The sequence below is a fragment of the Hippopotamus amphibius genome, chromosome 1 (genome assembly GCF_030028045.1).
Source record: "Hippopotamus amphibius kiboko isolate mHipAmp2 chromosome 1, mHipAmp2.hap2, whole genome shotgun sequence".
NCBI lineage: Eukaryota > Metazoa > Chordata > Mammalia > Artiodactyla > Hippopotamidae > Hippopotamus > Hippopotamus amphibius.
In genome coordinates this window covers 11,246,590-11,496,881 of record NC_080186.1, presented here as the reverse complement: position 1 = coordinate 11,496,881, position 250,292 = coordinate 11,246,590, and the positions used below count along the sequence as shown (strand labels likewise).

The following is a 250,292-nucleotide window of genomic DNA, read 5'->3' as shown; positions in this document are numbered from 1 at the left end:
GGATCCATAATAAGCCCAAACTGGAAACAAGCTAAACGTCCTTCGATAGGGGGCTGGTTAATAGACTACCACGCGGCAATCAAAAGGAACAAATTATTAATATATGCAACAATTTGGATGGAGCTGAGGGAATCATGCTGGGTAGAAAGAGCCAATCTCAAAAGGTTACACACTGTGTGATTTCATTGATATAATATTCTTGAAAATAACCAGATTATAGAGATGGAGATCATTGGAAAGGGTTGGGGATGCGGGTGGGGATGAGGGCATGGTTGTGGCTACAATGGAGCAGCATAAAGGAGCCTGCAGTGATGAAACAGTTCTGGATCTTGATTGATCACATGTGATCATACTGATTTACATGTGTGCTAAAACTGCATAGAACTACACACACACACACACACATTTAACACATGAAATCTGAATAAGCTCTGTGGATTGGGCTATTGTACTATAGTTATGCATTGGGGAAGGCTGGGTGAAGGACCCACAAGATCTTCCTGTAGGTTAAAAAAAAAGTTCCTATATATACACTAATATGTATAAAATAGATAACTCATAAGAACTTGCTGTGTAAGAAGAATTCCTGTGTATCTAATTATTTCAAAATAAAGATTTTTAACCCAAATAATATATAAATAAAATAAATGAATACATAGAGACATAAGGAAGAAAAGAATTCTCAAAAAAAAAAAAAAAAACCCACACCCAGTATAGAAATAGTTAAATTTCCCAAATCACCAGAGGAGGTGAGACTCAGACCACAAACTCAAGCTGGCAGGAAGTGTAACTATTTTCCATGACTCAGCCTAATTTATCTTACAAGCCCCTATTCTACCAGGCGGCAGAAATTCTCCCCTCCCCCTTTTGCTGGGGTTGCATCTACGTTCTGAGGGCCTGATGTAGTGCCTCCCCACTCCCCCCACCCTAGGAGCATAGCTGGAGCCAATGCCACCCGCCCGGACTGGCTGCTGGCTGTTGGACCCTGCAAATCCACCCCGAGCCATCTCTCACCCCAACACCCACGCCACGCTGGGCTGGGGGAAAAGCAGCCAGAATGACAAGTCCCTACCTGGCATCCTCTGATTCATATGTAGTCCACAGGTAGGTTTGATCTGGCCCATTTAATATTTTTTAAAAATTAATTGCCTTGTATCCATATGAGATGACGGATGCTTTCTAAACTCCTTGTGGCCATCCGTGCATGATGCATGTAAGTCAAGTCATTATGCCGTACCCCTGAAACGCATACAGCTCTGTATGTCAATTGTATCTCAATAAAACTGGAAGAAAAAAGAAATAAATAGCACATTGTCAAAATTTTATTACAAAAAAAAATCAGTTGCCAATATTTGAAATGGGAATTTTCACATAAGGATCTAGCTCTCCGGAGCAGAGGGCTCTGGGCACACATCCCAGTGGAGCAGCGGTCGGCTGGACCTGTGCAGTGGCTGCCCCTTCAGACCAGGCACGCCCTTTTGTGATTCACCACAGTCCCCACCATTCCTTATGATGCGCCCAGCCTGGACTCACTCATTTATAAGACCTGCCTGGCCCATGTAAACACTTGAGTTGGCAACCCTCACTCTTCCCTACCTCTGCCACTTTTGAGGACCCCGGGATGATTTTTCTCCCGCTCATTGATGGTGCAGAGAAACATTATGGAGCTGTCTCAGATCCACCCGCCCAGATTTACTATTCCATCGAGGGTCCTGCTGCCCTCCCCGGCTCCACACGGAAAGGACACAATGGGACACAGCCCAGCGTCCTCGTTCTCAGTTTCCCTTGCTTCCTTTCAGACCTGCTCTCCTCCTGCTGCTCTGGGAAGCTTTATTTTGTCTTAAGAGGCAGGAAGCCTTGCTAGTACAGCATCTGGGTTGTCCCCTCAAGAACATCCCCCCTCCCATCTGGTCTATTGTCTGGACACACCAGTCCTTTCTGTTTCCCTGACTTCCTAGGCTTTCAAAATTCAAAAGCCAGGACTGTTTGTCTCTCTTTTTTCGCCGTGTCATCCCTTCCAGCAGACATATGATAAGAGCTGCCTGAATTTTAGGGGCGGAGAGGATCTTGACACAATAAGAAAAACCGGGACTGAAGAACACCGTCCGTTCAAATGTCACCCTTTCTCATCTTTGAACATGCCAGGTGCTGTAAACACACTTTACACACATTATCTCATTTCGACCTCAGATTGGAACTGGAGTGTTTGTCCAAAGTCAACAGCTAGTCGGGGGCCGAGCTGGGACTTGAACCCGGAGTCTGCCCTCTTAGACTCTCGGTTCCCTCGAAAGTAAGGTTTTATTTCAACGCCACCTTCCCCGCTCCCCGCACTCCCAGGTCCCTGCCAGTCTGCGCAGGGCCGGGGCCAGTCACAAGCGTCACCTGGGTGACACTGAAAGGCCATTGGTCGAACTTTTCCTAAGGCCCGCCTATGCTCTAGACGATTGGCAGGATGGCTGTGACTGACAGGAGGCCGTTACTGACACACTGAAATATATTGACCCTCCTCACCCTACTTTAACCGCAGCAAGAGAGTCCAGACAGCGGGGGCAGGTCGACTCCCTGGAGAAAAGCAGGGATAAAAATGGAAGGATGAAACAAGAGGCCGAGTCTGAGAGTTGGCAAATCCAGTTACAGGGAAGAGTAAATGCTGGCTGAGGTCAATTTGTAAATCAGCAGCTTGACAAGCGGGACAAAGCCATTTCTTGGAAAATCCAATTATAATGCAGAGCCTGGAGGGCACCCTGGGTTTCTGCTCAGCTCTCTGCAGAGCCGAGCCCGAGGTCCCTTGGCTATCTCCTGTCAACAGGCCCTGAGCAATCCAAGAGCTTGCTAGGCACTGGGGCTCGGGGCGGAGATGTTTTCTCTAAGCACCTGAGCGGGAAGGCATTCCTTCCTCACCTCTGGTGGGCAGGAGCAGCTGATAAGCCATCTGTCCTGCCAGCCCTCTGTCCACCCGGGGCTCTGCTCTGAGGCTTTCTGCAGCCAGTGGGCTCCTTGGATTTTCCCAAGGGTTCCATGCTGCTTGGACGGCATGTGGACCTGGTTTGGACAGCACCATCCGGCTAACTGGCCCTCTGGCCAGAAAGGGAGAAAGTGGTTTTCTCTACATAATTCAATGTAATTCAAAGTTTAAAATTTTGTATTGATTGGGATTGTGATCTTTTCGTGTTAGAAATGTAACCATTTCTTTGATCTTATATTGCCTTTTAGCTAACCCCGGGCAGCATTCACAGGGCCGGCAGTTATATTTAGACTTGTGCCTGTGTGAGGTCGACTAGTTTGGTGCTGGGCGTGTAGCCCTGCAGCTGAGCGGCCTGAGTTCAAGTCCTGACTCTGGGTGTACAGCCCCTTGGGTGAGTCACTTGACTTTGTGGAGCCTCAGCTTCCTCATCTGTAAAATGAGGTCAGGATTAGTCCTGACAAGTGGATGTCTATGAAATGAAGCAGCAAGCAATGAAAAGTTGCTCTGTACAAGGAGGTTCTTATTGTTATTGGAAACTCCCAATGTGAATGAAACCATTCTGGGTCAGGAAGGGGGTGGACGGATGGGGTCTCTGCCCTGAAGCAGGAGTCACTGGTCTCAGCAGACCTATGATTGGAGTGCCAAAGACCTAGTCCTGGTAGTTGAATTTGACTCTCCAGCATCTTGGTTGGCACTGGAGAACCAAACCAACTGTGGATGCTCTGGGAATTCACCCAGAGAGCCACAAAGGCCAGGAGGAAGGTGCCAGGCTGGCATTGCCTCTCCATCTTGTCCAGGATCATGGAACACTGTGTGTGGGGGTGGGGAGGGGACCAGCAAAAGATGGAGGAAGGGGAACCCCTCCGAGGCTTTGGCCCTCAGGAAGGGGAGTGAGAGACAGGAAGGGGTAGGAGTGTGGTGGGTGAGTGACACAGCCTAGAGCCAGAAGCAGCTGTGCCCTTTGTCCTCTTGGCTTCTGAGGGCCTGGCTGCTCAGAAGGAGGAAGCAGTGGCCAGATATGCTGAGTTCTGAGTTAGTGACCCTGTGGGCTGCCAGGGGAGGTGGGAACTGCCACCCAATCCCGTGGAAATCCCCTACAGATGGGTGGCTGAGGATCTCCTTGTGTTGAAAACTTTGTTTCGGGCCTTTAACTGTTTTTTTTTTTTTAAATATTTATTTATTTATTTGGCTGCACCAGGTCTTAGTTGCAGCATGTGGGATCTTTAGTTGTGGCATGTGGTTTTTTTTTTTTTAGTTGTGGTATGTGGACTCTTAGTTGCACCATGCAGGATCGAGTTCTCTGACCAGGGATCAAATCCGGGCCCGCTGCTTGGCAGTGTGGAGTCTTAGCCGCTGGACCACCAGGGAAGTCCCCTTTTACTTATTTTTATTTCTTCTTTTTTATTGAAGCATAATTTATATTCATGGAGGTACAAAGGTGTTAAGAGGAAAACTCAACGAGATTTTACCTATGTGCATATCCATGTAGCCACAACCCAGATCAAAACCAGGAGCATCCCCAGAACCCAAGAAGGCTGCCTCATACCTTTTCTGAGTCCAAACTCCCCCAAGTAACCTTGATTCTAACCTTCATCTCTGTAAATAAATTTTGCCTGTTTTTGAACTTCAAACAAACAGAATTATACAGTATGTACTCTTTTGCGCCTGACTTCTTTCATTCAATATTGTGTCTAGGAAATCCAGGCAAGGTTTTTGTATGGCCGTACTTTGTTCTTCTTTGTTGCTGTGTTGTATTCCATTGTCTGAATGTACTGCAATTTATGTTTGCATTCTTCTGCCAATAAGACTTCAGGTTGTTTCTAATTTGGGGCTATTAAGAGTAAAGCAACTATGATCAGGTTTGCACCTGGTTTTTGCTGCACAGATGCTCTCAATTCTGTCAGGCGTACACCCTGCAGTGGTTCCAGGCCTTTTAGATATTCCATCTGAAAATGCTCCAAAATAAGGGAAAAGGGCACTAGTGTGTTTCTCTCCCTTCCCCCTTGCCCCCCAACATAGCTGCCCTGGGGTTGCAGGTGTGAGGGTCTGAGAAGCAGAAAGGAGAGAGAGAGCACCACACTGCAGCAGTGTAAGAAGATGTAAAAAGAAGTTGGCTACTTGCCAACAGCATTTCCCCTTTCAAAAATGTCATCTGATCTTTTGCTGGCGATATGTGCATAAGAGATTTTCTGAACCTTGGGAGAAAGTTCCCCTCCTTCCCCTCCTGATGGTGCCTGTTGAAATGTTGACTGCCCGGTAGACCTCGGAGATTATCCCATTTTACAGATAGGGAAACTGATGCCCGGAGAAGTGACTTGATGAAAGCCTCACAGCTGGTAAATGACAGGGCTTGGAACAGGAGTCTGGCCTCTAGGGGCCTCATCTGTAAACTGAGAGGAAGGGATTATATTCAGTCATTTTCCCCAGTGCTATTGAGCTAAACTGGAGCTCTTATCCCCCAAATTTAGAGTCTTCTAGTAGCCATCCTTCCATGATTATTGGATGTCAGATTCTAGATTTACTCTATTCATTATTCAGTAAACTTTACTGATCACCTACTATGTGCCAGGTACTGTTTTAGTCTCTGGGCATAGAGTAGGGGATAAAACAGACTAGCATTCCTGCCCTCATAAAACTTGCATTCTGTCAGGAGAGAAGACCAATAAAGAAGGAAACTGAAGTGCGTTGGATAAAGATAAAAGAGTAAAGCAAAGTAGGAAGGAGGATGGAAAATGTTGGAGGCTTGGGGGATGGAGAGAGTTGAAATTTCGAATAGAGTGATCCAGTGACATTCAGAAACCCTGAAGGAGGTGAGAGGTGCTGTGGAGTGGGGTGGGGGTTGTAGGATGGGGAGAGTGTTCTGGGCAGGAGGCATAGCACGTGCAAAGGCCCTGAGGCAGGAGTCTGCTGGGGTATCTGGGGAACATGGAGAAGGACCATTTGGCTGGAGTGAATCGAGCAAGTGGGAGGGTGGTGGGAGATGGGGTCAGAAAGGTGAGGGGCAGAGCGGATCCTCAGGACCACATGGGTTACCAGAAGGACTCTGGCTTTTACTCAGTGTGAGATGTGGAGCCTTCAGAGAGCTTCTTTCAGAGGAGTGATGGGACCGGACATTGTTTCTAGGGGGAGCTGGCTGCTGCATGGAGAACAGGTGGGAACAAGGACAGAAGCAGGAAGACCACTTAAGAGGCTGTGAGGATAAGCCAGTGACAGATGATAGGGCTTGGCTGGGCGGGGACAGAGGAGGGAGGTGCGTCCTGGTAATGTGCTGAGGCGGCACCACCAGGACTTCCTGGCAGGTTAACATTGGTCCTGATAGGAGACTCCTACACCTTAAATGCAAAGCAGATGCACTTCTCAAAGGAGACCACCGGGTTTCAGGTACAAGGGTCTTTCTCATTCTCCTAGATCCCTCCTTCAGGTTCCCTTCCCCAGAGTCAGCAGGGAAAGGTCTCATTGTGTCTCCCTCTAACGTGGGACTAAGCCCTCCAGCCAAGTAAATGTGAGAGTGTGTGTGTGTGTGTGTGTGTGTGTGTGTGTGTGTGTGTGTGTGGGCGGGGTGGTTTGGGGCAGGGAAGTCACTTTGATTCTTCCTCTCTGGTCCCTTTATCTGCTCCCCCACTTTCTCCTTTCTCATTTTGACAAAGCTCTTACTGCTCACCAGGCCTACAAGTGACTGCCCAACGGTACTTCCTGTGAGGCTGCTCTCCAGCCCCGCTGACCTTCCTCCTTTGGCTCCTGCCAGCCTGTCCCACCTCTGGACTTTGCATGTGCTGCTTGGCTCTACTCGTTGACTAGTGGCTCTTCCTTATTCTTCAGAACTCAGCTCAAACGTCACCTCCTCAGGGAGGCCTTCCCTGATACCCTTACTGGAAATCAGTCACCCCAGGTGCAGTTGCTGCTTTCTCCGTAACACTTACCACAATTTGTAATGATTTATTCATTTGTTTACTTACTGTTTCTTCTCTCACACCATAAGGCATGAGAAGGACAGGGAAAGCGTTGGTCTTGTTGACTGTTAATTCTCCAAGTACCAAGCTCAGGACCTACAGGGGCAGGTTAGTGGGGACCTGGGGCAGAGCCTCTGAGATGGCCTGGGCGACCCCTCTTCCTGGGATCCACACCCTTGGGCCATTTCCTCTACACAGAATAGGGCTGACCTTATGTGAGGTGATGCTAGAGGTGACAGCATGTGCCTTCTGTGCCATGTGCGTGTATACGTGTTTATATATAAAGGCTTTTAAAGGATATTTTTCTCCCTCCCTCCCCTTATCTATACAGAATGAGTCAAAAATCACCTGCACTCTGGTTATCTTAAAACTTCTGTTGCCTCATTGTCTTATCAGCACTTTCCATTCAAGGCTAAAGTCTCCCCAGTCACTGCTGTGCAGGTGTGAACATGTAACATCCATTCATTTGTAACTGCAGTGCAAGCAAAAATGGATGCCCCACTTGTGATTTGCACAAAAGAAGAGCAGTGTGCAGAGATTCATTTTTTGTGATCTGAGGGTGTGCACGTCCGCACACTTCTGCCCACACTGTCGACACTCTGCAAAAACTTCATTTTGAGGTGTTAAAGCATCTCCCCTATAGTCCTGATCTTGCTCCATCGGACCTTCACCTGTTTGGGCCCCTGAAAGCAGCCCTAAGAGGACAAAGATGCACTTCTGGTGGAGAAGTGAAGACAGTGGTGCATTCGTGGCTTGCAGCTCAGCCTAAAAAATTTTTTAATGAGGGAATACGAAAGCTTGTTGATAGATGGACAAAGTGTATTGAAAAGCAAGGCAACTGTCGAAAAATAGTATATTTGTGTTTTCTAAAAGTCAATTAAAATAAATTTTACAGCCAGGGTGAGGATAATTTTTGACTCACCCTTGTATATACGCGCACACACACACACACCAGCTTCTCTGAACCCCAACTGGTACACAGGCCATCAAGCATATGAGCCCTGGAGGCAAACTACCTCGGTTCAAATCCCAGGCCTACTGTTTACCTACTGTGGGACTGTGGACAATTTCTTAGTCTTTTTGCCTTTATTGACTCATTATAAAATGAGAATTATGCCTACTCCCATTGAGTTTTGTGTATTAAATGAATTAATAAGTTAAAAGGCAGCTAGAACAGTGCCTGGCACATGGGAAATGCTGTGTGAGTATTAGCTACAGCTTTGGGTAATTAGCTCATAATAGATGCTCAATAAATATTCTCGGAACTCATGGCTATTTAGTGAATGAGAGGGGCCACCAGTTCTTCTGTGCCACGCTCCTTCCCAGGGTTGTTTCAGAGTTCCAAGTCTTTATATGCAGGTGGTCTTTTAAAGGATGTTTCTTCCCTGTCTTCCTTCCTCCCTCCCTCCTTTCCTTCCTTTCTTTTTCTTTCATATACTAAAAGATTATTCATTGTTTATCCAAAATTCAAATTTAACTGGGCATTAAATTTTCCTCTATTTTATCTGGCAACTCTAAACCTGCCACATCTTCTTGCAGGCTTAGTGAGGTCACCTCTGTGTGTCAACTTGGCCAGTTTCCGCCCCCAGTTTTTCAATCAAACACTAATCTAGGCGTTGCTGCAAGTGTATTTATAGATGTTATCAAAGTTCATAATGTTTGACTTTAAGTAAAGGAGTTCATCCTAGATAGCCTGGGTGGCCCTGATCCAATCAGTTGAAAGGCTTTATGAGCAGAGCTGAGGCTTCTCTGATGGAGATAAAATCCTAGCTGTGGAACCTGTGGACAGCAGCATTCCCCACCCCTCCACCCCACCCTCCCTGATGTCTGCCCTACAGATTTCAGACTTGCCCCACCAGCTCCCACAATTGCATCAGCCAATTCCTTGCAATAAATCACCTAATGCATATCTGCTGCCGGTTCTGTTTCTCTGCTTGGGCCCTGATGGAAGCACTCCGCTGCTTCTCCACCAGGCAGGGGCTTGGTCACTTGTACAGCTGGGTTACTTTAGATTTCAGCTGTAACGTCATTTAGTTCTAGGGTTAGGTTGATGGAACCCGGAGGGGAGCAAGGGGTTTCCACTCAGAGGAGAGACCAGGTAGAATGCTGTGTGTTGAAATATCTGAGGACTGGTGTCGTGGATGTTTGTTGTTTTCTGGCTGCCCAACATCCATTTCCCCTTTATCTGCCCCTCTGATGTCTTTTGGGGGGAATTACCTCATCTCCTCTGTATACAGTCAGGCAGAGAAGAAGGTAATCAAGAGCTCCACCCTCTCTAACCTTGGAGTGGGCACATGACACAGCTCCAGCCAATCAGATGCTCCCTCCCTGGATCTGTATTCCAAGCAGGTCCATCCATTCAATGATCCCCTGAGAGCTCCTTCCCTTTCACAAAAGCCAGGCACAGCTGGTTTCTTTTTGTTTCTTCCCTCCCTCCCTCCTTCCTTCCTTCCTTCCTCTCTCTTCCTTTCTTCATTTTTCTCTTTCTTTCTTTCTTTCTTTCTTTCTTTCTTTCTTTCTTTCTTTCTTTCTTTCTTTCTTTCTTTCTCTCTCTTTCTTTCCTTCCTTCTTTCTTTCTCCCTCCCTTCCTTCCTTCCTTCTTTCTTTCTCTCTTTGCTCCTCTTTCCTTCCTTCTTTCTTTCCTTCCTTCTTTCTTTCTCCCTTCCTTCCTTCCTTTCTTTCTTTCCTTCCTTCCTTCCCTCCTTCCCTCTTCCTTCCTTCCTGTCTTTCTTTCTTTCTTTCTTTCTTTCTTTCTTTCTTTCTTTCTTTCTTTCTTTCTTTCTTTCTTTCTTTCTTTCTCTCTCTCTCTCTCTCTCTTTCTTTCTTTCTTTCTTTCTTTCTTTCATTTTCTTTCTTTCTTTCTTTTTCTTTCTTTCTTTCTTTTTCTCTGCTCCTTTCTTTCCTTCCTTCTTTCTTTCTCCCTTCCTTCCTTCCTTCTTCCCTTCCTTCCTTCCTTATTCCCACGGCTGCTTTCTGCAGTTGATTCTCTTCTTTATTGTTGTCCCTTCCACTGGAATGTAAGCTCCAGGAGACCAGGGACTGTCTGGCTCAGTGCAGTATCCTCAGTGCCTAGAACAATGTCTAGCACATAGCAAGTGCTCAATTAAATGTTTGTTGAATGACTATACAATAGTCAGGCCTGAAGGGACGCAGACTCTGGAATAGCGGCTGGTGGATTCAGTCTCCACGAGGTAAGTTTTGGGGTTTCCTCTCCTGTAATATGGGCATAATGGCAATACCTACCTCCAAGGTTACCATAAGGATTAAATGAGTCAACGTCATTCGAGTACTTAGAATAAGACCTGGTATATAGGGAGCACTGTAAAATTAGTGCTAATTGGGAAAACAGACAATCAACCTTTGTTCTGAGCAGAGGCATCAACTACCATCGTTATTTAGAGTTCACAGCATACCGGCTACTATGCTAAAATCTTTTAAAAATTTTTATTGGAGTATAGATGATTTACAATGTTGTGTTAGTTTTAGGTGTACAGCAAAGTGAACCAGTTATATATATATATCCACTCTTTTTAAGATTCTTTTCCTACATAGGGCATTCCAGAGTATTGAGTGGATTTCCCTATGCTGTACAATAGCTTCGTATTAGTTATCTATTTTATATATAGTGGTGTGTATATGTCAATCCCAATCTCCCAACTTATCCCCCCCCCCCTTACCCTCTGGTAACCATAAGTTGCTTTCTACATCTATAACTCTATATGATATAGCTTATATGTGGGATCTAAATAAAGGGTACAAATGAACTTATCTACAAAACAGAAATAGAGTTACAGATATGCTCAACTCTTTATACACAGGATCTTGTTATTTTTAACAAGATTCCAACCAAAAAATGGATTGCCTTCTAAGGAAGTGAGTTTCCCCTAGCCGGAAGGATGCATTTTTGTGCTATATGTACTGTGCTTTCTTGGAGGTGGCCATCTCAGGCATTGGTGGCCGTTGGCTGGTTGGTGCAGTCTGGCAGGAAGAAAGGTCTGGTAGTGTTTCCCCTCCTACTGGAGTAGGTCAGCCTTGTGGAGGCAGCCCCAGCTGTGCTGGCTGCTGTTGGAGCCCAACTTCCAGTGGTTCCAGCAGTTTCTGGTTCCAGTACAAATCTGGTGACCAACCCTCCCTGATTTGCCTGATACTTTCAGAGTTTTAGCATTAAAAGTCCTGCATCCTGGGAGCCCCCTCAGTGCCGGGCAGATTGGGACAGTTGGTCATCCTAATCCAAGATGACCCAGAGGTGTCCTGACATGTGAGCAGAGCACAGCAATGGAGAGTAATTGTACCCTAGCAGGTAGCAATGGGAAGCTTGTAATCAGGTAGCAATGCTCTAGTCAGTAGTCGGAGGTTCAGAGGCAGAAGCCCCCTTCCAGGCTGGTAGCAAGGGTGGGCATGGTCCAAGGTGAGCTGGGATGTTAGGTAACGTAATAGGATGTCTTTGTCATTTCAAGTCCTAGAAAACCTATCTCAAATTGACTTAAACGGAAAAGGGAGTGTAAAGTGTAGGACTACAGCTAGCTTCAGGTATGGCTAGATCCAGGGCATCAAATGACATCATCCAAATAAGGTCTCTCTCTATCACTTGGCTTTACTTCTTTCTGTGCTGCTTTTATCTCAGGCAGCCTCTCTTTCATCATGGTGGCCCTTGCTGTTCTAGGCTGACATCCTCCCAGGTACAAGGGGGACAAAAGAGAGATTCTCTTGGCCAACAATATCCATATCAATCTTTTTGGCTCTGATTGGGTCACATGCTCATTGCTGAACCAATCACTAGGGGGAGGGGGGCAGGTAGGGGAATGGAACCGTACTCTGATTGGCTTAGCCTAGCTCCCATGTTCCACCCAAACCAAAGGGTCATGGCACCTGGGACATGGGGACGGGTGAGCTGAACTTGTAGCTATGACCAAATACAAATGATGAGTAATAATAACAGCAATAGGGGCAGCCAGCATTTACATAGTGCTCACTCTGGTCTCAGCGGCAAGAAAAAGAGATGATATCTGAGAACTAGGCTACATGTACCCATTAAGGTGTTGGGAAACTCTTACATTGGGTGGGAGGTTGGATTGAAAAATCAGTGGTGTCAACCCTTGCTGTGTGTTAGGATTACCTTTTAAAGAATAACGATGGACCCCACCTCAGACCAATTGAATAAGAATCTCTAGAGGTGGGACCCTAATGTCAGGGTTAAAAATAAGACCTCTCCAGGGGTTTCTACTACACCTAGCCTCCAGGACTAAGAACCGCTTGCCTAGCTCAGTGTGTCTGGGATGCGGCATCTGTAGGTCTCACAACCAGCCAGGTGTTTCCTATGCTTATTATAGCTTGAGGGCCCTGGAATGAGGACCTGCTTTCCACCACAGCTTGGCACCCTGGGATCAACAGATAAGGCTGCTCCTGGCCAGAGGTGAACAGCCTGGGTGCACCTGCTGGCCACCTGAGGGCTGAACAGATGACTATCTCAGGCTCTCTGTCACTATTCTGTAGTGTGAACTTGATCCAAGTCCTCTTTTATGAGTCTGTGAATCTTTAAAATTGTCCTACCCCCTGTAGAAGGACCCCAGTTTAATTACCTGATAGGCTCATTTTCCTGTGAAATTAATGGTGTCTTCCTTGGAAGGTTTTAAATTAGACCTTGCCTCTTGTGTTGACTTGAGAATTAGTTCTCCTCTCCCAGGTGTGCACCTCCTTTAACAGAATGGAGCTTCTTTAACAGAATGGCTACGGGGGGAGAAAAAGTTATCCTGTCCTTATTTACCCAATGACATTACCAGTGACAGTTGTACACTGAATTCTCCTGGTTGTAATATTCAAGAAAGCTTTATGGGAGCCAGTTACATTCCAAAGGTTCCTTGATAGGTGTGTGACTGGGAATCAAAATTAATTTTCTTACAGCCACAGTGTTATGAAAACCAAGGCAGTTTTTCAAGCTAGCCCACAACGATCTATTCAAGTCCTATGAATAACTGTAGAAAGTGCTGGAATGGAACACTAAGAATAACTTTTCACTTAGAAAATTTATCTAATGTTTTAGATAGAAAAAAATAAATACTGATTCCAGAGTTAATAGAATTTGTGTCGTCAGAAAAAAATACTTACATCTGCCTCTTAATCTGTATGTTTTGGGCGTACAGTACATTTATCTTTTTTGTTTTTCCATGTTCTGTCTTCCGAGTCCATTTTCTTTCCTGAACCAGAATAATATTAGTACAGCAGATGGGTGGCGTGTGACAAACACATTTATCAGGTGGCAGGGAGTGGTGGCCGTCCTGATCATGACCACTCCTCATGGCTGACATGCGTTACAGAGCCCGCCGTCCACAGCCCAATGGTTCACCCGAAGCTGAGCCCAAGGTGGCCATCACGCAGGTCATTTCTGCCCATTTCTGGCTGTGCTGAGTAACCCAGCAGCCTCACATGCTGTGTGGCATCAACATTGATTACTGGGCCGCCGCTTCTCCAGGAGAGCCACAAGGATGAGCCTGTGAAGCGTGGAGGATACCAGGGAGGGCCCGGGGCTGCTCTCCGACCCCCACCCCACTGTCTTCCTGGGGAATGCCGTCCAGCCCAGCTTGTTCAGGGCCTGTTCAGCTGAGTGTCCTAATCATAACATCACCATCTTTTCCAGAATCCCTGTTGTCGGGGCTGGAAGGGCTGCATTGTCCATATGCTTTCATTTCCGGATGAGAAGCTGAGACCAGCGAAGGCTGTGGCTTCTATGCCCAGGGTCACGCGGCCGATCAGAGGCAGTGCTGGACTTGAACTCATGTATTCTGACCACCGATGCAGGGCCCTTTCTACTCTGCTCTGACACCTCTCTCCTCTTTCCTGTATATTTCTCAGATTCCTGTTAACAAGAGCAGCTGTTCTGTCATCCAAGCGCACATATGAGGCACAGTGGAGACCCCAGGAGGCCAGGGCACCCCTCTTTTTTGCCCTTTTCTGGGCCTCAGGTGCCCCTTGAGAGCTCCCATTACTCTTCAGAGAATTTATTTGCTTATATGTCTCTTTCTAGTAGAATGTAAGCTCCTTGCAGAGAGGGACTGTGTCGCATTGGTTTCCTGATTGCCCATGACAGGCTTGGGATCGCACCCCGAGAAGGCACTTGATAAGCGTTTGATGAATGAATGCAGGAGTGTCATGGCATGATTTACTTTCATTCCAGATAGACTCCCAAGCTATTCGTCTGCCCTGACCTGCCCCCTCTCAGCCAGAACCACTCCCCACTCTGAGCTCCAGTGTGTGGGTGCATGGTGAACTCTGCTGTGACTATTTTATGCTGGGATTTAAAGCCTCTGCCGCTCACGATGCTTCTTTACAAGAGGCTCATCCAATCCCCAGCAACCCAGGGAGAGAAAGATATAGATATTCCTGCACCCCTTTCCAGACGAGGTGACTGAGATTGGGTTCTTATCTAGGCAAGGTCCATGCAGGAGGTAAGCAGTGGGACCAATCTTGAAGACAGGTCTGGGTGCTGCAACCCGTCCTCTTTCGGCTGCAAGTGAGCCTCCATGGACTGTCGAAAAGAACCACTTGGTCAGGAGTGAGTTGTGGATCGCGTGTTCCTAGCTGTGCTTTCAGGGTTCCTTAGAGCCCTCTGGGGTTCCGTGGAGCACAGTTAGACCACCACTGCTTTGGGGATTTCTTCTTCTTTTTTTTAAGCTCTTTATTGGAATATAATTGCTTTATACTCTTGTACCAGCTTTTGAGGTACACCAGAGTGAATCAGCTGTATTTATACATATATCCCCATGTCCCCTCCCTCCCATGACTCCCTCCCACTCTCCTTGTCCTGGCCCTCTAAGGCATCACCCATCATCAAGTTGATCTCCCTTTGTTATACAGCAGCTTCCCACTAGCTATCTATTTTACAGTTGGTAGTGTATATATGTCTGTGCTACTCTCTCACCTCATCCCAGCTTCCCCTTCGCTTCCCGCCCCTCCAACCCCTTGTCCTCCAGTCCATTCTCTGCATCTGCATCCTTATTCTTGCACTGTCACTGGGTTCATCAGTACCATTTTTTTTTTTTTTTAGATTCCATATATATGAGTTAGCATACAGTATTTGTTTTTCTCTTTCTGGCTTGTTTCACTCTGTATGACAGCTTCTAGGTCTATCCACCTCATTACATATAGTGCCATTTCATTCCTTTTTATGGCTGAGTAATATTCCATTGTATATATATGCCACATTTTCTTTATCCATTCATCTGTTGATGGGCATTTAGGTTGCTTCCATGTCCTGGCTATTGTAAATAGTGCTGCAATGAACATTATGGTACATGTTTCTTTTTGGATTATGGTTTTCTCTGGGTATATGCCCAGGAGTGGGACTACTGGATCATATGGTAGTTCTATTTTTAGTTTTTGAATGAACCTCCAAACTGTTTTCCATAGTGGCTGTACCAACTTACATTCCCACCAACAGTGCAGGAGAGGTGTCTTTTCTCCACACCCTCTCCAACATTTATTGTTTCTAGATGTTTTGATGATGGCCATTCTGACCAGTGTAACGTGATACCTCACTGTGGCTTTGACTTGCATTTCTCTAATGATTAGTGATGTTGAGCATCTTTTCATGTGTTTGTTGGCCATCTGTATGTCTTCTTTGGAGAAATGTCTATTTAGGTCTTCCGCCCATTTGTGGATTGGGTTATTTGCTTTTTCGGTATTGAGCTACATGAGCTGCTTGTATATTTTGGAGATTAATCCTTTGTCCGTTGCTTCGTTGGCAAGTGTTGTCTCCCATTTTGAGAGTTGTCTTCTTGCCTTGTTTATGGTTTCTTTTGCTGTGCAAAAGCTTTTAAGTCTCATTAGGTCCCATTTGTTTATTCTTGATTTTATTTCCATTATTCTAGGAGGTGGGTCAAAAAGGATCTTATTTTGATATGTGTCATAGAGTGTTCTGCCTATGTTTTCCTCTAGGAGTTTTATAGTGTCTGGGCTTACATGTAGGTCTTTAATCCATTTGGAGTTTATTTTTGTGTATGGTGTTAGGAAGTGTTCTAATTTCATTCTTTTACATATTGCTGTCCCATTTTCCCAGCACCACTTATTAAAGAGGCTTTTTTCATTGTATATTCTTCCCTCCTTTGTCAAAAATAAGGTGCCCATATGTGCTTGGGTTTACCTCTGAGTTCTCTATTCTGTTCCATTGATCTTCCTTTCTGTTTTTATGCCAGTACCATACTGTCTTGATCAGTGTGGCCTTGTAGTATAGTTTGAAGTCAGGAAGACTAATTCCACCAACTCCATCTTTCCTTCTCAAGATTGCTTTGGCTATTCTGGGTCTTTTGCATTTCCATACAAATCGTAAGATTTCTTATTCTAGTTCTGTGAAAAATGCTGTTGCTAATTTGATAGGGATTGCGTTGAATCTGTAAATTGCTTTGGGTAGGATAGTCATTTTCACAATGTTGATTATTCCAACCCAAGAACATGGTGTGTCTCTCCATCTGTTTGTATCATCTTTGATTTCTTTCATCAGTGTCTTACAGTTTTCTGCATACAGGTCTTTTGCCTCCTTAGGCAGGTTTATTCCTAGGTATTTTATTCTTTTTGTTGCAATGGTAAATGGGAGAGTTTCCTTAATTTCTCTTTCTGCTTTTTCATTGTTAATGTATAGGAATGCAAGAGATTTCTGTGTATTAATTTTGTATCCTGCTACTTTACTAAATTCATCGATTAGTGCTAGCAGTTTTCTGGTCGAGTCTTTGGGGTTTTCTATGTATAATATCATGTCATCTGCAAAGAGTGACAATTTTACTTCTTCTTTTCCAATTTGGATTCCTTTTATTTCATTTTCTTCTCTGATTGCTGTGGCTAAAACTTCCGAAACTATGTTGAATAATAATGGTGAGAGTGGGCACCCTTGTCTTGCTCCTGTTCTTAGAGGGAATACTTTCAGTTTTTCACCATTTAGAACACTGTTGGCTTTTGGTTTCTCATATATGGCTTTTATTATGTTGAGGTAATTTCCTTCTATGCCCATTTTCTGGAGAGTTTTTATCATAAATAGTTGTTGAATTTTGTCAAAAGCTTCTTCTGCATCTATTGAGATTATCATATGGTTTTTATCCTTCAGTTTGTTGATATGATATGTTACATTGATTGATTTGTGTATATTGAAGAATCCTTGCATTCCAGGAATAAACACCACTTGTTCGTGGTGTATGATCTTTTTAATGTGCTGTTGGATTCTGTTAGCTAGTATTTTGTTGAGGATTTTTGCATCTATATTCATCTGTGATATTGGCCTGTAATTTTCTTTTTCTGTGACATCTTTGCCTGGTTTTGGTATCAGGGTGATGGTGGCCTCATAGAATGAGTTTGGGAGTGTTCCTCCTGCTATATTTTGAAAGAGTTTGAGAAGGATAGGTGTTAGCTCTTCTCTAAATGTTTGATAGAATTCACCTGTGAATCCATCTGGCCCTGGGCTTTTGTTTGTTGGGAGATTTTTAATCACAGTCTCAATTTCTGTACTTATGATTGGTCTGTTCATATTTTCTATTTCTTCCTGGTTCAGTCTTGGAAGAGTGTATTTTTCTAAGAATTTATCCATTTCTTCAGGGATTTCTTCTTTAAGCGATGATTGTAGAGACGTTCTCTCTGCCTGCATTAAGAAGAGTGAGATCCAAGTTGTAGCTCCAGTTCTGGCTTTTTTTTTAAAAAACACCTACTTTTGACCCCTGCAAGCTGTGTGACCTTGGGCAAGCCATGTCTCCTCTCTGGGCTTTGATACCCTCACCTGTAATGTGAGCTCCTCAGACCACATGGCCCCATTGTCCATGAGAAAGGCAGGGGCCCCACTAGCTAGCTTGCACATCCCTGGGCTGGCCCAGTCAACTAACAAAGCACTGATCCCCCAGCCCTCTGCTGCTTGGGCTGGTGAGGAGTCTTCTTGTCTTGGGCAATTCTGGAAGATTGCTGAAGAGCGTCAGTTCTGCACCTACAACAGCTCCCTGACAAGGCTGCTTCTCCAGCTCGGGGGCACAGAAGCTCAGGGAGCAGCTAGAGAGGAGCCAGGTACACAGCTGTGCTGAAGATATGAAAGTGGGCTCAGGGGAAGGGGTGGTGGCAGGGCCACCCCAGGGCCTCCTCCCAGACCCTGCTCCTCCCAGACGTCCCACATCCTGCCTCCTCCCATCACAGCCCTTCCTGAGGAGCCCAGGGAGTGGGATCTTATTATCAACTTGCCCCAGCTCCTCAGCCTCAGCCTGGAGATGACCCCCATCCCCCAGAGGCAGCAATTTCCCTACAGGTTGCAAGGGCTCACTTGGCCAACAGTACAAGGATGAGAAGAAGAATCATAAGAGCTTAATGGATAAACCCTAACAACCACCCCAGGGAGACCCTGTCCAAGTGCCTACGGGTCCCTTCCCATTTCCTCCTCATGACAACCCAGGAAGGGTTACTGCCACCCCATTTTACAGATGACCAGACTGAGGCCCAGAGAGGTTATACATGCCCAAGTTCCCACAGCCAGTAAGCGGCAGCACGGGCATTTGAACCTAGGCAGGCAGGCAGGCAGGCTTAAGGGCAGGGTCTTAGTCGCCACAATCCCACTCTGAGGAGAGGCTCATTCCCCTTGAATCGGACCTATAACCAGACAGGAAGCAGTAATTCAGAGGACGCGGTCCAGTGGCTGCATATGCCCGGCTGGGGCAGGGAAAGCGACCTCCTCTGTGCCTACCTATCCTTGGGACCCCTCATTGCAAACTGGGCTCCCGGTCGCCATTCACAAGTGGTTCATGGGGCAAGAGCTGGGGGCAGAAATCAAGAAAAGAGTGAAAAGCATTTTATCCTTTTTTGAAAGGTTGGAGTTCAGCTCTGCTGGGTTGTGCCTTTGTGACATTTACCACAAATGTCATTTGGATAAGTTGGGAGATTGAGACTGACATATACACACTACTACATATGAGATAGATAACTAATAAGGACCCATTGTACAGTACAGGGAACTCTACTCAGTACTCTGTAATGACCTATACGGGAAAAGAATCTAAAAAAGAGTGGATTTATGTATATGTATAACTGATTCACTTTGCTGTACACCTGAAACTAACACAGCATTGTAAACCAGCTATACTCCAATAAAAATTTAAAATAAATAAATAAATAAACAAATTTGAAAACTTAGGGAAGAAAAAGAAATCTTTGGTGCCTGTTCCCTCTGTGTTGTCAGCTCCATGAGGGCAGCGACCAGGTCACTTTTGTTCACTTGATGAATGGCCAGTGCCCATCACAGTACCTGGCTTGTGGGAGGTGACTGATAAATCTTGGCTAGTCCCTCCAGAGTAGGGAGGATGCCACTTTAACATTAAGCATAGAGCATGCAGCATGGCATGTGGGTTTTCTCAGGCTGGGTCTTGCCCCAGGCTCCCTTGGATGTCCCCATGTTTCAGGCCTGGGGTGTTTGTGTCCTCAGCCTTGTGCCATGAGGGCTGGGTGGCTTCTATCCTGGGCAACAGCTTCACACAGAGACACCTGCTTATTTGTGGCCAGAAACCCCAGGCTCTACCTAATGCCATTTGTCAAACTCTGCCCTGCCAGGAACAAAGTGGGGCCAGGAGAGGGATGGGTACCCTGGGTTGCGAGGGGGGGGGGGGTGGTCGGGCAGGGGGTAGGGCTGGAGCTACATCCCAGCAAGCACAGACTTGCTGTGTAATACTGTGGTTTATCTTAAACAAATTTGTGCAACTTTTACATTCTTCTCAATAAAACTCTCATATTTGAATGCATAAAAATTCAGATGTATTGATGGATGGGTAAAGGCATAAGAGACGGACAGTTATGTGGTAGAGAAAGTATAGTAAAATGTAAATGGTACAATCTGGGTGGTGAATGTACCTATGCTTGGTACAGAATTCTTTCACAATGTCTGTTTTAAAATTTAAAATAATGGTGATCTGAATGGCAATGCGTAACTTTATTTCTATGGTTCAACAGCTTTTCAGGTGCTTCTTCCAAGGATAATACTGGCATATACTTTTGGGATTTTTGGATGAAATGTGTATAAATGATGTGTGATATCTGCATTTTTATACTAATAATTCAGTTGTATTATTCACTGACTTCTAATCAGGGTGAGTTGTAACGTGGCATGTTAATGCTTCAGGTATGACCATTCAGCAGAAGGAAAAAAAACTATGTGTTATAGTACATGTGCGGCTTTGTTACAAATAATTATATAACTTTAAAAGAATCGAGTTGAAAAATTTATTATCACTACATGTAAAAGATGATACATGATTAACAGCATCATATGAAACAGAAACTCCTATATACAATAAAAACATTTGCTTTTTTAAAGAAAATTATTTATTTATTTATTTATTTATTTTTTGGCTGTGTTGAGTCTTCGTTGCTGTGCACAGGCTTTCTCTAGTTGTGGCTTGTGGGCTCTAGAGCACAGGCTCAGTGCTTGTGGGGCATGGGCTTAGTTGCTCCGAGGCATGTGGGATCTTCCCAGACAAGGGATTGAACCCGTGTTCCCAGCATTGGTGGGTGGATTCTTAACCACTGCACTACCATGGAAGTCCCTGCTTTAATATATGCAGTACAACTTAAACTTTTTGTGCCTCAGTTTCTTCACCTATAAAACAGTGATACTAAGAATACTTGCTTGTGAGGCTGTTGTGAGGACTGAATGAATTTTATTATATTTACAGAACTTAGAAAAGCTAATAGCTTACTAAGTTCTTGGCACCTGGTAAGTGCTACATAAGTTGAGCTATTATCATTATCATTATTATTATTAATTTTTGTTACATACCAATTAGATGTCTTTTATCAGTTAGAGGGAGGTGGCCCCTACCCCCGTTTTCATCACACTTTTATGAGTCAACTGCACACTTTGGAAAGGAAGTGCTATGTTTCTGTAAATCATTTTTCCCTTCATGTATTAGTTATCTACTGCTGTGTAACAAATTTCCCCAAAACTTGATGGTTCTGGGAAAAACAACATTCATTCTCTCACAGTTTCTAAGGGGCAGGATCCAGGTGTGGCTTAGCTGGGGGCCCTTGGTTCAAGGTCACTCACAGGCTGCAGTGAAGGTGCCAGCAGGGACTGCACCAGCTCAAGTCTCCATAAGGCAGGAGCTGCCTCCAGGCTCATCACCTGGCAGGATTCAGGTCCTGGTGGGCTGTTGGTCCGAGATGGTCTTAGTGTCTTGCCACATGGGCCTCTCTGTAGCTCAGCTTACCACTTGGCAGGTGGCTTCATTAATGAGAGCAAAGAAGGGCCAGAGAACTACAGAGAGATTTAGAGTGAGTTAGTTCAGTCTTTTAAAACCTAATCCCAGAAGTAACGGTCCAACCTGTTTGATGGATTCTATTCTTAGAAGCAAGTCATGCTCCAGGGGAGGGGGTTTGCCCAGAGCATGAGCACCAGGAGGTGGGGCCGTTGGAGCCAGTTTAGGAGCTGCCTGCTGCACCTGCAGCACCAATTTAAGATCAGGTGCATTAGAACGAACATGGGTTTGGAGTCAGGCAGAAACTGTTTGGTGCCAGTTTTTCCTCTTTACCTGTGACATGAAACTTGCACTTTTCTCAACCTCACTGAGCCTCATCTGTACAATGGAGGCCATTTCACCTGCCCCACTGGGGCGGAGCTGAGGATCAAGTGTGATCCACCTGGACTTTCCTGGTGGCACAGTGGTTAAGAATCCGCTTACCAGTGCAGGGGACATGGATTTGAGCCCTGGTCTGGGAAGCTCCCACATGCCTCAGAGCAACTAAGCCTGTACACCACAATTACTGAGCCCACGTGCCATAACTACTGAAGCCCATATGCCTAGAGAAGCCACCACAATGAGAAGCCCACGAACCACAGCGAAGAGTAGCCCCCACTTGCCACAACTACAGAAAGGCCACACGCAGCAACGAAGACCCAACTCAGCCAATTAAAATAAAAGTGCGATCCACTTGGTATGCTGCCTTACCGCATGTATTAGTTTCCTAGGGCTGCTGTAACAAACTATCTAACTTAGTGGCTTAAACAGCCCAAATGCATTATTTTATAGTTCTCTAGGTCAGAAGTCTGACACAGGCCTCCCTGGGCTAAACATCAAGGTGTTGGCAGGACCATGTTCCTTTCTGGAGGCTCCAGAAGAGAATCTGATTCCTTGCCTTTTCCAGCTTCTAGAGGTGCCTGCATCCCCTGGCTTGTGGCCCCTTCCTCATCTTCAAAGCCAGGAATGGTGGTTGAGCCCTTTTGCACCTCACATCACTCTGACCCTCTTTCTTAGTCATACCTCCCTCCACTCTCCTCTTCTGCCTAGCTCATCCTCTTTTAGGCCCCATGGGATTACAGCAGGCCCACTCAGGCCATCCTAAAATAGGATAATCTATTTTAAGGTCACCTAATTAGCAATCAATCCCATCAGCAACCTTGATTCCCCTTTGCTACATGAGGTGACATAGTCACGTGTTCTGGGGGTTAGGAGGCGGACGCTTGGGGGCCATAAATGCCCCCATAAGTCCTTCCACATTACCTATCTTCATTTTCCCGGAGGGGTCTCCCTCCCCACACCCCACACCCTGTACCCAGCTGCCTGACTGTCTCCTTGGCACGCCCAGGGGCCAGAAGGAAGGCACATTTATTCTGTAGGAACATGAGGAGGAGGCAGGTGCTGGCCAAGGTGAAGTTTATGGACATTCTTCAGCTGCCCTAGCTGTGTGCCTGACTCTCTCAGGGCTGCCCGTGTGGTCCCGTGGAGCTGTATTTATAGCCTTCTCTCCCTGGAAACAGTGGACCTTAAAAGCACCCTGCTGCTCCCCAGCTGCCTTGCCACATGTGTCCTGCCCCTGGAGGCCCCCCACCTGGGAGCCCTCAGGAGAAGGGAAACAGCTGGTGCCTCATGTTGGAGTTGCATCAGCAGAGGAAGGCCTCCTGGTTGGTATCAGCCCTGTATTGCAGCTCACATCCCGCTGCAGGGGGAGGGGTTGGGGGGGTAGGGAGGGGGTGTTGGGGGGCGAGAGGGGCGGGGGGGGGGTGTCTCCTGCGTGGGAGGGAATCTGGGTGGGTCAACAGGTTGCAAATTTGTCCTGATTTGTCCTGAGGCCATTTTCCAAACTTTGCCTGTCCCACTGAAAATGTGTTTCTTGCCTTTGCTGGGGAAACAAGATCCACCCTTTTAGGGCTGCAGGGAGGGGGCAGGGATTCCTGTGAATCTGGCTGGCTGGGCCTGGATTGCTGTGAGGTCTGTGCTGGTTTGCTCTCCTTGGGTTGGGCTGGGCTGGGCTGGGGTGGTGAGGGAGTATCAGCTCACCATCTAGTGGCGAGTTGTGGGACTGCAAGGTGTAATTGCCTAAGAACCGCTTACACTGGAGTTATTACCCCAGGGCAGTGGTCCCAAGCCCTGGCTTTGCTGCAGAATTCACCCAAAGAAGTTTTGAAAAATACATCTGCTCGAGCCCCTCTCCACATCTGCTTCACCATAAAACCTGCAGTTTAGCTTTAGAATGTAGATCCTGGAAATACTAAATTACTAATTTGGCATAAGACTTGGGAATCTGAATTCTTAACACGACTTCTCCAGTGACTCTCAAGGGCAGCCTGACTTGAACACCACTGATTCAGCAGCCCATAAGATAAATGAGCCAACTGTGGGGTGTGGACTTTTTTTTTTTTTTTAATAAAGCTGATGCTCTATTTGGTTGTATTATTAGAAACATAACATCCAGGTTAAGGAAGGATATAATATAGTGGTTAAAAGTATCTGGGTCAGGACAGGGAGAGCAGGAGGGAGTCGCGGGAGGGATGGGATATGGGGATATATGTAAAAATACAGCTGATTCACTTTGGTGTACCTCAAAAGCTGGTACAAGAGTGTAAAACAATTATATTCCAATAAAGAGCTTGAAAAAAAGTAGCTGGGTTCTAGAGTCCTACTTTTGTTACTGCTGTTTGTGTGACCTTGGGCCAATGTCTTGTCTGCTGGCGTTGTTTTGAGGACTTGATACAATAAATAATGTGTAGAGCACTTAGCACAAGGCCTGGCCCTTAGGAAATGGGCCCTGCCCTGTGTTAACAGTCTACTGCTCAGATCTATTGGAAGCTCTGTGTTTGATTTCAGTGATATATTTATGAAGGGGATGTCCAGAAGAGGAGGAGATGGAAGGGAGAGGAGAGGAGACCATAAGGAAGAACCAAGGCGAAGGCTTGAGGGTCTGTAACTGGGAGTCAGAGGTGTTTGGAGAGCAAGGTGTGTGTGCTGCTTAAGAAACACCAGGTAGCCATCACGGAAGCCTTCAGATGCTAAGTGAGAACTCTGTGCCGTAGGACGTGAGTGGTTCCCAGTGCCAGGCCTGTACCCCTTGTGGAGTGTTGCCTGATGGTGGGGGATTCACAGACAAGTGTTTGCTGCAATAGCTATTTACACAGTTATGTGTACACCAGTTACATATAGGTATGTGCACTTTGTACATACATGTACACATGTATGTATGTATGTTGATGTATTAGAAAAAATAAAGTCAACATCCCAGGGCTGTGGTTTCACAGAAGTAGCAGTGTAGGGCCTGAGCCAAATTTAAAATACATATATATAAAGTGCCATGAAAAAAAAAAAAATAAAGTGCCACGGATTGTGTGTTTACACCCCCCAAAATTCATATGTTGAAACCTAATCCCCAATGTCTTGGTATTTGGCAGAGGGGCCTTTGGGAGGTAATTAGGTCACAAAGGTGGAGCCCTCATGAATGGGATTAGTGCCCTTATTATATACGTGATATATATATATATATGCACACACATTTATTTATTATTAATTAATTAATTTCTTTTTTGGCCACGCTGCCCGGCTTGTAGGATCTTAGTCCTCCCACCAGATATTGAACCCGGGCCCTCTGCAGTGAAAGCATGGAGTGCTAACCACTGGACCACCAGGGACTCCCCTAGTGCCCTTATTATAAAAGATTCCCCAGAGAGCTCCCTGGTCCCTTCCGCCCCATGAGGACACAATGAGAAGACAGCTGTTTGCCACCTGGAAGAGGGCTCTCACCAGAGCCTGGCAGTACCGGCACCCTGATCTCACACTTCCAGCCTCCAGACCTGTGAGAAATACGTTTCTGTTTAGAAGCCCCCAGTCTAGGGTGCTAGGTTATAGCAGGCCGAATGGACAAAGATATGAAGTCAATCATGCAGAGCTGATTTGTGGGTGTGGCAGACACAGTCAGGGTGGTCTTGGGGAACCCGGGCTCAGAGGAACTTTCTGCTCGGGTTTGGAGGTGGACCTCAGGGATGCTACGGTTGCTTTCCCGCGAACATAGACTCCACACACCAGAGAGGCTGGCTCTGTGAAACGGGTGCCATCTTTAGCACGTCAGCCTGACGCTGCTGATGACCTCATCACTGGAGTTTTCTGGCTTACGTGGCCACAAAACCACAGCCCTGGGTGGTTCCAGAAATGAAGGCATCCATGAACCTCCCTGGTTGGCCATCTGCCCACCTAACGGGCATCTCCTACAGGCTTCTCCCCTTCCTGCTTCCTCTTTGTTTCCCTCACAGCACGTGCTTTCATGCTCCATTTTTTTTTTGTCCATTTTTTGAGGCCAGAGATGTTGTTGGGTCCACAGCTTTTCCTCCGATGAGGCCATCTGCCTGGAGTGCGAGGCTCTAGGTGTTCTTGGGCTCCGTTTTGCCAGGGTGACGCTGGCTCTGCCCTTTTGGCTCTGCACTGACCTCTGTGGTGAGCTAGAGCCAAGTGGTCCTGGAAAAGAATCTGCTGAACAGAGCGGCATTGAAGCCCACCAGGAAACAAAGTGGGGTGACATTCCTCGGGGTATCCAGACAGCAGGTGGCAGTGAGGAGACACAGGGTGGCATCTTCCCCACGGATGCAGTTTGACCTCTGACTTTGCAATGTCACAAGTTCAAAGGAGGGCATCTCTAGCTAGGAAGACTGGGTCAGTCCAAAAAAAAAAAAAAAAGAATTTGAGATTATTTCATCTTGCCATGTTATTCTCTGTGATGCAGATAGAGTGCTTGAAATGCAGGGGTACGTTGTGTGCATGCACGCATGTGAGGATGTGTGCATATGTACGTGGGATGTAAGGGGTGTGAGAAGGGACAGGAATCCCTTTGGGGTCAAGCCCAGTGGAGGGTGGGTAGCTTAACTGGGACTCTTTCAGGGTCAAGAGACTGAAACCCAATTCCAGTCGACTTAAGCAGGTGGTGGGGAGCCTGTGCGGGAGTGTCATAGGCTGCATTTCTGTCCCCAGATTCATGTGTTGAAATCCTAATCCCTGTGCCTCCAACTGTGATTGTATTTGGAGATGGGGGTCTTTAAAGTGGTGATTAAGTTGACATGAGATCATGAGAGTGGACCCTAATGCAATATGACCAGTGCCCTTATAAGAAGAGATTATGACACAGACACACACAGAGGGAGGACCATGGCGGGGGCACAGGGAGAAGACGGCTGTCTACAAGCCAAAGACGGAGGCCTCGGGGAAACCAACCCTGCCAACGCTTTGGTCTTGGATTTCTAGACTCTAGAACTGGGAGAAATTAAACTTCTGGTTTTTAAAACACCACATTGTTATGGCGGTGACCCTAGCAAACTAATCTAGGGAAGGAATGGGGGAGGTGGGAGGGGTTAGGGTGTTACTTAGCCAACCCCCAGGAAGCAGGGGGGATCTGGCTTTAGGGACAGTTGGATTCAGGGAACATGACATCCTCTCTTCTCCCTCCTCCATCATATATGGGGCTCTGGTTTGGCCTCATCCTCTCGGGCATCTTCTTGAGGGAGGGACACAGCAGCCTGAGACCCTGGGGCACACCTGGTAGCTCAAGAGTCAAAAGGAGAGCAACAGCTAACCTTCCACTCCCGATTGAAACTGTCCAGGGACTTCCCTGGTGGCACAGTGGTTAAGAATCCACCTGCCAATGCAGGGGACACAGGTTTGAGCCCTGGTCTGGAAAGATCCCCCATGTCGCTGAGCAACTACTGAGCCTGCGCTCTAGAGCCCGTGAGCCACAACTACTGAGCCCATGTGCTACAACTACTGAAGCTCGCAAGCCTAGAGCCTGTGCTCCACAACAAGAGAAGCCACCGCACCGAGAAGCCCATGCACCACAACGAAGAGTAGACTCCACTCACAGCAACTAGAGAAAGCCTGTGCACAGCAACAAAGACCCAATGCAGCCAATAAATAAATAAATAAAAAAGAAAGAAAAGAAACCGTCTAGGTAGGGATTCTAATTTCCCTTCTCAGATCTCAATGCCCCCTCCTGGGGCCATTGGTAGTGGTTGGGGGGCTGCAGGGCTGGGATTGTCCCAGCCAGGATCATGTGCTCTCCCTGAAGGTGGGGGTGATGGTGTTGGTGGAGGCCATAGAGCAATAGTGCACCATGCGTGATGAGAGTGGAGCAATCCCCCAAGTCTGGCAGAAGAAGGGAAAGTGTGCTCAGCAGAGGCACTGAGCCCCAGACAGGGAAAAGAAGTGGCCCAGGCCGCACAGCCTGTGTCTGTGGCCGAGGCTGGGGGACAGTTGGCCCCTGCCAGGTCTCCACCTCCCAGCGTGGTTGGAAGAGTAAGGCGGGCTGGAACGTCAGCTGCTGTCAGGCTCCATCACTAATTTGCTTGTTTCCTCTTTTATTTGCTTTTTAATAAAATGGGGAGGATGGAGGTGTGGTGCGAGATTATCTGTTATAAGTACTCACTCAACCATACCATTCTGGCCCCTAAATTATTACCTTATTTGAAGTCAAGAGTTCACGAGCTGACTTTGCCCTTTAAACCTGTAATTTGCAGAGCAATTTTCTGCCAGATGGAGGGAGTAGATCTCGCTTCCAGTAATGCCCCACTTAACAATACGAAGTCTCTTCAGCCCTGGGAACATCTGGCTTCAGGAATTTTTTACTGTAAATAGCCGGGTATGGCCGGCCAGCCTCAGGCCAGTGGATACCAGCCCAGACTCTGCAGAGAGCCAGTCTGCAGCACTAAGAGCCCAGCTCCTATGCCCTAGCTCCACACACAAGGACCCTGGGAATCTATGTAACATCTCTATGCCTCAGTTTCTCCATCTGTCAGATGAGAAAAACAATGCCAGTCCAAAGCAAAACCACATACAGCTGTGATTCTCAACTGCAGATAACGTTGCCTCCCCGGAGGACATTTGGCAATGTCTGGAGAAAGCTGGGGCTGTCATGACTGGAGGGAGGATGCTCTTGGCTTCTGAGTAGAGGCTGGGGATGCTGTTAAACATCCTGCAATGCACAGGACAGCCCTCCAGCCCCCAAAGTACCTCCAGGATGTCAGCAGTGGGGAGGTTAAGAAACCCTGCCATAAAGGGTGGGGCAAGTGTCTGGTCAGTGTTGGCTCATTAGATCTGACCACTGAATTCTTGCTTCTGTTTCTGGTGCTTCTGTAAGCTGTTGGGTGCTTGGACTCAAGTTTCTTTTCCTCTCTGAATATCAGGGGCCTCCTCTTCCCTGGGGTCCTGCTGCCCTACGCCACTGCTAGGGAGAGGAAGCATCTCTCAGGAAAGAAGAACCCCCCACCTCTCCACCCCCTGGACCACATTAAATATCCCGTGCCACATAGAACCCTGAGAGTCACAGGGCACTCGTTCTCTCGCCAGTGCAAGCATGCCGCCCCCACCCCCCACCCCCCAGGACATGAGACTCCCTGATCCCACCCCTGGTGAGCTTGGGACCCTATCCCACTCAGCTAATGAGATTCCATCCAGAGACTTTGCTAGAACTACTGGGTGAGCGCCTCTCTTTTGTGCAGGGGTAGCTAGGCTGGGAGGTTGTGTGTCTTGTGGTAATTTTGGCAACTGTTGGGATCAACCTGTCTGGGAATAAACCTGACATAGAGAGAAGCAAAGCCAAGGGATGAAGAAAGATGAAGATCCTGAAAATATCACTTGACACTCTGGATCCAAGGCTAATTTTCCTGCACTGTTCTTTACAATAAATTCCTTTTTGTTTTTAAACTAGCTTCCGAGTTGGGTCACTGGCTAATACAGAAATCCCACCTGTCCTAGAATTTTTTTCCCCCTGAATTGTATTTTTCTAGGGCCTTGCATTTTTTTTTTTTTTCTGTCTTTGCCAAATCCTAAGCTTCTTGAGGGCAAGGGCTTGTACAGAAACCTAAATTCTCTCTGGGTACTATGTAGCTACAGAACTTTCTGCCATGATGGGAATGCTCCGTGCTCTCTGACCCGGCAGCCACCAGCCACGGCAGCTGTGGAGCGCTAGAAACGTGCTGGTACAACTGAGAAATGGAATTTTAAATTTAATTTTAATCAATTAGTAATTTAAATCTCCACGCGTGGCTTGTGGCTGCCAGATCAAACAGCACAGCTGTATAGCATCTTGCACTGGTGGTGGTACTCCATTGATCTTTATTGATTGATCTGTTCATTTGCTTAATGAACAGGGAGAGGGTGCGGGATGCTGTATTGGTGGATCTAGTATGCGGCCAGTCACGACCCCACGGGTCCCATGAGGATAACTGTCATACAACGTTGAGACGTAGAATGTTTCTGAGGAGGCCCAGATCAGAGTCTCTGGAAGCTCAGGGAGATGCATCGCGGTTCAGAGAGAGGTCAGAGGTGGGACTCAAAGAAGGTTCTCAGGGGGATTAATCAAATATGAGATCAACGAAGCTGCGCACTACTGAGGGCTCTTCTGGGAGGAGGGTACACATCTGCAGGGCACATGGAGGGGTAGGGCTGGGTGCATGGATGCAGGCAGATGGGGCTCAGCTTCTCAGCCTTGAAGGTGTGGGAGAGCCCTTTCCCTTGCCGTGCCTGTATTCTCAGCTGTAAAATGGAGCTCGTAACCGTACGTGCCTCTTGGATAGGATTAAACGAGATGCTTGTGCAAAGCCGTTAACATGCAGCACGTGGATGGAACAAACACACAAAATCTCACCTGCTATTGATGATGGCAACTGGATCCCCACCCCGGGAAGGGGCATGGTGAAGCTCAGGACCCTCCCAGAGACCCAGCCCCTCATCTCCGCCCTGCGCTGGGCTCCACCCCTCCGTCAAGCAGGGCCACCTGGGCTGTGGGAAGCCAACCCCAGAGAGATGCTCTTCTGGGTATAAATGAATCCGCAGGAGCTGGGCGTTTCATTTAGGTCTGATCAAGTTTCACTTGAGGTTTGTTCCTCCCTCTTGGAAACCAGCAGCACATCTTGCAGTGAGCCTAAAAGAGACATCTTGGGTTTCTAAGTGGGGTGATGGAAGAGGCACTTGGCATCCTTGTTGCCCCGAAGTCAGCTGTGCCTGGGATCCCCAGGGCCCAAGGGCCCATTCTTTCATTCTGCACCTGGGGAAGCCATGAATGAGAGCAAAGGGAAAGAGGGACTCATTTTGCAGAAGGTGGGGGCTTGGTGTCCAATTGTGCCGCTAGAGAACACCCCTAATTGCATCAGGGATGACACAGGTTGGCAGGAGCCAGATCAGATGCTCTGGGAGTGGACACAGACCCAGCAGAGGTTTTGCTGCTGCCCGATGCCCCTCCAGCTCCTTAGGAGGCGAGCCTCTCACTCCCTTCACTCCAACCACGTGGGCCTCTTCTCAACGCCGCTTACTGTGCTCCTCCCACAGGACCTTTGCCCATGCTGACCTGCTGTCTAGAATCCTCTTCCGAGACCAAGCAGAGGACCTCCAGACGACAGCCGGAGCCAGTCGGGGTGCCTCTGCGATGACCCTGGCAGATACCTTCCATCTAAGGCTCAGGGTCGGGGGAAAGGGATTTGGCTTATGGATTTTGAAGACTTAAAATGATTAAGAGAGGAAATGATGGGGAGAGGACAGCTTATACTGCCCCAGTTTGTTTGATGTCTGACGTGGGAGCCTGTGCGACAGGTCTCAGGAGGCCAGTTCAGATGGGGCAGGGCAGGGCTGGACACCTACGTGCCCTGCACAGGCTCTGAGTGAGGTCAGCAAGCAACAAGGTGTCGAAGGAGAGGAGTGAGTCCAGCTTCCATTCATCATGGATCCTCTGGAGCTGCTGGCCCTTGCCATATGTTTATTAATTAAAAAAAAATGTCCTGTGGCCGGCTTGGTTTTACTTAATGCCTAATAAAGGGAAAAACTGTTTACACAGCCCCCCCAAAAAAGAATCCTCCTCCCTTTCCTCTTTACCTGCTGAACTCCCCACTTTCCAGGCCTCACCTCCTCCTGAATACATGAAATCCCTATAAGATAAGCTCCCTGATGACTAGCTACCTCTGCTCTCAGGATTGGTCACAGTTACAATTTCATGCTGCCCAGTGGTATCCGATTCACGTCTCTCTTTCCCCGCTGGACGGGAAGCTCTGTGCGGGCAGAGGCTGGGCAGAATTTCATTCACATTGATCCTCAGAATTTAGCTCAGCGTCTGCCTGCCTGGAATGTTCTTCCCCCAGATCTTTGCAGGACTGGCTCCTGCTCAGAATGTATGTCCCAGCTCAAAAATCCTCTAGGACCACGCCCCCCAACCCCCATAATCACACTTACCACTTAGCACATCTGCAATCAGTCCCCCCAATCATGGATGAGTTTCTTGTTTTCCTCTGCTGTGTTATATGAGTCCTCTCCCTGTATCCCCAGCACCAAGAAGAGGCTCTGCACCCCGCCGCAAGATGATTCACTAAACACAGTATGTGTGGTCAGCCTGCTGAAACTGGCCATGCCCACGCCTGTCTCATAGTGTCTTCTAACTTTTCCATATCCTTCCTGTTCCATGCACACTTCCAGAGTATTCACCCCCTGTCTGACCTTGGCAATGAGCTAGGGAGTCAGGCTGGACTCCTGTCCTGGGAGAATCATGTAGTCCAGCTCACTGGTGTGGGGTTCCATCAGGAACGGTCTGGGTGGCACTCTCAGACCAGCCCCTACCTCCTGTGATTTGGGCTTTGCCAGGGGGGCCCAGCTGTCAGCCATGATCTTGATACTCAGCGTGTATCTCTGGACCAGCAGCACAGCCTGGGAGCGTATTAGACATGCTGGATCTCAGGGCCACACCCCAGACCTCCTGAGTCAGCATCCGCATCCCAAAAATACCTGTCCCTCCCAGGTGCATGTTAGAGTCTGAGAAGCACTGGACTAGGTCAACTGTGGTTTCACCACTGCTACGGACTGAATGTCTGCATCCTCCCCAAATTCTTATTTGAAAACCCTAACCCGCAATGTGATGGCATTAGGAGATGGGGCCTTTGGGAGGTGATTAGGTCATGAAGATGGGGCCCTCATGATGGGATTAGTGTCCTTATGAGACAACACATGACACATCGGAGAGCTTGCTTCCTCTCTCTCTCCCTGCACTCTGTGAGGACATGATGAAAAGGCAGCTTTCTGAGGACCAGGAAGAGAGCTCCGACCAAGAACGGAATTGGCTGGCACCTGGATCTTGGACTTCCCTGCCTCAAGAACTGTAAGGAATACATGTCTGTTGTTTACACCCCTAGTCTCTGGTATTGTGTTGTAGCAGCCCAAGCTGACTGAGATGACCGCTGAGGATCTATTCTGACGATCTGGAAATGTGAATCCCCCAGGAGGGACACGGTGAAGCAAATGACACTAAGGGAGTGGTGACGGGTCAGATGTTCCCCTCCTGACAGCAGTGTCCAGGGATGGGAGGTACCAGACTTTTCCAACTCCATTTGAAGTGCTGCCACCTGGTCAGTCCTATGCTGGAAGGAGGGGTGAGGGTGGGAACACCACATCGTAGGGGTGGAAGGTGCTCAGCAGGGAGGAACAAACCTGGGATTTGGAAGCAGATACCTGAGTCGGAGCCCTGCCCGCTAATGTCTTAGCTTTACGGAGCTGGGCAAAACCCTCAGCCTTAACCTCAGATTCTCCATCAATGAAATGGGTTCATAATCCCCCCTCTCAAAGAGGCTGTTGGGAAAACTGAATGAGAACACACAGAGAAAAAGGCCAGCTCATCAATGAAGCTCCATGGGGTAGTATTTATTGTTACAGTGTTAAAATTCACTCTTGGGAAGACATTCCGGGCCATGAACAGCAACTAAAGGTCAGGAACATTATCTTAGGTCATGGACAACTCATTTCCTTTGCAGCCACAAACTTCCCCGGGGTGTCAGGGCTCAGGAAATTCTCCCCATCCGCCAACCACTGGGAATGATGTCAGTGTCCGAAGACGCTATTTCCCACAGGGCTTCTTTTTCTTGTCACTCAACTGCCAGGAGCCCATGGGAACCACAAAGGGCAGAGCGGAAGTGATGGTGCCCAGGAAATATGGGCCGTGATGGGAAGGGGGAGAGCTAGGCTTGGAGCACGGAACACGGAAGTCACATCTTAGCAACCTGTCCTGTTCTGCTGGACCTCAAGATTTGGGGTCCCTGTTCTGAGGCCCCTCCACGCTGGCTGGGCTGTATGGAGACCCCTTCCCCTCGACTTCATCTGATCCAGGTTCTCCTGGGGCTTCTCCCTGCCTCCTGGAGTCTGGACTCTGATGACTGTGATGCGGATACAGACAGATTTCTCGGAGAAAAGCTCTGCTCAGCCAAGGACGAGAGAGCCTTTCAGAGGTGTCTGGGGTCAGAAAGCTGAGTCCACCTGGCAGGTGCCTTCTGATGGCTCTGGCCCCCAGCTTCTGGGAGGAATACGGGGTGTCTCTGCCTACCCTGGTTCTGCCCAACCTCTGGCAACAATTGCCTCTTTTTAAGGGGCCAGCAGCCATGGGTGCAGGTGACAACACCTCTCAGAGAAACACACTCATATGGGTCCCAGGTCCAAATGCCAGGTCACCCTTTAAGGACCAAGATCATGATTCAGGCCATTTGGACAGGATGTGGCAGGTCACTCTTCCGTGGGTGGCCGTTCTGCCGGCTTTTGTTAACCAGCTACCAGAATCTCTCTGCCAAGTCTGCACCCCCTGCTCTTCTTGCCCGCTCCTGAAGCAGAGCTGACATTTAGGATTTTTCCAGCAGACAGAGCTAACCTGATTTAACTCTGTGCGGATGTTCATTTGTCAGCCAACCAATCCTCATGCTGAAAAGCCAGCTCCAAATGCTCGCCTGGCTGCCAGAGATACAGAGCATCAGGGACCCGAGGATGTGCTCTTAGGGCATCGTTTGGACCAAAAGGTACATCCGAGGTTGCCCACATTGCCCTAGGCCCGTCTGCCGAATGCTGTGTTTTGGGCATGCTGTCCTTGCCAGTGGCCCACCCCCCGATTGTCCACTTGCCCATCTTGCCCCCAGTGGGATTGAGTCAGGGAACAATGCATTGGTTTCACATAATCAGACCTGCACTCAGGCACCTGTCTGTCTGCCATTCCTGCTCCCCCTATGGGAGTAACTGCCTTCTGGCTTTGCTACTTCCCGAGAGGCAGATCCTGGGGTACCGGGTCACCCAGCCTGGATGCTGGCTTGGGAGTGACCCGCGGCATCAGGTTAGAGGGAGGTTTTACTCCTCTCTTCAGGCCGTGGACTCTGCGGCCTTAGACCCCACTCTGCAGCCATTCAGCCCGTGTGTGGCTGAATGTCATAAAGTCTGCTGAGGTTTGGAACCACAGCAAAGCCAAGTCAGGTTCCAGAGCTTTACCCCTCAGGCCCTGGAATCAGAAATGTGTCCCTAGAAGGTTAAACATTCGGACCAGAGGGGGCATCCACCTGTCCACAACTAGGCATTTGGTTTCCAGTGGTGAGAAAAGCTGTGCTTGTGTTACGGTTAGTAAACCATGGTCATCAGCCTTAAGGAGGAGGAATTCTCAAGTTCATCGGGCCTTGGTTTGTGCTTTTCCTTAAGGGGAAATAATTTGTCGGTTGAAGAACAGGTGCTTTGACGGTTCTCAGAGGCTGACTCCTGCTTCTAATCCCAGAAATTCAAACCTTTTATAGAGTGTTGGTGCCAAAGGCTTCAATGGAAGTCAAGCATTGTGGTTCCAACAAGTGATTTGCTTTGATAACCGAAGTGTAAATAGAACCCCAATGCTGTCTGTCTTTCCCTAATCATTCCTCAACATCGAGGTCAATGAACTCAAGCCAGCATATGTGAATTAAACTGGTTTTCAAGGGTTCTGCACGTGGCATATTTCTCTTTTTGGGAGGTCCAGTCCTACCGGGGGCTCTAGAGAGTCTGCACATTAAACATTTCTTGCCCTCCTTTCACATGTTGCTCCAACCAAAACAGTTGGAAAGAACCAGTACAATATCAGTTCTGTGTCATAAATGGGAAATTAGACCCACCCTGGACCCTTTAACTTCCCACCTGTCTCCTGAGAGGTTACAAAGTGTTACAGACGTTAGCAAGTGTTAATCCTCACAGCGTCCCTGGGAGGGAACCAGAAGTATTGTGGATGAAGACGCTGAGGCACAGAGAGGTGAGGCCACTGGGAAGAAGCCACACAGCAAAACAGTAGCAGAGTCAAGAAGAGGGCTGGGGGTGCTCTCTACCACTTTAGTGACCTGTGAGATTCAGCTGCATTAGGGCACTGGTGAGCACACCTGTGTCTCAGGTGACAGATGTCACAACAAGTAATTCCCTGCTCCCAGCCCCAAACTCACTGTTACACTTGGTACAGTTGTCATGGACCTAACTCATTCATCCCTGATCCTGTCGACACGACATCCTTCATCCTGATGATGGGATGTCTGCGTTTCCTGGCAATGCTGCTGCTCAGCCCCGTCCCCACAGGGGTCGTCACCCACCTCCACCCAGTGCAGCCCCTCCCAGGAGGAGGGGGCCGGTAGCCCTTCAACACGTCCACCCTGACGTGACACATGGCTTTGAGGATGGGAACGATCTTCTTGGTTTTCATTCTCCCAAGAGAGACTCAGTGACCCAAGTCAGAAGCCAAGTTCTCGGTCATGAGGGGCACGTAGGTATGCTGGAGCCGAGACCGCCATCAGGCTGGCTGGAAGGGTCCTTGTGGTGACTGGCCAGCCTCCAGCTTTGCCAGTTCCTGGTGCTGTCACTGTTGGGCTCTGCAGGTCTGGCTAGAGTCCCGCCTGCTCCTCCTGGGAGGGTGTTTTGGGGAACCCTGTGCCTCTTTCCATCCTGGTGGCTCAGTTCAAGGCTCCTGGGACCACGTGGACTGCTCAGTGGCTGAGTCACTCTGAGATGGAACCTCAATGACCAAGAGGCTGGGCACCCTGACGGGTCCTCTAGGTCAGTCTCCCTCCAGCGAGCACAGAAGTCCATGGCCGGCTTGGGGCAGGTGGGCTGGTGCCCCCTTGGAACTGAAGTCACGGCAGTCTGCTGGGATTTCCCGGGACTAGGGGAGCAGCCTCAGGCTGAGATCATTATGTACAGTGGCGACGGTCCCCGGCTGCACTTCATCCCCAGGTCTCTCCGTGCTGGGTTTGGTGGAGCACTAGCTCCTTACACGTTGGTGACCTCCAGGCCATTGTAGCCTTCCAGGCGGCACTGCTCGGGCCTGCCCTGGGAGTCCTCGTCTCCGCAATCTTCGTTTTGAAGAGAGCCGTAGTCATCGTGGAAATCAGGGTCTTTGCTGCTGAAGCCCCTTCCTATCTTTCCCAGGGGCAGCTGAGAAGAGAGGAATGAGAACAAGGGACAGGAAGAAGAGAACAAAAGAATTGAATGTTCTTGGATCTGGTATTGCTGTGTGACCTTGAGTCACTTACCTAACTACTCTGTGCTCCTCCTATTAGTAATAATTCTCCACTGCTCAGGGAGACTGAGAAGTTTTTGTGAGTTAACTTTAGGACAGAGCTTTGTGTTCCCAACTGGAAGCATCCAGTTGGTTACCGAAGGTGAGGACAAATACAGTCTTTCTGATTATCCACAAAAGTCTCTCACCTTCCTCCTCGGCAGGAGGAGAGGTGAGAATGCGCATGGGCGTGAGGTCTGACTGCATTCCCAGGTCAAGAAGAAGTATTCCAGCATCACCTGATGTGACAGAAAGAGTGTGGGTTTTGGAGACTCACAAACTGGGGTCTGGGTCCCTGCTCTGCCACTTCCCCGCTGTGTGACCTTGGACAAGTCACCTGCCCTCTCTGAACCTCAGTTTTCCCAGCTACAAAAGGGGACTAGGAATTCCTTTCTCCCAGAGTTGTTGCAAAGAGTAGAGATCCCATCTGGGAAGCACCCAACAGGGTGCCGGCAGAGAACAGCTCTTAGCATCAGACAAAGTGGACCCTCAATAAATTTCTCTCTTATTTTGAACAGATCTCTACCAGGGTAGTCATGATGGTGCTTTGTAATTATTTATTTATTCGACTGTGTCTCTTTCCAGACCAGTGTTTCTCGACCATTTTTTCACAATTGTCCCCCTTAAAAAGAAAACATTTTTAGACATTTTTTTCCCTAATCACGCACCCACCATGAAATTTTCATACCCCAGGTAGACTGAGCATCTGTTGACGTGCCACGTATCCATCTGTGCTTTATGCATAAAGGGAGTAAGGTTTTTTGTGTCCTCCCTGCTCCAGAACCAATTTTGACCCCTTTGGGGGTGACAGCACCCCCAGTGCGGATGCACTTTCTAGACTGAGAGCATCTTAAGGGTGAGGGTGTTCATTTGCTCATGCTTAACCCCCACGCTCAGGACGGGCCTGGGATGCACTTAGTACCCGAAACTGTCCGCTGGATGAATGGAAGAATTTGGATTGCCCGCTTCTGCCATCTCTGTCTACACACCTCTGTTTAGGAATCTGTGTTGCTCTGAGTCCCAACTGCGTGTGTTCTCAGGTACTAGAGGCCCATCTGCTGCTCCTGGTCAGGCCACTGGAGTTCCAACTCTAAGTCGGTGGCCCTTAGAGGTTGGGGTGTGTTGGAACCTTCTGGGCAGCCGGGGGGCATGCGGGGTTCCCCTTCGCCCCAGAGGCCCTTACGTTAGGAGGCCCACAACTTCAAGGTACAGTGACCAGGACCCCACAAGGCTGAGTGTGTCTTAACCATCATGCAGGTCCCTTGAGGGTGGCTTCCAGGGCCTCTCTCCCAGCTGCACCTGTGACCGGGCCTATCGCTGCCCTCACCCACCCACAGGGGGAGCTGGGAGAGGGCAACATGGGCCCAGATGACACAAAGACCTTTCCCAGGCTGGGGGACCCTCAGGCGAATACATGGAGAGACCTACCCGGCCAGCCTTGTACTTGACCCCACCGCTGTTCTCCTCCTTCCCGGCCCGGGTGATGCTGGAGGCCCTCCCAGGGGGCGTTCCGAATCGCTCAGCCTCCCGGATGCCTGTGGAGCTGGGGAAACACCCATCGCAAGTCAGCAGGGCTGGGCCGGGGGCGGGGCTGTGGGGTTGTGTGGGGAGGTGGTCAGCTACTGCCACCCAGAGATATAGACACTCACTCACTCACAATGACCACAACTGCGGTTTACTAAGTATCTCCTATGCGCCACCACTGTGCTAAGCGTTTTGCACAGGCTCAATCCTCACATCTCTCACTGTTGATGAGGAAAAGGGGCACAGAGAGATTAAGCAATCTGCCCAGGAGCACGCAGCTGGAAGTGGCAGAGCCAAGATCTGAATCTTGGTCTCGGAGACCCCAAAGTCTCTCTTAAGCCCCTGGTGCCCTGCAAACCCTACCAGGAGAGGGAAGACTTGGTAACAGAAGCCCCACATTTCAGCTCATTAGGTGTGACTTAGAAGCATCAGGAAAGTTTCCCCCATTCAGCATTTGAAATGTGTCCCCCACTGACCTGGTACCCTCATCGCTTCCTTCCTTGTAGAAAAGCATCAAAGGCTTCTGTTAGAACAGGACTTGGGGGACTTCCCTGGTGGCACAGTGGTTAAGAATCCACCTGCCAAGGCAGGGGATGTGGATTCAGTCCTTGGTCCGGGAAGATCCCACATGCCACAGAGCAACTAAGTCCGTGAGTCACAACCACTGAGCCCACGTGCTGCAACTACTGAAGCCCGCACAGAGTCCATGCTCCACAACAAGAGAAGCCACCACAATAAGAACCCCACGCACCACAACAAAGAGTAGCCCTACTTGCTGCAACTAGAGAAAGCCCACGCACAGCAACAAAGATCCAACACAGCCAACAAATAAATAAATAAATAAATAAATAAATTTATTTATTTATTAAAAAAAAAGAACAGGACTTGCTGAATGCAGCCTGCTGACTGATTTTGTAAATAAAGTTTTATTGGAACTCAGTCCATTGGTTGGCACGTTGTCTACAGCAGCTTTCTTGCTATCACGACAGAGTTGTCTACTTGGACACAGACCACGCGGCTCCCGAGCGCTTACATCTTCACTACTTGGCCTTTCATGGAAGAAGTCTGCCAGTCCCTGTTTTAGAATCTCCATGCTAGTGCATGTGGAGTACGGAGTTGGGGCAAGAAACTGGTTCAGAGCCAGGAGTTCTGAACTTAGTCCTCCCACCCGCCTTCCTTCTCATTTAGGTCTTCGGTGAACCAGTGTGCCTCTTGGACTCCTGTCTTTCTTGGCCTGCAGGGTTGGCCCCAGCTGGGGCAGAGCCTTCTGTACCTCCCCCATCAACCTCGCCAATCCCGAGACGCTGATGCTCCGTATCTTTCTTGGAGATCTAGAGGCACTGAAATCCTGACTCTACTCTCTACTGGCTGCATGACTTCGAGCACATCACTTCATTTCTTGAAAGCTGGGTTTCTCTATCTGCCGGATGGGGATTGTATTAGAGCCAACTTTCCAAAGTGATGGCGAGGGTTAGTTAAAAAGTGCTTTGGAGCTTAGCTGGCGTCTAGCAAATGGCTAAGATGATACTAATTCATATTAACAGTTAAAACTTATTACAAAGGAATTGGCTCTGGCTGACGGGTGGTCAGGAGTCGGCTTTGCAGGAGCTGTGAACCTCGGGTTGGGCTACTAAGGAAGTGACGAGAAGAACTGACTCATGAAGAGAAGTGAACCTTCTAACATCTTTTACATTGTCTCAGAGAAGCTCTGCTTCTTCCGGGGCAAATTTTGCTGAGAAAGTTTAAGGGAGGGGAGTGTGATGCAGAGGAGCACACTGGCTGCTGGATGGCAGATGAAGCTGAGTTCTCAGGTCCACGGGATGTCGGGGCATCCCTGCCATAGGGAGGCTCTTCCTCATGGTGGGTCAGGCACTGAGGTCTTCAGTGATGACCATCCTCTCCCCTCCACCTGGGGATGGAATGCCCTGGGTCTAGTGGGGAAGCTGTTCTAACTGCAGAAGCCATGAAAACCTAAACTCACACAGCCAGCTCCGTTTGCTGTCTTGTGGGAAGTGCATTAAATCCCCCCGACTCACAGAACATCAGCTGTCTGATGAGGCTGGGAGAACTCCAGAGCCCCTTCTTTTGTTTTCACTGGAAAAGAGGTAGAAGTCTGGAGGAGATGTGTGTCTCATCCAAGGATACACACAAGACACACAGTGGCAGGGACAGAACTTGAACCTGGGCCTCTAGGAGCAAGATCTAGACCATGCTTTTCCCACATTGGGAGTCAGCATAAGACCGTGGGCTCCACATCAGTGGCCCAGCTTTCCCCCTCCCCCCTCCCCCAGCAGTCGTGTCTTCTGGGCTATGTGCTCTGTGGATTGGGGCGAATATCAATTTTTCTAAGGTCATTGGAAGATTTAAATGAGAGGACACATATAAAGTGCTGAGAAGGGGCTGCATATTATGAGTAATTGCTGTGACCAACACAGGCATTGAAGGGTACAGACCTGGCTTGAGTCCCTGCTCAGCCATCCCCTAGCGGTACCCTTCTGTGAGCTGATTCCCTTGGTGGGCCTCAGTTTCCTCATCTGTACAGTGGAGCCCAGTATGCAGTTCTGGTCTTAACAAACCATCCCCTGGGCAGAAAGTGGCTGCCTCTGTTGCTAGAAAGAGGAGTGTGGCGCAGTCCCTGCCACCACTGTGCCAAAATACCTTCCCTTCTAGCTTTTTCCACTATGGCTAAAATCCTACCCTGTTCCTCCTTCGGATTAAAAGCCATGAAAACACAAATGCTTCAGGGAAAAGGCCAAGCTCAAGGCTTTGGTCTTTGGAGGCTTGAAATGGCTTATTGACTATGTAGTCCTTTCAGCAGACCTTGAGGGAGTGGAATGCTGGAAGGATAAGTTTTAATGAGGGAAATTTCTGGAAGACAGGGCATGCAATTTGCTGAGTCAATGTAGAGGGTGTTCCCGGGCACTAAAAAGCCATCGTGTGCAAGAAGGAGGGTGGCGGGGTACGGATGGGCCTCTGCCAGCCGGGCCTGCCTGGGGCCCGAGTCTCACCCAGGGTTTATGAGGTCCGGGAGGTATAAGATGCTTTGGTGGAGCCGAGTGAAGTGGGGGAGGACAGAACATTAATTGGCTGCCTACTGTGTGCCGGGCATGATGCCAGGTCCTTCCCCCGCGTTAGCGCCTTGAACCGTCCCTGAAGCCCTGGGGAGGAGTAATTGTCCCCATTTCAAGATGAGGAAACCGAGGCTCCAGAAGGCAAATTTCTTGCTAAAACCACAGATGACGGTGGAGGAGCCAGAATTCAGCCCCCAAAGGCCCTGCCGTGGCCCCTCCTTACATAGGACCATGACTCCAGGGACTACACTGCCCCAGGGCCTGGTCTCTGGGCTCACAGTTCATTTGGGTGGGATGGGGCAGGGCCGAATAGTGTAAAACATCACCTTCTCGTGGGTGCCCGAAAATCTCAATATGCCCCCCTCCACTGGCTCAGGTGACCTGCCAGGGGGCCCAGGAATACCCCTCCCTTGCCTGCTCCCTGGATCTCTCAGACCTGGGCAGCCCGCTAGCCACGGAGGTGGAGCTGTGACAAGACCTCTTATTCTGTGTGCTTGAAAGTCAAATCCATCTGAGTTCATAACGGAATTGCCCTTCTTGGCTGAAATACTAATGAGAAAACTGGAGCAAATTGACAGAAAGGGGAGCCCCATGTAACCAACTCAAGAGGAAAGTGCTTCACCGAGATGCTCCAGCGTCCCTGTGAGGTCAGGGGATGCGAACTATCAGTTATTGTGGGGGCATCTCCGTGTCACGCACTGCGTTCACTTTGACGCACCATTTACACTTGGGTATGGAGGCTCAAAATTCCTCTGGGAGAGGCCCGGGAGATGAGACCACTGCTTGACATAGCTCCTTGTTGTTCTGGCCACTCTTTCTGCCCTTCAGGGAAGCAGCAAAGCGTGATGCTTTGAAGCCCAGCTCCGCAGTTTCTCAGCTTATGGCCCTTGGCAAGATATGTAGCCTTGCTGTACCTCGGTTTTTTCATCTATGAAATGGGGCTCACACACCCTACTCCAGAAAGTAGGGACAACATGCTAGGTTCTGAGCCTGGCCTGTGGCAGAGCTCAGCAAATGGTTAGAGTAGCCTGAGAACCCTACCTTATAACTGCATCTGGAGGGGGAAGAAGAAGAGTGAAAGATGCTGGCTGACTCTTCCATCCTTGAAAACAGAAAGGGGCACTCTGGGGCCATGGGTCATGAGGCTGTAGGATGGGGAGGAATATTTACAAGAGAGATGCTACATTTGTTTGATGCTTTAGAGGCCTAAAGGGGACTCTTCTCAGGCCTAACACTCATAAAGTATCTAAATGAACTACAGGCTGAATCTAGCTTGTCCCTGACTCTGTGTTAGTGACAGGATATACTGTCCTTCAGGCAAGTGCTGGAGATGGCCATGCATTTTCATTAAGGCTTTTCTTCTGGCTCCTGTGATGCTCCACTGAATGCCTTTGGAACAGCATGGCTACTCCCTCCATCCTTTTGGTCCACTGGTTTATTTCTCTGGATCTTGAATGCCTGGTCCTACGACAGAGTTGGTGCTAGATCTGGGTTTACTAGGAGAAGCAAGAGGGCAGTGTGTGTCAAAGCAGACATCACAAGACGATGTCCCTTTGATCATATGTTGTCAAGGCAACAGGAGGAGGCTGGAGAAGATGATGTCGTATTGGAACCTATAAACTCTTGGTAAATGTGCCTCTCCTAGAGTCAGGTTGGGTGCTGATAATCCCTGACTCCCTGGTCATGGGCCATTAATCTCCCAAGATGCTCTGAACCAACTACCCCCCCACTGTGACTACAGGCATCACATTTACTGGGTGATGTGGGGTCACAGATGTGATCAGGGGTCACATCTCTTGGGGAGTAGAACCAGGTACTCATCTGCACCCCTCCAAGCTTCCTAGTGTGGTGGAAGGTCATAGGAGCCCTCACTGGTAGATTCCAGCACTGCCACAGACTCCTGTCTAGTCTTGAGCAGGTCACAGCACTTCTCTGAAGCCTGTTTCCTTATCCACAAAAGGTGGCAATGATTCCTTCTCACTCAGCACCCTTCATGGGGAGGAGAAGCAAATGAAACAAAGGATGTGGCAGCACTTTGTTGACGATGACATATGATACCAATGTGAAGAGTTGCTGCTGTACCCATCACCCTGGTCTACTTGGCCTGGGGATTCAATCTGGGATGGAGTCCTGGGTTCGCCTCTGATCTCTATTTCAATGGTTCGATATGTTTTGTCCAACTGGAATCTCTCCATCCAATCTGAGCATTCCGGGAGGATTCACCCCAAAAGACCAGCACCACCTGCCCTGCCCTTTCTCTCTCTGGAAAGTTGAAATCAGCAACAGAGAAGGAAAAGGAGCAAGAAGGCTGTGGACAGGATGAGATGCTTAGACCACGGCAGAGATGTCCTGGGCAAAACCCAAAGATCTTGGTTAATATAAACCCATCACACCTTCCCAAGTGTCTCACCACCTACCTGGGGATCACTCTCTCCCTAGTGTCTGGCTTAGCTGGGGACTCGTACCAACAGGAGTGGGCTTTAAAATTCCTTAGAAACTCATGGAGTTCTGTCTTGCCCCACCTAACTGAAAGTCTGTTCCAGTTAGCAACAGACTTCCAGACCCATGGGAGGGTTTCAGCAAAGGGCCACAAGGTTCCAAAATCCCACACGAAGACCTTGACTCATAAGCCATAATCAACTCGTGGGAAAAAAGCAGCATCAAGGAAAGAGGTCCTAACAGGGAGACAGGCTTGGGCTCTGGTCCTCCTGGCTCCCTGGCTGAGCAGCCTCAGATTCCTCAGAGGTAAAATGAGGAGCCTGGACTGAGTCCATCTCCTTCTTCTTTGTCCTGATATCAGGAGGACTGCTTTCATCTAGTTCTTGAAGAAGTCTCTGACTTCCCAACAACTAAGAAACCCACCCTACTTGTGCCCCCAGAAACTTCCCTAGTGCTCACCTACTAATCCTATACAGTCCTCAACACACCTCCCACCTCATGAGGGGTGGTCAAGGGTCTAATCAGTCACACAAATGTTAATGAATTAGTCACATGGCTAATATTTAGCTAGAGCTGCCCCTCCAGGGCTCCGAATATCTTAAACCTGTTACAGATCACATGGCTCCAGAAGAGAGGTAAAGGAAGGTGGAAAATTCTGAGGAGAAAAGCCTTTTTCCTGCACCTGTTGGTTCATGGCTCATGGAATAGGGTTCTTGTCATAAAAACCACCTTGGCATGCTTAAGATGCTGAACACGTAGAATCCCGGGCTCTACCAGCAGATACTGGTCCTGTAGGTCTGCGTTAGGGGTGGGGGATCTGTACTTTCCAAGAGCACTGATGATTCTGCTGCAGGGTCTAGGAGAATCACTTGGGTATCAGCCTGCCAATGGGGGAGGGCAGTCCAGGGCACCTGGACCTGCGACAGATGCACAATTTTCTCCCACCTGCATAACATGGGGTATGGCTCAACTGCTCCCTGAGGCCTGATGTTGCTTTGCGGGTTGATGCTCAAGCCTGATACAGAGAGCCTCAGGTTCAAATTTGGCATCTGTTAACAAAACGAACTAACTTTTGGCAGGACTTACCAAGAGTTAAAAAGAGTGATGACTCAAAGGACTAAAACCAGGAATGAAAGGGGATAATTTTACATAAATAAGAGGGATTACAAGGAAATGATTATATGATCAATTGTATGCTAAAGAATTAGCTAACCTGGATGAAATAGACAAATTCTTAGAAAGATATGAACTATACACACTACTATATATAAAATAGCTAACCAACAAGGACTTACTGTATACCACAGGGAACTATACTCAGTACTTTGTAATAACCTATAAGGGAAAAGAATCTAAAAAATTATATATATATTATATATATATAAATGAATCACTGTGGTGTATTCATTCACTGAAACTAACATGATATTGTAAATCAACTATACTTCAATTTAAAAAAATTTTTAAAGTAAGATCCTAAAAAAAAAAAAAAAGATATAAACTACTGAAATTGACTCAAGAAGAAATAGAAACTCTAAATAGACCTACAATGAGTAGGGAGATTGGATTAGTAATAATTAAAACAAAAACAACAACAAAAAAAAACAATTACCACTAAGAAAAGCCTAGGACCAGATGGCTTTACTGGTGAATTCTACCAAAATGTTTAAAGAATAATGAACACCAATCCTTCTAAAAACCAGAAGAGGAGGGAAAACTTCCCAACTCATTCTATGAGGCCAATATTACTTTGATACCAAAACCAGACAAAAATATCACAAGAAAACTACAGAACAATATCCCTTGTAAATACGGATGCAAAATTCCTCAACAAAATACTGGCAAACCTAATCCAGCACATATACAAAGATTACACACCACGACCAACTGGGATTTATCTTAGGAATGCAAGGTCGGTTCAACATCTGCAAATCAATCAACACAATATACCATATTAATAGAACAAAGGACAAATCTGGGCTCTGACATTTACTAGCTGTGCGACATCCGGCAAGCACCTTGGCCCCTTCAATTTTCTCCATCTATAAAGGAGGGACAGTAAAACTGATTTCTTAGCATTGTCACAAGGATGGAATTATTGCCCATAGCACGTGCTCAATAAATGGTCATCTAACCCTAACTGCAATCATCTTAAGGAGAGAGTCCACCGGGAGGGGCCTAGTTCAATCTGCTCAGGTGTTTATTCTCTGGTCACTTTTCAGATGAGGAGATGAGGGTAGGTGGGCTGACAGGGGCTGCTCACCTGGATGGTAAGCATCACAGAGATGTCCATCCCTGTCTCCAAACCTTTGTCCTCATAATGAGTCCTGCCTGGAGTGGCCATCTCAGTCTCTTAGGCCAGTGTGAATCTGCCCCAGCTCAACCCCACCCTCACATGGCCTTCCTCATACACGCTGGTCACTCTAACTGCCCAGTTTAACCACATGTTTTATTCAAAACCTGACTCCTCCTCTACCTCTTTCTAATCTATGACGATCAGGCTAAAGCACCTTGCTTCTCTGAGCCTCAGTTTCCTGGTGTGTAAAAGGAGACCGGGGTGTTGCAAAGGACCAGGTGGGACCCAGGAAGGGAGGGGCCAGGATAGGAAGTCAGGACCATCCACTTCCAAAGCCGCGCGCTGCAGCCGGCGGCCCACACTCACTTGGCTGGGTGGAAGATGGCGCTCATCTCCTCCGCCAGGTGCCTCCGGAGGATGTGCTTCCCGCTGGGGATGCCCAGGGCGGTGGCCATGGCCTCAGCATTGAACGTGGGCTCCAGCACCAGCACTGCACCGTGGATGCCACTGTTGGTCAGGTTGTCTGCGTACTCCTGAGGGCAAGGCACGAGGCTGGTGAGCCTTGGGAGGCCACCCTGCTGGCCTGAGGGGGCCCCACCTCCAGTGGGGATATATGCCCCCAACAGCAAGGGCTTGACCCCCTGGGGACCAGTTCATTTAATACTGAGAGAGAACCCCACCCTCACTCTTTCAGGGCCACGAGAGCAGCGACCAGACTATTTTGTCACTGACATACGCCAGACCTAGGCAGGCAGCCCATAAATGCTTGTCGGGGGAGAAAATAGCTGTGGATTCAACCCCACACTGGCTTCAGAGAGTGAGAATGGCTCAGCATCCCCACCCCCCCATAAGATGGGGTGCTGCTTGGGGGGCAGGTTGGGGAGTAGTTCCTTCCTCTTGAGGGACAAGAGGCAGGTTATTCTTGCCAGCCTGGGCAAAACGATGCCCCAGCCCACACAAAAATGGATATTGAATTTGCACACAGACGTGCATTGGGATTTGCTTAAGAGTCACCTCCACCCCTGCCATCACCCCTCACCTTCAGGTCAATATCTCGCACCCACTTGAGCACCCGTTGGTTGGTCCAGACCACGGGGTCTATGTTCTGCGTCTCGCAGCGGGCCCGGCGCTCCTGGAGGGCCTGTGGGGAAGGACAGTGGGTCAGCTGGGGGGGATGCAGGGGCACGCTGGGGTCACACGGGGAGTGAGGGTCCGAGGTGCTGGCAGGGATCTCAGCATGCCGATGCGAGGGGTCCTGGCCAGGCCATCCACAGCTGCTCTAGCCACATCAGTCCTTCCATTCTGGGAAATGGGGAGAAGCCCACTTCTGGGGGTGAAGGAGCCTGGAGTCTGCCTGCGTCTGGAGTGTGGGGCCAGGTGTGGCCCATGGTGACTGCCTAGTTTGTGTATCCCAGACCCCTGCTCACCTGACTTGGAGTAGGGGCTCAATTCGTGTTTGTTGAGCGGTACCCAATAATGATACATTTCTTGGGCCAAGTCTCCCTGGGGTCCACCCAGCCTCTGGGAACAGTGACTGTCCCTCTGATACAAAAGCTCCCCCATGGCAACCAGCAGGGTCAGTCCGGAGTGCCTTCAGAAGCCTCCTTGGGGACAAAGGGGTCCTGGGCATGTGGTGGACAGACCTCCAAGGCTCCCTGGATTCCTCCAGCGTGCCCTGACCAGCCCCTAAGTCCCCGTGCCTGTTTCCAAACTTCACCACGATGATCTTCCCACTTGTCACCTCTTGTACCAGACTGGGGCTCCCTGGGGGCAGGGCCTGTGTCCTCATCGCTTCCTGTGCCCAGGGCTCTACACTGGGTGTTTGCAAAGACCATGAAGCCCCCTCTTCTGTCCCTCTCCTCCTGACCCTGAGCTGCTTGTGCTCTGACAGTGCTCCAAGAAGAGTAAGGCAGGGACTCCCTAGGTGGCGCAGTGGTTAAGAATCTGCCTGCCAATGCAGGGGACACGGGTTTGAGCCCTGCTCCAGGAAGATCCTACATGCCGCGGAGAAACTAAGCCCGTGTGCCACAACTATTGAGCCTGTGCTCTAGAGCCCGTGAGTCACAACTACTGAGCCCACGTGCCGCAACTACTGAGGTCTGCGCGCCTAGAGCCTGTGCTCCGCAACAAGAGAAGCCACCAAAATGAGGAACCCATGCACCACAACAAAGAATAGCCCTCGCTTGCCACAACTAGAGAAAGCTCGTGCACGGCAACAAAGACCCAACACAGCCAATAAATAAATTAATTAATTAAAAAAAGAAGAAGAGTAAGGCATCTGCACTCAGCCCGATGGAACCCAGCAGCCCCAGGCCCTTGCTTTGGGGGAATACTTGGGGAGATGTGCTGGTAGGCCTTGGGGGAGCTGAAGCAGATGCCCTTGGGCTCTCTGGCTTGGCAGTGTTCAGAACAAGGGGCGCTCAGAGTCAAACTCTACACGCCCCGCAGTCCCCTGGTTACCTGTTTGCATCTCCATTCACTCCCTTACCTCAAACACAGCATGTGAACCACACAGGACTCTCAGCCCTTCTGCTGCCACGAATCTGTCCTCTGGGAACTTAGTCTATGCTGTTCCCTCTCTGGGTTGCTTTTCCTTTCATACCTTCTATTGATTGATCCCTGGAATTCCTCCTTCAGGTATCAGTTTAGCTGTCACTATCTCTGGGAAGGCTTCTCTGATCCCTCTGGAAGCTTCTCCTCTGGGGTTTCATAAAACCCTGGGCTTCCGTCATTGAGACAACCTTCCATGATGTTGTGACCACCAGCTTCCCTGTGGTTCCCCCTGATAAGCAGTGAGTTCTCAGAGGATGAGTGTTTCCTGTTTCCCCTGAATTGAGCACAGGGTCTGGCCCATCCCCAGTAAGCAGCTGTTGAAAGGAGGGAGGGAGAGAGGTAGGGATGGATGCATGGATGGATGGACAGGTAGATGGACGGATGCATGGATGGAGGGATGGTTGGAGGGATGGGTGGACAGATGAGCAGATGGCTGGGTGGACAGTGGATGCAGAGGCGAAAGCAGGGCTGTGGAAAGTGCACCCCACAGCTTCATCCTGGGTCTCACCTCCCTGCTGAAGTTCACTTGGTACAGCAGCTCGATCCCCAGCAGGATGCTGACCTGGTGGAACTTCTTTGACACATTCAAGTGCTTCTCCAGGTCCCGCTTCATCAGGGAGTTCAGCATCCGCCCATCGACCAGATGGTTTTGGAAGGCCTGGGAGTACTGGGACAGGCCGATGTCATTCAGCCAGGCCTTGGCCACCCAGTGATGGTCCAGGTCAGCGGCTTTGGACAGGCTGGTGAGGAGAGACACAGCCAGAGAGTGGGGTGGGTGGGGAAAGGTGGCAGAAACAGAGGGACAGGAAGAAATGGGGCAGAGACGAGCAGAGATGAAGAAGGAAAAGCAAAACAACGCGGGGAGGGGAGGACACAGACATAGAAGTGAACAGGGATGGAGTGGAGAGACAGAGAGGGAGAGAGAGGGCAGAGATGGGGAGAGGTGAATGGAGGGGAGAGAGAGAGAAGGAGACAGGGAAAGACATAGGGAGAGAGGGACAGAGACACAGAGAGAGACAGAGAGACAGAAACAAAGGGGGAGACAGAGGCACAGAGGAGAGAGACAGAGAGACATAGAGAGACACAGAGGGACAGAGACAGAGAGAGAGACAGAAACAGAGCGAGCCCCAAAGAACAAAAAACAGATCAACACACAGGCAGAGGGAACATGAAGAGACCACATTCACGCACACCGAGAGTGGAAAGAGACAATGACAGAGACACAGGGACGTATGGATCAGTAAGCAGCGCCTCTGGGGACCCCGGCACTGCACCCCCACCCCACTCCGCCTGCCCCAGGGGTCTCTACAAAGCCTTGGCCTGCCCCGTCTCTCCTTGGACTTTGCCCAGAGTCACCCAGTGTTACTTCTTGGAGTCAGAAATAAATCCCACGTTTTGCTTATTCCAAGTCCTCTCTCCTCACCATCGTATCTTAGGTTTTCTGTATCCCATACAGAATTCAGCCCAGTGCCACGCGCATGCGCACGTAGTAGGTGCACAACGAATACGTCTCTAATGGATAAACGGGTGATGCCCTCAGCTGTAATCCCCCTGCTCGCCACAGGGTGGCAGCCTCGCAGAAGGAATGAGGACAGCACCGCCCACCTGCGGAGGGACAGCGAGAAATGAACCAAGGGGATGCCGGGCAGGGAGCTCTGCATTGCCCAAGTGGGAGCCTCGGGGGACCACTAAGGGATCCTGATGTGAAAGGGAAATGATGGGCTTACAGAGTGATGCCGCCCTCCTCCCCAGGCCTGGGATCAGGGCCGGCAGAAGGAGTGCCCTCACCCACTCTCCAGCTGGGGTGAGGTGGAGGCTGGGAGGAGAGCACCCTACCTGCCAAGCTGGAACCTGGGTGGAATTTTCAGTCTCACTTGACTCAGCTTCCTCCTTTCTACTCTCCACTGCTCACTCTAGGCTCCGTCCCCTGTTCCCCGCCGCTACCTGGCTGGGGACTTCTTCCTCTGGAGCTTCTCCAGTCCCTTCCCCAGGACGGAGCTAGGACCATGGCTTCTGGACTTCCTTCCTTCATTCCAAGAATGTGTATTGAGCAGCTACTCAGCTCCATGCCTGGGTAGATGCTGCCTTACAACTGGGCACAGCTTCCCTCCTCACTGCTTCCCTTCTCCACCCCTACACTCTCCAGTCTCTGGCTGACCTCCATTTCCAGGGCTCTGGATCACATCTGTAAACAGGAACTCCCAAATTCACATCCCTCCTCGCCTCCCCTCTTCTGAGCCCCAGATTCTAACCGGCTGCCCTCTTGACATCTCCTCCTGCTGTCACGGGCACCTCAAATTTAACAGGCTCCAAATGAAATGCCTGTCCTCTCTCCCAGCTCCCCATCCTCACTTGCCCTACCTCTTCCCTCCCCCACCCCATCCATCTATCAACCACTCTGGTCAGTGTGTCCGTCCCCTTGTCTCCTTTCCTGGGGTCAAACCATGGCCACCTCTGGCATAGATTTCTGCAATCCCCTCCTGACTGCCCCCACCCCACCCCTTTGCCCCTTCCAATCCACTTTCCCCGTGGCTGCCAGATGGCCTTTTAAATACATCCATCAGATCATGTCACACCTCTACTTAAAACTCTTAGAGGAATCTTAAATGCATATTCCTAAGTGAAAGAAGCCAACCTGAAAAGGCTACACACTGTATGATTCCAACTATATGACATTTTGGAAAAGGCAAAAGTACAGAGACAGCAGAAAGATCAGTGGTTTCCAGGGTTTGGGGAGAGGGAGGGATGAATAGGTAGAGCGCAGGGGATTTTTAGGGCAGTGAAACTATTCAGTATGGTACTGTAATGACGGATGCACTCCATTATGCTATGTTTGTCCAAATCCACAGAATGTACAGCACCAAGTGTTACCCAAGAGTAAACTATGGGCTTTGGGTAACAGCCATGTGTCAATGTAGGTTCAACTGAAACAATGTTCCATCTGGTGGGGGATGTTGATAATGGGGAAAGCCGTTTATGGGAAATCTCTGTAGCTTCCCCTCAGTTTTGCTGTGAAACTAAAACTGCTCTAAAAAATAAAGAATTTAAAAATGAGGTATGAGGGAATTCTGCTGGTGATCCAGTGGTTGAGAATCCACCTTCCAATGCAGGGGACTTGGGTTTGATTCCTGGTTGGGAAACTAAGATCCCACGTGCCGCAGGGCAACTAAGCCCACGTGCCGCAGGGCAACTAAGCCCACGTGCCACAACCACGGAGCCCATGCACCGCAATGAAAGATCCCGCCTGCTGCAACTAAGACTCAATGCAGCCAAAAATAAATAATAAATAAAATGTATTTTTTTTTAAAATGACAGAGGAAACTGTTTAAAACAAGCAAAACTGCAAGAATTAATCTTTAGAGGAATGGACTACAAGAAATGGAAAAGGAATTTCTTTGAGAGGAAAGAAAATAATAACCACATGGAAATTTGGACTACACAAAAGAATAAAGGAACTCTAAAACCCAACAACAAAAAGCCAAACAACCACTTCAGAAATAGGCAAAGGACTTGAATAGACATTTCTCCAAAAAAGATATAAGGATGGCCAATAGGCCCATGAAAAGATGCTCAGTATCACTAATCATTAGAGAAATGCAAATTAAAACTAAAATACCACTTCATACCCCTTAGGATGGCCACTATCAAAAAACAAACAAAGAACAGAAAACAAGTGCTGGCAAGGATGTTAAGAAACTGGAACCCTTGTGCAATGTTAGTGATGTGGATGCAGAATGGTACAGATGCTGTGGAAAATAGAATGACGGTTCCTCAGAAAATTAAAAATAGAATTACCATATGATTCAGCAATTCCACTTGTGAGTATATACCCCAAAGTACTGAAATCAGAGCCTTGAAGAGATATTTGTACATCCATGTTCATAGCAGATATTCACAAGAGCTAAAACGTAGAAACAACCCAAGTATTCATTGATGGATGAATAGATAAGCAAAATGGGCTACACACATACAGTGGAATATTACTCAACCTTAAAAAGGAAGGAAATTCTCTCATATGCTACGACACGGAGGACTCTTGAGGACTGAGTGAAATAAGGTAGTCACAAAAAGACAAATACTGTGTGATTCCACTTATATGAGGTACTCAGGGCCATCAAATTCATAGCAAAAGTAGAATGGTGGTTGCCCATGTTCTGGGGGGAGAGGAGAACGGAGAGTTAGTGTTGATGGGGACAGAGTTTTACAAGATGAGAAGAGTTATTGGGAGGCATGGTGGTGATGGTTGCACAACAATGTGAATGTACTTAACACCACTGAACCGTACACTGAAAAATGATTAAGATGGTAAATTTTACGTGTATTTTACGACAATAAAATGTTTTAAAAGACGATGATTGGAAATGGTAGATGATCTTGGTAAATATTTTCCTCATTTGCTAATCTCTTAAAATATAATGACCGGTTTAAAAGAAAAATAATAACAATGTATTATGGCACGTGTGTGTGTGTGTGTGTGTGTGTAGGTGAACAACAGCACAAAGGCAGGAGGAAAAAGCATGTTACACTACACACAAAGTTGCATGATATGCTTTGCAGATAGTGTTAGGCTAAGTCTGTATATTGTAAACTGTAGAGCAATAATTTAAAATAAAACAGAGAAGTAGAGCTCAACACTCAATCAAAAAAAAGTCAGTAAATGAGGGAAAAAGAACAGAATAGGTTTAAATAAAATAAAACAAGGAAGCTCTCCCGTGGTGCCCCTTTGCAAGAATAAAATCTGAAGTCCCTGGAGTGACCTCACAGGGTCTGGGCTCCCCCTCCCACCGGGCTCGGGCTGGGGGTACTTCACAGATGCAGAGTTTTTTGCTCCTCAGGTGGTGGGGGTCCCTGCCTCCCCAGCACCTATTTCTTCCCCCGCCTCCCCCTGCCCAGGCTCTCCCCTCCCCTCCCCTCCCAGGTGTCCGCTCCCACCTGGCAGAGGCTGGCTCTGACTGCTGTCTGAACTTGCCCCCTGACCGGCTGCTCTGCCTCTAGGAGTCAGACTTCACAGCACAGATCACACATGGAACTTTACAAATGAATTATCTGAGAACAGGGACCGTGTTCTCTAGGCTCTGAATCAGCCTGGTGCTGAACGCCTAGCAGACACATCATTGGAAGAAGGACTGAGGGGAGGAAGGTGGGCTCCCGGTTTCGCTTCCCTCCTCCTGCCCCTCAGCCACCCAGCACCACTGGGTCTGTCCCCAAGGGCCAGGGCCTCCCGGCCTCCCTGTCTCCAGGGCTGCTCTCCACCCCACCCTCTTCACCTGCTTAACTCCTGCAAGACTCTGCTGAGATACGGCTCTCCCCAGAGACTTCCGGGACCACCATGCTAGGTCAGGACCCCCCTGGAGCTCAGAGCCTCTGGGGAGTCCTTGTGCTGTCACACTGGGTAATTGCTGCTCGTCTGGCCAGCTGCCCACTGGACCATCACAGCCCCCCTGCCCCCGCCAGAGGGCAGGACCGAGTGTGGCGTATCTACGAACACCCAGGCTCCCCACCTGGCTCAGAGCTAATGCCCAACAGCTTCTGGTTTAGAGTCCAGTGCAAGGAAGACAGCAAGGCCGGGAGAGGGGGGCACTGGCTCTGGGCTTCCCGGAGGCTGCCCAGCAGCCAGCTCCGGAGCTGGAATCTTCTGGCCCAGGACAAGCTCCCTTCTAGGATAAGAAGGTGCCTGGGTGACCCTCTCCAGCCCCATCACTTCAGAGGGACCCTTCCCAGGTCCAGCCGTTGTTGCTCTCTTCCCCGAGGAAGGGGCTGAAGCGCAAGGCCTCTGAATCAGGTGTTGTTGAGCCTTTGATGAGACCAGAAGATTTCTTTCCGTCTGAAGGAAGGGTCAGCTCAGCAAAGCAATGGCGCAACCAGAAGTGGGGTGAGGGGTGGGAGGGGGCACCTTGCTTAACCTACTTGAGAGGCCAATTTATAATCAGCAGGATCCATCTGCCTGCTGATAATTAATGCATTCCTGCCCTTCCAAAGGGTTCTCTTTTCATTAAAGCTGTCCCCATGGGGTCTCAGCTTGGCAACACTTTCCCAGCTGTTGGTGTGAACTACTGTAACTGCCAAAGGTGAATAACACCGTATGCGTTTAAAAGTAATTCAAACATTTTATAAAATTTGACACTGCCCCCTCCCCAGAGTGGGACCAGATAAGATCTTGAAATGTCAGTCTGGGTACAGAATTTCGATGTCATCTGGGTCATTATTCAGCACCAAAAACACGAGGCCACTCTGACTCCATCAGCCTTAGATCAAAGACCTCGCACCTCTGTACCCCAGTTTCCTCTTATGTAAAATGGGGCTACTCCTGCTTGCCTCCTGGACTAAAAGAGATAAGAGAAAGTAAAGCTCTTAGCATAAGGTCTGGGATGCACTCAGTGTTCCAGAAATAATAGCAGCAGGAACTACATCGCTGATGTTTTTCACACAATGGCGACTTGGGAGAGTGGAAAGGGAATTGACTTTGAAGTCAGATCTTTCGTAGCGTGACTTTGTGCCCATTATTTCTCTGGCCTCATTTTCTCCATCTTTAAAATGGGGGTAAGAATGTGTATCCTGCCTTGATGTCATGATGGTCAGTATTTTAGTATGATGTTGTCAGTATTTTAGAGATAAGGGGAGCCAGGCCCAGCGTGGGTAATGTCATGCCCAGAGTCACACAGGATGTGTTCTCAAAGATGACCTCACTGGGGTTCTTACCCTAGAGTTCACAACCCCTCAAAGTTCCATGGGTGGGTCAGAGAGTCCCAGAACGCAAAGTTGTGAAGTTTTGTGTATTTCTTCTGGGGCAAGTTTCAGAAGTTTTTAACAGATTCTCAAAGGGGCCATCATCTTGCAACGTTAAAGAGCCACTATCATAATTTAACCCCCTTTACTTCACAGGTGGAGAAACAAAGTCCCACAGAGGGCAAGGTCACAGGGCAAGTTAGAGACAGGCCAGGATTCAGCAGGGAATGGAGCTGTTAAGTGAAAGCTCCTCCCTGCTCTGGGAGGCCCTGGGTGTCTAATGCCCAGGCAGTGGTTTTTGGAAACAGTCCTGCTTGAGGCTCTCATAAATTTTCAAAATCCGTTCACATCTGGCTGCTGAACTGAATCCATCCCTTTCCAGGCCCTGGGAGGTTCTCAGGGGTCAGCTGGATTTGGGGGGACCTCGGGCCGAGGTCCCACATGTTTGAGAGGTAAGACAGGCAGCCCCACGCTGTTCAAGTAACAAGGGCCACGTTGAGAATGGGTGGGGTGGGAGGGGTTTCTAGCTTGGGTGACCAAGGAGGGTGAGCTTTGGGGGATTGGGGGAAGGTACTGAGTGGGGGACAGTGAGTGTGAGGTGCTTGTGGGACCCTCAGCAGGGGAAGGTCAGCTGGGATGCAAGCTCCTGCCCTCCCCTCCCCTGTCCGCATTCCTCCACCCCTCCCCCACCCCAGCCCCACCGTCTAGCGGGGTCCAGACGTGCTGACAAGGCCCAGGGCCTTCTTGCTTTGCTTGCTGTGAGCTGCTGAGTTTCTGATCCCATCTCATCTCTATTTCCTGCCACCTCGGAATCGCTCTCTGGGACACCTAGGAATTTGCTTTGCCTGTTTCTAAACCAGCCTGCCTTCCTACTCCCAGCCCCCTCTTTTATTTAATCCATAAAGCTGCTTCTGCAAATAATGGCACACACCACCAGGTTTGATTAATTAACTGCACAAAAATGATGGGGAAACCAGTGAAGGAGATAATTATGCAAAACAGAAAGTGTCAGATTTACCAGCTAGTTTTCTTCCCCCTCCCACACGCTGAGGACTTGGGGGAGGGGTCCTTCCCTTTTCCCTGGAGCTGCTTGGTCAGTGAGGGGCTCCCCAAGAAGTCCTGCTCACAAAGGCCAGGAGAGAGGCAGGAGGGGCAGGGTGGCCTCCCTACGGACACACCTGATGGGCAGATGGTCAGCCACTCCCCGGTGCGCTTGCTAATAGATGCCCCCTCTCACCTGGTCCCAAATCAGGCCTATTCCTTTTTCTGCACCTGGAGTGGTAAGAGCTGGTTTGGGGTGGGAGTCAGCAGAACAGACATTTTGGCCAGATTCCCGAGAGCCACTCAGGCTGGCCCACCCTCGGCGACAGAGGAGTTCTGGGGGCACGTGAAGCCCCCTGACTCCCGCACCGGGGAGATCCTTGGGCATTTGGGGCCTCACTGAGTTTGTTCTCCACCTTTCTACGGATGAGGCCAGCCCAGAGTGGGGCTGGGCTGTGCCCGGGCCCCCTGCCCAGTGGCATCCTGGGGACCTAGCACTCCTTAAGCCTGGCCCAGACCACAGCGCCCGCTCCCCCACCTGTGTGACCCCGAGGCGAGGTCTCGGGTGGGCTTTTCTCCCCTCTCCCTGGGCCCCAGGCGCAGGCTCACCTCCGGCCCGCCTCCGCATCGCGATAATCCTCGATGGCCAGCCGGAGCTTGCGCCGGTGCAGGGAGCTGCACACGCCCAGGCCCAGCTCCAGGTCCTCGTCACTCAGGCTCAGCAGCACCTGCGCCCGCCCGGGAGCGGAGGTGGGGACTAAGCGCCGGAAGGGAGGCGTGGGGGCGGGGACCCAAGGCACCCCTCCCCGCAGTCGGAGAACAGCACCGGGAACATCTCTGCTGCCTCCTCGCCTCGGGAGGCGGTGGAATCACCAGCCAGGCTGAAAGGCCCGCTAGTCCAGCCCTGCCTCCCTCCAGCCAGGTAAGGGAAGGTTAGTCCCATTTGAAAGATGAGGGAGCTGAGGCTCAGAAGGGCTATGTGCCTTGCTGGAGAGACACAAAGGTTTGCTGGGGTCACTAGAGCCTGGACCCGGTTCAGCCAGCTCCTCTAACCCCGAGGATGGGATGGGGGAGGGGGCATGCCCACGGAGGCCCCGGGGGTGCCTTACCTTCCCGCTCTTGACGTTCTCCGCGCAGGCCTTGACATACATGGGCATGGCCATGACCACTTCCAGCCAGGTCTGGACGGTACCCGCCTTCCAGTGGGACATGGGCGTGGTCCTGACCAGCTCCACCTGCTGCAGCCGGTCCATCTGCTCCTCGCCCTCGGACAGGCTGAGGCTCTGTCGCGTGGGGCTGCACTGGCTGTCTGAGTCTGCAACACACAAGCACACAGGGCCATGCTGGGGAGTGGGGTGAGGGGTCGCAGGAGGCAGGGACTGGACAGAGTCTGCACCTCTGTAAGGCAGGGGGAGGGCCGGGATGTCTTTCCCCTCATGCGTTTCTTCTTTTCAGAATCAAAATGGCTTTTGTTTTGCTGCCTCTCCCCCAGTACAAAAGTGACCTCTGCCCTCTAAAAGGAAAAGAATTTAAAAAATTAAAATCCAGGTAAGAATAAAAATAAGACAGAGTGAGCATCACCCCCAATCCCACACTACCCAGAGACAGCAGCTGCTAGTGTTTAGTTAAATAGTCTTTGGGATACGCAGATGTCCACGCTTACAGACACGCACAGATCCCCGCGTTCACACGAGGCCTCCCCGTTTTGTAATAAGCTGTTCTCATTTGTGCCACAGAGGGCAGCCTTCCATCTCAGCAGAGATCTGTAATATATTTTTTCAATTAATTTTTATTGGAGTATAGTTGCTTTACAATGTTGTGTTAGCTTCTACTGCACAGAAAAATGAATCAGCCATACATATGCATATATCCCCTCCCTTTTGGATTTCCTGCCCATTTAGGACACCACAATGCATTCAGTAGAGTTCCCTGTGCTACACAGTAGGTTCCCATCAGTTGTCTAGACCTCTGGGACAACATTAAATGAACCAACCTGCAAATTATAGGGGTCCCAGAAGAAGAAGAGATGTAATATCTTTTTTTTTTTTTGGCACACGGGCTTAGTTGCTCTGCGGCATGTGGGATCTTCCTGGAGCTGGGATCAAACCTGTGACCTCTGCATTGGCAGGTGGATTCTTAACCACTGCGCCACCTAGGAAGCCCGAGATGTAATATCTTTTGACTGCCCAGGATTCGTAGAATGAATGCTAGAATCTATTTCACCTGCCGCCTGCTGATGGGCCTGGGGTGTCCCTCATTTTTCACTATTGTAAACAACACAGAGACAGTCATCTTTGGGCAACTGGGTGATTTATATTTTTAGGATAAATGAAGCCCCAGCTCTATTCCTTAACACACCGAAGCCTGTTTCTGAAGTGGTCCTCACAGACAAAAACAGCTATCCGCCAGCATTTTCCAATCCCCATTCCTTATTCCATGGTCGGTTACATCAACACCTGATGAATATACCAAGTTCAGGTGTTGAAGAGTCAACTGGGGGCTCCCCTGGTGGTGCAGTGGTTAAGAATCTGCCTGCCAATGCAGGGGACACGGGTTCGATCCCTGGTCTGGGGAGATCCCACATGCTGCAGAGCAACTAAGCCCGTGCACCACAACTATTGAGCCTGTGCTCTAGAGCCCGTGAGCCACAACTATTAAGCCCATGTGCCACAACTACTGAAGCCCTTCTGCCTAGAGCCTGTGCTCTGCAACAAAAGCCATTGCAATGAGAAGCCCATGCACAGCAATGAGGAGTAGCCCCGCTCTCTGCAACTAAAGAAAGCCTGCACACAGCAACAAAGGCCCAACACAGTCAATAAAAAAAAAAAAAAAGTCAACCAAGAAGGGAAAAGAATCTGTCTTTAAAGCTGGATTAAATGAAAACCCAAACGGGTAAACTCAATACCATGAGAAACGACAAGTGTTAAAAAATAAGCCTGATTTGAAATGACCCTATATTATACTGTATATTATAAATCATTATAACAAGGTAAAAAAATGCATATGCATTGAATCAGGCACCTAGTAAAACAATGGGTATGGAAATACAAAAATGTTATAGTTCCTGAGTTTGGAAGTATGAGGTTATTTCCCCCTTACTATACCACTAGGTATCATCAAAGTTCCATAATAAACATGTATACGTTTATAATGAAAAAAATGGAAAAATTAAAAAAATAGGAAGCAGTATAAATGGTTATGGATGAGAGTTTATCTGAATGAGTGATATTCCATTTGTATGTTGGAATATAGGCAATTAATTTAAAAATCTGTCACAGAATATTTTTGACGTGGGAAAATGTTCACAATCTTTTTCCAAGTGAAAAGCACAGTACAAGATAGCAGCTACAATGTAATCCCAACCACATTAAAAAATACATATATATGATAATATACATAATGTATAACATAATTATATATGTAATATACACATACCGTAATATGTTACACTATATTAGAGGGATAATGTTAAAAGTCTTTATCTCTGGAAAGGGGTGATGGGTAATTGCATGAATGTGTGTGTGTTCACTTGCAAGTGTGCCAGAGTGTTTGTGTGTGTGTGTGTGCGCGCGTATTTTTCTGTTTCCCAAGTTTTCTGCATGGACTATATTATTTTTGAAATCGAAAAAAGCCAAAAACACAGCCTAGAAATTTTACTTTTTCAAGTCACAAAGCACCTTCCCCCAGTTCACTTGCCTCCCTCCACTGAAACGCCTTGGATGACTCTTGAAAAACAGCTGCACCAGTGTGGTGACCATACACTCCTCCCTCATCCCAGCTCCACCGAAATCTTTCTTCCCAACACCTGGGGGCCTCTAACTGCCCAACCAAGAGCACTTCGGGACCCACAGTCACCTGGCCTGGAAGATGCCACTCCTGGTCCAGCGGGGCTCGGGGCAGAGCGACCTAACTCTGGGTGGGCAGAGATGATGCCTCCAGCCTCCGTTTCCACCTCTGCAAGGTGTCACGATGCTGCTCCCTGCCGTCTGCCTCCTCCCCTGGGCTGCTCTCCGGACTCAGTGGCAGTGGGGGTGATGAGGCCTGTCTACACTGGATGGGTAGGGGTGAGAGGTCACTGCAACACCATTATATTTCTCTTTACAGATGGACAGAAGGCGACCCTGCACCCCCAGCCCAGAAAACAACAGATGGCACAGACTCTCTGCAGGTCACCAGTCTGAGCACACGTGTTGCCATGGCACCCAGGAATGCGGAAACAGCAGCTGCGGCTGCAGCCCTGCCTGGGGGCTCCAAGTCCCTGCCTGGTAAGAGAGATAGCTGCCTGGCACAGGCCTCAGCCTAGGCATCCCCTCCTGCTGGAGCCATGCTCCCAAGGGCAGGCTTGGCTGGCAGGGAAGCTTTTCTGGTTGGGTCTTACAGATGTTGACCGCTGGCACCCAAACAGAACTGAGAACCTCTGCCTTATTCCTGGAGTGGAGTCCTGTCTCTGTTACATGTTTCAGGGCAGATGAGAGACCATGTGTGGCTGAATCTGGCTACCCCAAATCCCAAGACACAGCCCATGTTGTCCATTTGAACCAGCCCTGTGGGAAGAGACCAGGCTGTGGAGTTGAAAAGACTTTGGCTTTAGGCTAATTCCTTTACCTCTCGAAGCCTCCGTTTTCCCGTCTATAAAGTGGGAATAATAATAACATCTTCCTCCTAGGTTAACATGACTATTACAGATTCTGAATATGAAGCCATAGTAGGCACTCAGTCAAGGGTGACTATTATTGGTAATAAAGGGCCTCTCTCCCAGGGCTTGGGCTATTTTTTTGGCTACAAACAGAATTTTGCAGTAGTTGCCTCAGTCCTCTTGCATCCCTAGGATGAAAGGTGATTTGAGTTCAGCTCAGGTGCTTAGGGAGGGAACCCAGTCCCACTTGCAGTGGGACTGGGCAGAAGTTCATCATCCTGGTTAGACTCCGGCCTGGTCCAGGTGGGAGGGGCGGGGCTGTCTGTGAGGGCAGGGGGGAATTTGTGGATTCTGTGCCAAGGTGGGCAGCTGGGGGTGTGTTTGCAGTGCTCAGCTGTGTGTCCCCAGTAAGGGAGACCAAGGGGCATGAGAAGGGGAAAGACCGGAGAGAGAGAGAATGAAAAAGAGACTCAAAGAGCAAACCTTCAGGAAAGAAATAGTGCCACGGAGACACAGAGACAAGAGAAACAGGAAGAGGAGGAAACTGAGTAGAGAGAGAATGACAGACAAGTGGACAAAGGAAAAAAGCAAACTCCCGACAGGTGTGTGTGTACCCACTCGTGAGTGTGTTTTCCTGAGCTTGCTGTGTCTTCGTGAGTGTGTGCAGGTTATTCTGTAACTAACAGGCCTGGGGGTGGGTAGCTGGCTTTCCAATTCATGTTATTTATAGTACAGGCTCGAGGAATGCCAGAGGCCAAGCTGGGTTCACAGGAGCAAGCCACACATTTTGGTTTCTGAGAAAAGACAGCTATTCACCAGCCCAGCTCTTTCACCCCCACTCCCTGCCCCCTGAGGACTGAAAGGCAAGGAGGAGATGCTGCCGAAGGATGGAGGGTGGGGGGGTGTCTTTGTGGCCGTAAACCATTAATTAAAGGCAATTTCCAAAATGTAAGCATGATGGTGCCAGATTTTATGTCTGGGATTCCATCAATCCTGGCTTTTATTTCCCTTCTGTCTCAGCCCTGAGAGAGGGTATAACTCACATTTATAGCCAGGCGCTTGGCAGAGGCGGTGGAGTTCGAGGGGCTGGCTGAGCCCCTGGCAGAGTCCGAGGAGGTGCCACCAACAGGCAGCCACTCTGGATCCTTCCGGACACTGGGAGGACTGTGGTGGTTCTGGAAGGAGAGGGTCTCATCCTCCTGACCACCCCCGACACACACACGCACCGCAGAACCTCAGCAAGTAGACATCGAAGTCTCCCCCAGACTGGGCCTACAGAGGCAGAGTGTTACCTACCACAGGGGTTGGCAAACGGCAGCCCAAGGGCCCAATCCAGCCCTCTACCTGTTTCCCTAAATAAAATGTAATTGGGACACAGCCACACGCATTTGTTTATACATTGTCTAAGGCTGCATTCCTGTTACAATAGCAGAGCTGAGTAGTTGTGACAGATCAGTCCAGAAAAGCCTAAAATATTTACTATCTGGCCTGTTACAGAAAATCCTTTACAGAAACCCTGAGGTTCTGAGGTTGGCAATGGACTGTGAGAGACCTGGATTTGAAGCTCAGCTCTGCCGCTTACCAGCCGGTGATCCTGGGGAAGCGTTTTAAGTTTTCTCAGCCTCGATTTCCCCATCTGTGAAATGGGGTGATAATACTGCTACTCTCACAAGTCTATGTGGGGACTAAAGGAGATGATGTGGACAAAGTGCTCAGCCTGGTGTCTGGCATACAGTGGGCACTCAGTGACTGTGCGGGGGCCTCTGTCCTCTGCAGGCTCATGTCTCTTGCAGTCTAGACCTGCTCTGTCCAGTGTAGTAGCCACAGGCCACGTGTGGCCATTGCGCACTCGCGGTGTTGGCCAGTCCACATTGAGAAGTGCCAACGGTATAAAAAACACCCTGGATTTTGAAGACTTCATACCAAAAACATGTAAAACGTCTCAATAATTTTTGTATTGATCACATTCAGGTGATAATATCTTGGGCATATTGAGTTAAATAAAATACATGACTAAGACTCATTTCACCTGTTTCATTTTACTTTTTAATGCACCTACCAGAAAATCTAAAACCACATGTGTGGTTCACTTTATATTTTTACTGGGCACAGTTGGAGGGAAGATTTTTGTTCGTTTGTTTTCTCATTCCATTTTACCCCCTCTGTTGGTTTGGCAGTTAAGCACCCTATTTCTCTGTCTGTGGTTCTGTAGTTTTTGAAGTGTGGTCCCTGGGCCAGTAGTGGCAGCAACACCTGGGAACTTTTTAGAAATGAAAATTCTAGGAGCCCACCCCAGATCTCCTGGAACAGAAACTCTGGGGGCAGGGGTCAGCTATCTGTGTTTTAACAGGCTCCCAGGAGATTCTGATGTATGCTGAAGTTCTAGAACCTTCTAATGGGTACTCTTGAAGACTTACTGTGCATATTTAACTTAACAAAACCTAGGGTTGGTCAATAGCTTAATATACCCTCTCCTAAATAGTAAGAATTATTTAAAACACATTAATTCTGATCACTCTTCCTGACTTACACTCTACCATGTCCAGTGTTTTAATTACATCCTTAAAAAACAAACCCATAATTTAGACATTGTCATCATGATTATTTTTATACTGGGAATATTTGCTTAAAATAGTTGGCCTACATGTTTACTAATTTCTTTGTTCATCATTTCTTCTGTGTCTCAGACCTCACTTCTAGGATAACTTTTCTTATTCCTGAAGAACATCATTTAAAAGCTCCTCCATAGAGAGGATTTTTGTGGTAAGCTCTTATGACTTTTGTTTATCTGAAAAAAGTCTATGTTACCCTTGTTTTTAAAGAGTTTTGCTGGGTACACAGTTTTAGGTTGATAGTTTTTTTTCTCTTTGCACTTGGAAGACATTGCTCCACTATTTATGTCTCCTTTTCGCTGAAGAGAAGTCAGCTCTAGTCCGATCGTTCTTTTGTTAGCTACTCTTCAGAGTTTTTCTTTGTCTTTGGTGTTCCGTTTCATTATAATATGGCTAGAGGTGGATTTCTTTTTATTTAACCTGATTGATAGAAATTGTGCTTCCTGCATCTGTGGGTTCATTTTTGGAATATTCTCAACCATTACCTCTTAAAATATTACCTCTTCTCCATTCTCTGTTTGCTCTCCTGCTGGGATTTGGCTTTCTTCTCTATCTTATAACCTAGTGCTGTCCAACAAAACTTTCTGTGATAATGGAAATGTTGTGTACAGGCACACCTTGTTTCACTGCACTTCATTTTATTGTACTTTGCAGATACTGAATTTTTTTGGAGGGGGTTGTGTTGGGTCTTTGTGCTGCATGTGGGCTTTCTCAAGCTGTGGCAAGCGGGGGCTACTCTTTGTTGTGGTGTGTGGGCTTCTCATTGTGGTGGCTTCTCTTATTGCAGAGCAAGGGCTCTAGGGACTTGGACTTCAGTACGTGGGCTCAGTAGTTGCGACACTCAGGCCCTAGAGGGCATGGGCTTCAGTAGTTGCGGTGGCTGGGCTGGGTAGTTGTGGTGCGTGGGCTTAGTTGCTCCGTGACATGTGAGACGTTCCCAGATCAGGGATCAAATCCGTGTCCCCTGCATTGGCAGGCGAATTCTTAACCATTGCACCACTAGGGAAGTCCCCAGATGCTGATTTTTCACAAATTGAAGGTTTGTGGTAACCTTGCATCAAGCAAGTCTGTCAGCACCATTTTTCCTACAGTGTTTGCTCACTTCATGTCTCTGTGTCAGATTTTGGCAGTTCTAGTAATATTCCACATGTTTTCATTATTACAGTTGTTATGGTGATCTGTGATCTTTGTTACTATTGCAAAAAGATTACCACTTGCTGAAGGCTTAGATGATGGTTAACATTTTATAGCTATAAAGTATTTTTAAATCAAGGTAGTACACTGTTTTTTTTAGACTTAATGCTGTTGCACACTCAATAGAGTACAGTACAGTGCAAACATAACTTTTATATGCATTGGGAAACAAAAAAATTCATGTGACATCACTTTACTGCGGTGGTCTGGAACCCAACCCATGATATCTTTGAGGTCTGCCTACAATATACACTGTCCAACATGACAGTTGTTAGCCATTTGTGACTATGAGCACTTAAAATGTGGCTAGTGCAACTGAGGAACTGTGTTATAAATTTAATTTAAATTGATTCAAATATAAGTTTACATGGCCATATGTGGCTAGTGGCTATCGTAGTGGACCAGAAAGCTCTGATTTCTCCTTCATGATTTTCATCAGCTTCTCTCTCTGTATTGCATTCTGAGTAATTTCCTTAGATTTGTTTTCCATTTTTAATATTCTCTCTTCAGCTATTTAGTCTGCCGTTTAACCCATCCTTTTTTTTTTTTAATGTTACCAACTATATATATATATATTTTGTAATTTTTAAAATTTCTGTTTGGTGCTTTTTCAAGTTTGCCTGGTCTTTCCAGATAGTCTCTTGTTTGTTCAGGTCTATGATTTCTTAGATTTCCTTAAATATCCTTAAATATTTAACCTTAAGTTTCCTTAAATATTGCATACATATTACTTTGTAATTGGTATTGATAATCACTGTATCTGAAAGGGTTTGGAGGGTCCAAATTTTCTACTGACTCTCATGCATGCTGAACTCATATTTGATCTTATGGAATCTCTAGGTTCTAAATCTTACAGGAATCTCTAGGTTCTAATAGATGCTTTCCTACAGAAGGGTGGACATTGCTTCTGCTGGGGTGGGGAGGAGATAGGGAGTGGGGATGATACCTGAGAGTGGGGACCACTTCACCCCCTGTCAGAGAGGCCGTGGGAGAATGAGGGAGTCACAGGTGTTGATGCTTCACTTTGCCACACCCAAGGTTTACTCCCCTGTCACTGGTCCTGATGTCAGCATCTGTCCCCAGGACAAACTCCAGTTTTGCATTTGGTTGTCACTCACTGCTCCTTACCTGGTATTAGCTCATAGCCTTTTGTTTTTGGATGGAAGTGCCTTGGGAGTTTCCCTTACTTTTGATGAGGCCAGTGATGTATTGAAAAGTATATTTTGTTTCAGATGTAGTGGTTTTGGAGCGGGAGGTCCTTCATAGTCTGCCTTCCTCCATACTGCCCTGAGTGGACACGCCTCTTGCTATGTGCACTGTCCACCCAGTACTCTTCATGTTCTGCTGGCACTGCCATGCATGGTTCTGTCCACCTGTCCTGCCCAAAGGGAAGCCCTAAGTCAGCGGCCAAATCTATCTATCTCTTTATTACCCAGGCCTGGTTCAGGGTGATACTTAATGTCATTAGTGGTGGTAAAAGCCCAAGTTATGGGAAAAGAATGGACAATACCATTTTGTTTTGTTTTTAAATTGAATCTGCCCAGGGACCTCTTCTGCTCAACACCCTTCACTGGCTCCCTGGATAAAACTCAAGTTCCTTACACGACAAGGCTCTGTGTGGCCCAGCCCTGATGACTTTGCCAGCTTCTCCTCGGTCTCTCACCCCTTCCCTGGGCTTCTTAGGACTGCTCCCCCAGTGCTCCCGCCTCTCCTAACCCCCATCTCCAACAAGCTGTGCCTGCTCCCTTCTCCACCTGAAAGGTGGTCTGCTGCTGTCTTCTCTGCCTGAACTCCTATGAAGACTTCAGGGCTCTGTTTAAGTGTCGCCTCTTCCAGGGACCCCTTCTCTGGTCACCTAGCATAGTCCAGTCACCCCCTACACCCCGTAACACACACCCCTTCCTGGCCCTCAAACCACACTCACTCACACAAGCTCTCATTCCAGGCACCAAGCCTGCACTTATCACAGCGGACGTTAACTAACAGCTGTGCAATTTTTTGATACGTATCTGGCTTCCCAGTAGATGTCAGCTCCAGGAGGGCAGGAGCCGGGCCTAGTCTGCTCCCTGGTTATCCCTGGTACCTAGCAAGGGGCCACACCAGTGGTGTGCTAGTAAATGTTTAACAACCAGCTCTTGTATTTTTTAAAAAGCACTTGAAAAACAAAAAAAAAGCACTTGGTTTATAGCATTTGTTTGCCTATTTCTGTAGTGTAAATATGCCCACTGTGGCCAATTTCAGTTGCCAGTGTGATGCCACTGGACGTGGGGTTGGAAATGAGTTTGTGAGCCTGTATGAGCTCTGGCCCACTGCTGCCTGGAACAGAAGGAGCTCCGTACATCTTGGTTAAAAGAAGGCAGGCAGGACGGGAGGTGAGGAGGTGGGGAGCAGGCCTCCCTCTCCGACTCACCTTCTGCCAGCCCCACCTGCTTTAGGCCACCTCAAGATGCTTGTTGTTCCTCAAATGTACACATGGTCTCAGGGTCTCTCGACCTTGGCACTACCAAATGACATTTGGGACTGGACCATTCTTTGTCACGGGGGCTGTCCTGTCTTTAGCAGCATCCCTGGCCTCCGCCCACTAGAGGCCAGTGAGCACACAGTGTGGCTGCTCCCAGTGCCCCCACCCTTCGGCCCTGGGCCCCTCCGTCCTCAGACCAGCGCTGTTCAGGCAGCCAACTCCGGTCAAAACTCCCTGCCCTTGGATGGTGGCAGGGGAGCCCCTGTCAGCACTTTTCAAGCCAAAAGCTGAATTCTCATTTTTTTAAAACACTGCATTATGATGTGAAAAAGTAACGTTTTATGGCCTGGTAACTGCTGCTGCGTTGGAGGGAGATGCTTTGCTTGAGTCCTCGGTCACAACTCAAGTGAAATACTAGGTGCAAAGACAGGCCCTCTGAGCCTGTGCAATGGAACCACACAGTGCGGTCTAAACAGAATCAAGTCACTAACTGTGCAGCTGTGGGGGCGACAGCAGGACCCTGGGTGGGCCACCACCAACCCGCAACCCCCCAACCCCAGAGCCAAGCGGGCCTTTGGAGGCCCTGAGCTAAAAACTGATGGTACTTCCACCCCACATGTCCCTTCACTAAACCATGAGGTACCCAGCAAAATCCCACAGAGCTCTGCTCTCACCAGTGACGACTACGTAACGCTTAAAACAAAATCCAAACCAAAATTCCATATACTTCCTTTTCCCCTCATTTGTGGCCCTGCTGCCTGGCAAGGGCCTAAACTGTGCTCACTGTGTCTGTCCCCGGCCCGACAGGCCCCCTGCCCCCAGCCTCAGAGGACACCTTCCTCTAGCCACGCTTCCTGCCAGCACCTCCTCCCCGCACCCTGAGAATTTTCTGAGACAGCAGGGAGTTGACTTCATGGAGTTAACCAGCCTCCACCCTGCTCTGTACTCATTTCCCAGGTATATGCTTGGGAAGTATTTCCTAATTTTACAGATATTGGAGGAAGATGCTCAGGAGAGGTCCAGGGAAGGCAAACATACTATGATGCAATGACAACTTCCATATGCTTTAAATAACATGTATCGAAACTTTCCTTTTTCCTCCTTGCTAACTTGTAATGCTGAATAGTGCCCACATTTGGGAGCAAAGTCCTTTTTAGAGTCTAACTTGTAACTGATGTCTCCTCCCTTTTTTGCCTCCACCAGGAAAGTATTCCATCTGGCTGCGGCCCTCTGCGGGTATTCCCACAGCTAATCCTCTTTTGCTACCTGCTTTCCTGGCCAACTTTTCTTTTGGCGGGTGGGCCTGAAAGGTGAATTCTGTGAAAAGTGAAGGGGCTCTTTAAGCAGACAGAGGCCCTGGGCAGGAGGAGGATTGGTCTCCACGTGCCCAGGTAGGGATGGTGCAAGTTTGCATCTGTGCACTTCTTGGATGCAAAGCTGGGGACGATGGATAGCTGTGGGGTCTGAGGACCCCTAATGGACCTGCAGTCCCACCTCTTCTCTTCATCAACCCTCCCAGCTCCCTACAGGCCTCAGGACATCACTGCTCAGCCTGTTTCCACGAGCCATGTGGACTGTGGTCATTGTGTTGGCCGTGAGACCCCGTCCATTTGCTCACTGGGACAGGGGACCACCGATGAGTCAGACCCATGAACCTCTGGCTTGGGCGTGGCATTTGGAGACGACGCCTCTTTGGGTTTATCCTCATTGAATAATGCACCCGTCCAACCTCCCACCACCTCAAAATGCCTCGCAATTGCCTCCTGGAAATTTCCTGCACTGGAGTGAGCGACTTTATTTCTTGCCCCAAGGCTGATAGGAACAGCAAAGATGTTTAAGGGCAGTATTTGTTTAATTTCCTCCAAAATGTAGAGAGCTTTGGTGAGGCTCGTGCTGGGGGCCTTCTTGCAACCTAGATGCTATAGGAAATGTCAGGGAGAAAACCGGTGCTAGTTTGGTGGTGAAGGGAAGAGACGGGACTGCAGGTCCATGGCTGTTTGTCATGCATCCTGAAACACGATTCCTGGTGGTGTCTGTAGCCAGAGCTGGTAGCCACCGTGCTCACTGCGGACTGACACCCCTCCCAAACCCATTGATATGTTTAGCCAGAGCCTCAGCACAAGGCAAACTATCCTAGGAAGTTTTCACCCATTTTGGGAAATCAGCCTCTCCCCGCTTTTAGGTGACCTCCTTTAACTGCGACACCCCTTCTCTGCCTCCCTCCAGGACTAGCTTGTTCTAATGGCTCATGGTTTTATCAGCTTCTGCCTGGAAAGTGGTGTAGCGCAATAGTCTGCTGGACCCCAATTCTTAGCCTTGTTCCTTGTCTCCTTGGGCTATTTATGTTGCCCCCTGGGGCCTCAGTTTCCTCATCTGTAAGGCTGAGACAATAACACCCACTTCATATGATTTTGATGGGGACTATGTTAGAATGATTTGTGCCATCTCACCTCTTACATCTGCATCCTCAGCCTAACTTAGCCCTAGGCCTGACACACAGAAGGTGGTCAGCCAGTGTTTGTTGAATGACTTAATGAGTGTATGTGAAGTGCCTACACACGCCTGGCACAGCAGGCCCTCAGTGAAGGTCAGCAAGTCACATTGTATTTCTCTCTCTCAGCTTCCATCACTGCCCCTGACCTCCCCAGAAGCCAGTCTTTGTCCTCAATCCTCAGCCTAATGCCCTCTCCATATATCTGGGCCTCTGGGTTGCAGCTGTCTCCACATTGATGACCACGTATCCTGCTGGAATTTCTGGGAGAGCACGGAGTCACCCTTTCATCAGGTCCATCAGTGCCTTCACCTGAAAGTGAAGCGCTCCCTCCCCCACACTGTCTCCCTCTCTGAGTCCCTGAGAGCCTGGCCAAGTCCACAAGAAATGGTTTGGTGACCTGGCTGGGCTCTCAGGCCACAGGTGGTCTGACCCTGCATCCTGCCGGCCATATCGGCCTCTGAGGGTTCAAGATTCCTGTGCTGACTCCAGGCTTCCAAGAGCAGCTCCCCCACTACTTCCCAAACACCCCAAGCCCTGGGGACACTGCTCGGGGTCAGAAATGAGTGTGGTCCCCCTGTTGCCTGGCTGTCCAGGGAGGGAAGGACAGGAGGGCCCTCTGGTGAAGGAGGACGTGGGCCAATGAAATGGGCACCTATGGCCAGGCAGGCCCAGGGACTCACTGGTCAAGGGGGAAAGACGAGGACAGTCAGGGCTGCACCAGCCCACAGAGAGTCCAGAAGGGAGGTGGCGGAGCTGGTGGTCTGGGGACATATTGGGGCCATGGAATTTTTTTTCCCCAAAGGATACTAAACTTAAAAAAAAAAAGTAGTTGCTAATATTAAAGGATTAGGGTGTATTACATGACATTTTTGGCTTCTCTTGAAAAACCAGGAGCTTTGGAAGCCCTGGAGTCCAGCAGGGTTGCTTCCTTTAGATGGAGCGTGTGGGACCCCCGTGGCCCTATACCTACTGCGCTGACTCAGTGGGAGTGGGCGGGTGCAAGCCCAGCACAGGGCTGGCTGTGACAGTGCTCACAGAGGTGGGTCCTCATCATCGTCACCCACAACACTCTGCAGTGGGGCCCCTAGAGCTGATCTAAAACAGCAGGTACCAGCAGTCACTCTGCTCGCCCCCCGGAAAGTCTCCCCATCAGGACAGCGCTGCCTGGTGCTTCACGACATGTGGGTGTGAATGCACTGCGTCCTCCCCTGCGAGGTGGACCCGGGTTCCCAGAGGCCCACGTCACCGGTGAGGAAAGTCGAGCTCGGAAACGCCCATCAGGTGTGTGCACAGGGCACAGCCGGGCCCCCCAGAGCCTGTGTTTCATCTCCCCGGCCCCCACCTCCTGCCTCCTGCATCACCCGCAGCACTGGGACAGGCGGCTGCCCCATGCCAGATGCTTCTACCCATTTCTGATTCCATCTTGGCAACAGCCCTGTGAGGTAGGCCGTCTTATTTCCATTTTGCAGAGGGGGAAGCTGAGGTTCAGAGGGACTAAGTGACGGGCTTAGGGTCACACAGCTACGCGCTGACTCCGGGATCAGACCCAAAGATCTGGTTCCAAAGCCTGGGTCTTTCCTCAACACCCCTCCCTGATTGCTTGGTTTTCATCAATTCTGCTGGTTCGGGCTGTCACTAAGGTGAATTTGTGTTTCTTGCACCCGCATGAAGGGGACCTGGGCCTGTGTCACATTCCTGAGCGGCACTCTCTGACCCGCAGTTTGTGGATAGCCCTTGGATTCCCTCCGCCTTGCAGAGAGCTTCCCCCCCCGTCGCCACAGCTCTGGTCCCCGCAGTGACAGCTGACAGGTGCCCTTCTCCCCTCCCTGGCCCGTGTGCCCCTGACCATGGGCTCCATGCCACCTCCAGAGACATCAACCTCCTAACAAGCAAGGAAGCTGGCGCTGGGCAGGCGTGGGGCCAGTTCGGATGTGACTCCCACATGGCTGGCCTGTCGCAGGGAGAGCAATTAGGCAGCTCAGAGCTGGTGGGGGGACAGGGCAGGTGGGCCAGCTGTCCCGGCAGGATGGTGGGCCCATTCCTCTCCCCGGCCCGGGGCCCTGGCAATAGATTCGGCCCGTCTGTCTACACCTGGGAGAGCAGCGAGATGAACACCTGGGACTGGCATTTCTCTGCCAACCTGCAGGGCCACGTCTGCTCTGCAGATGACCCAGCTTCTCTCTGAGTGAAGGAGATGCTCAGACAGAGAGGGGTCCCCACGACCTTGCGCCCAGCTCACTGCACTTCCTAAGGCCCATGGGAATCCCACGGGAGCCATGGGACCTCTCCATGGCTAAATCGTGTCAGAAATGAAGCCGCTTAGAGGTCACCAAAGAATCACTGACTCAACCACTCCAAGCATAGACTCAAGGGAGCCACCCATCCGTATACCCCTCCGGAGCGCTCCATGGAACCAGACTCAGAGGCATGATTCTGTGGTCGCTTAAGTTTGGGAAACACGAGGCCGAAAGCAGCGAGATGCGTTTCGTCACTGCAGAACTTGCTAGAGCCTTGAGAAACGAATGTTCATGTTGGAGATACTATGCATTGTTTCTGAAACTTATTGACCCAGGGATTTTTTTTTTTTTTTCTTTTCCCCAGCGGAACCTTGTGGTCTGTGCCAGCTCGGGGCACTGGCCTCGGAGTCAGCGGCCTCGGGTTCCAGAACCAGCTCGGCCACTGATGCCCTGCCTGGCTGTGAGGTGAGGGGAGGGGGCGAGAGGCCACCAAGAGCCCTCTCGGCTCTAGGACTCCTGCTCCCTCCGGCCCTCTGCCTGGGCTGGCCCTGGCAGCTGGGGAAAGTTGCTGAACTAACCTGGGCCAGGTCTCGGCATCCGGACGAAGGGGCCTGTTCTGCCCGTCTCAGGGGGCTGGTGAGAGGCGGAACCGAGATCACTGTCGCCATTGTCACTGTCATCATCATTGTGGCAACACACTGCTACCTGTGCTGAGCCTCTTATACGTAGGAACTCACTGGCGGCCGCTTTGACAGTATCTTAGTGTCCCTAGTGTACAGGTGAGGAAACAGAGGCACAGCCTGGTTAAGGGACTCGCCTGTGGTTACCAGGTAGCAAGTGTCAAATGTTCACACTGAGGTTTGAACCCAGAGAGTCTGCCCAGGATCTGCATCTTAACCTTGACCCTAGTGTGCCTGTGAAGGGGCTTTGTAAACGGTAAAGGGCTGTGGCCTGGGAGTGGCATTGTTCAACGTAGTCTCACTGTGGTTCATCCAGGGGGTGTGCATGGCCTCCTGGGAGGATCTCTGGCCCTTGACTTGCAGGCTTTCAGAAGCTGGGGAGCCCGTGAGCAGCCCCCACTTCCCTGCTCTGCACCATCTCTCTCTGACGAGGAGGAGGGGTGAGCAGGGAAATCCGGGGGGGGGGGGGGCCCTCGGGGAGTGACTTTTCCACAGGGCTGGGGCAGGCTGAGGTCTGAGGCCATCGTGCCTCCTCTTGTCCTGGAGGCCCACGGAGCGAGCTTAGACGTGACCTAACCCATAGATTTCACACTGCCTTCATGTTGCAGAACATTTGTTCAAATGAAATTGTATGTATAAGATAAATAGACTGGAGCTTTGGGCTGAAGGTCAGTGAGTGTGGTGGGGGAGGTGGCCTAGGACACCAGGGAGTCATAAGACTCCACAGGCCACAGGTGGCTAACTACTGCCCTGGCCTGATTTAGAGGGGACCTGAGGCCCAGAGAGGGAGACTGACTTGCTTATGGTCACAAAGCTAGTCTTTGGCCAAACCAGATAGTGGGAGTCCAGAGCCAGGCTCCGGGCTTCTGACTGTGCTGGGCTAGGGGTGGTGGGGCTTCTGGAGAGGAGAAGCCCAGGCCTCCTCTGGAACCTGAGGGCAGGGTCTGGGCAGAGCCCTGCCTGGCCCCTTGGCAGCAGCCCCACCCCAGACCACTCCCCAGAGCATGGCTTGCGCTGCCTCGCTCCCAATTTAGGGCTCACCATCCCGTATCCATGGGGCACCATTGGCCCCAGGCCAAGGCCAGCAAGTCCCCCCAGGGCTCGGCAGAAGCCTCTGTCAGCCACAGGTCAGGTGAAGTCTGAGACGGTGGATGCCAGGCTCGGGACTTGGAATTCACCTAGATTTGACCTCTGCCCCCAGCACTTCCCGGCTGTGTGCCTCTAGGAAAACCGGGGACCCTCTCTGTGACTGTAACAGGGGCACTGCTGGGGGCTTCTGAGGCTGCCAGGAGCCAGCAGATACACCTGCCAGTCCCCTAGGCTCTCTGTCTTGGGAGCAGCTTGGGGTCTTACCTTGGTGTGCCACCTCCCTCACTGGGGGACCCTGGAGCTGCCCCAGGAAGGTGGCCTCCCCCTACCTTATGACAGCCCCCTGGAGAAGCTTCCTGATGGCAAGTCTGTGCTAAAACCCACCGGCTGGATGCTGCCCTCGGCCATGGCCCTGTGTGAGCTCTGGCAGCTGAGTCCACAGTGGGGAGCTGGTCGCAGATCCCAGGGCCTCACCCCGGACCTTCTAATTCAGGAGGTAGGGATGGAGCCTGGGAATCTGTATCCTGAAAACTCAAGGCTTGACAACTACTGATCTACGTGTGGTTCTCAAACCTCTCATTCTCTTTCTCTCTGCTCACTTTTTTTTCTACCATGAGATCCTTCCAATGGACTTTTGCATGGAGGTCCAGTGTTTAACAGATAAGAGCAGCGCTTCTAGCAGAAGGTGGGGCTGGAGCCCTGCCTGCTCGTTCTTTCACCAGCTGTGGTCACCTCTTGAGGGACCTCTGAGGAACCCCCAAGGATTCCATAGAACACAGTTTGCAAACCCCTGTTTATTCCAACTTATTCCTCTATTGAAGAAACTGAGCCCCAAAGAACTAGCCTGTACAGGACTTGGCTAGTGAGGCTTTTTCAAGTTCTCTGCAGCTTCCTGTTGGTCAGTTTTCCCTGGGGGAGAATTTGGGGGCCAGTGGCTGATCAGAGGCTATGTAGCACAATCACTGAGAACATGGACTTCAGAGCCAGATTGCTAGAGTTGAATTCGGGTTCTGCCTCTTCCTAGCTGTGTGACTTTGGGCAAGAACTTCACCTCTCTGTGCCTTGGTTTGTTCATTTGTAAAATGGGAACAACAACAGTATTTATCTTGGAGGGTTGTTGGAAGGATTATATGATTGAGTATCTGCAAAGAGTTCAAGGCACTCCTCCCTTCCAGACCAGGACGGCCCTGGGCTCTGACACGTCTCCTTATAAATGTGCCACTGGGGTGACCCTTGGGGCTTCTGCCTCAAGAACCCAGCCTTGGGCAGCCTAATTGCTTCCCACGGTCTAAATTTCTCTGCTAGCCACATCAGAGTATGTTTCTATTTGAACTCAAGAAAGAATGTTTTCAGAGCTGGTGGATTCTAGGGGTGAACATGTCAAACCCTCCCTGTTCCAAGGCAGAGAAGCCTGGATTCTCTCACAAAGCAGCACTGGAAGGGATTTTTGGACCCTGAGGGCTGTGCACACAGCTGGAGGGATGTCAGGTTCACGCAGCTCGAGACCCTGATTTCACCCCCAGGGAAAAGCTTTGATCAAGTCACCTTCAGGCTCAAGATGAATGTCAATCCGCTTCCACACTTTCTCTCTGCCTCTGGTTGAACTTAAATCCACTCAAATCCTGGAGAACACAAGCCTTGGGGCCAGTGCTTTCCAGGCTCCAAAACACACTCAGCTGGCATTTCTGAGCCCACAAGGAGCAAAGGGTTGTTACACCCACTTCATAGATGAGAACACTGAGGCTCACAGGTTAAACGACTTGCTTGAAATCAGATGCTGGGCCAGAGCTGGTGGGATTACCCAGGCCTGGCCTGGCCCCACCGGTGGGCTGCAAGGGTCCTCCCAAGGGAACAAGGCAGGCGATTTTAGATTCTCTTATTTTAGTGCAATTAACTGCTACCGGTAACCCATTAAGAGAACAATCAAAGATTTACAAAACCTTAAACTCAGAAATGCAAATGAGCAGTTAGCCAGTGTTTTCCAGGGACTCTGCTTCAGGAGCATGGCTGCTGCACCTGGCCTGACAATGTCACGACTTCCCCTGGGGACGTTCTAGGGAATGGGAATCCTGCCATTTTCAGGAAGGAAAGGTCAAGGTTTTCAATTGCTACTATTTTTGCTTCTTAAAGATCAGTCCTCTTGGGATAATTTTCTTGTGGATTCAGTTTGTTGGGGATGTAGAGTGCAGGGACGCATATTTGCTTATTTTTCAGTAACTGGGCTTTAAGACACTACGCAGTTGTGGTTCAGGTATACGTTCCCCATACCCTAGCTGCCATCAGGATGTATACCCTCCATCTGCCTCTACAGTGACACTTCACTGGTGATGTGCTATGACTTAGATATTTAAACAACTTCTAACATACAGTCAAGGTCAAACCCCTAAGTTATCTTTAAGTTTACAGGGTATTCTTTTTTATATACACTTATGAATCTATCCTTTTATAAGATAAAGTTAATTATATATATTTCCTCTTGATTCTTTATTAGCACCAGGCTTTCCCCCCCTCCACGGGAAAACGGGAAAATGGGTACAGGTGGGAGGTAGGGGAGCATGGCACGTTCTGCCCCACCTGGTGGGGTTTGAATTGAAAAAGCTTAAGAGTTGTTTGTTCAGAGCAGATGGGCTGGGGGTAGGATGTTTGGGAGGAAATGCAGGTTTTTGGTGAGAGGGCCCGTTGACATTTTATTTAATTTTTAATTACAATTTTTTTTCTTTCTTTGGCCACACCAGGTGGCTCGCGGGATCTTAAGTTCCCCGACCAGGGATTGAACCTGGGCCCCTCGCTCTAGCAGTGAAAGCACGGAGCCTAACCACTGGGCCGCCAGGGAATTCTGAGATATTTTAAAACTCATACTGTCACAGGGCTGCTGACTCCACCTGATGCAGTCCCACTACACCTGGATTCCGTGGGCGCCCAGGGTGACTGATGCACACAGCAGCAGCCAATAACCTTGGGCACTGGTGTGGGGTGGCTCCTGGGATCCCTGGGCCATCCTGCGACCAGGAGGGGACCTCCCCCCACAACTCTGGAAGCAGCAGCTCTGGTACAGCGTGGGGTCCCGTAGCAGGGCATGTGGAGGCAGTCCCCTGCCAGAGTTGGAGAGCTAGTGCCAGACCACAGCTCATTCCTGCTCCACCCTTCCCGCCAGCTCCTCTCTAGGAGTGGGTTTTCTGGGCCTGGAGGTAAAAGGCTAACAGAAATAGACTCAGTCACAAAAGCAAGGAAGAGCTAGGATGTGCCAGAGGCTACTGGTGGGTGGGGGTGGGGGTGGGGAGAAGTTCAAATCAGACCCTGCAGAGGTACTGGAGGCGCCCACATGCTGGGTCCCAGCCCCTCACTGCCCACGTGCAGGAGCCGTTCAGGGCACTAAAGACTCACTAGGTTGGAAGTCCAGTTCTACCTTTTCTGGCTCCTTGACCCTGGACAATTTACTTCGCCTCAGTTTTCTCACTGATAATGAAGCCATGGAGGATTAACTGAGTTAATACACGTCAAGCGCGCAGCACGGACCCTGGCCCACGGTAGGTGCCCAACAAATGTTAGATGTTATTGTGGTTATTACTACTATTAGGTTATGCCTGTTGCAGCACGGGTGGGAGAGCACTCAGGAGGGTCACTGAGGACAGCCACGCAAGCTGCACACTGCATAGCTCAGGGCACTGTTCACACAGTGGTAATGCAGTGCACAACCTGTGCAACTGTCCACTGGCCCTGCAGCCAGGCAGCTGTACTCCAATTTCTGACTAATAGTGACACCTGAAGTTGGACCATTTGGGGCAAGGTCTGGAGAAGATTAACAAAGGAGGTAGTGTGGCTTTTGAGTAGAGCTAGGCAGATTTGAATCAGGTGTGGCCTGGCCCTTGAGATGGCCACGGGATTGTAGCACTGATCTACCTAGGATTTGGCTAGGATTTTGGCCAAATCACTCCTCTCTGGGCCAAAGTTTTCCCCATCTGTTCCGTGCAGTGGGCTGGGTTAGTTTGGGGATGGCAAATAGCCTTTCTCCTGCCAACTCTGACTGACTGGTGGTGGCTGTGTGAGGCTTTGTAAAGTGAAAAATTGGAGGCCACTGTGGGCTGGGTAGGAAGGACTCTTTAAGTGATTAGTGATGTCTGCTTGAGGCCAGGGAGAGCGGAGCTGTGGCACGTGTCTGGGCCATTTGCCCTCCTCAGATTAGCCCAGTGGTTCTCAATCCTGGCTGCACGAGAGAAGGTTTAACCACACTCTGATGCAGGATGTAGTACCTGGCACCAGTAATTTTTTTGAAAGCTCTTCAGGTGATTAATGTGTGGCCGGGTTGAGAGCTGCTGGGGTAGATGCCCCTAAGTTCCTTGCAGTACTGCAATCTGTAACTTCTCGGCATTATGGTGCTTTGAGCTTTCTTCTGGCAGAAACTCAAGGGGAGTTAAAAGGCTAGTATTCCACCAGTCTTATTGCTGGGGAGGGTTTGTTGTTAAGCTGGGAGACAGAGGTTGAAGGCACTGGCTGTGATCATGGATTGGGGTATCCAGGTGGCCTCTTCTCAGGCCATACTGTGGAGTTTCACCCGGGGTGGACTGGCTTTGCACCTGGGGGATTTCATGGGGCTCGGAAAAGCCTGGCCCACTCTGGCTTCATTAGGGAAGCTCTGTGGCTCCTTTAATTTCTCTCTTAAGCTCCTTTCAGTCCCCAGGGAAGGTGGGACAATGCAGAGGCCCACTGAGGTCTGCAGGAAGTTACAAGCCCCAAACTCACAGGGCCCTGCTCTGGGTCTTAGGAAGGAGCGCCGGGGGGAGAAGGAAGCAGATGAAAGCTGACTGGGGCCATGGGGCTGGAGAACGCAGGGTCAGGGCGCCAGGCTCGGAGGTGGTGCATTAGGACCACGAGCAGCCCTGGATTCTGACGGCTCCTCCAAATTACAGTCAGGGTGACAAAGTCGAGATGTTTCTGGGAGGCCACCCCGGCCTCAGCCCCTCGATGGGCCCAGAATCCAGCCAGCTTTCCTCGGCCCCTCCCATCACCCCCTTAGGACCCAGCCCTGGAATTCCAAGGAGCAGGTCAGGCCGGGCTTTGCCTCCCACCCGGAGAAGATAGAAGCAATCAAATAACATAGAATTCGATCATATTTTAAAATAAGCTTTATTTAGATTTTTTTTTTTATATTTTATATTTGCATCCATGCCTTCGAGAAACCTTTCCCACGGGAAAGGTTATTTTCATCTAATGTTATCCATAACTCATTCGCTATTTGACGTAGTTCTCTTAAATAAATCATCCTTAGTAACTCTTAGAATTATCTCCTAATTTACAAAAACTGAAATGAAAAGGAACTACTAAATCATTACCAGGAGGGGTTGCAATCTTATTTTCTTGTAAGTAAAGGGCAAACAATAAAAATGAACCAAAATTAAAAAAAAAAATTCATGGGAGAAAAGTATTTCCTAAAATCTCTCTTGCTCCGGCCACTCTCCCTCACCGCCAGGTTCAGTGAAACGGGTCCGCCAAAGGCGGACTGAAAGATCCTTATTAGGTACCCTGCCTACTTTAGGTACCCTTTCCAACCCCTCAACAGGTCAGAAGGAAAGGGAGCAGCCAACTGGGGCTTTTCTGTTTGTTTTAGAGACTTTGGACAAAATATCCTATCCCTTCTGATAAGAGATGCTCCAGCATTTTAAAATCTCCTTGTTTCTTGGTAAGAGCTGAAAATGTTACTGTAGCAGAAAGCGCAACTACTATTGTTTAGAGGGTGTGTGAATTGAGCTGTTAGTAGTTAAGATGGTGCAGAGGGGGGGGATTCACAGGTTAAAAGAAAAGGGAAAGCTAGTTTTAGGCCTCCGGAGGCCCTGGCTTAGAAGCTCACGTGTTCTCCATCACCGAGCGTTACAATGCTCATGGTTCCTTTGCTGGTGAAGCCTCACTGGAGCCAACACTACCCCCCAGATAGGCAGGTGCTCCTGCTAGCCCTTCTCTCCTGGGGTGAGTGGGCTCAGGCTGCTGTGACACGCTGGAGGACAGGGCCCGAGGGATCCTGGGAGACTCTGTGAGGTGTGGTTGGAGGAACCAACCAGAACGAGAAGGGCAGAGGTGCTGGTGCTGGATGCTGTGTCCCCAACAGCCCTCCCCTTGGGATGGGTGGGCAGACACCCCCATGACACCGGCCTGGCCCACGTGCAGAATCAACCGAGGATGAGAGAGACATAGCTGCGAGGAGGAACGCATGCCCCTCCAAGACCCTCGGGGAACCGACTCGGGCCGAGGGTCCCTGTGGTCGTACCCTGTGGTCATGCGGTTGGCTATCTCGCCCCGTACACAGCCTCTCTCAAAAGACAGACCCAAAAGAAGGTGACCACGACAGCAGGCACTCTGCTCACTGAGGTCAGTGCTCTGTATTTCAGATAAATAAATATATATAGAAAGGCCTGGAGAGAGCTACAGGCGGGAATAAAGGCGGAGCGCACTTCCATGCAGGGGCGGAAGACTGGGGGAAGGAGAAGAAGAACAGAAAAAAGCAAGCTTGGAAATCCAATGGTCCCTGGGTTCTGGCCACCCTACACTCTACCTTGCACAGTTTGGCAGCAGCATGATCAAAGAACAGACACGTCAACAGAGAGCCCGCCTCCCGCCCGCCCCCGTGGAAAAATATACATTCCAATATTTATGTAATAATTTAGATAGAATAAGTCTTCTGCATTTGTGCAAATAAGTTAAACGGAACAATTTTCTTTTCCCGGTAAAGAAGGAAACGGCAACGCAATTTAAAAACTGGCAGGCCATTAAAAAAGAGCCCATTTGGCCTCTGACACACCGAGCCAAGACGGGGCCCCTGGGCCGGGCTCGCACGTCTTTGCGGAGAGTGGACCTCACCCTGATGACGATGGCGTTTGGGGGCTAAAGTGACTTGGGCGCGGCCCGAGAACGGGGTCTGGTCCCACACGTTCACACCGGGGGTGGGGGGGCGGGGCGGGACATCAAAAACAGACCACATCCTCGGGGAGACGGGCTCCAGAAGTAGCAGTTCGGACGAGGGACATTTACAAGCACGGAGTGCACAATAGTTTTGTTATTTACAAATACACAGCAGTCCTTCAAGTTTTCAAGTTTCATAAAACGGAGGGGGGGGGGGGAAGGGACCAAAAAAAATTTAAAAAAAAACAAACAAAACCCAACAAACCGAACAAAAAAAAGGAAAAAAAAAAAAAACATTGAAAAAAAACGAAAACAAACCCAGATTAACAACACAACTGTATCGCTCCGAAGACAACAGAGAGTTGACATGTTCACACACGTTTGTAGTATGTACATCAATTACAGAGGTGGCGACGCGGGGGAGGGGCCCACGCGAGGGGGGCTCGGCCGCACCCGCGCCCACGTGTGCGAGAGCTCGCGCGCACGCGCACACGCACCGACACGCACGCCCAGCCGCGCACCCTCCTGCTCGCACGCACGTCCACACGCACAGACACGCCCGCCCGGCAGCAGGCGAAGGGAGGCGGGTATCACCAGTCCGCGTCCTCCTCTATGTAATAATCAGGGGCGGTACCATCAAAGAGGCCGGGGTCAAGGGACTTCCGCTGCTTCCCTCTGGCGAAGACGCGCGAGATGGAGCCGAATCCCATCTTCTCTTTCTTCTTTTTCCGTTTTTGGTCTTCAAGATCCTCTAGTGACTGAGGAGTCGGGCCAAGGGGCAGAGGTAGAGGGGAGAAAAACAAAGGCAAGCTGAGCTGGGGCAGAAGACAGGGAGGGGCGGGGGTGGGGGATGGCCCATGGGGGCGACGGGGTGGGGGGCACCAGTGGGTAAGGATGCCAGGGTCTGCCCCGCACTCGCTAAGCGGACTTGGACCAGTTACAGAACCCTAGGACCCACCCAAGACTGTCATGAGGCTGTCCCTAAAGTGAGGATAAAAACGCTTAGAACCGTGCCTGACACATAATCTGCTGCTGGGGTTTGTACTATTATTGTCATTTAAATTCACTTTGCCTATAGCCTTCCAGTGCTTGTGGAAGGCCTGCAGAAGCCATGTCCACGCACGTTGCCACGGCTGGCCACAGGGCCCACCTGCGGGGGCGTCTGAGCAAGCGTTTCCGTGCACTGAAGAAAAAATCCCCTTGGAAAACGGGGCATAGGAGAGCCCGGAAAACCAGGAAGGAGGAAACCTGAGCTTCATGTCAGCCCAAAGCAAGGACCCGGGATCTTAAGGCTCTGGACAAGAAGCAGGACTGGCGTCGGTAGAGCGCGGAGGCAGGGGTTTGGGTTCTGATCCCGATTATGTCACTACCCGTGGAACCGTGGGGAGCCCGCAGCCTCTCTGAGCCCAGTTTTCTCGGCTGTGTAGTGTTGGGGCGGGTGGGGGTGGGGGGAGATTGTTAGCAATAACGACGAAGACAGTGAGGAGGGGGAGGTCGTCCTGTCGGGGTAACTATGGGACTGGGGTGGTGTCTGCAGGAGAGCTTTGCAAACTGTCAGATGCCTCATGTAAAGATGCAGGGCGGTGTTATGGGTCAAAAAGGTGGAGTTTAGACTAGACTAATGGTTCCCCAAACCACGTCATGATTACCTGATTTCCAGCCTCCCACCCCAACCTGGTGGATGAGAATCTCCAGGGCGAAGGGCCCAGGAATCTGCATTAGACAAATCTTCACTGGTGGACCCTGATGCAGACGAGCAGTCCAGAAGACCAGCGTGTGGGAACCCTGGGACTAGAGATCTCATCTCAGAGACTCCATCTGACCTTCAAATTTATGTTGTTTTCCTCCCTACAGCTCCCTCCTCACTCTGAGGATAGAGCATTGAAAGGCTAAAAATGAATTTTAAAATGTTTCCTGCAGCAAGGGGCCCAAAGAACCCAGGGCCTGGGTCATCGGCCTTTGGCTGCCAGGAGAAGACACTCTCCGGGGCTGCATGCAGGATATGTGATGCAGTTAGTAGCTCCACAGGTCTGGAAGAGGACATGGAAGGGCAGACCTAGGTGCTGAGTCTGGCTTAGGCACCAACCCACGTGTGACTGAGGTAGTGGCTTTACTCCTTTCTGCCCTGGGTGCCCAAGTGTGAACGTGGGGATGTTGAGGGCCCAGGAGAACAAGGGTGAAGTCACCGTCAAGGTGGGGTGGAGGGAGGGCCTGAGTGGCCAGGGAAGGCACACCTACCTGTACAATGGGGTTGTGCAGGTTCTTCTGAACCGGGCCGGGACTGTCGCCCTGTAGCCAAAGGAGAAGAGGAAGATGAAACAGCAGAGACACAATGACACAGGAGAGCACAGGTGGCCTGTGGAGCATGGGGTCTTCTGTGGAAGGAAGCCATCCCTTAGGGACCACCCTTCCTCTGTACTGGGGAATCCACCCTCCACCCCTAAAGTAGACACTTCCAAATGACTCAGTGATGGCACATGGGGTTCATGAAGATGCAGCCCGGACCAGGGGTCCTGGCCAGAGGCCCTAGGGTGCTCTCCTGCCTGCTCTGGCTTCTAGACCCCTAATGCCCTCTGACCAATAAGTCAGTCACTCAAAGTCTAAGTTCCTCTCCCAGTTGGTCCATTGAGTTAGAAATGAAGTTGGTTATACTTGGTGGTTTTCATAAAGTATAATTTTATAGAAAAAAGCACAAAAATAAAGAATTTGGGGACAGGAAGACTTGTGAGACTATGCAGCCTCATCTCCCCTACAAACAACACAATGAATCTCTTATTTTGTGGAGGGGCAGACAGGGCTCATTAGTGTGATTTACAGATATACAGAGAGGTTCCAGACAGTCCAATATTAGAGAGCTAATTAAAACCAGAGCTACAACTCAAATTCAAGACCATCTGGTTCTTCCTGGTCTAGTGCTCCTTCCTGTGAGTGTGCAAAAGCCCTCATCACATCCCAGAATCAGTCAGCCCTGCCTGGAGGTGGGTAACATAGATCATTGGGAATCACAAAAGTCATTACTAGGGAGACCCCTGGTGGTCATTTCTGGAATTGCAGGCAAAGGGCAAGAAACAAAGCGCGTGTCACCTGAGCCAATGTCCATCAATCTTCTCCAGCCTCTCTGTGCTGAGTCCCCGACCTCTGCTCTAAATAAGTGACTAGGGCATGAAAGGATGGGGAGGTCCTTACTCCAGGCCAGGCTGTTCCTGCTGGCTCCAGGCCAAATGCCTGAGAACAGAGGGTTACCTGAGCTATTTTCAGGCTCTTCCTGGCTTACCTGTGTGCACATCTGTTGAGATGGGGGATGAAGGTGGTTGAGGGCGGGCAGAGATGGAACAAATGGTAGTTTAGTCTTTAGTCCCATCTCAAGGTTTGCAAACAGAACCTATTTGGCAGGCAGCTTAGGTAGGTTGGCCCTGTATAAGGTCTTTGCCAAATTTATGGGGAAGAGAATGAGGCCAGAGCCCACTAAAATGCCTACATGTAGACGACTGGCTTATCAAAGCACCCATTGCCTGACAGCAGGGCCCTGTGTAAAAATATGCCAGACCTGCTGCCTGTAGCAGCAGGTATGTGTCAAGGCCAAGTTGGGCAAAAGGTTAGGTCTCAGCCAAATGCAATTCAAGAGGCCTTTAAAGAACCCTTTCTGCAGAATGGACTTTCTAGCAGTATTTCGGCTATCAAAGCCCCTGTGGGCCCCCCCATGGGAAGACAAAATATGGCCCCTGGGAAGGTATTCTCAGATACTATAGGGTATCTGGCCTGCACTAAGAACAAAGGGCACTGCTGGCCATAGGTATAACTCAACAGTGGTCCCTCAGAACAAGAGAGTAACATCAGAGGCCCCTCTACTGGCCCACTTTCCTGGCCTTGGTACTGTCTTTCAGGACAGCGTTTGTCACCAGGGTTCTCTCGTGGAAACAAGAGAAGAACAGATTGCTTCCTTAAAGCCCCAGTGCAAACAGAAGAATCCCAGCCCTGAGTGGGAGTCTGAAGTGATCTCCTCCCCATCCCGATGTGGCTTTGTGAGGCCCCAGCCAGCAGTCTCTGTTGCCCACGTCAACAGGCTGAGGCAACTTATTTCAAGTTTAGTCTTAGCTATTTTTATTAGGTGCTTTTCATTGTTATTGTGGATTTGAAAAAAAAAAATGCATCCATTAAGATTACGAATACAGAAAAGTTACTGATTTTTATCAATTGATATTCTACCGGTACCGTTCTGTACTACTCATCATTAGTCTAATGGCTTTTCAGGTTATTCTCTTGAGGTTTTCCAGGTAGATTACCATCTCACTGGCAAGTAATGGTCATTTTGTCTTTCTTTCCCACTATATCCACCTCATTCCTTTTATATTATCCATCTCGCTGGTTAATAAAACATCAACTGTGTTTTTGAGAAAGCCTTCCTGTGCATTTGAAGACCTAAGTCTACTGTGTCTTCAGGACACTGCAGGGGAGCCCTCTGGATTATCATTCGGGTGATGGAACACACATGAAAAGTGGCCCCCAAGCCGTGACCCCAGTGTTTCACATTAAGAGTCTTGAGTAGCGTCTTCCTGTCCTCAGATGCTTGACCCACCTGCCTTTGTTCACCCCCTCACTCCTGAGGAGCCTGTCTATCCTACCAGCCATCAAAAGTTAGGTGGCTACCTGCACCTCTTGGTAGCTGGGACCCAGTATGAAATCAAAAAGTGTGTGATTAAGTAAGTGAAGCAAACCAACTTAGAACAAATTCACTGGATGCCTCTCCAGAGGGAAAACGTGCAAAAACTCCTAGCGATTAAAAAAAAAGATCCGGCTCATTCCTGGATGAAGAATCAAGAAAGAGCTGGCTCTGTGGGGAAATGGGGGTGGTGGTGGTGGTGAGGTCCTGAGCTCTGGAAGGTACAGTCTGGGAGCAGAAGCCCACGGTCCCAGACACAGCCCACCAGAGGTAAGCCCAGGCTGCTCAGACCCTGTGGCCGACCCAGGCCCGCTTTCCTCAGGATTTTCCTTGCCCTCCCGGACACAAGGAGCCAACAGGCCTCATTTCTTTCTCTCCCCACATCCATCTCTTCTTGCAAAAGGAAAGAACAGAACAGGAAATGCCTTCGCCAGAATGCTCCCTGGGTGGACGAGAGGAAACAGCGGGTAGGTCTTCACCCCTCCACCCCCACCCCTGTGTTTCTGGGCGGGGCCCATGGCCCAGGCCCTGCTGCTGCTGGCCTTACGTTGCAGAGGGAGTGCGTCCGGTGTCGAGGGGAGTTGATGTCGCTTGGCGTGGACGACCGGTCGCCTTCAGCGGCAGATGCGTCGGAGATGACAGAGGGCTGCCGGGAGTGGCAGGGGCTCACCCTGACCGCTGGAAAGCAGGGACAGCTGGTGAGTGAGGGATGGAGAAAATATCCTCGCCCTCACTGCCTTGCTGGTCATTCCATCCAGCGCCCCCATTATACAGGTGGGAATACTGAGAGAAGAGACTTGCCCAGCTCTCTGCCCTTCTACTCTACGGCCCCACGCGTCACCAGATAGCCGCTGCTGGTGAGAATCTGCAGCCTCTGGAGACAATTAGGCCCCCACCAACCAGGGTGAAGGAGAAGGGGCAGGAGTTTCCAGGGACTTTGGTGACTATCCTCATAATGCTCCCACCACCTGGACCTTCCCTAGACCTGGTGCAATCCTAACCGCTGGTCAATACCAGCTTCCCAAGTGAGAAGCTTTGAGGCCACCACCAGCTCCTACTTTATCCCATCCCCTCACCCCACACCCAAGCAGCAGCAGTGCCCCCAAACATAGCCCCAAATCTCGCTGCTTCTCACCAGCCTCACCGCCACAACCAAAGCCCGGGCCATCACTGTCTCTTGTCTAGAAGACCATGGTGGCCTCCCAGAGGGCCTCCCTGCCTCCGCTCCTCACTGCAGTGAGAGCCAGGCATCCAGTCTCTCTTGACCTGGGGGTAGATACATGTGGTCCTCTTCCAAGTCGAGGGGATACAGCCCTGCCCACCCCACCAGCCTCGGCTCACGTCACACTGGCTTTCTGATGGTGCCCAACACATGCCATCTCCCTCCTGCCTCAGCCTTCGCTGGTCCTGCCCTTCAGGCACGTTCTCATCCTTCAGGTCTCAGCCTTGTCCCAAGAGAGACCTCCCCCAGTTAGCGGCTCTCCCCACTGTCTTTTTTTCCCCATCAAAGCACCTGTTTTCCGTTGATTTCTCTCCCTGCACTGACTATAATCTGTAATCATTCTTTGTCAGATTGCTCTGTTTTCTGTCTTCTTACCTACAATGCCGACTTGATGAGGGCGAGCACTCTGGGTGTCTTATCCATGTCCAACCCCAGAGCTCATGGCACTTGGTACGTAGTAGGTGCTCAATCAATAGTAGCTGAATGCCTGAAAGCCCACCCAAGTCCCCCAACAAAGGGCTGTCCTGCCTGCAGGTGCCGGCACTGGATGGAGGAAGCACTTTCTGCTCAACAAGACTGCGGGCCTACTGTGTGCAGGCAGCACGTGAGCAGAGAGGGCTACGTTACAGAGAAAGACAATCCTTGCTGCCAATGGTCATATGGAGGAGTGCGGGGGCTTTGGAGTCGGGGACTTGGGTTCCCAGCTAGGTGACAGCAGGACCTACAGGCTCCAGAAGCCAGCTGCTGGTCTCCAGCCTGCACCTGTCACACAAATGAGGCCGCTCACAGGAGGGACAGAAAATGGAGCCAAGTGGGCTGCAGATGTACAGAAGGGTTTGGGGCTTGTACTCTGGCCAGTGGGTACAGATGTTCACCAGAGCTGGGCCCCCTTTCCCCCAGTGCCTGGAGCAGACACCTGTAACGTGTATTTCTGGCCCTTCCCCACATCCAGTGATCACCTGGGGCTGTCAACTGAGGAGTTCTCCCTGTCTCCCTGAGGAGGGCCAAAGGATGCCCATGTGACCAAGACTGGAGAATCAGTGCATCCACTGCCAGACATAGTGATTGGTCCAGGGGTAGGCACGTGACCCTGGCTGGCCAATCAGAGTCCTTCTTTGGGATTAATATACACACAGAGAAAGATTTCTCTTTCTCAAGACTTTTGAGCTGCAAGGACCCTAAAAGCCTAAAACTGCTGGAGGCTGTTTTCTGCTTTGTGGAAAGAGGTGGCCTAAAGATGAGGCCAGGGACTTCCTGGGTGGTACAGTGGTTGAGACTCTGCCTGCCAATGCAGGGGACACGGGTTAGATCTCTGCTTCGGGAGGATCCTACGTGCTGGGGAGCAACTAAGCCTGTGTGCCACAACTGTTGAGCCTGTGCTCTAGAGCCCGTGAGCCACACCTATTGAGCCTGTGTGCTGTAATTACTGAAGCCCACGCGCCTAGAGCCCGTGCTGCACAAACAAGAGAAGCCCCCGCTTGCCGCAACTAGAGAAAGCCTGTGTGCAGCATCAAAGACCCAACACAGCCAATTAATTAATTAATTAATTTTAAAAAAATGAGGCCAAATGGAGGCAGGCAGAGCTGAGAGATGGGGAGAGTCAGACAGACCCAGGTATTATCTGAACTTTGGGATCCAGCTTTGCCTGAGGGCCATCTCTTAGACTTTTCAGTTACCTGAGCCATGGCCTCTGCCCTACATCCCCCAAAAAGCAGTTAGAGTGTAAATAAAGAGGCCGCCTCCCGCAGTGGGTCAGATGGCCTCCTGAGACGCCCCCCCAGCCGTGGCTGGGCCGCACTCACCTTGCCGGTCCGCAGGGTGGGGGGGGTGTGAGTGGTAGAGTGTCTGCTGGCTCTGCCGGATGGCTGCGGTCAGAGGGAGGTCCGCCTGCACCACCCACTCCTGGTTGCCGTTGAGCACCGTCTCGCCCGGCATGGCGAGTGAATGCCGCTTGGGGACGTCCTTGGTCAGTGTGGCTAGGGACTGCTTGGCCTGGAGAGACAGCCGGGGGACAGGAAGAAGACAGTGTGATCAAGAGGGCCTCTGGGCCTACTGCTTGGGCATCATCCACCATCGTGAGAGAGCCACGAATCCATCTCCAGCTCCGTACTGCGTGCCAAGCAGTATGTCACGTGAGGGTTTGCTTTGGGGTTCGTTACCCCTTAGTTCCTGCCAACACAAAGTGAGACCACAAAGGGGGACCGAGGACACACTTAGCACCCAGTCTTTTGGGTTCTCCAGGAACCAGCTGGGATTTGAACGAGGTGGTAAGAAAATGGTGTTTTGTCTTTCATCACCTTGCCTCCTCCCCAGTTCAACCTGCGGTGGCCCCTTCACAAGCTGCTGTGCAGCCCAGGCTGGGGACAGGGCGGGTCCTCAAGCTGGCTCTCAGGATCACAAGAGAATACGTGGGACACAGGGAAACCCAGGGACAAGCATGGGGCTGAGTTCGGGCAGGTGGGATAGTCAGACAGCTCTTCCTTGGCGTTTCCTTTCTCCGTCCCGTGACTGAGGTCTCTCCCAGCTTTGGGTTATCTCCCCCAGGGTCTGTGGGGTTTTATTAGAAGTGATCTCAAATTATTTGGGGGGGGGGAAGGGTATAAGAAATGTATGAACGCATATTCTTTCTTTCATAGTCAATTTCCACCTTGCCAGGGGAGGGGGGCTCATGCGGAGGGGCCAAGGGCCTTGCACTGAGATTTCCAATGAATCTGGGGGGTCACTGCAGATGGCAGAGTGCTGGCTTTGCTTCTAACATGAACACAGATGCAACGGAAAAACCTCATCTCATCTCTCTCCTAGCTCCAGAATGTTCCATACCTCCCCCAAGGCCCTGGGCTTCTCCATGCAGAGCAGAGTTTCTTGAGAAGGAGATTCTAGCCAAGAAATGAAGTTCTTCACCTAAAGCCTGATTCACCCTCATCACATTGACCAACTGTGTTATTTTAGACAAGTCACTGCCTTCTCTGAGCCTTAGTTTCCCCATCTGTGTAATGAAAAGCCTGGACCAATCTTTAGGGCTCCCTCTAGCTTGGATACCCCAGGAGTCTATGAAATCACTCCCCTTCTACTGCCAGCCCCCAGGAAATATAAGCCCACATGGCAGAAGGAGGCCGAGTTGGAGTCAGCCCTGACCCACAAGCCACCTGGTGTAGAAAACTATCATGTGCTCGGTGCAACAGCCCTGGGTCTCAAGTAGGGAGAGTAGGTTTAGCTGTGTTTGACAGAGGAGAAACCAGAAGCTCAGAGAGGTTATGTGACTTCTCCAAGAGTGCACAGCAGGCACAGTGTCCAAGCTGGGGCCCAAGTCTGGGAGCCTGGGAGCCCCACGTGGTTTCTATGGTGCCCACGCTCCTCTGGGGCAAGGAAAGAACCAGCACAAGCGATGAGGACTCTGAATCCACGAGGCAGAGAATGGGGTGTGGCTGGTCACCACGGGATCCCCGGCAGCTGGCTTGGGGCTGGGCACATCCAGTGAAGCACTCCGTAAAAATCTGCAGAGGAAATGGAAGCAGGCCTCTGCCGTGTCCAGGCAGGTGGCCCAGGGAATCAGCTCTGTTCATTTGCTACAGGAACAGTGCAGCGATCCTCCTGCCGAGGGAAGGAGCCAGGCTGGCTGTGTCTGGGAGCTGCTGTGTGCCTGCAGCAGGTCCAGCATCATGGACTCATTTCCTGACCCACCGCCCCTCACTCGGGACCACATCTGCTCTCCCTTCCAGGTGTCTGTGCATCTGGCCTCCGAGGCCTCCGTCCTGGCACGGCTCCACACGGGCAGCTGCCCCTCTCCCTTGCTTCCTCCTGCCCAATCCATCTTGGCTGCCGGGAAGTTGGACTCCGGTGGGAAAGGAGTGCCCAGTCAGTTTGCCATCATCTAACTAACCCTCAGTTCTGCCCTCTGGCGAATATCCCCGGCCACACGTGTGAAAAGCACAGGCTGCCCCCGAAATGAGCAGCCCCTTGAGGCAGCACAGGAAGGCATGAGGAAGCGGCCTGGGCAGGACCGCTCTCCTGTCCCCACCTGGCTTCCTGCTCCCAGGTGGACCTCACCTCTGTCTGGGCCTGAGCGTGGCACCTTCCAACTTGGCAGGCGGCTTGGCATCATCACCGCCTGACAATGGGGAGGAGCCTACGGTCAGTCCTGCAGGGCAGGGCGGGTGTGCCTGTGAGTTCTGAGCACAGGAACCTCTCACAAACTGTCCACTCATGAGTTTAACCCTCCCAGACAGAGCAAAACAGAGACCTGAACTGCAGACAAGGCACGTAAGGTCTAACTTAAAATACGTGCATGTACACACACTCTCTCTCTCTCTCTGCTGCCCTGAATCATCTTCCTGTGACCACCGACACAGCATTTCTCTACCAGTCTCTTCCACTGCATGCAATTCAATGCTGGGAGCTCCCGCTGCGCTTCCACTCCCCCCGCTGCGCTCGGAGCCTGCAGTGTTGATTTCTCCTGGGACTTGGTGAACTGGCTCACGTACCCTCATATGACAAAAGTCAGACAGAACTGGGTTCAAACTCCACTTCTACTATTTGACTTGCTGTGTGATCTGGAGCAAGTTACTCTACCACTCTGAGCCTCAGGACCCTCACAGTGAGATGGGGAATTGAGAGGGATCACTTTTACATGTACATTGCGGGATGAGGTGGCCCGGCCCGGTGCCTCAGAGCCTGGGCTCTGGCATCTGACAGCGTGGATTTGATCCCTGCCTCTGCCACTTCCTAGCTGGGGGTCCGGAGAGAGGCCCCTCACCTCTCCGTGCCTTCGTGCCCTCGTCTGTCTGATGGGGATAATGTGGTTGCTATGGAGAGCACTTAGCCAACAGTGAAAAAAGCTCAATAAATGTTAGTGACTGTTGTTATGAGACAGTTTCCACTTCACAAGTAGGAGTCAGACGTGGAATAATTCACACGGAGGCCCAGGATACTGTCTGGTCTGTTGTCCTGTCCAACAAGTAGCAGGCTGTTAGGATTATTTATGCCTCCCTGAGATCGGACAATCTGGGAAGTGGAAGGGGAGAGTCGTGCGGGGCCCTGCCCTCCCCCACGCTCAGGTTCCTAGCTGCCCGGAGGCCAGAAAGTCTTTCCAGTCAGAGAGTGGGCCTGGCCCCGAAGGGATGCTGTGAGTGCAGCGAAAGGGAATCCTCTACCGGCTTTTCACGGGATTTGAGCTTGTCTAAGGAACATCTCCCCCACCAAAGGCTGGGAGGATCCCAGGGCAGGAATCTTCCAAGCAGACACGAGACGGGTTGTGTTCCCACAGACTCCAGCTGCTCTCACTGCATTTGCACCAAAGGGGCAACACACCCACTACAAGTTGACTCAACAGCCCTATTCCTGGGCTTACTGGCTAGACCCTGTCCCAGGTCTCAGGCTGCGGTGGTAGCAGGTCCCGTGTGCAGGCGCCAGCATGAGCTGATGAGCCAATACTGACTCCACACCATCTCCAGCAACTGCAGGCCCGGGTGGAGGGAGGCTCTGGGGGAGAAAATACAGGCTTGGGTGGGCCCTGACCTCGCGTGTGTGGCCGGGGGTCTGAGCTCAGGCCAGTGCTTGGAGCTGGCTGTGGGCAAGGGCTGGGCTGCTGGGCCAGGATGGCAGTGGTCCAGGGATGGGAGATGTGCTTGTGTGGCCAGCTGGTTTCCTTAGAGAGAGGGCAGGAGCGGTGTCAACCCGGAGCAGGGCTGTTAAAAAAAAACAAACCTGAGACCACCCCCGTGCCCCTGCTGCTGGATGCTGCCTCTCATTGGCCCCTCACCGTGCCCTTCTCTTGCCTGGGCCTATGGCAGCTGTCATTTTTACAGGCAAGGAAACGGAGGCCCAGGCAGTTCAAGGACACACAATGACCGGCTAGTGGGCGGGACACGAGAATCCACGTCTGCTTGTCCCGTGGTGGCCTGAGGACAGGCTGGTCTCCAGCATCAGTAACAACAGCTAACGTCCACTGAGCGTGGATGGTGAGCCTGCCCCGATTCCCCGTCACCTCACCTCACAATCACCCCAATACATGTGGACACAGGCTCAGAAAGGTTAAGTCATTTGTCAAGATCACACAGCCAGAAAATGTAGGACCCAAAGTGGGGCTGTGTTAGAACTGAACAGCCAGGGCACGGACAGATCCTGAGAGGAGGAAATCCCACACTTGATTCTTGAGAAACATCCTACTTCACAGAGGAGTGGTTCTCAACTGGGATGAATTCTCTCCCCCTGCAGGGAACTCTGGGAAACGTCTGGAGACTGTTTTCCCCACAATTGGGAGGCACTGCAGGCACCCAGTGGGTGAAGGCCAGAGCTGCTGCTGCAGCACACCCCACAGTGCACAGGACAGCCCCACAACACACTTCTCTGGCCCCAAATGTCAACTGTGTTGAGGGTGACAAGCCCTGTTTATGGTGTACATAGTAACATAAGAATTGTCTCCTGTTTTGGAGACGCAGCGTTGATAGAAAACAAGGCCACCAGGAACCAGGCTCCTGGCGGTGGGGGGGTGGGGGGGGGTAGGACTCGTGCTCGGGGGGAGCCTGTGATCTCGTGGCTGGCAGCCCTGTCTCCCACCTGCTCCATGACTGGAGAGGCCAGAGTGGAAGGCCTGAGGGCTGAGTGATGGCTGGTAAGAGGACATGCCTCTTTCAGGCCAGCATCTGGTGTCTTTTCAGATGCCTCCCATGGTGGAGCACGGGGACTGCCCACCTCCCAGCTCTGCCTCTTAACTCTCTGGGCAGCTCTGGGTGAGCCTGCTGCACACTGAGCCTGTTTACACATCTGTAAAATGGGCACAATAAGAATATACAGCTCACTGGAGTGACTGCTAATGGGTGTAGATTTCTTACTAGGGTGATGAAGTTGAGATAGTGGTGATGGTTGCACAACTTTGTGAACATACTAAAAATCACTAGACTGTAAAACTGTACATAAAAGGATGATTTATATGTGAATTATATCTCAATGAAACAATAAAATGAAAACTTTTTACTTAAAAAAAAAAAAAAAAAAAAAAAAAACAACCTACAGGGTGGTCCCCATGGAGCCAGTGTGGCTACAGAGATGAATCTGCTCCATGAGTGGTAACGCCTGGTTCAGCCAGAAGTTGTTCAGGAAATGCCCCTCCCCAAGGGTGGAAGCCTCAGGTGCCCATCACCAAACACCAAGAGTGCTTCTTGGGAAGCCAGTGTCTTTGACCTTTACTTAAATGAAGGGGCCCTCTTCAACTGCATAGGGTGCGTGGAGAAAGCCCGTGGAGGCTGGGCTGGAGAGGGATGATGCCTGAACTGGAAGAGGACCTGCTCACCTCTCACCAGGCAGCTGCCCCATGGCCTCAGTGTTGAGGGCAGGTCACTTAGGAAACTGCCCATCACCACTGCCACAGGCAGAACTCCTAGATCAGGAGGAAGCAGGTGACCCCAGATGGGCCATTTGAATACCCTGTACTGGATCAGACTTTTGAAAATTGAAGTGAAATTCAGAGGACAAAGGGTTTAGGTTCATTCTCTCCAGCATGGGCCACCGAGTGGACCATTCCAGATGGAATGCTGCCTTCTCTGCCCCCTGCAGCTGCCTTGGCTTCAGCCCATTTCCAAGCCTGGCCCTCCACCTTCCCACAGCACCTGTGAGCTCCTGACTTCCTGCCAATGCACCTTCTGTGCTCAAACTAGCCAGAGCTGCTTTCTGTCGCTTGCAACCCAAGGACCTCAGGCACACACGCAGGGAAGGTGCCTTCCCTCTGGTTCATCCCGGCCAGCAGTGCAGCGAGAGGAGCTGGCCAACACTGCCCGGAGCCGGCAGCCCTGGAGGCCTCCCGGCTGTGAAGTTCTGTAGATAGTGGGCAATAGAGGGGACCTCCGGCAAGTGGACACTCCAGCAACACTGGGGCTGTCAAGAGCTGTGCTGATGTTACAGAAAACCCACCACCCTGAGCTGCAAACATACACCTAACTACGCATACTTAGCAGAGAGGTCTGATGTCTGCCAGAGGGAGGAGGCAAGAACCCGTTTCGCCGGCCAGAACCAAAGCAGGTTGAGTCATGCGGGCATGGTGAGAGTAGAAGCAGAGGTGAGCTGGCTCCCAATCCTGAAAGACCCCAGAATCCCCCAGGATGCTTCAGGCTAGTGGTCCATGGCAAGGAGAACCCATCTGTCCATCCACAAGGACACCGGGAAGACTTGGGAGAATAAAGGTCTCACCTCACCCTGCACCCCCTTCCCAGGTCTGCAACTTGAAAGGTTTCTGTCTGGGCTGCACGTGGCAGCAGGGCCGCCAGCACCACCAACCCCACTGGTGGGAAGACCCCAGAGAGCAGACCCCGCAGCTGGAGCTTCCTCCAGCATGGGCAGCTCTCACCACTAGGGGTCAGCATTGGACAAGGACACCCAGGAGGCAGAGGGTGGGATTGGTCCCAGGAGGGCCTCACGGATCCTGCCCTGCCCTGGGTGACCCCTGGTCCGCAGAAAACCTTCCTGTTGTCATGTCATCACTCACCACATATAGGCTGGGCTACGTGCTTCTCTTGCCTTATTTCATTGAAACCCTCACACGTGCCCTATGGGATATGTGCAGTTACCCTATTGACACTCAATGGAACTGAGGCCCAGATGGGGGAAGGGTCCTGCCCAAGATCACACAGCTAGATAGCGATGGGGGCTGGATTCGAACCCAGAACCCATGGCTGTAACCACACTCTTAGCTGAGCTCTCGCTGAGAGCCAGGCGGGGCTCCCCACCCCTCGGGAGTTCCCTGCACACTCTCCAGCCACCACCACATCGAGCCCCTGGTGGTTTCAACGGCCCTTTAAACCACGAGTTCCCTGGAGTTTCTCAACCAGCTGGCGGGAAAGGCAGGGTGGGATAAAGACCCTTACACACACCCCAGGACCAGATAAACGTCACTGAAACTCAGAGAAGTTCGGTGAGCCGCCCAAGGTCACACAGGAGCAGGTAGAACAGAACTCCAGGGCTCTGGATCTCGGTTCTGCTGCCAGGCCAGGCCTGGAAACACCACCTAGACTCTCTGTCTCCACATGCAGGTTACACATCTCTGAGGAAAACACAGTATTTGGAAGTATTTTGAGGGATTGTTTTGGATTAGAAAAAAATAACATTTTTTTCCTTGAGGACCCAAGTAATAAGACAGATGAATATGGGGTAAAAAAAAAAAAAAAGGAAATAAAAGCCACTTGTGATCTTACTACCCAGAGACAAGCATTATTAATTTTTCGGTGTTTTTCCTCCCAAAGATTAGTGGATGATCTCCCAGCATCCTCACATGCTCGGCCCCAGGCAGGTGGGTGAAAGGCTGTGTGGTTGACTGGGAAGGAAGCAGAGGGAGCATCCCAGACCCCGCCCTGGCCCTGTCCCCGCCCCTGCCCCGCCTCCGTCCCCCACCCTGGACTCCCAGGTGAACCCACAGGCCCACTCTGTCTCCCCTCACATCCCTTACTCCCAGCACATGACATCACTTCCGGCTGATGCCCCACCCAGTCTGTGTAGTTGAGGGGGCGGGGTCTCACCATAGCCAGCTCCGCCTCCAGCTCCTTCATCCGGTTGTCCTTGAGGTCCAGCTGGGAGCGCAGCGCCGTGGCGTGGTCCGTGGCCTCCTTGGCTTGGCGCCGCAGCTCCCACTTCTCGCGCTCCAGCAGGTCCTTCTCCTTGGCCAGGGCTTTGACAGCGTCCTCACTTTCCTGCGGGGAGAGGCCTGCATTACGAGGAGGGGCACGGGCGTGGCCTTGGCCTGGAGATGCCCAGAGGGCCTCGATCCCTGGACCAGTGGAAGGGCGGGGAGGCCCCAGGGCACCATGCCTGGCTGGGCACTCTGGCCCTGGAAGAAGAAAGCCCTGGGTTCCAGCCCTGGCTCTGCCACACCCTAGCTGGGAGACAGCAACACTGACAAACTTAGTAGATGCTCAACCATTACTCTCTCAATGGATAAATAAGCAAACAAATGTCCTGGGTAAGTGGTTTTAACTCATCTAGTCTCTGTTTCTCCAGATTTAAAATGGGGACAGGGAGTCAATATTACTTGTTTCAAAGAACTGTTACAAAGACTAAATGACTTAGGTGAGGGAAATAGTTAAATGGAGCCTGATGAAAGTTAGGGTCAGTAGTCGGTTTGGATTTGGGCCTCTGTTCTGTTGTTTGGTAACATGTGTGTCACAGGAAACCAGGGACAGAGGAGGCACCTGCATCCCAGCTGTCTCGGTTGCTACGGGGCCCTGCCACCATCCCACAGGGTCACAATTGATGACGGGACCCCCAGCCAGCTGTGGTATCTGAATGCAGCACAGTCCTCTGCCTGTCCCTTTGGCCCCTGCTTCCGGCTGGTCCTCCTGCATGAGCTGTCTTCTCCGTGATGCTGAGGGGAGGGCCCCGGGCTCCAGCTGTGCTGGTCCAGCAAAGCCAGCAGGCAGGGAACAGCTGGCTAGAGCAGAGGGCCTGACCTCTGCCGGCAAGAGCCAAATTTCAAGACATCGGGTGTCTTTCCCCCAGGGGAAGGGTCCCGGCAGGGGGCCCTGCCCACCTACCCAGCCACGTTTTTCCTCTCCACCAAATCCAGAACCAAACTCAAGGTCTCTGTGCAGCCTGGGACCATGGAGAGAGGTGGCCATCCTGCCTTGTCTAACAACCCTGTCACTGAAGGCCTGACTTCCAGATGGCCAGAGATTAGGAGGCTGAGGGAGACACCTGGTCCTTCCTCTGTGGCTGTCACAGAGCTGTAGCTGTGCCTTAGGTTCTGGGGGCAGGGGAGAGGGGGAGGGGAGAGATGGAGGGAGGGAGGGGGAGAGAGGGAGAGGGAGAGAGTCTGGGTTGAATCCTGGCTTTGCAGGAACAAGCTGCAATGACTATCGTGCCTCAGTTTCCTCATCTGTAACATGGGATCATAACACCCATCCTTGAGGGTGTTATTGCGAGGACTGGATGAGATCCAAGTTCACGGCTCAGCAGGGTGCTGGTCACACAGCAGGGGCTCACTCATTCACTCAGCACGCTGCTTAAATGCCTTCTCCAAGTGGCCTTTCCTGCCTATTTATCCATCTAAGAAGGCAGCTCCAGCTCTTCCCAACTTGTTTCTCATACTGGTACCTGATACTGGTCATTCAACCAGTATTCACAGGTGCCGCCAGCAGGCACAAATCAGACGAACATCCCTGTGCCTGCAGAGCTCACACTGAAAAGCCCTTCTGCACGCTCTAGGTTATCAGCAGGAGGACACTCGGGTACCAGAACAGCAGCCAAGTCACACTGCCGAGTATAAGAATGAGTGTGTAGCAGCTGCTGTGACCAACTCCGAAGGTCGTTATAGGACAGCTCTCCCAGTTGAGGTGAGGGGAGGACACGAGTTTCTGTGCCACAACTCCCCCCTCCCCCCCGGCCCCCGCTTCTCAGTGTAGTCTAGAGGAGGTGGTTTGTGTGTGTGTGGGGGGGGGGGGGTGATTCCTTCTAGGACATGTCTCCTGGGGTTAGGATGCCTGGGCGTGAGTCTCAGCTCTGTCCATTACAAGCTGCGAGACACTGAACAAGTAAGGTAACTTCCTCAAACCTCAAGCACCTCATCTGTGAGACAGTGACACTATCACCTCCCAGGATGATGGTCAGAAGAAATTGGTAATGCAAGATGCAAAGTGCAGAATCCCAGGCAAGGCTGTACTCTAGGGTTCTGGAAGCAAGACTCTCCATGTGGGGAATTATTTCTCCATCTCCTTTCTCTTTGGAGCTCTCTTCAGGTGGGGCAGTGCAACAGCTGACAGGCATGGACCCCTGGGTCACATGATGGACCAACCAGCACTTCCCTCACCCATCCAGATGGGAAGGGAGCTCTTTCCCCAGGACCTGTGGCTAAGTCTTGTTTTGGCCCCCAGGGCCTAGCAGCAAGCCTAGATCATGGAAAGGTCCAGGAAATGAACCACTGGGTGAGGCTGTTCTTAGAACTGGCTGGTGTACAAGAGACTGCTTACCATATGTCCTTGAATTAGGAGGAAGGTCCACTAGGACCCTCAGGATCATTTTTGTCTCTGTCTCTTTGCAGTCACTAGCTCCACTAGTTGTGAGCAGACTGAGGGTTCCAGGCTGGGGGGAAAGACTGTAGGTACTTTCAGGCTTGGTGAAGACGCTGATACCCCCTGCACAATCACATCCCTGGCAGCAGTGCAGGGCTCAGTAGCAACTGTCACAGAATGTTCCATACACATGTCAAAGTATGGTGCTGAGGGTTTCAGATACATTATTATATTTATACCTCACAACTACCTGTGATGCAGGGACTATGATTATCCCTATTTTACAGATGAGCAAACTGAGGCCAGAGACGTAAAGTAACTTCTGCAGCCCCACGGACAGTGTGGTGGAGGTCTCAATCCTTGCTGGCGGTGGACGCAGGAAAGGAACTGAAGGAGACCTGCCTTGGGGGGCTGGAACCTGTTGGGGGTCGGGGTGGCCAGAATTTATGAAGGCAGGACTTGGCCCGCCTGTGCAGGACCTCAGATGCCAAGCTTGGAGCTGGCCTGCTGGGACATGGGGCTCACCAGACAGAAGAAGTAGGGGCACAATGAGGAGGGGGCTGCAGGGGGACACAGGCCTGGCCAGGGGGGTCATGGCAGGCAGGAGGAAGGTGACCTGTTGTGACAGTAAACTCATTACCCAAGATCTCCCTGTGTCCTGCCCTCACTGGAGACCTTCCTCAGCTGTATTTATGGAAAGTCCCCAGATCCCCCTCCAAACTGCAGCCATGGGACAGGGAACATGCAGCTGGCACAGCTTCCTGGGATGTTGCAATTCTGTGAATTTTCTGGTCAGGCCTCAAGCCCCTCATTTCTCAGCAGCCTGTGCCCGTGCTGACACTCCCTGCCACCTCCCCACCCCCCCCCCCCCGAGCTCAGAGACCTGGGCTCCTGCTACTTGCTTCGGGTGAGGCCTGCAGGGGCCCCCGGGAGAAGCTGGGTGGGAATGGCAGGCTGAGTGGCTGGCGTCAAGAGGGGTGGGGCACCGGAGGTTCCATTAATCCTGTTCATGCAGACTTTCATCTTGCACGTAAAATGCAAGCCATGAAAAAATAACAGTTGCAAAATCTTGGACGAGGCGGAATAAAACCAGGACTTGTGGCTTTAGCGTCTCCAAACTAGCCCTGAATATGCAGCCTTGGGTCAGTCACTGGACCCTTTGGAGCCTCAGTCCTCCTATCTGTAAAGTGGGGTTGGATCCAACAGTGATTAAAGATTGTTACAATGTTGCCATTCCACTGATGTGCCCGGAATGCAGGAGTGATTCTCCCTATAAGGACAAGGTTTAAGACGGTAATTTTAAAAAACTGAGTGTTCTGTTTTTCTGAATGAAATTGTAGGGTCTTGTGAAGCCGTCCTGTAGCAGTAACACTGATGCTGAGTGGTGACCATCTATGTCTGCCGGGGGCTGCCTCAGCCACAAGGTTTCTGCTTATTCAGCAGCTTCACCCCACCCCGCTCTGCTGGCTGGACTTAGGAGATGCCCCTAATTACCTGTGACTTAAAAAAAAATAGCATGGAGCTGGGGGAAGGCGGCTCCCCGTGGGGTTTTATTCCCAAGTAAAAGCACAATTATAAACACGAATTTGATGCCCCAGTTGAAAGATGGGAGAAATGCTTGCTGTTAAACCCCAGGTTGGCCACAGTGCCCCTGCCATGCCCCAGCACACCTCCCATGGCTCACGGGGGTCGCTGCGAGCTCTCCTGTGTGGTCTGCCTTGGGTTGCCCTGTAAACAGTGAACTGCCGAAATAACTCATGTGTTCATCTGCACATGTCCTGCGAGTGCGGGAGGGCAGCCCAGGCCAGCCGTCACACGAGTGGGCTCTGGAGCCGGACCGCCTGGGTTTGCATCCTGCCTCCCCCTTTACATAACTGTGTGACCCTGCACAAGCGACTTGACCTAGGTCTCAGTTTTCACCTCTGTAAACAGGGACAATCATACCTCATAGGGTTGCTAGAAAAATAGCAAACAAAGAGATAAGGATAATGCCTGCATACAGTAAGTGCACGATTAATGTTTGCCATTATTAATATCATTCTGTGTCAGGTGGTGATAAGGTGGCCTCTGCAGATGGCCATTGTCATGGTCACTGTCAGGGTGTCGAGTAACAGCGCCATCTTTTTGATCCTCTGAGCCTTTTATTAGCATCACATTCCCTCTTTGCTTTTCTGATCTGGATCTGTCCTCCTTCAAGGTGCATGTTCCCAGGGAACACGTCCCCCACCGCTGGTTCCTGGATCCTCTGGGACCCTCGGGCCCCCCTAGAAGGTCCTATCTGGGTTAATTTTACGCATGGTTCTTGTTTCTTCACCGAGACTCTCCCATCCTCCCGGAGGCAGGGCCATGAGTGGGTCTGAGGGGGGCCAGCCAGGACCCGCTCCTGCCCAGCCAGGGGCTTCCTGAGAGCGGGTGGCTGTGTGCTTCTCTGGGTTTGCCAGGGGGACCAACCCCAGGCAGTGGTGGATGAGAGGCCCACAGAGGGGTCTAGAAACCCACTGTGGCATTTCCATGATCAAATGCCTGACTCTGCATCCCCAAAGGCACTACTACTACTACTACTACATTACTACTGGTACCAATGGCAAGCAGTTTCCCCCAGCATGCTTTCTGTGTACCAGGAACTTTAGTGCTGACAAGGCTGGGTCCTCAGTAGTTGCTATCATTATCCTGGTTTTAGGGATGAGGCCACATGGGGAGGGAGTGGCAGAGGTGAGATTCTGACCCACTGGTCTGGTCTTTACCATCGTGCTCCCTGCCTCCCAGGCCAAGTGTGATGGTTAATTTTATGTGCCAACTTCACCAGACCATGGGGTGTCCAGATTTTTGGCTAAACATTATTTCTGGGTGTGTCTGTGACTGTATTTCAAATGAGATTAACATGTGAACTGGTGGACCCAATAGATCGCCCTCCCCAGTGTGGGTGGACATCATCCAATCCCTTGAGGGCCTGAATAGAAAGTGGAGAAAGGAAGAAACTGCCCTCCCTACCTGAGAGTTGGGCTGGGACATGGGTCTTCTCCTGCCCTTGGATGGAACTTACAACTTGGCTCTCTAGCTCTCAGGCCTTTGGACTCAGACTGGATGAAGCCACTGGCTCTCCAGCTTGTAGGTGGCAGACCATGGGACTTGTCACCCTCCATGATCTGTGGGCCAATTCCTTCTAATAAATCTTCATATCTGTATCTATATATCTATATATACCTCTCTCACTTCTCTGGAGAACCCTGACTAATATACCAAGGAAGCTGATGACCTAAGGACAAGCGATGTCAAAGACAAGGTCAGCCTGGGGCCTGCCCCCCGCCCCTGCGGCCAGCACATCACTGAAAGCAGGTGTGGCTGTGAGCTGGTTCTCTAGCCCCTGCCCTGTGTCCCTTCCCCTCAAACAAGGGTGACCATGTCTCCCTGTGGATGGGCATGGGGCTACTCAAGTAAAGGTTCTCCCTGCCTTACGTGCTGCAGAAGGACCAGGCTCCTGGGACCTGCTACAGGCCCTCCAGCTGGGGAAGGAGAAAGGATGGCAGTGGACCGAGAGAGAGGCAGGTAGTGCTATAGTATGAATGTTTGTGTCCTGCCAAAATTCATATGTTGAAATCCTAACACCTAATGTGATGACATTAGGAGGTGGGCCCTCTGAGAGGTGCGTAGGTCAGGAGGGTGGAGCCCTCATGAATGGGATTAGTGCCCTTATAAGAGACCCCAGAGAGCTCCCTTGCCACTTCTGCCAAGTGAGGACACAGCAGGAAGTCTGCGACCCAGAAGAGGACCAAGAAAGCAGGCAGCTGGGGGTTCCCTTTCCTCCTCTCTGCTTCCACAGGTTGTTGACTTAATGCCACACTCTGTCTGCAAGTGACAGGCATGGGGAGGTCGAATTCTAGGGACCCAGATCACCTACTGTGGGAAGACAGGCAGGGGAGGAAGCTGGGGCCCTGCTGCTGAGGGCTGGCACCTAGGGCACCAGAAGCTCCAGACCACAGTCAGAAGCTGTGGGTGCCTGGCCCAGGGAGCTCCCCCGGGACTGTTTTCATCCTGGGGAGGAAGGGATCCGTGTACTTGGGAGGTGAGAGGGCAGGTCACTGGTAAAGAGCAAAGTGGGCTGTGAGGATGAAGCCTTTAAATTCAAATCCCACCTCTGACACTCTGGCCTCTCAACTCTGGCTCATCAACACATGTAAATGCACTCCTGCAAGCAGCCCACCAACCATTGCAAGAACTGCTCAAAACTCCCATCTTCTCCACAGAGTGCAGGTGAACCTTGGTCATAGCCTCATGTGGTGTCATGTACTTGAAGGGCAGTTTTCAACAGTTTTTCTACTCTGCACACTAGATGGTTATAACTCTCTCCCTGCAGACACAGCATCTCTCACTAAGGCTTGCTTGATTGTGGGGACTGACTTTTTTAAGTTTTGGGACCCTCTTTGGCATGACCACAGCACATATACCAGACATTTACTGAACCAGGTATTACTGAACCAAATTCCTCAGTCATCTGACCAGAAAATCCTACTTACCCCACAGAGCCCAATTTGTATGTCACCACCTCTGTGAAGCCTTCCAGGACTCTCTCCAGGGAGGCAGAATTTCCTGCCTTTCTTCACACTCTTATTATGGTCTTAGTAGTAAGACACAAGAGTTGACACTTACTGAGTGCTTACTGTGCACCAGGAGCCGTGCTGAATACTCTGTACCCATCATCTCATAGGGCCCTCATCACAGCTCTGTGAGGTCTGCACCATGATTACTGTTTTGCAGATAAGGAAACTGAGGCTCCGAGAGGTTAAGGGAGATGCCCAAAGGCACATATGTGGGGAGGCAGGATCTGAACCCAGGCCAGCCGGAATCCAGAGCCCACGCTGTCACCAACTGGGCTTCCCATCCAGGCTGGTTTGCTCAGGAGACATGGAGATGTAACATGGAGACACGTGCCTGTTCATCTCAGTATCCAAGCCTGGGCCTGACGAGGGGCTCCGCGAGTGAGCGTACGGGGACACGAGCAGGGCATCTGTGTTTTGAGACTCGAGGCCAGAGCCTGTGCTGGGTGGGGGAGAGGCAGTGATGAGGGGGCTGGTGTCTGCGGGGCTGGGGGGCTGGGGTGGGGGTGGGGCTGTGTGCCGACCTTGCGGTGCTGCTCGTAGTTGCGGATGAAGTCGCGCAGCTGCTCCTCCCGGCTCTCCAGCGTGGCGTACAGCTGCTGCATCTGGCTCACCAGGTCGGTCTTCTCGCCCTTTAGGCGCTTCCGGTCGGCTTTCATGGCTGGGGGACAGAGGACCCAGTGAGTTCCCCAGATCCTGGCTGCCTGTCAGCCTGAACGCTGGGCAGGGACCCCCTCTCTATCCCTTTATGAACAGAGGAGGAAACTGGGTTCAGAAAGACGAAGTTTCTCTCCCAAGCTCCCACGTCACTCAGCAGCGTTTTCAGATTCAAACCCAGGCCCGCCTGTCTCTACAGTCCCAATTCTCATTCCTCAGTTTTACTGACCCAGCTGGGGCGCAGGTCCTTGACTGACTGAATGTCTGTCCCTGCCTTCAACTGGCAGGTCCCCAGAGCGAAACAGCTGGAGGCCTGGGGAGCTTGTGACTCACCCCGCCATGGCCCAGGAAGCCGATGGGACCCTTTACTTCCCGCTGAAATGAACCCCCACCCTGAGCCCAGCTGAACACAGCCCAGACTAACAGTGCACTGTCTGCCCTGTTTTCTTCACAGGGAAAAGTGTTTAATTAAAAACACGTAGCAAGTTATGACACCAAATGTATAAGTAACAGAAGAAAAAACAGATACACCAGACTTCATCAAAATTAAAAACTTTTGTGCTTCAAAGGACACCATCAAGAAAGTAAAAAGACAATGCAAGGAATGGGAGAACATATCTGTAAATCATAATATGGTAAGGGGCTTATACCTCGAGTATATAAAGAACTCTTACAACTCCATAATAAAAAGAAATAACCCAATTAAAAAAATGGGCAATAGATCTGAACAGACATTTCACGTCACTAGTCATCAGGGAAATGCAAATTAAAACCACAGTGAGATACTACTTCACACTCGCTAGAATGGCTAAAATGTTAAAAGACAGTAACAAGTATTGGCAAGGATGTGGAGACACTGGAACCTTCATATATTGCTGGTGGGAATGAAAAACGGTACAGCCTCTGTGGGAAAACAGCTGACAGTTCCTCAAGTGATGAATCACAAAATTACCCTCTGATCCAGCAATTCCACGCCTAGGCATTTATCTAAGAGGAATGAAAACATGTGTCCACCCAGAAACGTGTATACATACATTTATTGCAGCTTTAATGAAAATAGCCGAAGCTGAAACAACCAAATGTCCATCAACTGATGAATGAATGTTTAAAAGTGTAGTATATCCATATAACAGTATGTTATTTGACAATAAAAAGAAGTAATGATTCATGCTACAATGTGATGAACTTTGAAAATATTATGCTAAGTGAAAGAAGCCAATCACAAAAGGCCACATACTATATGATTCCATTCATGTGAAATGTCCAGAATAGGGAAATCCATGGAGACAAAGTAGATTAGCGGCTGCCTTGGGCTGGGGGTGGTGGAAGGGGTGGGGGCTGGAGATACGGGGGTGTAGCCAAAGGGCACGATGAAAATATTCTAATACTGATTGAAGTACAACTCCGCGAATATAATAAAAACTACTGAATTATGTACTGTACGTGGGTGAATTGTATGCTATGTGAACTGTATGTCAAGAAGGCTGTCACACAGACACACACACAGGCACGGTGCCCGGTGTGCTCCACGCAGCCTCCTGGCAGCAGCGTGACCTCTGCTCCCTCCAGACTCTCTCACAGCGCTTCTCTGTGGTGAAGGACATGGAGACAGGCAAGCCCAGGCTTGTGCAGGGCGGGCTCCAGCAGCAGGGTGGGCCCCACTGCTTTCCCCAGGGCCCCTGGAACTCCATCCCCTCCCCACCCTCTGTGGAGAGAACACTGAGGAGGGAGCTGTGGAGCTGGTAGGGAGGGGGCAAAGCAACTCCTCGGCTCTGGAGGCTTCCAGCCTGAGAAGGCACAGAGTAGTTAAGTCATTTGCCCAGAGTCACACAGCCACATCTGACCCCAAGGCCCAAACACTTGACCCTACATTATGCTGTCTCTCCAGTGAAGCCCCCAAACCCCAGAGGGTCCCAGCCTCAGGGCTAGCTGAGGGCAGTGATACGGGGCAGGCAATGGTGATGCCGTCCCAGCTTGTCCTGGTCACTGAACCTACAAACTCAGCCTCTGATATGAAAACGTACGGACCAAGGACCAAGGACCCTGGGCTCTGGCTCAGTGCTAGGGCGGTGTTGTCACATGCAAGGAGCCATGGGGAGACCCTTGCAGTGGGGACCCCGGGTCTTGGGGGGCCCTTTAAATTTCAGCTTTGAGCTTCCTGGCTGCTGCAGCTGGACTTCACGGCCAGCTTGGCGAAGCAGCAGCTTAGGTCACCGTGGCCGGAATTCCAGGCCCAACGCTGGGCTGGACCCTGCTGGGCTGAGGACCGAGAACACACGAAAGCTGAATCTCTTGGAATGAATGCCAAGTGAAAATCACTTAAAAATGACAAGGGACTTCCCTGCTGGCACAGTGGTTAAGAATCTGCCTGCCAATGCAGGGGACATGGGTTCGAGCCCTGGTCTGGGAAGATCCCACACGCCACAGAGCAACCAAGCCCGTGTGCCACAACTACTGAGCCTGCACTCTAGAGCCTGCGAGCCACAGCTACTGAAGCCCATGTGCCTGGAGCCTGTGCTCCGCAACAAGAGAAGCCACTCCTCACTGCAACTGAGAAAGCCTGTGGGCAGCAACGAAGACCCAACACAGGCAATAAATAAATAAAATTAAAAAAAAATGATGACAAGGTGCCTGTGGAACCGTGGTGTGAACCAAGAAGCCGCTGTGCCACCTGCCCAGCTTTTCGGAAGCACAAACGTCCACAACCCACTCAGAAACTCACACGAAGGAGCAGGACCTGGGAGCACCTGGGGATGCCCCCACTGGCCTCAGGCGGGAAAGTGGGCATGTGTCTCCCCAGCGAGCCTGAACGTCCCCAGGTATCCAGGTGCTGTCACCCCAACAGATGGGGGCTCCTTGAAGGGTGGAACTGGTATTGTAACTCTTCAGGGAAACAAGGCAGTTAGCCTGATAGACTCCCCCCAAAATAATTTAAACTACAGGCACACAGCTATGAAAATTACACAATGGAATGCATCCTTCCTTCCTTTGTCATAAGCATGCTTTTATTTCTCCTTCAAAACCCTGTTTGACATTCTCCAAACATTCTTAACCAATACAAGGCGATGGTCTGTGAGCATGACGGTCTCTCTCTGTGGCCAGCCTCCTGCCTCAGCCCCAAGCTCCCCAGTGCTCCGTTCTCGAACTTCCTGGCCACTCGGCTTCACCCAGGCGTGTCCCATGCCAGCAGCCAAGCCACCGGAACCACTGCCATGGTGACGGGTGATGTCATGCCCGGCAGACCCTGCGGGAGACCAGCCTGGCTCCTGGGAATGTGGGGACTCCGGGGGTGGGAGGGAGGGTGTGCGGGGAGGTGCTGATTTTTCTAATTCAAGGAGGCCGGATGTTTGCATGAGCTGGAGTGGGGAACCAGGGCCCCAGCCTTGGCCCCAAGACGATGGCGCTTCTCTGGGGCCATCACTCTTCTCAAGCTTCTGAGGTCTGTCTTTCCACAGCAGACCCTTTCCTGCTTCCCTGGCTTGGGATGCCACAGCCCCTAACCTGGACGTGGGGCAGGGTGGAGAAGTGTCAGCCCCAGTGTAACTTCTGCAAATGTGACTCATGGTGGGTGGGGACCAGAGAGAGAAGAAAGGTCCCTTGATTCCAGCCTCGGGCAAAGCAGACCCCCACCTCCAGTGCCCAGGTGATGAAGAGAACAGCACAGGTTAATTTTTGCCTTCTGAGCTTCCAGGAGCCATGGGCCTGGAGAGTAAGGGATTTTACAGAGCACATCTGAGCACGAGGGGGTCTCTCCTTACTCACCGGGGCAGTGCCGACAGTGAGAAACTTGCCGGGCAGTGAGGGACCAGGCTCTCAGCTTTCCCCTCTCCCAGCCTCTGCTTCCCCCCAGCATGGGTGTGCTCAACTCTTCAAGCTTCCTTTGGCTTCTGAGATCCTAGGAGACTTCGCCTTGACCACTACCCCCCACGAACATGTCCATGGCCTTGGCCAACACCACACAGCAGGGCAGGATGGGCACTGGTCTGAGGTCAGATGATCTGAGTCCTGTCCCTGGCTCAGAGTTCTAACCACTGGATGAGGGAATTCCCTGGCTCTGAGGCCTCAAGCAAGTCACGTAACCTCCCCAAGCCTCAACTTCCCAGATATTAGAACAATTCCCATGTGCCAGGCACGGCTCTTGGCCCCCGATGGGTTTTTGTCGCTTAATTCTCACAACCATCTTATGAAGTCAGTTCACATTATGGACGAGGAAGTGGGCACCCAGGGAGATTAAGGAACGTGGCCAAGGAGTGATGGCAGCGCCTACCTGGCCCCAGCACCCACCCACCCTCCTATCCCACAGCTTTGCCGGGTCCCAAATCGCCAATCCCCAACAAACCCGCACAGCCCGGTTGGCCTCATCTGCTCCTTGGGACTTTATGCTGGGGGTGGGGCTGCACCTGCCTTATGGAAGAGGGAACTGAGGCTCAAAGGGTTAACGGACGCACCAAGACCCACGAGGACCCTGGACGTGCATCCTTGGCTCTTGACCTTGGACCACGCACGCTCCTCCATCACCCCTACTGTGAAAGCACATCGTTGTGGACACAGAATCTGCATCCATGAAACCAGGAGATGATCCAAATATTCACCCCAACTACTCCTGCTAGAGACACTGTTTCTGCAGCTGTCTTGTAGTCCCAAGGGAGCTTTCTGCGGTTTCCGTTAAAGGCAGTTTGACATTCTCATACGCACCCCATGACTGCTCCGTGCCTGCTGGAAGGAGCGTGTGTGTGTGCACGTGTGCGTGCATGTGTGTGTCAGCAGCTCTTGAGGAATCCTCCACCAGCACCTCCCTCCTGCTTGCAGGATCCTTAGTCACCCCAAGGCAAGGTCTCATTCCACATGGTCAGATTTCCCATTAGTCTGAGTTCAGAAGACTCCAGGTCTGGTTCTGGATGGTCCATGGCCAAGAGCCCTTGTGACAATTCCCGCCTGGTGGACCCCTGACAAGCACGGGCTCAGAGGTGGGGAGGGGTGGCCGGCAGGATCAGGCAGACCTCAGCCTGTGTGTGACGATCCCAGCTGTCACCAGCAGGGGGCCCCCCTTTTCCATTCAACATTCCTGATCCGCATCTACGGGTTCTGGGAAAGGAGGGGTGGGTAGATGGGAGCCAGAAGGGCTTGGCAAACCACTCTGAATAAACACTCACCAAAAATGTTCTTCCGGCTCAACTTCCGTTTACAGATGGAGAAACTGAGGCCCAGAGAGAGAAAGGGTATCCAATATCACACAGCGAGTCAGCCTAGGTCTAGATTCTTAAGCCAACACAGTTGGGTTAAAAACATCAACTTTGGGGACTTCCCTGGTGGTGCAGTGGTTAAGAGTCCGCCTGCCAATGCAGGAGACACGTGTTTGAGCCCTGGCCCAGGAAGATCCCACATGCCACGGGGCAACTAAGCCCATGCGCCACCACTACTGACCCTGAGCTCTAGAGCCTGTGAGCCACAACTACTGAGCCCATGTGCCACAACTGTTGAAGCCCACACACCTACAGCCGGTGCTCTGCAACAAAAGAAGCCACAGCACTGAGAATCCTGTGCACTGAAATGAAGAGTAGCTCCTGCTTGCCATAACTAGAGAAAGCCTGCGTGCAGCAATGAAGACCCGATGCGGTCAAGAAATAAGTAAGTAAGTAAGTAAGTAAGTAAATAAATAAATAAACTTATATTAAAAAAACCATCAACTTTGGAATCTACCTATCAAAATTTAATCCTCTGTAGAATGGAGACTGAAATTATATTCATTTTTGCCTCATACAGAACAGACTGCCATATCCTAAGTGAACTGTCAGGTGAGGACCTTGAGCCTTTGGAAGAAGAGAACTCAGAGAGACACAGCTGCAGATTCACAGAGCCCCGGGTTCCAGTCTGGCCTTTACCCCGTCCCACCTGGAGGGTCTTATTTGCATGTAACTTCTCTGAGCAAGCTTCCTGAGCTGTTAAGCTGGGGGTGATCGTCTCGACCTTTAAGGCTCTATGTGACATTACCCAGCACCTGTATACAGCAGGTGCTCATTAAATGTTAGCATCGTTTCCTGTCTTCCAATTCCCCACAGCTCGCACACCTGAGCTCAGGCCCCCGAAAGTCTCAGAAGACACAGGCTGACGTGGCCGACAGGCTGGATTCTGAGAAAAGGGCCCAGGGAAGAGGCAAGGTGGGGAGAAGGAGGCCACAGCCCAGGGAAGCAAGTTAAAGGCCCCAGACTTACGGCCCTGGGATGGGCACACCCTGGTTCATTTTGCTTTTTCCTGTTTGAGGGCTGAGCAGGTCAGGGTTCAACCTACTTGACAAAGGTTAAGCAGACTTGCCCCATCAGGTAGCACTCAGGTAACAAAGTCAACCACTCACTTGGATAAGTGGCAGACACTGGTGGTGACCGAGAAAACTGTACCTGCTGAGCCAGGTCAGACGTGGGCTTGGCTGGGTAGCCTGGGGTCTGACCTGGGGCAGCTCTGTTCCTCGCAAATGGAAACCCCCCTTTTCTGCTCACTGACAGGTGAGGTGGGTTGACTGGGTCACACAGCCAGTGAGCAGCATATCTGACAATGGACCCCAGGACTTCGACAGTCAGGCCCATGATCTTTCCATAATCCCCACAGCTCCTCTCTCCAAGTGCAGCCTAAAAAGTTAGGCAGTGTGACCTTTCCCAACCCCTGGCCTGGGGCAGGAAAGAAAACTGTCTGGAATACAGGTTCTCATTTTCCAATTCTGTGTCCATGCAGGCATGCCTAATCAACCAGGCTCCATAGGAACCTGGGTTGATTGGAGATGTCTGCCATGGGATGACGGGAGGGAAATGTAGATTTGCCAGCTCTGCCTCAGATGGGGAGGCAGATGCCATCCCTGATTGGTCAGAGTTGGCATGTTTGAGAATGGCTTGGCGAGCCTCTTCTGGGTCAATGCTGTGCCAATTACCACTGCACTCCATGGAACCAAGGTCAACTCCATTTAACCAAAAGAGAAAGAAGCAATTCTCCATTCCATTCACATCAGTCCATTCACATCAGTGAGATGGTAGCAAACAAACTCCAACCTGCATGCTTCAAGGTGAGAGAGCAGAAAACCCCTCTTTCCCTCCAGCTCTCATTCCACTTCCCTTCCTATTTTTGGAACAAAGATATTTCGAAAGACTGTGCCCCCCGTGTGTCCACTCCCCTCCTGCCATCCTGGCATGTGCTCTTCTCCAGGTCACCTATAACGGATCATCTCCGAGAACCCCACCGTCCTCGCCTAGCGCACTCCCAGACGCAGAGGATGCTTCTCCACGCCCTCCTGGCCCCTCTCTCCTGGCTTCTTCTCCCATCTCTTGCTGCTGTGTCTCTGGCCGCTGTGTCGTGGTCTCTTGGCTTATTTCCCCTCACTCTGACCTCCAGGCATCAGTGGCCTTGGCCCTTCTGTTCCACGGTTTCCTGGCTGGGCTTGTCCAGCTTCCCAGCTGTAAATCCACCCACATGCTGATGCTTCCTAGCCTGGACCCTGCCCCGAACTCCACACTCAAACCCAAGAGCCTCCTGCACTGGCTGTCTAACAGCATCTCTGACCTCACACGTCCGAGAGTGAGTCCCTGACCAGCCCTCTGACAACCCGCTCTTCTCTGTCTCCCCAGATTCAGTTCATGGGGACCTCAGCCTTCCAGTTCCTCTGGCCCCAAGCCCCAGAATCTTCCTTGATTCTATGTCTCTCACACCCCACACCCGCCTCATCCGCAAGCCATGTCAGATCTGCCTATAATATGTTACCAGAATCTGGCCACTTCTCGCCACTCCTCGGGTCCCCACCCTGGTCCGTGTCACCACCATTGCGTGTCTGCATCGTGCAGTGGCCTCCTCACTGGTCTCCCAGCCCTTTAGTCTACGTCAACTCAGCAGGGAGTGTCCCCTTAACATGCAAGTCAGATCATGTCACCTCTCTGCTCCTCCCCTATGGCCCATCTCACTCAAGGGTGAGCACGGTTCTTAGAATGACCCGTCAGGGCCATGTGACCTGTCATCCCCCCAACCCCTGCCCTGTACCTCCGTGATCTCCTCCCCAACCGCCCCCACCCCACTGCTCCTTGCTGTTCCTGGTTCACGAAGATACCCCCTCCCTCAGCATCTCTGCGCTGGCTGTTCCCCACCTGGAGCATCCTTCTTGCTCCCCCACCTATGCCTGTGGCCCATTCCCCGCCTCCTCCCGGTCTTGACTCAAATGTCAGTTTCTCAGCAAAGCCTTCCCTGGACACCCTCCTCACTCCATTCCCTGTTTTTTCCTGCTTTGAACTCACCACCATCTAACACTACATATTCTCGGTTTATTGAGGGGAAGTGACATTTAAGTATCCCTGCTTTTCTGTTGAGGAATGCCCGCCCTTCTCTCCTCTTCAGAATTCAACGAGGCTTCTTTCTGGGTTTCCAAAGCCCAGAGCTCACGCCTCTACTTGTTGCAGGGGGCCTGCCCGCCCCCCAGGAATGTACACCAGAAGCCTGGAAACCAGACCAACAGCTCAGGGCCTTCCCACCTCCTAGACTAGCCTAGAAGCTGCCTGAAGACAGGGCCTGGGCCTCACCTGACGGTATTTCCAGGAGCCGGCACTAGGCACGGTCCGTGCAGGTGAAGAAAGTGGGGGAAAGATGACTTGGGGGCTCGGGCGGGGTGGGGAAGGAGGTGTCCTCACAATTGCCAACTATCTCAAGCTGCCCCTTCCTTCCCTTATTCTCCAGCTCAGGGGCTTAAGAGAGGACCACCATACCGGGGGTGGAATAGGCAACTGCCGCAGGGCCCTGCCAGGGACCACAGGTAAGAAAGAGAGGGCAGGTGGGAATCTGGAATGCACACCCTGCCTGGAGGGGCAGCGGTTCCATGACGGAATGGGGCCCAGCATTGCCAGCACTGCTGACTCTTCTAGAAAATTCCATACTCTAGATCTTTGCAATTTTTATGTTTTAACTATCTCCTTATTTTTCAATATTGGCAATTAATCATACCACCTAACCATGCCTGTGGGCCTTGCATGGGGGATGGACTGTTAATCTGAACAGGTGTCCACAGAAGAGGTGACACAGGAGGGACGGTCCAGGCACGGCTGAGGAACCAGGCTCTGCAGAGACCTGGGTTCGAAGCCCAGCTCCACCATTCACCACCTGTGTGACCCTGGGTAAGTTCCTTAACCAATCTGTGCCTTTCTTCCCCGTGTATAAAGTAGGGTGACAGTTTCTACCGCTTTCTGCTGTGGTGAGCATTAAAGGAAAGTACAAGTTCCACCTGCACCTGAGGGTGATCCCTTGGCCGTGCTTCACCACCATTCTAAGCGACAGTCTAACAGTCAGAGCCATCTCACAGGGCACCGGGCGGTCGTGGGAGGGAAGAGGCACCTTCTTGGTGGAGTCTGAGCAGAGGATGCAAGAGCCCTGCGTGGAACGCCAGCTCGGAGCCCAGGCAGGGGGGTAACGGGAGGAGGGATGCGTGGCCACTGTTAGCTGCTTGGAGAGCGTCTGCCTCAAGCACAGAGGCCCAGGGGCTCCCAATGGGAAAAACTTTATTTTTTTGGCCGTGATGTGTGGCTTGTGGGATCTTAGTTCCCTGACCAGGGATCGAACCTGTGACCCCTGCGATGGAAGTGCAAGAGTCCTAACCACTGGAGGCCAGGGAACCCCCCCTGGGAAAAGCTTTAGACGGGAGGGTAAGGCCAGTCCCCAGGGAGGGGATCAGACACCTGCAGAGAGAGTATAAGAAGAGGTGCTGGGGGCATGGGGGCCCTTTGCAGGCTGTTCATGGTCCTAGGTGAGGGCAGGGGCACACTGTTGCTGCCGCCCACTTGTCAGCTCTGAAGAGTGCAGAGCTCACTCAGAAGCCTGGAGGGTGAGTGGCAGGTCCAGGAATCCAGGCCCCCACTTCCTGCCAAGGGAACTGGGAGGGCGGGGGCGGGGAAGGGGAGGTGTTTGTTTTCCAGCCTCCGAAGGCAAGTCCAGGAAAGTCCTCCTTCCTCCGAATCACCACTAAAAATAGTGGCAGAGGACGGGTCCGGAACAGTGACATTCCCTAGACTCGGGGCGGGGGGAGGGGGGCGGAGATTTCTGGAAACGCAGCATCGGCCCATAGGCCCCACGCCCCACACAATGAGGACTATTTTTCAAGGCTCATGTCAGTGTATGAGGTCATTCTCAGGCAAGACGGGGGTGCTGGTAGGCCCTGAGAGGAGTCAGGGAATGCTCAGGGGACAGGGAGGCAGGACACCAGGGTGTGAGCCAGTGTGCTGTGTGGCCTTGGGAGCTCACACACCCTCTCTGGGCTTTGCTGTCATACTCTCAAGAGGGCCTATCAGGCCCTCTAGAACCATCAGGAAGCTGCCCCGGGTACCCAGTGGTTTGGGGACTGGTCTTACTGTGCCCTCTCTCCAGCAGAGACTCAGCAGGTTAGATGTGGGCGGCAAACTGGTAGCAACAATCAGCCTCTTCCCAGGCAAGTTCAGGAGAGCGACCACAGAGAGCAGACCCCGGAGCTAGACTATCTGGGTTCAAACCCGGCTTGGCCACTCACTAGAGGTGTGACCTGGAGCAAGTCACAGATCCCAGATTTCCACACTGTAAAAGAGGGATAAATAGCTCCTACCACAGCCCATGCCCTACAAGCACGTTCACCAACGGACCCGCACGGAAAAGTTACACTATAAAAGCTGCAGGCGGGAAATTGCCTGAGCAACCCTGAGGAGGAGGGCCGCACCCGTCGTGGTCCCTCCACACGGGGGACGACTCCATCGAAGGAGAGCAAGAGAATGACCACACACACAACATGAAGGAACCGCACAGAAGACATACTGAGCCAGTGAAGCCAGACACAAAAGTGTATACGCCGTACAACTCCCTTTACGGCACGCAGAAAGGGCAGGATGAATCCAGGGGATGAGAAGTCAGGAAGAGGCTCTGCATGGCGGGGGCGGTGACAGGAAGGGGACCCAGGGGAGCCTTCAGGAAGCTAACGATGTTCTACTTCTTGATCTGGGTGCTGGTGAAACAGGGGCGTTCAATTTGTGACAATTCACCGAGCTATGAACTCAAGACTTGTACTTTTCTGCAGGTATGTCATACTTTAATAAAAAGCTTTAAAAACAGCCTCTGGAATTCCCTGATGGCGCAGTGGTTAAGAATTTGCCTGCCAATACAGGTGACACGGGTTCGGGCCCTGGTCCAGGAAGATCCCACATGCCACAGAGCAGCTAAGCTCATGCGTCACAACTACTGAACCTGCACGCTACAGCCCGTGAGCCACAACTATTGCGCCCGCATGTTGCAACTACTGAAGCCCACACGCCTAGAGCCCATGCTCCCACAACAAGAGAAGCCACTGCAATGAGAAGCCCGTGCACTGCAATGAAGAGTAGCCCCTGGTTCCCACAACTAGAGAAAGCCCGCCCGCAGCAACGAAGGCCCGATGCAGCCAAAAGAAATTTAAAAAAAATTAAATTAAAAAAACAAAAAAACAAAAAAACAAAAAAATAGCCTCCGCCACAGGACTCGTTTTACACATGCAACATGCGCAGAGCCGTGTCGAGCGGAGGGGCGGTGCTCAACAAATACCAGCTCTTCTCACCCGGGGGGAGGCAGCCCTCCTGCCATCGGGGGCACCCCGTGAGTCGGTAGTGAAGTAGGGCAGCTCCAGGTGTGGACAAGGTATGCCCTATGTGAATCCTGTAGGACTCCCGGGGCTCGGGTAGGAACATGAACTTGGGGTTGATCCTGGATTCAAAGTCCAGTGCCTTCCTGCATGGGCAAAGATGACACCTTCCGTATGTGACTGTGACGAGAGTTAAGGGACAGACAGGACTTCCATGAAGGGGCACAGACAGAGCTTGAGGGATGAAGGCCGGCGTGGGCTTCCACAGCCCCCATGATGACTGATGAGGGGGAGAAGGAGGCAGATGACGGTGCAGTAGCAGTCACCACTGACTGAGTGTTTTTCATGGGTTGGGTTAAGACACATTGTAAGTTGTCACTAAATTTTCTTTGCAACAGTCCTGTGTGGCAGTTAGCGTCATGATCCCCAGCTTACAAATGAGGAAACTGAGGCAAAGATCAGCTAGGCTGACCCAGCTGGCAGGGAAGTGGTGGATGCAGAATCCAATCCGGGCGCTCTGGCTCTGAGCTCCTGCTCTGGACCTCGTCCAGGTGGGCAGGGGCAGGCATAGCACGGCTGGGGTGGATGCTGGCCTTGGCCGTGGGGAGGAGGGGAGCCTGGCGGCCCTACCTCATGAAAGCCTAACTCCCTGCAGGGCCCAGGCCTTCCTGGGGGACCTGCTGGGTCACCTCAGGGACCCAGGACAGCTGCTGGGAAAACATGGGTCACAGTCCAGGTGGGGATCACAGCAGAACATCAAGGATTCAGGTGATGCTGTGCCTCCCACCGGCCGTGTGTCTTAGGGAAGCCACGGGACCTCTCAAGAGACTCAAGTGTTCTCCTTTGTGGAACAGGTATAATAAAACTGCCAAGCTCACAGACCAAGCAGTGCCTGAAGATGAGCTTTTATAAGCCATGGAGGGCTTCAAAGGCGTGAGGACGGCTGTTACTATGAGGGGACAACTCGCCGGGGGGCTGCAGGCACCCACCTGTGCCATCTGGGTGGGTACCTCTGTCTACTTCTGGCATAAAGGGTTAACCAGCTGCCACGGCCTCGGATCTGAGCCCCATTCCCAGATCAGCTTTCACAGCCACAAAACTCACATTCTGATCTCTGTCGACTCCTGGGAGACTCTCTGAAATGACTTCTTAATTGGGCAGAGGAAGAAAGGCGTGTTTTTATCGACCTCCTAAATTCTTAGTAGCAATAATTATTATTTTTAATTTGTTACTGTATCTTTGATTTCTCCCTTTGCTAGGAGGATGGTGACTTCAGTTAACAGAGGTGTGGCAGCAAGGAATCACAAGAACCAATTTCCTTGTCTTCTCCAACTGTCGGCCTTGCTTCTGTGCTGCAGCCAGAAAATGGAGATCCCGGTCACCGCCGTTCCCCCACAAAGGGAAGGTTCTTGCTGCCTCCCTGGCCAGGGCCCCCAAGCTACCTGATACCACCCTTTTAATTGGTGGGGCACACGAGTTTTATGGCAAGACTGTAAGTCGAGTGTAATTAAGATCTCTATAAAATATTTAGATGGCCATGCCCAGATATATTAATGATTATACATTTAAATGTTACTGAATGTAATTAGATGAAAGCTTAGCCAAGCCTGTCACTAAATATACATTCAGGACTGATGAACTCTTGCACTGTAAAATTATATGTGTGAGCAGACGTACACACTTAGGCTTCTCAGATGGACTTTTTTTTTTTTTTGGTGTTATATATTTTTTATTTTTTTGGGGGTACACCAGGTTCAATCAACTGTTTTTATACACATATCCCCATATTCCCTCCCTTCCTTGACGCCCCCCCCTCGAGTTCCCCCCACCCTCCCTGCCCCAGTCCTCTAAGGCATCTTCCATCCTTGAGTTGGACTCCCTTTGTTATACAACAACTTCCCACTGACTATTTTACAGTTGGTAGTATATATATGTCTGTGCTACTCTCTCGCTTCTTCTCAGTTTCCCCTTCACCCCCCGCCCCCTCCCATACCTCGAGTTCTCCAGTCCATTCTCTGTATCTGCTTCCTTGTTCTTGTCACTGAGTTCATCAGTACCATTTTTAGATTCCGTATATGTGAGTTAGCATACAATATTTGTCCTTCTCTTTCTGACTTACTTCACTATGTATGACAGATTGTAGTTCTATCCACCTCATTACATATAGCTCCATCTCATCCCTTTTTATAGCTGAGTAATATTCCATTGTATATATATGCCACATCTTCTGTATCCATTCATTTGTTGATGGGCATTTAGGTTGCTTCCATGTCCTGGCTATTGTAAATAGTGCTGCAATAAATATTATGGTACAAGTGTCTTTTGGGATTATGGTTTTCTTTGGGTATATGCCCAGGAGTGGGATGACTGGATCATATGGTAGTTCTATTTGTAGTTTTTTAAGGAACCTCCAAATTGTTTTCCATAGTGGCTGTACCAACTTACAGTCCCACCAACAGTGCAGGAGAGTTCCCTTTTCTCCATACCCTCTCCAACATTTGTGGTTTCCAGACTTTGTGATGATGGCCATTCTGATTGGTGTGAGGTGATACCTCATTGTGGCTTTGACTTGCATTTCTCTGATGATTAGTGATGTTGAGCATCTTTTCATGTGTTTGTTGGCCATCTGTATGTCTTCTCTGGAGAAATGTCTATTTAGGTCTTCCGCCCATTTGTGGATTGGGTTATTTGCTTTTTTGGTATTAAGCTGCATGAGCTGCTTGTATATTTTGGAGGTTAATCCTTTGTCCGTTGTTTCATAGGCAATTATTTTTTCCCATTCTGAGGGTTGCCTTTTAGTCTTGTTTATGGTTTCTTTTGCTGTGCAAAAGCTTTTAAGTTTCATGAGGTCCCATTCGTTTATTCTTGATTTTATTTCCATTATTCTAGGAGGTGGGTCAAAAAGGATGTTGCTTTGATGTATGTCATTGAGTGTTCTGCCTATGTTTTCCTCTAGGAGTTTTATAGTGTCTGGCCTTACATGTAGGTCTTTAATCCATTTTGAGTTTCTTTTTGTGTATGGTGTTAGGAAGTGTTCTAATTTCATTCTTTTACATGTTACTGTCCAATTTTCCCAGCACCACTTATTGAAGAGGCTGTCTTTTCTCTATTGTATATTCTTGCCTCCTTTGTCAAAGATAAGGTGCCCATATGTGTTTGGGCTTACTTCTGAGTTCTCTATTCTGTTCCATTGATCTTCCTTTCTATTTTTGTGCCAGTACCATACTGTCTTGATCACTATGGCCTTGTAGTATAGTTTGAAGTCAGGAAGCCTGATTCCACCAACTCCATTTTTCCTTCTCAAGATTGCTTTGGCTATTCAGGGTCTTTTGCGTTTCCATACAAATCGTAAGATTTCTTGCTCTAGTTCTGTGAAAAATGCCATTGGTAATTTGATCGGGATTGCATTGAATCTGTAAATTGCTTTGGGTAGTACAGACATTTTCACGATGTTGATTCTTCCAATCCAGGAACATTGTATGTCCCTCCATCTGTTTGTGTCGTCTTTGATTTCTTTCATCAATGTCTTAAAGTTTTCTGTATACAGATCTTTTGCCTCCTTAGGCAGATTTATTCCTAGGTATTTTATTCTTTTTGTTGCAATGGTGAATGGGAGAGTTTCCTTAATTTCTCTTTCTGCTCTTCCGTTGTTAGCGTATAGGAATGCAAGAGATTTCTGTGCATTAATTTTGTATCCTGCTACTTTACTAAACTCATCAATTAGTGCTAGCAGTTTTCTGGTAGAGTCTTTAGGGTTTTCTATATATAATATCATGTCATCTGCAAAGAGTGACAATTTTACTTCTTCTTTTCCAATTTGGATTCCTTTGATTTCTTTTTCTTCTCTGATTGCTGTGGCTAAAACTTCCAAAACTATGTTGAATAATAGTGGTGAGCGTGGATACCCTTGTCTTGTTCCTGTTCTTAGAGGGAATTCTTCCAGTTTTTCCCCATTGAGAACGATGTTGGCTTTTGGTTTCTCATATATGGCTTTTATTATGTTGAGGTAATTTCCTTCTATGCCCATTTTCTGGAGAGCTTTTATCATAAATGGATGTTGAACTTTGTCAAAAGCTTTTTCTGCATCTATTGAAATGATCATATGGTTTTTATCCTTCAATTTGTTGATATGATGTATCACATTGATTGATTTGCGTATATTGAAGAATCCTTGCATCCCAGGGATAAACCCCACTTGATCATGGTGTATGATTTTTTTAATGTGCTGTTGCAGTCTGTTAGCTAGTATTTTGTTGAGGATTTTTGCATCTATATTCATCAGTGATATTGGTCTGTAGTTTTCTTTTTCTGTGACATCTTTGCCTGGTTTTGGTATCAGGGTGATGGTAGCCTCGTAGAATGAGTTTGGGAGTGTTCCGCCTTCTGCAATATTTTGGAAGAGTTTGAGAAGGATAGGTGTTAACTCTTCTCGAAATGTTTGATAGAATTCGCCCGTGAACCCATCTGGTCCTGGGCTTTTGTGTGTTGGGAGATTTTTAATCACTGCCTCAATTTCCGTACTTGTGATTGGTCTGTTCATGGTTTCTATTTCTTCCTGGTTCAGTCTTGGAAGATTGTATTTTTCTAAGAATGTATCCATTTCTTCCAGGTTATCCAATTGATTGGCATATAGTTGCTTGTAGTAGTCTCTCATGATCTTTTGTATTTCTGAGGTGTCCGTTGTTACTTCTCCTTTTTCATTTCTAATTCTGTTGATTTGCATCTTCTCCCTTTTTTTCTTGATGAGTCTGGCTAATAGTTTATCAATTTTGTTAATCTTCTCAAAGAACCAGCTTTTAGTTTTATTTATTTTTCTTATGGTTTCTTTCCTTTCTTTTTCATTTATTTCTGCTCTGATCTTTATGATTTCTTTCCTTCTGCTCACTTTGGGGTTTCTTTGTTCTTCTTTCTCTAGTTGTTTGAGGTGTAAGGTTAGGTTGTTTATTCGATCATTTTCTTGTTTCTTAAGGTAGGACTGTATTGCTATAAACTTCCCTCTTAGAACTGCTTTTGCTGCATCCCATAGATTTTGGGTTGTTGTGTTTTCGTTGTCATTTGTTTCTAGATATTTTTTGATTTCCTCTTTGATTTCTTTAGTGATTCCTTGGTTGTTTAAAAGTGAATTGTTTAGCCTCCATGTGTTTGTATTTTTTGCAGTTTTTTTCCTGTAATTGATATCTAGTCTCATGGCGTTGTGGTCTGAGAAGATGCTTGATATGATTTCAATTTTCTTGAATTTGCTGAGGTTTGATTTGTGACCCAAGATGTGATCTATCCTGGAAAATGTTCCGTGTGCACTTGAGAAGAAAGTGTAGTCTGTCATTTTTGGATGGAATGTCCTATAAATATCAATTAAGTCGAGATGGTCTAATGTGTCATTTAAAGCTTGTGTGTCTTTATTTATTTTCTGTTTGGATGATCTGTCCATTCAGATGGACTTTGATTTGTCTTATTGCAAAGAAGCTCAAACAGTTGTCCAGAATAGGGAGGGGGAGAGGGAGTTAGCAGACTGGGGGAAAGGCAGCGGGATCAGAGTGGGAGGACCCTAAAGATCCCACAGGGTCCTGGGGAATTGAGATCAAATGAGTTAGTACATGTAAAAATTTGCATGCCTCCATGGATGGAGAACTCACTACTCCTAGGAGTATCTGGTTTCAATTCTAATGACCACATCCCAGAGGCAGGCATAGGCACATGGCTTATCAGGGTGACATGGGGATCTCCCTCGGGGACCTAAGTTTATCTGTAAACGCTGCTTTAAAACAACAAATCATTCTGCAGGCCAAGAACAAGAGGAGCAGGACTTTGCTGTAGCCTTATTAATAGAAAGCCCTATATTTATTAATTCAAGAAAAACTTACTGCGGGCTGACTATGTGCTGGGCACTGAGCCAGCTGCTGGGGAGCCTGGGTCAGCAAGACAGATGAGGTCTTTATTCTGATGGAGGCTATGTCAGAGCAAGGGAGATACACGCCAGATCAATTACTTCAATGCACACTGAGGCCAGGCTGCGAAGGAAATCAACAGGGAATCCCCGGGGAGCTGTGCTTCGGGTGGTATGGTCCGAAAAGGCCTCTGTGAGACCCTCAGGATGGAGAAGAAGCCAAATACATCAAGAAGCGGGAAGAGCATGCCGGCAAGGGGAACAGCAAATGCTATGGCCCAGAGGCAGCAAGAGCTTGGCATCTTCCAGGAAGGGAGGCCAACGTGAAGAAAGGGCTGGGAGGTGAAGTCGGGGCGGGGCCTGGTCCTGCGGGCCTTACGCAGGAGTGCGGGTTTTCTCTGAAGGAGAGTGGGAGCCCCCTGTGTTCGTTTCCCGTGGCTGCCGTGATAAACTGCCACAGACTGGGTGGCCTAAAACAACAGCCACGTATTCTCTTGTGGTTCTGGAGACCAGAAACTTGAAATCAAGCTGTCGGCAAGGCTGTGCTCCCTCTGAAGGCTCTAGGGAGAATCCTTCCTTGCCTCTTCCAGCTCCTGTGTTGCCAGCAAGCCTGGGCGTTGCTCAGCTGGTAGACACATCCCTCCCATCTCTGCCTCCGTCTTCACCCCTCTGTGGTCTTCCCTTCGCTTTTCTTACAAGGACGCTTCGCTTACCTGCATCCTACCTTAACTACATCTGCAAAGATCTTTTTTTCCAAATAAACTCACATGCACAGGGCTTCCCTGGTGGCGCAGTGGTTAAGAATCTGCCTGCCAATGCAGGGGACATGGGTTCAATCCCTGGTCTGGGAAGATCCCACATGCCATGGAGCGAGTGAGCCCATGTGCCACAGCTACTGAGCCTGCACTCTAGAGCCCACGAGCCACAACTATTGAGCCCACGTGCCACAACTACTGAAGCTTGCGCACCTAGAGCCCGTGCTCCACAACAAGAGAAGCCACTGCCATGAGAAGCCACCGCACTGCAATAAAGAGTAGCCCCCACTCGCCGCAACTAGAGAAAGCCTGCGCATAGCAACAAAGACCCAACGCAGCCAATAAATAAATAAATAAATTTATTTTAAAAAAAATCACATTCACAGGTTCTGGGTAGACATATCTTCTGGGTGAGGGGGCAGGGGGGCGGGGGGGCTGCACCTCTGTAGCAGTCAAGGGTGTATGCAAGGGTGACCTGCCTTCTGACGGCTCTGGCTGCCTCTTGGAGACGAGACTGGGGACAAGTGGAAGCTGGGAGGCCAGCTAGGCTTTTGCTGCTGCCCCAGGCAGGAGAGGACAGAGACCTGGAGTCAGGGGGCCGTGGTGGAGACAAAGAAGTGGATGGATGTCAGATACTCTGAAAAGGGGGCTGTGCCAACCAGAGGGAAGAGGTCACCAGAAACCCCCCCATCCAAATACCGAGGGGTCAGTGAGGCAGCCCCAGCAAGGTGTGCCCAGCCCTGCCCACAGCCAGTGGTTTGTCTGCTGAGCAGATGTCCCAGAGGGGAGAGGTGGAGGACCCATGTCCCGGAAGCTCAATCACGCCAGCTACCAGGGGGCTGCCTCAGACCCCACATTCCAAGCACGAGTGAGCACTAGACACACCAAGCATTGGGAAGCCACGTTGCTCCTTGATAAGTGATTAACTGGCCTCGTGGACTATACATCAGTCTCTCGTGAGTTTGACTGACATGAATCTATCATGAGAACTCTGCCTCCTGGAGCTAAAGAGCAGAGTCGAGGATTACAGCAAGGAAATGCCAGTCCTTCCCCAGCCATCACAATCCATGCAATGCAGATAACTTTTAAAAAAAGGTAATATTTATCTAATTCTTACTGTGTGTCAGCAGTATTCTAAGCACTTTATATATTACTAATCCTTAAAGTACCCCTATGAAGAAGGTGCTATGATTACAATTAACTATTATTACTCCCAGTTTACGGATGAGAAAACTGATCGACAGAGCAGTTAAATCATGCAGACAAGTTCCCTCCATAGAAAAGTATCAGCCTTGGACTTCCCTGGTGGCGCAGTGGTTACGAATCCACCTGTCAGAAGACCTAAATAGGCATTTCTCCAAAGAAGACATATGGATGGCCAAGAGGCACATGAAAAGCTGCTCAGCATCACCAATTATTAGAGAAATGCAAATCAAAACTACAATGAGGTATCACCTCACACCGGTTGGAATGGGCATCATCAGAAAATCTACAAACAGTAAATGCTGGAGAGAGTGTGGAGAAAAGGGGACTCTCTTGCACTGTTGGTGGGAATGTAAATTGATACAGCCACTATGGAAAACAGTATGGAGGTTCCTTGCAAAACTAAAAATAGAGTTAGCATATGATCCAGCAATCCCACTACTGGGCACATACCCAGAGAAAACCATGATGCAAAAAGACACATGCACTCCAACGTTCACTGCAGCACTATTTAGAATAGCCAGGACATGGAAGCAACCTAAATGTCCATCAACAGATGAATGGATAAAGAAGATGTGGTACATATACACAATGGAGTATAACTCAGCTATAAAAAGGAACGAAAGTGGGACATTCGTAGAGACACAGATGGACCTAGAGACTGTCATACAGAGTGAAGTGAGTCAGAAAGAGAAAAACGAATATCGTATATTAATGCATATATGTGGAATCTAGAAAAATGGTACAGATCAACTGGTTTGCAAGGCAGAAATAGAGACACAGATGTAGAGAACAAACATATGGATACCAAGTGGGGAAAGCGGGGCGGGTTGAGGTGGGATGAATTGGGAGATTGGGATTGCCATATATACATTACTAATAAGAAGAAAAAATCAACTTGTACACTTTAAATATATGCAGTTTATTGTATGTTAATTGTATCTCAATAAAAGTTCTTAAAAGAAAAAAACAAAAAACAACAAAAACAAACAAACAAAAAGAATCTGCCTGCCAATGCAGGGGACATGGGTTCGATCCCTGGTCCAGGAAGATTCCACATGCCGTGCAGCAACTAAGCCCGTGTGCCACAACTACTAAGCCTGCGCTCTAGAGCCCACGAGCCACAACTATTGAGTCCACACACCACAACTACTGAAGCCTGTGTGTGTAGAGCCCGTGCTCTGCAACAAGAGAAGCCATCGTACTGCAATGAAGCCCCTGCTCACTGCAACTAGAGAAAAGCAATAACGACCCAACACAGCCAATAAATACATAAATGGGTTTATTAAAAAAAAAAAGTATCAGCCTTCAGAGGCTTAGGAATCATGCCCCAAGAAAACAATGTAGCCAGAGCCAGGAAGGGTAAGGGATGGGAAATCTGACAGGGGCTGGTCTCGGCCCCACAAACTGCCCGACTGTCCCTTTAGAATCATCAGCAGCTTTCAGACAATGGCCCTCACTTCCCCCTAAGCAAGGGGCACGTGCCAAGACTTTTCCCAGAAGAATGGCTTTCCCGACAGTGACAAATGTCCGCAGTTTCATGCAAGATGGCAGGTGCCCTCCCACTCAACAGGCACAGAGCTGAGTCTCTGGGGCTCGCCCCCTGGGGGCTGGAAATGCCCTGCCATGAAAGTTAACCCAGCAGAGCTCAACTGGTTAACTGGAGGCTTGGTCTGGAGATGGTCTGACACTGAGACAGGTGATTCGAATTATAACAACAAACCCACAGCAGCAGCAATAACGATACCTAATCCCTGCTGTGGGGTGCTGTGCTTGACAAACACCCCATGTCCTTCCTAGAAGCAGTGAGGTGGGTGGGCGAGACCTGCAGTCCCACTTCACAGACAGGGAAGCCGAGTAAGATTAGAGTCACCTGCTCACAAATGAATCAGAGACTGGGCTGGATTCAAATCACAGACTCCTAACCCTTTTGACAAATTCTCTCCCTGCAGAATCCTCTGAGGCCATCAGGGTGTAGGTAGCCTGAAGGATTCAGGACTTACTCAGAAGGACCAAAGGCGTAATTGTAACCCTTTTCCTGGACGCAAGAGTGGATCTGAGTTCCTGCTCAGCCTGTGAGTCTAGGCCATGGTTTCCCTGGACAGAAGGCTGCCCAGGAATGAGCCACAGTTTCCTGAGGTTCTCAGCAACTGGTTCCCTTGAGCATCCTTCCCGTGTTCCCCAAGAGGTACTATTGTGTTGGGTGTGTGAGATGTAGAAGCAGAAGAAATCGACTGATGGGCAAGGAAAGAACTTCTGAACAGCAAAATAACTTTCTCTAATGTGCCACAGGGCCTTTGCACTTACCATCTATGCTGCCTGAAACACCCCACTCCGCCCCAATCCCAAGCACATGGTGGCTTGTTCTCCTGCTTCCTTCAGATCTTGAGTCACTGTCACCTTTTTGGAGAGGCCTTTACTGTTGCCTCATCTCTAAAATTGCAATGTTACCAGACCTCCTAGCACGGACTATTTTCCTTGCACATGTTTTTTCTGAAGCTCTGTTCTCATCTGACATCGTATATGTTTTGCATTTGCTTGTTTACTGTCTAGCTCCCCCTCTGACTAGCATGGGCAGGGATTTTGCTTATTTTTTCCCTGCAAAGCCCACAGCTTTAAGACGAAGGTCTGGCACATAGCATGTGCACAATAAATCTTTGTGGAAGCATTTAGAGGGAGGTGAGTACAGGGTGTAGAAGGGACAGGAAGGCAGAAGGGAGGGAGGCTGTGGTCACTGCAGGAGAGGGGAGGGTGTTTGCAAAGCTCTGGATGTGCGTGGGGACCCAGTGCGTCTGGAGAACCGTGCTCCAGTCAGCATCGCCTGAACTTTGCTATGAGTTGGGAAGAGGTGCTCCCAGGTGAGACGTTGGCTGAGAGCTCTGGCCATAGCTTGCCCAGAGACCATGCTGAAGGCACCAGGGCAGAGCAGACTTGCCTGTTCCCTTTTGTGTGTGTGTGCAGGAGGGACGAATGCAGGAAGGCTCAGAGGTTTTAAGGAAGGTCTACCCCGTGGTGCAGTTTCTTATGTCCTGATTCCTGTGCTGTGCCCTGCACTGGGGACCTGGAAGAAAGTGGGTTTTTTTAGCTTTGGGAGAAAAGCTGGAGAGGTGACAGCCTACATCTCCAAGCGTGGAGGGTTCCATCAACCCAGACACCAGGCGCCAAATGTCCTCCGCCCCCCATCACTGCCAGCAATTGAAGAGACTCGGGCATAACTGGGTCTATTTAGGACAGATTTTCTAACACTGTGGTCGGGGGTCCCTGCGGGAAGGCTTTTAAAATAGGATCCTCTTTCTCTACCAGCAGGCAGCTGGAGCAGTCGGTAAGAGCAGGTCTCTTACCAACCTGCATTCAAGTCCCAGCCCCTCTCCTTGCCAGCTGGGTGACTTTGGGTGAGTCTCCTAATTTCTCTGTGCTCCTGTTTGCTCACCTGTAAACGGGGATGGTGACAACACCTACTTCACAGGCTACTCAGGGAACTGAATGAGCTAATACACACAAAGCACCTAGAACAGTGCTCAGGCTGCGAGCTGCCATCATTCCTAGTGGTGACTGAGAATGGATCTGATCTGAGGCAGGGGGATGGAAGGAAAGGCTCGGCAAAGTTCCTGGCAGCCCTGGGGTTGCTGGGCAGAGCAAACACGCTCACACAAAGGAAAGGAGCTGCAGGTGCTGGACTGACTGTGTCCACCACCCACCTTCCCGCTGCCCCTCCCTCTGCTGGACCTAAGGATGCTAAGCGGTCCCCTTCTTGCATCCTTGCCGCTGTGTGCCCAGTGTTGCCTCAAAGAAGACAGAAGAATTCTTGCCTTTGAAGGGCTTACGGCCAGGTCAGAAAGAAAAGTCTCAATACAAATGATGAAGGTCAAGTCTATTTTTTTTTCTTGCCTGCTCTTTCATTCATTCATTCACTCTTTCATTCAGGAAAACGTTATTACCTACCTTAAGCCTAGCCGAATTAGTATGGAAATAGAGATACTTAAAGTCTTGGATAATAACCCAAGGCAGTGAGGAGGTAATAAAGGTGGTGGGGCTATGAGTATCAGGAAAAAGAAGGGGTAGCTGGAGAGAGATCACGATCCTTGGAAAGGCCTCTGGGGCCTCTCTCGAATTTCAGACAGTCCTGCAAAAAAGCAAACAACCACCTCCCAAGGCTGCGTGTCGTGGTGGCTGGAACTCAGTGCTCACAGAGCTGGGCTCTTGCCCGAGCTCAGGGCATTTGGTAAGCCAGGAGGGAGAGGGTTTATTCGAGCCCCATCAAGAGGCCCGCATTCTAGAGATAACGTGCGCTTATAACCACTTTTCTCTGTGTCTGCTTTGTGCATAGCTGCTGGGCTCTGACACTAACTGGCCACATAAACAGGGCAGGCCTCAATCCCCAGGCCTCAGTCTTCTCATCAGCAACGTGGGAATGAACGTCCTCTCTGTCTCTGAGCCAGGAGGTGTACTCTGTCCACTAACACGCTAACATCTACTACCTTTGTGCAATGCCCTTGGCTACCTCAGTGAACATATCATTTTCTAAGTAGTTTTCTAAATAGTTGGGCCCTCTATGGAACTCTTAATAAATGTATCACTTGAACCATTTCCTGATGATCTAAGTTTTTCAAACACGGTGATGGAAGTGAAGGTGCTAAGTCACTATTCTGAGAACTGGTAAATAAAGGGAAAACAGTCAAGCTTTTATCCTGCCTTTCCTAAACCAACTGTACCAGTGGGTAACCATACAGTAGGTGGCAGGGAGTCTCTTTAGAGAGGATTCCAGCTACTACATGACAAAGGGGTGACAGACGAGGACACCGCCCTTCTGCCACTTCTGCTGAATGTCTGGATTCAGGCAGGGCTGCCAACATTGCAAAACAGGGACAATCAGACAGCACATGCCTCCTGAGGGGAGGACCCAACATCTCCTTTGAAGGAGTCTCACAAAAACTGAGGAAAGAAAATCATCAAGTCTCTAGATGAACTAGCAATTTACAGGAAATTCAAAGGACAGAGGAGCACGTTGGATGGCACCATGGGGATGCAATTAGCAAACTCCAGACCCCAGGAGACCTACCAGACAAGCAACATGGCCCCTTCAACAAATAATTAGCAAGAATACAAAAAAAAGGAAGAGGAACATTTAGACGAAAAAACATTCCAACTAATTGCACTGTGTCCATCTTACTTGGATCCTGATTCTAACAAACAAGGTTTAAAATGCGAATTCATGAGTCAATTGGAAATTTGAATCATGGCTGGATATCTAATCTTAATTTTAGGTGTGATAATAGTTTAGTGGTTATGGTTTTTTGTTTTTGTTTTTGTTTTTTAAGTCTTTCTCTTTTACAGTGACATACTATTTATAGATGACATTATGTATCTGGAATTTTCTTCACAATAATACAGGGAGCAGGGAGTGGATGAGGGTGGGACAGAGTTGGCCACAGGGTGATGGGTGCTGGGGTCAGGTCAGGGTCCATGGGATTCGTTACATTGTTCTACTGACTTCTGTACATAACTGGGATTTTCCACAAGAAAGAAAAATGCCACCAAGGCTAGTGGTGGACAGTTTTTGCCTCTGCCGAGTGCCTTGGACGTTGGTGCTTTATAAAGTTGGCTCTAGGACTTCCCTGGTAGTCCAGTGGTTAGGACTCTGCGCTTCCACTGCAGGGGCCAAGGGTTCAATCCCTGGTCTGGGAACTAAGATCCCACATGCTGTGTGGTGTGGCCAAAAAAGAAAAATTAAAACAAAACAAAATTAAAGTTGGCTCCTCTGTACTCTTTGCTGTGTGTGTGTGGCTGACAGCTGTCTCAGCTGCAGGAGTGCTCTGGGCAGCCTCACCCAACATCTCTAAACTGCTGTGGGCTTAACAGCGGCTTTGGCTCTCTGGAATGTGTGTAAAACACAAGTCACCCCAGCGCGAGCGAGACCTGCCACCTGTGCAGAGGTGCCCAGGAGCCGTGGCTTTAGTTTTGTCTGTTCCCAGCCAGGCTTCATTCCCTTCCTGGTGCCCAGTATGCTCTGCAGAGTCGAGACAGGTTCTCGGGGAGCGTGATGTCACAATGCTACACTGGCTTGTTTCCATCGGGATTCTGGCCGTGGGAGGGAAAAACTACTGGTGCTACTGCCAGCAGGCATGGTCATCTTCCTGGGCTCCAGCCCTGGGTCTGGTTTAAAATCGTCTCTGCCTTTGCAGATGTGCCCGGGTAGCTCAGGCCCCTGGGTGGGGCTGCCTAGGGCTGCAGGGCAGGGGGCCTGCAGGCTGCTGTGAAAAACTGCCAACTCAGCGTGCAGGATTTATTTACATCTGCACAGAGAAGAGCATTTGACCTCTTAAGGAAACATAAGTGAAGAATTTCCTGGCCGATTGTCTGGGGGGGAATAACAGGAACTGAGCTAGTAACAGCCCAAACAAACAGCACAAAGTGATGAGGATGAAGTAGAGGCCTCGAGGGGGTGGGACCATGGCACTGCCTCTGTGTCCCCAGCCACTGCTGCAACTCTGCTGTCTCTGCCCCAGGGCTCCAGGGCCCACAGGGACCAGGACCTGGGCTGACTCTCAGGATAATAGCAATCCCTTCCATAGACCTTGAACTTGGAAGGCAGATGGGGCAAGGTAGAGAGAGCCTTAGACTTAGAGCTGGATACCAAGGTTAGAGGCCCCATGACGCCCTGGGGAGGTCACATCACTTCTGATCTTTAATTCTGCCTTCTCCATGGGTTGATTTTAAGGCTCACATGAAATGACCTCTGTGGAGTGTTCTGCAAACAGTGAGGTGCTCTACAAACATGGTGGGGCATTATCGCTCCTCATCATAGAGATCTCACTCCTGCACACAGCTCAGTGAGGACCAGTGTTCCCATCTTACGGCCAAGGCCCGGAGGGGTTAAATGACTTGCCATAGCTAGGGAGTCAAGGCCTCTTGACTTTCAGGCTTGTCTGAGGCCTGCATCGTCCAGGGACCCACATTGTCCCTGCAACCTCAGGCCACGCGTCAGCTTGGGAAAGCCCTTTCCTTCATGACGTTGGCAGCCCAGGGTCCAGAATCACAAGCAGGTCCCAGACTCAGAGGGTGAAGTCTGGATGGGTGAGGTTTGGCCCCCCAGGTCCCAGACTCAGAGGGTGAAGTCTGGATGGGTGAGGTTTGGCCCCCCAGGTCCCAGACTCAGAGGGTGAAGTCTGGATGGGTGAGGTTTGGCCCCCCAGGTCCCAGACTCAGAGGGTGAAGTCTGGATGGGTGAGGTTTGGCCCCCCAGGTCCCAGACTCAGAGGGTGAAGTCTGGATGGGTGAGGTTTGGCCCCCCAGGTCCCAGACTCAGAGGGTGAAGGCTGGATGGGTGAGGTTTGGCCCCGTGCTGGGCTTACAGCAATGAGCTTAGAACCGAGCCCCCAGGGAAAGCAGATCTCAGCTTAAGGCAAACAAAGCTTCCAGATCCTCATTACGCCTCATGGGCAAAACAGTTATTTTATTAAGGAGGGAAAGAGGGAGGAGGCAACTCCTCTGCTCCAGACCCTGGCAGGAGGGACACCCTAGCCTGCCAGTCCTGCTCACGGGGGCCACCTCTGCACCAAGGCCGCCTCTGCACCGAGGCCGGGTGCCGGCTCCATCCCGTGCTGCCAGGGGGGGACCCGAGATTCCTGCACATGGAGATGATAACTCCATCAGGAAAAAAAAACTTCTTATGCAAATCAAAGCCAAGGAGTTTAACGGGCGCAGCAATCAGATTTATTAGTAAGCAGTAACATGTGGGAAACCAGTGAGCTCTGTTCCCAAACAACCTCCTCTGCTTTGGAATTATCCACTTTCGGGGCCGCTTAAACATCTGCTGTAAAGGCAGGCGGGCTGGTGAGGTACCTGCCCTTCAGAGCAGAAGCCTGGGGGAACAGGGGAAGCGGGGAGGCCTCCCACCACCCACCCAGCACCAGCGACTCTCCACGGCTCTGCTCCACTCCCCGCCAGCACCTCCCTCCTTTTCCCTCTAAGTCCAGACACAGACGGGTGACCCGGGCAGCAGTGATGCCCCAGAGAGAGCCCTGGGCTCAAAGTGAAACCGTGCACCTCAGACTGGGTCTTGCACCCACGCGGCCAGGACTCAAACCTGGCCAAAACCCAAGGTCTTCCAACTGAGATCACACGCCTGGTTTCAGGACTTAATGAAGCTCAGGTTCTTAATATCTCATCATAGAAAGAATTCAATAAGAGACAAAGTGATAGGTAAGAAGTGGATTTATTTAGAGAGAAGCACACTCCACAGATGAATGTGGGCCATCTCAGAAGGTAAGAGCGGCACCAGGGTATGGGGTTGTGAGTTTTTATAGGGGTGGGTAATTTCATAGGCTAATGAATGGGCAGAGTAGTCCAGCTATTTTGGGGAAGGGGCGGAGACAGGAATGGGGCCACTGCCCACTTTTTGATCCTTCTGGTTGGCCTTGGAACTGTCCTGGCGCCTGTGGGTGTGTCATTTACCTGATGTGTTACAATGAGCGTGTCCCAAGGCTCAAGGTCTAGTGGAAGTCGACTCGTCCAACTTGTCTGCCATCTTGGACCCGTATGGTTCTAAGCAATTTATGTCATGTCGTTGGGCCATGTCATTCTTTCAAAGGCTGTGCCCTGCCCCCTTCCCTCCTGTTTCAAAAGCATACCTTCCCCACTTGCCAGCAGAGTGCTCGCTCGGTGCCTTGATGTTCTTATCCATAAAATAGGACCATAATGTCTAGGTCTCATAGCACGGCCGGAACAGTAAATTCCTAGCTCTTTAAAAACCCTGCTGGATTTGGAGTGCCAGCTCTGGGTTCAAACCCTACCTCTGCACTCACTAGTGAGAGTTTTCTCCACAATAAGTGGGGATAATTATACTAATAAAAGTATAGTTACTGTGTTCAGGCTTGTACCATGGGTGGCGAGCATTCTGCACATATTAGCTCATTTAATCCTCACGCAACCCCTGGAGGTAGGTGCCACTGTCCTTCCCTGTTCACAGCTGGGTGACGCGGTGCTGGCAGCAGAGTGATGGTGAGTAGCATGCCTGGGTTCACGCCAGGACAGTGACAGCCCGGCTCCATGCCCACGCCTTGCCCAGCCTCCCCAGCTAACTCTCGGTATTGTTACCAAAGGCTGCGTGAGTGTCTGTGAGTTCCTTGCAGGGGCTTGGCCTCTAGAAGGCACTGAGCAAACATAGCTATTGTTGTTATCATCAGTGATATCACTCCTTCCCTGGAAGCTTCTAGACCTGCAGTCCCTGGTACTTCCTACCTTTCTTCCCTGCTTTTTCTCCTTAGCACTGAGTACCAGCCACCACACCACGTATTTTACTTATTTATCTTATCGCCTACTTCACACCCCTAGTAGAATGTCAGAATGTCATCTCTGTGAGGGCAGGAATCTTTGTCTCCTTTATGAACTGCGGTATCCTCAAAACCGAGAACACTGCCTGGTACATAACAGATACTCAATTAATATCTGTGGAATGAATGGGTAAATGATCATCACTCTCCTCTTTTGTCGGCCCACCAGATTCTGCAGTGACACTGGGGACTGGACTAGATATGACAGGGAAAAAGAAAGGGCAAGACTCTGCCCTTCTGTGAGAGGTCACACGCACACAGCCTGACCTGCCTCACAGAGCCTGACCTGCCCGCTGTCAGGACCCACCCTGCCCGGATTTTTTTTCTTGCTCACATCCGGCCCAATCCAATCAGTACTGAAGAAGCAGCTACACAGGCGAGGCACCTGCTGGGTCACCTACAGCCCTCAGCAGGGGGCCGAGGACTCCTTCCTTCCCTCAGCCCAGCAAAGATCCAGCTCAAACCTCCCGTGGCCCAGAGGCCTGGGCCGACCACCTCCAGCCCTATTTCTGGCTTCGGGATTCCGCTTCTGTTTAAATAAGATGCTGGATGAAGTGTTTTGTAAACCCTGATGTGTTCGACTTTGGGTTTGTATCCATGAAGGGTTTGCTGGGACCCTGGGCTGGCCAGCAGTGGGGGTGGCAGAGCCCCGCAGCACTCCAGGTCCCACGGCAGTGGTAACTGTCCCTGAGCACAGCTCACAGGCCCAGGGCTCCAGGTTCAGACCTCCAACTCTCCAGCCACCGCAAGACTCGCTTGCCCGGATCTCCGCCAGAGCCCCGCCACAGGGAAAAGCACAGGGAAAATGAAAAATCCAAGTGCCACCAGGGTCCGCTGGGACACCTGTCCCACTGCAGAAGGGACAAGACAGTGGGGCGCTGGCTTCCTGGCTGCCATGGTGCAAACACCAGTCCTCTTCAGGTTAAAACGTAAGCTCAGAAGGAAAAGGGAAGGGGTGGGGCAGAACTCTTGGCTAAGCAGGGGCCCAGGGAAAGTGGGACAGATTCAGGGCAGGAGGAGGGGGCACAGCACTGACAGATGGTGCCTGCCTCCATGACTGTACTGCAAACACTGGCCGTTGTTCGGAGTCAGGTAGACTGGACCCCTAGGGGCCGGGTCCACGCCCAGCAACCTGCAAAGGCAAAATCTGTAGGACAGATTAAAAAATGTTTTTTCCCAAATAAAACCAATGATGGTTTTAAATAAAATGCACCTGAGAATCTCCCACACTCTGGGACAAACGTTGGCTATAGTCCTCGCATCCCCAGGCTGGGCCTGGCTTGCACATTCTTCTCCTCAACATATAAGAGGCTGCAAGTCTCAAGGGAGTGAAGACGTATCCACCTCTGTATTCCCGGCTCAGAAGAATAATCACCACTAATAACAGCAGTAATGAAAACTGGATCCATATGCCTGGTTCATGCCCTCAATGAGTGTGTGTTAAGTGCCAGGCATTCTGTGTTGTTTAGTTAACCCTCACAGCCACTCCGGTTGGTAGGTACTGTTATGACGCCCATTTTACAGATGAGGAAACCGAGGCACAAGATCTAAGTGACCTGGATAACAAAAAGGGCAATGCTGGAAGCATCTCTGACCTCAAACTTAAAGTTTCCCCCGAGACCAGCTTCGAAGAGGTACAGTCTCATCTTCTTGAAGACGGCAAACAAAATTACTAGAGGCTTACTATACTCTCGCCCCCATATCAGGGGATTCACACGTTAGCTTATCAAATTCTCAAAACAACTTTACTGTCCCCACTTTACAGGTGAGGAAACTAAAGTTCTGAAAGATCAAGTCACTTATCTAAGACCATAACAGCCAGAAAGTGGCAGAGCTGAGGTGAAGACCACGTCTGTGGGCTCTGCAGTCCATGTTCTTTCCATTACATGTTAATATCTGCACAGGGCTCAGGCCCTTCCCATAGAGTCTGTCCTCAGAGCTAGGAAACCAGCAAGTATACAATGTACCAATATTTCCAGGGCCACCAAGGAAGTAAAAACATTGCCAATTATACTCTGACACATCACTTGGGGGATGCACCCTGATTTCAGACCAGCTAAAATTCAAAAAGCATACGTCAGAATCGATGAGCTACACGATCTTCTCACATGACCCTTACAATTGCCTTGTGACATCACCGTGACTGTGCAGGTGAGGAAACTGAGGCTTAGCTTGGCTAGAGGATTAGCTCAGGGCACGTCCCTGGCGGTCCAGTGGTTAGGACTCAGTGCTTACACTGCAGCGGACATGGGTTTGATCCCTGACTGGGGAACTAAGATCCTGCATGCGGCCTGGCATGGCCAAAAAAAAAAAAAAAAGAAAAGAAAAGGATTAGTTCGGGATCACACAGCTCACAGGAGGTGGAGTCTGGACACGAGCCAGAGACTGGGAAGCTTGGCCCCAGGTCCTGCTGATACCTTCCACAGTGCCTAGAACACAAGCGCCTCAGAGGAAATGTCCTTTAAAGTGGAGAAGGAAGGAACGAAGGTGGGCATCCTTCATTCTTCCCCCAGCAGGGCTGGGGGATTAGGCTTGTGGCCTGTAAGCTGCTGCCAACCAGCCAAGATATAAGCCAGGGACATTAAAGGACAGCTCCCGGGACATTAAAGGACAGCTCCTGGAGCAGACGAGGTGAGGGGACACCGCAGGTGACATCTGGGTGCACGGGGTAAACACCTGCTTCCATGTAATGCAGCCAGTGCAGTAGGCTGGTGTGTTTGTGTAAACACACCTGTGGGAACATTATCTGACTACTGAGGGAAGTGAGTGAGTGAGTGAGCGTGAGCGTGAGTGTGAGTGTGTGTGTGTGTGTTCTTGAGCGTGCATACACTCATCCTGAGCTAAGTGACCAGGAGAGGCCAAGGCTGTGACACGCAGGCAACACCCATGACAAAGGACACCCCCCATTTCCACAGGCCCCTTTATGCTAGAACTTGAAGGTGGAGGACCCTGCCGGAAAACAACCCAAAAAGGTGCCATCCTTTGGGTGGTCCTCACTTGGCCACACCCATTGGACAGAATGGATTTTGTGCTGTCAATTAGCTTCTGCTGTGTTTTTTAAAAACAGCTGTACTGAGGTATAACTGAGATAGAATGAACAACCTACACATCATTTAAAGCACAGAATCAGATGAGTGATGTATGCATAGACCCATGACACCACCAGCAGCAGATCAAAACAGTAAATACACTCAAGACCCTCAAAAGTTAGAACGGATGTTGCCCCAGGCCCCCAAATCACCAAGTACATCTGGTTAATAAAAGCGGAAGCCGGTCACAGGTACTGTGTGCTCCATCCACACAGTACTGGTGCTTCCCATTCTACATGCCCATTTCTACATCCAGAAAAGTACTAGAGGGCGCACACATCACCCACGTTAGGCCCGAGGGAGAAGGCTGCAGGCTTAACAAGCGCCAGGTGGCCTGAGTCCAAATCCCAGCTCTGCCCCTTCCTGGTGCGGCCCTGGGTACCTTCCTTTACTCCTTGGTGCACAACCAACCCACTTACTTGAGGGTAACTAGAGCACCCACCTCACAGGTTTTATGGGGAGGATTCAAGGGGTAACATCCATCTAGAGAGCTCAGGACAGTGCCTGGCACGTGGTAAGGGCTTCATGATGATGACAGTGATGGCGATTTTTTTTTTGAATGGGGAAAAACAGGTTCCAGGAAGTTAAGTGACTCGCCCAAGGTCATTCAGAGAGCAACCAGCCAAAGGCTTTAACACAGGTGCCCTTGACCCTGTGCTGTCCTCTCTAGGACACAAGAAGATCATGGCCTGATGTGACCAGGCGCCCTGGGCTCTGCAGAGATGCCAGCCCTGGCACAAACTGACCAGGTGACAGTGTCAGCAGGTCACGGGCACAGATCTCTCTCTGCAAACTCAACTGAACCACTTCTGACTCCTTTTCAACATGCTGGGTTCTTTCAAACACACCAGGTGTGTCTTGGCTGGGACAGGGAACATCCGAGACCCATCTCTGGGCCCCTCTCCTCCCACACCTCCACAGAGGATTCCTGCCCCAGATGTGTCATCTGCAACCTCCAGAGGCCTCTGCAGGGAGAAGGAACAGCCCCCACTGCGGCAGTTGGTTAGGATTTCAGCTTTGTTGGACCGAGCGGGAAACCGCAGGAAGTAAAGCACTTCCCATCCTAAATCGGCCTCCGGAGGTACAGACAGGGATCCTCAAGGTCCTCCTGAATGATGACTAGCATCGTGGGAAAATGCTGCATCCAACAGAGGTCGACCCCAGAGGCTGGGAGCCCTCCAGCTGCTGAAGGAGGCACATGGCCAAACTCGGGGTGGAGAGAAATCGGGCAGCTGACCAAACCAGAGCAGAGGCTCTGTTCATCCAGCCGTGCTGGGGGCCAGGCTCTGTGCTCTGTGGTCTGTGCGTGTGTTATGTTTCCTCACAGTCCCGGGTCACTATTCTCCCCTCTTACAGATGAGGAAACTGAGGCCCAGAGGCACTAGCAACCTTGCTGAATGTCACTGAAAAACTACCCTGCGTTTGGGAAGCTAGAATTTGAATCCAAGTGTCTGTACCACCAACCCAAACACACAACAACGATGCTCACTCCTCATTACTCCCCAGCTTCTCTGCAGAGAAGCAAACAATATGCATGGCTAAATGCTTTTACGTTTAGTACATGGCAGGGGCTGGGTCGGATCCTTATATTCTCAAAAACTCCTCCTGACAATTCCAGGGGGAATGAATCCTGTTTCCCAGATGTATCACCGGAGGCTCAATGCCCCTGCGGCCCAAGTGGAAGTGAGGTGCTCCGAGGGGGAAGGGGACACTGGGCTGTGTATTAGGTTCCTATTGCTGCTGTAACAAGTGAACACACACGCTAGTGGCTTAAAACAACACAAACCTATTCTCCTAGAGTTCTGGAGGTCAGAGTCTGAAATAGGTTTCCAGGACCAGAATCAAGGTGTTGGCAGGGCTGTGCTTCCTCTTAGGGCTCTAGGGGAGAATCCGTTTCTGTGCCTTTTCCAGCTTCTCGAGCCACCTGCATTCTTTGGCTCGCAGCCCCTTCCTCCATCCTCGTGGCCATCAGCGGAACACCTGCAAATCTCTCTCTGATTCTGAACTTCTGTTTCCATCATCACCTCTTCTTCCCTTTCTCTGACCCTCCTGCCTCTCTCTTACAGGGACCCTTGTGGTTACACTGGACCACTGGATAATCCAGGATAATCGCCCCATCTGTGAAGTCCCTTTTGCCATATGAGGTAACATATTCACAGGTTCCAGAGATTAGAATGTGGACATCTTTGGGGGACCAATACTCACCCTACCCCACCAGCACCCCCAGGGCCTAGACTGGAGGGCAGGAAGGAGTCAGGCTGGACAGGGCAGACTGAGGGTATCTTGCATCTAAAGGAAAGGCCCAAGGGGAGCAGGGTGTGGGGGTGGGGAGAGCCAGGGCAGGGCGCCCACAAGCCTCCAGTCCAGGCCTGGCTTCAGCTGGGGCTACATCCACAGGCTTGTTCCTCGAAGAGCTGAATTACTTTTAAGTTCTAAAAATACCACCTCATTGCTAAACAAACACCGGGACTCTTGTGAAATAAACCAACAACATGAAAGGCCTGGCAAGGGGGCCCGGAGATTCTGATCTGCAAGCGGATCAGGGCAGCTCTCTCCACTGGAGCAGCCAAAGCCATTTCCGAAGTCCTCTTGGATCTCAAGGCCAAGGTCAGGCTCTGGATGGGGGCCAGTGCCTGGGGCTGAAGGCACAGGGTGGGAGGAAACCCTGGAGCAAGGGAGTAAACAAACACTTGTGGGATGCCTTCGGGGAGGGGCCTTCACATGCTACCCTGTTCTACCCTCTGAACAACCCTGCAAAGGAGGCATCTTTAAGTCCATTGTCCTAATGGTAAAATGAAAGCTCAGACAGGCGAAGTGACTTGCCTAAAGTCACACAGCAGTAAGACATGGGATTCCAACCAGCTCCATCTGACTCTAGGACTCCAAGACTCTAGGACTCTATTTTACCACCCAAATTGCTGCCAGGTTCAACACATGAACTTGACAAACACTTGTTGACCCTTGCTCCCAGCAGGGTTCAAGGTGGCTGAAAGTGCAGGTTCCTTGAGCCCAAAAGCATGGGTCTGAATCCAGGCTTTCCCAAGCTGGGGATCTTTGCCTCTCTGTGCCTCAGTTTCCTCATCTATAAAATGGAACCAATGAAAGCACCTGCCACATGGGGTGTTGTGAGGATTTACTGCATTAAATCAGGTACAGCGTTTGGAGAGGAACAGTGCCAAACCCTGAGGATGCCGAGTTTCCCACCTACGCCAGTTCTCCAGAATCTCCACCGTCCTCTAGCCATTTTCCCATTAGAAATTAGTAACATCCTTATTATCTTGGGGCTGATACAGAGAGATGGAGCAAAGAGGGCCCAGGCCCCTAAACCACAGTCAATCTTTGGAGCACCTTTTAGTCATGAAACCATAAAACCCATCAGCGAACCAGTCAACTAACACCTGGGGAGTGCCCACCTCCAGCTCTGGCCCCCGCGGGCTGGGGAAGCCTCTGGGGTAATTCTGGTCCTTGGGGGAGCAAGGACAGGGTAAAAGAGTCGGAGGGGATCCAGCCCCGCCTCATCCCTGAGTGCAGACCCACATTTCCACTTCCTGTCTGCTTCATTCCAAACTAATCACATTTAACATCAGGGTCACCACTCGGTAACAATTTACTGTGTGCTTAGCCTGTCCAGGTACTATGTCCCAAATGCCTTACACACACTATTGCGTTAACCAGGCCCCTGAGTTGGAAGGTACTAAACCCAATTCACAGATGAGGATGCTGGAGCTGAGAGAGGTTAAATAACTTGCCCAAAGCCACACAGCAATGAAGTGGCTGAGCTGGGATTTGATGAGGCCTGCCTGCTGCCTTTGCTCTGTGAGACCCTACTGGACCCCAGGTGCCTGGGGTCCTGGTCAATCCCTGAGGCTCCGTCTGTGCTCTGCTGCTAACCTCCAGCTCAGGCCCTGTCCCTTCATCCTCAGGGGGCTGACCCAAGTGAGCACCTATCTACTCACCAACCATTTCCCCAGCACAGTTTCACCAAGAACCCACCACCTTCTTTCTAACCGTGTGCTGCCGGGGACAGAGCAGAAGTCAGCCGACACCACCCCTCTGCCCTCCCGCAGGTGACAGCAAATAACTTAAGAGCCCAAATACAGAACACTGTCAGAAACTGTGGAATATGCCATAGGAAGGGAAGCATTTGAGGCTGACACTGAGAATAACTGGAGGTTTTGGCCAGAGGGGTGGGGGGTGGTGTCGGGGGACAGGACCAGCTGCGGTGGGAGAGGAGGCTCCGAGGACCTCTCTGAGCAGCTGACGTTTCAGCTGAGAGCATGAAGGCTGAGGAGCCAGCCGCTCCAGGAGGCAGAAAAGAACATTCCAGGCTCAGGGATCAGCCAAGTGAAAAGGGCCCCCAGGAACGAATGGCCTGAGGGCACCTGAGGAACAGATGGGGCAAAGCAACTGGAAGGTCACACGGAACAAACACACCTCCCTCCCAGTGCCTCACACGCAAGGCATCCCAGGATGCCTTCTCCTCTGGGAAGATCAGCCCTTCCTCTGGGGACTGGGAGAGGCTGTCGGGAGGGAAGGCTGACTTGGAGGAAGCACAGATGCCCGGCATCTCCCTGTCTGATCTGCACACCCCTCGGAGGGTGCGGGCTACCAAGCGCGTTGCGACAGGACTTCTCCCCACCCCAAGGCAGCAGAGTCAGGGCGGCTCTGTCTCCCTCTGAAACCCAGAGGGGAGGACGGGAGGGGACCTGGTAGCTTTCACAACATCTCTTTCAAGCATTCTCCACTCCTGGAGTACCTGCTGTCGGCCAGGCCCTGTGCTGGGTCCCGGCGAGATGGTGATGACTCAGACACACAGCAAGAGTGTTAATATGCAGTCACCAAGAGAAGAACCCAGGGAGCAAAAGGAAAGCTGTGAGTCACTGCACTTGCCAGTCTGGGTGGAAGGAGGTGCACGGGAGTAAGAGAGGGATGGAGATCAGCAAGGGGAGAGAGAGGACCTGGCTTCAAAGGAAAGAGGGAGGAAAGCCAGCTCAGTGACTGCACGTCCAAGGCGCTGGACCCTGGAGGGAACCGAGAAGTAAAGACCCAGGGCGCTGAGCCAGTTCCGCCGTCAGCAAGAGACTGGAAACTGACATGCATCCTTGGATCTGCTGCTCGGGGTACAAAGCAGGGGGCCCGGCTGAAGGCAGGGTGTGCAGGGCTGCAGACGAACTGCCCCTCACATCCAGCTGACTGCTGGCCAGGGCAGCACGGGCCGAGGGTGGCCAGGGCTGCTCGTTTTCCCAGAGAAAGTGGAAATCCACACTGTGGATAACTTCCAACTTTTAAATGGTGGCAACACACATTCAAAAAATTTAAAAGCAGCAAGCAGGCTCCAGAGAACATAGCTATGGGTCACCAACTGTACAGCCTGGAATAAATGAAGGGAAATAAAAATAGGTGACTGCTTGAGAAGCCCAAAGGCGCTTGGGCTGGGCAGGAGAGGGCTTCGGCAAGAGGGGCACACAAGGCTGAAGGCAGGCAAAGAGGAGCAAGGAGCAGAGCTGGTGAAGAGAGAAGAGCCTCCACCCAGCCCCTTCTGCCAGGCCCCTACTTTATTCTCCATGCAGCTGGTGGGGGTACGTGTGCTGGATGCGGCCTCCTTCTGACAGCAAAGGCTGGGGACAGAGGCACAGCTCAGGGAGCTCATCCCCTGGGCTCTGGTCTAGTGGAATTGGGACGAGGAGCAGTGAATGTCAGCCAGGCTCTGCTGGGAACCTGGTGGAAAAGTCACGTGAGCTCCCAGGCCGAGGTCTCCTCGCTGCCAAACAGGACAGACGGGCCCAGCCCAGCACTGGCATCTCCGCGGTTCCTGGGAGGCTCAGACCTTAGCACAGGGACACACCTGACGGCGCTGCATGGGGCTCAGGTCTCACTCTAAAGACGTATGACCGTCTCTCCCAGCTCGCCCCTTCCTGCCCAAGCAGCTGCCCTCCCCGGGCCTGTGGGCCACCTTCTGTGGTCAAGTGCACAGGCCCAAGCCCCCACCTTCCCTGATGACTTGGCCTCCCCCTGCCGCCCAAGGAGAACTCCTCATGCTGCTAAGCAGTGCCGTAGCAGTGCTGGCCTTGGTGGCCCGTGGCCTGCTCTGTGCTGGGTCCGAAGCTTGGCAGTGGGGGCAAGAAGGTACTGAGAGTGAGGGGTCACTTCAGTCCTGGGGGCTGCTCATGCCTAGCGCAGCTGGCTGAGGCGACAATCCACCCCCACAGCCCCCATGTCCAGCAGGTCCTATTAGCATCCCCACTCTGCCGATGCAGAAACTGATTCTCAGAGCGGCTGAGGGACCGGCCCAAGGTCCTGCAAATACTCTGCGCTAGAGCCAGGATTTGAACCCAGTGCCCCGACCCCACACCCGACACAGCATGGCCACCATCAATGCCAGGAGAAGGCCCAATGACAACAGGCAAGTGACAATCCACGGCCTGAGAGGAGGAAAAAGAGAAATGAGCAAAAACAAAAAGACTGCACAACCTTATTTTCCCCAAGTACAAAAATGAATATTCCCCAGGGCGACCCTGAGTCATTAGGAGATGCTAACCTGTGCTCCTCTGGGCCCGGCTGGGAAGGTGGGGTGCATGAAGCTCTGGGGAAGCTTGCTGTCCCAGGTGACGGTCACATGTGGGGACCCCAAGAGCCCAGGCGAGGGGAGGCGGTCTTGCACGCAGTAGTGCTTCAGGGGTCAGGAGGCCCTGAGGACAGTGGCCTGCAGCCAGCCTTCCTTCAATTCAGTGGCCTCTGGTGTGAGCTGCACATTTGACCCCACAGGCCCTGGCCGGCCCTTGTGAACCACCCGTCTGTGGGCTGAGTGAGAGCTGCAGGTAAGAACCAGAACACAATACACTGGATGGAATTTACACATCCAATCAGCACTGCATCCGGACTGAACGTAACCCGGGGTTATTGGATTTTCTGGCATCAGGAAAACCAGAGCCTAGGACAGCAATTCCAAGCATAGCGTGTCATCAGTCTAAGTGCAGCCGCCCCATTTTTAGTTACAATTCCCTCCAGCAGGACTGGGCAGGGCCGAGCTGCCGGGCAGAGCTCTTTCCTTTAAGTGAGTCCTAGCTCTGCTCCAGCTGGCTGAGCGGAGCCAGCTGGGTGGGGAAGGAAACCAAGATGCGTTCCGCCCCCCCACCCCCCTGCCCTGCTTCAAGGACTGTTGGGGGAAGCCAGGAAGGGGAGGAGGAGATGGAGGGGATGGTGCGGGACCCTCAGTCAAGGGGTCTGAGGCCAAATGTGAGGAGGAAATAGGGCCTGCCTGCAGCTCCTGCTTCCTCTGAAGGGGGAACCACCTGCCCTCATTCCCCTCCTCCCCCTGGCCCAGGTCCTCCTGCTCACAGCTGGTTTCCCTGCCTCCACGCTGCACCCCCAGGCTGGCTTCCCAAAGCCCAGTCTGATTCCATCACTCCCTGCCTAAAGCCTGCATGGGCTCCCTAGTGCCCTCAGGCTGGAGGGGAAACCACTCTGCACCAAGTAGCCAAGCGCCATCCCTGAGAGCTGTCCTCTTCTTTCTCCCACACCTCATCTGCCAGCAAGTGCCGTGGACTCTCCAAGCTATCCTGCTGTAGCCTTTTAGAACCTCCCCTTGCCCCCCCCGCCCCCCGATTTCTCAATGCAGCAGCCAGAGCAGCTGCTTCAAAAGGCAAACCAGGGGCTTCCCTGGTGGCACAGTGGTTAAGAATCCGCCTGCCAATGCAGGGGACACGGGTTCGAGCCCTGCTCCGGGAAAATCCCACACGCCACAGAGCAACTAAGCCCGTGAGCCGCAACTACTGAGCTTGCGCTCTATAGCCTGCGAGCCACAACCACTGAGCCCACGTGCCGCAACTACTAAAGCCTGCGGGCTTACAGCCCATGCTCCACAACAAGAGAAGCCATGGCAATGAGAAGCTCGTGCACCGCAAGGAAGAGTAGTCCCCTGTTCTCCGCAACTAGAGAAAACCTGCGCACAGCAACGAAGACCCGATGCAGCCAATAAATAAATAAATAAATAAATAAATAAATAAATAAATAAATAAATAAATAAATATATTAAAAAAAAAAAAGGCAAATCAGATTGAGTTGCTTCCCCACTTAAAACCAGTGCATCCTGCCACGTGCATAATAAAGTCCAAACTCCTCCCTAGGACTGCAAAGCCCCACACGAACTGCCTTTCATCTCATCTCCCCATTCCTCACACTCCGTGCTCTCCAGCTACAGTGGTGGCCTCTACAACCTCTGTTTTGGGTTAAAGGTCTCTGCTCCAGAGGGGTCTTCTCTGGCCCCCGCATGCAAAGGAGCCACCCACCCCCGCCGTCCTCTATGCCTCCCCATTTTATCCCGTGCGGCACATACTACCAGCTTATCTTTCTCCTGTCTGCTCGCGAATGTATTACTTGATGCCTCTCTAAACTGCTGGGCTGGGAGGGGGCTGCAGACCTTATGTGCTCTCCAAGACACACTCAGCACCTAGCCCTGGGCCTGGCATGCGGCCAGGGGTCAATCGATATTTCTGGAATGAAGGACTACCTGCACTGCTGATGCCGGCTAGTGTGAGTCTGATTAAACTGAATAGAGAAAAGCAGCAGCAGCCACTGTCTACTGGGGACCTACGAACTGCTTAGCTGGGGGAGTGCAGGCAGGGCGGGTGGGACCAGCCAGGGTCCGGCAGAGTGCCCCGCCCCCACCGCCAAGCACACAGCAGCCTCTTCACTGAGATTCTGAGTTGAGCTCTTTTCCTGAAGTGACGTCAAAATACGACGACAACAGTTTATCCCCTTGAGGTCCTGCAAGCCCCATGCAGGGAGGGATGGGGGCACCGTGCTGGAGCCCCCCCCCCCTGCTGCCACACGAAGAGGCCACTTGCCTCTCTGGCGACACTTGCTCAGGCTGGCACCAAGCAGGCCCGTGGAACTGCTTGGAATGTGCCAACCAACAAAAGCTGCAGGTCAGCACTTTCCGGGATTTGCTGCTTTAATATTAAAATATTCATAAAGAGAAGTAATATCATTGTACACGAGCTTCCTATCTGCAAACGAGGATTCACATCTGTTCCCGGCGCTCGGCCAGCACAGGGTGCAGAAAGAGCGTTATGCAGAAGCAGGGCCGTCAAACTGCTGGAACCCCCGAGACAGGCACCAGGGCTGGGGCCGTGCCGAGAGCATCATGCTTCCCTGCTACTGCTGCACTTTCCTCTGCGCTAATGTGATATCATCTAACACACAGTCCGTATTCGAGTGTCTCCAATCTCCTGCTTCACCCCCCAACCCAAGATCCCGGGATCACGCGTTGCAATGAACTGTCGTGGATCCTGACTCTCCTTTAATCTAGGAGGTGCCCTTTGCCTTCTGCGGGTCTTTCATGACACGGGAGCTGCCCGGCCCCCAACCCAGCTAATCCATAGATGATGATGTATCCTCGCATTGTACCCTCTCAGGAGGCCCCTAATGGCAGTTTGTCCATTACTGGTGATTTTCAATTAAATCCACATTTATTAACTAGTGTTCATCTTTTCCCCTCCGTTCCCCCCTTTGCTTAATCTATTTCTCTCATTCTTCTTTTGGATGTTCAAACTGTCCCGTCTTTGTCAGCAGGAGCCTCCTATAGCCAATGCCTGGGTCTTTCCAATCATCAGTCTTTGGATGCATCCTTGCTTTTTAGAGCAACAAGATGTTCTAGTCATACTTTGTTACTTTGCACTGCCCCACACCTGGAATTCTCCATGTGTCTAAGGGACCCTGGCTCCTTCTCATGGCGAACAGCGCTGAGAAACAGAGCTGCAGGTGCTAGGTGTACGCACTGCTACTGGGGGTGGGGGATGGGCTCACTGCTTCCTTGCCCCTTCCATGGTTATGACGTGTAAATCATACACATGTCATCAAAAATGTATATGGATGCCCCAACTCTAATCCCACACCTCCCGCTATTCCATATTCCCTTCTCCCACAGACAGAGCCCTGGTACTTAACAGAACATATTTTCACATTTGCTCTATTCCATAATAACAAAATGATCCCAGGATTATCACACCACAAGCAATGTCAACAAATCTACTAGATAAACTTCAAGGTTTGCTTCCTGTTCTTCCCTTCCTTACAGCCTTTGAATGTATTCTATGGTGTGTACAGTAACTTGTTTCTTACCTGTGATGTTTTAATCCTCAGGGTAAGTCCCTAGAGATGGGACTGCTGAGTCAGAGGGTGAATGCAGATGTGATTCTGCTAGCCGTACCTGAATTTCCCTTCACGGGGGTCACGCCATCCAGTGTTTCCACCGACCACGTGTGAGAGTACTAGTCCCTGCAGGCGTGCCAAAAGAGTGTGGTTGTGTGATTTTTGAATTTTTGCCAACCTGACAGGTGAGCAGCGATATCTCAGGGTTGCTTTTATTTGTATTTTCTTAACCTACTGCATCCTCTTTAAGCTCTGGGGCCAAGGCTCTGGTCCTGGAACCAAGTCCAGGGCCCATTCTGAATGTGCCAAGCTGGGCATCCCAGATGGGATAAAGGTCCAGGAAGTGGGTACACAGGCCCACCGTGTCCACTCAGCCCGGCATGAACAATGCAGTCAAAAGTGCTCCAGATGAAACTCTGGCACCTGGGGCCAGGGAAGGAGTGCTCTGCGTGTCTAGAGAAACCTCAGAAACATGCCCTGCTCATTTCTGGAGTATAAAAAGGCTCCCTACTGCCTTCAACAGGCGAAAGGAATGTTCTGTCCTTCTGCTCTGATCATCATGGACAAGCTGCAAGGCTCCTGCCAAGGGGCTAGGCACTCCCTCAACAGAGCTCAGAGCAGGAGGTGGTGGGTGCCGGCTGGAGGGTGCCTGTATGGGCTGCCGTTACTCACTGGGCCTTCTTCTCCCTGAGTCAGCATCTGTGATTCCCATGCAAGGCTCTTGGGCCAGGGGAAGATGTCTTTAGGAACTGAGGTGGTGGAAAGATCCGGCATTGTGCCTCCAGCCCTCCCTGCCATTACATGGTCACTATCCCTGCATGGCCTCTGTGCCAGGCACCCCTCCAGAGTCTCAGGGTGCTGAAAACAGCAGCCCCAGCTCAGAGGGGACAAGCCAAGAGGCCCTGTCCCATCCATCCCAAGCCCAAGCCTGCCCACTTCTACCCCAAACCCACATTTTAAGGGCTCAGGGAAACTTCAGGTGTCAACGGACAAGTATGGTCTTTATGGTACAATGGTTAGGAGTATCGGATCTGAAGCCAGGATGGGCTGGGGTGCTGCTGCTGGCTCCGCCACCAACCAGCTGTGTGTCCCATGCAAGTTCCTACCACCTAGAGCCTCAGTTACCTCCTCTGTAAAGTTGGTGTGATAACAGAACCCACGTTGGTGTGATAACAGAACCCATGTGAGGATGAAATGGGACATGTATACAGAGAGCCTGGTACAGTAGGTGTTCAATAAACATTAACTTCCTCTAGGGGACAGCCCTGTTCTAGATCTCAGATGGCTGACCAGGATAAGTCCCTTCTAACAGGCGCTTCACTTCTCACTTTCTCCAAGTGAGAAAGGTGCCCTGGATGGGTCACCTTACCTGGGGTACCACGGTTTGAACAAGCTTGGGGTGTGGTATAAAACTCAGTAAAATGGCACTGCTCTACCTTTCTGTCCTAAAAAGGAATTGCTCCTTCTGCCAACCACAGTCAGCCAAGATGACCATGACTCTCACCCAGGACGACCATGGACAGTTGCACAGCTAGTGCACTGCTCAAAAGTACCTAGTAGCTATGCTGAGTGGGAGATAAAATCCAGCTGGTGTTCTGCTTATCAGACTGTGCAGTTTAGTGCAGAGCTGCAACCCCCTAGGAATGTGGTCACACACAGGTGCCACCCGTCTGTCACCAGGCTACAGGTCAGTAGGCCTGTGTTCACTATGTGTGTGGGGGTACCTTCTCCTAATCTGTCTACATGTCTTTTTCTAATTTGCACAAAGGCTCCATTAGGCTAGTGGGAGTCCTGTTAATTTTAAAAATATGCATTTACAATTCACAGATTGGTGACTGGCCTATACTTCTTGAAGTTAAGATCTTTATGTACAGAACTACTCTACTGGGTTCAAGCTTCCATTAAAAAATTTAGAAATCTGTTTCAGGAACAGAGACAGTAAAAAGTGAAGAAGTTCAGTGAGCATTGAGGGTTAGGAGTAAGGATATGGGTCCAGGCTGCAGCTCCTAGCTTAGCTGGGGCCCGCCACTTCCCCACACAGAGCCTGGCCTATAGCTCCCAGCTACTTCCCCTCTCTCCCTGGGGAAAGAAGATCGTCCCCAGCATCTCTCAGACCCCACTGTTCCACAGGGGAGGCTGCTCTGACCCTTCTGGAAACTTGAACCTCCAGGAACATCCTGCTCCACTGGCAGACACTGGGGCTATGAGAGTGGGTAACGACGGTTGCCTGGAAACACCACCTCGTCAAGGTCTCACATGCTGCTGCTGAGGTTTGCACGGAAGCCACACAGGCTAGGAGACAGGAGCCTCCTCCAGCACCCCACCTCCCTCCCCGGCCTCCCTCATCCTTCCTTCCGGAGCTACCACCCGAAAGCTTTGTTCCTCTGATATCAACTGGGGATGCACTTGTGACTTAATAGTGTCCTTCTCCACCTCTGCTCCCTCCTGCCTAACAGGGCATTGGAATGGTTTCTGAGACGTCATACTATGCCCCTCTGTCATGGTAAAGATCATGTATTTTTCAGATCTATAAAGAATGGACTTGCCCGTAATGCCCTCGTAAATCATGATGCTGACCGGGTGGGCAGCCTTGGAGCACACAGATGAACCTGGAGTCGGGGAAGGATGCCTTCTGGGCGATGGGGTCAGGATGTAGGTGGAGAGATGTTACTCCTCTGGTCCAGTGGGGCAGGTGGGCCCCTTGGCCACCTCATGGTCACCTGTGTATACCATGAGCATCCACCCTCCACACCTTTGCTTATACCATCCTCTCACCTCTCACCTGACATCTGTCCACCTACCCACATCCTGTCTGTTTGTCAAGGGGGATAGATCCCATCTGTCTGGGACAGTCCCAGTTTTCTCTTATTGTCCCAGGACAGCTTTTAATAGGTCCCCTTTTTCTTGCAAAACTCTCGCAGTTTGGACAATAAAGCATACAGTCACTGTGAACTTAGTAAAAGAATAATAATAAAATAAGAGCAGCTGGTATTTAATAAACAAACATTTACTGTTCCAACCTCTTTCTATGAATCATCTCATTTAATCCCCACAATCACTGGGTGGGCTCTATTATGATACTGATGGGGATATTCTACTGATGGGGAAGAAGACTTGAGCAACTTGTCCAAGTTCAAGTGGAGGGGACCTGAAGCCTGGTCCTGACTCTACTACCCTACCCACATGACCTTGGGCACGTCATGCGACCTCTCTGAGCTTATGTTCCTCACACGGAGGAAAGGAGAATAGAAGAAACTTTGTAGGATGGTGGGGAGGGTCACACAAGGTTATTTGCTTTTCCAGTTGATGGCACATTGTAGGTGATGAGTGAAGGATAGTGAAATAGGGGCTCCTTTCCACTATTCATTACTTTCCTGAGAACCTGGACGGAACCTAGAACCACAGAGAGTACCTTCCCTTCCCTGTATAAATATCTCCTAATTGCTTGGTTTGAATAGGAAAACCTCTGTTGGCCCTGCTCTTGGCACTCAAGTACAGCATAACACGGCAGAGATGAAGCCCCCTCTCTTGGGGGCACTGATCTCTCCCTCTCCCTCCCACCCCAAATTATTCACCATCGTCTCCATCTACTACTAACAAAGTAGCAACAACAGAGACCACTGTGACTTGGCATCGTATCTCCCTTCTAGAAGCAGCTCAGGAAGCCTCTGCCTAGGAAAGCCCCCATACTCACAGAGGAGCAATACCACCCCCATGCACTCAGCCCACACAAACTCCATAATGCTCGGTGGCCATCAATCACCAACAAGAAACTGCCCTGTAAGGCTGCTGGCAGCCTGGCGAGGAGGTAGGGGGTGGGGTGGGGGGGGTCTGAATTTCAGAGGAGTAGAAAGAAGAAACCCTCTCAGATGAAGAGAAATCCAGCAGAAGAAGACTGCTTCCAGGCTTCATGGTGGGTATGGAAGATTCTGAAAAAGGCAAAGGGGGACTATTTTACCAGCTTCTCATGTGAAAAGGGGACAAAACGATCCCATTGACATGATCACACCTCCAACCTCTTCTCCGTGATCGTATCAATCGAGTTGCTGGATGCTATTGATAATTGGAACATCACCAACCAGCCAAGTCTTTTGCTCTCCATCTGGACCCAGGGTCTCGAACAGGCCAACAAGAATGTTATTCCCAAACCCACTGACCCTGCAGTCCCCAAACTCTGGAGAAGTCGCTCACCTACGAGCTCTGGTCCATGAACATCTAGAAGAAGCATTCTGATTCTGTACTGATTCTGGCCCTGCCAGCAAAGTGCAGTGACCAAGGAAAGAAAGAGGCCTTCAGCAAGAACAGGCCACAGCTGGGAACGGGAGGAGGTGAGAGGTCCTCGGGAAGACAGACTTTGCCTGGAACAGAAACTACCCTCAAGATGCCAACACGCACCTCACAGCATGTGCGAGGCTTAATGGATGTTGGCAACACTCAGCCCTGCCCAGGTGAATGGCCGAGAGGGCTGGCACTGGCAGGGCAAGGTTGAGCTGGCCCAAGTGGTCCTGGGCAGTGTGTGAGCTTTCAGCCTCTGCAGCGATTCTCCAAAGCCATGTTCCTCCAGGAATTCCAGCCAGAAAATGGCCCCGGGTTTGGTGGGACCAGCCGAAGTGCCCAGTCCCTCCCTCCCCTGGGTGCCACCCCGAGCCACCCCAGCCTGTTCTGCCCCTGAAGGAAGTGATTCTCCCCTGATCTGCAATCACCTGAACTGGGAAGAAGAGAGAAAGGGGTGCACCCTTGCTTCTGCACTGACGCCAGCACCTGGCCTGTGCCTGGGCAATGAGTCAGGGGCAGGGAGCACGATACACTCCATGGTCATCCTGGCAGGAGACAAAGGTCGGAGCTCAGGATGGCACCAACGGGTCACGTAACCAGAAGAGCCAGGCTAAGGGACACCACCCACGCACAGGACCTTCCAAGTCTGCAACAGATGGCGGGGTGTAAGCCCGCCCTCTGCTCTCTGCCCACTTCCCGCACGCTTCCTGGGTGCCAGCCCTGTGGGCCCGGCCCCTGCTCGGTCCTGCTTGCCCGGGCTTGCTCACTCCTCGGCAGCAGGAATGGGACAATCACAGAGACACAGAGACAAACACACTTCAGACCTGGACCTCAAGGCCCTCCCCAAGGAAAGGACAGTCCCAAAGGCTCCAGGTTGTTTTCCATCTTCCGCTTTTAACTCAGGCCTGTTCATGAGCTCTTGTCATGTGCTGGGTCCAGTGCTGGATCCTGGGTGGGAGACAGAAGGATTAGCAGCACCAGGATGACTGACGCTTCTCCAGCTGCATCTAACCTGGCCCACCTCCAGGGCAGCTGGGAGCCAAAACTGACCTAGAGAAGCACGGCCCAGCCTCTTCCTGGAGGGCCTTGGCAAGGGTTAGGGATACTGACCGGTCTTGGGCCATCCCCCTCCTTCTGCCTGAGCCCATGGGTTCTTGCTAAAGATACAGACCCTTCTTTCCTTGGGCATCACTCTGCTGGCAAGGCTTAAATCAGAAAGATTCTTCTAGATGACCAGAGCTCCTCGGAGAGCAACGTCTCTGGAGTTCAGGGGCTGCAAAGGTCAGGGGCTAAGGGCTGCGGGTTGGCACCAGGCTGTAGGCCTTGGGCTGTGACAGTGACAGGGCTGGCAGCAGGCAGAGGCCCAGCTGGTGTGACCCAGGGACATGCTGTACTATCACCACTTCTATCAGCACTTCTGCAGTCAGTGGGCAGTGCCAGGTTGCTGTCGGCTTTCTCAGAGGTTGGCTTGCTCCCCCCGCACCTAGGTATTTTCCCCCTGCATCTTGAGTCGTTCGCTGCTCACGGTACTTTACAACACTAGCTCATAAGAACACTCAGCTCAACCCTCCCACCCTCCAGAGGAGGCCCGCAGAGGCGGGGGCCATGCTGTTGGAGAGCACTGGACTCCTGCCTCCGGACGGCCTGCTCCGACACGCCCCACTGCCTCTGATTCACAGGCCCGGCCGGTCCCCCGAGATGCACATCACAAATGACTCATCGTTAAAAACCTGTTAACCATTTAAACAAACAGCACTGGCCAAACCCCACAGGTCCCAGAGCCAGGCACGCCTTCCTTGGCTTAAGTTCCACCTTTCAGCAGCTCACTTCTCAGCTCTCAATCTTCTCATCTGAAAAACGGGGAGACCTATCTGAGATCATTCACGGGCTTTATAGCCCATGCATTCCTGGCCCAGAGAAATATTCAATGAAAATATAAAAACTGTATTCACCATCTATACAGGAAATATAAGTATTAACTTTTAAAATATTACGGAGCCAGTGGATTTCATTCATTTATTTATCTATTTATTTATTTTTGGCCACACAGTGTGGCTTGTGGGGTCTTAGTTCCCTGACCAGGGATTGAACCCGGGCCCTCAGCAGTGAGAGCGTGGAGTCCTAACCACTAGACTGCCAGGGAATTCCCAAGCCATTGGATTTTAACCTCCATCTCTTCCCTACCATAGGACCTGGCCCCGATCTGAATCAGAAAGCTCCTTTCTAAACTGTGTTTAGCTCAATGCCCCAAAAAGGCCTCTCCTCCTTTTGTGCCCGCATGTGGGGCTCTGGGCATGGAGCTCGCCTGGTTGTCAGCAGCTTCTGTCACGGCAACTGGCCAGACCGTGTGGTTGGACCTACGCGTATTTAAAGAGCTGGGCTGGGAGCCCAGGCCACAGCACATGCAGCAGCCTTGGACCTCCTCCCTGGTCTCCACCTGTTTCTGCAGCCCTGGGTGTTGGGGCCCCTATAGGACAGGGCTCTGCCCACCTGGGGCTGGGTCCCCTCGGTGACCCGCTGAGGCCAGCATAAAGGCTAAGCGACAGGCTGCCTGAGTACAGCCAGGGGGGCACTGAATGCCCCTCACTCCCAAACGCCCCCACCCAGGATTCCTAAGCCACCACACCCTCTTTTTAAAACACCTTTATGGATAATAAGTAACACACAATAAGCTGTACATATATAACATGCACCACTTGATATAACCTGACATAGGTAAACATCTGTAAAAGCATCACCCCCAAAGTTTCCCTGTGAAAGCCACACTCTTGCCCCTCCTCCCACTCCCCAGGCAACCAGTGATCTTTCTGTCCCTGCAGATTAGGTTTCATTTTCTAGAGTCTCACGTGAACGGAACCATAGAGGATATACTTTTTTCTCTCTGGACACTGGCACACAGCACAGTGATTTTGAGATCCATCACGTGGCTGCATGTCTCCACAGTTTGTTGCTTTATTACCGAGCGGAATTCCACTGTAGGATATGCCGGTTTGTTTATTCATCCCTCTGCTGATGGACTTTTGGGCTGCTTCCAGTTTTGGCTATTACAAATAAAGCTGCTAGGACCATGTGTATACAAGTCTTTGTGTGGATATATATTTCCAAGGTGAGTAAAAACCTAGGAGTGGAATGGCTGGGTCCTAGCTCATCTCACTGTAAAATTTCCATGTCCCCATAGTACTGACAGTCTTCTAACACATACGATTTAGTTTTTCTATGTTCCTTGTTCGTTGTTGGCCTTCTCCCTCCCCTGTGTGGCAGGTGATATTTCTGCAAGGATGGACACAACAATATTTCCCATACGTGCTTGTTATGGTGTGGAGTCTGGCTGGCCTTGTGACTGGCCTGTCACCAACAGAATGTGGTGAAAATGACACTAAGTGATGTCTGAGACCAAGAAGGCTTACAGCTTGCTCCTTGATTTCCTGGAACCCTTTCTATGGCATCCCTGAGCCTGTGTAGGAGGTCTGACCACAATGCTGGAGGGGCCACAAATGGGTGCTCTGGTTGTCAGTTCCAGTTGAGCCCAGATGCCCCACGGAGGCACCAGACACATGAGTGAAGTTGTGTTGGACTCTCCAGTGGAAAAGCCCACCACAGCAGGACCCCTCAGACCCCACCCATTACGTGGAGCTGAAGAATCACCCAGCTGCGCCCTCTCAAGTCCCTGATATACAAAATCACGGGACATAAGGAAAACGCTGGTTGTTTTGTGCCAGTAAAATCTGGGGGCTGTTTGTTACACAGCAGATCCATGAGAAACAGATCTCCTGTCTGTTTTGCTCACAGATACACCCCAAAGGCCTGGCAAACAGTAGGACCTCAACAAGTGTTTGCTGAATGAATAAGTGAGTGGGGGTCTAGGTAAGATTTTATCAATACTGAAGAGATTTCTATTGATTAGAATTGAATGCTGGTGCAGTAGGAAGGGATCTGTATCAGGCAGAAGACTTCAAGTTCAAACACGGAGACCTGCACACTGTATGACCCTCTTGGAACCTCAGTTTCCCTAGCTGTAAAGCTAGGCTAACTCCACCTACGTCGTGGGCTGGATCTGAGGAGAATGTGAAGATGAGGTGGGTGGAGGGCTCCGCACAGGGCTGGCCCAGGAGGTCCCCGAGAAGGCCTGCTACACCCGAGGGAACCTGTGCTGCCCTGACCCCGCCCCCCCTTCACGTTTCACGCAAGGCCCACAAAGCCCTGCTTCCTCCTTTCCCGTCCGGCCATCATCAGGAGCAGCTCTCCCAGGAAGGAAGCTCACCCCCAGACCCCTGTCTGAGGCCAGGACAGCACCCCCTGGGGAGCCAACCAGGGCTGAGGAGAATCACAGCAGAGGCCCCTGTCAGACTTGACCCTGGGTCCATGGCCACCTTGGGCCAGTGTCCACCATGGCTGCCCCAGAAGGAGGGCCAGCTCTGAAGACCTCCCCCACCCCGCCTCCACCCTGGCCTAGCTCACGCTAAAGCTCTTCTCCCAGGACGGAGACCAGCATGGCTTTCACTTCCTGCCACGGGTTCAGGGCCATGTCCTGACCCCACCAGGGCAAGATGCGGCTGCAGAGTGATGGAGGCCACAGCTCCAAACAGGGTTGAATAGGGTCTCGGGAGATGTCTTCTGAAAGGCAGCTCGAGAGCCTGGCTTTTCTCACACTGAGCTCTGTTCTCTTCCTTTCAGCTGATCAATCTCTGACCTTTCCTGGGAAGGGAGTGGGGATTAACTAAAAGCAGTGGCTCAAGGTCTGCAGCCCTTGCTCACACCTTAAATACGGCAGCTGAAGCCACTGGCATTTCCTGGGGTTGAAGTGTGTTCACTGAGCAGTGGAGGGAGAGGAGGCTGGGAAGAGAAGCTCCTGGCTTGTGTGTCCCTGAGACCAGCCTTGAAGCCTTTAGTCCCTGGGACGACCTCCAGAGCAAAGACTAAGAACGAATCCACAAATCCTGGTGCCTCAAGGGGCCTGAGTGACACCCAAGAATGCTGTGTTTCCAAATCCAGATTCGTCCCTCTTTTTCCTCTCTTCCCAATTTCACTCCCTTCCCCTCTACTGCTACCACCACCCCTAAGACCCCTAGAATCAAAAAAGTACTTGCTAAGAACAGAGGTTTGGAAATCAGAGTCACTTGGGATCAAGTCTGGGCTCTCAAGTCTACTAGCCATAAGACTAGAAAAATCTGTAGCCTCTCTCATCCCCATTTTGTAGATGGGAAAACTGAGGCTAATTGACACCACTCATCTAACAAGGGTGGTTGGGAGGATCAACGGCCTCCTGCAGGCAAAGCAATTAGAGCATCTGACATAGTCCAAGTGCTGAATAAACGTCAGCTGAGGTGATAACTGCTCAAAAGCAATTTACTATGTGCTCACACCTCAGTCACCCCAACTACAAAAGGGGTATATGAGGTTTTTTCTGAGTAAGGAACAGAGGTTGGGCTCTGGTACCTGCTACCTAAACAACAGATATGTGGAGGGTAAGTCCTGGAGGGTGTCTGTATATTTTCAAACTAACCAGCCTTTCCTCTTTTCTCAGGATAAACAGAAGATTGCCATAATCAGAACATTAATACGTAGTGGAATCTACTGAGAACTGAACCCAAAGCATTGAAGGAGACCCCCAAAGGGTAACTGTTTGGGAGGCCATAGAGCAGATTCTGGCCTAGGCAGGTGGGAAGGGTGACAAAGGGAGCCTGGGGGGAAGGGACTGGACTGGCTGCCTTTCCAACTCATAGAGTCAAGGGCCCAGGGTGAAAATCCCCAGACAGGGCGAGGAGAGAGGACATCAGTCACTCAGGTACAAAAACCTATAAAAAGCAAAGGAGTCAAAAGGGACAAGGTTGGGGACTTGCCTGGTGGCGCAGTGGTTAAGAATCCACCTATCAACGCAGGGGACACAGGTTCAGTCTCTGATCTGGGAAAACTGCACACACGGCGGAGCAACTAAGCCTGTGTGCCACAACTACTGAGCCTGCGTGCCACAACTACTGAAGCCTGTGTGCCTAGAGCCCGTGCTCTGCAACAAGAGAAGCCACCGCAATGAGAAACCTGAGCACCACAACGAAGAGTAGCCCCTCCTCACCACAATTAGAGAAAGCCTGCGCGCAACAAGACCCAATGCAGCCATAAGTAAGTAAATAAATAAATTAATTAAAACAACAACAACAACAACAAAAAAGGGACAAGGCTGATGCCATGTGTTTTCAGTCACCAGATCCCCAGACTCTAAGCAGATCCTGGATATGATTCTATTTAAAATGCTTTTGCAACAAATGATCCCTAACTGGACTCAGACTCAAAAACGAACAGCTGCAAAGGACATGATTGGAACTGGGAAAATTTACATATGAATTTTATGTTAGATAATATTATTGTATGAATGTGAAATCTCTTTATGGTGATAAAAGAACTGTGGTTATGTAGAAGAATATACTTGTTCTTAGGAGATAATATGCTAAAATACTAAGAGGTAAAACATCATGACCATAACTTGAAATTGAATTGTTCAGCCCCAAAAAAGTAAAATAAACCTGTGTATATAACTGAAAAAAAAAAAAAAAAAAGGCTCTCTGTGGTACATTCACAGTCATGGCCACCAAGGAACCCCACCTTCCCAGAACCACAGCCTCAAGAGTCTCTGCCCACATGATGGTGGGTGTGGTCATGTGACTTGCTCTGGCCAATGAGATGATAGCAAACAAGAAGCAGGAAGTGGTTTGAAAAGCACTCCTGCAATGCGCTCACTATCTAAGATGCTGAGGATGGGGGAACTGGTCATACAAGGGACTCTGCAACTTTTCTGGAAATCTCACACTACTCCAAAGAATCATTTGTTAAAAAACATGTGCTCTTTTTTGGGAATCCAGCTGTCATGTGAAGCAGCTAACCTGCTAGAAAACACATAGCCCGGCCAGAGCTGCAACAGAACAGTGACGATTCTGGACACTTCTTCCACCTGACCACAGATTATTTTCACCTGGATCAAATCTGGAGTCCGAGACGCTTTCAAGGGGACTCTGTTAACGGTGAAAAGCAGTCAGTAGTATATTAGGAAGATGTTCTGTCTGCAGAGTTAAAACTCTCTGGAATTTTCCACCAAATTCTAAGATGTAGCAGCTAAGCATCTTGACATCACGGCTGTGGGACAGAGGAGCTGGCTGTTGGGTGGGGGCCCTGCAGCCGCCCCCAGGGCATTAGGCTAGGTGGGCTAAGAAACAGGGGAAGCGTCTGTGTATGACTTACTTATCGAAGGGGAGCACAGAAACTCAACCCAGCGTGACAGACGACCCAGAAGATGAACAAGTCTTTGATGCAAGGAATGAGACAAAGAGTGGAGTGCGGATGTGGGAAGGGAAACAGGAAACATTAAGTTGCTTTTCAAACCCACACAGCGCTGGAGACAAGGACGTGTGTGTAAAAAAGCAGGTGGGCAGAGCCGTCCCAGCACTGGTGACACATCATTCTATTCAACAGCCACTCGGGCCACCTATACCCCACCATCTGCAGGCCTGGTTACACCTGCAAAGGCAGCCGGGGCATGGCCACACCTGCTAGGAACACAAAGGAGACTGGTGTCCCCTGCTGCTCAAGGCCTAAGACCGTCTCTACACCCCAGAACTCTTCAAAGCAGAGTGTATTGGCAGCATTGATTCTTATCTGTAGGACTGGTTGGTCATTAAAAAATATATTATTGAACCAGCTTGAATTGAGTATGTTGTGGGTTTTAGGCACGTCACTGGGTTCTGGGCAGGGCCTGGGTCCGACTTGCCTCTGAACTGAGCCACGGGCATGGGTTCTATTGTGGGGAAGTTTTCATGAAACATTTGTTGAATAAGCAAATTAAATAATAAGGCTCAGTTCTTTCCAGGAGCTCAGACTAGGACAGGTGATTCACTGTGAGGCAGGGAAAAGGCACCAACAGGGCTTATTCCTTGTGCTAAAGAGAGGAAGCTTGGGCATCGTTTCTCGTCCACCGTGCTCACCAATCATCTGCTTTGTTCAGATAATGAGGCCACATCAGTTCAGATACTGCAGGCTGGGAATTGCAGGAGCCCGGCAAGTGGCAAAGCTGATAGGGAACAGACGCCCCTCAATGCGTGCTGAGTCCTGAGGGAGGTCAGCATCTAGGGCTGCGAAGTACAGGGAGGAGGGGCCCTTATTAACTAAGGGCCTCCTTAGCTAATAAGGGCCTCCTCCTCCTGCTGTAACAAATTACTGCAAATTTTGTAGCTTAAAATGATACAAATTTATTATCTTATGGTTCTGGAAGTCAGTAGTCTGAAATGGGTCTCAGGAGGCTAAAATCAAGGTGTGGGCAGGCTACATTCCTTCTGGAGGCTTTAGGAGAGAATCTGTTCCTTTGTATTTTCTGGCTTCTAGAGGCCATGTGCATTCCTTGGCTCGTGGCCCCTTCCTCCATCTTCAGTGCCAGCAGTGGTGGGTTGAGTCCTCACATTGAATCTCCAGCCTCTGTTCTCTGACTTTCCCTAACTTTAACTCTTCTGCCGCCTCTTTCACTTGAAAGGACCCTTGGGATTACGCTGGGCCCACAGGATAATGTCCCTATCTTGAGGCTGTCCGATTAACAACCTTAATTCTCCTTTGCCACATAAACTGCCATATTTGTATGCTCTAGAAATTAGGATGCAGACATTTTGGGGGTGAAGGGGTGTGATTCTGCCAACCACAGGCCCTGAACCTATCAAGTGGAGATGGTCCAGAAAGATTCCTGGAGGAAGCAGAGCCAGGATCGGGACTTGGAGGAAGAGTGACCATCACGGGGCTGGGGGAAAAGCAAGAGCAAATGCAAAGAGGAGAGAGAAGGGAGAGGATCCACAGGCACATCTGGGAACCACATGTGCATAACATGTATGTCCACGTGCTAGAAGGAGATGAGGCTGCAAAGGCAAGGAGAGGGTGGGAAAGGGAAATAGGAACATCTGAAATACCTCACTCCTCATACTGCTTCCTCCTGCTCAAAACCTCCACGTCCCTGAACTTCAGCATTCCATATTCCCACTGTTCACTGTGGTTGGCTTCCTTACTTTCATTGAGAAAAGAAAGGGGGAAAAAAAAAAAGACAAATGTCCAAGGATGAGGCTTTCTAAAGAAGGAATGGAATGTGTGTGGTCCAAGCTACCCGAGGTCACCACCCACATTGAAGGAAGAGGATGTCTTTGGGGAGTGGGGGGAGGAGGGAGGCAAGGTAGAAGGTATGGAGATAAGGTCTGGGGGAGGGAAAAAGAGATTCTGAGGTACAGCCCTTGGGGTTCACCATGATCATCTCCCACTATCTTCCAAATGCAAAGCCTCCACATTCCTACCCCCATACACAGGTTGGCCTTCTTGCCTTTGGTCAAGCTATCTCCCCTGCAGTAATGCCCTCTCTGTCCCTGCCAGTGTCACCTAAGGGCTCCAGAGTCACACTGCTGAAGTCTGAACCCAGCCTTAACTATGTACTGCTGTGATAATCTTGGCACATTCACAGCCCACCTCATAATCTTGTTGTGAGAATTAAATGAGCTAGTGTGTGGCATATACCCTGCTTGCCACAACCAGACAAAGCCCGTGTGCAGCAACGAGACCCAACAAAGCCAGCCAGCCAGCCAGCCAGCCAGCGAATAAATAAATAAATAAATAAATAAATAAATAAATAAATAAACAAATAATACAGTGTGTGGCATATAAAAAGTGCTCAAAAATGCTAGCTGTCACCACCACTACCAATAACATTTCAGGGAGCCCAAGAGGAAAACTATTTTCAAAATAATACTCTGACATTATTTGCCTCTTTTACTGTGTTAGTATTTGCAATGTTGGTGCAAAAGCAATGCTGGGTAAAATGCTGACCTCTTAGCAGAAATCATAACAGTGGCATCAAACTGTATTAGTAGGAACTATGTTCTTTACACAATGCACTCATAGTTGGGAAAAAAAAGGGGAGGACAGTTTTTCTTAAAACTATACTTGATGAAGCAGTAAAAGTAATAATTTTATTAAAACTTGATTCCTGAGTACAGATCTTTTTATAAAATGGGAAGTACACTTAAAGCTCTTTTACTGCACACCAAAGTATTGATACAATGGCTGTCTGGAGGAAAATCATTCATGTGACTGTTTCAGTTCCTAGCTAAACTAGCCACTTTTTCGTAGCACACCATTTGTACTTGAAAGAATGACTAACATACAAACTACAGTATCTAGCAAACTACTGAACTAAGTTAACAAATAAGTGAGCCTGTTACTTCTAGGAACACAAGTGACAGAATTTGTTGTCAGTAATAAAACTTGAACTTTTGAGCAAAAATCAGGATTTGGGCAAACTTGATCTGCCACTATGACTTTACCAGCTCTTTACAACTTAAAGGCTTTCTAATGAGATTCGTGGTGATGTTAACATATGTGACTTTTTGATATTGGATAATGAAATATGTCAACATTTGGAGGATTTGCATCACTCAGTGAACCAATATCTTCTGAGTGATCTATGTTAGATTTCAAAAAATCATGTGTGGCAATGTTCATTGCAGCATTATTTACAATAGCCAGGACATGGAAGCAACCTAAATGTCCATCAACAGATGAATGGATAAAGAAGATGTGGTACATATATACAATGGAGCTATAAAAAGGAACGAAATTGAGACATTTGTAGAGACATGGATGGACCAAGAGACTGTCACACAGAGTGAAGTGAGTCAGAAAGAGAAAAACAAATATCGTATATGAACACATATATACAGGTTATAGAAAAATGTTACAAAGCAACCTGTCTGCAAGGCAGAAATAGATGTAGAGAACAAACATACAGACACCAGGTTGGGAAAGTGGGGCGGGGGAGGGGGGATGAATTGGGAGATTGGGATTGCCATATATACATTACTAATAAGAAAAAAAATATCAACTTGTACACTTTCAATATATGCAGTTTATTGTATGTGAATTGTATCTCAATAAAAGTTCTTGAAAAAAAAAAGATGTGGCACATATAAACAATGGAATATTACTCAGCAATAAAAAGAAATGAAACTGAGTTATTTGTAGTGAGGTGGATGGACCTAGAGTCTGTCATACAGAGTGAAGTAAGTCAGAAAAAGAAAAACAAATACCATATACTAACACATATATATGGAATCTAAAAAAATGGTATTGATGAACTCAGTGGTGAGGAAGAATAAAGACGCAGAGGTAGAGAACAGACTTGAGGACATGGGGAGGTGGGGAAGGAGAAGCTGGAACAAAGTGAAAGAGTAGTACTGACATTTATATACTACCAAATGTAAAATAGATGGCTAGTGGGAAGCAACTGCCTAACACAGGGAGATCGACTCGATGACTGCTGATGACCTAGAGGGGTGGGATAGAGAGGGTAGGAGGGAGGCTCAAGAGGGAGGCTTAACAGGGAGGGGATATGGGATTATATGTATAAATACAGCTGATTCTCTTTGTTGTACAGCAGAAATTGGCACAACAGTGTAAAGCTATTCTGCACCAATAAAGATCCCCCCAAACAAATCATGTGTGGGTATAATATCCATTGAAAGTAACAATTAGACCAACGGTTTTGTCCATCCTAACAGAGCACAAAACCTTCACTGGATAAGGTTTCAGATTCCACACTCAGCAAACCTCTAAGAAGCTACCATTTGGTGAGTTAGCATGAAGTCAAAGAAGACTATCCATAATTATCTAATCAGGTGATTAATACACTCCCCCCTCTTCCAACTACACATCTGTGTGAGGCTAGCTTTTCAACCAAAACAAATCACAGTAGCCTGATTGAAGGAGTAGCTATGAGAACGCAGCAGTCTTCTGTGAAGTCAGACATTAAAATTTTTTGCAAAATTGTGAAACAGTGCTCCTCTTCTCTCTCACATCTTTTCGTTCAGGAAAATACAGTTATTCTTCATTTAAAAATAATGCTAAGATGTAATGGGTTTAGTACTGTCATTTTGAAATAAATTGTTGGAGATTTAGACACGTTTTCACTTTTAATTTCTAAAATAGCAAATCTTGATAGATCTAAATCATATAAGAGTGTAAAGTGGTCCAGAGGCCAGAAAGTTTGAGAAATGCTGTCCTAAGAAAATAAACAAATTTACACAGATCTTTATAGTACAGTGTTACATAACAGCAAGAACGAAAAGAAAAAAGTGGAACCAACTTAAATGTCCAATAATAGGAAAGCGGCTAAGGAAATTATGGTGCCTCCGTTTGGTAGAACATGATGGAGTCCTTAAAATTATGTTTTCAAGAAGTATTTATTGTTGTGGGAAAATGCTCAACACACGCGACATGCCGTTGAGTGATTAAAAAAGGGAAGAAGTGAATTTTCATCATCATTGTTTCTGTAATGCCTTGATTCTTGGAGAAATCAATGAAACTGAGGGGGCCCGGGGAAATCAAGACACCCTAAAGGGGTCCCATGGGCGACAAGCTCGCCGTATGTGTAGGGCTGGGGTCATGCAGGGACTGTGGGGTAAGTTTACACACGCAATGACACCATTCCTCATGAAACAATCATTCAGGGCTTCTGCCTTCAAACTCATGATGAGAGCAACATCCTAAACCAAACATTCCCAGACTCGTCCCCACAGAAACAAAGGAAACTTCTCAACCCCCGCCCCCGTTCTCCCCAGACTTGATTCTTTTCATTGCTTTGACGTTGGAACCATGGCCCGATGTTTCGGGTGCTTGCTTGGGTACCTAATCCTCTTACGTGCTGCAAAATTCCAGTTTCAACCAACCCCAAACCAAAGACTGAGGGTGGGCGGGTGGGGACCCACCGGAGTGGACGTCTTTGGGGGCTCTGCGTTTTCCCACTGCAGGGACGCTGCTTGTCAACAAGTGTCGCCCAACATCTGCTGTGTACTTGGCTTGTGCATTTACTCTCAGCCTTCTCATTACGGGCATATAAATCCCTTTTCATGCCCCGGCCTCCTTCTGCCCACATCTGTCTGCAATTTACTCACCATGTGCTGTGGCTGGGGAGGAAGCATCTTATTTATGACTTTGTAGGATGCCAGGCAGGATGCTTGAGGCACTTGCTACTTTGAACTTAGATGGGCTCAGGGAGTCTAAGGTCTGGGCCACCCTGAATGGGAATCAGGCGACCAACATCTCCAAACAGAACCCAGAAGGCCTGACAAGCCCTGTCTCATCTGATAATCACTAAGTATTTGCACTAACGGTACTTGGCACTGGGCCAGGCACGTTATCTCTCATTTAATCCTCCTGACAACCCTGTGAAGTAGCTACTATTATTAGCCCCAATTATAAGAAAAGCAGGCACTGTTATTGTCACCTTCCGCAAAGGAACTATGGTTCAGAGAGGTTAAGGAATTTACCCCAGGTCACACAGCTAGTAAGGGACAGAGCTGGGATTCAAGCCCAGATCTGACTTCACAGTCTGCTGTCCCCATTACTGAGCTAGGATGGCCTCCCGTCTTTTTTGTCCAGGCCAACTTCACCTCTAGTGACCTCATCCAGAGGGAAAATGAGGTGTTTCGTGCAGTGGGAAAAGTTTCAGACTCTGCTGCTAATAAGCGCTGTCACCTTGGCCAAGTTACTTAACCTCCCCGAGCCTCATACAGCTGTCTCCATCTGTGAAAGGGGTTAATACCTCCTAGGAGGACTGGGGTGAAAGGCAGACCGAGTGCGTAGAGCAGTGCTGAAACACAGCAGGCGCTCAGTAAAGCTATCCTTGAATGCATACTGACAAGTCCTTGCTGATGAGGTTACTGTTCCTTACAAAGGAGCCGCCCCATCAGGGAGATCTCTGGGTCCCTGTGCAAGGCCCTGAAGATCTTTGGGGACGGATAAGAAATCGTACAGCACAGAGTTGGGAAGAAATACCTGCACAGATCTGTGCCCTGCGGGCTACGCAGAGAAGGATGCACATCATGGTAACACGACCTCATTTAATTCACTGTTCCTGTCCCATCACTCAGATCAGAAGGCTGAGGTCTGGAGAGGGTAGGCCATCTATCCCAGGAGCTGGGGAGTTGAGAGGTAAATGAGCCTCTGCTCATTCCCTGCCCGTTCCCCTGGGCACAGGAACAGCAGAGAGAGGTACCCTCCTCCTTACAGGTCCAGAAGGCGGAATACGGGTGAGAGTTCTTTCCCTGGCCTGGAACACGGAAGGCAGGTTTCTTTGTCCTGGGGTGAATACCACCAGCAAAGGAGGCTGAGACAGCGTCTGGCTGCTTCCCGAGGCAGCCTTGACTCTCTGCAGGATGGCGAAGCTTGGCGAGAACAAAGGACACCAGCTCACACGGCCCAGGCCCAGCAACACTTGCCCAAGGGAGACTCCCGAGACTTGGGTCTCCTTCCTGAGAAGGGTGAGGATGTTCCAAGGTTCCCGGGAAGTGGGAGTGGAGGGGGCTCGCATAGCTCTGCCTGGGATGCAGGAGGGTTGCACAGAGAAAGCGTGCATGCCTGGCATGATGACTTCTGATCATGCGGTGTCAGCCAGACCATGACACAGACCACCTGCTTGCCACAGCCTGAAGAGACCACCCAGAACACTTTCCAAGTGGCCCCACCAGAAACAAAACCCTGACAGGAAAGTGTCTATCCAGTTTTAAGAGTAACATGTAATGCTGGGAAGAACAGCAGAAGAGGGCTGGAACACCCGGGTGAGGGCACGCCAGCTTCCTGGGCTTCCTGGGTTTCCTGGGGGATGTGTGATGGGGTGTTGGACAGACAGCCGGCTTAGCCAGTGTTCCGCTGCCCACTTTACGCCTCTGGTCAGGGAAACCGACGAGGACAGAGCCGGACTAACCATCCAGCAAAACCCCCTCTCCCCGTCCAGTTACACTTGTGGATGGGACACGGATGCCCTGCTCTCCCTGCAGCCAGGCACGACCCTCATCACGCTCTTGGCCCAGGGGAATCTCTGACCCTGAAGGTTGGCCCTTTCCCTGGGTCTGCCACAGGCCGAGGGGAGCAGAGATGCCACCAGCCTGAAATGCCCCCGGGATGGTTACAGAAAGAGACACAAACAGATTCTTTAAGCCACTTTGTTTTTGGGTCTTTGCTACAGCAGCCCGAAGTCAACCTAAGGAATAAACCTGCTTTGGCCTCAGAAACCAAGTCTTCAGAGAGTATTTATCGTTCTAGTGAGTGGTAAGTGTAAAGGAAGTTACCAAGTTTTATTGCTTTTCCCCCCTAAGAGAATCAAAGACACTAAGAGGGGCTCAAGAGATCAAGGCAGACCCCGCAAAATATTCTCTTCCCTAATGTTTCCTCTTGGAGGACTGTGAGGGGATGCCTTCCAACCTTCCTCTGATAACCTTCAGAGACACAGTGCACGCAGGTGGCTCCCAGGAGAGAGGGGTACATCAGCTGCAAGTATCCCAGGCCAGCTCTAAGGGAAGCAGCTGACACATAGGTCCACTGGTTTCCTGTCTCCTAAAGCAGTTTCTCTCCCAACTCCTTCCCCCACCCAGGGCTGGATGCTGCGCTCCTTAGAAGGGAGTTTCCTCAGACCAAGCAACACCAGAAGAGACCCAAGCCCTCCCCTGGAGAGCCCACTGCGGTGAGAATGAGAGAACTGGGGGATGGACGTGTCCTCCAGCACAAAACCCAGCACATCCACACTGTCCTGTGAGGGGAGGCATCGCACGACCCGGAGAACTCTGGGGAAGAGGCGACCCAGCTGCTGGGTCAGCATCCTAGTTCAGCAAAGATAACCACCTGCCACTCACGCCTTGGAGGAAGGCGCCCCATGACCAGCCGTGATGGAGAATGTGAAGTGGTCACACTGCAGGAGGGAATGACGTCTGTACCCGACCCAGCACGATGCAGGATTCCACCCAAAAAGGCACAGGGCAGCCTGGGCTGGGGGCTCAGCGCTGAGAGACTCCCGGGGCCACGTCCCTCCCCCTGCAGAGGCAGGACCCTGGTTCCTGGTGCCCCTGCGGCCCTGGCTGAGCCCCAGGCGAGGGAGGAGAGGAAACCGTCGCTGATTTGTCACTCACCCTGCAATGCTTCTTTGGCTCTGGCTAGCTCCTGCTCCTTCTGGGCCAGCTGGACCCTGAGCTCGGTGGCCGAGAGGACCTCGGAGGACTTGCCACCCTGCGACTCCTCCAGGTCCTTCATCAACAACTCCTTCATCTGCCGGAGAAGGTGGACTTCCTCCTGGAGCCGGGACACTTCCTCCCGCAGAAGTGCTAGGGCAGAAGGGCACGCGGTTAGAGCAGGGGACAGTGGCTTGCGCTTGCTCACTTTTCTGGGAACAATTCGAAGGTGCTTTGGCTTTTCCTGTTTGCTCTGCATCCAGGGCCTTTCCTACTAGGTACAGGAAAACCCCAAAACCACCTTCTTGCAAGGAGCTCCCGCCCCGGTCCTGGGCCCCACCCACAGTCTGCAGAGCACACCTGGTGGGACCACCCCCTTCCCCCTGCATCCCACCACACTCTCTGGGGCTCCACTGCAGGTGTGGCTGCACCCAGAGCAGCCACTCCAATGGCTGGGGTCTCCCAGGCAGGAGCAAGAGTGGGGACAAAGAGCTGGCAGGGGTCAGCATTGAAAGCACAAGCCAACAGCATGCCCAGTTATGCTTTATGTGCTTTACCTCATTTACCAAACCTCTGGAGGCAGGTTTCACCCCCATCTCACAGATGAGGAAGTAAGGCTCGGAGAGATTAAGAAACTCCACGGGGCCATAAAGTGAGTAGGTAGCAGAGGTGCGATCTGAAACCAGACCTGGTCGACTCCAGGCACAGTCAACATGACAGTAACTCAGGACAGCGCAAACCCAGGCCGGGATGCTCACCTCACTTGGAGACGGATTAAAGGAGGTTCTGAGATGCTTGTGGAAATAGCCCGGAGTGGCTGGCCTCGGCCTGCATTGCTAAGCTCACGCATCGCTCTCTCCCTCTTCCCCATCCTCCTGCACGCTGGTCCCTCTCTCTGCAACAGGCCAAGCTCTTCCCAGCCTCAGGGCCTTTGCCCCTGCAGGGCCCTCTACCTGCAACACCCTTTCCCTGTTCTGCCCGTGGCCGCCTCCTCACTTCCCGTGACATAGCCTCCCCTGACACCATCCTGTCCCATGCTCCCAGGTAGCGGGGGGGACGCGGTCCTTGACTGTGAGGGTCAGAGGCCATGGCTGCGGGATGGCTTTTGAGGCCCTGGGTCTCCGGTCTGGCTCCCTCACTGACCAGGAGTGTGGTCACGAGCAAATCCCTTCCCCTCTGAGCCTCAGACACCCCTTCTGTAAAAGTGGGTCTAACCCTTGTGGGGCTGAGACGCAGGAGGAAGCCTGGTCCAGGGGATGTGCTCAGTGTATACAGCAAGCGCTCAATACTGGTGAGGCGGGGGCTGCATTTCCCCAGACACCTGATCCTCTTAGCAGTTCCCATAGTTCTCAAATGTGCTACAACCTTCACTCCCCGGGAATCCTGGAACAGAAGGTAGAGCCAGGTCCGGGGGTGGGGGACAGGCCGGGGGAGCAGGGACCCGGGAACCCGGGTGCCTTCACCTAAAGAGGCCTGGGGAAAGGTGGCACTGACTCCAGCCCCTGTTCCCTAGTCCACCTCATCAAGGGGGACCACCACCCACCACCTCCTCCAAGGCCACCTGGGTCCAGCTGCCAGCCACGTGAGGCCTCCTTGCCCTCCCAGCTCCTCCTCAACCCCTACCCAATCTCCCCACAAAAGCCTGAAACGCAGGGCACACCACGTCTCTCCTGTGCCGAAAACCCTCCCTGGCTGCCCATCAGATGCCTTATCAGATGCCTCGTCAGCCCAGCTGAGGCCTCCCTCAGGCCCCCTGGGGGGAGACTTTCAGTTCTGGAAGGTGCTAGATTCATCCTGCCTCGGGGTGGCTGGAAGAGCTTCCTTCCTTCTTCAAGGGTTTCTCCCTGTCGGGCGGTCTCAGCCCCACGGTCACCTCAAGAGCCCTAAAGCGGCCCCACCCATGGGCCACTTCTGACGGCACTCTGGACAAGCCGCCTCAAACCCCTCATTCATGTAGGAGGCCCACGTGTTAGCGTCTGCATGCCCAGTGGGCACAGGTCCCCGAGGGCAGGGCTGGTCGTTCTGCTCTGGCTCATTTGCTGAGGGGTCTCAAGTGCCCTGAACACTCTATGACGACACGTGCAATCGGATGATCCCCTCCAGCCATCTGGCAAGAGTTCATGGGCACCAGCCCGTTGCTGCTGCGGGCACTGGGGGCCCCTGGGTGAATGTCACAGACAGGTCCCGCCCAGGTGTTCCCAGACCCCAGACAGGTTGAAGGAGCCCAAACCTGCATGCCAGGGAGGCAGGCTGTCTGCAAGGCAGCTCCGGCCTGCTCTGACACAGACAGACTCAAGTGCAGGCAGGAAACTGTCCAAGTCTCTTAGCAAAACTGCAAAGTGGGAGGTTTGCACTGGGGGCCCCTCCCCTGCCCTCATTCCAGACAAACATTTGCAGGTTGCCTATACTGTAGGCTTGGCTCGGGGTGTCCAAAAAGAAGGGAACACCCTTGGCCTCAAGAAGCCTCCAGCGAGTAGAAGCAGCACACACAAGTAGCATAATATAAAGCAGGGACTGCACCTGCAAGGGACACAAGAACATTCGCAATGGGCCTTGAAAGATGCAGAAGGGGTTGGAGGGAATGGGGGGTGAGCAGAGGGAACAGCTCCAGCAAAGGCAAGGAGGTTGTAAAAGCCAGAGGTCCCTGGGTGACCAGTGAACAGTACCAGGTGAGGAAGAGCAGGAAGAAGCCAGGAGGGGTACGACAGGGTCACATTATAAAAGGTCTTAACCCTGACCACCACTCTGTGCCCCCAGACCTGGCTCACTATCTCTCGCAGTACTTAAGACTCTGGAATTTTCACTCTTGCTCTCTGCCACAAACTGAATGTTTGTGTCCCCAGAAAAGGCATATGTTGAAACCTTAATCCCCCATGTGATGATGGTACCTGGAGGTGGGGCCTTGGGGAGTTGATTAGGTCATGAGGGTGGAGCCATCACAAATGGGATTAGCACCCTTATCAAAGAGACCCCAGAGAGCTCCCCTGTTCCTTCAACCATGTGAAGACACAGCAAAAAGACAGTTGACGGTGAATCAGGAAGAGAGTCCTCACCTGACATGCAATCTGCTAGTGCCTGGATCTTGGACTTCCAGTCTCTAGAATTGTTTAAGAAACAAATTTCTGTTGTTTATAAGCCACCCGGTATTTCTGTTACAGTAACCCAAACAGACTAAGATACTCTCCTTCATCAATTCTCCCCAATCACCCATTCTGCCAGGGTCTGTTCCCACTCAACTGTCACCAAACGTGTATTTCACAATAAGGTGTGAATGACTGCTAAGCATCCCCGTTTATATTTACATTACCAGGCAAGTAGAAGACAGGGCGGTTTTTGTTTGATTTTATTTTAGGGGCATGACTTCTGGGCTTCCTCAAACTGCCCAGAGGAAGCCACCCTGGTTGCTTGCTGTCTGTGTAGACAGCAGAGGATTCCAAGAGACCTGGCTTCAAATCCAGTCCCGGCCAGGGCCTTGTCAGGACTCCGAGTAAGCCCCATGATTTTTCCAGCTCTTAGTTGCCATGTACACTGAGTGAGGACAATGTCACCCATTTAGCGTTGCCAGATTTAGCAAAACAAAACAAAGCAAAGCAAAACAAACCAAAAAAGCCCAGATGCACAGTTAAATTTGAATTTCAGACAAACAACAAATCATTTTTAGTATAAGTATGTCCTAAATACTGCATGCGACAGACTTATGCTAAAATTGATTCATTGCTGATCTGAATTCAAATGTGACTGGGCGTGCCATGTTTTACCAGCAACCCTACTTCCATCACAATGAAACGGGGCCATCACGAGAAAGGGCTGTGCTAGATTATCTCACAGGAGGAAGGAGGTGAAGACAGAACAGCCTGGCACAGCCTTCTCTGCCCCCTGCACTAAGATGAGAGCAAGACGGGGCTGGGTGCCCCTCTCCTGAACTAACAGTGGCAAAAGCGGATTTTTCCTGCGCTCACTTTGCTAATAGATGTCCCTGACACCTAGGCCCCGCCCCTCGAGTCAGGTTCTGAACAAACAGGCGGGCAGGATACCAGGTGCAGCTCATGCATGAGCCAAGTCTGAGGAGACCAGGCTGGAAAAACAACTCCACAGAAAGAGAGAGGCTTGTCCAAGCTTACTAACTGCACCTGCCCCAGCTGGACTGGATTTTGCACGGCCCGGACCCTTCAGGGCAGAGAGGGGTGACGGCCCTGGGACTGCACTCACAGAGAGCCTCACAAGACTGAAGCCCACTTATGGGCTCCGGGACCATTCTCAGGCACATCCCCTCCCTGGGCCTCAGTGGCTTCACCTGTGAAATGGGATGACGGGAAGGAGAAACACGTGTAATGCACTTAAACGTGCTAAGCACGATGAGTGCTGCGTGTGCCCTCGTGCCCCTCAACTCCCCTCCCCTCTGCACAGAGGGGAGCGCCACATTCCTCAGAAGCAATGAAGTGAGAGTTGGAAGACTTGGGTTGCTGCCTCAGAGGGATTGCTACCTCGCTGTGTGATCTTGGGCAAGTCACTGTCCCTCTCTGGGGTCTTCATAATATTAGTGCCCTTAGAGAGAGGCACTCTTCATGAATCTGGATGAATGCTACCGACTGTGTGTTTCTCCTCGTGGCGGGACAGGGGTCCCTGCTCTGGTCCACAGCTGCACTGCTCAATGAGGCAGGCACCAGGCACACGTGGCTACTTAAGTGTACATTAGTCACAACAAACAACTCAGTTCCTCAGGTGCACCTGCCACATGTCAAGAGCATGGAGGCCACCCCATTGGGGCATGGAGCTCCTGGTCAGTGCTCATCCAGGGGCACGTGGTGGGGAAGGGAAGAAGTGGGGTTTGTGAAGGACCTGGTGCAGCGCGGGCTACAGACACACAGACAGGAGGGAGCCTTGCGCCAAGGGTGGGAGAACCACTGGGGAAGGAGCCACGTTCCTGGAGAAACCACACTGGCCCTGGCCCAGGGACACAAAAGGGAAAGATCGATTGTGTACCTTTCTGCCGATGCTGGGCAACCGCGGCGCCCTCGGACCTCAGGGTAGGGGGCGGCTGGCGGTGAAAGGGCCTGGTGCCAAAGAAGCCACGGACACTGCAGAGCTCTCGGCCATGGAAGCGGGAAGTAAGCATTGCCTGGGAGAGGGCGGCTGCCCCGCCCCACCCCGGGGGAGGCCACCAGTTACCAATGCTGCTGCCCTGGGGGGTGGCCTCATCAGCAGGCAGGCCACACCGTGGAAGCCCCCAGGGGCCTCTTCCCAAGGGCGAGGGGGTGTGGCATACCTACTCAGGTGGCAAAGGGAGCTGGGGAGACCCTGGCCCTCTCTAGCACATCTCTCCTTTGCCAGAGTAGTGAGTCCCCATGCCATTTCCTGGCCTCCCTTGCAGCTAAAATTGTCTATGGGACCCAGTCTGGCCGATGAGATGTAGGAGCAAGTCCCTGAGGCGGACTGCCCTATAAGAAAAAAGGGCTTTGCCTCCTCCCTGCCTTCTTGCCTGGAAAGTGGACTTGCGGTTAGAGCTGCAGCAGCCACACTGTAACAAGGAGGCAACGTGCACAGGGTCAAGAAAAGATGCCAAGGGAGAGAACACAGCCTGGGGCCTGGCGAGCACAGCTCAGCCCTGCACCTATGTTGAGACCTGGAGCAGCACCAGCTGGGGAGGGCCACCTGGTACAGGAGAGCATTTGATTTCCCTGCTGATCTACCAGCTTTCTAGAACCAACCACCACAGCATATGCTACAGGCTGAGAATGAGTTCTGCTGGCTGCTAAGCGCCAGCACCTCCGGGGTCTGTCCTGTGGCCGCCTCAGCTGTGGATTTCGGGCAGCGGGGGGAGGAGGAGGAAGGGGGGGAGGAGGAGGGGGAGGAGGAAAAGGAGGAGGAGGAGGAGGAATCCACACAGCACAGAAGGGAGGCGACAGCTCCTGGCCCTGGGGAAGAGGCCCCAGTCTGTGACAAGTCCCTTCCTGGCTTACTTTTTTGAGCTTACAGGGCTGGGGTGAGAGAGAAAGAAGAGAAAGGAAGAAACTTACTTTCTGGGACTGTGGGGCACCATCCAAGAACAGGGTGCATGAACAGGCAGTGGGGGACCAGGAGGCCCTCTGAGGTCTCTCAGTGGCTTGCAGGTTTGTGAGTCCGGCCTTCCCGAGCCAAATGTCCAAATAGCAATAATATGGTAACTACCTTGTATCACCATAATGACTGCTTTCCTAACACTCCTTGAGCACAAGGTATGAGCTCCAGGCTAAGCTGTAAGTATGTTACGCACCTTAAGGAAAACTAGAGAATCCTCACAATAACCCCATGAAGTAGGTCCTGTTCTCATCACCCCCTTCAACAGATGGGGAAGCTGAGGCACAGGATGTGGTGACTTGACCAAGGCCACACAGAGTAAAGGGCAGAGGCAGGGTTTGAAGGGAGCGGTCTAGCTCTGGCACGCACCCCAGTCTGAACTCTTGCACGGTACTATCCTGCAGAAGGAGAGGGCAACAGAGTCTGCGGGTGACACAGAGGGTGCCCAGGGCTGCTACAGGCTCGCCTTGGTGGGTGGCAGGGGAGGCAGGCGTGCCCCCATCCGGTATGAGCTTGCTCTTGTTTCCCACGTGGAGTTGGGTCACAGGAAGCCGGCCACTCCATGCACAGCCCTCCTGGGGGCACAGTCCCCATGCCGCTCCTGGAGAAGCATGTGGCCCTGGAGCCAGCAGGGCCTCTGTTCTGCTCACGCCCGACGCCCAGCGCCGGCCCAGTGCTGGGCTCCTGGCAGGCACGCAAGGACAGTGCCCAGCGCGGTGCAGGCCAGAGGTGGGCCAGACAGGTCTAGGTCGGTCACTGGGGCTCAGTCCCGGCTCCCCCATTTCCTGGCTACTTGACCTTAGGACAAGTGACCTCTGAGTAATGGAGTCAAGACTGGTCTCCCAAGCCTGTGGTAAACATTAAACAAAGCAATCATCTAAGTGGAAACATCCTGGAAGGTTCTAAATGGGGGTCATATGTAGCTCGTCAAGATCATTATCATAGAAAAGGCCAAACCTCCCCGATGTTCCGAGGGGGTGCCTTGGCCCCAATAACCACGGAGCCCTGATCTGTGGACCTCCCGACCCGGGAGGGGTGGGTTAAATGGAAGAGAAGGCTGAGTCACCCCGTCTGCAGGGTGAGGGCAGGAGCACAGGGGGCTCCGAGGGGAGGCCAGGGTGGAGGGACAGGCCCTGCCTGCCCATCATGGGTGGACACCTTGGTAAACAGCCAAGTACACATCTGTCAAAACTCACCAAACTCAAATGGTACCCTTAAGACCTATGCACCTTGCTGTAAGGAATCAGACCTAAATGTATATATAGCAGTAACATAGTTCAGGTTTTCCACTAAGTCACTTTTATAGCTCCTCCCTGCAAATCCAGCAAGTCCAGGGACTGAGCCCACCCACCCCCTGCCCTCCAGCAGGCCTCAGTGGAAGGGGAGCCTGAGTCCAGCTCCAGGCTCTGTGGACAACCTCGGTTCCCTTGAGCTATACCCGCCGCGTGGGAGACAAATCGAACACCCTGGGAACCATGCTCCACTGGCCCTGGCCAGATGGAGGTCACTCCAGATGACACGACACTGTGCTTAACCACGCCACAGTTCCCTTCCCGTCCAAACACCCTTTCTGGCAGAGACGATGGCTGATGGCACTGCCATGTTCTGAGCCCCGACTTTGTGGGGGATGCCACCCGCTGGATTACAGGCTTCATCTCATGGGGTCCTCACGGCACCCATGCAGGGCTCTGGTGACCCCGCTAGAGCTCGGAGATGTCGGGGGATGTGTGACGGAGCCCATGTCAGCCTGTGGGTCATGCAGCCCCATCCCTCCCCCCTGCCACGGGCTGGTCCAGCAGTGCCCGGTGGGCAGTGAGCGGTCATAGGCCACCACTGCTGCCAGGACTGCCATTATTGTCATCACTGTCACATCTGGTCCAGGCGGTAGTCTCTGAACATTAGGACAATGCCTGTTCTAGAAATTAGGAATCAGGTTGTTCTTGGAGGGTTAAAATGTTCAGACTGAGGTGCAATGATTCATATCAAATCCCCGTAAGAGATGGGCTCCCAGGCCCCAAGACTAAATAGGACCAGATGTATTTGTGCCCAGAGAAGCCGGTTCTTGGTGGTGGAAGGGAATCCTGGAAAGGCAGAGTCAGACAGGGGGTTGCTGGCAGAGCCCACTGCCCAGGCAGAGGGGGTGGGGGTCTTCTCCAGTGGTCTAAGGGCACCTCCTCTGTTCTGCCTTTCTGCGGGGGGAGCACATGGCGAGAAAGAGGTCGGCTGCATTCCCATACTGCAACCCCCATTCTAGAATTCCCTCTTCATCATCAACGTCATTACGGTGAGCTGCCTGCACACATCAGAGCAGTTCTAAATCTTCACACCACTAATTCTCACTCCTCCCAGTAACCCAAGGGGTGCACCCATTTTACAGAAGAAACTGAGGCATGGAGAAAACATGTGGTTAAACCCAGGTGGTCCGGCTGCAGAGCCTTTCCTGGTCACTACTGAGTTACATTCTACCCCTTCTCCTGCGGGGCAGCCACCAGACTGCAAGCTGTCCCCCAAGGTAGGCAAAGCCTATGTTCCCTCTCAGAGTCCACCGTGGTAAGGGGGCCCTCAAACCCTCCTGGACAGATACCATCATTTGCATCCTCCCCCAAGTCTGGAAGGCCCAAGGTTGCAGAGCCTCTTGGCTAAGCTGACCCAACACTCAAGTGGGGCCAGGAGTCGTGGATCCGGACAGCCCAGGGCAGCAGGGGCAGCAGCAGCAACGCGGCCCTCGGTTCTGACTCAGCCCCGAGGGTTCCTCGAAGCTCCGTAAATGACTGGAGTTCCACAGGGACATCCAGCCGGGCGGGACTTGAATGTAATGGTTTGCCTCTGGAGAGAGAAATCTGGGAACCACAGCCGGGGAAGAGCAGCCTCAGGGTCGGGTCTTCGGGACAGGGGAGGAGAGAACTGACATCACTTCCTTCTGCTTGGCTGGTCCCCTCATATCCAGCCCAGGCTCCCCTCCTTCCTGGTCTCTCCATGGGGAGCTGAAGACAGCCCTCTTGGACTGCTTCTGTTCACCAAGCAGACTCTCCCATCCCTCCCTCCATCACCCCTGCGTGTGGAGACAGACCCACTAGGCCAGGAACAGGACCGGCAGCAGGCAGACAAGCGCTGGGTCTATGCTTTGCTTGAGATTTCCGTGTTCTCTGGGCCTTTGTCATGTGATCCTGACGCTTAAAGCTTTGGGGGTGACGGGACACAATACAGCACTCACCAAATACAAGGAGATTCTCAAAAAAACACCCAGCCGCACCTCAACAGTATCAATTGCAAGGCTGCTCTGGGGCCTGGGAGAGCCGCCTGGTAATTCTTACTACAGGTGGGTGGGGGTGCACCTGGCAGGTACCAGGTGATGCAGCCTTTGTCTTTTTCTCATATTTCACAGTGAGTGTTTTTTCTTTTAGGTGCTGCTTAATCCGCCTTTCCTGCAGAGCTGTTCCAGTGCAGCTGCTGGTCCATAAACGTACCTTTCAGCCAGACTCGTCTTGGGCCCCCACTGCCAAGCTAATCCTCTTCCACAATCTCGGTGGGGGGAGCACCTTTCCTACAGAAAGTGTGCCCCGCCACCAGCTCCACACTCCAGGATTCCGATTCTCCCCAGGGAAGGGGTCTTCCTCCTTTGATCATCCCTCACCAAGCACCGACTCAGGCACAATCGCGTGCCAGGCACCAGCCCTGGAAGGGTGCCGGTCACAGGTTCAAAAGCAGAGATGCCCCAGGGAAGTGAAGGAATTGCAAACCTCCAGCACGCAGCTCCCTGGTTCTCAGGCAGAACTGAACCTGAGGCTCTGTGCTGCGGAACATGGTCCCTGCAGGCAGCCTGGCCTGATTCCTAGAACAGGCCCGTTTGTCACTCAAGGTCCTCGCTTCCTGTATCCACTGCTCCCCAAGCCCAGAAAGGACAACCTCTGGCAGCCTTTCTGGGCCTGAGGCTTGATGCTGCCCCACACTGACAGCCAGTAGGAGCCCCACGGTCCTCGGGGGTCTGCAACAGTCACTCAGCAGGCGATTCTGGCTCCAGAAGGAAAGTTCACCACCAAATACAGCATCTGTCTGGGGGTGGAAAGGCAGACCCTCTCCTGTCACCTAGGTGGCAAAGTCCCTGATGGGCTGCAGCAGCAGTGACTGCTTGGTGACAAAGCCAGGTGCCCAGACCTCCTTGGTGGCCTTGAGAAGCCCACTCCTATCTGCTTGCTGGGCAGGAGTGATGGGAGCAGAAAGGGCTGGCCTCTCCTCAGGGCCTGGCCAGCTGTCTCCTCTGGCCCTCATTGAACAGTTTCTGTTGGGACTCAGAAGCAGTGATCTGGTGCCCATTCATTGTACCAGGGGGGCTGACAGCAGCTGTCCTGGGATACCCTCTTGGTGCAAAGAGGAATCTTAACACTCTTAGCAAGTTGAGCCTTAAAGCCACTGCTTCCCCTGGGATGCTGGCTCATCCCACCTATTCAAAGTTCCTCATCATCCACCCGGCAGACTTTTCAGTTCAGCAGACATCTATGCCTCCAGCCTTTTTGACAGAGGACCTGCATTTCCCTCTGGGGAGCCGCCCACTCCCAAGGCCTGTGGTTCAAAGGTGGAGATAAGACCACAGGCTGACCAATCAGAGAGCTGAGTTGTCCTGGCCACTGAGATTGGTTTAGGAGGGGAAGCACATGACACAAGTCAGTCCAATCAGAGTCAGCGTCTAGACCAGGAGCTGCTCTCTTTAATGACGGATGTGAGGATGCAGCCTGGAGGTGCTGGTGGCCATCCTGCCACCAAGAAGGGAATGCCAACAAGACAGACTGGATTCAGATAATATCCGTGTCCTGGATCACACCACACCTGAAGCTAGGCTCTACTCCTGAACTTTCCAGTTATGTGAGCCAATACTTTTTTTCCCAATACATTCTTAAGTCAATTTGAATTGCGTTTTCTATCCCCTGCAACTGTACAAGAATCCCGATCAACTACTTCTGTCAGGGACCATTATCTGGGTGCCTGGCATCCCCACACACTGAAAGGCCACCTGCTAGGTGCTAAGCTCTCTAAGCTATATCACTGTCCTTCGGAAACTGGACAAGCAAAAAGGACAACAGAATTTACCTCCACAAAACCAGTGAGCACCTAACCCCACGTGTACTTTAATTCTAGCCTTTCTTTGACTGCAGTGACCAGTCCCCCTGGGTTGAAACCCTGGAAGGCACAAACTTTCAAGTTCTGCCTCAAGGCCATTTCCAGACTCTTCCTGCCCAAATCAGCCTTTCTCTTCTTCTCCCACCTAGAGCGGTCTGTGAGCACTAACCCCGCAGCCTTCCTTGGCCTGAGGGCCCTGGGTCCTGTTTGGGTGTTAACTACGTGCCTGGCCCTGAGCCCTGGACCACTGAATTTTCTCACTGGGAGCAGTGCTAGCACTCTCTCCATTTCGCACATGCAAACGGAGATGGAGACCAGGACACGTGGACAGCCTTGTTCAAGGTCATAGAGCTGGTCCAGGTAACACAGCGAACCCCAACTCGAAAGTCTGATTGCAAACTTCATGTCCTTAAGTGGACCAGGCTCCCAGCTCTAAGTGCCCTGCTGTGTGTACTTCTCAAACTAAACGCCAGGACAAAGAGCAGGGAAGAGCTGGAACTGGGCCTTTTTTGAACTTTGGTGAAAACAGCCGGGTGCCCCAGCCTTGGCTCTCACCACAGCTTCCTCCCCTCCCCAAGGCCTGGCTCCTAAGGGAACGGAGCAGAGGGACAGCGACCACCGGGTGGCACTGCCTGTTTCCCTCTCTGCCCTCACCATGCCTGACTGTTTCTTCCCATCCCTCCTCTCACTTCTCCACCCTCCAGGGGAAGAAAAATTACCAAAAGACAAAGAGGAAAAAGAAAGAAGGCCCAGCATTGGTTACACCCACCAACTGGTGACACAGGCCATCTACGCAGCGAGCGCGAAGCTCGTTGCGAACCCGGAGGAACCAACTTGACCGAGGCCTTGCCACTGCAGGGGAGAACCCAGCCCTTGCTTTCTTTACCACCCAAGCCTGAGTCAGCAGCAAAACACCTGCATCTCAGTTTCCTTCCCCACCCATTACCAGAAAGCACAGAGCAGACTGAAGCTGCCTGTCCCACTTGTCAGAGAGCGGGTTCTCCCGGGTCTGGCTCCTGGCAGGGGCGCTACCTTCTGAAGAAGCCTGGGGGAAGAAAGACATTTATATCCCCATCTTATAGACAGCCAAACTGGGGCCCAGAAGAAGGTGTCTGGAATCCACAGCCTTGACTGCTAGGCCACTGGCTACTGTGACCTGGAAGCAAACGGGAAACATGCTTTGGCTGGAACATTCTGCTCAGCCTTTCTTAGGCATCAGTCAGCTCCGGGGTTAAACGCATCAAAACGTGTTGGGCATGCCGAAGGCCCCCGCAGATGCAAACGATTACACAGAGAAAGGAAGTGGGCGACCAGGGCCCAGCCGGGGCTCTCCCAGCGTCGCCAGCACACGAGGGCAGCGAGCCTGAAATTCCCGCATCTTCAGATCTGTGTCTCGAACAGATCCAGGCTTTCAGGAGTATTTAAACCAAGTCCAGGCTGTAGCCCGGACAAAAAGCAAACCTGGAGGACTCACTGTCTCAAATGTGGCTTTAGAAGGTGAACTAAGGACGGGCGTCTCCTGCTATGACTTGACATCTGCATCCCTCAACTTCCTCACTTTTTTTTTTTTTTTTTTAACTTCCTCACTTTTAAAACCACAACAGTGATGACTAAGAGCAGGGGTTGTGGAACCAGCTGCCTGGATCAAATCCTGGCTGTGTCCTTCAGTAGCTGTTGGACCCCAGCAGGTGACTTCTGTGTCATCATGTGAGAATGAAGGTAAGGACAGTATCCATCTTCCAGGGCTGCTGTGCCAGCCTATGAGTAACAAACAAAAAGCTCCAAGAACGGGCCTGGCACCAAGCGAGGCCTCAGCCAACATTGGCAGCCGGTTCCGATGCCACCCAGAGGATGCCTGACCCCACGGAGGGGGTGGGGAAGGAAGAGGGCGTCTCGGGCTCCGCGGCGGGAGGCCGCGGAGCCTGCAGGCTGCAGGGTGGCACGTGGACCCAGGTAACTCGGTTCTGATTACTCTCCAGCCCAACCGAGCAGCTGCTCCAGGAAGAAATAAAATATGCTTTGCATACTTTAAATGTTTCACTTATGAAAACTGGCAGGGCCGCCTTTGTAAATTGTTTAGCAATAAAGTCAGTAATGAAACTGTTGGAGGCTCTCACCGCTGGAGCCCGGGTCAGGGAGCCTGCGGGGGGCGGAGGAGGAGGCCAGGCCAGCCGCCAGCGCGGAGCCCACAGGGGCTTCCAGAAGGCGCCATCTGGGATTTTTCAGAGGGGCACTGGGATCACATCCTGGTGTCCTGATGTGAAACTGGATCCTCCCTCTGGAAGCCAAGCCCCAACCCAGCGGGGGCAGAGGGGAGGGCCCTTCCGGCCTGGGACGTTTTCCCACACTCCGAGGGCGCCCCAGTTTCCAGCCAATAGAGTTAATTGAAAAATTACCTTGGGCTGAGAAAGAGCAGGCCCGGGCCACATGGGCTGGTTCACAGGAAACCCTACTCGGTCTCCGGCTTGACTGTACTCCAACCACCTACGGCTGGAAGGCCAGGAGCCGTGCTCGCCATCCCAGGAACGCGGGACGCTCTACGTGCTGGGCACACATCCCAGCAACCTCGGAGGGTGGCATGATGCCTGTGTTACACACGAGGAGACTAAAGTGCAGAGACTCAGAGCCTGCCCGAGGGCCACAGTCACCACGGCTACCTGGCTCCCCCTGTGATACTTCTTCCCAGGATGCTCTTCTTCCATATGCCCCAGGACCCCCAGTCCCAAATCCTAACAAACAGAGCTCAATGGAAGCACGGGACGCACACCAGTAGCAAGGCCGGCTGGAGGCCTTCTGCCCGGCTTGGAATGAGCCGGCATCTTTGTACACAGAAGGCTGCCTGCACTTGGGCTGATACTGCTAAGCTGAATATAGTGCTTTTAACTTTTTCTTCAAAGTGCTCTCACTTCTATTATGTTTATCACTTAAACCCCTGGGGAGATTACAATGGTGGCTTTTCATGTGCTCATTAAGGGGCAGTCAACCCAGGCCCAAGGCATGGCTCCTCCCCTCGGCCAGCCTGCCCAGGGATTCTAAGGTGTATGAGGCCTGGGTCCACTTCTCCCACCTTGGTCTTCCCTCTTACACCCTCATACCCCACCTGTGCAGACTCCTGGGTACAACCCTGCCTCTCTGGACTGTTTGGTCCATTCCTGTCCTCCTAGGTCCCTAGACTGTTCAAAGGGCCTGGGGTAACCCCAGTTCTACAGGGGTCCATCCCGTCTCCAGAGGTCTTTGCAGTCATCGATTCTGAGACTTTAAAGTAGGACCGAAGGGGGACCCACAACTGTGTCCCTCCTCCCATCAGGCTACAACTTTCAGGATGTAAAATGAACAAAATCAATTAGAAAAGCAACCTTATTTCATCTGGGGCGTTTCAGCAGGGTGGTCTATGAACCAAATGTATAACCAAGACACAGAAAATGGGGGTTATCCGGGGGCGGGGAGAACCCTGGGATGAGGAGGCCAAACTCAAGTCCCTGAGTTACACCCATGGCCAGAACTTCTCCCCACACAGGAAGATGCAACCTGAACAAGAAGCTGCATCTCTGACTTCAGGTTCTGACAGATGCTCCCTGTGCACCTGGGCTGAGAGGCAGTGTTGTCCGAGCGGCCAGAAACACCTTGGGGGCGAGTTGGTCTGGGTTTGGGTCCCAGTCACTTACTAACCTCTCTGTCTCAGTTTCCTTACCTGTAAAATGGGATAACAACAGTACCCATCTTACGGGGTTGTTGTGAGGATGACATGAGTGACTATACACATATAGACACACACACACACACGTGGACTATACACATAAAAGAACAGTGCTTGGCACAGGCCGAAAGCTGCATGCCAGCCGGTTCTTCCCCCTCCTGCTGCCAGGAGCCACTGCCCTCTGGTTCTGAGACCAGCCCCTGCCCGGCAGCCTTGTCCCTGGATCCCCAGGGGCTTCTCCTGGAAACTCCTGACCCGAACGCCTGGGTAGAACATTCCTTGCTGAGAGGTCTCCGGAGTGCGGCTTGCGGCGGCTGGGGGCTGCTTGCTGAGGAAGCGGCCCACGAGATCTAATCTGGAGACACGGAAGCCCCCTCTCTTCTGCCGCCCGCCGCCCTCACTTTCGCCTGTTTACAGGCTGAAAAAGGCAGAGGTGCAGCTTGGATGCCTGTTCTGAGCTGCCGCCAGCTCGCCACCAAACGTTTCCCCCGTCTGTCTGGCCCACTCCACCAACGTTTCACAAAGGTCAAATGCTTACTCCACTCTGTACTGCCTCTTGGGAGAGCAGAGGACAAAACTATTCGAAAAATGTAAACTGAAAAAACCCCATGGCTCGCCAGGCCCACCCCCCACACACACCAGCGCACGCGTACACCGCTCACCCCCAGTTCAACAGAACACTCGACTGCGTGCCTGCCCCCGGTCTTAAAAACAAGTAGGAGGACAGAGAGGCGATGTGGAATTTCCACAGAGGGTGACCAGTGCCGAGGCCGTCTTCCTTGGAGGAATACAAATGACCCTGCCAATCCAGACAAGGAAATCTCTCTCTCTTTTTTTTTAAAGTTTTATACCATTTAAAAAAAATATTTATTTATTTGGTTATGCTGGGTCTCAGTTGCAGCAGGCGGGCTCCTTAGTTGCGACATGCGTATAGCATCTAGTTCCCTGACCAGGGATCTAACCTGGGCCCCCTGCATTGTGAGTGTGGAGTCTTACCCACTGCACCACCAGGGAAGTCCCAAGGAAATCTCTTGTACAGAACAGCATCCTTCTAGGTCTTTCTGGAGCAGCTCCTGACAGGAGACACATGTTATGTGCCCTAGTACCCAGTACAGCCCTGACCCACAAGCTAAGCCCAAGAAGTGCCCATAGAGCGGAGGGCAGGAGCTCTATGGCAACTGAAGCCTTAGATCAGGCCGACACTCCTCTAGGACCACACTCTCCTGGTCAGAGGTGCTTTCAAGACCAAACATGTTTTTCTCTGAAGCTGCATTCTTCCACGCACCTCCCCTGACCCCAAGAGAAAATGACTCCAACTAAAGAATAACAGAGGGGCCTCCCTGGTGGCACAGTGGCTAAGAATCTGCCTGTCAATGCAGAGAACACAGGTTCCATCCCTGGTCCGGGAAGATGCCACATGCCGTGGAGCTACTAAGCCTGTGAGCCGCAACTACTGAGCCTGCGCTCTAGAGTCTGTGAGCCACAACTATTGAGCCCATGTGCCACAGCTACTGAAGCCTACATGCCTAGAGCCCATGCTCCGCAACAAGAGAAGCCACCACAATGAGAAGCCCATGCACCACAATGAAGAGTAGCCCCCGCTCTGTGCAGCTAGAGAAAGCCCGTGCGCAGCAATGAAGACCCAACGCAGCCAATAAATTAAGTAATTAAAAAAAAAAAAAGAATAACAGGTTCTAGGCTTGGCTGCAGTGGAATCAAAGTGTCCGGCTTAAATAAAGGCAGGAACAGAATAAGGGCAGAGACACTGGATGTGAATGGTTTGGAGCAGGTCAAAGACTTTCTGTTGGTCTATAGACAGCTGAGCCTTGAACAACTCAGGGTTGAGAGGCCCCCACCCACTACCCAGCAGAAAATCCGTGTGTCATTTACAGTCTGCCCTCCGTATCCCTGATGGATTCACGTATCCACAGGTGGTGCAGTAGTGTAATATTTACTATTGAAATAATCCATGTATAAGTGGACCCGAGCAGTTTAAACCCATGTTGCTCAAGGGTCGACTGTATTTTATTCTCATAAGTCAGCCTCCTCCTGCCCTACACGAGTGAGCAGAACTTCTAGATCTTTCCTCTTTCTTCTCCCCAGTCCACAGACTTCAAACCTAGAACATCCGGGCCTTTCTCGCACATCTTTCCTGACACCTCTGAATCCGTGTGGGTCACTGAGGCTGCTTAAGGGGAAGGAGAATAGGTAAGTGTAACTGGGGTGTACGGGGCTGGCTGGGTGGGGGATGTACACAAAACAAAACCCACTCCCACCCCACCCTTTGTGGATGCTTCAAAACAGCTTCCACGGTTGGGCAAAGCACCAGAAAATAAGCCAACTGAAGAAGCAAGTGTCCTAACCAGGAGCAGGCATCAGCATTGTGACTCGACGTGTAAAGAGAAAAAGCCCTGTGTGCTGTGGGCTTGCTGCCCCGTCCCTTGGGGACCGCAGGCGGCTCACCAGCCAGGCCTGTGAGGTCACTCCTTCCCCGGTGGCAGATGGCACCTGGCTGCCAACATTCCAGCAGTCCACAACAAACCCGCACGCAACCTCTGGTTACTCTTCAGCTGGGAGGCCCTGGACAGTGAAACCCAAACCCAGGAGGAAGGGACAAGGGAAGAGCAACCCTCTGGGCCTTCTCCAGGTGAGCGGACAGCGTGGATTCCAGCAGAGACCATGGGCAGGCTGGGCCCAGGAGTCTTCAGCTCAGATCCCTTCAGCAATCATGAAAATTAACCCAGGATAACCCTGCTGCCCAGGAAATTGTTCCTGCTCCTGATCTCTGGAGAAACCTATAAATCTCCTTCCAAATTAGCATTTGCTCTGCATGCACACCTGCAAAAAGCTGATGTGGGGGAAGTGGGGGGCGGGAACCAGACCTCCAACCCAGGCTGGCCTGGTCTGGAAGGGAGGCGGCTGACTCCAGTTAAACATTTCCAGGCAGAGAAATTTAATCTCCCTTTTCAAGGAGTCGGCATTTAATATATTGTTTTTCTCTCCACCCTCCTCTTTTTGTAATCTCCTGGCAGCAGGCAAATGTTCATAGGACCCTCTTGCCAAGAGGAGCGCTGTTTATTTGGTCGCGGATGCTGCTTACGGACCCCAAAAGGAGTACGTGAACTTGTCACTGGATGTCACTGGATGTCTCTGGGGTTCCTTTAGCCCTAAGAGCTGTCAGCGCAAGGGGGTAAGTCCTAACTCTACCGTCCAGGTCTGGCCCAGGCTACTGTGCCAGCCGCACCTGCCCTAAAAGCATTCCACAGAATTTCTAGTTCCCTCTCTCCTTGCCTGCTGCCAGGGGGCCCGCCTGATATCTTCAGGCTCCCGTGGAGTCCTCTTAAACAAACATCGGGAGAGCCAGGAACACACAGCTCAGACTGGGGAACATTCTTCCCTTGGATGTGCAAGGGAAACTTGGGGCCCCAGCAACTCTCTCTGCCCTCACAAAGGGCTCCTGGTGGGAGATGAGAGTCAAAGGCTAGTCAAGCTGGGTGGATCAAGGCAAGACATCCTGTCCTCCAACTTCCCCAGCACAATCTGCCCTGCCCTGGATGGGAAAAAAAGATGCTTAGAGAAAGGAAGCTGGTGCAGGAAGGTGTACTGGTCCATGTGCCACGGTGGCTGTCTTCTCATGTCAGAAGGGTCAGCATGTCCAGGAAGCAGATTTAGCGTGTAAGATCCTCAAACGGTACGACAGGGCCAAGCGTGGCTGCTACAATGAGATCGATTTGAGGCTCAATAATAGTGAGTGAATACTTAAAACGAACCCAAAACTGTAAGGGCTGCCAGAGAGGAAATACGTTTCCAATGCCTGCAGGCCTGCCAGCTCAGGAGAAACACCTGTACTGGACACCACAAGTCAATCTGTTTCCCTTGCCTGAAATTCCCTAAGTTAATTACTTTCCCACAGCCCCTGAAGAAAGCAGCTCCATATACCAGGTACCCGGCCCACCCTGACCGACGCAGCTGATTGAACAGTCACCTGACCCAGGGTCTCTCAAACTATTGATGAGGCAGGGACCAATCAGATTCTCTGTCTCCCAGGCATTTCAGAGATTGAAAGGTCACGCAAGAGCAGACCCCAGGGCAGAGCAGTAAAGCAAGGCAGGCAGTTAGGGAGAATCCTGGGAAATTCCTAGAGGGGGCGGGATGAGGGAGAGGGCCCCAGGCTCCCAGCATTGGCTTCCAGAGCCCACATGGCTGGCCTTGTACTTCTTGAGGTTGGTGGCCCTTGTGTCCTTATATAAGCAGACCTCCTTTGACTTGAGCGCCACGGTGTAAGCTCTGAAACACCAGTGCACCCCTGGCAGGGAACCCCGCAGCGGGAGGCAGGGTCCTCTCTGGGGGTGGCCAGGCTGGGTGAAGTCTCAGCTACTGCCATCCAACCTAGCAATCCTGAGGCTGTGAGGGGATGAAGCCCTAGACCTTCCCCAAGGCCCGCTCACACGCCCTCTCACTCTGGGGCTCACCCATGGCCTCTGCAACGCACCCCCGCCGCCACCCCATGTACCTCCCCTCATCACTGCTCGGCACAACGCCTGGACCCAGACCGCGTGCCACTGAGAACAAAGTAAACGCTCAGTCATGGCCAAGACTCAATATCCCAACAGGCAGAAGAGCGCCCGGTGGGCACACGCCCTCACGCACACCCCCCCCACCCTATGGAAAGGCACCTCCAGTGCTGCCCACACCAATCAGACCCCCCACTTTACAAGCATCATTTTATTATTTGCAATCCATTTGATTTGGCTTATTAATAAAGCAGCGGCTCCACTTACTAGGTACCTACTGTATACCAGGACCTGCAGGGTGGCTTCCTTCATTCCCACTACAAGATGAGGAACCGAGGCTCAGAAAGATGAAGCAGTGTCCCTAAGGACCCCGGTGTGGGCTTCTCACAACCTGTAGGTCTCTGACAGCGGCCTCTGAGTCGGGGAGCAAAGCGCTAGCAGATGCCATCTCCGGAGATGTCTCCTCGACAAGACTCACCTTGCTTCAAAGATTTTATCTCCCACTGACCCTGGACTTGTCCAAACTGGCATCTCTCCGGGGAGCCTCATATCACTCCAGGGCCCATTTTGGCATAAGGCTAATATAAACGATGTTTTCCAAGCACCTACTATGCATGCTAAGCACCGTGCTAAGCTCTGTGCACGGTCATCTCATTTAATCCCCACAAAACCCTACTAAGTAGGGATAGCATTCCCAATTTACAGATGGAGAAACTGAGGCTCAGAGGGATTAAGGAGCTGGGAACGATTTGCACGCAGGCGGTCTGGCTCCATGGCCCTGAGCACTTGGTACATGGTCTCCAGTGTCCCCACATTTAGGGCTCCAGGTCTGGGGACTCGTCTTAGTGTGGGGGCTTGCTCTCCTCCTGGGGCTAATACTGGATGAAATGGGGAGCCCTCGCCTACGCTCTAAATGACACCCGTCACAGAGGCAGGCCGACCATGACCTTTTGCTAAATTCTTAGCCTCCCAGGCTGCCCACTCCCTGCCCTGCTGTGAGAAGGTAGCATCTGCCTGCTGGGTACGCTATGAATTCCGGCCATCTCCAGAGGGAAGCAGTCAGAGCTCTCCAGGGAGATGGCCAAGCTCCAGAGGCAGCCCAGAAAATGACTACTGCGGGAAGGCTGAGAGAAGCCGGATGCTGTATGGAGGGCCCAAAGCACCAGAGGCTGCCGCTGACCTCAGTGTGCTCAGTGACACCAGGGACATGGGAGGAGGCTGCTGAAGGGGACATCACCACATGCGTTTATGCTAGCCTTTGGGGAGCAGGCACACTGAGGGGAGCGGGGTTCCTCAAATCAAGCCCACCCAGGCCCCATACTCAGGAAGCCAACAGGTCCAGGGGTCCCCCTAGAAGCCCTCCTAGGACAGGTGTGATTACAAAAAAAAAAAAAGCTTAAACAGAGGGATTGGAGGGAGAGAAAGGAGGGGTCGTGATGACTTATGCCTAGGAGATGGTGAAGGAACTTCAGAGACAGCAAGAATCCAGCTAGTCCTTGAAGACAGAGAAGGAAGGAAAAGGGGAGACAGAAGGAACAACTGACAAAAGAGAAAGCCTAGCTCCTCCACAGGGGTCTAGAACAGGGCCTGGCCCAGGGTAGGTGCTCAAGAAAACCTGCAAAATAATTGACCGATAGCATCTACATCTAAGGCTTTCCTTTGAATCTCACAACACCTAGCAAGGGCCACACACACACACACACACACACACACTGGCTAAAGGAATCAGCTCACATTCTGCAGCGGATAGCTCCCCACTCTCAGCCTGTGCGTTTCCCTAGAGGCTCACAACCCCTACCCCAACCTATTCCCAGGAAGGGCATATGACCTGGGCCTGCCAATCAATGCATTCCTTGCTACTGGACTAAGTGATTGGCTCAGAACTGTCGCATAATTAAAGCTAAGCCAGTGAGAGTCAGTCCTGGGATTTCTGCTAGAAATACTGGCAATGAAGGACTTTTTACACTGGAATCCAAGAAAGATAAATGTTGCTTAGACTTGTTAGGGTTCATTTTTGCCCCTAGAAAGGATAAAGCCCAAACAGATGAAAAGAGAGCTGGGAGATGACATCACCTGAGCCCCTGGATGCAGCTATGCCTGAAGCTTGCACTACCTCTGATCAATTCGGTGATGGGGAGCTACTGATTTCCCTTTCTATGAGTTAATTCCAGTTGTGTTTCTATCATTTGCAACTCAAATAGTCCTGTAGCTACATGACTCTCTGGGCAGGTAGTAGGAAAGTAAGAAGTACAAACAATACAAAGCTAGTTTTTTTCTTTAACAAACAGTTATTGAGCTCTCAGCATGAACCCTTCTGAGCCCCAGATGCCACCCTGAATGCTGGTGATCACACTTCCCTACCTCACAGGGTGAACAGAGAGAATAGCCAAACCCTCCTACCACCTCTGTTGTCTCTAACATGTTAAAGCCAAGGGAAGCAGGAAACCCCTGGGAGGGACGGGCTGTGTCAGGGACATCTGTGCAGAGCACACCACACCTGAGCCCCTGGCTGGACTTTGCAGAGCTGCCCCATGACCCTCCCCCTTTACAAGGACCCCACCCAACCCAAGGAGGCAGCCACAAGGAGCTTCCTACCCGGGCAGGGCCTGGACAGAAGGGGCGTGTCTGGCACCATCAGGGACAGAGTCCCTTTGTTATTCCTTACTTCAGACTCTGCCATAGTTCAGGACGGACACAAGTGATGCTGCAGAATTGGCTGCAGTGGGGACAGGAGAGTGATGGCTGCTGTGGGCTCCAGCTAGACTGCAGCTGGACTCTTGAGTTGAACCTCTTCTGCTTCCTGGCTCTACGGCCTGAGGCAAGTTTCTTCACCTCCCTGTGCCTCAGTTATTCCATCTGGAAAATGGGGTGACTGATGTACCTAATTTATTTTGGTTGTTTAATGCAGGCAACCCTGCAAAGCAGGAGTCCTTAGACCAGGCTCCCCTGCATGGTTTTCATGAGTGCACATAAGTGACATGCGACCTTGCAGAGAGTGTTTCAGTGACGTGGGTGTGGAGAAGCCAGAGGCCCTCTAAGAGCACAGCTATTCAGAACACTGGTTTGTCCACCTGGCAAACAGCAAGTCTCTGAAAAGAGCTCAGAGGACAGAACCAGCAAGTCAGCCCAGGAAGCAGGAGGGTGAAGCTGGCTCGACGACAGCAAGAGGGTGGGGCTCTGGCCCACGGTCATCAGGGCTGGCCATGGACAGAAGCCCAGTCACCTTGGAGAGATGGTCACACACAGGAATACATGGCTTTTGGGGAAGTTGCTGATGCCAACATCAAGCGTCCAGCAGGAGGAGAGGGGAGAGGGGCTGCTGGTCATTTCAAACACCCCTGCAGTTGCCCAAACACACAATCAAACATCCTCTAGCCAGGTCCCAGCTAGCTACCGTGCCTAGTTAAGGAGGGTTTTAGTTAGCTTCAGTGCCCAGTTAACTAGGCTTAGGTTTGAGGACAAAGGAGCAAACGATGAAGAGACTCACTGATGCAATGGACTCACTTTCTTACACGTGAGCAGGGGGAGTTGTGGGGCCAAGTACAGCCACTCGTCCTAAGATGCTCAGCTTATAAGTTTAGGACCCAAAAGGTCTGCAGAAGCCTAACTCCCGAAAGGGAGTTGTCCAAGCTCTGTCTGCCTTGCTGACCAAGGTGAGGACGCACAGACGGGCATTTTAGGAAATTTTCAATAATGGAAACACAGAAAGAGTTTTGGGTATCTAACTTTCTGAAAATATCCTTGATTTTAAGCATGATGAAGGGAGGACTACGCTCGGGCAGAACTGTTTTATCTACAACTGTATCCCTGATGGTTAAGCATTCTGGTCCAGATAAGTGCACCATAATTATTTGCAGAATAAATAAACAAAAGAACTTCAGGGGCTCTACCACGCTCAACGATCCTAGAAACAAATGTAAACTGTCCACTTCTCTATGGAGATACAGCGACCAGGTGGCATGAAGGACAAAGGCAGAAGTAAAACCCAATGGACTCATTATCTTAGGTCATCGGACCCGGGCCTGTGGCTGCCAGGCCTGAGAACGGGGTCGAGTGCAGAGGTGCGGGGCCAGCAGCTCCCAAGCCACATTCTCCATCTGTCCCACCTCTGCCTCTATCTTTTGGCGAGTCCCAAATTCCAGAAGGGAAGAGGGATATATTTACTGACCCCTCCCTCCAAACTCCAACAATTACTGGTGGGGCTGCAGGTATTCTCCAGGTGCTGCCCTACCTGCCAGGAGAGGCTCATCCAAGGTGTGCCAATACATCTGCCAGACTCGACATCTCCTAAGGTCCTTCCAGCTGAGAAAGTCACGTCTGCATGTTTCCTCCCGCTCAAAGCATTTCCCGAAGGGAGGGAGGCAGATGTGTAGGTGCCCCGTGGCCCCTGCCCCCTCGGAGGGTCCATTTCAGGAGGAAGGCCCCAAGTCATGCTCAAGAAATGCTCCTGTAGGACCTGGTCTCCAGATGACTCGCCCTTGGCAAAGCAGGGACTGTGCACAGAGGGGCTGGAATGGACAAGAAAACCTTTGCAGAAGGGGGCAGAGGGCCAGGACAGGGTGGAATTTGGACTTTGTACGGGGTGGAGACATGAGAAGGTGAAGGTGAAGGTGAGGGGTGGGAACAAGCCGGCTGGTTCCCAGGACAGTGCGGAGACCCTGAGCCCCTTAACAGGAGCCAGGAGAGCGGCTGACATGGTTCGCAGCTCCCAGCACCGCACCCAGGCCGAGCAGGTACTCAAACCCGCCAGGTGGACAAACCAGGAGCTTTGTCGGATCCAGGGAGAAGCTGAGGAAGGGCATCCTTTCTAGACAGAAAAAACCCTCCAGAATGTAAGCACCACGAGGGCAGGGCTGGTTTGGCTCAGCTTGTCAGCACCAGGCACCCAGTCGGGGTCTGATGAGTATTCATCCCGTAAGCGAGTCCGTGAACGAGTGGGCAGATGTGATTTAACAAAGACATGCTCGGCTGGAATCCGAGTGGTGGGTCATCCAGACCATCAGTCAACGCCCAGAGACGTGAAAGAGCTGGAAGTGAGAGCAGAGCCGGAAGGTCAGTGTGATCCGTGAAGGTAGAGGGGGTCAGGAATCAGGTAGGTGAAGCCTTAACTGCTGGGAGGGTAGGGTGGGGGAGGACATCACTTTCCATATGGCAACAAAAGCCACGGAGAGTGGCCGGCAAAGCTGAGTGTCTGGAAGCCACTGGGGTACAGACAAGGAGACCAACTGTCCTGGTTTGCCTGGGACTGAGGGTTTCCCAGGATGTGGGACTTTCAGTACTGAAACCAGGAAAGTTCCGGGCAAGCCAGGACGAGTCGGTTTCCCAAGGCACAGGTCTGCCCTCACCAGCACCGGGATGGTACCAACCGCGTTTGTAAGGTGCCTCTGAGCGTGCAAAGCACTTCCAGATCCATGGACTCAGGTAAGGCAACCACAAATCTGTGAGCTAAGCCAGGCTGGCACCATGGATCTCATTTCACAGAACAGAGAAACTGGGGTTCAGAGGTGAATGACCTGCACAAGGAAGGTCCCACAGCAGATAAGCAGAACAGCCACATCTGATCTGGTCTCCACCTCCCCTGCTTTCTGTAAACACTGGGAAGACAGGAAATAGACAAGTGCTGTCTGTTGAGCACAGCTGTGAGCTGTGCCAACTTCCTCCAGGCTGATGGATGCCAGGGGAAGCAGCAGGGGCCCTGCCCCAAAAGGGGACCTGGGGGCCCCAGGGAAATGGGCCCATCTGGCTCTCAGCTCTTCTGACATTCTGGCATAGGGTGGACGGGGGCCACCACCTGGGACTCTGGGAGAGAGAATGGGGTGGGGCTCTGCTGGCCGCTGCTCTGCCTGCCTCCCCTGTAACATCCCCACAATGGCCACCCCTCGGGTAAGGCACGGATCCCCGAAGGCCCTTGTGAAAGGCAGGTGCATCATCCTGCCACATACCCAGCCATCCCTGGGCGTGGAAGGGTCTTGACAGCTCTTGGCAGCTGGTGAGAGGACAGGCCAGGGTACAGAGGGAAGGGGAAAGAGGGAAGGGGAGGAGGAAGAGAGAAGGGGAGGGGGAAGAGGGAAGGGGATGGAGAGAGGAAGGAGAAGACAGAAAAGGTTTGGGGGGAAAATTTAAGCAGAAGGAGCTTTCTAGAGCAGTCTTGCTTAGTGATTGGTTTCAAGCTGTAGTTGCATCAGCACCACCCTGAGGGGTGCGTTAAGACCCAGACCGCGGGGCTCACCCCCCATTTCTGATTCTGCAGGTCTGGGGCAGGCTGAGGATTTCTAACAAGTTCTCAGGTGAGGCTGATTTGCTGGCCTTGGCACCCCAACTTGCGAGCCACTGGCCTGATGCATGTAGTGGAGTGGTAGGGGTGGGACGGGGGACAAAGGCAGAAAGGTACCGACGTGCTACTGGAGGCTGGGAAGACCCTGGCGGGAAAGATGGAACATGCTGGAGCCCCCAGTTCTCCAACTTCAGAGAATATCAGAATCACCTAGGGGTGGAGGTGATGACTTTAAAGTGCAGCTTCCTGGGACCACCCCAGGTATTTGACCGTCCGGGTCCGGTAGAGGGTCCAGGAACTTAAAAACCACAACAAGGCCTCTCGCCTCCTGAGACGGCCCACACTCTGTCTGTGGAGTGTGTTTCTCCCAAGGCCATTCTTATCTTTTGAGATGGACTGCAGTCTGTCTATGGAATGTGTTTCTCTCTAAATAAATCCACTTCTTACCTAAAACAAACACCCCCCCACCCCCAAAACAAACAAAAAACCCCACAGCAAGCGCTGAGTGATTTTGATGCAGGTGGTCCAAAGACCACATGGAGAAGCATGTCAGCCTTAAAGAAGCACAGTGGAAAAACATACCTTGGGCTTCATGAGCTGTGATGGGCCACAGACATATCCGTGCTATCAAGCCCTGACTCAGAGCCGGCTGCACCATCCGATACAGTAGCCACTGGCCACTTGTGGCCTTTCAGATACACTTTGAAATTCAGTTTTGTGGTCATACTAGCTATATTTAATATCCAATGGCTGGGACTTCTTAGGTGGCGCAGTGGTTAAGAATCCACCTGCCAATGCAGGGGACCCGGGTGCGAGCCCTACTCTGGGAAGATCCCATATGCTGTGGAGCAACTAAGCCCGTGCCCCACAACTGCTGAGCCTGCGTTCTACAGCCTGTGAGCCACAACTACCAAGCTCATGTGCTGCAACTACTGAAGATCATGCGCCTAGAGCCCATGCTCTGCAACAAGAGACGCCACCGCAATGAGGAGCCCGCGCACCACAATGAAGAGTAGCCCCTGCTCGCTGCAACTAGAGAAAGCCTGTGTGCAGCAACAAAGAGCCAAAGCAGCCAATAAACAAATTAAATAAAAAAATAAATTTATTTAAAAAAAATCCAATGCCTACCATAGAGGACAGCACAGACATAGACGGTTTTCAGCGTGACAGAAAGTTGTATCAGACAGCTCTGGCCCAAAGAGATCACACTGAGTCTGCCTGCATTTCCCCTTCTGTAAAAAGGGGCTCCTCCCTGGTCTCTCCCAGGGTACAAAAGAGAGGAAAGACTGCACCCGGGGCAGCCATCTCTGTCCTACACCTGAAGACCCACTGCAACCCGCTGGTGGGAGAAGGCAGTCCAGCTTGGCGTGGGTGCCATCCACGTCTGCTCTAGCGCCCAAGAGGAGGGAGCCCACGGGGAATGTCAGGGATGGAAGTTTCCTTTCTGGCTCGCTGTTAGTGCAGCCAGAAAGGCCTCGAAGGAAGGTGAGGCCTGGTGCTGCAGAAGGTCCCAATGCAAGCCTACCAAGGCTGGGGGCATTTAAGGGAACGCTGCAGAGCGCTGATCAGCAAAAGGCAGTGATGACCGTCAGCCTTGGTCAGATGTCTGAACCTGATTGGCAGTGAGGAATAATCAAGGTGTGCGGGTGGCTACAGTCTGGGACCGCAAAGGCGAGACCCAACTGGCCCAACCCCCAGCCCTTAATTTGAAACGAGATGGAGGCAGCGTCTGGCAGCCAGGATGGGGAAGCTGAGCACGTAGACAGGACGCTGGCACCAGTCCCCAACCTTAGCCCGGGCTGACGGAATCTTCTCCGAGACTGAGATGGGGCACACCCAGAAGATGCTGCCTCCCTGCAGCTCTCAGCATCAGTTGCCCTTCGGCCCAAGTGGTCCTTAAGCTTAGCAGTCATAAACATGCTATGGAGAACAAACTAAGAAAAAGCCCAAGCCAATCCCCTTCAAAAAACGCTACATCAAACAAAACCAACCAAACAAAATGATGTGTTTAATGCATCACAGTAGTAGAGGTATTTACAATATGATGGTTTTAATCACTGATTAAAGAAAAGGAAAGATAACTGAATTTGTTTCTTCCCAAAACCTTCCCAGCACACCTGTGAGGTGGTCATGTTTTTTGTTGTTGTTGTCAAGGGTTTTTTTTGGCTTTGTTTTTGTGTTTTTGTGGTCATGTTTTAAGTGAAGGAAGTGAAAGAAACACTGGGATAAAGTATCCAGGACAGGGGATCTCTGCATGTGGTCCCAGGACCATCAGTGAAGAGGGCAGGGACAGATGGTTCGTTTAAAAGTACAAGGTCCAGGACTTTCCTGATGGTCCACTGAGTAACTCTGAGCTCCCAATGCAGGGGGCCTGGATTTGATCCCTGGTCGGGGAACTAGATCCTGCATGCATGTCATAGCTAAGAGCCCACATGCCTCAACTAAGAGTCTGTATGCCACAAGTAAGAGCCGGCACAGCCAAAATAAAATAATAAATAAATAAAATAAATAATAAATAAGTAAATATTTAAAAAAAAGTGCAGGGTCCTGTAGATACTGTATGAGGTACCTAGAACAGGCAAAGACACAGAGACAGAAGGCAGAGTGGTGGGCTGTATGTTATATATGAAAGTTGTTAGGAGAGTAAATCCTAAGAGTTCTCATCACAAGGAAAAAATTTTTTCTCTCTCTTTAATTTTGCATCTATGTGAGATGACAGATGTTCGCTAAACTTACTGTGTTGATCATTCCATAATGCATGTAAGTCAAATCGTTATGCTGTACACCTTAAACTTACAGAGTGCTGTGTGTCAATTATACCGCAATAAAACTGGAAGAAAAAAAAATAAAATAAATTAAAAACAAAAAAAGAAAAAAGAAAGCAGAGTGGTGGTCATGGGGAGGGGGATGGGAGGGCTCTTATTTTTTAGGTACAGGTTCGGTTTGGGAGGATGAAAAAGTTCCAGAAATGGTCACTGCTAACGCTGCACACATTGTAAATGCATTTAATGCCCCCAAACTGTACACCTAGAAATGGTCAAAATGGTAAATTTTACATTATTTATATTTTACTAAGAAAAAAATAAAGGTGCAGAGTCCTGATCTCCACCCTCAACCTGCCGAGTCAATCTTGGAGGTGGGCCCCAGAATCTGCATTCCAGCCCACTGACCCTGGGACTCAGTTCTTTGCTGGTCTCCCCTGCAGGAAGGGGTGGAGGAGAGTCTTCCCACCCTGCTACCCAGGCCGCTTGGCTGCCCGCTGCGAAGGAGCTGAGAAAGTCCACAGGGTATAAACTGATAAGAAACAGTCCCCATGGCTCCCGTCTCTACCATAGACACGGTGAGAGATGCCAAGAGGAAGCACAGACAGGTTGCTCAGCCGAACACGTCTGCCATGGGCACAGCATTCGGACCACCAACAAAAGGGATCCAAGTGGGGTGCGGAGGGGGTGGCCCGGGCTGGTGGGTTTGGTACCAAGTCTGAAGAATCTGGATGTACCGCGGGCAAGAGTGTGGTCTCCTCTAACTCCTCAGCACCTGGCCCAGGACCTGGCCCCTCCGAGGAGTCCAAGGAAGAAGGAATATTGGTTGAATGAAAGGTTGAGTGAACGCTAGTGGTGGTCTGGGGTGCAGAGCAGGACATCCGAGCAGAGACAAAGCCTGACTCCGGCTGCTCTCTCTCCACGGCACAGTCTTGTGAGAGCACAAGACAGAAATGCATGTGCCTCTAACAGATTCTGAGAACTGGGGGTGGGTGGCGAGGGGGAGCGGGGGTGGGGAATTGGATTAGAAAAGGAAGAAGTGGGATTTAACTTGGATGTCCATGTAACTCACCTCCACTTTGGGTCATCTGTGGGAGGGAAAAGGATTCTGCGAAGAATTATGTCAGGGTGCAGGGGGTAACCCAGAATCTGTGGGTGGCCTCCCTCGTTCCTTCCTCTAAAATCAACCCAATCCCAGAAAGGCGAACGGCAGAGATTCTCAAAGTCTGATCCGTGGAAACCCCACATCAAATTTACCCAGGGTGCTTGATGAAAATACAGATTCCCGGGCCCTTCCCCAGACCTGCAGGGTCAGGATCTCGAGGTGGAGCCTGAGCACCTGCACACTAGCGATCGCCCCAGACCTCTGTGATCCCCAAAGCCCTGAGGGCCCCTTCAAAAGGTTGGAGGGAGCTAGGGAAGCGGGTGAGGAGAGAGAACACCCAGCTTTGCCAAGACATCCAAGTGCCTTTGTGAGTTTTCACATTTGACCCTGGAAACTACTCCACATGACACGACATCTCTGAGTATGGTCCCTTCCTTGCCCTGGGCCTCAGTTCCCTTGCTTTGGAGAGGGACTGAACTGACCCCATCCCTGCCATCATGGGCCAGCCAGCCTCTCTGCATTCTGGCCAGGCCAGAGGCATGGGGGTAAGTCTGCTGGGGCCAAGGGAGCAGCTCCGGGCCCCAGGGGCCCTCCCTCCCAACCGCCACTGGCTGACTGGATGCCCACGTGCCAAAGACGAGAAAATCCCATGACTCTGAGCATCCCAGCCTCTGCCTGGTGCCCCGGTGGCTCTCAGGGAATCATCAGCTGAGGAATGAAACCACACGGAAGAAGTAGTGGGGCGGGCAGGCAGCCAGTACGGCAGCCTGGAAAAGCCACTTTACCACAACCTGTGTAACCTCTTTAAGCCTCAGCTGTCTGCCCTGTAAGATGGGGAGAATGTCAGCCGCCTTACAGGGGTCGGGGGAGATGAACAGGCACGCAGGTAACAAAGTGCTTGACTTCTGGGCGGCCCTCAGTATGTGACTCTTCATCACTAATACGACCTTACCCAACAGAAAGACGGATTCTTCCCTGCCTGGGCAGAGGAGACTTCAAAGTTAGGAGTGCACTGGTGGGGCTGCGCTGTAAGGTGAGGGAATAAAGCATACAGGAACTAGCAGCTGTTGTTTTTACTTCTCTCCAGGCCCCCAGGGAGAGCTTTCTGAAGCTTCTGTACAATTAAAAGGTACTGAACACAACGCCTGTGATAAAGTTACAGCCCAAACTAGTCGGGAGACTGAGCCAGCCTCCAAATCCGGGCGGCAACAAAAGACGAGGCTGTCAGCACCTGCAGACAGGCCACCGGGTGGTAGGTGTCCCCCGAAGCGGTCCCCAAAGCCCCAGCATGACGCACGTGGAGGGTCGCCACCACAGAACCCGCCAGCTCCCCAGCTCCCCTTCTCCTTAGCCCAGGCTTAGCGGCACCCAGTTCAGGGCCGGGACACCAGGTGGGACTCACGTACCTGTCATACCTTTCTGTCTGTTAATTTCTTCTAAGTGTGGGGCTGCGGCAGTACCTGCTGGGCTAATGCCATTTGGTGAGGGCTCCGAGGAATTGCCACAAGCAGCGTCTTCTAACTGGCTTCTCTTGAAGGCATCCAAACAGCAAACAAGAGAAAGCCTGAAGTCCCTACCTTCAGGGTGGCCACCCCAAGGGGGACAGAAGGGGTGGTCCTTGTGAACAGGAGGCAATCCTGACTTTTCGCCTCCCGGACAGGCACTCATCTGATGCGCTCAACATGAAACACATTTACGGAGAGTAAATTCATAAAAAATAACCACACACAGGCACGCACACACGCACACACCTTGTAACCACGGCTTGCCATCCTCTCTGGAGTGTTTATAGCCCTTAGTGAGTCACAGCAAACACAGGATCCCCACAGCGACTACTTTGGACAGCTCTAATGACACGCTTGGTATGCTTATCTGCTGGGGCTAAAACCTGTGCACATGCCAACGTGCCTGATTTTCCACTTTTGCCAGCTTTTCCACTTTCCATTATGGGTGAGAAAGGCTAGCACCGGGGCATTTGCTACTTTCCTTGAGCCATGTGTGCCCTGTGGCTTTTGAGACAATTGAAAGGGGAGTAAACTCTTCTTTTCCCAGAATGGCAGGAGGGTTCTAGCAAATCCTCCAGTTGACTCGGAATATTACACAAAACATAAAGACCATTCTGGAAATTTCCTGATGACATGGAAGGCCAAATACACAGCTAACACTCCTTCAAAACCACCTGTCTCATCAAATCCCAATATTTCAAACTTCAAAAATTTTAAAAATTTTATACACACACACACACTCACTCAAGTCCTTTGGACTCTGGGTAAATCTCCTCTCCCCCTTATGGCATAAGTAGGCAGCAGGTCCCATTGGTATGAAGGATGCTAACTATACAGATTCCTGTCCAACAACTCTGAGGCGGGTAATATGATCCCATTTTAGAGATGGGTAAACTGAGGGTTGAGACATTAACTAACTTGCTTGGGGACCCATAGCTAGTAAGCAGTAGGGCCAGTGAATTCAAACCAGGGTGTGTTTGATTCCAAACCTGGTACCTTGCACCCACTGCCCTTGGCAGAAGGAAATTTCAGTGACTGCTCATGGTGTGTGTATGGGGGGGGGGGGGGGGGGAGGGGCTGGGCCACAGGAAACCTCCCGAGGGAAACCAATTGGAAATATATTCAAGATCAGTGACTTTCACTCCTGACTGTCCAGAACAGCCAAGCCCCCAATTATCTCTGTCCCACCCTGTTACTGAGGAAGCTCACACTAAACCCCTGTGGTCCTAGAGGGTGGCTTTCTAAAAGCATCCCGGATTCCAACAAGAAGATTGAATCTCACCCTAACCCAGCAGAAATCCTTTACAGAAGGGATAACACAAAGCCGACCTAGTGGGGAAATTGCTAAAGGCACCAAGATAAGCAAATGCTTGAGTTGCTTAAACCAAGGAATGTCAAGGAGAGGACACATTTTTTTTTAGAGATAAAAATTTAAAGGAAAAATGGACCTGACACTTAATGTGGGTCTACGATCAAATGTCTTTCCACATTGCTTTGAGGTCTACAGTCTGGGGCCAAGTCCTGGCTGGAATACCTACTAGCTGTGTGATCTCAGTCAAGTTACTAAATTTTCTGAGCACCAGTTTCCCCATCTGTCAATGGAATTCGCAATTCCACCTCCCCCTGAATTGCTGGAGGACCGACGTAGACAAAGCTCAGCGTTTGGTTAGTACCCCCAGGAGGACACAGGATGGGAGCCAGGACACGATACACAGGGCCTGATCCCCTCCTCCTGGGGACTTTATGTGAGGGGGAGGGGCAAGAGGAGATAGGAACTCAAATGACTAATAAAGAAGGTAGTTTGGGTAGGCTTCAGATGTGGACAGATCAAGTGCCCAGTCTACAAAGATACTGTATGCCCAGTGGTTAGGACTCGGCACTCTCACTGCCAGGGGCCCAGGTTCGATCCCTGGTTGGGGAACTAAGATCCCGCAAGCTGCGAGGCCAAAAAAAAAAAAAAAAAGATTTGCTTCCTTTAGCCTACCGGCAATATCCTCTTGCCTTAGGGGCTCGGCACCCACACGCCTCACTTCATTCTGCTCTGACTTTTTACCTAAATACTAAAAAGCACCCACTCCCATCACACTAACCCCTCACCTGGCTTTTTTTTTTCTGCATAGCGTTACCATCCCCTGACACGTCCTGTGTGTATTTGCCTACTGGAAATCTCCTCCCACAGAATATAAGCTCCATGGAAACAAGGGCTGCAGTTGTCTCGTGGCTGCTACATCCCTGGCAGCTACCACAGTGCCTGGCGGGAGTAGATGCTCAAGAAATGTGACTGAATGAAAGAACAATCAAAGAGGGAATCATTCAAGTTCTCAGTCTCAGAAGGCTCAGTGATCACCTGAGTGCTCTGTGGGGGCTCTGGAAGGATCCCTCCTCCAGTGGAGTCAGTCCCACCACACCAACAGGGCAACTGACTTGACGGAGTATCTCGAGGTCAGACAGATTTGGGGCAGAACCAGGTGTGGAAAGAGCACTTTGTCTAATTTCTGCGTCTCCTCCTCTGGTCCTTAGTCTGGGCGCAAATGGTAACCTCCCCCGGAAGTGGCCCCACCCTGGAGGCCAGAGCTGTCACCGGCACACAGTCTGTCACCCTGCCGATCTCAAGACATCCCCCCATGAGCAATGGCAAGGTGCCAGGCCTCCATCCCGTCAAGCAAGCATCTTTCTCCCCCTTCCCCAACCCCCTGAAAGTGCCAATTTCCAGATGCTGTCACCCAAAAGAGCACTCTTGCAGCTCCTAAACCAAGCATCACATTAGGCTGGGGACTAATGTGCTAAGATCCTGGGGTGAGTCACCCCACAGCCTGGCTAAAATGTTTATTTCAGCAATAATTTTGGCTTGCGATTCTAAGCCCAAAGGCTTCCCATTAACCTTTAGAGGAAAGCCCCTTATGACAGCCAATGGTTTGAGTACCCGTGTCTATGACAGGCTGTTTGAGAACCTGTGTCCAGGCCCAGCCACCATGGACCTTCTCAGAAATGGCGTTTTGTCTTTAAGAACTAGAGACCAAAAGAGGGTGAAGGGTGGTGGGGTAGAGAGAACCCAGAACTTTCTGGTTCTGCTGCTGGCTTGATCCTGTTTCACAACAGTGATGCCATCTGTAGATCAGGAAAGGAGATTTCCACTGCTCTCTGCCCTAAAGAGACACCACGAGGGCCACCAGAGTAACAACCACCCTCGGACCTCAGAGACAGGCGTTTCTCAGCTACACCATGTCATTAGTATATTGTTATTATCAATACACAAGTGGAGTCTATAGAGACACAAAGTAAACAGATTTATCTCCACCCAGCCCTTTTCTACATGTGTACATAATAACAGGCTCCATTGGCCTAAAAGTCAGCCTTGGATCACTGAAGTATTTTACAGACAAGACAAATGTCATGTCAACATAGTTCAGGAGGGTGGAGATGGAGCAGATAGCATCATATTCTAATGGAAAACTGAGTCAGTGGGGGCACTGGCAGGTGCCCCACAAGTAAAGCCGCCGACTTACGTTAGCGTCAACTATGAACTAGGCAAGGTGCTTTGCAGACACTAGCTTTTGAATGATCAAAATGTTAGCTGACGTTATTAATATCTCCACTTTACAGATGGGTAAACTGGGTCTCAAAAAGATCAAGCAACTTGCCCAAGGCCTCCCATTTGCTTCTTCTTTGCATCTGTGCCCTGTTTCACACTAAGCTGTCGTGGGCTCTCATTGATCTGTGCAACAGGGGAGGAGGTGGGACTGTCTCCAGCAGGCTCAGCCCCTAAACCAAAGGCCCAGGGACTCAAGCTCCTTCCAGGCCTCAGTGTCCCTCTTCCGGACCCTTGGTGACTGAAGACATCAGTTGTTCCAGGACACCAGGGACAGCTCAGCTAATCAGAGCCAGCTGGTTGGTCCCAGCTCCTGTGGCTAGCACTCTGACCCCCAGGATTCCATCTCCTGGGGAAACCAATACAGGCAGCCTGGAATTAGGGCGCCTTGCAACTGGCTTTTTTCTCATTGGAAAGAAATAATTATTAGGTAAATAAGCCTGGTGTTTCCCAGTCGGTAAGCTTGCTGCCTGGTAGAGACATTCTGGTGTCAATCCACAGACAAAATTTAAAATTCCAGTACCATGGCTTCAGGGCATTAAGGCTTAGGGCAAGTCCCTTAAACTTCGCTTTTCTGACCTCATCTTCCTGAAGATAACAGCCTCACTGCCAGGGTGGTGATAAGATTTTTAAGAAGACACTGCATGTAAATTACTGGAACACATTGGGTATTCAAGAGATAATGAATAATCATGTAGTCCACCACCCCCCCCCCCTTCCATTTTTTCCTGGAAAAAGTACTCAAACTTAAAACCTATGATGACAGACCCGTCTCGGAAACCCTTTCACCTTCCTATCCTAGACTCTTGACCATCTAGGGGTTCCTGCGCCCCACCCTCCATGACCTAACTTGAGCGGGGAGGGACCAGCTGAGACCGGAACAGAATGGAACGGGTGCATCCACTCGGAACATTTTAACACTCAAATGCTGTTCTCCGCTTGGGGCGGATTAGCCAACAACACACAATTAGACAACTGCAATTGTGTCTCCTCCGCGGCAATTTCTTTCTGCCTTAGTCGTTCAAGTGTGCGAGAAAGCTCTTCGCTCCCCGCAAACGCGAGTCATCACATTCCTCTGCGAGGGGCTGCGGAAAGGCAGCGCTCCCCTCGGCACTTTATGGGGCTGCCAGGTGGGTTACAGGTGCGGTCACGGGGGCCTCCCCAACTTCGCGCGAGGCTGGCCCTTTTCCCACGCTTCCCAGGACAGGCGTCGGATCCGGCCCAGACCTGGGTCTCCAGGGGCCGCGGGATCGCACGGCTCCGGCAGGCGTGGCCTTGACCTCGCTCTGCAGCTCTCTAGGGGGCTGTGCCTGAAAGCCGCAGATCCCTGCAACTCCGAGTCCCGCGCGTCTCCCCCTGCACCCCGTCCCGCGCTCGGGGCTCCGGGCGCAGCGAGAACTTTGCCACCAGCGGCGGCCCGATCCCTGCCCGGAGCGCCCCCGCGCGCCCGGCGCTCCCCGGGCCTGCGGCCGCGCCGCCCTCCCCTCCCGACGCGCACCTACCGGGCTGGCTGCAGTCGCCATCCGCTCGAACGGAGGGTGCCCCGGCGCGGGGCCGATCGCCGGGCCCGGCCGCGTCCGCACCCAGCTCGCAGGCCGAGGGCCCCGGGGGGCGCGCCGGCCCGGCCCCCGCCCCGCAGGAAGGCGCCGGCTCGCCCTGCGCCGCGAGCTGGCGGACGCGCTCCCAGCTGCCCGAGTCGGCCGCCCGCATGCCGCCTGCCCGGGGGGCGCTGCCCGCGGCGGCGCGGGGGGCTCCGACGGCCGGCGCCGGGCTCACAGCCCCCGGGGTGGCCGCCGCATCGGGGCGCAGCCGAGCGCCGCCCCCGCCGCCCGCCGGGCCGCCCGCGCGCACCGGACCAGGGCTCTCCGGCCGGCCGGACGCCGGGCTGTCCGCGGCCGCCGCGCGAGAAGAATTCGGCCTCCGAGCCTCTCACGTGGGAACGACTCTCACTCCCGCGGCTCCTCCTCCCGCTCCTTCCGGGCTGGCAAGGGCCGCCGCTCGCCCCGCCCCGGCCCGCCCCCCCGGCCCCGCCCCCGGCCCCTCCGCGGCGCCCAGAGTCGCCCCGATGCCAGGCGGAGGGCCGCGTCGCCCCTTTGTGCGGCGGGCCCTGGCCACTCGTTGCATCCCCAGCATAGGCATTCCCGGAGAAACTGAGGGTTAGAAAGATGGCCAGTGTCACAGGGGCCGGGAGAGACAAGCCTGAATGCAGGTCTTTGAAAACCGCGAGTGCATCAAGGGGACAGCTGCCTGGTACCCCAGTTTGCATGTGTCTCTCCACTCTTCTGACACCCTTGGGACAGCCTTGCTGAAGAGCTGAAGTCCCAGCAAGTGGCCGGGAGAGGGCGGAAAGAGCGGGCAGGAAAAGGGGTGGGAGCTCTGGGATGTTACCTTCACGGACCTGTACTGTGACCAGTCCTTCTTTAAGTGCATACAATCCTGAGTGCAATGGCTGTGCCGCCGGGGAGGAAAGCTGATATATGGTCCATACCCGTGAGGAAGTTGTAAACTGGTGGGGGGCCCTGTGTCTGCACCTCACTTCCTCCGTCTCAGCTTCCCCATCTATAAAATGCTGCGTCAGATAGTCCCACTGTCCATCCTCAGTGCTACTTCTGAACTCCCCTCTGGGCAGCCGTGTGGTGGGTGAGGTGGTTCCCAGGGGAAGCCAGGGCCTGGGACCCCTTGAGTGGGTGGGTGGGGCAGTAATTAGGCCAGCCAAGCCCTGTAGGAGGTGGCCCCTGGGAGGGTCTGCAAATCTGAGCCTGCTCACTGTAGTGGGTGCTCCCGTGCTGGCAGAGTTCGCTGTAAAGTGAGTTTGCAGCTCTGAACCCCCTTGGATCTGGGGATTACCATGCGCTTTAGGAGGACTGATTATCTCCCTGCAGCCCCAGGAGGCAGGTCCAGTTTCTCCCCATGGCAGACATGGGAAGCCGAGGCTACACAGCTGGGTGAGGAGACACACAGTTTCCATGGCGTCCTCAGCCTCCCCTTCCATGCAGCATGCACCCCACCCCTTCCAGGCCTGGCTCCGTCCCTATGGCTCCCACTGACCCAGGCCTGAACTCTGGGAACTTTTAGGTACCGGCATATGGCTCTCTGACCAGTGGTGGGAACCAAATTACTTTCCTCCCCTGCGAGTCTCTAAAACCTTCCACACATCACTTCCCTGACTGTGGACGAGGAGCCCTGCTCCTGAGCAACCACAGTGGCCTGGCCACCATCCACCATGGCCTTCCCAGCTTCCACCCTGCCCCTCACCTTTCTCACTCTCCCAATGACTGGCACACTGGCCCAGCTGTGTAAGGTCACATGGCTGCCTCAGACCCCCTCCTCCTGTCAAACTGGACCCCCAACTGCCCAGTGGAGGGCTGATAGGTACACCAAACACTGGTGGTGTTCCCAGCTCGGGAAGAAAACCACCCATGAGGTTAAACCCCCACACTGCTCTGAGAGAAGGAAACTGACCCCACTCCAAGTAACAGGAAATGCTGGGAACCCCCCAAGTCCTCTGCGTTTGCTGGGAAAACTGGCGGAAGAGAACAAAAAAAAAAAAAACGATGGCTCTGCGCCTTCGTGGGAGGAGAAGCTGGGAGTCCCCTTGCATTCTGGAGACATCTGGTCCAGGAGATGCTTTCAGGGATGCAACAGGGATATGACTGAGTGAGGTGGGCAGCGCAGGGACTGCTGTGGTCTGTTTTGCAGGGCATTTAGGTTGTATTCTTTTTACTTAGAAATTCTTTGCATCTTAAACTTGTAGGATGGCTCTTCACTTCCACAAAGAAACATGCTCTTTTCCATATTTCTTGAAGTACGTGGAACTCTTGGTCAGCCTCCTATTTTCCCACTTTTGATAGAAACATTCACTTTCGTCTTAATTCCATAATGAGAAAACAACAGCACAAGCACGAATATGTAGCACTTGCCACTTGGATTCAACATCAGGGAGACTTTAGGGAGTGGTGGGAACTGTGGCAACAAGAGGCCACCAGCCTTTCCTGAGGGCGCAGAGGTTAAGAATCCGCCTGCCAACGCAGGGGACACAGGTTTGTGCCCTGGTCTGGGAAGATCCCACATGCCATGGAGCAACTAAGCCCATGTGCCACAACTACCAAGCCTGTGCTCTAGAGCCCGTGAGCCACAACTACTGAGCCTGCATGCCACAACTACTGAAGCCCACGCACCTAGAGCTGGTGCTCCACAATAAGAGAAACCACCACAATGAGAAGCCCGTAGGAGGTGGCCCCTGGGAGTACCGCACCGCAATGAAGAGTAGCCCCCACTTGCCGCAGCTAGAGAAAGACTGCACACAGCAATGAAGACCCAGCACAGCCATAAATACATAAATACATAAATACATAAATAAATATAAAAAAAAGAAAAGAAAAAGAAAAAAGAGGCCACCAGCCCCTGTAGAGGAGGCAGGAGACTGTTATCGTACAAGAATTTGGCTCTAGTGTTACCAGAAGTTCTGCATTTATTTTGGAGTTACTAGGAATATGAATTTTGATGTGAAATCTAAGTTTGAAATGTTGGCAACTTTTTAAAACCTAAGAAGAAAGAGGAGAGGGAGGAGAAAGAACAACAAAGTACATATGTCTAGAAGTTTCTATTTGGCCTATTGGTCCTCTCTGCAACCTCTCAGGAGTCCACACATGTTTTCTACTGATATTTCAATGATCCAAGCTGTTTCTCAAGGCCCCAGCCCTGGGGAATTTCTGCTGCTCTCTTTTCTCAGCAAAGTTTGGCCTGACTCTGTGTGTGTGTATGTGTGTGTGTCCTCTACACTCAGGATCAGGACTTCACATGGCAGTTGGGCCCACCTGCCCTCACTTTCTGGGGCTTTCAGACTGCTCAGGCCTCTCCTAGTTGGCCACGGCCTCTCTGTCCCCCTGTCCACAACTCTGCTAGCAGGCAAACCTCTGACAACAGCAGCAGCCTGCAGCCTTCCAGAAAACCATCTGCCTTGTGTGGGAGGTCTTTCCTCCTTGAGGTATGTTTTTGATTATGAGGACACCCTGGGCCCAGGAGATGTTTCTGCTCAGCTCTGCAATAGGAGATGCGGGAGCCAGGTAGCGACAGCCCATTTTCTGCCCTGAGCAGCTTGGGCAGGCCCTCCAGGAATGGCACTGCCAGGGTGATTTTCAATCGGAGACGCCAAGACTGGGCCTGCTTCTGAACGCACAGCCTTGCAGAAGGGCCCTACACTGGGCTTAATGTCGCTGTCTTGAAATTCTTAATTATTTTTGAACTAGAGGCCTCACATGTTCATTTTGCATTAGGATCTGCAAATTATGTAGCTGGTCCTATTCCCAAAAGAGCTTCCCAGCCTCCCTGGGGGATGCTGAGAATTGATGTTGGAGACAGCTGGGCCTGGGATTTGGTGCACTCTGTCCTTCTCCAGGGTACGTTGTGTCTGGCCTCTGCAAGGCAGCAGGAAGGGAGGATTTGGATTTGGGGCGGGGAAAGGCTGCAGGAACTGTCCCCATGCAGTCCTCCCGACAGCTTATAAGAAGCAAAGGCATAGTGAGAATTTGAGGTGGGAGTGGAGGTGGGAGTGGGGGATAGGATGGGATGTGGGTGGAAATGGGGGATGGGATGGGATGCAGGTAGAAATGGGGGATGGGATGGGGGGTGGGGATGGGCAACCCAGCCCAAGTGTTGGGAAGCTTCTAAGCTCTTCTAAGTTCTAAGCTCTGAGGCCAGACAGTGTCACCATGACCCTGACCTTAGGCCAACAGGGCACCACCAAAGGAAACAAAAAGGAGGCTGGGACAGGAATATAAGAGGTCAGTGCAGTTCCTAGTCACAGTGCCCCTTCATTCCCAGGCAAACTTCCTTTAGATCACAGGAGCAAGTGACAGGACAAGATCTATTTGGCTTAAGGAACAAAACCCTGAAACATTGTACTCAAGAATCCCACTGTGTTTGATATCTGCTTGAAATTGAATATTTGAGCTCACTGGAATTTTTCAGTTTTTTTTTTTTTTCTTGGCTGTGTGTGCTTTTAGTATTTGTAGAAGAGGTTTTACAACATTACTCTCTTTAAATACCTGGCACTGAGACAAGGTGGATTCTTCGAAATCTGCACCATGTTGTCTGTAACACCCTTATGAATTCCCAGAGTCTGGAGATCTCGGCAGCAATCCCCCAGCTTGTGTGTGACTGTGGAAAAGGGTCATTCTGTCTCTGCATCCAAGTGCCCTCGCCGGCAAAAGCAAAATGAAGGCCTGGGTTAGCAGATGTGAGGAGGGCTTTCCCAGCTCTGCCCTCTGCGGTTGAGTGAGTCTTTTTAATCCTTCTCCTGGTGGTTGTGGGGGTATGCTTTGTGTGTTGCTAGCAGTGATAGCAAGTGTGTTAGTTATCTATTGCTGCGTGACAAATCACCCCAAAACACACAGGCTTGAAATAACAAGCGTTTATTATCTCTCAGTTCCTGGGCGTCGGGAATCCAGGGTGGCTTAGCTGGGTGCCTGTGGCTCGGGGCTTCTGCACAGGCTGCCGGCAAGGTATCAGCTGGGACTCCAGTTAACTCCAGGCTCTCCTCGGGGAGGAGCTACTCCCCAGCTCACTCGTGTGGCTCTGGCAAGATTCTGTTTCTTGTGACGGACTGAGAACCTCAGCTCCATCTCGGCTGTGGGTCCGAGGCCACCCACCATTCTTTGCCATGGAGCTATAGACCTACTCAAAAATCGCAGCTTGCTTTCCCCGATGGCTCTGGGAAAAGGCAAGAGAGGGCGTGCACAAGATGGAAACTGCTGTCCCTTTAACCTAAACTTGAAATGACATCCATCACCTTCTTCCTGCTCTGTTTATTAGAAGTGAATGACTAGGTCCTGCCCAGCCTGGATGGGAGGGGTGACAAGAAGGTGTGACTGCCAGGAAGCAGGGGTCACTGAGGGCCAACCGGAATGCTGCCCACTGCAGGAGGCTGGGGATATACTCTCTGGAGGCAGAGAGACTAAGACTCAAGTCCTGGCGGGACACTCACTAGTGTGTGACCTGGAACACACGATTTCACCCCTGGAAGCCTCAGGTTCCTCCTCTGTAAGATGGAGATGACTGTGGCCACTACCTGGTAGGGTTGTGGTAGGAGGTTTCAATGACAAGAGGCACATGCAGAGCTCTGAGTGGTGCTTAGCACAAGGTAAATCCTCAAAAAAGTGGGCTTGAGGACATTGCCGGAGGAGGCTGGAGTGACACGCCCATTGCTTCTAAGCCAGATAAGGACTACCAGCTATCTCCATGGAGAGCTGCAGCCTTTCATCTATTTCTCAGAAGTCCTTCCGGCAGGCCCTGGCATGCCTTTGTGGCTGAGGCCACCAGTGGGGATGGTACTGACCTCCTCTTATTTCCTTGGCCATCCCAGTAGGACTCTGGGGCACAGGTGCAGCAGGAAGGATTAGACTGGGATTTCCCCCCCAAACCTACTTAGACCTTAGCCCTTGGGGGATGGAGGATTTTACCCCCGGTCCAACCTGCCATCTGTCCTGGGGAGGCCTTCTTGGCTGGAGACTTTTGTGTGCCTGTCATGGGCTCACCGATAATCTTTGGTGATCTTTCGTGGGCCCCAAATGACCTGGCAAAGATCCTGATCACCTCTGGAGGTTTCCAAAGGACCTGCCCTGGAGGCAAAAGCTTAGCCCAGAGCCAGACATTGAAGTACTTTCACAGGAGTGCATCTGGCCTCTGTGCCCTGCCTGTCAGACCATCTTGCGTCCCAAATTAGATTCTCAACTGCACCAAAGGGAAAAAGTACTTCCTCATCCAGGGGCCGCGTCTCTCCCATCTCCTCTAAGCCTCTTTTTGGGGAGTTCATGTCAAGCAGGGAGGTTTCTGCAGAGAGCTGAAATATTGCAGCTTATTCAGAATCAATAACAATAACATCAAAAATACTATGACTTCTAATAATGATACTGGCAAACATTTACATAGCACTTACTCTATGTGCCCGGCACTGTTCTAAGAAATTTATGCATTCATTTACTCCTCCTAACAACTCTGAGAATTACAAGTACTGTTATTATCATCCCCATTTCACAAATGAGGAAACAGACACAGAGAAGTTAAGTCACTTACCTAAAGGCACACAGCCAATGAGGGATGTAGGCAGGACTCAAGCTTAATGTAGTCTGCTACTTTGGCAACAGGTGTCATTGGTTGAGCACTCACTTCACCCCAGGGACTGTCCTTTCTAGCTCTTTCAGCCCTCCAAACCACCCTATCCCCATGTGCCAGCTGAGAAAACTGAGGTTTAGGGAAGACAAAGGGACTTATCCAAGATGCTGTGGCTGCTAAAAGCAGGGCTGGGAGTCTAACCCTCAGAAATGAGTGGTGTCCTCTGGGGGAATACCTTCCATGTCAGGGTTATGCAGAATGCCTGCTTGTGGGCACAGTGGAATAGTTAACCCTTCCTTGATTACGTCCTGAAGTCAGGATTTAGGGAACTCTCAGCAGGGCATAGGGGAACGGAGCCTCTACTGCCCCCAGCGGCCACTGGCGATACTTCACTTTCCTCGACTGGGTGTTGGTGGACCTAGTGGCCCCTGGGAATGGGGCCACTATGTCCACCATCACAATTCTCAGGCCCCTGTCTCCACTTCCTATGTGTGATTCAAGAGACACAGAGGGCTGCAGGCCAGTGAATGCCCAAGATAAGAATAATGGTTACTGTTTACTGAGCACTTCCACCTCTGTGCCAGGCACTCTGCTGGGTACTTGTTACTTAGATGTTATAATTTAATTTACCAATGCATAGAGCTAGAATCATCATTGCTAAGGGTTATTTATAATATTGGATAGAGTACTTTACACATACTAGCTCATTTCAGTCCTCACAAGGCTATATAAGTACTATCACAATCCTCACTTTATCAATGAGGAAGGCAAGGAACAGAGAGGTTTAGTAGCTTGCCTGAGGTCACACAGTAGAATAGGAGGGAGCCAGGATTCAGAGGCAGGCAATTCTGGCTCCAGAGCCAGTTTTCTTAACTATTATGCCACTATTTTGTATTATTATAAAAATTATTATTATTCTGTTTTACAGTTGAAGAAACCAAGGCTTCGAGAGGTGGAAGGATTTGTCTAAGATCACACAGCTGGTAAGTTTAGACCCAATGTTTCAACCATGTCTGTCTTCATTTATTCATTCACTGACTCAACAAATGCTGATTGTGTACTAATCATGTGCCAGGCGCAGTACTAGGCTCCAGAGGTAAAGTACCAGGTGCTCTAGCCTGCAGGGACACCCAGGGTGTACCAGCATGTGACACTAAGTGGGCCTAAGGCAGGCCCCTGGGAAAGACTGGCAATTTCTGCAAAGGAGAAACTATTCCTACCTCCCTGGAACCAGGAAGGGCCTGGCTTCCTAAATCACGGCTCTCCCAGCTTCATCTCCCCAGCAATTACCTGCAGGATGGCTGTTACAGGGACATGGAAAAGATAACTGATTAGACTCAGGGGGGGCCATGGTGGGGGTCTGCAGCATGGAGTTCCATGCTTTTCTTCCTGCAAATGTCCTTTACTTACTAGTAAAGCTGGGCAAGTCAGGCCACCTTCCCGGGGCCTCAGTTTCCCCACCTGTGAAATGGGGATAAGAATACTTGTCTATCTCCCCATGACTGTCCTGTGAGGAGACAGAGGTGGAGACCAGAGGTGGGAAAGCCCATGTAATTGCAGAGGGCCAGACAGACAGCAAGGCTATGGGGCCAGTTCAGTTAAGGAACCATTTGTTTACCTGCTAGTTCATTTCATTTGGTCAGTCTGCACTCAGCATCTGCTGTGAGTCCACTCCTGCCCTAGATACTGTGGGGAAGGGCAACAGGCTCCTGCATGTAGAAAGCTCACAGTCCACTTGGACATTCGGATGAGAATGGTGAACGGCTGGCAGATATGACTTTGATTAGGACTCTCAGTGCCACAGAGGCCTTACCACTAAGACAGTGCCAAGCCCCTGCCACGTACCTCCCCAAGGAAGCAAAATGATCCCAAAGACCACGCTATCAAATGGCTTCAAGATTCTTGCATGCAGGACTTTCTAGGTGGCGCAGTGGTAAAGAATCTGCCTGCCAATGCAGGGGACACGGATTTGAGCCCTGGTCTGGGAAGATTCCACATGCTAAGGGGCAACTAAGCCTGTGTGCCACAACTATGGATCCTGTGCTCTAGAGCCCGTGAGCCACAACTACTGAGCCCATGTGCTGGAACTATTGAAGCCCACGCACCTAGGGCCTGTGCTCCACAACAAGAGAAGCCACTACAATGAGGAGCCTGCGCACCACAATGAAGAGTAGCCCCTGCTCTCAGCAACTAGAGAAAGCCCGTGCGCAGCAATGAATACCCAACGCAGCCAATGAATACATAAATAAATTTATAAAAAATAAATAAATAATAAATTAAAAAAAAAAAGATTCTTGCATGCAGGGTGAGTGCTGAGGCCCAGAGACGCTGGTCTGGCCTGTCCCTTTAAGTCTTAAAGTGCCAATCTCTCCTTAAGCAACAGCTCTCACAGTGGCCACAAGCAAGTTGGAACTGTGGAGTAAGAACCTTGTGCGAAGGCCTGGGCCTTTCATGTGAAGGTCTCTGAACTGCCCGCAAATAGTAATTAGGCATCTTAGCACCGAGATGGGGTTTATCTGTTCAGAGACAAAGCTGGCTTCTCCTTCTGAGAGAAACAGAAGTCCAGAGAGGCTCAGACACTTGCCCAGAGACACATAGCAAATCAGGGGCCCAAGCGAACTGACTTCAGGAAGTCCTAGAGCAGTGGTTCTCAAAGTGTGGCCCCTGGACTAGCTGTATCAGCACCGTCCCTGTGCAGTCATGAGAAATGCAAATTCTCTGCCCCACCCCCACCTCCTGAGTCAGAAACTCCTGGGGTGGGGCCTGACAGTCTGTTTTAACAGCCCTCTCCAGGTAAACCTAATGCTGATAAAGGTGAGCGCCACCGCCAATGCCTGGGGGAAGGACGGCTAGGTCTTCATGTCCTTCTGAGTGGGTGGGGAGGAACGAGGCAGTGGAGCCGAGCAAGGTCATTTTTTCAGTGGCTGTGACATCACAGTTACATAACCACCCATCCCCCACCATGATGGCTTTTTGCACCCAGAGTCCAAACCCCGGGGCCCTCCCTTGTCAGGAGGCCACCTGCCTGGGCTCGGGGAGGCCTGTCTGCACATGCCCCAAGCTGCTTTCCTGTAATTACAGGCTTTACCTGCCCATCCGCCCACCAGAACTCAGGCACGTCTGCCAGAGCGACTCCGGGCTTCTCCCACCCTGAAGGCAGAGCACGCACGACCTCCATGGGCACCGCACAGCAGATTCAGGGGCTCTGCAGCTGCAAGGCCTCCAGCAAAGCCAGGAACGGCCCTGACGTTGCCCCCCACTGCCCCAGTGTTAGCCAAGCTCGGGAGGAAGAATGTGCTGCACCCTGGACATCAGGAAGTAACCTCAGACCCTGGTCTCCGGGTTTTCGGGGCAGAAATCTGCAACGGCCCCTAGTCCCATAGGGACTAATAAGAATTTGTCCTAAATTCTTCTTTTCCCCGAATTGTCCTTTAAATATCTTTGGAACTGGTTTCAGGAGGCAGCTTTGTTGAACAGATACGTAGGAAGGACAGTCATCTTTCCCCTGAAGTTTCTCATTAAAACAAACAAGCAGAAATGTGTGGTCTAATGTGAAAGAAGCTGCATTCTTTTTGCTTTTAAAGACCTGACCTTTGAAAGTAGGATGTTTCTCTCAGATTCAGGGCCCAGTGGAAGGATGCTCTGGGATTTCTGGGGCGAAGGACAACCCCAGGAGCTGCTGCGAGGGCCTAATCCCACCTTCTCTGTAAATTCAAAGTAGGGACAGCGTCTTAAATTTGATACACTCCCACGGCACCAGGCACACAGCAAGCGCACACTTGGATTTGTGGATTTTTGGAAAGATCCTGAGTTCTGGCTCGGGGCCTCCCCGTTGCCTTGTGCTAAACTTAACAAGCCTCTTCCCATTTCTCCTAAGAGAAGGGTCTCATGTTTTAACAAATAATAGCTACTTTTCACTGTGGGCCCAGTGGTATGATAGGCCCTCTAGTGGTTTCATCTCATTTAATCCCTCAACTGCCCTATGAGAAAAGGGTACTGTTATGATTCCCACTTTATTTATTTATAAATTAATTACTTACTTTTTTTGGCTGCGTCGGGTGTTAGTTGTGGCAGGTGGGATCTTTCTAGCTGTGGTACGCGGGCTTAGCTGCCTCGCTGCTTGTGGGATCTTAGACCAGGTATTGAACCTGCGTCCCCTGCATTGGAAGGTGGATTCTTAACCACTGGACCACCAGGGAAGTCATGATACCCACCTTAAAGCAGGGTAAGAGAAGAGAGCAGAGGCTGCAAACTGGTGGCCCTAGAGCCAGTTGTGGCCTGTGAATGTGTTTTCTTTTCTTAGTATTCTATGAAAAACCATTTTAAAAATTAGTTGCCAACATTTAAAAACTTGGATAAATTACAACAAAAAAGTCAGATATTTAGCTTTAATTTGAAAAAATCAGGAGGTCTGGTGATAGAACCCCCATTCCATCCCACATGGTAACAGTGCATCCCCCACCCCTACCCCCTGCTCCCTCGCCCCTGTGAGTCACCCGCCTGAGTACTGCAGGCATGGAGTCCACAACCACTGGTTTAAGGCCACAGTTGGTGACAGATGGGCAAAGGCGGTGGTTGTCTTGATCTGTCTGTCTGCCTGTCTGTCTGTCACTTTTTGTGCATCTCACCAGTGACCATTTCCAGGAGAGCCAGGTGTTAGATCAGAAGGAGCACTGGACGGAGGTGGGGGGGTGTGGGGATGTCAGGAAATGTGGATGTTCATTCTGTTGACTGGGTGACCTTGGGGCGACCCTTTTGCCTCCCTGGGCCTCAGTTTCCCCATCTATACAATTAAGAGGTTGGATAAGATCTCCCAGAACCCCTCTACTCCTATCAGCCTAAGGAAGACTCCTCTCAGCCACAGAAGAAATTGGGAAACTGTCTGAGGGCTTGCAGACAGGCCAGGTGTGGGCTTGCCCAGCTGAGCTGTCCTATGGCCATGAGCACCTCTGGGCAGGGAGACGGTCTCACAAACCCAGAGGTTTGCCTTTGGCACCAGGAGGGGCCAACAGTCTGACTCTTCCCCAGTGACAGAACGGCGGGTTCCACCCTTGTAGCTGCCTCTAGCATCGATAACCTAATTGCACAGAGAAAAGATTCCTTCAGGAAGATGCAGACTCCCTGCTTTGAAATGCAGGATTCCTGAGCGGGGAGGCGGAGCCCGCCTGTCCCTGCCCAGGTCAGTCTGAGGACAGGAATGCCCGCTGGGCACTCAGTAAGCCAGTTGGGGCTCTGGGCTGCCAAAAGGAAATACTCATTCAAGCCCCCAGAAACGGAGAGCACGCATTCTTCCTCCCTTCTCTTTCTTCATCCTACAAACACATGACAGAGGAGGAAACTGAAGCCCAGAGAGGGGGAGTCACACAGCAAATCCACGGCAAATCCATGCCAGAGTCGGATGAGAACTCTGGCCTCTTGACCCCCTTCCCGGGTACTTTCCATAATCTCTATCGCTTGGGAATTTAGAACCCTCCGTCTCTTTGGAACTGGGCTTCAGAAGGGGGCTGGAGTGGCCCTCATATGCAGAGACTGTCTGGTGGCCCAGAGTCCGAGCACAGGGCTTGTGCATGGTGCCAAAGACACAAGCCACTGCAGGGAGAATGGGGACCGGTGGGCCTGGCGGGTGTGAGCTGCCCAAAGCTTCTAGGATGGAAGCTCGGTCTGTACGAAAGGTTGCAAAGCCCACATGTGGCTCACAGACATATTCTGGTTTTCCCATGATGTTTTTAAAAAAAATTTATATTAGTTGCCAACATATAAGAATCAGGGAATTTTGGACTTCCCTGGTGGCGCAGTAGCTAAGAATCTGCCTGCCAATGCAGGGGACTCAGGTTTGAGCCTGGTCTGGGAAGATCCCACATGCTGCAGAGCAACTAAGCCTGTGTGCCACAACTACTGAGCCTGAGTGCCACAACTACTGAAGCCCCCGCACCTAGACCCTGTGCTCTGCATCAAGAGAAGCCACCACGATAAGAAGCCTGAGCACTGCAATGAAGAGTAGCCTCTGCTCGCTACAACTAGAGAAAGCCCGTGTGCAGCAACGAAGACCCAACACAGCCAATAAATAAATAAGTAAATAAATTTTTAAAAAAACGGGGAATTTTTTTCCTTTTCTTTTTCTTCTTTTTTTAACAGTAGGTCCTTTTTGGTTACCTTTTTTTTAAAATAAATTTATTTATTTATTGGCTGCGTTGGGTCTTCGTTGCTGCACACGGGCTTTCTCTAGTTGCTGCGAGTGGGGGCTACTCTTCATTGTGGTGTGTGGGCTTCTCATTGTAGTGGCTTCTCTTGTTGTGGAGTGCGGGCCCTAGGTGCATGAACTCCAATAGTTCCGGCACATGGGCTCAGTAGTTGTGGCTCACGGGCTCTAGAGCACAAGCTCAATAGTTGTGGCGCACGGCCTTAGTTGCTCCGTGGCATGTGGAATCTTCCCAGACCAGGGCTCGAACCTGTGTCCCCTGCATTGGCAGGCGGATTCTTTACCACTGCGCCACCTAGGAAGTCCAGGTTACCTATTTTAAATATAGCAGTGTGTACCCGTTAATCTCAAACTCCCAATCTATCCCTCCCCCCAACTCTTTCCCCCTGGTAACCTTAAGTTCATCCGCTAAGTCTGTGAGTCTGTTTCTGTTTTGTAAATAAGAATCAGAGAATTTCAAATAGAAAACAGGATTTCTGGCTTCCCTTGAAGAGTCTCAAAATCTGGCAAAACCTGGACCACATTTCCACCTGGCTGTGATTGGCAGAAGGTGGGTACGCTCCTTCTCGTTCACCATCTCCACCATCCTTCCTGGTCTATGTGACCACCCTGCATGTAGGTTTGGGGATTTCAAACCCCCCTCTGCAGCCTCCCATGCTAAAGTTACCCCCTCTCTCATCCTGGTCACCCCAGGGGAAATTCTGATTATTGTTGGTTCTCAATGGGGGCGCAACTTTGCCCCACAGGGGACATTGGGCCATGTCTGGAAACATTTTTGGTTGTCACAATCAGGGAAGGGAGTTACTACTGGCCTCTAAAGGGTAGAGGCTGGGGATACTCCTAAACATCCTACGATGCACAGGACAGACCCCCAGCAAAGAAGTATCAGGCACCAAAGTCAGTAGTGCTGATGTTGAGAAACTCTGAGCTGAATCAAGAGAGCCCTGGGGCCAGGAACAGGATCTGGAGAGGGAGGGTCACCCATGCTGGGGACTGACTGCTGGGGAGGTGAGCATTCTGTGCAAAGGTGTGGTGGCAGTAATGGACGCAGAGGCACACATTCGAGATGAGATGCCTTCTGTTAGGTGGGAGGGATGCTGGGTGGGAAGCAAGGGCATGATGTTGGAGGAGGAGATTGTGGGCAGGATGTAAGGGGTCTCCAAGTCAGGCTAAGTGGGAGAGAGAGGGCAGCCCATGGGGAATCCTTGCAAAGCTACCAGCGTATTAACTTTGTGACCTTGGAGAAATCACTTAAATTCTCAGAGCCTCAGTTTCCTCATCTGTTCAATGGCATAATAAGAGTAATAAAAACTATCACACATAGAACTCACCATTTACCTAGGCACTGAACTATATGTGATGTCTTTAATCCTCATAGAAGGCCTCCAAATTATATACTACTATTATTTCCAATTGTATAACAGAGGAAACTTCGAGATACAGGTAGGTAAATTAACTTTAACTTTCCCAAGGATACTACTAGTAAGAACGAAGGTGGGATTTGAACCCAGGCAGTCTGGCTCCAGCTCTTAATTGTTCTGCAATTCTAGAAACAGAATACTGTTTCTTTAGCACCTTCCCGATGAGCTGTCCTTAAGAATAAATGAAATAGAGCAGGTAAGATGCCCAGCACAATCCTGGCACAGAGTTAGTGCAGAAGCTGTGACACATTGCGAAGAGCCCCAGCCCAGGCTGATGGAGCAAATTCCAGTTCACAGCATCAATGGAAAGAGGCACCAGAGACGTTCTGTAGTGGGCACAGTGGCTCTGGGGAGAGAGGGGGGTAGAGGAAGGGTGCCCCTCCACTCAGGTGAGAAACAGCTGAGCCAGGTTTCTGGAAATGCCTCTCCATTTGCAGTGCCCCGCCCCCACCGGCTCTTTAACATCTCCAGGACTTCGCTCACTCCATGCCCCCTGCCTGGAATGTTCTCTTTTCCACTTCCACTAAACCCCTTCTGTTTGTCCCTCCAACTGAGCTCAGAGGATGCTTCTTTCCAGAAGCAGTTCAGGACATGCCCGGGCAGAGTAATCGAGCCTTGTCTTTGTACCCAGAGCAATTTTTCAAACTCAATTGGCCTCCTGGGGGATCATCTCAGAGCATCTCAGCCTTCACCATGCATGTTCCGTCTCCTGGGGAACTTGTTAAAATGCAGATTCCGGGGTCCAAGGTTCTGCTTTTCTAACAACAATCTCCCAGGAGATGCTTATGGTGTTGGTCCAGGGACCACACACTCTTGAGTCCCAAAGTCTCAGGGCACTTCCTGGGGGTCATTCTTCCCTGTGGACAGGAGACTCCTCTGGGGCAGGGACTTCATTTTAAATGTCAGCATGGGGGCGGGGGAGGGAGAGTATTGACCCATCAGTTGAGGGATGGCCAGATTGAATACCTCAATCTGACCCACAGCTTCTCTGTTTCAGAGACACCCTCCTTCCAGGTCTTCAGAAGAGCCTATTGAGTGGCTCCATGACTAAGGGCAGCCTGAAACTATCTCATTGCCACCTACCCTCAGGGATGAGCCCCTGGGATCACCAGCTTGTCCTCTAGAAAACGATGAGATCACTGGGGAGATAGTGAACACGATGATTTTTAATTTTAAAGATTTCTTGCATGTTTCAACTAATCATTTGTGCTCTCAGTTTTTACACTTTGTGATGCTAAAAAAATATAATCATGCCCTTTTAAACATTTTCATTTTATGGGGCAGAAAGCAAAATGGCTGCACTATCCAGTGAACTCTGGACTCCTGTTCAGCACTGGGCTACCTCCCCCGGGTCACAGGCCATGCAGCAGCTTGCTTTTTCTTTCTTATCTGCCCCCCTCCCCCGGCTTTACTGAGATACAGTTGACATGTAACATTGTGTAAGTTTAAGGTGTACAATGTGATGATTTGATATATGTATATATTGCAAAATGTTCACCATAACAAGGTTAGTTAACACATCTTTCACCACACACAGATATACCATTTTGTTGTTGTTGTGTTACAGTGAGAACATTTAAGATCTACTCTCTTGGACTTCCCTGGTGGCACAGTGGTTAAGAATCTACCTGCCAATGCGGGGATACGGGTTCGATCCCTGCCCCAGGAAGATACCACATGCCACTGAACAACTAAGCCCATGCGCCACAACTATTGAGCCTGTGCTCTAGAGCCCATGAGCCACAACTATTGAGCCCATGTGCCACAACTACTGAAGCCCATGCACCTAGAGCCCATGCTCCGCAACAAGAGAAGCCACCGCAATGAGGAGCCTGTGCACCACAATGAAGAGTAGCCCCTGCTCTCCTCAACTAGAGAAAGCCCGTGTGCAGCAACAAAGACCCAACACAGCCAATAAAATAAATAAATAAGTAAATAAATAAATTTATTTAAAAAAATCTACTCAGCAATTTTCAAGTATATAATATAATACTGGTAACTACAGTCACCATGCTGTGCATTAGATCCCTAGAGCTTTTAAAACCAGAAGTTTGTCTCCTCATTCTCTCCACCCTCCCCACCCCACCACCCACCAGCCCCTGGTAACCACCATTCTCTTTGTTATTGTGATGTTGGCTTTTGTTTTCAGATTCCATATATAAGTGAGACCATATGGTACTTGTCTTCCTCTGTCTGGCTTATTTTACTTAGCATAATGTCCACCGGGTTCATCCATGTTGCTGCAAATGGTAGGATTTCCTTCTTTTTTTAATGGCTGAATAATATTCATATAGGTACATATATATACATATACCTATCACAACTTTTTTTTTTTTTGGCAACACCGCACACCTTTCGGGATCTTAGTTTCCTGACCAGGGATTGAACCTGGGCCCTCGGCAGTGAAAGCACAGAGTCCTAACCACTGGACCGCCAGGGAATTCCCGACAACTACTTTATTCATCCATTGATGGATATTTAGGTTGTTTCCATGTCTTGGTTATTGTGAATAATGCTGCAATGAACATGAGGGTGCAGATATTTTTTCGAGTTGCTGTTTTTATTTCGTTTGGATAATACCCAGAAGTGGAATTGCTGAATCATACGGTAGCTCTATATTTGATTTTTTGAGGACCCTCCATACTGTTTTCCATAGTATCTGTACCTATTTACATTCCTGTAATAGCTGTACCTATTTACAATGCATGAGAGTTCTCTTTTTTCCACATCCTTGCCAACATTCGTTATTTCTTATATTCTTGATAATAGCAGAATATTCTGACAGGTGTGAGGTGATATCTCATTGTGGTTTTGATTTGCATTTCCCTGATGATTAGTTGAGCACCTTTTCATATACCTACTGGCTATCTGTATGTCTTCTTTGGAAAAATGTCTATTTAGGTCCAATATTAAAATTGGATTATTTGGTTTTTTGCTATTGAGTTGTATGAGTTCCTTATATATTTTGGATATTAACCCCCTTATCAGATATGTGGTTCACAAATATTTTGCCCCATTCCGTAGATTGCCTTTTCCTTTTGTTGATTGTTTCCTTTGCTGTGCAGAAGCTTTTAAATGTGATGTAGTCCCACTTGCTGATTTCTGCTTTTGTTGCTTGTGTGTTTGGTGTCATATCCAAAAAAACCATTGCCAGGGACTTCCCTGGTGGCACACTTGTTAAGAATCTGCCTGCCAATACACGGGACACCGGTTCAATCCCTGGTCTGGGGAGATCCCATGTGCTGCGGAGCAACTAAGCCCATGTGCCACAACTACTGAAGCCCGCAAGCCTAGAGTCCGTACTCTGCAACAAGAGAAGCCACCGCAATGAGAAGCCTGCGTACCACAAGGAAGAGTAGCCCCCGCTCGCCGCAACTAGAGAAAGCCCAAGTGCAGCAATGAAGACCAAACACAGCCAGAAACTAAAAAAGAAAAAAGAAAGAGAAACAAACAAAAAAAAAACCATTGCCAAGACCAATCACAAGGAGCTTTTCCCCTATGTTTTCTTCTAGGAGTTTTTATGGTTTTAACTCCATTTTGCGGTAACTTTTGTGAGTGGTGTAAGAGAGGGGTCCACTTTCATTTCTTTGCACATGAATAGCCAGTTTTCCCAACCCATTTCCCAACACCATTAATTGAAGAGACTGTCCTTTCCCTATTGAGTATTCTTGGCTCCCTTGTCAAATGTTAGTTGCATGAATTTATTTCTGAGCTCTCACTTCTGTTCCATTGGTCTATGTAGCTGTGTTTATGCAAGACTCAGTTCTGAGCCTTGCTACCAGGCATGTTCCTGGTGGCCTGCTCCAGTCCCAACTCTGTCAACCACATCAAGGAATGTAAATAAGTTTTAACATCCACTTGAGCAAAGCAATTAGGAAGGTCACCTTGCTCAGGGAAGAGAGAATGGGAAAGATAAAAAAACAAGAGAAAAAAACAGTATACTTTGAAGGCAATCACATCAACTGTTAAATTGTCCACCATTCACATCCAAGTTCCACTGGGCAGTTAATGGTAAGCTGAATTCGTGTAGTGTGTTATTTTCTTATTAAACATTTGTACGAGGTATTTGGTTCATCCTTAGCATTAATGTTTAGTTAGCGGACCCTTGGAGGATGTTCTGGGTGTGGGCCTGGGGACCTTTTTTTCTCTAATGCAGGCCCTTGGGACTTGGTTCTGTTTTGCAGGTGGCAGCAAGACAAGTCAGCAGGAGTTTGCATTTCCTGCCCCCCCGTCCAGGAACAGCCAGCTTTGGGGCCAGTGGCACCTGCAGGAAGATGCACTTATCTTGGACAGATGGAAAACAACTCCATTTGCACCTGGAGAGCCCTGAGCAGTGGCATCTCCAGCAGGGAATCTGACATGCAGCACACAGGCCTGTCTGTGCTGCAACCTGGAGCACATGCAGATAGCTTGAATCTTGCAAGCTGATGTGTAGGTGTCACTTGCTTGAAACCGGGAAGCAAAGCTGCACTGACAGCTGGGATGCAGCATCGCAGTGACCATTACTGAGCAGCTGCTATGCACCAGGTTTTTACATGCATTTATCTCCTCTAATCCACATCCCAAAACCTACAAGGCAGGGCAGTTCCTGTGCCCATTTTATGGATGAGGAAAATTGAGGCATATGGTGGGGGGAGTAATTCCCACACGGCCACACAGCTAGGAAGTGCCTGCGCTGAGGTTGGAACCTGGGTCTGCCGACTCAAGACTGGGTCCCTAACAATTTTGCAGCCTAACCAGAGCAATCAAGTAGCTTACCACCCAGCTAAATAATCAGCCAGCCAACCTCCCACTAGCACAAACAGTTACTGGGTGCATATAGGGTGCCAGACACTGGAGACAGAGGGAGATTAAGACAGAATCCTGCCCCAGCTATATGACATTAAGCCAATTGCTTAACCTCCTAGGGCTTTAGTTTCCTCATCTGTAAAATGGACCAATAATACTGCCTCCCTTATTGGGTTAAGTGTGTAAATACATGTAAAGCAGTTAAAACAGCATCTGCTGCAGAGTAAGCATTCAATAAATGTTACCTATTTATGTGAGATTAATAGGATTGTGATTTTGTAAATTACATTTTGTTTCTAGTGCAATGTTTTAAAATTGATTTTCAAACTGAGCAACTTTTTACAAAGCCTGTACCCAGGGGTGGTGGAGGGTGCAACGCACCTGTCTTTCACAAGCCAGCAAGTAGATTCACACGTCACCCTCCAACAGCCCTATCTTTAGGTACCAAGAGACAGCCAAGCAGGTCTCAGCCTCCCATTTTCATCCTCTCCCTGTCCACCTGGCAAATGCACTGGGGAAGAGGAGTTCTGACCTCTAGTCCCCTGAGTGCCCGCGGCAAAGCCTGGCCCCTGCAACCAAAGCAGGAGCACCTCCAGGCAGGGAGAAGGGGTGTCCGCCCAGCTGCCAAGGCCCAAGGGCGCCCATCTGCAGGGCTGGGGCAAAGGGAAGTCTCTACTGGTAGCTGGTGCTCAAAGGGCCGCAGGGCCACTGAACAAAGCCGGGCACTTCACAGCCTCCTTTGCTTGAAACGTATAGTTTGGATCCTGTGTTTGAGTTAACAAGCATGGAGATGCTGTCAGCAGTTTTTTTTGTTTTCCTTTTTCTCTTATCTCCTAAGCCTGGCATCCTAAGGGTTATTTATAATTTTTGTGTTCACAAGGACAGCTGCATCAGTTTTCTAAATGCAAAATGACAACAAAACCAGGACATTTTCTGCTCCAAGGGGGTCTACCTGTCCACACTCTTCATTCCCCGTGGGTGGGCCTCCCCCTACTCTCACTGAGTTTCAGCAAGGGCTTTTATTACATTCACCTGGGCTCGATGATGCCATTTTGCAGAATGGCTGTAAAGCTGGTAAAAGGACCTGTATTTTTCTAACTCCAGCTGCATATTAGGCTCCCTTTGGAAATAACATGGAAGATAAAAAAATTGCAGTTCTCAGAACTTTGAGTTTTCTAGCCCATAAAGACTGTGTCCATCAAAGCCTGTCATTGGTCCCTGTGCCTCTAGCATCCTTGGATAGGCAGTGAATCTAAGTGAACACTTGTGACTGTTAGCACAGGCTTTCCAGGTGCTGTGCGCTGGGCTGGTCCCTGTGTTCCTATCGGGCCCAGAGGACTGGTCGCTTCTGCATGTGCATATTATATACACCTGCATAAATTGTCTGTATCATTTTATTAGGGGAAAGCACCTGCTTCCGCCAGAGACCCTCACTGTACCCCATAACTCCGTGTGTCACTCTACTCTCCTCAAATATGTTGGCCCTGTCTGCTGGGAGGCTTGACAGGCTGAACCCTTGCCACCCCAAAGAGAGGAAGCTACGGGAACACAGATTGAACAGTCCTTTGAACCTTGACCTTGGACACTAGGCTGCGAGGGAGCTGCTCCCACCATGGCTGTTCTAAGGGGGTGACCTGGATGGACCCACCCACTAGCAGGTCCTGTCGGCTTCCTCTCCAAATGTATCTTGAGTCCAATGGCTTCTCACCACCCCAACCACTGGGCTGAGACACTGTCATCTCTCTTCGGGGACACTGCAATAGCTTCCTAGTGGCCTCTCTGCCTTCATCTTACTCCCATTCTATCCGATCTCCACCCAAAAGCCAGACTTCTAACCAGTCAGATCCTGTGACCCCCGTGCCTGGAACCCTCCACTGTCTTCTCCTTGCCCTTTGGATAAATTCTGAACTCCTGACAATGGCATGAAGGGTATGCTCTATCCCTCCTCCCCGCCCCCCCCCCCCCCACCCCACCTCAGCTCCATCCTTTCCTACTCTGGACTTCAGTCACTAATCTCCGCTGGCCTTCTTGTCTCCTAATTAAACCAAGCTGCTTCCTACCTCAGGGCCTTGACATGTGCTACACCTTCTGCCCGACTGCTCTGTCCCCGTCCTTGCTGTGCCCAGGTCCCACTCTCCATCCAGGTCTCAGTGAGATGCCAGCTCTCTAGAGGGGCCCTGCCCCTCCTTACCTGGAGCAGCTCCTCCCCACTGCTGTCACCAACTGATTACTGCGTTTTCTTGTTGTGGTAGCACTTTTGCATCTCTGAGATCATTTGCTAATGATTGTCATTTGGCCATTGGTTGTTTTTCTCCACCAGACAATGAGCAACTTGAGGACAGGGGCCATCTCTGTCTTCTCATCACTGTATATTGGCCCTTGGGACAGTGCCTGGTATGGAGTAGATGCTCATTTATATGTTGAATGAACACATTTATGGACAGTTTATGTAACATGCCCAAGTGGACACCGTATCCAACCTGGGTAGGAAGACTTTCTTCTCTGAACCAACCATGCTAGCATCCCTCTCCTTCCGGTGGCTTCCCATTTCCAGACAACAGAAGAAGCCAGACAGACTTCAGTGGGTAGTAGCTGCACCCACTTGCTAGGGCCTTCCTGTGAGCCAGACCCCGTGCCTAAGCTCTTTACGGGCATGCAGACTTCCAGATGGCCCTACTGGGTAGTTACTACTTTTGTACCCATTTTGCAGATGGTGAGATGGAGTCACTGATTGGCCTTATCTCATGCAAAGTGGCAGAAATGACTGCAGAGCCAGAGCTCTTAGCCCCTCTCCAAATGCATCTGAAAAGTATAACATATCTCCCAGGGGAGCTCAAAGCAGGCCTTATGGTGGGAGTGACAATGGCTCCCTAAGAAGCAGTTCTGAGTTGGATGCAGAACACCAGCTCTGGAGTTGCTGAGGTTGCCCCCTCCTCTTGGCAGCCCCCACAGAATCACAGAACTCGAAGGTGCAGCCACTGGCGTGAGCAAACAAAAGTGAGCCCCCAGGGGACACAGGTCACCAGCCTGTGCCTCCCCGGCCATCTCCGGCCTTCCTGATGAACTTGGCCTAAGTCCCACTGGCCTGCTTTGAAAGCAGCCACAGGGCCAGAGCAGGGGAGGAAGAATGCGGGAAGAAAGACATTACTTTGGAGGATGGAGGGGGTGGGCAGGAAAGCAGGATTACGGGCTGGCTTTTGTTGGCAGAGGGGAGAGGGCGGTCGGAACCTGCCACTCTGAATGCCCAGAGCGGAAATCCTGGGTCACAAAGGGAGAGTGAAATGAGGACAGCACTTCTTAAGGGGCTGCTCCCACCCCCTGAGGGAGCAGCGTGGGCTGTGGTGTCTTGGGGACCTTACAGGGGCCCGGGGGAAAGGAGGAAAGGGGAGGGGAGCAGGGAGGAGGATGAAGAAGGGGAGGAGGAAGGCAGAGGGGAGGGGAAGGAGGGGACCGGAAGTCACGTATGTAGTTAAAGCACCTGAGAGTGGCTTGGTGCATCACGGGCGCTCGGCAATCATTCCCTCCTTCCTATTTGACCCCCAATCCCACATTTAGAAAAAGGAGATTGAGCCTGGGACCGAAAATAGCTTCTTTCCTTCAAATCACTCCTCATAGCCCAGATCCAAGTTCACAGGCCTCGGCTACCCTCATACCCAGGCGGAAGGCCTTGATCTCTATCGGGTCAGAGGCTGGCGAACACCTATAGGCTCACCAGGGTAAAGGGTCTCTATAAAACGTTTACTGGGGCTGAGAGGGGACACATCGCCAGGGGTGGCCACAACCCGAAGTCCCCAGGTGCCTTGACCCTTGGCTGGCAACCTGCCTCCCTGGTCCCACCTGTGACCCTGACTTAGTGGAACATTGCACGTTCCTTGTTGCTAGGTCCCCAAGCCCCTCATTCAGCACACATTCTCAGTGTCCCCCCTGATGACTCCATCCACCCATAGGTGGGAGAACTGAGTCTCCAAGAGGGAAAGTGACAAGCCCTAAATGACCTAGTGACTTAGTGCAGAGCTGGGGCTGGACGCAGCATCTCCTATCTCCAGAGCAGAGCTACTTTCACTGTCTGCGGGGTGAGCGGCTGTTCTGAGCCCCAGTCCAAACACTGTCAAGCTGAAGGCTTTGTGTACCACTCTTGGGAGCAGGGGGCAGCTTCCAACCCCAACCTGCTGACCGGGGGCTGACGTCAGATGCTTTGCTCTGGCCTCTGGACCCTGGACTGTATCTTGCTCTATTGGCATAGCTACTCCTGAGAAAGGGCCCCCATTCTGCCCTAGTGAGGGACCATCAGCAAATCTGAGGCCTGCTCTGATCCCCAGCTTGTGTCAACTCTGGCTTCTGCCTCTCATTATGGTCAGGGGAGTTCAGGTGCTTGAGTTGGACAGCTTGGTTTGATCGTCCCCTCTGTTGAACAATGCCCCCACTTTCCTTTCCGTGGCAATTATCGTGGTAGGTCTGCTTCCAGAGATGTAGCAAGAATGGCATAATGGGAGGTGTGTGGGTGGAGGGACCCTGGGGAAAGGAACTGAGAACTCAGTTCATCTGGGTAATAGATTGTTGCTTTTACCTGTGCTCACCTGAGGCCCTTCCTCCCTCCCAGACACCATTTATTGAACCCTGTGTTAAGTAATTTACATACATAATCTCCCTTAGTTCTCTCTCAACAACCCTATGAGATAAGGGCGATTCTTGTCTCTGTGAATCTTGCTTAGTTTAAGCAAGCAGTTGTCAAGATGTGTTCTGAGGACAGCTGGGGTTCCTGAGACCCTTCTAGGAGGTCTGTGAGGGCCTCCCCTTTCCAACCACGTATCTGCATGAGGTTGAATTTTCTTTATAAAGTACAACCAAAATAACGTACTGCAATAGCCTGAGTGCAGAAGCAGGTATGAGAATCCTGCTGTCTTCTGTGAAGGCAGATTTTAAAGAGATTTGCAAAAGTAGAAGGTAATGCGGCTCTTTTCACTAATGCTTTTTGGCTTTGGAAAGTATAGTTCTTATTCATAAAATATATTATTTATATTAACATGCATAATGGATTTATTTCAAAAACAAATAAATAATCTTTTTTTAGTTTTATTTTCTAAAATGGTAAACATTGATAAATATAATCCACACAAACAAAATCATGTTGGAGTCCTAATTTTTGAAAATGTAACCACCAAGGTTCTGGACAAAAGTCTGAGAACTGATGTTTTAAGCCAATGGGGATAATCTCACAATGCTTGTTAGTGATTGGTTCAGGTGTTCAGGCCTAAGCCTATCAGCACATGGCATTCCCTTGGTGACAGCTATTGGTTGGAGAGTGGGCATATGACCTACTTTGGACCAATGAGATGCATGGAATGTTTGCTATAAACTGCTGGGAAAGCTCTTCCTGACTCTCGGCTTACAGGAACACCTTTTCTTTCTCTGATGTTATTGTGACCAGATGTGACATCAGAACTTCAGAAGCTGTCTTACCTCCAGCCTGAGGAGGGAGCTGATGCCCAGAACCCAGAGAATCACCAGGAAAGGAGACAGAGCCACAGATCAAGTCAATCTACATTTTCAAGTGCAGTGTCATGACTCTAATAAACATCTTTACTTTTTATGCCAGCTGGAGTTGGATGTTGAGTAAGAGGGACCGCATTTCAACTGCTATACCCTATTACACGTACAAGGAACTGGAGGCTCAGAGAGGTTAAATGAGTGCTAGTGGATGGGAAAGCCAGAATCCAAACCCAGGTCTCTTTGTATCCCAGACCTCTGTTTTTCCCTCACATTATGTAGCTTTCAAGAAAGTTAGGTTCTTGCCTTTCTCTGTCTAGAATCCAGATCACAAGGAAATGCTATCAAGTGGGGCTGCAGGTAGCTGGGCAGTCTCAGATACTCAGGAGAGTCTGCCAAAATCCCTCTCTTAGCCTCAGAAATGACAGGTTGCTGTCCCTCCTCTGGGATTTTTGAGGCTGTCCCTGGATCTGCTTGGCACATCCCAAGGTTGCCACCACCCCCCTGCCCCGCCCCCAACCAGAGTTCCCTTCTCTAATGACCTGATGAAGCCTAATGACAGTGTGCTAATTAGAGCTATCGGTTGCAAGCAACAGAAACCAATTCTAGCTAATTTTAGCAGAAAAGGCATGTTTGTCTGGCCAGGTCACAATCTGCTGGAGGATGGAAGAGTCAAGCTTGGAGGGTTGAAAGCAAAATTAATGCCCCAAATGAAACTGCTGAACTAGTCCTATGACCAGTTCACACTGTTGGGCACAGAAAATCTATCTTGCCTGCTGCCACCACCGACAATGGGCCAGCAGGTGCCACTACCAAAATCTTTGGAAACTAAATCCAAATTTGCACTACTCGCCTCTTCTTTGGATCACTGGCTTCCCATTTTAGGGTGAGATGTTTGCATCTGATTGAAGACTGGGTCACATATCCATTCCTTAGCTTCAAGGGATGCTGGGAAAACAAGTCGCTGGCATTTTCAACTTGATCGAGAGAAGCAGGCTCTGCCTTAAAGCAATTGGAGCTGTTCCAAGCATAGGAAGGAAGTTTGCATGCTGAGTGGCCCAAATGAGTGACAAATGTTTACTGTAGAAAGATACTCAGCAATCTGGAGAGCTACTCAGAGGCTCCCAACCAGTGGGTCTGCTGGATCAAAACTCCCCAGTGCCCAGGAACCAGTTTTTCCCAGGAACAAATACACAGCTTGTGACAGGGACTTGCATGGCCAGTCATGTAGCACAGAAGGTCCCTTGGCTCCCCAACCAAGTGCAAAGGCACAGTCTCACTCAGGAATAATTAGGAGCATGTATGCACCCAATGCCTGGCTCCACTGTTTACCAGGAGTGTGCCTTGGTCAACTGACGTAAACCTCCCTGTGCCTCAGTCTGCTGACTGTACAATGGGGATAATCTCAGTATCCCAGTGCAGGGCTGTTGCGACAGTCAGAAGTTCAGGTATTATCTGGCGCCTGGCTCATTCACTGGGACTTGTCATGGGGGTTCCACCATGCATGAGCACCGCTGCACCTGTCTCAATCTCACCTGACTCCCTCCACGGTGTTCCTCTTCTCTCTCATTACTCAAAGTCTGTTCTATGACAGCGGAGCAGAAGGAAGCCTTGTGTGTTCTTGAAAGCTTCCCTGACTACCCTGGTTCCCAGTGGTCTCTCACTGCTTTCAATTCTGACAGCATCCCCTCATTCCTTCATTCACCAGACTAGTCCTTCTTTCTTTTCTCATTACCCAGCCCTCCCCAATCCCCTACCAAGCTCCTTGCATGTCAGTCTCCTTCCTCCTGCCTCTTTAGAGAAGCCATTTTTTTTCTCATTTGCACTCACTGTCCCTTGTTGTGGAACGCCTCTCCTCCAGATAACTGCCTGACCAACTTCTTCTTGTCATTCAAGTCTCAGCTGAAACATCACCTCCTCCAAGAAGCCCTTCTGATTACCTAAACCAAAGCATCTGCCCCTCACTTCCCCCTTCACTTGCTCTTATTCTCTGGCCTCAGGTGCTCTCAGACGACCTAACTAAATTCCCAGGGCTGACCAATGAGGGGGGCCGTGGGGTGGTCCAGGCCACAGAGCAAGGTGGCTTGGAGGAAGGGAGGGAGCTTTCTGATACTGAGCATCATGGCCTGCATCAGCATCTTTGCAGCACCTGAGCACAGGGTCATTGCATGATGGAAAGGCAGAAAAGACTTGGGACACGAGGCCTGCAATGAACATCCAGAGCCCACGTCCCCCTCCTCAGCTCCAGCCCTGCTCTCCAGGAAGATGAGCCCCTGGCTAGGTTATATATCAGCAGATGACAGGGCACGGCATGGCCCTTCTTGGCTGTCACTCCCTCCCCCACCCACTGAGCCCTGGCGATCCTGGGGTAAAGTTGCTGAGGGACAGACTGTGGGGGCTTCAGCAGCTGAGACACAGATTGGATCAGTGTTAATGAGAGGCCCTGCTGATCTGGCGGCTTTGCTAATTAGGCTGCGACAGCTCCAGACCCAGCCAAGGAAAGTTGCTTATACTAATCAAGGGCGGTCTGCACTTCCTGGCTGGCAGAGTTGCCCAGAGCCTGGAGCATGTGCCCAGCATGTCAGGCATGGCCGGGGAAAGCTGGGAATGGGAGAGGACCAATGCTAGAAAAATCCAAAGACAGCTCTGTGGCTGCATCCTGGTATAGGGAGCAAGAGGCATGGATGATGGGAGAGGCCACTGGGGGGTAGGGGGAGGAAGAAGGAAAAATGGGAAATGCCAGGAGGGGCCAGTTACAGGCACCCTACTCCATCCTGAAGGTGGGGAGATGGAGCTTGAGACCCACTTTCCAAAACTCAGCCTCGAGTGATGGCAGGCAGGCTGTAACATGACCTTCATGGGGCCTAGGCTTCTCCTACTGTTTCTAATTGTTCCTAATGGATAAAGCACCCTGGGGCAGAGGGCAGCCTCTGGGGCGGTTGAGTCAAGCTAGCCAGATAAACCTACTTCACCCCCAGCAGGGCCAGCTGGATGTATTCTTCAGCCCAAATAACAGCTGTGGAATATTCTGAATTGACTTTCCCCATCATCCACGTGTCATCAAAGGATCTCAGACCCTGAAGACATGCATGTGGAGATGCACTCCCTCAATTTTTCATTCATTCATTCAGCACCTACTGTGTGCCCAGTCCAGCCATGGGGAATACAGAGATGAATGATGCCATCCTTGCCTTCGAGAAGTCTAGCAAAGACCACAAACCGGCGACTGAGTGACAGTGCAATCACGTAAGCACAGGCTGCAGTGGGACACTGACTGCAGACTGGGAGGCCAAGAAGGCTCCAGGAGGAGATGGTACAGGAGCTGAGTTAGGAAGGATGCACAAATTTAACAGCTAATGTCTACAGAGCAAGTATGAAGGTGCCCTGCAATGGTCTATGCCCTTGACATCACTATCTTGTCCTGTCTTCCCAGTGACCCTACGCAGGGGCGACGATTACAATTTCCCCATTTTACAGATGAGCAGACTGAGGCACAAAGAGATTAAGAAGCTGTCCTGGAGTTGCACAGTTGCTAAGAGGCAAGTCGGGGGCAGGAGTGGGTCAGGTGCTCAAGGAAGAGAAAGGATTCCTGAGAAGAAGGACCAGCGGGAAAAGCCCAGAGGGATGATGCAGGGGGAGAGAGGGGGTGAGGAGAGGTGGCGAGTTTACAGCTGTGTTCACACCCTGCTGATGCTCTGAGTGGCAGCACCCTGGGCTCTGGTGGGTCAGAGACGTGTGTGTGTGTGTGTGTGTGTGTGTGTGTGTGTGTATGTGGAAGAGTTAGCTTAAAACCTGCAGCCAGAGGGCCCTAATCGTTGACTAATTATATTCATCAACTATTTAGCACCTCCCTTTGTAGCTGGGTCCTGAGCTGGGCTCTGGCGACAGCATCAATATTTCAGCCGTGTCTTCTTTTCAGCTAAAAAAGAGCTTGTCATTACACAAAATTTGAGACACCCCAGTAAGCAAGGCTGTCTGCTCCTAAGCTGGGGCGAGGTTTTGCATTCAGAGGGGGCCTCCCTTGTGAGAGGGACTTTTCAAACAACTCTTATACCTGCAACACAGGCTTAAAGGGGACAGATCAATCCTGCCCCCGTTGAGCTCTCACCCTCTCTGGGTTCTAGGTCCTGGGGTCTTAAGCCCAGTGTCATAAGAAGCTCCAGACACAATATAGCCAGAAAGAGTTTTTCGATTCTGTACGTTCCCAGCCACTGCCCTCTCTGTAAGGAAAGTGGCGGCGGGGTGGATGTCACCACGGGAGGGGAAGGAGTAAGGCAACCAATTAAAGTCAGGGTGTGAGGGGAAGGGAGGGTGGGGGTCTTCCTCTGTGCTTTTTCCACTCCCATCCTTCAGCACTCAGTGAGGGCTTTGCTTCCGCAGGGAAGCCCCCAACACATCCCCCAACCAGCTGCAAGGGCCTCTACCTTTCCTGCATACCTCTTGTCATGGGGCCATTTTTCTTTATATTTTAAGTGCGTGTTTGCTTATTGCGGCTACCTCCTGTAGACTGTCAGCCTTATGAGGTGGGGTGCAGGTCTCATTCTGTTCATCATCGTGTCCTACACCTAGACTTGTGTCTGGCTCATAGTACACGCTCATACATATCTGTGGAAAGGATGCACGAATGAGGAATAATCTTGGGAGACTGAGGGTTCCTTTCTTTCCTTCCTTCCCCCACCCTCCATCCCTTCTTTCCTTCCTTCCTTCCATCTCCCTCCCTCCCTCCCTTTCTTCCTTCTGGAAACTTCCTGTGTGGGTGCTGGGGATACAAGACTGGTCAGATAACTTGGCCTGGGCCTGGCCATCAGATGGCTGGGCCTGCAGGAGGCCCTCACTGCCCAAGGGCAGGAGCTTCCTGGGCTTATCTGCCCACATCTGAGGATGCTGAACAAGTCTAACCCTCAGTATGGACAAGGATGGTGCGCAATAATGCAGAGACAGAAGGTAACGCCAAAGCCTGCTTTGGAGACACAATCTGGGGGTTTCCCTGCAATCTTCAGTGCCTCCCTTTTCACTCTGTTCCTTTCAGCCCCTACAGGGAATGTCTGCAGGGTGGGCTCCTGTGGGCTGCCAGGGGAGGGTAGAATGCTGAGGATGTTATAGGGAAACTAGCCTTCAAACAATCTAGGCATTGTAGGAAACAAAGAGCAAAAGAGAGAGAGGCAGCTGCTTGCAAAAGACAGATGCCACATTTCCCATAGTGAGGGTGAAGGGAGGGCATCAGAGATGGCCCAGAGGCGAGTCAGAGGCAAATGAACTCTATTCGCCGGGAGTGGTTTCTCGCTGGATTTCTGGGAGAATTTAGTGCTTGTGGCAGGTGCTGGGCTGGGCTCCCAGGAGACCTTGAGACTCCATTTAGGCTGGGAATGAGAGCACAGATGACAGCAGGGCCACCACCCTCCGGCTGGGCTCTGCTTGCTGCCTTGAGAGAGGGCATTTACTTCCGAGTGTCTGCACGGCTTATGGACCCTTTAGAGGGAAGCCAGAGGCCAAAGGCAGGAGGTGGGGACGTGGGAGCACCAAACTCGAACGCTGGGAAGCTAGATAAAATACACATTCCTGGGCCCCCTGTGGAGACCATCAGTGGATCTGCTGTGGGGTCTGGAAGTCTATATATTGGAGAAGCCCCCAAGATAAGTCTGATTCACAGAATTCTGACCTCCAGGATGCCTTTAAAAATACCCTTCCCTGTATCTTTTATTTTTTTATTTTTATTTTTTTCCCTGTATCTTTTAGAAGGAAGACATAGTGAAAACAAGATTTCAATTAGATAAGAGGAATTTTTAAAATTTTAGCTTTTATAGGTACTGAGGACATAGATGTTTGGTTGCAGCTTGTCTTTTACTGGATGTCTTTATATTTTTACCTGTTAACAAAGTGTAACTTTTAAAATTTTTGATATTGTTTATTTATGCCTTCTCCCTCTCTCTCTCTCTCTTTGTTTGGCTGTGTCTTGTGGCATGTGGGATCTTAGTACCCTGATGAGGGATTGAACGTGTGCCCCCCGCAGTGGAAGCACAAAGTCTTAACCATTGCACTGCCAAGGAAATCTTGACGAAGTCTAACTCTTGGATCATGGATGGTATGGGATCTGGGTCGAAACCACGGGGTAACTCAGGGAAAATGAGGAAGAGAGGATGTTTTCCATGGAAGGGATCATGTTTGGATCATAAATGGGAGGGGAAAAAAAAAAGAAAAAGTTTTAAGAGGAAAAAAAAATTCACCTTTCAGGAGATGTCACAGGTTTGGTAGATTCAGTTTCATTGTCTTTACTTTCTGAGGCACAAGATCCCACCAGTGGGGAAGAGCTGTCCTCGGAGAGTTTCAACATTTGCAAGATGGACTTCTCCATCAGGAAAATGGGCTTTGCACACAACTGAAGGATCTTTCTCTTGGGGCGATGCAGAAAGGACTTTTTGCTCATCTTCCTTTAAAGAGAAATTTCAGTTGCCCTGATCAGCCCGTTTCTAGAGCAGAGCATTCCAGCTGACCAAGCTTGGCTCCCTTACCCCAAACCAAACTTGCTGAATTGGAAAAGGAAAGGTGATTGTTTGGCAAGTTCTGAGAAGCCCCCACATGGCTCTCCTGCCAAGATTCTTGAGTCATCTCAAACTCAATTCTGCCTCTAGGGTTTGGTTTTCACTTGTAGGTACTTCTCACTGATGTTACTACTGGTTATTGTCAGATAGTTGCTGCATTTTGTCACATTAAGACAGAGATTGACAAACTCTTTAATAAAGGACCTGATAGTAATAGTTGGGGCTTTGCAGGTCATACAGTCCTATGCCCCAACCAGAGATGGGTACGCTTTGCCACTGCAGGGCCAAAGCAGACTTACACAATACAGAAATGAATGGGCGTGGTTCTGTTCCAATCAACTTTATTTATGGACACTGAAGTTTGAATTTCATATAAATTTCACTTATGGAATATTATTCTTCTTCTGATTTTTTTCAACTATTTAAAAATCTAAAATCCATTCTTGGTTGGTGGACTGTACAAGCAGGAGAGAAAGGGTTGGATTTGGCCTATGGGCTTGGGGGTGGGGTGGCCAGACTCTTCCAGAATTAGAGCTACACGCCTCTCCCTCCCCAGGAATTCTGTCCTGGGAGACGAGTGTTCATCACTCTGAACAAGCACCAGCTGCAGAAGCCATCTCATCTTGGGTTCTCCCTACAAAGCAGACCTGAAGGCAAGGTTGTGGATTTGGGGAGTTTATTAGGGATTTGGTCCCAGGAAGTGAGTGAAGGAGTGGGGAAGGGAGACAGGGAGGGCAAGCTAAGCAGTGGGTTAAAGCAGTGACAGCTGGGGTCAATCCTCTGCGAGCCTCTGAGAGACTGGGTAGAACACACCCAGGATTGTCTCCACAGAAGGTGAAGAAGCTGGAGTCTTTATTCTCCAACTCCTGGAGCCCATGGCGTTGGGTGGCTCCCGTGGCTTTAACACTCGGGCACTTCCGGGCCTGCTCCAGATGAACTTCTGCCCTGTTCCAGGTGCACTTCCGGCCTGCTCCTGCTGCACTTCTGGCCTGCTCCTGGTGGGTGGGTCAAGCATGCTCTACAGCCATAGGATGTGCTCAGGCAGACAGACCCCAGAAGCCACCGCCTGGGTGGGAACTATCCGCATATGACCTCTTGGGAGTACGGTGATGATAAAGCAGGCCAGGGACACCATCTGCTCTTCAGGGATTCTCCTACCAGAGGGTCGTTCACTAAAAGATCTGGCATGATTCTATTATCCTAACAGATTGGCGACCACACTGGCTCCTTTAAACAGACCCCAGCAATGCTTTTCTATCGTTTTCTGCCTCAGTCCTGACCTGGCTTCCCTAACCCAGCCCACTCCTTTTTCCCCAGTCTGCCCCCTCTGCTTGCTGTGGACTCCAGGGTTCTTCTTACATATCACTTTGGTCCCACTTTCCCATGGAGACACAACTTCCCTCCACCATAAGCTGGAGACCATCTGAGGCCATCCTGCAAGTGTCTGTTCTGGCCCCTAGGGCTCTGTGCTTGAAGGAAGTACCTCTTCCACTCCCAGGGGACACAGCCAACCCAGCCTTTGGCCATTTAAGTGCTGTGAAAGGGCATGGCCTCGGGCCAATCCTATATTCAACACTTAATTAATCAATTACCACTTAACAATATATCTTTTTCCTTTTTTAAAGCATTGACTATGTGTCTAGGCTTATGCTAAATGCTCTCTATATGTTATCTATAATCCTTCGAGCCATCCTGGGAGGGAGCTTTTATCATTCCCATTTAGTAGATGGAATTAGGCAGACCCCCAAGGTCATGAGGTTAGGAAACAATAGAGCCTGGATTTGAACCCAGGTCTGTCCAAATATCCAAAGTCCATGTTCTTTCTTTCAAAATAAATTCTTATGTTATATTTGATAACATAGACAATAATATATTTAGGTGGTGGCCAGAGGCAGGGGAAGGGGGAAATGGGGAGTTAGTGCTTAACGGGTATAGAATTTCCGTTTTGCAAGATGAAAAGAGTTCTGGAGATGGATGGTGGTGATGGTTGCATAACAATATGAATGTACTTTATACCACTGAACTGTACACTTAAAAATGGTACATTTTATGTTATGTGTATTTGACCACAAGAAAAAAATTGAAAAAACTATATATAGGGGACTTTCCTGGTGGCACAGTACTGAAGAATCCAGTTGCCAATGCAGGGGACATGGGTTTGATCCCTCGTCCGGGAAGATCCCACATGCCTCGGAGCAACTAAGCCCGTGTGCCACAACTACTGAGCCTGTGTGCCACAACTACTGAAGCGCGCATACCTAGAGCCTGTGCTCCACAGCAAGAGAAGCCACCCAATGAGAAGCCCTGTGCACTGCAATGAAGAGTAGCCCCTGCTCACTGCAACTGGAGAAAGCCAACATGCAGCAACAAAGACCCTATTCAGCCAATAAAATAAATAAATACATATATACATACACACATACATAAAACAACCCCCCAAAATATATGTAATATACATGTAAGTTATGAGTTGTAATAATGAAATAAACAGCTGTGAATCAATATAATCAAACATTACCTATTTGCTGCTCCCTTGTTTTAAACCCTTGCCTCCTCCATCAGAGGTTGCTGCTATCAGAGGTTTGGGGGTTTATCAATACACTCTTTTAAAAATATCTTATTTAGGGACTACCCCAGTGGTCGAGTGGCTAAGACTCCATGCTCCCAATGCAGGGGGTCTGGGTTTGATCCCTGGTCAGGGAACTAGATCCCACATGCTGCAACTAAGTGTTCGCATGCTGCAACTGAAGATCTTGCATGCTGCAACTAAAAAAGATCCTGCATGCTGCAACTAACACCCTGCACAGTCAAATAAATAAATATTAAAAAGATCTTATTTAATTAATATGTATTCTTAACCACATATTGTTTAGCTCTGCTTTTTTTGAGTTTTAAAAAAATGCTACAGAGTTTTGAAAGATGGCGGTGAAGTAGAAGGACGTGGAATGCATCCCTCTCCACAGATGCATCAGGAATACACCAAAAGATGCAATAATTCCCACAGAGAACCAGCTGAACACTAGCAGAAAGGACTGCAGAGATCCTGACATAATTGGGTAGGACAAAGGGGAAAAAAAAAGGAGAAAGAGGAGGAGAAGAAAGGAAAGGGATGGATCCCACACCCTGAGGTGGGGGGATCTGAAATAGAGGGGAGATTGCCGAATTCGGGGAAACGTCCCTTATCTGACGGGGAAACCCTTTCTCCAATGGGGAATTTCCCTGGGTCAGAAGGGAGGCATTTGGGACTGTTCAAAGAAGGTGAAGCGGCTGAGCTGTGGAAGACGGGAAAGAGCGAGAAACACATGGAGGGTCTGCACCATGGCTCAGCATGTCTGGACTGAGACATGGGTTCACAGCTGAACAGGGGGTCTAGGAGCTAGAATGTGGGAACCAGAGAATTGGTTCAGGGTGAGGAACATTGTTGGCAGTGGGGAGACGGACTGAGAGGACAGGAGGGAAGAAATTCATAGTGGAGAATGCCTACCATGGAAAGCTGGGCAGCCATGGTGGTGGCTCAATACTAATGACTCACAAGCAGTGGGAGGAGCCACGGGTGTAGCCTCTCTCTCTGTGCCTGTGATGGACAAAGGAAGGACCCCTCTGGGCCTGGCTAATGCACTCAGGGATAACAAAGGCCCCTGGGAGGGGCTGGCTTAGAGTGCCTGCAGGCGAGAGCCAAAAGTCCACAGAGTGGCCCAGCTCTGGAGACATTCTGTTTACGCCTGAGCCACCAGCGTCCCCCTGCAACAGGCATCACCATGGCCTACTGAGCTGCCGTGACCCAGGCAGTGCGCCCTGGCAGAATAGTAGCAGGGGAGAGGAGCCACGGTTGGAGTCACTCTCTTGGCCTGAGCTGCCTCCATGACCCAGGCAGGGAGCCACTGCTCACTCACTGCCAGGGGAAGGAGCCACTGTTGTAACCTCTCTCTCCCCACACACTGGCACTTACAGATGAACAATAAAGGAAGCTCTGCCGGTTGCAGAGTAATACAGAAAACTCAAGAAGGACCCTTACAGCTGAGACCCCAAGGAAACAGAAATATTATTATTAATTCTATTGATCTGTCCATTCTGGGGTCAGTTCTAGTTTTTCTTTAAATTTTTTTTTTATTAATTACGATCTTAGTCCTAAGGGATCTACACGTTTTATAACATATTTTTTAATTCTATTTTTTATTCTATTTTTATTTTTAGCCTTTTTATATATTTCTATTTCTAGCTTTTTGGAGTCCTGACTGTATCTCTCCTACCTTCTTTTCATCTCTATCTTTTATACATTTCTATTTCTTTCTTTTTCTTTTCATATTTCCAGTCACATTACACTCTTCTGTTGCCCTGTCTTCTATCCATTTTTAGTTTCTTTTATCTTCATATACTTGTAACCAATATTATTGCTCAGCTCTGTTTCCCTGCTTTATTCTCGAGATGATACACTGCTTTGGTTTTTATTATTAGGTTTGGTCTTTATCTTAGTTCTGATTATAATTGTCTGATTTTGTTTTAGGAATCTTCAGTCTGTCTGATTATACTCTCTGTCTTTATTATGTTTGATCCTAGCTTTCAAAATTTCCCTGGATATGTGTTTGTGTGATTTTTTTTTAATTAATTACAATCTTAGTCCTAAGGGATCTACATGTATTATAACAGATTTTTTTATTCTTTTATTCTATTTTTTCTTCTATTTTTATTTTTAGACTTTTTGCATATTTCTATTTCTATCTAAGTTTTTTGTAGTGCTAACTTTATCTCTTCTACCCTCTTTCCTTCGCTATCTTTTATGCATTTCTATTTTTTTCTCTCTTTTCTTTTTCTTTTCATATTTCCAGTCACACCATGCTCTTCTGTTGCCCTGTCTTCTATCCTTTTTTAGTTTATCTTATCTTAATATACTTACAAGCAATATTATCGACTTGCTCTGTTTCCTTGCTTTATTCTCCAGATGACACACTGCTTTGGTTTCTATTATTAGGCTTTGTCTTTATCTTAGTTCTAAGTACAGTTGTCTGATTTAGTTCTGAGAATCTTTAGTCTGTCTGGTGGTACTCTCACTCTTTATAATATTTGATCCTAGCTTTCAAAATCTCCCTGGATTTGTGTTTGTGTGTGTGTGGTTTTTTGTTTGTTTGTTTGTTTTTGGTTTTGAATTTCTGTTGGTCTTCTCTTTGATTGTCTGATGGCATACTGGGATTCTTCTGTCAGGTCTTTCTAGTGCCTTATGTTCTATTGGATTCAGTATTTGTGTGTCTTATACGTGTATGTGTTTCCTTGACTTAGTATTTGTTTGGGGCTTGGACAGTCTTCTTTAAACCCCTTTATTGCCAGGAGAAGCAACCTCTGAAGGCTGAACTACTCCATCAGAAGTCAAGTAGAAGGCTCTTGGGAGGGAGCACTGAATTCAGGATGCTAGACTACTAGGGAGTCCTCACACATAGGGAAGATTAACTGCAGAGAACTCTCACAGAGCCTGGTATCAGAGTCTAAGACTTGGCTTCAACTGACTGTCTGCAACTGCCAGTGCTGGACACCTCACACCAAACTACAAACAAGACAGGAACACAAATCCATCCATCAGCACACAGACTACCTAAAGCCATATTAACCTCACTGATACCCTAAAACACACCACCTGACATGGCCCTGCTCATCAGAGAGAAAAGACACAGAGCCACACACCAGAAAGCAGACACCAGACCCCCCCACCAGGAAGCCTGCTCAAGACACTGGACAAACCCCACCACAGGGGGCAGAAGGCAGAAACAAGAGGAATTACTACTAGGCAGCATAGGGAAAGGAGACAGCAAATCCTATACATTAGATGAAATGGGAAAACAAAGAAACACCATGTAAGCAAAGGAGCAGGAAAAAACCCCACAAGACCAAATAAATGAAGAGGAAATAGGAAAATTGCCTGAAAAAAAATTCAGAATAATGAGAGTAAATATGATACAAAATATTGACAACAAAATAGAGAAAATAGAAGGAACAGTTACTAAGGACTCAGAAGAACTAAAGAGCAAACAAACAGTAATGGACAACAAAATAACCAAAATTAAAAATACTCCAGATGGTATTAACAGCAGAATAACTGAGGCAGAAAAACGAATAAGTGAGTTGGAAGATAGAATGGGGGAAATAACTGCCACAGAGCAGGAAAGAGAAAAAAGAATAAAAAGAATGGAAGACATTCTCAGAGACCTTGGTGACAACATTAAGCACACCAACATTTGAATCATAGGCATTCCATAAGAAGAAAGAAAAAAGAAAGGGCCTGAGAAAATATTTGAAGAGGTTATAGTGGAAAACTTCCCCAACATGGGAAAGGAAATAATTAATCAAGTCCAAGAAGCACAGAGAGTCCCACACAGAATAAACCCAAGGAGAAATACACCAAGGCACATATTAATCAAACTAATGAAAATTAAACACAAAGAAAAAATATTAAAAGCAGCAAGAGAAAAGCAACAAATAACATATAAGGGAAAACCCATAAGGATAACAACTGAACTTTCTGCAGAAACTCTGCAGGCCAGAAGGGAATGGCAGGATATACTAAAAGTCCTGGAAGAGAAAACCCTACAGCCAAGAATACTCTACCCAGCAAGAATCTCATTCAGATTTGACAGAGAAGTTAAAAGCTTTACAGACAAGCAAAAGTTAAGACAATTCAGCACCACCAAACCAGCCTTACAACAATTGCTAAAGGAACTTTTCTAAGTAGGGAACACAAGAGAAGGAAAAGACCTACAAAAACAAACCCAAAACAATTAAAAAAATGGTAATAGGAACACATATGTCAATAATCACCTTAAATGTAAATGGATTAAATGCTCCAACCAAAAGACACAGACTGGCTGAATGGATACAAAAACAAGACCCTTCTATATGCTGTCTACAAGAAACCCACTTCAGACCAAAGGATACATATAGACTGAAAGTAAAGGGATGGAAAAAGATATTCCATGCAAATGGAAGTCAAAACAAAGCTGGAGTAGCAATACTCATATCAGACACATTAGACTTTAAAGTAAAGACTGTTACAAGAGAAAAGGAAGGATACTACATGATGATCAAGGGATCAATTCAAGAAGAAACATAACAATCATAAATATCTATGCACCCAACATAGGAGCGCCTCAATACATAAGGCAAATGCTAACAGCCATAAAAAGGGACATCAACAGTAACACAATAATAGTAGGAGACTTGAACACCCCACTTACATCAATGGACAGATCATCCAAACAGAAAATAAATAAGCACACACAAGCTTTAAATGACACATTAGACCATCTCTACTCAATTATTATTTATAGGACATTCCATCCCCAAACTACAGAATACACTTTCTTTTCAAGTGCACATGGAACATTCTCCAGGATAGATCATATCTTGGGTCACAAGTCAAGCCTTGGTAAATTCAAGAAAATGGAAATCATATCAAGCATCTTCTCTGACCACAATGCCATGAGACTGGATATCAATTACAGGAAAAAAAAACTGTAAAAAATACAAACACATGGAGGCTAAACAATATGCTATTAAACAACCAAGAAATCACTAAAGAAATCAAAGAGGAAATAAAAAAATATCTAGAAATAAATGACAATGAAAACACAACAACCCAAAACCTATGGGATGCAGCAAAAGCAGTTCTAAGAGGGAAGTTTATAGCAATACAGTCCTACCTCAAGAAACAAGAAAAATATCAAATACACAACCTAACCTACACCTAAAACAATTAGAAAAAGAAGAACAAAGAAACCCCAAAGTGAGCGAAGGAAAGAAATCATAAAGATCAGATCAGAAATAAATGAAAAAGAAATGAAGGGAACAATAGCAAAGATCAATGAAACTAAAAGCTGGTTTTTGAGAAGATAAACAAAATTGATAAACCATTAGCCAGACTCATCAAGAAAAAAAGGGAGAAGATGCAAATCAACAGAATTAGAAATGAAAAAGGAGAAGTAACAACTGACACTGCAGAAATACAAAAGATCATGAGAGACTACTACAAGCAACTATATGCCAATAAATTGGATGACCTGGAAGAAATGGATAAATTCTTAGAAAAATACAATCTTCCAAGACTGAACCAGGAAGAAATAGAAAGTATGAACAGACCAATCACAAGTACAGAAATTGAGACTGTGATTAAAAATCTCCCAACAAACAAAAGCCCAGGGCCAGATGGATTCACAGGTGAATTCTATCAAACATTTCAAGAAGAGCTAACACCTATCCTTCTCAAACTCTTCCAAAATAAAGCAGGAGGAACACTCCCAAACTCATTCTACGAGGCCACCATCACCCTGATACCAAAACCAGGCAAAGATGCCACAAAAAAAGAAAATTACAGGCCAATATCACTGATAAATATAGATGCAAAAATCCTCAACAAAATACTAGCTAACAGTATCCAACAGCACATTAAAAAGATCACACAGCATGATCAAGTGGGGTTTATCTCTGGGATGCAAGGAATCTTCAATATACATAAGTCAATCAATGTAATACATCATATCAACACAAAGAAGGATAAAAACCATATGATAATCTCAATAGGTGTGGAAAAAGCTTTTGACAAAGTTCAACATCCATTTATGATAAAATCTCTCCAGAAAATGGTCATAGAAGGAAATTACCTCAACATTATAAAAGTTATATATGAGAAACCAAAAGCCAACATCGTTCTCAATGGGGAAAAACTGAAAGCATTCCCTCTAAGAACAGGAACAAGACAAGGGTGCCCACTCTCACCATTATTATTCAATATAGTTTTGGAAGTTTTAGCCACAGCAATCAGAGAAGAAAATGAAATAAAAGGAATCCAAATTGGAAAAGAAGAAGTAAAATTGTCACTCTTTGCAGACATAATATTATACATAGAAAACCCCAAAGACTTTACCAGAAAATTGCTAGCACTAATTGATGAATTTAGTAAAGTAGCAGGATACAAAGTTAATACACAGAAATCTCTTGCATTCCTATACACTAACAATGAAAAAGCAGAAAGAGGAATTAAGGAAACTCTCCCATTTACCAGGGCAACAAAAAGAATAAAATACCTAGGAATAAACCTCCCTAAGGAGGCAAAAGACCTGTATGCAGAAAACTATAAGACACTGATGAAAGAAATCAAAGATGACACAAACAGATGGAGAGACATACCATGTTCTTGGATTGGAAGAATTAACATTGTGAAAATGACTGTCCTACCCAAAGCAATTTACAGATTCAACGCAATCCCGATCAAATTACCAATGGCATTTTTCACAGAACTAGAACAAGAAATCTTACGATTTGTATGGAAACGCAAAAGACCCTGAATAGCCAAAGCAATCTTGAGAAGGAAATATGGAATTGGTGGAATTAGGCTTCCTGAGTTCAAACTATACTACAAGGCCACAGTGATCAAGACAGTATGGTACTGGCACAAAAACAGAAAGGAAGATCAATGGAACAGAATAGAGAACTCAGAGGTAAGTCCAAGCACATATGGGCACCTTATCTTTGACAAAGGAGGCAAGAATATACAATGGAAAAAAGACAGCCTCTTCAAGAAGTGGTGCTGGGAAAATGGGACAGCAACATGTAAAAGAATGAAATTAAAACACTTCCTAACACCATACACAAAAATAAACTCCAAATGGATTAAAGACCTACATGTAAGGCCAGACACTATAAAACTCCTAGAGGAAAACATAGGCAGAACACTCTATGACATACATCAAAGCAAGATCCTTTTTGACCCACCTCCTAGAATAATGGAAATAAAATCAAGAATAAACAAATGGGACCTAATGAGACTTAAAAGCTTTTGCACAGCGAAAGAAACCATAAACAAGACAAGAAGACAACCCTCAGAATGGGAGAAAATACTTGCCAACGAAGCAATGGACAAGGGATTAATCTCCAAAATATACAAGCAGCTCACGCAGCTTAATACCAAAAAAGCAAATAACACAATCCACAAATGGGCAGAAGACCTAAATAGACATGCCTCCAAAGAAGACATACAGATGGCCAACAAACACATGAAAAGATGCTCAACATCACTAATTATCAGAGAAATGCAAGTCAAAGCCACAGTGAGGTGTCACATCACACTGGTCAGAATGGCCATCATCAAAAAATCTAGAAACAATAAATGTTGGAGAGGGTGTGGAGAAAAGGGAACTTTCCTGCACTGTTGGTGGGAATGTAAGTTGGTGCAGCCACTATGGAAAACAGTGTGGAGGTTCCTTAAAAAACTAAAAATAGAACTACCATATGCCCCAGTAATCCCACTACTGGGCAAATACCCAGAGAAAACCATAATCCAAAAAGAAACATGTACCATAATGTTCATTGCAGCACTATTTACAATAGCTAGGACATGGAAGCAATGTAAATGCCCATCAACAGATGAATGGATAAAGAAGATGTGGCATATATATACAATGGAATATTACTCAGCCATAAAAAGGAATGAAATGGAGCTATATGTAATGAGGTGGATGGACCTAGAGTCTGTCATACAGAGTGAAGTAAGCCAGAAAGAGAAAAACAAATACTGTATATTAACTCATATATATGGAATCTAAAAAAAAAAAAATGGTACTGATGAACCCAGTGACAGGGCAGGAATACGGATGCAGATGCAGAGAATGGACTGGAGGACACGGGGTCAGGGGGGTTGGGGGCGATGGGGAAGCTGGGACGAAGTGAGAGAGTAGCATAGACATATATACTCTACCAACTGTAAAATAGTGGGAAGTTTCTGTATAACAAGGGGAGATCAACTTGATGATGGGTGATGCCTTAGAGGGCCAGGACAGGGAGAGTGGGAGGGAGCCATGGGAGGGAGGGGATATGGGGATATATCTACAAATATAACTGATTCACTTTGGTGTACCTCAAAAGTTAGTACAAGAGTGTAAAGCAATTATTTTCCAATAAAGAGCTTTAAAAAGATAAAAAATAAAAAAAAAGAAAAGAAAAATACTACAATATACCTAGTTTTCTGTGACTTGCTTTTTTTTTTTTTTTGTGACTTGCTTTTTTAACTCAACATTACATTCCTATGTTGTTACCTATAGCCATTTCACTACTTTATATTATTCCATTAAGTAAATGTATCATTTCTAAATTTTTTGGTTTGCTTGTTTGTTTTTGTAAGTATATACTATAAGCCCATCATGGTGGACTGAATTATTTTTCAGAAATATTTATTGCTCCTCCTGGAGGAGGATTAAACTTTCCTCTTAATGATGGCAGATTGGCTTTGAGACTTTCTCTGGTTAATGAAATGTGAACAGAAATTGATGTGTGTCACCTCTGAGCAGAAGCTTTTAGAATCGCCACATGGTTTGCCTTGTTCTCTTTTCCCTGCCTATGCCTTAGGTGGAGGGTCCTCCATTAGCCTGGGCCCTGGAGTGAAGATCAGAGCACAGCCACTACTGAGCTGCACTGGACACGAGCATAAGTGAGGAATAAATCCTTGTAGATCGCTAGTGAGATTTTTGGGATCATTTGTTACTGCAGCATAACTGATCTATTCTAACTGATACATCAGGCTCTTTCCACCACAACACAGGATTCCCAGTGGAGGGGGCAGAGGAGTGGCCATTTTTTCTGGGACTGAATTAACCAGTAATGCATAAAGCCACATTTAACAGGTTAATAACCTTAATAACACCCCCTTCCAGTGTGTGTATTGAGAGTGATTCATTCATTAACCACTAGAAAGTGCTTCAAAGATAATTAGCATTGGGGGGACTGATTGGCATCTCCTACATGACTTCTGGGGTCCCTTCCTCTCTCTCCCCTTCCTGCAGGTCTTTGAAGGGACTCGTGCACAGAGGGTGCAGGAGGGAGTGTGGGCCAGTGCAGAGACCCTCCAGCCTTGGAGTCCAGGTGCTGGAAATGCCAGCTGCCATGTCAGAAGAAAAAGACCGAGCAGGGGAGGGGACGATGTGCTCAAGCAGAGACTCGACCAGCAGAGAGGGGAGAAGCAAGTCTGGGCAGAGGCCTCTGTGCCTGGAGCCTGTACAGCACAGTTCAGGTGAGGTGAGCTCACCCAGGACCTCACAATGGTGCTCACAGTGCTGGAAGATGACAGGAATGTCCCCAATCGGTTCATTTCCCTTTCTCATTAAAGCACCAGCAATGAGGAAGGACAAATGGGGCTGTGTTGTGCTTCCTTGTTCTCAATGATTATCCAGAGACGCTATCAGGAAAGAGGCTCCTTTGGTGCCATTTTCATTCCTTGTCACTTTTCTTCATGTTTCTTTCTCTTGGTTCTTTATGCCCAGTGGCCGCGGAGTTCCCCTTAACTACTTCTATCCACAGGGCGAGCAGACTCACACTCGCAAGACGAAGCCATAACGCGAGAGAGAGAGAGAGAGAGAGAGAGAGAGAGAGAGAGAGAGAGAAGAGAGCGTGAGCGCGCGCTGGGCACGGTTGACTAATCCATCCTGATGGTAAAGATGATTATGGAGACAAAGAAGGAAGGGAAACAACACATTTCATCCTAATTAGGCCCGAAAGCTCATTACTGAGAACAGGGCAAGAAAGTGATCCAGTAGATACATTCTGAAAAATGCCTCCTCTGCCTGAGAGGTTCCTCATGGTAGCCCTGGGGTGGGAATGCAGGGAAGGGCTGCAAGTTTTTTCAAAAATGTAAAAAATGCTAATGCAAATGAGTATTTTGCTCCCGATAACCCAGCATAGGCAGACAAACTAAAAATGTCAAGTTTCTTTGTCAAGGGCTGGAATTTCATCTGCTCAGGGGTAACTAGCGTGCTCATACCAATCAGAGGTCTAATCAGCTGTTGATAACATCAGGACTTCTGGGGTTGCAGCGGTGGCCCATTTATAGCTGGGATCACGGCATCCCTGCGGAAAGGAACCTCGGGGTCTTCACCTGGGGCTGCTGCTGCTGCATAACGGTTAGCCATGTCTGAGCTTCATGACACAGGGAAAAAATAAATTATTACCTAATCAGCTTAGGAAAAAATTTTTCAAAATATGGGGTTCGTGAGGAGTAAAACAATACCAGAGGTCCTTGGCAAGTAGGGGAAGGGGTAAGAAAGTGGGGAAAGAGAGGAGGAAAGGAGAAATAGCATTTATTGATTACTTCTCATGTCAAGTGCTAATTGCACTATATAAGTAATCTCATCTAATCCTCACAGTCACACTGGGAATGGTGGTGGTGGTGGTTCATTTATTCATTCATTTAACAAGTATTTCTGGGTACCTCCTAGGATCCAGGTATTGTTCTAAGTGTTGGAAACATAGCAGTGAATGAAACAAAGACCCTGCTCTCATGGAGCTTATAATAAACAAGTAAACTACAGACATATGTTTAGGGACTTCCCTGGTGGCTCAGTGGTTAAGAATCTGCCTGCCAATGCAGGGGACACGGGTTTGATCCCTGATCTGGGAAGATCCCACATGCTGCGGAACAACTAAGCCTGTGTGCCACAACTACTGAGCCTGAGTGCCACAACTACTGAAGCCCATGTGCCTAGAGCCCGTGCTCTGCAACAAGAGAAGCCTCTGCAACAAGAGAAGCCACCACAACAAAGAATAGCCCCTCTCGCCACAACTAGAGAAAGCCCGCATGCAGCAACGAAGACCTAATGCAGCCAATGAAAAATAAATAAATAGACAAATACACAAATTTACTAAAAAAAAAAGAACCTGTGGAAACTCAGAAATATGTCCACACGTTTCTTCTAAAAAAAAAAAAAAAGACACGTATGTTTAAGTATACGTATATAGGTCTAAGTATACATACATATACGAACACTTTAACATATATGTGTGTGTGTGTACATATATACATTTAAACACATTATGCTTGAGTGTGCATATATGTGTGTATGAATATAAGTGTGTGTGTGTGTGTGTGTGTGTGTAGTTGTCCCTCAGTATCAGAGGGGGATTGGTTCTAGGACCCTCAAGGATACCAAAATCTGTAGATACTCAAGTCCCTTATATGAAATGGAATAGAGGGACTTCCTGGAGGTCCAGTGGTTAAGACTCCTCACTTCTGCTGCAGGAGGTGAAGATTCCATCCTTGTTCAGGGAACTAAGTTCCCGCATGCCGCATGGCACGGAAAAAAAAAATTGAAATGGAATAGTATTTATGGATAACCAACGCATCTTTATCTTTAGATTACTTATAATACCTAATACAATGTAAATGCCATGGAAATTGTTGCCAGCAGGCAGCAAATTCAAGTTTTGCTTTTTGGAACTTCCTGGAATTTTTTTTCCTGGGTGTTTTCTATCCTCTGTTGGTCGGATCTGTGGATGCTGAAGCTGTGGATACAGAGGGCTGACCGTATAATCAGTGGTTCTCACCTGAGGGCGATTTTGCCCCCAAGAGGGCATTTGGAAAGTAGAGACTTCACTGTCATGACTGGGGGACATGCTCCAGGCATCCAGTAGGTAGAAGCCAGATTACCATTTTGATGAATGCTCTGAAGGAGAATAAAGGAAAAGAGTCTTTGGGGGACCTGACTTAGATTGGGGGAATCAAAAGACTTCTCTAGAGAAGTGGGGACATTTAAGGAGGACCCTAGATGATGGTTGGAGTCGACCAGCTGGAGAGAAAGGGGAGGAATGTTCTCAGCAATGAGCTCAGCAGGTGCAAAGGTGTGAAGGCAGAAGATGCTGGGAGCTTTGGAGACCCTGGAAGGAAGCCAGCGTAGCTGGGAGAGGTGGGCAATGGGAGAACAGGAAGGGGGCACCCCTCCCCCATCCCCAGGCTGGACTCCTGGGTTAACACAAGCCAGAAAGTGCTGATTATCTTCTCATTTCCAGGTTAATGAGGGAGAACTTGGAGGTAATGTTATTTTTGTTGATTCTTGATTTCTTGTTAAAATGTTTTTCAGAGAAGACTTGATACCAATAGATAATAGCTCCCTCCCGGGCATTTTCTTGTGGACAGTGATGCCTTCTCCTCCCTGGCGGACTCCCTAGGTGAACGTAGCTTTATGCTGTGTGTTAAATGCTGCTCGATCTCCGGGTCCACTCTGCCCCCAGCCTATCGGATCTCTTCCACCACCAGTTACTCCCTTTGAGAAACACACTTCTCTTTTGGAAGCTCTTGGATAACAACACTTCCTGCTCAGTTATGAAACACTGTTTAGGGAAAGGCAAGAGGATGGTCTAGCCTCTGGCTACTCACAGTGTGATCTCAGGACCAGCAATATGGGCCTCCCTTGGAACTTGCTAGAAATGCAGACTCTCAGGCCCCACTCCAGAGCCAGTGAATGGAAATTTGCATTTTCACAGGAGCCTCAGGTGATGGTCATACACATCAAGCTGAGAAGCTCTGCTCTAAACGACCTTTAAAAATGCACTCACCTCTGGACTTCTATGACTACAGGAACAATCACCCCCAATTTAGAGAAATTGATGGTATGTTTCCCCCCTAAACAAAGCCAAACAGACCATACTTCTGTTACACACACAGTATTAAATGCTAATTTTATTCTCCAATTCAGTGACATGCTAGAAAGGAATGTTGTGGTTTAGATGCTCTTTGGGTTTTGTTTATTCACAGGCTAGGAAACCCTGGGAGAGTGATATTATCTCTTTCAGGCTCGGTTTCTTCATCTGAGAAATGGGAACAATAATATCTCCCTAACCAGGTTTGTGTGGGCATGAAAGAAAACATCTACAGGTGTAAAATGCCTGCACCCAACTCCTTGCCTGCTGCCCTTTTCTGCAAAGCAGATTGGGCTGGGGGACCCAAGGGATAAAAAAAAGTCTTCCTAATCAGAAACAGTAAGGGCAGGGGTATGTTTAGTAATGACTTAAAGAAAGCAAGTGATTTTCAAGCAGGTCATATGCAAGTAAGTGCTATGCTAATTTCAGAATTATAGCTCTGAGTCAAACAGGACCCCTAACTGTCTCTATTAGCAGATAGTTTCCTGACTCTTAACTGGAATTCTTGTCTGTGTGCACATGAGGGGGATGAGCAAGCTTGGGAGGGGGTGACTCCCTTGAAATTGTATCCAATCGTGTGCAAGCGTATTCTTTTAAGTTATGCCAGATTCTACTGTGGGGGTAAAAGGTGGGGGTGCGTAATGTGGTCCCCGATTTTGGCTGTGTCTCAGAGGCTCACTTTTAGAAAGAGCACAGCTTTGGGGAAGATGCTCCAGGCACATCCGTGCCTGGTGCTCCCTTTCCTGGGGAAGGGACCGTCACTTCCATCAGAGTCCTAAGGAGACCCGGGCCCCTCAACAGAAGAGCTTAAGAACCACTGCTGGAGTGACCAACAATGGCTCAGGAGCAGCTTTGGAAAAAACGTCTGGGTTTGAATTCCAGCTCCCCACGTAGTCCCCGAATGACCTCTGACAAACCTCTTCACCATTCTATGCCTCAGTTTCCTCATCTGTATAAGGGGGTGATAGCAGGACCTACCTCACAGGGTTGTGATGAGACTTAAATGGAAGAATCCATGTAAAATTCTTAGAGAAGATTCTGGAAGTTAATAGGTACTCAATAAATGCCAATTAATTTTTTAAAAAATGATCTATAATTGCTTTTATATTTGCAATCCTTCCAACCTGCCCTACTGAGTGCAGGGGGAAGAAAAGTTTTTGGGAAGAGCAAGGTTTGGATGGATGGCACTTCAAGAAGTGGACCTCCAGATAAGCCTTTATCATCACCCTGGCCTCTCAGGGCTGGGGTCTCCCTTGGCACAAACACCCCTACTTTGACGTCCAAAGCTCTGGACTGGTGGAAGTATTAGGTCTAGAACAGCAGCCTACATTTATCAAAACTGGCTGTGCTTCCAACCCCAAGCCTGCTTTCCATGCTCATTTCCCAACAGGCCAGTCCTCTACAACTTACCCAGGTGAGAGGCTAAAACACAGGAGAAAAGTTTTCATTCAAATGCAGGTCTCACCAAGTCACCCTGCAGAGATTTCAAATGGGCTTTTTTTTTTCTTTTCTAGAAAAATTTGAAGTTTTGCTCAATATGCTATAGCCATGACTATTCAAAATGACCTTCGGAGTCACAGCAAAATGTAAGGTTCAGCCCTAATGACTCATGAGGTATTTATAGAGTGCCAGTGCCAAGGGCAGCTCAAAGTAGACCCTGCAAGACACACAAGAGGAGAGAAAACAGCCCCTGCCCTGGAGGAGCTTATAAGGAGTCTAGAGAAGAGGAGAAAGTAGCCACCAGCACCACGGCCACCAGCAGCTACATTTGCAAACCCAGGTCTTATTTAAACAACCATACCCAGAAGATTCTATTATTATCCCCAGT

The 250,292-nt window shown here is 50.3% G+C and overlaps 1 protein-coding gene and 1 long non-coding RNA gene across 5 annotated transcripts; one reads left to right on the top strand and one right to left on the bottom strand.

Moving 5' to 3' along the window:
* Window positions 1-32,827: 32,827 nt before the first annotated feature.
* Window positions 32,828-202,436, bottom strand: KAZN (kazrin, periplakin interacting protein). Of its 4 annotated transcripts, XM_057696929.1 has the most exons (15): window positions 201,980-202,436; window positions 165,821-166,012; window positions 103,437-103,573; window positions 95,834-96,004; window positions 88,133-88,322; window positions 85,656-85,786; window positions 82,687-82,737; window positions 81,083-81,206; window positions 57,264-57,469; window positions 56,764-56,882; window positions 48,896-49,127; window positions 46,874-46,975; window positions 46,201-46,367; window positions 37,933-38,047; window positions 32,828-36,380 (listed from the first exon to the last, which is right to left on the bottom strand). In XM_057696929.1, the coding sequence occupies exons 1-15, from the start codon at window positions 202,185-202,187 to the stop codon at window positions 36,216-36,218; spliced, it is 2,310 nt and encodes a 769-aa protein (XP_057552912.1). In that variant the 5' UTR covers window positions 202,188-202,436; the 3' UTR covers window positions 32,828-36,215. The 4 variants fall into 4 exon arrangements, 3 of the variants coding, with proteins under 3 accessions (XP_057552912.1, XP_057552928.1, XP_057552920.1); XM_057696945.1 differs by lacking the exons at window positions 165,821-166,012; window positions 201,980-202,436 and adding an exon at window positions 150,677-150,781; XM_057696937.1 differs by lacking the exon at window positions 37,933-38,047 and having other exon boundaries at window positions 36,218-36,380.
* LOC130830060 (uncharacterized) lies at window positions 201,511-221,240 on the top strand. The gene is made up of 3 exons (XR_009047711.1): window positions 201,511-201,607; window positions 209,518-209,572; window positions 220,394-221,240. It is a non-coding gene; the product is annotated as an uncharacterized LOC130830060 (long non-coding RNA).
* The last annotated feature ends 29,052 nt before the right edge of the window (window positions 221,241-250,292 follow it).

What these genes read in the sequence shown, in the direction of transcription:
- KAZN (XM_057696929.1), bottom strand. Translation starts at nt 202,187, where the DNA reads ATGCGGGCGGCCGACTCGGGCAGCTGGGAGCGCGTCCGCCAGCTCGCG. An exon ending in GATGCGGAGGCGGGCCGGAG is followed by an intron (nt 49,128 to 56,763) that starts GTGAGCCTGCGC and finishes TCTCCTCACCAG; the next exon opens with CCTGTCCAAAGCCGCTGACC. An exon ending in AAGTGAACTTCAGCAGGGAG is followed by an intron (nt 46,976 to 48,895) that starts GTGAGACCCAGG and finishes CCTTCCCCACAG; the next exon opens with GCCCTCCAGGAGCGCCGGGC.